General features: G+C 46.4%; 3 protein-coding genes across 9 annotated transcripts in view; all 3 read right to left on the reverse strand.

Annotated features, from left to right (window-relative positions):
• Nucleotides 1-32,148, reverse strand: part of TMEM245 (transmembrane protein 245) — a gene marked incomplete at its 5' end in the record, with an annotated part of 96,748 nt that extends 64,600 nt beyond the window's left edge. The window contains 5 exons of the mRNA XM_080820134.1: nt 2,457-2,675; nt 4,136-4,252; nt 18,095-18,196; nt 19,771-19,888; nt 31,561-32,148. Coding sequence (XP_080676260.1) covers nt 2,457-2,675; nt 4,136-4,252; nt 18,095-18,196; nt 19,771-19,888; nt 31,561-32,148 — 1,144 coding nt within the window. The remainder of the gene's footprint in view (nt 1-2,456; nt 2,676-4,135; nt 4,253-18,094; nt 18,197-19,770; nt 19,889-31,560) is intronic.
• A 12,038-nt stretch (nt 32,149-44,186) lies between these two features.
• Nucleotides 44,187-66,816, reverse strand: FRRS1L (ferric chelate reductase 1 like). The gene is made up of 5 exons (XM_080820156.1): nt 66,401-66,816; nt 54,396-54,480; nt 51,992-52,130; nt 48,400-48,646; nt 44,187-45,088 (listed from the first exon to the last, which is right to left on the reverse strand). Exons 1-5 carry the CDS (start codon nt 66,636-66,638, stop codon nt 44,916-44,918), a joined length of 882 nt encoding a protein of 293 aa, XP_080676282.1. The 5' UTR covers nt 66,639-66,816; the 3' UTR covers nt 44,187-44,915.
• A 7,029-nt stretch (nt 66,817-73,845) lies between these two features.
• On the reverse strand, nt 73,846-196,923 carry EPB41L4B (erythrocyte membrane protein band 4.1 like 4B; the record flags this gene model as incomplete). 7 transcript variants are annotated; one of them, XM_080819534.1, is made up of 26 exons in its annotated part: nt 73,846-73,915; nt 75,171-75,316; nt 78,512-78,580; nt 80,980-81,096; nt 87,303-87,380; nt 89,344-89,530; nt 94,749-94,847; nt 97,565-97,632; nt 98,474-98,587; nt 104,076-104,194; nt 106,254-106,465; nt 128,034-128,098; nt 132,077-132,110; nt 135,367-135,397; nt 137,366-137,475; nt 139,356-139,525; nt 139,624-139,693; nt 139,992-140,080; nt 140,247-140,334; nt 141,413-141,533; nt 146,635-146,687; nt 148,525-148,569; nt 150,507-150,585; nt 151,433-151,475; nt 161,500-161,604; nt 196,618-196,923. In XM_080819534.1, the coding sequence occupies 26 exons, from the start codon at nt 196,921-196,923 to the stop codon at nt 73,846-73,848; spliced, it is 2,688 nt and encodes an 895-aa protein (XP_080675660.1). The 7 variants fall into 7 exon arrangements, with proteins under 7 accessions (XP_080675660.1, XP_080675659.1, XP_080675658.1 ...); XM_080819533.1 differs by having other exon boundaries at nt 89,344-89,521; nt 98,462-98,587; XM_080819532.1 differs by having other exon boundaries at nt 98,462-98,587.
• Between the last annotated feature and the right edge of the window lie 32,600 nt (nt 196,924-229,523).

Here is a 229,523-nt window from a genome sequence, read left to right on the forward strand (position 1 = left end):
TCTGATCATGAAGATATCAGGGACTACAATCCTGACCCCTCACACCTTACCCTTCCGGGCTGAAGAATCCTAACCCCTGACATGTCCCAATTTCCCTGGCGATTATAGATGCTATTGCCAAATGTTATTCTCCTCCTTGGATGTTTAACAACGTTAGTGTCCAGAAAAGTATCAGGAATTCCATCTGTATCATGATTTTATACCTTTGGTATTCCTATTTCTCTACTTGATGCTGCCCTGTACATATGAACCTACTAGCAGGCTTCAGTAGAGAAGCAGAGTAGGGACAAGCAGGGTTGTTACAAATGGTCCCTGAGGCTACGCAGGGTACAGCTTCTGCAGAGACCACTCACGGAGAACATGAATGTACGTACCCTCCACACTGGGTAGCAAAGGTTCCCCTGCAAGCAGGGGGTGAGCTTCCTATTAAAGGCCAACTAAGAAGGTAGTGGGGCCAGAAGGAAGTGCTACTTAACTGTGGGGGTGCCTTGAAGTCTGGACTCTGGATAACTGATCCCAACCACTATAATTTACCTAATTCCAGGAATTTCTGTGTCCTTAGCCCTGGCCATGCAATCTAAGGGTTCACAGTTTACTCTTTTGAACCATGAGTTCAGTGTTACATACCAGTTCAACAATTCCATCATTAACTTTTCTAAATCTCTGGGGAGGTCCCAGGAAAGCTCTTATGGTCTCTAGAACAACCCCAGGGAAATTACAGGCTGTGGAAAATGTTCTCGGGGCCACCTGTTCAAAGCCTGCTCTCCCAAAGCCATGTCAAATTGTTATGATGGCTTGAAGGTTAAGAAATGACTAGGATGAATGTTAACTCCTGCTAACAATTTTTTTTTAATTTAAAGATTTTTATTTATTTATTCGACAGACAGAGATCACAAGTAGGCAGAGAGAGAGGAGGAAGCAGGCTCCAAGCTGTGCAGAGAGCCCGACACGGCGCTCAATTCCAGAACCCTGAGATCATGACCTGAGCCAAAGGCAGAGGCTTAACCCACTGAGCCACTCAGGTGTCCCAACTCCTGTTAACAAATTTTAAAGAGAAGGGGGTTCCAATAGTACCTGACACAATTTGGCAGCATAAAATAAATCATTTGGCAAAACCAAAAACATATGGAACAATCCAGAAAGAGCAATTTAAGCTATTTCACTAAGCATTTCTATGAATTCCTTAACAGAAAGCATGGCTCTGGTATATACTCTGGTATATACTTCATTACAATTGTATCTTGCTCCAACTGCCAAAGAGAAGTTCTGTTTGAGGATGCAAGAAGCAGATACAAACTTCGACCTCATATTCTATGCTCCCTAACGACAGACACTATACAGTGTTCTGGGCCTAACAAATCTATTTAAAAAAAAAAATTTTTTTTTATAAAGGTTAACTATTTCATTAACTGTCCAAGTTAATAAGAATAATAAGTTTTAAAATTAAGGATCTAGAAGGTAAATGGTCCAATGAATTTAGATTTTTAAACAGGCTCCCAAAAAGGACCTTATGTTTATTTTTTATATTTATTTATTTGAAAGAGATAGTGCACAAGCAGGGGGAGTACAAGCAGAGGGAAAGGGAGAAATAGACTCCTTGTTGAGCAGAGAGCCCAACATGGGACTCGATCTCAGAACCCGGGGATCACGACCTGAGTTGAAGGCAGACATTTAACAGACTGAGCCACCCAGGCACCCCAAAGGAAATTATGTTTAAATCAATAGTGAAAAGCTTTGATAAAGAAGAAAGGACTGGGGCACCTGGGTGGCTCAGTGAGTTAAGCCTCTACCTTTGGCTTGGGTCATGATCTCAGGGTTCTGGGATCGAGCCCCGCATCAGGCTCTCTGCTCAGAGGGGAGCCTGCTTCCCCCCCACCCCCGTCTGCCTCTCTGCCTACTTGTGATCTCTGTCTGTCAAATAAATAAATAAAATCTTTAAAAAAAAAAAAAAAGGACTAATCAAATTTAGGAGGTATCTGGATGGCAGGTCTGGAGCATCAACTGAGGACTTAATAAACTTGGCAAAGGGGGGCACCCGGGTGGCTCAAGTCCTGACCTCAGGGTCCTGGGATGAAGCCCCACATCAGGCTCCCCACATCATCAGTGGGGAGTCTGCTTCTCCCTGTCCCTCCCCTCTGCTCCTGCTCGCACGCATGTGTGCTCTCTCTCAAATAAATAAATAAAGTCTTTTTTTAAAAGTACATAAATAAATAAATTTGGCAAAGGTTTTGACTGCAGTAAGAGGTTAAGCCCAAACAATCAGGAAAGTATGACATAAAAAACTCTTCTAAATTCACCTGAATTACTTACTTTTCCAGTCTTAAAGACAGCTTTAAATATACAATTTAAATATACATTGTTTTATCTTAAAAGAGAGTAATATTACCTCTAATACTAAAATCCAAACTCGAAAGAAAAAGAAGTCTTCCAAGACCAGACCGTAAGGGGCCAATTACCTGCAATCGGCACCGGCAGCAGCTGTACGATCCACAGGTTCAGCCAGAGCTGGACTCCAATAATGGCCCACACGAGGGACACGAAGTAGATGTCGCTGGTTTTCTTCTTCCTGACAAACGTTCCCATTTCAGGCCTCTGTCTGCCCAGAGTGGGTGAAGGGGTGGAAGGCGACGGAGAGGAGGATAATGCTGGAGGGGGCTCTCCTTCGTCCACGGTTTCTGAAAGGGGGTTGGGGGGTCACCACCATATTAGCCCACGTGAGTCAGAAGTCCTACGGAGCAGTTCGCTAAGCTGCTCTACTGTGAGCCTTCAAAATGGACTCTGATGGTATGATCACAAAAAAAAGACGAAGGTCTGGATGTATGTTTGCATAGGCACTGGAAAATGTATGGAGAATTACACTACTGACTGTATTTAAATCTGGGGAAATAAAGTTTGTTGGGGGGTAGGGTTGGGTATGGTGATTTTCTTTACTTTTTACCGCATACATTTCACATTGTTCAAAGTTTTATGACAAATAAACAAAAAACTATGACAAAATAGCTGAGAATTATAATCAGCCCATGAAAACTCCTCAAACTGTATAAAGCAACCAATATTAAGATACAGAATTCCTAGATCTAAAAATGTCTCCTCTTTTAATATGGTTTTATTAGAGAGAGAGATATATATATATATTTGTGATAAAACACGGCTTTTCAATGTCATTGCACCTAAAATGGAGCCAACTGCTCTTTAAAAAAAAAAAAAGAATCTAATTTGAAAACTTCATGTTGGTGGGTGTGGCAGATTCTTAGAAGAATCATCATCCCCTCTTCATTCTGAAAACATGATTCAATGTGAAATAAAAATGTGTTTTCCTACCACCTTAAATGACTTTTTCTTAGCTGATCCCTCCTTTCAAGTCTTTTCTCAAGTAAGTGCTTTAGGAAGAGCTCACCAAAAATATTCCTTAACTGCAAATCCCCTGGAACTAAGAGACCACTTGGCACAGAGAAGGCCATTCCGTTCTTGAACTCTGTGTGAGTACAGTGTGACTTTAAAGCTGATGTAAATCTGCCAGCTGGATCTTGTAGAAGCATGGTATCCAGAACAATCAAACAGGCCCATTTTAGGGCAAACAGTTAATATATTAACAGCATGAGGCATGCAAAGCAAACTTTGAGAAGAAAAGCAAGAAATGCCAGAGAAATGGAGGACTGTAAGAGAGAAAAGGAAGACCAAAAGAAAAAGCTGGGTCAACAACAAAAGCAATGTAAAGAGTTAGAGCAAAATAGAGCAGTGGAGAAGAACTGACAGCTAAAGAAGTAGAAAACAAGGAAAGGATGAAGTGGAAAAAAATACGGAAAAGGTATATGGGGCACCAAGAAAACGAAAATAAAAGGAAAGGAAAGTGGGAATAACAGAAGAAAAATGAGAAAAGCATTTTTTAAAAAAAAAGGGAAAAGATAAAGATTCAAGGTAAGAAACATAAAAAGGTAAATAATTAAAAGCATGAAAAAAGTGATTATGGGAGAACAAAGATGAGAGGAGGAAAAGTGTAAAAATAGAAATCAGAGGAAACTGAAGGACCAGTAAATCACACTCTGTGATGCTCATGTCCTTAAGTTTATCCTTTATAAAGCGCATTTCATTTTCCTGAATGATTTTGAAAATATCCCCTCAAAGGGTCAGTCACCTGCAGGCTGGGCGGAGGGCGGGTCATCAGGGCTGGATTCGTACCCTGTAATGGAGATGGCCAAGGTCGCTAGAGTAGAAGCTGCCATGGAAATAACCTGCCCCGGTAACTCTGCTCCTGGAAAACAAGCAAGTATTCTTACAACTTTTTAAAGCAAAGTGGGAAACAACTTTTGCAAACTGAAACACAGTCCCAAGATTTCAAAAGCAATGAAACAGAATGGTTATTAACTGATCCAGGGACAGGGGTTCCTCACCAAGGGAGAATGCTTAAGAATCAACAGGGAAGTCTGCTAAAAATCTGGTCCCTGGACACTGCATGTCAGTCTCCCTTAGGAACTCACACTGGTGCACGCAGCTGAGGGTGGACATCTAAATGTGGAGTCCTCCTTTTTTACTTTTTAACTTCACAAGTTAATGTGAACGCACGTCTCTGTTGAAACACATTGCCACACCAAGTCTGTGAGCTTCCCAAATGCAAACTGTCTTACTCTCCTTTGCGTTACTAGCTCTCAGTACCGTATGGAACAGCTAACACTCAGTGCCCTCGATAAGAACATTCCATGAATAAATAGGCAAACATATGGGTACTATGCAAAACCATAAAGCTCGATAAAGTAATTATTCAGCACAGGCAAAATCCACCACTGAGAGTCTAAAATATATTACTCTGTTTCATGTTATACGTCCCCATGTTAAGTTCCTAAAAGGTAGTACACCAAGCTTAATCATTTGCACTAAACTCAAAAAAAAAAAAAAACATTTACTGGGGTGCTTGGGTGGCTTAGCCATTAAATGCCTGCCTTCAGCTCAGGTCATGATCCCAGGGTCCTAGAATCAAGCCCCCCATTGGGCTCTCTGCTCAGTGGGGAGCCTGTTTCTCTCTCTCCCTCCAGTGATCTCCCTGCCTGTGCCCTCTTGCTTTCTCTATCAAATAAATAAATAAAATCCTTAAAAAATATATTTACTGGCCAGTGAGGTCTGTCTGTTAACAGTCTAATCTGCTATGGCAGACAACACAGACTAGCACACACAATACCAGGTTCTAGCACGCTTTCCTCCTCCAAGAGACTGGAAAGCTAGACTATATTCCTTAAACTCCGTTGCAGCTAAGGTCCCATGTATAAGGCAGTTTCTACACACCAGTCTAAGACATAGAAGACCACAGTAGGATTCACAGTAATTTGGACACTCAGGTGTCAAACAGTCATGGAGATATATGGTATTTCTGCAGGAAGTTACTTAGCAGAAGTTCTAAAAGTTCTGCTGTTTGATGTCTAACTTTGTGGCAGCTGTGGCATCTCTGCTCAAATAGTCCTTTGGTGTCATGGAGCACTTTTCCCAGTTGCACTGCTTCTGCCTGTGTCAGACCCAAGCTTAATTGTCTGGTCTTCCCAAAAAGTCTACATGCTAACCAATATCTCTTTCTATGCAGACTAGCTAGTGTGGATTCTACTGTCCACAACTAAGAACATTAACACTCATAGAGATGGGACATCACTTTTGGTAGGCCAATATACAATGCAACAACATAGAATGCTGCCAATGAAAATAGCCTTGAGCACTCAGAAAGCCAATGAATTTCAGCTCCAATGAATTCTACCTACTCAGCAAATCCAAGGCTGGCCATCTCCCAGAGACAAGCAGGCCGGGTCCTGAAATGGCTCACCAGGCCATCAAGGGCATTCATCTTGCTCAACCATATCCTATTCTTCCTCTAATAAATGCCTAACAGAGGTTTATTTTTAGGCAATCCAAGAGAATGTCAAACTCGTGATCTGGGAAGAGAAGAGTTGGGACCTATTCTTCTGGCCTAAGTATGAAAGGTGTTTCTTTCACGCCAATAAGGGAACAGGATGAGAGGAAAAGACACTGCCTCTCATGTCTCACATGTTCTCATTACTCACTGTATTGAATGCTAGGGATAAAGACATAGAACCTGCCCCCATGGAGTCCAGTGGAAGAGACGGATACGAATTAAAGAACCACACAGGAAAAAAAATTCTTACCGTACTTAGGGAATAATTTGTTAATTCACCTTTAAAAGGGGGGGGGCACCTGGCTGGCTCACTTGATAGAGCATGTGTGCTACTCTTGGTCTCAGGGTTGTTAAGTCTGAGCCCCACACTGGGTGCACAGATTACTTAAAAATAAAAAAAAAAACTTAAAAAAGAAAAGAACCACACAAGTGTGAATGTATACAAACTATAGTGACTGCTGTAAAGGAAACATACTAGCTATTTTATGAACTCCTAACACAAAAAAATATGACTTAGTCTGGAGAATCAGGAATAGCTTCTCTTTAGGAAATGAAAAAGAAGCTGAGAATCAGACAACAAAAAGAAATAAAAGGCATCCAAATTGGCAAAGAAGAAGTCAACTCTTCACAGATGACATGATTCTCTATGTAGAAAACCCAAAAGACTCCACCAAAAAACTGCTAGAACTGATACAGGAATTCAGCAAAGTCGCAGGATATAAAATCAATGCACAGAAGTTAGTCACATTTCTATACACTAACAATGAGGCAAAAGAAAGAGAATTCAAGGAACTGATCCCATTTACAATTGCACCAAAAACCATTAGATACTTAGGAATATACCTAACCAAAGATGAAAAGGATCTGTACTCTGTATCGAACACTCATGAAAGAAACTGAGGAAGACACAAGAATGGAAAAATATTCCATGCCCATGGATTGGAAGAACAAATACTGTTAAAATGCTATGCTACCCAGAGCAATCGACACATTCAATGCAATCCCTATCAAAATACCATAAACTTTTTTCACAGAGCTAGAATTAATAATCCTAAAATTTCTTATGGAACCGGAAAAGACCCTGGATAGCCAAAGGAATGTTGAAAAAGAAAACCAAAGCTGGTGGCATCACAATTCCAGACTTCAAGCTCTATTACAAAGCTGTCATCATCAAGACAGTATTATTGTACTGGCAAAAAACAGACACAGAGATCAACAGAACAGAATAGAGAACCCAGAAATGGACCCTTAACTCTATGGCCAACTGATCTTTGACAAAGCAAGAAAGAATATACAACAGAAAAAAGACAGTGTCTTCAACAAATGGTGTGGGAAAATTGGACAGCCACATGCAAAAGAATGAAAATGGACTATTCTCTTATACCATATGCAAAAATATATTAAAAATGGATGAAAGACCTCAATGTGAGACAGGAATCCATCAAAATCCTAGAGGAGAACATGAGCAGCAACCTCTTTAACATCCGCTGTAGCAACTTCTTACTAGATTCATCTCCAGAAGCAAGAGAAACAAAAGCAAAAATGAACTATTGGGACTTGACATCAAGATAAAAAGCTTTTGCACAGAAAAGGAAATAGTCCATAAGACTAAAAGGCAACCTATGGAATGGGAGAAGATATTTGCAAATGTCTTGTCAGATAAAGGGCTAGTATCCAAAATCTATGAAGAACTTACACCCAAAAGAAAATAGTCCAGTCAAGAAATGGGCAAAAGACATGGACATTTCTCCAAAGAAGACATAAAAATGGCCAACAGACACATGAAAAAATGCTCCATATCACTTGGCATCAGAAAAATACAAATCAAAACCACAAAAACACCTGTCAGAATGGCTAAAATTAACTCAGGAAACGACAGATATTGGAGAGGATGCAGAGAAAGGGGAACCCTCCTACACTGTTGGTGGGAATGCAAACTGATGCAGTCACTTTGGAAGACATTATGGAGGTTCCTCAAAAGTTAAAAATAAAATTACCCTACGATGCAGCAACTGCACTATTAGGTATTTACCCAAAGGATACAAACATAGTGATCTGAAGGGGCACATGCACCCCAATGTTTACAGCAGCAATGTCCACAATAGCCAAACTATGGAAAGAACCTAGATGTCCATCGACAGATGAATGGATAAAGAAGAGGTGGTACACACACACACACACACACACACACACTCAGCCATCAAAAAGAATGAAATCTTACCATTTGCAATGACGTGGACAGAACTAGAGGGTATTATGCTAAGCAAAATGAGTCAGAGAAAGACAAATATATGATTTCACTCATATGTGGAATTTAAGAAACGAAACAGATGAACATAGGGGGAAGGGAAGGAAAAATAAGATGAAAATAGCGAGGGAGACAAACCATAAGAGACTCTTCACTATAGGAAACACACTGAGGGTTGCTGTAGGGAGATGGGTGGGTGGGGAGGTATATGGGTGATAAGCATTAAGGAGAGCACTCCATGGAATGAGCATTGGATGTTAGATACAACTTATGAATCACTAAATTCTACCACTGAAACTATAATACCCTATGTTAATTAAATTGAATTTAAAATTAAAATAAAATAAAATGCCAAAAAAAGAAAAGAAAATGAAGCTAATATACCAAGGATGAGAAGGCATTCATCAAAAGAATGTAAAGAATAACATTTGGGGCAGCAGGAAGTGAGTAGGAAGGCTGTTAAGTGAAGACACTAGCATGTTAAAGATAGTATAAGAAGGTCAGTGTGTCTGGAACACAGCTAGCAGGAATCTGGTATCGAATAAACCAGGCTGGACATCAAGAGCCAGATGATGCAAGTCACAGAAGACCATGGTAAGTACTTCAGGCTTTATTCTAAAAGGAGCAGGAAAGGAGTGAAGAATTTTAAATAGGATAGTATTTCTACTGAAACATTACTGAGATAATTGTAGCTTTATGTGTAATTGTAAGAAATGACACAGAGAGATCCTTTTTGCAGTTTCCCCCAGTGGTAACATCCTGCAACACTGACGCACAGTTCTGTGCTCGGGATTATCAGCACGGACACAAGATACAGGACAGGCTCAGCACGGCAAGGATCTCTCATGTTGCCCTACAGAAGCACACCCAGCCCCCAGGTTTGCAAATAAATGAATAGTTTTGAGATATAGAAAGATCGTTCTTGCTGTCTGGTCAAGAGCAGATTGGAGGGGACCAAGAGTGGGTACAGAGAGAGAAGTGACAACAATACTACAGGCAAGACAAGATGACGGCGCGGTCTGCTGCAGCTAGCAGGGGAAATGTCAGAAAAGTGGCTGCATTCATGCGGCACCTGGGTGGCTCAGTGGGTTAAGGCTTCTGCCTTCGGCTCTGGTCATGGTCCCCGGCTCTCTGCTCAGTGGGGAGCCTGCTTCCCCCTTTGTCTCTCTCTGCCTACCTCTCTGCCTACGTGTGATCTCTGTCTGTCAAATAAATAAATAAAAATCTTAAAAGAAAAAAAAAAGTGGCTGCATTTAAGAGGCAGGGAGTAGTCAAAGTGGACCAGACCCGATGATGAACCCATAAATGAAATGAAAGATGAAGGGTCAAAGGTAAGCCCCAAGTTTCCAGATTAAGGTTGTAAAGATAACCACGAGGGAATACCATGATGACAACGACAGAGGGGAAAGAGGAAGATTTGGACAGATTAACGTGCTTCTTTAGACTTCCAGAGAGAATTTTCAAAAACAAACTGATTACACCAGAGACAAGACAGGACTTGGCTTTCTGCGCACCTGAGAGAGGTTTCTCGGGCTCCACTCAAGAGCAGAGGATGGAAATGCCTGATGACTGATGGCCTGGACAGCAGAGCACAGAGCAGAAGCAGAAAAAGACTTCCGGTCAGAATTCAAACGAAGTGTTCTCCCTGATGTAAGATTAAAGATGAGTCGAGGGTCCTAAATTACTAAACCCACCTCTTCACAAGCAATTTAATCAAGTAGTGACTCATCTTTGAGAGATTCTGAAAAATGAGTCCCTTGTATTAAGTCGCTCTGCAGTAACAATGTTACAGCTCCTCAACTATGGATTTTCAGTTTGGCTGCAGTTTGACATATTTCTCAACACTAAGTCCTCATTCACCAAACAGGCGACTAGGCTACACGCTGACATAAGAGCCTGAGACCCAAGTCCCAAGCTCAGTCTGATATTTAGATTATTAGTTATGAGTCAGTAAGTGAGGAGCTCATGTAAAAACAGGCATAGCATATTTGAGGAGCACAGAAGAAACCTAATCCATGCTTGGGAGGTCAGGGAGGGGCCTCCAAGGGCCTGACAAGAATGGTCAAAGATACCACCCTTATAATCCATTTCAATATGTTATCCAGATTTTAAAAAGACACAGGAAGTCAATCTTGGAGGGGATGAGAGAGGCTGGTGTCTCAGAGGTAGGCAGAGAAAAGATTTTCCAAAAGACTAATAAAAAAGCAGGTGTAACAGAATGTCCTTTTCAAAGGCAAGGAAAAGCAGAATGTCCTTTTCAAAGAACTCTAAGAAGCTCAATGAGGCCAGGACAAAGGCTGCGATGAGAAGAGGGAACAGACGCAAGGACGCAGAGGGAGAACGGAGGGAGATCGGAGCATCTCACATTCACTAGGCCCCCGGGCAGTTCCGCCTGTGCAACCTAATGGCTGGGAGCACAGGTGAGGAAACGAGACCGTCCAGGTTCAAATCCCAGGTCTATGCCTTACTAGCTTGATGACCACGGGTAAGTCACTCAAAATCCTCATGTATGGGGGCGCCTGGGTGGCTCAGTGGGTTAAAGCCTCTGCCTTCGGCTCAGGTCAGGATCCCAGGTCCTGGGATCGAGCCCCACATCAGGCTCTCTGCTTGGCCAGAAGCCTGCTTCCTCCTCTCTCTCTGCCTGCCTGCCTGCCTGCTTGTGATCTCTGTCTGTCAAATAAATAAATAAAATCTTTAAAAAAAAAAAATCCTCATGTATGAAATGGGGCTTATATAAATTCCTATTTCATGTGGCAGTTAAGTGAAATGATACATATGAAGTAATCAGAACAATGCCTGGTGTGAAGGGCTTGCTCAAAAAATGTTAGCTATTGCAAAACTATTGGTTTTGGTAGTATAAACTATGAGATAAGCCACTAGTACTCCTACAGTATTTGTCGTGCCTATCATCCCCTTTCTACTTCATTTTACAGCCATTTTCCTAGATCTTATGCCCTCAGCACACATTTCAAGATCTCCCCACAGAGTTATGTGAAATATCTTGCATCCAGTAGGCACTGACAGACTTGAGGAAAAGTTAAGACCAATTAATTAAACCTTCACAATTATCACTTAAAGACTCTCCAATTTGCTGACATCACTAAAATAATGCAGTCAATATTCAATGAATCATAGCTAAAATCAATGAAAACTACGCAATATCATCCTCGCTGATGCACAAGTAATTAGACAAATTTTTTTTTTAAAAGATTTTATTTATTTATTTGACAGAGAAAGGGATCACAAGTAGGCAGAGAGGCAGGCAGAGGGAGAGGGGGAAGCAGGCTCCCTGTTGAGCAGAGAGTCCAACGTGGGGCTCGATCCCAGGACCCTGAGATCATGACCCGAGCCGAAGGCAGGGGCTTAACCCACTGAGCCACCCAGGTGCCCCTAATTAGACAAATTTTTAGAGTGTCTGAAATTTCGCGAAGGAATGAAGAGTAGCACACGGGGAAAATGCAGAGTGTCTGACGATTATGGATGTAAGATTTGACAACTGTTCTTATTCATCAAACTGGCACTTCAATCATTTCTGCCTTAGTGATATCCTCCCGCACTTCAAAAACCCCAAGGGTTCTGGCAGAAACGATGAATAAACACACAAGAATGCCAGGACAGAGAATCTAGGCAAAGTCACGGTACTAGAAAAGAAGCCCCAGCTAAAAATAGACACACAGACAAGGGTACATAATCTTGGGACCTAAGAACCATAAACAAAAAAAGGAAGAGCATCCAAGGTTTCAAGTATCCGTCTACCCAGGGCAGGACCAGGGTCAGGCGCAGGCCCAAATAACATTGATCTACACAAGGCCAAACAAGCAGGCCACTAACATTAGCAGCCTAGCACTAGGGTACAGAAACACATGGTCTGGCACGTAAGACACTGATCACATGTTCACACAGTGTCTGTTAATATGGCCAGCGCAACAACGGGCAGAATAACGTTTCTAATACCCGGAGGATGATATATTTCGAGAACAGCCTAAATGAGGAGATACTCGATCTCCTTAGTGCTTGTTCACAGTGATAGTGGCAGATGCCAGAAATACATCCAAGGATACTTACTGGAAGGGGCTCTACCACATACCAAGTAAAATCTCCCCAGCATGCAAAGCTCCCTTTGAAGAAGGCTTCTGTTTCCATCACTAATGTGGAAAATATGCCTCCTCAATCGCTTCTAGTATCACTTAACTCTACTACGGGTCAGTAGCAAGGGCTCGGATATGGACAAGTAGGAATTTCTGTAGGCCTATTTAACTGACTGTGTCAGACTGGGCAGTAACAGATGAGAAATAAGAAACTCAGTTTGTTCCTTTTCTTTTTCTAGTTTGGGCTCAATTGGACCAAACTTGTTCACTCATATTACATGTTATCCCAAATGATTAAGGCAACTACTAAGCCTTCCCTGCCAAGGTATTTCTGATCATTTATAAACAATCCCCGGCATTTGGAGGAACAGACCCAGTTGTACTTGCCCATACTTGTCAGACTGGGTGACCAGGTAGTACAAGTACATATGGTGCCTGTTTGCCTAGCTTTTGAAAAAGCACTTCTAAGTGTAAACTTACTCAGAGTAAATGGCTTTCTGAGTCTCCATTTCTTCATCTGTAAAATAAGTACCAATCCCACAGGATTATTAAGAAAATTACATAAGATAACATGTTTAAAGAGCCCAGCAGGGCCTCACTTATGGTGCAATTATTAACAATGCGAGTGTTCTTTCCTCACAAGCCAAGGGCATACCCTGAAGTTGGACTTCAGGTTTCTACCAACTGAGACATGATCCAGGAGGCAGAGAAGCTAGTTCCTGAACTTGTGGTAGGCTAACAGGGCCCACAGGTAAGACTGAGGAGCTCATTACTATAACTGAGTACAAGAGAGATCAGCAGTCACTCCCTTTTCAGAATGACTGACACTTGTTCAAAGAGCCTGGTGAAGGGGAAGAACACCAGGCTTAGGGTCAAGGACCCTCAATTTTAAATATTAGTTCTGGGGGGGCCTGGGTGGCTCAGTCGTTAAGGGTCTGCCTTCGGCTCAGGACATGATCCTGGGGTCCTGGAATGAAGCCCCATATCCGGCTCCCTACTCAGTGGGAGGCCTGCTCCTCCCTCTCACTGCCCCCCTCCCCGCCTGTGTTCCCTCTCTCACTGTCTCTCTCTGTCAAGTAAGTAAAATTTTTAAATCAATTAATCAATCTTCATTCTATCAGTTGCCTGTGTGAGCAAGTTACCTAAACTCTAAAATTAAATGCCTTCATCACCAAAATGGACATATCCACTTTCAAATGTTTTTTGGTGGGGGGAAGGTTGGGAGTTATTTACAGATTAAAAAGTACATTTTGAAAACAATAGGCACTTAACAGTGTTTCCCTCCATTATCTTGGAGTTCCAGAAAATGCCAAGGAAAAGTTCCCAAGGTCTATGAGAAAACCATAGAGTAAGGCCCCTGGGTTCAGAAGGAATCACTGAAACTAACTCCATAATGATCCATAAGAAGAGTTTTCCAGATCTAGGAACTAAACAACCTTCATGCTTTGATCCAAAGCACTAATCCTGTGAATCCAGTGGGACTCAGGTCCTCCAATGGGACATTGGAAATGATAAGGAAATAATAAGTGCACACATTGCCATGGCATGAATTAAAGCCTTCCTGTGCCTAAGTATACTATAATGACATTTACGGGACAGAACTGAATATAATACAAGCGAAAGGTTGTCCTGATATTGACTAGATGGTTTGGGTCCTGATGCCTAAAAGAAACAAGATTCTAGAGGCAAGAAGATTCAGAAATTTAGGGGAAAAAATGTTTAAAAGGGTTATTTTATGATGAAGATTACCTAGACTAGAAATCTGTAAAAGGACTCTAGACCAAGAATAATCAAGGCAGCTGGATGACTCAGTCGTTAAGCATCTGCCTTCGGCTCAGGTCATGATCTCAGGGTCCTGAGATAGAGCCCTGGATTGGTCTCCCTGCTCAGCGGGGAGCCTGCTTCTCCTTCTCCTATTCCCTCTGCTTGTGTTCCCTCTCTCGCTGTCTCTCTCTCTCTATCAAAACAATCAATCAATCAATCTTCTAAAAAAAAAGAATAATCTATTTGGGGGCACCTGGGTGGCTCAGTCAGTTCAGTGCCCAAGTCTTGGTTTCAGCTCAGGGGATGATCTCATGGTTTTGGGATCTGGTCCCAGGTCAGGCTCCAAAGCTCAGTGAGGAGTCTGCTTGAGATTCTCTCTCCCTCTCCCTCTGCCCCTCCCTGCACTCACTCTATCTCTTTCTCCAATAAATAAATAAATCTTAAAAAAAAAATTCTGAAATAGACTGGAATGAAAGTAAACAAAACAAAACAAAACCAACATTTCCAAATCTGTTCTCAACATGTGTTCTGTGTCCCTGTGATTTCCTTCCCTGTAATAGTCTAGAATACAAATACCAGAAATCTGGCTGGCATGCCAGCACAACACTATGCTGGGTTTATCACTGAAAATAATCATCAAACATGAAAAAGAATAATGGTAAGAATCAAACAAGGCCTTTTTTCTCCCACAGCTCAAAACTTGGTCTTAGAATCCCGCTGCACAGCTCCCTAAGCTGCCATCACCAGATGACTAGAATTTTTTTTTAAAGACTTAGAGAGAGAGAGAGAACGAGAAAACAAGCAAGGCAGGGAGGGGCAAAGGGAAAGGGTGAGAAAAACTATCAGACTCTGCGCTCAGCAAAAAGCCAACACAGGATTCAATCTCACAAGCATGAGATCATGACCTGAGCCAAAACCAAGAGTCAGAGGTTTAACTGACTGTGCCATCCAGGAGCCCCATAGCGGACTAGAATTCACACCCAAGAAATCCATTTTAACCTACATCATTCATATACTTGTAGCAACATACTTACTTAGCCCTGGACAAAAGTAGTCAAGATGAGAACACTGTCCTTAAGAAATTAAACACCGAACTACCGTAAGATCCGGCAATTCCACTTCAGGGGATTTATACAAAGAAAACAAAACCACTAACTGGAAAAGATTTATATGGCCCCGTGTACATTACAGCATCACTTAACAATCGCCAAGAAACGGAGACAACCTAAGTGTCCATCGATGGATGCATGGATAAAGAAAATGTGGTATGTGTACACAATGGAATATGAAGAAGAAGGAAGAAGGAAGAAGAAGAAGAAGAAGAAATCCTGCCATTTGTAACAGTATGGATGGACCTTCAGGGCATTATGCTAAGTGAAATAACTCAGAGAAAGACAAATACCATATGCTCTCACTTGTATGTGGAAACTTACACACACACACACACACACACAAATGCACACACACACACAAATGCACACTAAGCTCACAGATATGGAGAATAGATTGGTGATTGCCAGAGCTGGGGTAAGAGATAGGAAAAAATGGGTGAAGGGGATTAAAAAGTACAAACTTCATTACAAAATAAGTCATAGAGATGTCACGTACAGCATGGTGTCTAGAGCAAGCTAATAATACTGTACTGCATATCTGAGAGTTGCCAACAGAGGAGATCTTAAAAGTTCTCATCGCAAGAAAAAAAATACTTTTTTGTAACTATGTAAGGTGACGGATGTTAACTAGATTTCTTACAATCACTTTTCAATGTGCTGTTCAAACATCAAATCCTTGTTGTACACCTGAAACTGATTTAATAATATACATCAAATATATCTCAGAAGTAAGGAAGGAAGGGAGGAGGAAGGGAGACAGAGGAAGGAAGGAAAGGAAAGGAAGGAAGGAAGGAAGGAAGGGACTTTCTAGATAAACAAAAAAAAGAAAACCATCCTGGGAGGAAGGGTGAGGGATAAGCTGAATTATCTGAATCATCACTATTAGCAGAAAAGGGGTGGGGGGGAGAGGAGATAAAGGTACCAAGAGGAACAAGTAGTAACCACTAAGCTTTCCACAATAGCTGTCAAAACAGGAAGTTCTCGTCTACTGGTCTGATACAGAACCACAGAGTCCAACAGATTGTGACCAGGAAGACAGGCCGAGCAAAGAAAATCTAGAGAGAGAGCAAAATAAAATCTTCCTTATTTTCCACTGTCACAGAGATAAGGTTTCCAAACAAAATAAAAACCAAAGAGCAACTTAATTAAAAAACAAAAACAAAAACTATGAGGTAACTGTACCAAACACCTTGCGACTGACACACAATGGAGAGGCTAAGAGTACTGCTGTAGAAGAATGCTGGTCACGGAAAGATGCTCGTGACACAGAGTTTAAATGTCGATCACAAAGGAGAACCTTTACTATGAGCCAGTTTTCCTGTGTTTTAAAGTCTGAAGGCATAGGAGTCTTAAGGCATTAGTTAACATTTAGGTGGAGAGTGAGATTTTGAATGATTTTTATTTTTTTTGTTTGTTTCTCCAACTTAATGACAACAAAATACCAGGGAAATTAATTTTTTTGAAAAATGTGCTGCAAGTAGGAATTTGCTTTTACTTTATGTATAACCCTCAGAAAGAAGGAACACATGTCGGTTGCTGTAGAAACTGTGTGCTGCTTAGATCGACCTCTCCAGTCACAGCTATTTCCACAAGGATGGATAAGGAGAGGTCCAGTCTGATGATCTGAGGACCATTAATATCTGGCCACCCCACACCCGACCTTACAACTCATTAGAAACCTGTATCTTTAACAAACTGTTTCTGGATATAAATCACTTGCAACCAGGATATTTAAAAATACTCCTTAAGAGAAAATGGTGTATTCGGCTTTTACTGAAAGTTCCAGCCAGAGCAGCCAGGCCAAAAAAGAAAACATGTGAATTAGAAAGTAGTAAAACTATCTTTTTTTCACAGATGACACGATCTTACATATGCATGATCCTACAGAAGCCATAAAAACTATTAAAGCTTATGAATAAATTCAGCAAAGCTGCAGGACCCAAGATCAATCCTGAAACTGGCAACGGTGTTTTTAGACTGGACACCAGAAGCACAAGCAACAAAAAAATTGGAAAACTCATAAAGATGTAGAAATTAAACAATGCAATTCTGATTAACCAATGTGTCAAAGAAGAAATCAAAAAGGAAATCAAAGAGTATCTTGACCCAAAGGAAATGGAAACACAACAAACGAAATTTATGGGATGGAAAAGCAGTTCTAAGAGGACAATTTAGAGTGGTAAGTGCCTACATTAAGAAAAAAGATCTTGGGCACCTGGGTCGCTCAGGAGGTTAAGCACCTGCCTTTGGCTCAGGTCACGGTCCTAGGGTTGTGGGATCAAGTCCTGCATCAGGTTCCTTGATCAGCAGGGAGCCTGCTTCTCCCTCTCCTTCTGCCCCTCCCCCTGCTCGTGTTCTCTCCGTCTCTGTCTCTCTCTCTCTCTCTCAAATAAATAAAATCTTTAAAAACAAAGAAAGAAAGAAAGAAAAGATTTCAAATAAATAACCTAACTTCATGGCAAGCTGCTTAATGGATACAGGTTTTCCTAGTAAAATGTCTTAAAACTAGATGGAAGTAGTAGTTGAACAACAATGTAAATGTACAAAATCCACATTTAGAAAGTTAATCGTTAATTTTATATGAATTTTTTAAAGATTTTATTTATTTGACAGAGAGAGAGAAATCACAAGTAGGCAGAGAGGCAGGCGGGTGGGGGCGGGGGGGAGCAGACTCCCTGCTAAGCAGAGAGTCCGATGTGGGGCTCAATCCCAGGACCCTGAGATCATGACCTGAGCCAAAGGCAGAGGCTTAACGCACTGAGCCACCCAGGCGCCCCTAAATTATACCTTTAAAAAATGAAAAAAAGGGCGGGAGGAGTCAGGCACAGTCTTAAAACCTAAAATATTTTAAATATGTTATTTTCTCTTCAGAAAATACCACAGATTTTAAAAGAGATTTAAAGCACTTTCATCATTGCATGTTTTTTCAATAAAGCTATTTTTTCAAATACTTCTTAAAGTAATATTAACAGAACGCCCTATTTCTTACCAGAAGACTCTTTTCCATTCTGTTTCTCATAGAGGGTGCCCACAGACATCAGGAAAACAATAACCAGGAACACCGGAATTCTCCATGAGCCAGCCAGGGATGCTGAAAATTTATTAAGAGTTAACATTTTTAGTTAAATTAAAATCTAGTGCTTGTCTTTAAAAGACTCAATTTATTCTTAGCAACAGTATCTGAAGGTAGAAGTTAGACTAGGGGAAAAAAAAAAAAAAAAGACCAGTAGACTAACAGAACAATTTGGCATAGATGTCATTAACAAAATTATTTCACAGGGAATAAAATTTTTTTAAAGGTCATAAGACAAATGAAACCTCAGTTCAGGACTCCTCTCAGTTAAATCCCGCCCTGCTCTGAGGCCCGTGGTCTAAAGGACTGGGTATGTGCCAGCCTACCCTGAATGGGCTTCTACCACCTGAGGAATCAGGTCTGTTCTAAGGCACACCAGTGTTGAGGACAAACCTGAACTCAAGCCTTTTGTTTAACACCAAAATGACCTGCATCAGGCACAGAACCTAAAGTCATGGGGCCTGACTTCATTTCCTGAAAATACCACTGGGGGTGAACTTCCATCTCTCAAGAAATGGTGAAATGGCCCCAAAGACCACTACAAAAAGCTTCAGTGTATCCTTAATGTAGAGGGCAAAAATGCTAACATTTTTGGCCCCTACGTATAAGGCATTTGTGTTTCCCTGAGTTGATCTAGAACCTCCTGGACTGCTTGTCTCCCTCCGTTGCCTTCCCCAAATTCAAAATGAGTCACATCGGACTCATCAGGGGATCTTGCTAAAATATAACATCCTCCTTTAGGGTTCCAAATCAGCAAACCTTCTTAGAAAGTAATGTTTTGTTCCACATCAGACTCTACGCAAAGACCGACCTTCAATCAACCCTGATTTTTAACCAGCAGCTCTAAAAACTACTTTAGATAGGCTAATTACTGCTCTAGATAACTGAATTTTGTTTTTATTTATGAGAACCTAATGCTTCCCTAAGCTTAAGACCTGGAGACAAGAGTCCCTGAAAAAAAATCACCCTACAATATCCTAGCAGGTACCCAGCTAAGAGTAAAGAGTCCCAATTAACAGGGAACTCATTATTTTGAGCAGCTGACACTGATCATCCTGACGCTGAACAGATCTGTCTCCCTGAAGCTACTCATTGCTCTGACACCTCTCCCTCATGGTTACAGAGATCTGTTTAAAATGCCCTTTCACAGGACAGTCCTTCAAATACCTACAACAGGCTTCCATATTTTATCTCCTCCTTCCCTCCACCCATAGAGCCCAGTCCCCTTCTCTCATCCTCAGTAAATACCTCTGGTTCCCATAACTGTTGCTCACACACTTGACTGCTTAGCTATATCCTCCTTAAGTTTGACACTCAGAAGTGTCCATGGTGGTGCAAGGGTGCCCTACTTTTTAAGATGTATTTATTTTTAAAGGACCTTTTGAAAATGAAGATTCTATATAATTAAAAAACAGACATGTTAAAGCATAACATTTGTATTAAAGATTAAAGAAGGATTAAAGCACATTTTCTAAAGATCATTTTAAAGAATGTTAAATGCAATATGTAACACTACACAAAAAATTCACTTCAGTTCACAGGATCAGCCTCTGCTGATCTTAAGCTAGACTTTCTTAGAAAAAGGGACCCACCTAAATGAAAAAGCAATATAATCCAGACAGGAATTGAAACTGCTCTCAAGTAGCGTTCAGTGCTTGCATTCCACTTGAATGAAACAGTCAACACATAGCCAACTACCAACGTCCAGATCTTAAACGAAATAACAGACACAGTTGTAAATATATACACATGAAAATAAACATATAATCATACAAAAATCTGCAAACATGTATATAGCAGGAGAGCTGTGGATACAACACAGATAAGATGAAGGTGGTCGTGCTAAACACGTATACTTTCCTCTTCTGTGTAGATAAATCAGGATTTGAAATAAACAAGCATTTGAAATCCAGCATATGTAGCAATGTTGTTGTTGTTGTTATGATTATTATTTGACAGAGAGAGACACAGAGAGAGAGGGAACACAAGCAGGGGGAGTGGGAGAGGGAGAAACAGGCTTCCCGCCGAGCAGGGAGCCTGATGTGGGCCTCGATCCCAGGACTCTGGGGTCACGACCTGAGCCAAAGGCAGACGCTTAATGACTGAGCCACCCAGGAATCCATGTAGCAATATTATTTAAAGAGTCTCACAGTGCCTGGTTGGCTCATCAATGGAGCGTGTGACTCTTGATCCCAGGGTTGTGAGTTTGAGCCCCACAATGGGTGCACAGATGACTTAAAAATCTTAAAAAGAGGGGCACCTGGGTGGCTCAGTGGGCTAAAGCCTCTACCTTCGGCTCAGGTCATGATCCCAGGGTCCTGGGATCAAGCCCTGCATCGGGCTCTCTGCTCAGCGGGGAGCCTGCTTCCCATCCTCTCTCTCTGCCTGCCTCTCTGCCTACTTGTGATCTCTGTCTGTCAAATAAATAAATAAAAATCTTAAAAAAAAAAAAAAGAACAGTCTTAACAACAAAAAAATACCATATAGTTTTAAGATATGTTGAAGTTCAAAAGCTATTGTATACATAAAGATGCTTAAGATAAAAATATTCATTTTTAAGCTATGGACTTAAAGCGAGAGCTTAATATGGTGGAATTCCTCAAGTTTCTCTATACATTAATATTTTAAAAGAACAACAAAAAAGAAAGCTTCCCCAGGGCACCCGGGTGGCGCAATCTGTCAAAGACTCTTGGTTTTGGCTCAGGTCATGATCTCAGGGTCCTAGGATGGAGCTCCATGCTCAGTATTCAGTCTGCTTGACATTCTCTCTCTCCTACTGCCCCTCCCACTCATGCTCACTCTGTTTTTCTCTCAAATAAATAAATTAATCTTAAAAAAAAAGAGAGAGAGAAAGAAAGTTTTCCAAAAGAATCAGGTTAAAAGATTCTATCACATCCTATGAACTATGCTTGTTAACTGTGAAAATAATTTTTTCTTTTTTAAGATTTTATTTATTTATTTCACAGTCAGACAGAGATCACACGTAGGCAGAGGCAGGCAGAGAGAGAGGGGGAAGCAGGCTCCCCACTGAGCAGAGAGCCCGATGCGGGGCTCGATCCCACGACCCTGGGATCATGACCTGAGCCGAAGGCAGAGGCTTTAACCCCCTGAGCCACCCAGGCGCCCTGAAAATAATTTTCTTAACAAGCTAGGAAGAAGGCAGCCATGTGAAGTGTGACCCCTGAAATAATCTAGGTAACAGATGGTTAACCCTAGTTGAGCTGCATGCACAGCTCAAGAAGTGTAGCTAAAAGAAAAAAAATTACCAGAGGAAGAACTGCAAGAGCTGAGGACAAAGGAACCACCAGGGTCCCCTCCTCAGTTTTCCCTCCACTAAACCAAGGGCTCTAGCACTAAAGAAATACCTGCAAGAGCCTACACAGAAACTCTCTACTAACATTTATGAAAGATGGAAGGAATACATAACCCACAACCATGTGAGCACCAAGAACCTATTAAAAGAACCTGAGGGTACCTGAGTGGTGCAGTTCGTTAAACGTTTAATTCTTGGTTTCCGCTCAGGTCCTAATCTCAGGGTCTTAAGATCAAGCCCCACGTCTGGCACCACACTCAGTGTGGAATCTACTTGAGATTCTCTCTCCCTCTCACTCTGCCCCTCCTGCTCATGCACACGCTCTCTCTCAAAATAAATGAATAAATCTTTAAAAATAAAATAAAATAAACCAACCTGAACCTTGGGGAGGGGAGGCAAATTAAAACAAACAAAAAAACCCCCACAACTTTGTTACGTCAGAGAATGAAGAAAAAGAACTAATTACTACAAAAGAGTGGGGGGAAAAACTATCTCCTACTTTATTTGGGTCATATCAACCAATAAAATAGTCTTTTGGTCTTAAAACGTTCACAGCTTCTGCTGACGAGATCGGGTGCATTCAGGGTGGTATGGCCCTATGTTCACAGCTTCTGACCTGAGACTTCAGCTTTGGAACTTTACTAAATAAGAATAAATTCTGAAAAAGCCTTTATAACAAAAGCTCATAAGAGTTTCATTTAGAATAGTGAAAAGTGGATAATCTAATAAGACCAACAATTGGGAAGTGAGTAAGGAGGATTTACTCAATAAAATGTATGCAGCCATTAAAATCAGGTTTTTTTTTTGTTGTTGTTGTTGTTTTTTAAAGATTTTATTTATTTATTTGTCAGAGAGTGTGAGCACAGGCAGACAGAGAGGCAGGCAGAGGCAGAGGGAGAAGCAGGCTCCCTGCTGAGCAAGGAGCCCGATGTGGGACTTGATCCCAGGACCCTGGGATCATGACCTGAGCCGAAGGCTGCTTAACCAACTGAGCCACCCAGGCGTCCCTAAAATCAGGTTTTTTAAACAAAAACTATATAGTTAGAAACACTCCTGAGATATTCTTAAAGAAAAAGCAAAATACTAAAATCACATACGTTTGACATGATTGTATCTACTGTGTGGCGGGAGGTAAAGGAAATGTTCTGAGAAGTTAGTAGTTATATTTTTGTGGTGGGATTTTGGTTTCCCTTTTACTTTCTTGTGTATTTTCCAAAGAGCCCTTAATGAGCACTAATTATCTTATCATGGAAAGGATATTAAAATATTCTTCCTTCAGCAACTCCAATAGATGAAATATCAAGAGATCTTAAGCCCCAGATAATATGAGCACCTGGGAAGTGAGACCACAGCGGCTTCAAAACAGTTCAAGCCTGCAGAACCACACAAATTTAACCTGGGAATTCAGAGAATCTGAGGTAGGGCTGTAGAGCTCAGACCAAAATCTGAGTATAATAATAGTACATTTATATAACACTTACTATGGACCAGACTCTGTTCTAATGCTTTATATATATATATTATATATATATATATATGAACTCATTAAATCCTCATAACCTCAGGAAATCAGTACTATTACCATCCCCATTTTACAGATGGAAGAAACTGAGACTTCAGAGGCATGACCTCCTCAAGGTCACACAGCTAAAAAGTGACAGAGCCAGGATTAGAACCCAGGAATCTGGATCCAGAGTCTGCTTTCTTAACAGTGAGAAGAAAGAAGGGTGTGTGCTAAAAAAAAAAAATAAAGATGAACAGCCGCTCCGGTATTCACAAGCAAAAATAAAAAATAAAAAAGTCTGTTTTGGTGACTACAAATTGCTGAAATAAAAAATGATCCTCAGTACGGTCCGTTTTCAGTGGTTATGCCATACACGGGTTACCAGCCCACCCCACGAAACATTTAGTCAGTAATTCAGGTTAGAGACTAGAAGGCTTATTAATTGAACTCCCAGGTTACACAAAACTGGGAACAGTCAATAAAAATTGAGATGACTGTAATGATTCAAAATGATGTTCTGAAGCTAGAAAAGGACTAATTAAAATAAGATTAGGGGCGCCTGGGTGGCTCAGTGGGTTAAAGCCTCTGCCTTCGGCTCAGGTCGTGATCCCAGGGTCCTGGGATCGAGCCCCGCATCGGGATCTCTGCTCGGCAGGGATCCTGCTTCCTCCCCTCTCTCTCTGCCTGCTTCTCTGCCTACTTGTGATCTCTGTCTGTCAAATAAATAAATAAAATCTTTTAAAAAAATAAAAAAATAATAAAATAAAATAAGATTAAATTTAATAGAAAGATCCAAAATTCTGCTCTTAGGTTCATAACTCAACCGCACAAGTATTGAACAGAAAAAGGACAGCTAAGCTACTTTCCAGTTCAGTGAGTCAGGAGTATAAATGGTGTGAGTGCCTCGTAATAACGCTCATATCAGGAGACATGACTGTTTCAATGACTTTTGCACTACTGAGCCACAGCAATAAAATTCAGACTGGGAAAGGAAAGAGAAATCACAACATAGGAGATACAAATATACATGGGGAAGAAAAAATTGCTTAGCTTAGAAAAGAGAAGGAAATATGAAGATTTGATAACTATCTTCAAATAGCTAGGAGAATGTCTTCTGGGAGACACATTCACCTTAATCGCCCATGGTCCTGAGCAGGAGAAATATGTGGGAATTAGGAAGCAGCACATTTCAGCTCAATATGACGATAAATTTTTCTAACAAACTATAACTGTCTAAAAATGGAATATTTTATTTGAGCAAAAGCTGTCAGGGATGACAAAGTAGGAGAGTCTGCTCTCAGTGAGACGCTGACCTAGAGGATCACAAAAGGCGTATCTTTTCATACTTTAAGCCTATAATGTTTTAAAACTGATCTCCAATAAGTTTCTGATTCTTACCTGGACTCATAAGGAATCAGTATCACCTACAGGGAGAGAAAAGACTTCATATTTCAGATTTTTTAAGGGAAAAGCATGGTCTAAAGAGAAGCACATATTTTCACCTAGTAAACCTGAAACTCATGGATAACCTCATTTCAGTTTAAAATAACCACTTATTAAGCGCGCCTGGGTGGCTCAGTCGGTTACAAGCCCGATTCTTGATTTCGGCTCAGTTTGTGATCTCAGGGTGATCGGGCTCTGCGCTGGGTGTGAAGCCTGCTTAAGAGTCCCTCCCTCTGCCCCTCCCCGACTGCTGCTCATGTTCTTTCAAAAAAAAATAAAATAACAACTTATTAAATATACTCCCCAATTCCACTTCTAAACTTGGTTTACAGAAGCACTACAGACTGTGCAGAGAGATATGAAAATGTTCACTATGGCAGCATAAAATATTAAAAAATTAATAACAACCTAAATGTCATTTTATAAGGGACTCTTTAAATAATGGTACCTCAAAAAACTGAAATAATTATTCAGACTTTCAGAGGTGTGATGAATATCTACATTCAATGACACAGCATAAATGCATACATGTGTAAACTTACAATAGTGAAAATACACTTGCCAAAATATTTAAAAATATTATCTCTGGATGGTTGGATTTCTGGAGGTAATTTGTTTATTTCTGTTTTTCTTCAAGTGCTGAATTTTCTAAGACTATTATCTTTATAAATAGCAAATTTTTTAACTTAAAAAAAACCTCTTTTGGCCTATGGATTTTTTCTTTCAATATTCTGGAGTGTCTCCTCAGAAAAGATTCACAGAATATTATTAATTCAAAAAGCATGACCATTTGTAAGCACCAGAGATTTTTTGCTAAGCCATATTATACAAATTATCAATGTTTAAAAAATGTTTATCAGATTATCCTAATACAAATTCTGAGCTATAATAATCTGATAGGGACACTTCCTAAAACACCTGGAAAAAAGTTTTTTATACTATAGTATTATTAAAAAGAAAGAATTTTATCTAGAAGTGCTAACAAGGAAAGATGTTCTCTAACACAACGATAAAGAGTATGGTGCAAACTTATATATATCTATATGTTACCAATTTTTGTTAGGTAAAACAAAACCCTATACTTTATATGTTCACATAAGCATACAAATAAATTTAGAAGGTTATTCATCAAACAGTAACAGTAACATCTACAAAGTGGGAATGGTGGCAGAGAAAAGAAATTATTCACTTTACCATACAGACTTCTATGCTGCTTAAATTGATTCTTATGTAACAAACATGTTTTACTTGAATCAATTTTTGAAACTGCTAAATATTCTTTAAAATGACTTTACCAAAAATAAAGATTTGTACTTTCAAATTTCATACATAATTTCTAGGATGGATTCCTACAAGTGTGTCTTTAACAGCAAACCTGTTCAAGTATGAATTTTCTTCCAGCCATAAATCGATGAACCACAGATTATAAATAAGAGGTCATACTTTCTCAAATTTATGTTCTTTAAAACAATGTATCCTTCTCAAATACACATTCAATACTCACTTTAAAGCACCCATGTGCACTAGATACCATATAAGATGCCCCCTAAAAACTGGCAACATTTATTTAGCACTACAAGCAAGCTAATAATCCAATTTCCTTTCATCTGGCTAATTAACCACATACACTTTTCTGATTAATTAAAATATTAAATGCATTAGTAGACTTTGCCTTTGAGATTGTTGTATTCATCATCACTTGGGAATTCACCAGAAAAGCAACTTGGCTTGCTGCTATTGCAGGTTTTTGTGAAACAGCTTCCTAAGTCTTACCGAGAGAATAAAAGCACAGAGAACAATCCCAACTGCACAAACGTACAAATCTCAATCCATGGTCGCTTCAGGTACTTCAGCCCCCTTTAAAACAGCTTTACTCTAATTTGAAAACTATACTCTTTCATGGTGTGGCAACTTAGAGTCGAGAGGCTTTTATAATCAAAGTCTTAGAGAAAAAACCTAAGCACTGGAAATGTTCCTCCTCACAGATGCTCGGTGAGCAAAAACGCACCTAGGAGAGGGTTCAGAAGTGGGATGGAGGGGGCCTGGCTGGCTGACGATGTGCACTTGCTAAGAGCCTTTTGAGCAGCACTGACAAACGCTTCGGAACCGCACGAGGAACCATAGAAATCATCCAGGCCAAACCCACACTTCACCAACTGGAGTTTAGTAGCTCAGAGAAGAGTTCTGGTCAATCCACGGTTACGAAACAAGTTACTAACAGAGCTCGGTTTAGAATTTACGAGCTCGGTTTAGAATTTACAGTCTCGGGGCGCCTGGCTGGCTTAGTCAGAAGGGCAAGCGACTCTTGATCTCAGTTCGAGACCTATGTTGGGCAGAGAAATTACCTACAAAATAAATTAAATAAATATAATTTACAGTCTTCTCACCTTTCTTCATACTTCTATATAAAGTAAAACGAAAACAGTGGGATCGGGGACCACGGAGAAATCAAACCTATCACTATTGCAAAAACTGTAAATGGTCTCCAAATATTCTAACATGTCTGAACTAAGAAGGAGAGGAAGATCAAAACACTCCCAGCAAAGGGGTGGGGAGGGTGGGTATTAGCTTTTTTTCAGTTTTATCTTGACAACTCCACATCATGGGAAGATGCCTAGGGCCCCAAGGACTGTGTCACATGTGAGCATGGTGCAACAGGTGATTTTTTTTTTAAGTGTTTAGAAACCACTTACTAAGTCCATACAAAATTCTAGCATTTGAAACCATTTAAAAGAGCTACTCACACTATAAATGACTAGTCTGTACTTGTAAGCAGGACAGAGTGTTAGGAGACTGAAGAAGCCACAAGAGTGAGGTGAAAAGGAACTGAACTAGAAGGATAAACTAGCTAAACAGGAAAATACAGGTACTGAAGCCACTACAAAGGAAAACTATTTCCAAACCACTTAGAAATAGCTGAACAGATACAAGGATAAAAGAATAGATGACCAAGGTCACTAGATGACTAGAATCCAAGGGCCTTTGGGGGAACATCCGTGGTTAGTCCAGTCCTGATATTCTTTTATGTTTCTTTCCCCCAAATAATTAAAGTCAATTTTTATTTTAGAAAGTTAAATTACGGGGCGCCTGGGTGGCTCAGTGGGTTAAAGCCTCTGCCTTCGGCTCAGGTCATGATCCCAGGGTCCTGGGATCGAGCCCTACATCGGGCTCTCTGCTCAGGGGGGAGCCTGCTTCCTCCTCTCTCCCTCTCTGCCTGCCTCTCTGCCTACTTGTGATCTCTGTCTGTCTAATAAATAAATAAAATCAAAAAAAAAAAAAAAGAAAGTTAAATTAAAACATTTAAACACAATATAGAGGCGCCTGGGTGGCCCAGTGGATTAGGCCTCTGCCTTTGGCTCGGGTCATGATCTCGGGGTCCTGGGATCGAGCCCCGCATCGGGCTCTCTGCTCAGCAGGGAGCCTGTTTCCCCCTCTCGCTCTCTGCCTACTTGTGATCTCTCTCTCTCTCTGTCGAATAAATAAATAAAATCTTAAAAAAAAAAACACACACAATATAGTGGGGGAAAACTTTTAAAAATCCTTACCAAAGGTTACTCAGAGAATTCTGATGACAAAAGGACTTCAACTACTGACAGGTCTGCTGAACAGCTCTTACTGACAGAATAAACAGATCAATCTCTAAGTCAATCGCTACACCAACAAAATTCCTCCCTCCTTCATAGGACAATCGTGAGAATAAAGCAACACCCATGAAAGCACCTAATCCAGCACCTGGCATATGACAGATGCTCTAAAGTTGGATCTTAAATGGATGAACTGTCGGCTCTCCAAAACGCAGATTTGCTTATATGTGACTTTTCTCCCTGCCTTTCCCATCTACGTCCCTCTTCAGCAGCAGGCTCAAATTTACAAGTTGTCTAGAAAACATGGACTCTTTTTCAGTACCAGCCAGCTCTGCTTGGGCTCAGAGAACCAGAGCGACGGTGAACTATGAGATAAAAAAGTTACAGAGTGGGCCCCTTGCCCAGTCACCCGACATGCCTCCACTTCATGTCAAGCTTTAATCAGCCCTTTTGGCTGAGAGCTGAGGACACCCTGTCTCTGTTTCCCAAGTACACCTCACCCCATCCAACCACCCATGCCTAAGTGCTGCTTCAAGAAAGCACAATTGCAAGCCTCATTTCTCTCAAACTCAGATCAACCTGGGGGACCTTCTCATTCAATTTAACCCCCTCTACCACTCCCATTCACTCCTAATTAACTCATACGGTTTCTGTTATAATGGTTTTGTTTCCCCACCCCTCTTCTCCCATGCCCCATCACTGCAGTCAAACAGCTGTTTCAAGCCTTTTAAAAATCATTAATTAACTTGACTACCCTAACACCCATTCCCTGCCACAAAATCAATATTGGCCCTTACTTCTCTTCCACTCATCCTCAACTCAGATTAGAGTAGTTAAGTAAAATACAAAAATGAGGGTTTCTCCTCTGTAAAGAGATACACAAAATGACATACATGCAGCTACAGGCACTTCCCCACTGGTACTTAAATTCCTCATCTCTTTTCACTGAGGGTAACTAGAAGAAATGCCCCCACTTTCCACTGATCCTGAAGTATGAAATTACACTATTCACACATTAGTCCTTTTATTTTCCAATTTGCTACAGTTTGGTGGATACCCTATTTGGCCTTGCCTAAAATAATTTACACTAAATTGCAGTATCAACAGTAAAAATGTCAGCAGAAACTTTACACGTGTCTGCCTCTGACAAGACTGAATTTCTTGGATAGAAATCAAGTCACTGCATTTATATTTCTTTCTTTTTTTTTTTTTTAAAGATCGTACTTATTTGACAGAGAGAGATCAGAAGTAGGCAGAGCAGCAGGCGGCGGGGGGGGGGGGGCAGGCTCCCCGCTGAGCAGAGAGCCCCATGCAGGGCTCGATCGCAGGGCCTTGAGATCATGACCCAAGCCGAAGGCAGAGGCTTAACCCACTGAGCCACCCAGGTGCCCCTGTATTTATATTTAACAGCATTCAGTATTCTGCCTTGTATGAGCCATTCAATCAACTGAACTGTGCAACAAGGTAAAGGAGAAATAGCACTGAAGGTATAACAGGGCAAAGGAGACATGGCGTACTCCATAAAAGCAAAGCATGACTTTCTTCACATTGTGTGACTTCAGGAACAACCACACTCTCTGTGCCTAAGAAGCCTCTCCTGAAAAGTGGCAAGCACCTGGCAGTAAAAAGTATATAAACTCCGGGATCTCTCCCATCTGACAATCCAGCAAGCCCTGTGAGTTCAAAGGTCATTCCACATCCCTCCTTCCTACCACAATTGAAATAGCCCAGGCCACTTAGAGGCCAAAGCTTGTCTGTCTGATCACACAGAGACTGCATCCCAAAATTATGGACGAGGGGTTCCCATGACATGTCAGGGCTGGCCCATGACATGCGTGTGTCTTCTCCATGAGAACATGTTCACATACAATTATATGCACTTTGAAGACAATGCCTGCATCTTATTCCTTTAAAACCTCTACACAGGGGTGCCTGGGTGGCTTAGTCCTTAAGCGTCTGCCTTCGGCTCAGGTCATGGTCCCAGGGTCCTGGGATCCAGCCCTGCATCAGGCTCCCTGCTCAACGGGAAGCCTGCTTCTCCCTCTCCCGCTCCCTCTGCTTATGTTCCCTCTCTCACTGTGTCTCTCTGTCAAATAAATAAATAAAATCTTAAAAAAAAAAAAAACCAACACAAAGCCTAGTATCCATCAACATCAACACGTTCAGTCACGTTTTAATGGAAAGTGAGAGGTGGCCGTGATAGAGCAAGGGAATACAGGAGTTCTGGAATCAATCATCACTCTACAAATAACCTTGGCAAGTCAAAACCCTGTTAGACACATAAGGGGAATTATTTTGCAACTTGATGTCAAGGCACACTGAACACTGACAAAAGCAAATAAAATTATTCTTTTTTTTTTTTTTTTAAAGATTTTATTTATTTATTTGACAGACAAAGATCACAAGTAGGCAGAGAGGCAGGCAGAGAGAGGAGGAAGCAGGCTCCCTGTGGAGCAGAGAGCCCGATGCGGGGCTCGATCCCAGGACCCCGGGATCATGACCTGAGCCGAAAGCAGAGGCTTTAACCCACTGAGCCACCCAGGTGCCCCCAAATAAAATTATTCTTAAAGGGTATTATTTATTGACAAATTAGCCTTATTGACAAAATAGCCAAATCAGTTTGACAAATGTGCATTAAACAGCCACCTGTTTTTAACAGTCCTCAGTTAAACAGCTGGGTATTAATTGGTCTACAATCTAGTCTGAGTTAGGAAGTATGCCCCTAGATTATCTTCAAAATCCCTTCCAATTCTAAAGTTCCCTAATTTTCTAAGAAAATAAGCTCAGGGTGATCCAAGAATCACAAATGTACCACTCCTTCACCCAGCCTGCGTCAGTAATGCAGGCGGGAGGCGAAGTACTGTGGTACAGCTTTCCCTCCGCAGGTGGTTCCCAAGAAGTAGACTGTGGCATGAAGCAGGCCCAGGGACCTCTCGTCTGAACTCAGAAACTGCACGGGCCTTTGAAGAATGCTTTGTTTTAAGACTTGAGCAGCTGGAGTCAACCGCTCCCTTCCTTGTCCCTAACTAGCTCTGGCCTGCCTGGTTGGAAAAAAAAAAAAAAGAAGAATTAGAAGTCACCTGTCCCATCTGCAGAATGTCAAGCTGGACTAGGATCCGTTAGGTCCCTTCCTGCTGCCATCCAGAAAAGTCCCCTGTGAGAACTGAAGATGGCCGGGGCCATCACCACCCTGCCACTCCTCTGGCCAGGGGTAAATTCAAGTCCACCCGCCCATGCTCAACTCAACCTGCAGAGCCGCACTGCGATTCCCCCCACCTGGGGACACGTCCCCCATAGAGGGTCTATTAAGATGGGGCCGGGGGACAGGGAGGCTGCTGCGAGCCACACCCGCTCTCTCTTTGGAAGGAAGCGGGCCGAGTTCTTCAGGGGCACGGGAAGGAGGGCGGAGACTTTGGAAGGTCCCGGCACTGGTGAGGAGGAGCTGCAGGACGGCACCGCCGGGAGTCAGAGGTGTGTAGTGGGGGCAGCCGCGCGCCCGCCGGGCCCACGGACGGAGGCCGGGCCGCCGCTCACTCACCCACAGGCTGCTGAAGTAGTCCAGCCCGCGGCAGATGAGCGCGCCGACGTGGGCCAGCAGCACCTGCACGCCCAAGTAGCTGCCGAGGCTGTAGAGGCCGTAGAGGAGCGGGCCGCCCGCGCCGAGCAGCAGCAGCAGGCGGCGGCGGCGCAGCGCCTGCTCGCCCAGGGCCTCGACGCCGTAGTCGGCGAAGCAGAGCGGCAGCAGCAGCGCGGCCAGCACGATGGGCGTGTGCGCGCGGTGCAGGCGCTGCAGCCAGTGGCGGCCCAGGCGCGTCAGCGAGCTCTTGAAGGGGTGCAAGAAGGTGCCGCACAGCACGGCCCACAGCAGCGGCCGCAGGAAGGCCTCCAGGATGAAGTAGACGAGCACGGCGGCGCCGCAACACAGGCACACGAACAGCACGGCCCCCGTGTTGTAGAAGGCCTGCTTGATGGGCTTGTCGAAGCGCAGCGCCAACGCCGGCGTCCTCGGGGTCTCCCCGCAGCAGCCGCCGCCGCCTCCCGGGCCCACCGGGCGCGGGACGCGCAGCACCCGGCCCGGGGAGCCCCGGGGACTGGGCGCTTCGGCAGGGCCGCCGCCGTCAGCCATGGTGGCACCCCTGCCGCCGCCAAGAGGCGGTACTGGGAAGCCGAGAGGGAGGCACCGGGGAGAGGCAAGGCGCACCGCGCGCAGCATTATGGACGTTGTAGTTTCTAGCTGGGCACCCAGCGCGCACAAGACCCTTAGGGAACTACAACTCCCAGAAAGTCTGGAAAGAGTTCTTTCGCACCCCGGGTTCCTTCGCATATTGGTCCCTGCAGATGCAGGTAACAGGTTTCTAGGCTCAACATCTTCCAGGAATGGGGTGCAAAAATGTCCCTTCACGCATTGGTTAAAGTCAACTTTTCAGGAAGCGGAATTCCCAAAGAGGCACTATATTCGCAGATCGAAAAAGGCTGTACTTTAGAAACCCCGGAGTGGCAAGGATGGGCCGGGTGTTGGGGGGTAGTACTTAAGAAAGACGGATCCCCACATTCAGTTCTCCTGATTTATTTAAGCAAAGTGTTTGCTCCCGTGCAGTACTTAAATAGCGATTACCATACCGCAGACCCTGTTCCAAGTTCCTCATTCATTGAATCCTTTGAACAACCCTCCAGTTATTATCCCCACTTTACAAAAAAGAAAACTAAGGCACAGAGAGGTTAAGTACCTTGCCAAGGTCACACAGCTACTGAGTAGCAAAGGCATCATTCAAGCACGGAATCTGACTCCTAAGTCTGTCTTACCTGCTATACTAATTGGTCTGACTAGTTATCTTTGGCATGTTCTTTAAAGTTCCCCAGTGGACTATGAAGTACAGCTACTGTTGACATTGGGGGCAGGTGTCATGTGAGCGAATCTAAACTAAAAGAGCTCGAGATCAGATTCTCAAACTGCTGTTTCTTTTTGAGACCCGGGGTCAGATTAGTTAAGCCCCCAATCCTGATTTCCCATCTGTCACGTGAATATGAAAATAATAGAAGCTCTTATCTCAGGAGGGAAAAAGAGAAATCTCTAGGGCAATGCAAGGTGCTTTCTTATGTTAGAAAGGTCCTGGGATCCAGCCCTACTACTCACACCCCAACCAACATTTTTATTAAAAGAGAAAGAAAGAAAGAGCGGGAGGGAGGGAGGAATAAGGAGGAAGGAAGGAAGGGAGAGAGGTAAGGAAGGAAGGAAGGGAGAGAGGTAAGGAAGGAAGGAGGGGGAGAGAGGTAAGGAAGGAAGGAGGGAGAGAGAGAAAGAAAGAAAGAAAAGAAAATGAAAGGAAAAGAAAAGAGTGGAGTACGCCTGAGATTCTCTCCCTCTCTGTCTGCCCCTCCGCCGGCTCGTGCAATGCTCTCTCAACCTCTCTCACTCTCTCTCTCTCTCAAAAAAATAAATCTTTAAAAAGAGAGAGAGAAAAGCAAGCAGGCAAGCTTTACTGAGTACTCAATATGTGACTGATTTGAAACCCTGCAGTTTACACATTTTCTGTTTTCAGTCAGTTTTCATATAAATTTAAACATAATTTTTGTTTCTTTTTAAGTAGACAGACAATATCATTATTCACAGTTTCTAGTTGAAGAAACTGTTGCTTACTAAGACTCAGAGACAAGGGGAGTCAAGAGATAAAGTAAAAGAAAAAATAATTCCTTTCTATCTCATTTTTTTAGGTTTCAGGTGCCAGCTCTTGTTTTTCAAGTGGTCTTTGCACTTTGACTCTGTAAATATATTGCTTCAGTTGTCTTACATTTTGCTTTGCTTCTTTACTTTGTACAGGGCTGTTGAGATTATATTACAAACGTGGTCACATTTGTTTTCAGTGCCCATTTTACACTGGCCCCAAGCTCCTATTTATATCACAACAAGGCCTCAGCCTCTTCCCCAAAAAGTCCTCAGTGATGAGTAGAGAATCCCAAAGACGGTGCCTCACGTATATCCAGAGACAGGAGTCAACCACAAACCACCCTGTGACCTCCCTGCTGCCCAAACAGATCACTGCCTCCTGTACCTGTCATAGGATTGCCAGTATATATGTCACTATTCCCAGATCCTGGATACTCCCAAACTCCTAATCCTCAGAGTGCCAACGAGCTGGGCTCCACTCAGAGAGGAGGAAGAATTCCTCCTCCCTAACTTGCCTACCCTGTGTCCCTTTGTGACCCAAGCCCTTCACCAGGCCATTTGTGTTCAATTTATTATGACTCTCCTCATGAGAGTTCCTTCCGTGTCTGGTCTTCTGTCCGCTAGTCACGGGGCCTCAGAACCTATCAAGACCCAGTATCCCAGGTCTTCCTCCAACCAAAGACTCAACTCTCTCCCTCTAGTTACAAAAAAAGAAAAACAAAATGAAACCAAAAGAAAAAGCCCCAACAGCTCCATTTTACATAACAAAGGGCTTTACAAACAGAAACTGACTTAGGTATGCATTGGGCACTGGGGGTGAGGGGGAAGTTAGGGGTGGTTGGCACAGCAATAAGGTTGCCTAAACTCTGTTAGGGTCCCAGCTCAGCAAACCAAAAACTCCCTGTCATGGTGTTCTGCTTCCAAGCCTCAGCAAAAGGCAAAATTGCTGAACATTTCAAAACTGTTCTAATGGCCAAAGCAATTGAACTGACAGGTCTCCAATAGAATTTCTAGTCAAGAATAGAATTCTAACAGAAATGATGGCAGATGCACTGGAAACAAACTAGACTAATGTTGATATGGTCTATTTAAAGGTTCCCACAGAATTTTGCTCCCCACACTATGATTGTACTTACCACACTGTGGTCAAGGTCAGTGGTTTACATGGGTTTGCTTCATCTCTGTTTCCCCAGCACCAGACACAGCATATGACATTCATAGTATAGAGTAGAAGCTCAGTGTTTGCTGAGCAAGTGAATGAATGAGTGGTAGCCTTTCAAAAAGCCTGTTTGTGCTTCCTGCATGAAATGTTACTGAAACACTGGGAATGCCTCTGCCAGGCATTCTTGAGGTTGAGAGCAGAGGCAAATTAAAATACTGAGCTGTAGATCCCACAAACTGCATTTGAGAAGAGTACACACAGTCCATTCAAATCTCTAGCTGACAGGACATGGGCCTCTAGGCTTCTCCTCCAAAACTAAGGTTACTTGAGCTTTCTTTGTTTACCTCACACAGCAACTCACTCCAGCCACCTCAGACAAGAACACCCTCCATGGACAGCCAGGACACAGTGCAGGTGAAATGGGCTCAGGAGAGGATCAAGCTGACCCTGGGACCCCACTGCCTTTGGCCTTCCTGTTGCGGGAACTCATCAATTCTCTAATCATTGAAGCCAGTTTCACTTGGGTTTTACATTTCTGGCAATGGAAAACTTTCTGGCAGATAAAATGATAATACCTACATCATTGGTTGCTGTGAGGATTTTCAAAGAGTATCTAAAGCAGCAGCATGTGCCTGGGATATGGTGAGAACCTGATAGGGGCTCTTAGGGTGACACAGTGGCTGACCCGAAGCCACAGAGGCAGTTCTAAGCAACAGTTAACGTTGACAGACCACCTCCCCCACCCACCCCAGCCCACTTCCTGAAGGTATGAAGATAAAGCCCCAGGGATAAAGCAAATACAGGCAGGAGAGGATTCTCCCAGGCATTGTATCTTGGAGTTCTCCAAGTATCTTTACAAACAGTTTTTGAGCTGTGCTAAGGCCCTGCTTTGTACAAAATCCGGTGCTGACAATAGAGTGTATATGAACAAACAAAGGAAAGAAAAGAGAAAAACCAAAAAGCAGACTTTTTTTTTTAAGATTTTATTTAATTTGACAGACAGAGATCACAGGCAGGCAGAGAGGCAGGCAGAGAGGGAGGAAGGGAAGCAGGCTCACTGCCGAGCAGAGAGCCCGACGTGGGACTCGATCCCAGGACCCTGGGATCATGACCCAAGCTGAAGGCAGAGGCTTTAACCCACTGAGCCACCCAGGCGCCCCCAAAAGCAGACTTTTAACTAAACAGAACAGATGGTTACCAAGTGGGGTAATGGGGAAAGAGGTAAAGGAGATTAAGAGGAAACTTCTTGATGAGCACTGAGTAATGTACAGAATTGTTGAGTCACTGTATTGTATACCTGAAACTAATTTAACACTGTATGGTAACTATACTGGAATTAAAAAACAAAACAAAACAAAACAAAAACCATGGAGTGTGTATGTCAGGTATAAAGTGATGCATATGTACAGTGAAGGAGGAGAGATGGTGTGAAAAGTAATCAAACAGGCATTGCAATTCCAAAGAGGAGTTACCTTTTGGCTAAGTTCAAGGCAGACATTGCTAATCAACCACTGATCTCTCTCCTTCTGCCTAGATATCCTCAAAATCCTCAGCAGAACTTTCTAGGGAACCACTATCAACCGAACAAAGTAGGCACACAAGATGAAACTTATTTGCCTTTCCTACTGTAACTAATCATGGAGTGTCTGATACTAGATAAAAATGGCAGACTAAAAAGGTAGGTAGCTGGTGTAGAAGAAGAGTTTAGGAAGTTAATTAGTGTGTGTGTCAGAAAATACTAGGAGATTAAAAAAAAAAAATCTCAATGGCTAAAGGACAAATACTGCAAACAAGTCTGCTACCATCAGGCCTTGCCTGACTCCCTAACTACTCCCCTTCCCTCTCCTCTTTCCATGCAGGGACACAGCACATCACTTACAGTGTGGGTCCTGCCAGTTCGCTGAGTGGAATGTAGGCTTTCCTGCCTTCAGGTTCCTTTCCTTCTGGTCTGTGACATCCAGCTTCAGCTAACCTACATGCCATATCAACAGGTAATTTTACTAGCTAATGAAAAGATTAGTGAAGAGATTATAAAATTGGTTCAGTCAACTTAACTGAGACCCATGTACCCAGGAGAGAGCCAGTGAATAAGCAGCAGCTTGGGTAGTCCTTTTGGGAAAACACACACACACACACACACACACACACACTTTTTTTTTGAAAGTCTGCAACCAGTGGGGTACCTGGGTGGCTCAAGTTGGTTAAGGCTCTGCATTCAGCTCAGGTCATGATCTTGAGGTCCTGGGATTGAGCCCCATATCAGGCTCCCTACTCAATGGGGAGTCTGTTTCTCCCTCTCCCTCTGCTCTTCCCCCTCTGCTCTTCCTCTTCTCCCCTCTGCTTGTGCTCACTCTCTCAAATAAATAAATAAATAAAATATTTTTAAAAAACGTCTGGGGCACCTGGGTGGCTCAGTCAGTTTGGTGTCTGCCTTCTGCTCAGGTTGTGATCCCAGGGTCCTGGGATCGAGTCCCACACCAAGCCACCTGGCTGGTTGGGAGTCTGTTCATGCTCCCTCTCGCAAATAAATAATTAAAAAAAAAAAAAAAAAAGTCTATAACCAAGATGGCTCCATTCAGGAAAATGGGTGAATTTTGTGATTAACAAATCTGTGCTGAAAGCCAGAGTGCCTATCCAGAAAGTAGGTGGTCTTCAGTGTCCTTTGTTGATAGCTATGCATCTTCCCCGGAGAGATTTACATTTTATCTGGAATGCTGAGTTTGAGAATTACAGATCAGAATTTGGAATCCTTAGCCTGCCCTTTCCTTGGCTCTACTCCCAACAATATACTCCAACGAAGGCTGAGGCCACCCAATGTATAAACACCCACACTTCTGGGTAAATCAGAGTAAACCACGCTTCTGAAAACCAGAAGATGCTGAATGAATTTCAGATTGGCCAGACTAATCCTTCTTTATTTAGAGATAAACTATTTGTGTTTGGGAATCAAGTCTTGCTGGGTTTGAATCCTAAGTGTCACCTGTTTGTATGTCACCACACGGTGATGTCACCAGCAGCTCTGCGTGCTCTCTGCTACCATCTCTGCCCTCCTGCTCCATTCAGTTCTCTCTCTTGCAGGCAGGGGGACCTTTCTCAAATACAATGTGATCCCTTCAATACCTCTCTACCCCATGGAAGAGTCCAAGCTCTTTACTCTGGCTTCCAAGGTCCTGTGTGATGGGGCCACACTCACCCCCACCTCTCTGCATCCCTGCCTTGTCCTTTGTCCTCCGATACTGTGGTGGAAAGAAGAATGGCCCTGTCCCAATCCCTACAACCTATCAGGTGTGTCACCTTAGGTGGTAAAAGGCACTCGGCACTTAAAATTTTGAGATAAGATATTATTCTGGGTCCAATGGGTGGGGCCTAAATGTAATCTTAAATATCTTTATCAGAGGGAGGGGAGAGATTAGGCTACAGAAAAGCAGCAGCAATCTGACCAAGGATGCAGAGAAATTGGAGTGGTGAGGCCAGAGGCCAAGGAATGCCTAGAAGTACCAGGCAAGAAAGGGTCCTCTCCCCTGGAGTTCCCAGAAGAAATCAGCCCTGCCATCATCTTGATTTTGCGCCCTAAGATGCAGTTCGAACTTCTGGCCTCCAGAATAGAAAGAGAACACAGTTCCGTCATTTTAAGCCACTAAATTTATGGTAATTTGTTATATTTGTTATATTTGGTAATATAAACCTTGTCAAATGGCAGTGGTCCCGGACACATCCTACTGGCTTTTCTTCTGGGGCTGCTCTCCTCTTTCTTGGAGATGCTTCTCCATGCCTTTTGCCTGCTTTATTCCTACCCCTTCTTTAAGATTCAGCTTCGGACCACTGTCTGCTCTTCTGGCTGCCCCAGGTGGGTGGGAAGGTCCGTCCTCCAGGCTGGCACCACCCCTGGGGTAATTCCTTACCACCGCAGTCACCAAAAGGTCTAATCGTGGTGTTTATGTGTCTGCCTCCAGAGCAGGCTGTGAGCCCCTGAGGGGCAGAAGTCAAAAGCTATTCTCCCTTTAGTCCTCTTTTTGAAGGGTCTAGCACAGGAACCGGCTCATAAGAATCCTCAGTAAATGCTGAATGAAAGAACAGTCCCTTGCACTTGGGACTGAGCCCTAAGAAAATTCCAACTCAACCATCAGCTGAGTTCAGGTCTGACAGCTGAGCTATCCACTGAGAATCCTGCAAAATAAATGCCACAGGGAACACTTAGAATACCAAGAAATAACAAAATATTTGTTTTCGGGGGGGGGCGGGGTGAGGATTAGGGCCTATGATGTAGAATGTGGTAATGCCTGATTCTTTCCTGACATTCCTTGAGCTTCTCAATCTGGCCCCAGTGGCACTGACAGCTCACCTGCCCTATTCAGCAAGTCTCATACTTCCCTCATGATTCGTGAGGCTGTACTACTAAACTCTAACTATTCTTAATATATAATGATTTAGCTTCCAGTAAGGCCCATAACTGAAATTATGCTACTACCTCATTAATACTATATACTTTAAATGGGATTACAGACCTCCATTTACTATTTGATAAAGGCATTAAGCTGAAGCTATAGGTACAATTTCATTTTGCAAACTGTTTCTCTACAAGGACTTTTATCTGGTTACTGCAACGTGACTTTCCTCTTTGTCAGACAACACGGGCTGTCATCTTCTCCAAGCTCTATAAATTCAGGGAGACTTTGCTGATGAAAGCATGTAAAAACAACAAAAAACCAAAAATGGACCACAGCAAAGCAGTAAGGAATTATAAACTAACTTTAATTGTACCAACAGGAAGAAGAATTTCAAACCATGTTGAGAATTTATACTTTAAAGTTTATATCTAGCTAGCATATTCTAACTGTAACATAATTCTCTAAACATAAAAGGATTTGTGATGGCAAATGGACAGAACAATCATTTAGGTAGCATCTAGGAATATTGCTACAATTATTTTACATAAATAGAAATCCATGTCTTTATTAGTAAGGTATCACATTTTAGAGTAAAAATTCACAGAGGACGGGCTTATAAATATACATAAGTCTCAAAATCAATTGCAGTTGAACATTAGGTACACAATTATTATAAAACAAATATAACCCATCAGTGTCTATGTAAAAGCATCATTTTTACAAAATAGTATTTTGTAGACAGTCTCAAAAAAGTATATTAATACTCCTGGAGCCAGATTGTTCCAGCATATCAGCGTGTCTGTGGGAATAAGGCATGTGGAGAAGCTGCATTCGCTCATCCAGGTGGCCAGGACATTGCACGTGATGAAGTGGAACCAGACTCTTATGACCTGGGTGAACGCCACAGCCACCGCTGAGAGTCACCCTAGAGCGTCACTTACCCTCCAGAAGGATGGAACTCAACAGCTATTTGCCTAACAACAAGCATCAGTCCATTTTAAGAGAAGAATCTCAAAGAGCTTGATGATTCGCTTCAATGTTCAGTCTGCAGACATACTTAAAATCACACTAGCATAGCCACTATTTTTGCGAAAAGGAACTTACAATCAGGTTGTTGATTAAATATGAAAACAGGGAAGTCCAACTGGAAATAACTAAATATCTGGATAAGGAATCTAAATACAAAATATGTATAGCTTCTATCAACATGCCATTTACTTAGTTAACGTCAGCCTTAGTTTCTTAACTAAAAATATAGCCAAGTCAAACTCAACAATGATACTTTGTACATTCTTAATAACTCATTATCTGGTTGAGTGGAGGAGGGAAGGCTTCATAAAGGAAACCTTTCTACAAATGAAATTCTTATAAACTCAAAGGTAGTTTTGCCTGTAATATGCACAATGTTGTATCTCTTGGGGTTTAGCGGATTCAAGAGATCAGGAACAGGAACAATCCTGAAAAAGACCTTCATGTGGGCATGGCATGTGTCTACAGGCATTTATGTACAAACACACGCAGACCTCGTCATGTATGTACAAAATATATACACACACACACAAACACTGAGGATAATCAAACTGTCCGCTAAACATAACCAGTTGTTTAGAGAACAAGGATATACACTATAATTATATACAACCAAGTATACACATCTCAGCATCTGGCCTAGGGAAGGGAAGGGATTCTCAAACATTTTTCCACTAGGACACACGAGGGAGGTGCCATAATCGCATGTGTAAAACTCCCCCCTGGGCATAATAGATTTAGAGAACGCTTAAAAAGAAATCTACAAAAAATAAATAAATAAATAAATAAATCTACAGGGAAATGAATTACTCGGAAACACTGAAATCCCCACCATGAAGAGAAATTCAACAGTGAAAGTCATTCATGATTGCCACAGCTTAGAGAAATTAAAAGTGCTGCTTACCCAGTTCTGGATTTACTGCAGCAGAGCCAAGCAGCTGAAACAGAGACCGCAGAGCCTAAAACTCTCCCATCTGGCCCTTTACGGAAAAGGTTTGAGGACCTCAGGCTAGGCCTGAGAATGACACACAGCCTCCGTGGTAACATTTTGGAAGCACAAAATCCAGAATATAGACAGGAAACTTAGTTACAGAAGTTGTAGTAAGAACCATCTGGGATGAAAAATCCATCCCTGAGTTGTTGGATCTTTCTGGTATCCTTAATGACAAAAGCCAGCTTAAGATCATTAAATATGGCTCCTGCATTTTGTCTGAAATCGTGGTCATAAATTCAGCTTTGCGACCACAGTGGAGCAATGAGAGGGCATTGGGTTCCACATGAGAAGACCTGGGGCTTTAGGCAAATCACTTCTAAAAAGTAACTAAGACAAATACATTCTTCCACTATTTGTCCAATCTGTGTATTTAAAAAAAAAACTATTAAAAGTACTAAAATGGCTGATAAAGATTCTAGATGTTTTTGATAAGAAAGAAAAATGTAACCTCTTTCCCTAAACAGAACTATAAAAGTCCTCTTATTTTACTGTAAATCAATAAGGGGAGGAAAAGCACCTAATTTGAGTGTACATAGTGGGTTCCATTTAATAAAGACCTTAAAGAGTGTGCGTAAGGACATGAATGTGCAGGAAGTCCTTTCACCTACATGGGCGTCAGCTGCCCCTTTGTAAAGGAAGTGCGTTAGATTCAACGGCCAGCACTGGTCATTTATGCCAAATGACTAGCCTCAGTTTCTTCATCTGTAAAATGGGTTTAATAACGGAATCTACTTCCTGTGGGGATTATGAGGATTAAATGGATAAATCCACATAAAGGGCTTAGAACAGCACTCAATACATTTAGCTGTTATTATGGTTCTACTCAGGCATTTTATTAAAAAAATATATATACATATGAGTGTGTGTGTGTGTGCATATGTATATATATATATATATATATATATATATGGGTTAGGCATCTCCCCTGTGACAAGTACTATGTTGGAAAATGGGAATACAGAGATAAAACAGAAATTTATTCTCCTATTAGGTAAGAATAAATGAAATTGAAATCTGCAGAATTCTAATTTCAGTGTGCCTGCAAACTAACAATCCTCCGAAATGACAGTCAAATGCTGTTGTGCAGTCCTGGCTTGTCAATTCTTATTTGCGAACAATAATTATTGTTCAAAATGCCAATTAAGGTTCACTGCAGGGCACAACAGCACCAACTTTCTATCTGTGTTTCGTAAAGTTGAGGGTTTGCTCAAGAAATGGTTTATGGTTGGATCACAGGTGGAAGAATATAAAAATGCTGGCCAGTCTGGCTTCGTGGATGAAACACAAGCCTCTGAACCAAAGCGACTTGCCACGGAAGTACAGTTTTATTTACTTTTTCTATCCAACAAGTGTTTGCTGAGCGCCGACAGCATAGCGGTGTCTGTTACAACTCACGGTTGTAGTGGTCCCTGTGTCGGGGAGCTGGCAAGGCAGGGCAAGCAAGAGACCGCAGTGAAGTGTGACGGACAGCAGGATGGGGAAGCCCGGGGTGATGTGGGAGCACGTGGCGGGGACCTACATCTGTCGAGTCCAGGGGACCGGAGGAAGAAATACTGAAGCTGTGACCCAAAAGATAGGCAGGAATTCAGCAAGCACAGGAAGTGGGAGACTTCCGGGCACAGGCCAGACCAGGAGAGGGGAGCTGAGAGCAGCTGTCTTGCATGGACAAAGCAAGTGAGGAGTGGTGGCAAGAGATGATTATGGGGAAAATCAAAATGGACTGCGTGTTACCCTAATGGCAACGAGAAGTCAGAGAAAGTTCTAAGCGCGCATATGCAAGACTGGTTATCAAAGTGGAAGCAATTCATGAAATAAGTAGCTTGACCTGAAATGCAAGCAGAGGGAAAGTCAGTTAGGGGAGTCCTTCCCTGCCTGCTACAGAGGCTGGCCGATCTCTCTTTCGTCTTAACCTATGTGTAGCTGAAATACTATATACATCAGAGAGTGAAGTAGAAAAATATTTGCCTTCTTATTTACAAAGTGGGTGCCTGCACTCGCTCTATCCTCACTACTGAACAAGCACGATAGCTTAAAAGGTGTGCAACGGCCACCCTCAGCCGGGACCCGAGGGCTCCGTTCCAAGGCGATGGCAGTGAGGTGGAGCCACAGACTTGAACTACATGACCTGAGTTTGAATCCTACCCAGTTCTTCTGCTCACCTAATGTCATTTAACCTCTCCCCATCTGCAATGAGGATTCTTTCTCCGACATCACTTGGTAGACTGTATGTCACAAAATCTCAATATTTTTCTTATTTTTATACAGTTCCACAATTTGAAGGGTCCCCTCCTCTCCAGGTGGACTTTCACCCTGACGGTGAATTCCAAGGACGGCATTAGAAATCAGTCTCCAGTCTTGTTTAATCACAAAATCCACAAATCCAGCTCTAAAGCAACAAGTGGGAGGCAAGCCAGAGGACTGCAAAACTCGACGACAGTAGAAATCCATCAGCAACTCAACGACACCATAGACTCTTTTCCTCTGAACAGACTGTTAGCACAGACATTTGCAACAAAGGAACATTTGGGTTCCTTTGAAAAAAGGGAATGCATTAAGTCAAGGCATTAGGATAACTTCTGCCAACTGCTGGTCAAGTCTACAAGTCTGAACACGCTGAACGGAAACTCTAGGTGAATTCACTCTAAGAGTCATCTCCCATTTTCTGATTTAAAAAAGAAATGTCATTTTTAAAAAGTTTCTATTCCAAATCTCCACAATCTCCAAAAATGTTAATGTATTTTCAAAATGCCTTAAACTTTTATTAGGATGATTTGTCTATTATAATACATATTTAATCATACTCAGTAGATGTTGACTCTGACAACAGAATTAGCTGTAACCATAGTTGAACTGTTTAATTCATAAAATATAGTGATAGAAGAGTCTAAATTCTAACAGCTAAGAATGCCCTTATTTTTTTTTTAATCATTAGTAGAGTTTTACATCTTCAGGAACACTCACAGTTCTGTTTCTAACCTTTCCAAACAGCAAGAGAAAAATATTTTCTCATAACTACTCACTGACTGAGAAGACATTTCCAGTAAGTACGGACCATTTTCTTATCATTGCAAACTTTCCCATTCTCCCCATCAGCTGTGTAAATATCCAAACGTATTTATGGAAATTTGAAACTTCTCCCGACTAAAAGGTTGATCGTGAACTAGGGCCACCCAGTAAAGTTCTCTTTAGTAATGCTCCAAGTAACTCTCCTGAGCTGTAGTTGGAAGAATAAAGGTCATTTAGAATCCATGTGCCCAGCTCTTTCTCTACCTTATTATGCATTATCTGACCAAGTAGCCAAGGCCACATGGCACGCAGGTCACCAAAAAAGGCAGCTTCCTCGACTTCAAAGCCCATTCAGTAAGATGGCCCTAACAATTTTCATCAAGCCAACTCAGAGATGTTATGAAGCTCAAATAAGAAAACACATGTGAAAGTGCTTAGAAAAAATTTTGAGTACTTTCCAAAAGTATGGGATCAATATTAAACAATCCTCTTTGATTAGAAAAGCAGCTTGCTCTTTCTTCCAAAAAACTGAAATCACAGGAGTCTTTTTTTAAATAAGAAAAGCCAAAATTATACTGCATATTCTTTAAAAATATATTTATACTAAAGACTTTCTAATCTATTTAATATGTTGGCTTTGCAGCTGTAGTTAAGGGGTTCCCATCAATAAGTAGAATGTCAGGGCAACAATTAGAAGCAAACAAAATGGAGAGGAGAAGGTTTGATAGGCAGCTGATGGCATAAAAATGTCTTCATACTTGTAAATACTGACAACACGTTCTGAAGTTGGTGGTGAGTCTATGTCGTGTCGGGTGATAGAGCCTTTAAGAAAGAAAGAGGAAGGGGTCAGTAAAAAAAGAAAAGAAAGAAAGAAAAGAAAGATTTAAAATGACATATGCAAACAACGGAGAGACCAGACAAGTCTTTAGCATTGAATCCATAAGCCGAGATTATAAAGATCTGGAATCAGGTAGTAGAGCTATCAAAGAATTCTCTGTAACTGTATCTATATAGGAATAGAAAGAACATCGAAATTACCTAAATTTGCCCCCTAAAGACTGGTTCTCATGGATCCAGACACCCAGTACCAGAACAACATTATGGATCTCTCCACTTCACCCCACTTTGTTGGTTTTTCGTATCATATAAGTGCCCACTTTCAAGGTCTCTAATGGGTTTCATCTCACTAATACCATAAGGAAAACTGTATGTTGATTTCAAACAGCAAGAGCTACTATTTTTTCCTTCAAATGTATCTTTCCTCTATGGGTCATCAACCACTCCTGACCACGCTCTCCTTCTAGATGGAGGTCTCTGTCACTGTCTGTGGGTAATGAAGTGGTGGCCGGCCCAGGTCAGACCAGAGAGCGTGCAGGTATGCGGTGCACACGTCTGTATGACTGAGAGGCAGAGGGAGGTAGCAGGAGGGTTAAGATACCAAACAAGGGTTTGGACAAGAGACATTTTTTTTTTAACCTGATGAGACATGTAAAGAGGGAAAGGCTGTGTGCATGGGATGCTTAAAAAGCTGAAGCTGATTCCAAGTGCCAGGCCTCCTGAATAAGCCACATGGAAATTGGGTTAGGGGGACTACAGGGGTATGAGTTCAGTGCAAAGCTCTCCTAGGAAACAGGGCTCAGAGTGAGTGTTCTTTAAAGTCCTATCTGCTAGGGAAGCCCAGCCAAACTGGACACGTTAGTTCCCTGCTCCAACCTCTGTGCTGGCTCCTTTTAGCGCAAGTCAAACTCAGGCTGGTAGAGATTTTTCTTTCAACAGACACAACCCCCTCTCCCCTATCCAACCGAACCTCCCTCACTGGTCATGTACATGGGCTCCTAGGCTTATCCATGCAGCTCCACTTCCCTTAAGGGAAACCTAATCCCACATCCCCTTTAAGCTTAAACTCTAGCCCCTTTGAGAGACTTTAAGAGAACAGATAGGGGCCACCTGGGCGGCTCTGTGGGTTAAAGCCTCTGCCTTCGGCTCAGGTCATGATCCCAGGGTCCTGGGATAGAGCCCTGCATCAGGCTCCCTGCTCAGCAGGGAGCCTGCTTCCCCCTCTCTCTGTCTCTGCGTGCCTCTCTGCCTACTTGTGATTTCTGTCCGATAAATAAATAAAATCTTTTAAAAAAGAGAGAGAGAGAGAGAATGGATAGGATTTGATCAATAGAGAGGGATTTAATCAGTAACGGGTGCACAAGCCTGTATACAGGGTAGGAACAGGCCTGTTCTGTTTGGGGACAATGAGAACACCTAGAGTCTTGGAGGGCTGATCAGGCAAAGCGGGGTCAGACTTGAGGAGGGCCTGGAATGTCAGGCTGTTCTTCCATTTATATCAGACGATGACTTTCCCAGGTACAGCACTTCCCAATTTGTAAAGGAACTTCAAATACTTGTTTTCATTTCATGTTTACAATGATCCTTTGACATTGGTATTCTCATCATCCCCTTTTTAAACACCAAGAAACTGGGAAATAGGCGTTTAGATGAAAGCTGGGTATAGCAACCAATGGGGAAAACACACACTCAATTCTAAAGTTTTAGGCTCCAAATCCCATGATTTTAAATGGGTTCATTTCTCCAGGCTGAGATATCATTTATTTCTGTGAGTCCTGAAAGTACTCAAAGATATAACTGCAGATCCATTGTTGGGATCCTGGGAAATAAGCAAAATGGAAAGGTGTCATAAATCTGGAGGCACAAAAATGTTTTCCAATTAGAAATAGGCAAAAAAAAAAAAAAAAAGGGGGTGCCTGGGTGGCTCAGTCCGTTCAGCATCTGCCTTCAGCTCAGGTCATGATCTCAGGGTCCTGGTATGGAGTCCCACATAGGCCCGCCTGCTCAGCAGAGAGCCTGCTTCTCCCTCTCCCTCTGAGCCTCCCCCCTGCTTGGGCTCTCACTCGCTCGTGCGCACTCTCTCTCTCTCCAAACGAAAAAAAAGAAAAAGAAACGGGCAAAGAAGGTATAAAATCTCCAGACCAATCAATGGAAACTCCTACAAGGACCATGAACAACTCACTTCCGTTCTTAGGCCGTTAGGCTTGACCAGCCAGGAGGAAGGCTGAAGACGCCATGTAACTTGATTTTGGCAACCTCCCAAAGGTCTCATGATATCCTTGAGTCCTTGTGGGGGATCTGCTGAAGAGCCGTGCCACTCAAAGTGAGGTCCCAGTGATGCAGCGTTCACCGGGAAGCTGGTTAGAAATGCAGAGTCTCAGGTTCCGCCCCAGACCTACTGATACTGCATTTTTGAATATTGCCAGGTAATTCCTGTACACGTTAAAATTTGAGGAGTGATGGGCTAAATTATACGATAATTTGGTAGATTTGTGACTACCAGAATAGTCATAAAGTGAACACTAACGGGATGGTTGGTGTCAGTCTCTACAGAAACCTCCAGATGTCCTTTCCTGTTCAATATTTTTTATATTTATTTTTCTTTTTTTAAAAGATTTTATTTATTTATTTGACAGAGAGAGAGCACAAGCAGGGGGAGCAGCAGGCGGAGGGAGAGGGAGAAGCAGACTTCAGCTGAGCTAGGAGCCCGATGCGGGGCTTGATCCCAGGAACCTGGGAACATGACCGGAACCGAAGGCAGATGTTTAACCAACTGAGCAACCCAAGCGCCCCATATTTATTTATTTTCAATATTTTTTATTCTGAGTGTATAAGCGCTAAGAGTACTCACTGACTTTGGAGTCAGTGAGACCTCGGACTGAATTTTAGTTCTTCCGTTAATTGGTTGTATAGCCTTGAGCAAGTTCCTGAAACTCTCCAAAATGAGGATGATAGTATCTATACCGCTTAAGGATGTGGTGAGGAGTAAATGAGAATGTTGTGAGAATTTGATACAACACGTACCCCCACATTAGCAGACCCATGATCTAATCTATTCCATTAAGCACAGAGCTCGTCATGTACTACCTTGTACTGTGCCAGCTGTGTACACGTATTACTTGTCCATTTGTATGTCCATGTGTGTAACAAGTCCATTACAACTTCCTAAAGGCAGGATCCTATCTCCTTTTTCTTTTACTCTATCCAAAGGGCTTATCGCTCTCTTGCCCAATAAATAATGAATGCAAGCAAAGCAGTGTCTGGAGTTTAATCCAGATGCCAAAATGTAAGCTTACCCTGAATGGCTGGACCCCAGGCAAACAGATAATACCAACTCAAATGCAGATCGACAATTGTCTCGTCTCTGGGAACGTTCACGGGGCGTTTAAATCTGCAGGTGACCCGATTGTTCTCAAAAACCCCTTCTTCATCTCTGGCGGGATTTCTCTGGATCTCCTTGGCCCACTGGCCTACATTATAGAAGTGCTGTATGCGGACCCTGCCATTGTCATCGTGGACACAGGCCATGACGTCATCACCACCCTGCATGGAAACAATGAAGGAAGGAGTCAAAGGTGCGTCTTTTACAAACTTCTCTGCTAGAAAGAAATTTCACTCAGATATATCTGCCTCATTATCTCTGTAATTTGAAACCTCACCTCCCCAAATTATTTTTATTTAAAAAGCTTTAATTGAAAAAAAAAAAAAAAAAGCTTTAATCAGGGTGCCTGGGTGGCTCAGTGGGTTAAAGCCTCTGCCTTTGGCTCGGGTCATGATCTCAGGGTCTTGGGATCGAGCCCCACATCAGGCTCTCTGCTCAGCGGGGAGCCTGCTTCTCCCCCCCCACCCCCCTGCTCCGCCTGCCTCTCTGCCTACTTGTGATCTCTCTCTCTGTGTCAAATAAATAAATAAAATCTTTAAAAAAAAAACAAACTTTAACCAAGTGACCATAGTTAGCATTCCAAGAGTGGACATCAAGTGCCTCCTGACATGACGTTCAAAGAATAGATCACCAGCGATTTAGTACTCCTGCTGAAGATGTACACCGAACCTAATCATGAAGAAACAAACCCAAACTGAGAGTCATTCTACAAAAAATCATTATAAAAAGTATTACAAGACATGCTTGTAATCTTCAAAAGAGCCAATGTCACGGAAGACCACACACACACACACACACACACACATAAAATAAAGAAACAATTTCAATTAAAAAGACAAAGCATTCATGACAACTAGTAAAATTCCTAGACAGAATCCTAAGTCATAAAATAAGAATTTCTATAAAAGGTAGTTTTATACGGGCAACACTGGAAAATGGGCACAATGTTTGATCATACTATCATGTTAATGTTAAACTTCCTGACTTCAACGAATAGATTGACTCTCCAAAGTTTCCAGGAAATAATAAAAATAATAGCAAGTAGCAGCAGCAGCAGCAGCAGCAGCACGGGAGAGAGATAAAGCACGTGTGGCAAAATGTCATCATTTGTGGGAAAAAAAAAGTTCTGGACATGGACAGCGGTGATGGTTGCATGTGTGAACATAGTCAATGCCACTGAGGTGTACATTTTTAAATGGTTAAAATGGTAGATTTTACATTTATGTACATTTACTCTGTAGGGGGTCCTGATAATGGGGAAAACTAGGCATGTGTGAGGGCAAGGGTATATGGAAATTTTCTGTGCCTTTCTTCAATTTTGCTGTGAACCTAAAACTGCTCTAAAATATAGTCTCATTAAAAAAAAAAAACAGGGGTGTCTGGGGACTCAGTGGGTTAAGCCTCTGTCTTCGGCTCAGGTCATGATCGCAGGGTCCTGGGATCGAGCCCCGTATCGGGCTCTCTGCTCAGCGGGGAGCCTGCTTCCCTCTCTCTCTCTGCCTGCCTCTCTGCCTATTTGTGATTTCTGTCTGTCAATGAATAAATTAAAAAATCTTTAAAAAAAAGAAAAACCTATAATGTACCGTTTCAAAAAAAAAGTATAAGGCTCTTAAAAAGAGGTTCCATTTTGCTTTTCCTTTACATCAGGTTTTGAAAACAATTTTCATCTGCGCTTGGAATAAAAGGAGAAGAAAAGAGAGACTTACCTCTTAAAGGCCTTCAGATAACAAAATGTCAAACATAGGGGTGCCCGGGTGGCACAGTCGGTTAAGCCACCAACTCTTGGTTTTGGCTCAGGTCATGACCTCAGCGGCCTGGGATCAAGCCCTGAGTCAGGTTCCTTGCTCAGGGAGGAGTCTGCCTGAGGATTCTCGCTCTCCCTCACCCCTCCCCACTCACGCTCTCTAAAATAAATATATTTTTTTCAAAAAATGTCAAACAAAATTCGAATGCCCCTTACTCAACCACCCTCCTCTGAGCACCCTAATCTTAACAGGCTACACCATGAACACAAATGCATTCTAGGACAGGAAATGGTCATTTGCATTGCAAGCCAGCTTCTGGGATGGCACACACCTGCTGTTTCTCTCACTGACCCTAAAGTAGGAGACAAGACATGCAGATTCATATCCAAGCAGTCTTACCAGTTAGGCCCATTGTCTTACTGCCAAGACTGGCTTTGGTAGAAGCTCATCCTTCTGGTGACCTTTCCAAGAGCAAAGCCCCCAGAGCTCTGACTGCTTAGCCTGATCCCCCAGTCTCTACTTAATACCCACTTACAACCTCTCCCAGATCCACCAGTGAACACTTTCAGCACTACCTTCAAAGCATATCCCAAATCTGAGCACTTCTCACCACTCTCATTGCTGTTAAGCTGATCTGAGCTGGCCTCCTCTCATTGCGGGAGCCTGAGGGCAGGCCAGATGAAGAGGGGGAGGCTCCTCATGGCAGAGCAGCAGCCTATGCAAACGTACAGGGGCCCCGCATCAGGCTGTCTGCTCAGCAGGGAGCCTGCTTCTCCCTCTCTCTCTCTGCCTGCCTCTCTGCCTACTTGTGATCTCTGTCTGTCAAATAAATAAATAAAATCTTTAAAAACAAATAAAAGTACAGGGGCCCAAGAAAGTCTGGCTGTCTGGGAAGCACCCTGGCACAGTGAGATGGCAAATGATGGTATCACACAGGGAAGAGGGAAGAAGACAGCTGAGACACAGAGAGAAGCAAAGGTAAGAGACAGACAGCTGCCTGGGGTCCACACGCTCTGCCTGGTCCTGCTCTGGGTTCCTGGTCTTTCTGAGGTTCAGAGGTGTACTGTGGAAGACTGAATTGTTGGGTTCGAGTCTTCATTCCCCAGTAGTACTATAACATACCTGCCCCTTCACGGGGCCTCTTGGGCGGGACAGTGAACTTTCCAATCCCTTCATTCTGGGCTTGGCTGTGTGACTCACTTTGGGCAATGAAATGTTAGCAGATGTGACGTGAGCAGAGGTTTGAAATAGGCTTGGAGGTCTCTTGCCCTTCTGTCTCTGCCTTGAGAATGACCTGCCTTGGTAGCTGCTAGTTCTAGAATGAGAGAAAACCCGAATCCAACTCATGCGCTGGAGTCAAGCCCAGCTGAACCCTAACCAAGTGACACACACGTGAACAGGAAATAAATGCTTCTAAACCTTGTGGTTTGGAGGCTCTTCTTGCAACATTACTGCCCGAATAACTAACAAATGCAGGTACCACACGATACCTCATATTTCTGTAACCAGCCCTTCCTTTTCTGTTTAAGCTAGTTTGAATTTCTTTTTCACTGGCCATCAGAGAGCCATAACCAATATAATTGATATACTGCTTTTATCAACTTATTTCCCTTGCTTTGAAAAAGAAAACCAAATGCTGGAGATGCTCATATTTCACGGTGGCATGGTGGCTGGGAGAAACCATGCCCGTTCTCCAAAATCTAAAGTAGCACAACAAACTAAGGGGGAAAAAATCATCTTTTATCACGATTTGCGTCTTACCATTTTCTTGTCTGAAGAGAATCCAACTGCCACCCAACCATCTGTGTCAGCACTCAGCTCAAATTCCACATCGGCCCCTATCATCCGGTAGCTGAGGAAGTAGTCACAGGTCTCCGCGTTACAGCCCGGCTTGCCGTATCTATAGGATAGAACAAAACAGAGCACTGCTGCTTCATCTTCTTATTTGCAAAACATTAAGAAGGCAACAATGTATCAGGCAGAGTGAAGCAAGATTACCAAATGAATGAGATCCTTGCTACCAGGAATCTGAAAACCACAGTTTCACTTGGGAGAGATCTTGGAAAATATCTGCTCCTTTTTACCTACATAGAACCTGAGGACCAGTGATGGGAAGGGGCTTGCTTGCATAGTGAGTCAGTAGCTGCAAGAGTACTTGAACCTGGGCCTCCACTCCCAGCCAGAGTTCTCAACATTATATTAGAGTTTCTCAGATATTCATTAGGACTGAGTTCTTTCTGAATCCCTTTCAGGGGAAGAAATTCTCAGAGTTAATAAACTGTCTTTGTGAATTAAATATATACCAGTTCTTTTTCACCTACAAGTTTTCATAAACTAAATTAACAAAAACTCACAGATTAAATATAAATCAAACTACAGACCCAGGAACATGTAAATTCGAGCATTTGGGTAATGGATGGTGTAGTCTTACTGAAGGTAGATTTTGCTTACCTGCACAGGCCATATCTCACTATACTGCGCAGGGTCTCTTGGTTGAACATGTTCTTTACTACTAAACATGATTCCACTTTCCTCCGCTTTTATCTGTTTGAATGGCTGCAAAACTCTCATACATACCTCAAATGAATACCTCATTTGGTATTCCCTGAGCATGAATGCATCATTTATTTATAAAATCTGCCCTGGCTCTATCGGGCTATCACACAATTACAAATCAGGACAGCAGAGTACTGAACGGTATAAACTGGTTATCCACATAATCCGATTATGCATACATTCATCATTTTAAGGGGCATGATTGCAATGGAAACACAAATTTAAATTTTCATCCAGAGGACTTGTGGATCCCTTAAGAATCGGAAAGCCCTAATGAGAGGGACATTGCTTCATGCTATTTTCAGAAGAACAGAAAACTGTAGCAATGGGTGGGACAAGGGAAGCTCAGGCGGAAGGTACCTGAAGGAACAGGACACAAAGCTGCCAAGTACTGACTGAGGGGAGGCAAGGAACATACCAGCAGGCTGGCAGGGACCCTGAATGGTTGGGAAGAGATGTGAGCTGAGGACAGCGTAGAACCGGGTGAAAACGTTGAGTGGGTGTAAAGAAAGTTAGAGGATTGAATGGGCCAGAAAACAAACCACCCCGAAGACAGCAGGTACCAAAAGTCCTTCCCTTCTAGAAAATGTCTGCCAGTCACCAGAGTTAACATTGCTGACCTGTTTCCTCAATAATAGTATTATTCAGATTCTTAAAAATTCCTTAGAGGGGTGCCTGGGTGGCTCAGTCAGTCAAGCATATGACTTTGGCTCACGTTATGATCTCAGAGTCCTGGGATCGAGCCCCACGGCAGACTCCTTGATTAGCGAGGAATCTGCTTCTCCCTCTTCCTCTGCTCCTTCACCCTGCTTGTGCCCGCCCTCTCTCTCTCTGTCTCTCTCAAATAAATAAAATCTTTAAAGAAAATTCCTTTAAAATACCCTTGTAATCCAAAGAGAACTCAAAACCCCTTTATTTGATTTTTTTCTCCATAGACCTCGAGCACTGAGCAAAAGAAAAAAAATTCAGAACTTTCAGTGCAATGTCCTTTACTCAAGGACAATTTAGTTTAGGAAATAACAGTTTCAAAGAGGAGGTGGCTTTTCCAACAAAGTGGGGCTGTCTGGATGGGAGGCTCACTGTCTATATCAGTGTTTGCTAGCTACGGGCCATCATGTCTTGATAGAGCATGACTAGTAATCACATGGGGACGCCTAAACCTGACATACCAAACTCGCTACAATCATCAGTGTTCGTGACTAGAGAGTATCATCCAGATACCCCTAAGTCATGACTATTTGAAAAGAAATTTGGTCTTAGACGTGTCTATCATGGTCTGTCCCACTCACAGCCCTGCTAGCAAGACACAGCCCATGTCACGTGATTCTTCTTCATACAGCCAACTGGTCAGGAGTAGACACCTGGGCCAACGGCAGTATGGTCATATATGAAAAACCAGAGGACATTCCAGTGCCAAAGAGCCTTTGAGAGCTCGTGGCCTTTGAGACCGGAGACTGGGGTGGCCATCGGAAGCAGGCCACACCCCTGCGGGCACTATGAGGGGGCTGCAGGCCCTTGATTAGAACGAGCTGTACACATCGGAAATACTACCTCGAGAAGTAAATCAGTGCCTTAGCCTTAAAGTTATCCAACTTGCAGATCTACCAACCTAAAGCATCCCTTAGTTTTTCCACAGTCATCCACTTTGATTTTGGCAAATGGATCCACAGGAGGAGCAGTAGGGAAAGGGTAACCTAGACAGTGAGAATAAACAATGGTTAGAAAATCCAGTGACAGCTTTCCCAAGGAGAAATTTTTCTTTTTAGTATGCTGACTATTTTCTATCATGTGTATCTAGAAATGTTTAGGTCCTCAGAAAAGGGCTTCGTGTAAGCCTAATCACCCTCTTCAGGAGGGGAGGGTGTAGGGCACACGTCTTTGAGCCAGTCTTACGTGTGAACGGAGAATTACGTGGCCTCTCCCTCATCATATAGGCAGGGAACACGAGGCAGAGAAGTGGCCTAATTTCATAAAACCATGGGCTCGCCACCATCCCTGGGAGTGTGAACATCACAGTTTTCATACAATAGCTATGCTCTAAAAGGAAAAAAAGTCAACAATGAAATATTTGTTTATCTGATAGTAGAGGTTTTCCATGTATACCTATACAGAATAATAGGATTTCCCCCTTTCTCTGAACTCCCATCTCTCACGAAGTTTATAGGACATTTTCCTGGCTCACTAAATTCTTCAAGCACATCATTTCTAACAACTGAGTCTCTTTCTTGTAAGATTGCTTAACGTCCTAATGCATTCAACCACACACTGAAGGGTAGGCCTGCACTATGCTTTTGGTCTGTGACAGCAAGATTTTTCTCCCCAGCTGTTAACTCCCTGAATATGGGAACCACATGAGGGTCATCTCATGCTCTCTGTCCAGCGTAGTGCTTGGCACTGGATACTGATTACATGATTGTCAAATGAATAAATAAAATCACCCACAGATACTAGGCAATGTAAATAAATAAATATAAGGGGTCCTACCCGGGACCCATGAGCAGAAGGAGCTGTACTAGGGTCCTGAGGAGAGGCCCTTTATATCCTTTCAAGTTGGGAGGGGGTTAGGGAAAGCACAAACCTCCCAGGTATTTTGGAAACAAGGTTTCCAGGGCCTTGAGGACCTTTCCAGCTATGTTGGGAAAAGGTCATTTATTACTGTTTAGTAAAAACTCAGTCATGAGACCCTTCAGAGGTATTATCAGTGGGTTGTATGCTTAGGGGATGATTGTCAATATATACCTTGGTGGGCAGAGATAAAGGAAGTTTCCAAAGGAATTTTTATATGTCAAAGTAGACTACAGGATCCTAGGGGTCGGGCTAAGAGTACCTTTTGCCCTCAGCAAGGTACTAAGGAAACTTACGTAAAGAAACTTAAGTAACTTAAGGAAACCTAAGTAACTTCAGGAAACTTAGTAAGGAAATTTTTCTTTTGCCTTTGTTTCCCACATCACACTAGATTATACTTTTAAAAAAAGCCGCTAGGCCACACTTTCCTGGCACACATCTATACACTTTGGACAGTTCATTTCTACTACCCTAGATCTTGATCCCACGCTAAAATACAGCTCTAGTAGCTTTTTGCCATCTTTAAGTAACTGGGTCAAGTGCATTACTTTTTCTACTTTTATGCTTATTTTATGCTGAGCCCTAAATCTACTTTGGTACTCCAGACTGAGTCCAGCCTTGGAAGAATTTTCTGTTTTTCTCTTAACATTTATTGAGCAACTGCATAACCCTACAAACTATGCTAAGTGTCTTCATGTATGTTCTTATTTCTCACTAAATGCTGAGGCTGTTTTTTTCTCAGAATATTTATCCAGGGATGCAATGACTACTTATGGTTTAAAAATTCTGTGGGGACCTGGGGGACCTGGATGGCCCAGGCAGTTGAGCATCCAACTCTTGATTTCATCTCATGTCATGATCTCTGGGTCGTGAGATCAAGCCCTGCCTTGGGCTTTGCCCCCAGCTGGGAGTCTCCTGGAGACTCTCTTTCTCCCTCTGCCCCTCTTACTCACACAGTTTCACTCTCACATAAATAAACATGTATTTTTAAAGATTTTATTTATTTATGAGAGAGAGATAAAGAGCGCATAAGAGATCACAAGCAGGAGGAGGGACAGGCAGAGGGAGAGGGAGTTGAGCAGGGAGCCCGGCGTGGGACTAGATCCCAGGACACTGGGTTCATGACCAGAGCTGAAAGCAAATGCTTAACCCACTGAGCCACCCAGGGCACCATAAATAAATATTTTTTAAAAAATTCTGTAGGTAACTGAAACAGACAGTCTCTTACAATGCTGCTTCTCAGTTTCCCCATCTTCTTCTGATATCTTTACCACTTCTAGCACCTAGAACAAATACACTGGCATACAGCAGATTTCCATCTCAATAAACACCAGTTATTATTACCATTGGGTTACTATTACTATTAAGTTTTGTAAACTGGAGTGAGAACTCATAACTGTTGGGTAAGATAATCTCTAGAAGAATGGGTTTCTAAGCTCTAGATACAAGCAAGCTTTGGAACAAAACTCATTTATTAACGAACCAAACTACCTTATTAGTGTTGGCAAATGGCTTCTCAGGGGTTTTCTAGCGCTAATTTCCTATTCTCTTTTACGATTCTAAAACTTGGAGTGAGAACTTGTTTTGCCAAATGCTTTTGGGGCGTATCTTTCTCTCTGTTTTTGTAAGATGTTGTATAATGAAGAATTTGACTGGTTTTTGTCCCTGGTCCCTGGAGGAGAGGCTTGGAACTTCCCAGCATGACTGTCTTTGTTATTATTCATGAGCCCTTGGGCTCACACTGGATTTCATGCTAAGAGAGGAGAGGACTCAGGATGGGGGCTGGTCACAGAAAAACCAACCACGTGACTAGAGGTTTGGGGCTGTCAGCTAGCCCCACCTCCGGGGAGGAATGGGAAGCTGGGGACTATATTTAATTACTAGCCAGTGATTAAATCAATAATGCCTATATAATGAGACCCCAATAAAAACTCTGGGCACAAGCTCAATCCCGCTTCCTGGTTGGTGAATAAACTATTACTAGGGAGGGTGACAAGGCCTGATTCCACGAGGAGAGGATATAGGAACTCTGCATTTGGGAGACCCCCAGACTTCCCTCATGTGTGTCTTCACCAGCTGTTCCTGAATTGTATCCTTTGTAGGAAGTACAGTGCCTTCCTGAACTCTGTGAAATAATCGAGTGAATTACAGAACCCGAGGGGGGCTGCGTGTAGCCCCAGGATTCGCAGCCAGTTCATCTACAGTGAAAGCGGTCGTGTTATGGACCACCCCCTTTGGTTTGTGGGGTCCGTGCTAACTCTGGGTTATTAGCACCAGAAATTAATTTCACTCTACTAGTTGGGGTTGGCAGAATAATATTAAACGCAGCAACATTACCATTTCCCCCCTGAATTTAAATGATCTATTTGGCACAAATTTAGTTTGGCCCATGTGCCAGTATTTAAGCTCTCGTCTGTGAGCTACAACCCAGCCTTCTACAGCCAACTCTATGATGGGCTGAGCACTCTGTGAACCACATTTCTCCTTTGCCAACTGGCTAGGCTCTGCCAAAGGGAAACATTGGAGGGAGGCTAGGAGGCAGCAAGAAGGGAAGACCATTCCTTCCTGATGGGGTTTTAGAATATAGGTGAGGTTCTGTGGGGTGGAGTCCAGATCCAATGACCAAGAAAGAATTCTTGAGACGTCGTTGGTGCAAAATAGTGGTTTATTAAAGTACGGGGATAGGACCTGTGGGCAGAAAGAGCTGCTGCCCCAGGGTTGTGAAGGGTGGCTGATTATACACTATGGGATTGGGGGTGGTAAGGAAAAAGGAGTTTCAAAAGGATTTTCATATGTTAAAGACGACTTACAGGATACCAGAGGCCTTGCTGTTGTCAAGTTAAGGTTGTTTTTCCCTCTATGAAGGTTGTTTTTCCCTCTATGTTTTTCCCAACTACGAACATAGTTGGGGAGTTCCTGGAGGAACATTACACTCTCCCCACTTCAAGTGTCTGTCAAGGGGCTGCAGATTGTAAGCATTTAATTGTGTCTACATTTCCTTCTGGAAGCGAGGTTATTGATAGAAATGCTTAGTTCTTATAGATCGCTAAGACATTTGTAAACTGAGGGAGACTCCTGTCTTGCAGGACTGTGATCTCTACAAATGAACTATGTTTCCCCTTTAGGGCAGCCAGGAGTGCCTGAGGAATGTCCATATATGCCATGGTGGGGAGGAGGGTGGTGGTCAGCTTCTGCTTTGTCCTCAGCTTGCCTTCTGTTCCCTCATCGTTTCCAGCTGGATTGCTGCCCACTGCTCCACTCCTCAGTGATCCTGCTTCATCCTTGCCGTGGCAAGTTGGTTCCAGCTTCCAGCTTGCTTTCTAGACTCCCCTAACCAGCCTGACATGCCCTCAAAGGAAGCGGCAGCAGCTGGGCAGAGAGCCCCATTCTCAGAGGATGGGTTGCAGTTTGGGGGGGGGCTTGAGGGGGTCTCTTGGCTGAGCTTCTAGATTCTCACTGCCTCAAGCCCTTCTCTGTGCCCTGACACATCCCACCACCCAGTGCCAGGGGCAGTAGCTGCTTCCAACCATTCTTATCTCTGTGCTCCCTTTTGCTTCTCTGGTCCCCCAACACCTACTTAGATAGCTCCCGGGGCTGGTCATCCTCTTTAGGAACAACAACAACAAAAAGGCTTAGAACTGGTTTCTGTCTTTCTGATCGGATCTTGATGGATAGAGACTGAATGGATTAATCCTTAAATACCAACACAATGGATTTGCAGGCTGCACCTTATCATCCATTCTCTTGGTAACTAGCTAGAGAGTGTCCGTTCAACAGGGTATTTGACAGGCTTCACACAACTGGACTGGCACATTATCTCGATGGCACAATTTTAATTTTTAAGTCTGTAGGTGCACCAAATGAAACGGATGACATTTCTTGGCTTGGCTTGGGACACTCCTAACAGTCTATGCAAAGTGCATCTTCTATTTTCCCCTAATCTGTTCCTAAGCCCACTTTCCTCCTGGTCTAGAGTATTTCCTATGTAACCTTCTGCAAAGCCTGCAGGTTTTAACAAAATGAGCACTCTGACGCATACGTCTTAGAAAAGCAGTATTTTACTGTGCTATACTGAAAGGGGGGTTGGGAGGTAAGCTTCTCATCTGTGCTAGCTCCTCAGAGATCAGGGAACTCTGCCTGCCAGGGTGAGGTCCCGCCTTACTGCAAAAATCCTTTCATGTTCCCAAAAACAACATCCTGAAAGTCTTGCATGATTCCTTTATAAAATAATCACCAAAGTGCCTTCAGCAGACCCTGGATCTACCGTGGAGTCTCCACGTCCAATTTTTCACTGAGCTACCAACACCACCGTGCCACGCTGCCCACAGGCGGCGATGCCCTGGCCATCCCAGGCCACTTAGGAGATATCCGGAAGCACCCAAGCAGAGCAGACTGGCAAAGGCCCACCCCGACTCACCAGTCGCCATCCCTATGTTGATTTCTATACGTGTGTGCTCTTGAAAAGTAGAAGCCTTATGCATGCTTTCAATCTGCATAAGCGATACTGTGTGGTACAGCTTCTCCTACTTACTATTTTCCTTTGGAAATCTATCCCTATATATAAACATGAGACCTGTTATTATTCCTGACTGAAGAGCATTCTCAGATTTTTTTGAAATAACCTCTCGGGGTGCCTGGATGGCTCAGCAGGTTAAAGCCTCTGCCTTCGGCTCAGGTCATGATCCCAGGGTCCTGGGATAGAGCCCCGCATCAAGCCCTCTGCTTAGCAGGGAGCCTGCTTCTTCCTCTCTCTCTCCCTCTGCCTGCCTCTCCACCTACTTGTGATCTCTGTCTGTCAAACAAATAAATAAAATCTTTAAAAAAAAAAAAGAAAGAAAAAGAAATAACCTCTCAATTGCCTTAATGTATGAAGTGCCTTCAATGTTTGCTTCATCAAAAAAAAAATTTTTTTTTTAAGATTTTATTTATTTGACAGAGATCACAAGTAGGCAGAGAGGCAGGCAGAGAAAGAGGAGGAAGCAGGCTCCCCGCAGAGCAGAGAGCCCAATGCAGGGCTCGATCCCAGGACCCTGAGATCATGACCTGAGCCGAAGGCAGAGGCTTTAACCCACTGAGCCACCCAGGCGCCCCCCACCAAAATTTTTTTAATAATGATGAGATGAACTGCCTTACGCGTGCTTCTTGTGGACATATGCAAGAGGTTTTTGTTTTGTTTCAGTAAACCCCGGAGAGCTAGAGCTCGGTCACACCCTTTGTTCCAGGAGGCTCGGTGAGGTCAGTATTCAGCCAGAGGAGAGGGGTCTACCATCCCAGCCCCAGAGCACGAGGTTCCTATTTTCCCTCCAGTCTTGCCTGTACTCGATAGTATCCCACATTCTCAGTATTTTAATTTGTATTTCCCCAAGTACTAGTGCAGCTAAACATCTCGTATCTGTATCAGCCACCTGGCTTTCCTTTTCTATGGTGTGCATATCCACCATCTTTGAGCTTTTTTTTTAAACTTCGTTTTTGGTCTTCCTCATGGGAGTTTATGCGCATTTCTGATACTAATTCACTGTTGGTTCACTGCTGGTTTCACACGCTGCGTTTCTCCCCCCTTCTGGCCTGCCCCCCATCTTGCTTTTTTCTCTGATATCCTTCCTTGGAACAAAATCTTTAAATGTGATGACGTTGGGGAGATAATTTTTCTTCCTTTGTTTTGTGCTTTTAGAGTTTGGTCCCAGAGATTAACCTGCATTCCAAGGACCTGAAGATCTTTCCCTACATGTTTATTTATTAACGTTGTGGTACTGCCTTTCACATCTAGACTGGACCCATTTGGAATTTTTTTTTTTAAGACAATGTGAAGAAAACAGTTCTATTTTTCTCCCTACATTGACTCAATTTTTCTCACTGCCATTTACTCAAATAACTCATCTTTTCGCTTGCAATTTATGAGGACAACTCAATAATGTACTGGTTCTCAGAGGAACATAGGTCTATTTCTGGACTCTCTGCTTTGTTCTCTGGTTTATTTGGTGGTTCCTGAGCCAGGATCAGTGTATGAATTGCCAGGCTTTGTAACGTATCTCAGCAATTCGCAGAACTTGATTCTTCCATGCAAAGGATGGATACTAATTTGTCAAGTTCTCTCCCCAAATACTGTTGGGCTCCTGTATGGAACTGTGGTAAATGAACAGATGAATGGGGGGAGAGCTGACATCTTTGTAATGCCAAGTCACTCCTTCCAAGATCATGATATAGTTCCCATTTATTCATAGTTTTCATATCACTTAATAGTTTAAACATGGTTTCTCCACACAGGACCAGGGCATTCTTTGGTAGGCAAAATTTGGACAGTATACAGATTTTTGTTGCTATTTTAGATATCTTGTTTTGGCATCTTCTAGCTTATTTTTCACTAAAAAAGAAGAGAGCTTTTGGTTTACGTATGTCGATCTTGTCTATGGTAACCGTAAGGCATTCACCTGATTATGGATATGTTGATTCTTTCCAATTTGCTATGTAAATATTCCTATCAAGAGGGCTAGAAAAACATATATTCATACAAAGACTTGTACACAGATGTTCATGGCAGCATTATTCATAATAGCCCAAAATGGGAAATAACCCAAATATCCATCAATTGCTGACTATCTGTGGTTTCCTTTCTTGTCTAATTCCCAGACACTCTCTGTTCCTTTTCTGAAATCCCTTGAGCCTGTTTTGCCATCCTCCGCTGGGTGGTTAATGGCTTCTGGTTTGCTATTTATTGCTTCTAATTGACTGCTTGGCTCACAGCCCTCAGGTATTAATTTAGTCTTGATTCCTTGAAGTTTTAACCAGCAGCTGTCTGTTCAAATCTGAGAACGACTGCACCAGCCTCTTTCTCTTTCCAAACTACATGAATCGTTGTTTCTGCTTATCAGGGTCATAAAATGAAGTACAAAGGTCGAGATTTAGAGAATGTAAAATATGGAAAGCTCCACACACGCATGCATGGCCATCAAGCAAAGCTTTTGCCTTGGCACTCCACCAGGTAGAAAACCCCAGTTCCCCACTAACTGCCTACCCCATTGACTCCAAGCCCCTTTCCTCAAATCTGCCCACCAGTATACCCTATTCAGTCCATCCCACTGTGTTTCGGAGTACAGATCAACAGGGACCCTCTATTCCAAAGAGCTGGACACCCTGTACCATCTTATCCATAAAGGGTATCAACAAATCTACGTAGTACCCTGCTACTTTCTAGCTGTGTGGCTTTCGCTAAGATATTTACATTTTTCCGTGGGTCAGTTTTCTGCACTGACTTAGTGGCAGGGGATGGGGAGAAGGAGAAAATCAGGAAGGCTCCCTGAAAGAGGTGTTAGGAATGTAAGGATGAGTCGTATAGGCTTAAAGAGTGGGAATCCCTAAGAATTCTGAAATCTAGCATAGTTAAGTGGTGCCTGGGTGGGTCAGCCAGTCAAGTGTTCATCTCTTGATTTTGGCTCAGGTCATGATCTCAGGGTCATGAGACGGAGCCCTGCAATGGGCTCCTTGCTGGGCATGGAAACTGCTTACGAATCTCTCTCTCTCCCTCTGCCCATCCCCTCACCCTGCACGTTCTCTCCAAATAGCATAGTTAAACCAAAACATAAAACAAATTTTTAAAAATGAACATGTTTAGGGGGTAATTAAAGATGCCAAATTAGCCAGCTTTCAGCTCTGGCTTTGGAGGTCTTGGGCTATCAGGACACTGGAAAAATGGTTTCTAGACAGGGTGGGTGATGGTCAGTGGGCTTTCTGGAAGTTTCAGTGAATTCTCCGTCTCCATTAGTCTAATTCCCTTTTTTGGATTTACATACTACCAGGCCATCTTTTCATTGAAAACTCAGTTAGTTGGCTACTTTGAATCTGAAAAAAGGGTCCCCTGCATAGAAGAAACATTTATTCTAATCACTAGAAAAAGACAGCCCCATTTGTACTGATAGAAAGAAAGTAATTTTTAGCGTGCTGGGTGGCTTAGTCGATTAAGTGTCTGCCTTCGGCTCAGGTCATGATCTTAGGGTCCTGGGCTTGAGCCCCACGTCAGGCTCCCTGCGGGGGTCTGCTTCTCCCTCTCCCCCCTCCATCCCCACCCCTCATGTTCTTGTACTTTCTCTCTCTATCTCAAATAAATAAATAAGATCTTAAAAAAAAAGAAGAAGGGGGTGCCTGGGTGGCTCAGTTGAGCATCTGCCTTCAGCTAGGGTCATGGTCGCAGGGTCCTAGCTGTTTCTCTCTCTGCCTGCCATACCCCCTGCTTGTACTCCCTTCCTCCATCAAATAAATAAAAATACAATCTTAAAAAGAAGAAGAAAGAGTAGTTTTAAAGGCACTATTTCTACCTCTTCGCTTGCCACTTCCTTCAAAATCAATCTGGGTCCATCCTTCTCCATTGAATTTATCTTAGGAAAATTCACCTCTCATTTCCTGAATCCATCAACTATTTCAAGCCGTCACACTACTGGGCCTCACCAAGGCTTGGGACACTGCATCCTGACATCCCCTTTCCCTTCACCTTCTGGGTTAGAACATCCACCTGGGACATTTGCCTGGTCTGCTTCTCTCGCTCTGCCGGTACCCTTTAAGGCAATGTCACTGATTATTTCTAAGGATCTGGAGAAAATCTCTATTGAAGATCCATAGGGCTAAAACCCAGGCCTAGGGTTATCTAGTGGAGGTGCTGCCTCTGAGAGGCTCAAACCTTCCCACTAGCACCCACCAGCCGGATGTAGGATCTGCATTTGAAGATAGTGAAAGTGCTGGAGAGAAGAGATTTGCGAAGGGGAGGAGTAAGAGATGTCTGTAAAAGGAAGTTGGTCCAAAGAGAACATTCCAGATAAACGAGCTGAGGCTTCCTCCATTGAGCAGGCTGGAACCATCATGGATTTCTGGGGGTCAGAGTTGAGCCTCAGGCTGCATGTACAGAACTGGTGAGAGGGGTAAGCAGACAAATCAGGGATTTGTACACACATCGCCTGCCCTTTTGCCCTGTGGGGTCACCTCACCTAAATGTCCTCCCTCTTCTGGCTCATCAAAGGCTTTCATACTTCCTAGCTCAACTCTATAAAGTCTTCCTTATGGCTGCAGCCACCAGACGTCCATGTTCATAAAACCATCTGGACTCTACAACTAACTTCATCCTCTCTGTATACACGAACGGACATAGAGCATCTGACCTTGATCTCCTCTGTCTGTTAGAGACATGTGCCCAATGAGAATATGAGCTCTCAGGTGCCATGAGTGAGTCACCCGGCAGCATGCTGGACTGACTACGAACAGAATAAATATGTATTAGATGCTTTCAGAAACAGATGGGCTTTGAAATGTTTGATCCTTTTCAGAGTGATAATGCTGCTTCTGCTTGTCCTTCCCCAACCCCGCCCCCGTCCCTCCTCCTACCCAACCACATGGCTGCCTGGCTAGGAGACTACATTTCCCAGCCTCTCTTGCAGCTAGGTCATGTCATTATGTTCTTGCCAAAGGAATACAAAGAGCGGTGACCTGTGCCACCAGCCTAAAAGGTAATGGTCTGTCCTGAATTTCCTCTTTCTCCTTTCCTCAAGCTTGAACAAGGACATTCAAGCAACTCATCTTCTACCACGCCGACGAGGATAAAACTTTACTGGATGGAGGAACAAGATGGAATGACCTTGTGGAACAGAGCTGTCCCAACGGCCCAGACCAGTCAGATTCATGTGAGAAAAAAAATAAAGTACCTTATTTAAGCCACTATATGTAGGGGTGTCTGTTTCAGCACTTGAACCTCTACCCTATTAATATATTTCCCCAAATCCAACCTTTCCATTTCAATACAATAATTCCAACTTTTTTTTTAACTGGGCATATTGCCTCTCATCTAAAAGGCTACCATTCCCAGTCTCCTTTGCATTTACATGTGGCCACGTTGTGGCCAATGAAGTATAATTGTTCTATGGGACTTCCGAGTAATCTCCTTATAAAATAGTTAGTGACCTACTTCCCACTTTCTCTTTCCCACTGTCTGGACTGTGAATGTAGTGGCTGGAGATCAAGCAGCCATTTTGGACTATGAAGTTTCAGGCTAAGATCTGCGAAGAAGCAGAAGACCAGGATCCAAGGTCTCTGATGAGGATGGAACCTCCAATACCAGCCCACACAGCCTACTTTTAGATTTCTTTAAATGACAGAGAAACTTCTATCTTATTTAAGCTATTAATGTGTCCTTGTTGTATACAGCTAAACCAGATCCTTCATAACAAGTATACACAGCCTCCTATCAGTTGCAGGAATATTTCAACCCCAATTTAATTCTTGCATATTCCTCTTAGCATAAAAATAGGAAAATCATTACTTTCCAAACTGGAGAAGAGGCCAGTTTCTATACCTTCTACACAGAATCAGCTTGGCTTTTGTGCTCACTAAAGCAACTCCACAGGGAGGTCTGGAGCTGAAAAACCCCTAGTCTCTGGGCCCAGCAGCCCCCAACAATGGTGGCTCACAGCAGGGAACCCTAACACGTGTGGTAACAGAAAAGAACTGGGATGGAAGTCGGGACAGAAATAGGCCCCAGCTAGGATGGCACGGCAGTCAGCAGGAACAGAACGCTGAAAGGTTGGGGCGCTAGTCTCTGCAAATTTAGGTCAATACAGTCAGGAGAAAATAAGACAACATCACTTTAAATTGTGATTTCTAATTCCCACCAGCTCCCCTGATCTCACACACCCCAGGCCAGATGGCAGCCTCCTCCCCTACCACGCGTTACCCCAACCCCGGACAGGGAGAGTGGAGGCCCGAGCCAAGAACTGGGGGAGCCCAGGCTCAGCCCCACCTGTCCTCAGCCTCCCAGGGCTCCGCTGACCACCTCCTTCTCCTGGCCTCAGTCTCCCTACCTGTAAAGCGGGCGGCGGGTGGAAGGCGCTGACAGCTCTTCGGGTGCCTCCTGCAGGCCGGCGGGTGTCTGAGCAGTGCGCTCCCGATTCCAGTCCCGCAGTCCCAGGGCTACATCCATTGGCCTCCTTACCAAACCGCCCCTCCGGCCGCCTCGGTCCCCCACCCCCACCCCGCGTCTCCCTCCCGCAGCCCCTCACCCTCTCGCAGCCTCACCCTCCTCGGACAGGTAGCGCAGGTCGTAGAACTCCCCGGCGAAGGTGCCATAGGAGGAGTCGTGGCGCGGCACCGACTCGTCGGCGCCCGTGTCCCCCCGCCCGCGGCCCCGGGGTCCCCGGCCCCCGGGGCCCGCGCCGTCGTCTGCGGGGCTGGCGGCGCAAGTGGTGGGCCCGGCCAGCAGCAGCAAGAGCAGCGGCACCCAGGCCCCCGGGCGCTGCCGGGGCGGTCGTGCCATCGCTGCGCACCGATCCCGCAGCCAGGCCGCTCGGGGCCGTAGCGGGGGCGCCGCGGGCGCCGGGCGGGGACTGCGCCGCTACCGCTGCCGCCGCCGTCAGCACGCGCCCGCCCCCGCCCGCAGCCCGCGCGGCCGCGCAGCCGCCGGTCCCCGCCGCCGCGCGCCTCGCTCTGCGCATCCTCCAGCCGGCGCGATGCGTCCGCTTTCTCCTAGCATCGTCTTCTCCCGGCTCGGACTCTCTGCTAGCGGTTTCCCTTCCTCCGTCCTTAATTCCAGTCTCCCCATCCGCTCCCTCCCTCCCTCCACGAGTCCCTCCCCTACCACCAACAGATGTGGCCCTTCTAGACCCTTGCTTCCATGTGGTCCGCGGACCTGCTGCATGGCATCCCCAGGAAGCTCGCTGGCACCACCAATCCCAGGCCTCACTGCAGACCCACGAATCGGGATATGCCTATTACCAACATCCCCAGGAGACCTCAGTGCACATCCAGTTTAAGAAATGCTCCCTGGAGAGTGTACCTTGGACACACCTTGCCAGAATTGCTGCCTCCCCCGTTATTTTGTTCCAGCACTTTTTGTTTTATATAAAGCACTCATTGTACCCATAATTTCTTGGGATGATCACAGAGGTGAGTTGAAAGAGCAGGTTCCCCGCACTCTAGATAGGTAAACTGAGATGCTTAGAGCCAGAGCGGAAAATAGAACCCAACTCTTGGGCTGGATTCAGTCCTTCCTCCCAGACTTGAACTGTGTAATCAGCAGACACTGCTGGCGCCCTTGCATAACATAACCCCTTCAAAACGAGGCAGCTGGTTTACCCCGTTTCCGTGCAGCAAGCAGCACAGACCTTGGCAGACCACACCATGCCTGATGACCCCCCGGAATTCTCCACTTTCTCAAATCCATTCCTGCTGCTTGCAGTTCACTTGTTGCTTGTTTACTCAGCCATTTATCCACACCACCCACTTAGGAGAGGCTGGGTCCTGGAATTCTTTTGGTGGTTTTGGAGTGATAACTGCTAAACTGTTTTCTGTTAGAAAACATGGACATAATTCTTTTCACGCATTGCAGACCCAGCATTTTAGCCTTTTTCTATTTATTTTTATTTCACTGCATAAACAAAGAAAATACTTAGGGAGGCAAAAAAGCACAGAGGTTCCAAATGCAGGCCCAGAAGTCAGACTGTGTGGAGTGGTATATGAGTAACCTCTGTGAAGGCAAGGAAGGCTCGGTAAGATGCAGAGGTGAGGCTCGATAGGGTTTGATGCTACAGATGGCATGAATGAATATGCGTAAGATTACAAAATACAAATATTCAGAAAGAAACTCATGATTGAAACCTTTTTTGAACCGTGGGAGATGGAAGATGGGGTTGAAGTCGTAAAAAGTGCTATGTGACCCAGAGGTCAGTTGTTTGCCTTTGTGTATCAGCTGATGCCGATGGTGAATTGTCCAAATGAAGTTTAAACATGTTTAGCTTGACAGGTGTATCAGGTGTAATTCGTGAAAAGCTTGGGCTTTACTAGGTTTCCTATTACACCAGTTGTTATGAGAAGTGGATCTGATTTATTGTTTGAAAACAGATAAGATGAACTGTAATTGCTTAAGAAAATCGAAACGGAGACTTCTTCCCTCCAAAAAACATAGCTTTGCAATGCATTACATTTTAAAATATAAAAAAGCCAGTTGAAAATCTGCTAACATGTAATTCTTTAAGGAAAAAAAAAAAGCTCATTCTTAAAAATTGCAAAGATATGGTGTGTTATAAATGGACCTACATTTAGCAAAAATCAATGAATCAAAAAAGCAAGCATTGGACTTCTGGTTTCAATACTGAGGCTTTGGTTTTAGAATATAAGCTGTTATCTTTCATTTTCTTTTTTATTCCCTTCATTTTAATTACTATAATTAACAGTGATGGTGCCAGATAGAAGGCGAATGAAAACCAGGTCATTCTTTCAGAAAATTGGTCTGATAAAACCATGTGGGATTTTTTTTGTAGGAGATGTTTGTGGTGGTGGTGTTGGAGGTGGGTTTGCAACCACAGCCTACAATGAGGCTTGCAGGTAATCTACGGATTTCCACTATTCAGAACCTGAGGTCCATGGACTCAAAGGGGACCATAAATGGGCTTCAGGGGTGGTGTCAGGACCCTTATTGAAAGTGCTGGAACAAGTGAGGAATGGATATTTTTTCTTAAAGCTACATTTTTTTAAAGTTTTTTTTTAAAAGATTTTATTTATTTGACAGAGAGAAATCAGAGCTAGGCAGAGAGGCAGGCAGAGAGAGGGGGGGAAGCAGGCTCCCCACTGAGCATAGAGCCCGATGTGGGGCTCGATCCCAGGACCCTGACATCATGATCTGAGCCGAAGGCAGAAGCTTAAACCACTGAGCCACCCAGGCACCCCCTGGATATTTTTTCTAGGGAGAATCCCCATAGCTGTCATCAGTCATTCAATCTGTATGCCTTGTGAGGGCCTGAAACTATTCTGGTTCTCAATTCCGTACTGTCTTGGCTCTTCCTTTCATGAGATTCTCTCCCATTCACTTAAATTACCTTTTGGGATTTTATTCTTTGTGTTTTCTTTTTAGATTTTATTTTTAAATAATCTCTACATCCAATATGGGGCCCTGAACTCACAATCCCGAGATCAAGAGTCAAATGCTCCACCAACGGAGCCAGTCAGCGGCCCCGCTCTGTGTTTTCTTATAAGTTTTGAGCCCTGGAGGGAGATGTGTTCCCATTCTCAACACATATTCCTCTGTTACATCCCGGGTTTTGCAGAGACCCTCTGCTCCCCAGTAATGTTAATTCACTGAGCAGCCAATCAATACTGTGGTTTTCTGTATAGTGCACATTTTCTGGGGGAGCATTTTTCCTGAACATTCAGAGACTGCTGGCTGAACAAGAGCCATCTATTCAAACAAGAACTTGGAGATGCACTTGAGTTTAATTTCATTTTCATTTTTAAAAGAAAGACAGCACCTTTATTTTCTCTTCTCCTCAAAACCATTTCTCTAACTTGTTTTTCTGTTATAAAAACTCCCCCAAGGGCGCCTGGGTGGCTCAGTGGTTTAAAGCTTCTGCCTTCAGCTCAGATCATGATCTCAGGGTCCTGGGATGGAGCCCCACATCGGGCTCTCTGCTTGGCGGGGAGCCTGCTTCCTCCTCTCTCTCTGCCTGCCTTTCTGCCTACTCGTGATCTCTGTCAAATAAATAAATAAAATCTTAAAAAAGAAAAAAAAAACCTCCCCCAAATCAGTGCTACATTACAGTATCTGACCTGTAACAGGTATACCCATTCTTCTGTCTGGTATATGTGATTTTTTTTTTTTTTTTTACTTTTGGTTGCCATATGACCTCACTACATTCCAACTCAGTTATATACCCAAGAGAGTTGAAAACATGTTCATACAGAAACTTGTACATGAATGTTTATATTATTCATAATAGCCAAAAAGTGAAAGCAACCCAAACGTCGATCAACTGATGAACAGATAAAGAAAATGTGGTAATAGCCATAAATGGTGTGTATTATTCACTCATTAAAGGAATGAAGTGTTGATACATGCTACAGCGTGGACGAGGCTTGGAAACACTGTGGTAAGTGAAATAAGCCTGCCCCCAAGGACCACATATTGTATGATTCCATTTGTATGAAATATCCAGAATAGGCAAATCCATAGACAGAAATCCAGAGACAGAAAGTAAATTAGTGGTTGCTAGGAGGTAAGGAGAGGGGAGAATTGGTAGTGGCTGTAGATAGGGAGTTTCTTTTTGTAACGATGGAGATGTTCTGGAATTAGAGAGTGGTGATGTTTGCATACCGTTGGAAACATTAAAAAAAAAAAAAAACCAAACTGCACACTATAAAATGGTTGAAATGGTGAATTTCGAGTTTTTAAAAAACTGAGGTGGTGAAAGAAAGATAAAGATCTCAGAATATTCCTGCATTCTTCCGAGAATACAACATTTGGGGTGCGTTCAGATGGGGTCTTCTAAATGCTTTAAGGACCTAGTTTCTAAACTCTTCAAACATAAGAATCTTCTCTGCAGGGCGCCTGGGTGGCTCAGTCAGTTAAGCATCTGCCTTCGGCTCAGGTCATGATCCGAGGGTCCTGGGATGGAGCCCCGCATCGGGCTTCCTGCTCATCGGGAAGCCTGTTTCTCCCTCTCCCTCTCCCACTGCTTGCATTCCTTCTCTCACTGTGTCTCTCTCTGTCAAATAAATAAAATCTTAAAGAAAAAAGAATCTTCTCTGCATCTGCGATCCACAAAGTCTGTGAATTGCAGGACCCCCAGGCCCCCTGTGGTACCCTCCCCTCGTGCCCACCAGGAGTCTGTGGTCCAGGGTTCAGGCCCTTGTTCTGGCAGGATTATGTCAGTAAGTGGAGCCCCCCGCCCGCACCCCAGATGTAAAGTATGTGTTGTGTGATGATATGGTGCTGTTGTTGTGTGTTAAGTATGTAAAAAAGGTTAAGCAATTGTATCAATTTATTTTTTGTCCCTATGAACCACCCAACATGATGTCATCGCCTCAGCTCACCATGCCGAGCACCCGTCGTACATTTAAGTAGGCAAATAACCAGGACAACTGCTGAAACAATGGAATCCTCTTGATTTTACTGGTTAGAGCTGAGCTGCCAAAGGTACTGGGTTTTCATATACAGTAACAGCCAACTTGTTGGGATCAGACTTCCAGTGACATCAACTTCTGAACATCGGTGAACCCAGGGATGTGGGGGAAAAAAAGCAGGAGGCTCGGAGCCTCCTGGCAACAGCGTCCCAAGAGCCCATGCACCCTTCCTCGGAAGCAAAGCATACCCGACACGTGTCATACTTGGTTCCCCGGCTTCTCCAGGAAAACTTCCGTTCTGCCCCAGAGGTTTCCATCAGAGAGAGGGAGGTGACAAGCAGAGGACTCAGAAAGCAGGTTAGGAGGAGGGTGTTGCATTGGCAAGGGGTTACAACCCCAGACACAGATAGCCCCCCCGTCTTGTACAGGAACACATTTTGGATCGTGTGCACGAGATAAAGAACAGGTAAAGCTGTTTTAAAAGTAGAGCCCGGGGTCATACGGTATGGGAGTAAAAAGTCCCAGACACCACAAATGTCCCAAATGGCTTCACCAATAGAGCAGAAAGCAGTAAAATTCATCAGTGAGAAGAGCACAATAGTCTGTGAAAGGCAAAGCCAAGCCCTATGTATTCTGATAGCTCCTGATGACATCACCGCACCACACCAAGGTACAAAAGGGACTGATGTTGATAATGATGACTGTGACTCATCAAGAAAAGGTTAAATACTCTCCAGTATACTCTTTACTAAGGCAGGGAAGTGCGTAACACATTTTAGAAAGATTTCCCTCAAAAAAATATTAAAATTTTAAAGATTCAGCACTTAAAGGGTTAATCCTCTGTTATCTGAATATTTGCGTACATACCTCATTTTACAACAATGCTAGTAAATGAGGCATTACATTTTTTTTTAATAATCATTAGTATCAAATTATTGGCACCATTCAGTTTTAAGGATAGGGACAGGAGAGCAAACTATACAATAGAACATAAAAATACAGTTCTGGTACAAATATACGAGATCAATTCCACTTAACAAGTGGTCATAAGAAGTGGATGGACATTCTACACACAAGGAAATACAGCTAGGAAATCATCACATGGAAAAGTGCTCAGCCTTGCTAGCAATTAATGAAATAAAACAACCTTTCAAGAACAACTATACACACCTATTAAACTAGCAAAAATAAATTAAAATGGCAAAACCCAATACTGGCAGAACTATCAGTAAGTAGAAATGCTTATACATTGCTGGTGGCATCATAAATCGTAGAGGGATTCAAGCATTCAGAGGGAATAGGGGAGTTGAACTAATGACCTGTAAGGTCCTTCCAACCCAGAGATTGGATCTTTCTAGAAAGCAATCTGGCAATATGAAATAAGAGCTATAAAATATTTCATGCTCTTTGACCTTGTAATCCCTCTTTGGACATATTCCCAAGGGAAGAACCCAAAAGAAGGAGCATTTTTTTTTTTTTTACAAAGACATTCATAGCAGCACTATTTATAAGAGTGAAAAATTGGATAGAACTCAAATATCTAATAAGAGGGAGGAGTGAGGTTAACCATGTTACATGGATATACAGACATTTAAATTGGTGAGAGCAGGATCTGTGTTGAAAAGGGAAGATAAGTGTGAGGTGGAAAAGTCCAACCAAAGAGTATGTACACACTGTTCACAGCTATGAAAAAAATGTGTGCATGTTCACTGAGAGCTTGGGAGACAACTTAGAGGGCTAGTCTGTGGGGAGGGGGTGCCTTTATTCCTGCAAAGTTGTTCAAGTGCATAATAAAAATTTAAAAACACATTTCTTGAAACTATATAAAAAGAGAACAAAGTGTCATCTGGTCAAGTTTCTATCAACAGGACAAGAATTAATCAACTTTAGAAATGATTTTCCTTTATGGAACGCCCAAATGAATCTTGATATTGAATCATCTTATCCTTGTAAGGATTTTTAGACAATTCTAAGCTATAATTTCCTACTTTGGGTTCAATGAAAAATTCTGTCTATCCCAAATAATATCGTATCCAACAAATCCACAATTTAAATTGTATTTCAGATTTCGCTGAAGTACTTCAATCCTGGTGATCGCAGCTTTCTTGTTTTAGTTCATCGGTTCGTGTCTGAATAAAAATGAATGTTAAGGACTTTATAAGATCTGTAATAATTACCAGTGTAAATGAAAAAACCAGCAGTAAAGAATTATTCTCTCATTAAAAATGACTCTTTAACAAACAGTCAAAGCTTGGTGCAAGTTTCAATCATACAAAATCATGGTTGAGACTGATAGCAAAGGATTCCGTGCCACATTGACTCCTGTGCTTATTAATACAGACACACAGGTAGTCCTCAGAGGGAATCCCATCTTCCCATCTTTCTTCTCCTAGGCTTCCCAAATCCCGTCCCAACTATATTGAGTAGCAGAAAAACTCTAATACTCAGGAGACAGAAAATAACTTCTCCCATAAAAGTCAAGCCAGAAGTTGGCTTCAACCAACCACGGTCTGAGACCTGGGCAAACAGAGCACACATCTGTGTGCTGTGCTGGAGTGAGCACACAAAGCCCGAAGAAAGAAAACGGACAGAAGGCACCATGCCATCCTCCAGGCAACAAGGGGAGAATTTCACAGTTCGGTCATCAACAGTCTTTTCATCATTTTCTCTCTCTCCAGTTCCTGCCGGAGCGTCTCTGCACTAAAGAAGAGTAGGTGACAAAATAATGAGATTCCACTAAACAGTGACAAGAACGGTATCATCTCCCCCATCTTCTTTCTTGACCTTGGCTTTTGACTTTCCCTCTCAGGCTCCTTAAGGACCCCCGATATTTGCAAGCATTTCAATGACCTGAAATTGTCTGGCTGCCTACTGGGTTCCCCCACCAGACTGAGAGTTCCTCGGGGCACTGCTCCCCAGTGGACTGACCGTATATGCCATTCATCTCTGAACCCCAGAACCGAGCCTAGGACCTGGTACACAGCAGCCTCAGTAAAGGTCTTCTGAATGAGCGGGAAGATGTCCAAGGGTTAGATTTCTTTCAATCATACTTCAAATCGGATTCAAATGCACTTTCCCCCAGAGTCCCCTCTCCCCCATATTTTAATAAACAAATTGTATGAAATAAAATAGGCTGTTTTGAGGGGTTGTCTCTGATTTCTTGGCCCTCAGGCCCCATTGCTTGACTATGGGATCTGTCTCCACTGTTTACATGCATGCACACGCATACACACACACACGCACACACACGTGCGCACAGACATGCGCACGCACACGTAAAGTATACATCTAAAGCACAAAGTTTTAAATAATCTCATACAGGGTAGACATCATTCCCTACTGTGACCAACAAGTACAATCTTGCCCCAAGCTCCAACTTCATGGGGCTCTTGTCCTGTCTCATCCTGCTCTGGCTACGCTGGCCAGAGCATTAACCATTAACCATTCTGGGCACGCTCCGTCTCAGAGGTCTTAGCACTGGCCATTCCCCTGATGAATATCCTCTTCCTGCAAACACCTGCAGCTTGCTCTCTCCCCGCCTGCAGATCTCTGCTTACAAGCCACCTGAATGAGGTCATCCCAGCATGCCCAATGCCCTTCCCGGTTTCATTTCCCTCTTTAGCTTGTCACCCCCTGCCCTCGTTCTCTCTCTCTCTCTCTCACACACACACACACAAACACACACACACACATTCACATGCATTTATTTAATGTCCGTCTCCTCTCCCCCAACACTAAATTACAGACTGCATAAAGGTAGGATTTCTGCTTTATTTACTGTACATCCCGAGGGCCTAGAATACTCTCTAGCCTTTGTAGGCACTTCTGTAAATATGTACAGAATAAATGAATGAAAGAATAAATAAACAGATGTCACAGACACAGTGACGCTGGAGCTTGGGCCTGCCTTCCCTGTCACCGGAGCTCCCTGCGGGTCCCTGCTGACCTCACTCACCTGGCCGCCAAAGAAACGGGCTTCCGGGTGGTGTAGATGGTCTGCACTGTGGAGATGGTCTCTGTCAAAGGCCTCAGGGTCACTGCCGGAATCAGTGGGGAAGACTGGCCAGGACAGCACGGTAATTTACTGTCTCTAAAGTCCGCCTGGAGAGGAAACAGAAAAGAGGAAATCAATCTCAATTTGGGTTCCATTTTCACACTGTCAGTGACTCCCTACGCCTTACCATACAGTTCCTGCTTTTTTTTTTTTTAACAATAGCTAAATTACCACTTATTAAATGATTTTATTTTGTGCCAGACACTGTGCTAAGCACTTTACATATATTACGTCTTGACAATCCTTAAGGCAGAGGTCATATTTCATCACGTTTGACACCATCCATTGTAAGATCCACCATTTTTGCATGAGCCACAGAGAAAGAAAAATGTGGCCATTCAAACTTTGTCACACCCACTCATGTAATGAATGTTCTGATTTCGGAGATTTATTTGATTTTGTTTATTTATTTGAGAGAGAGAGTGCCCAAATAGGCAGAGTGGTAGGCAGAGGGAGAGAGAGAAGCAGGCTCCACACTGAGCAGGGAGCCCAACTCGGGCTGGATCCCAGGATCCTGGGATCATGACCTGAGCCGAAGGCAGATGCTTAACCGGTTTCAGAGATTTAAAAAGTGAAAAAAAAAAGGGGGGGTATCTTAGAGCTGATTTTATGAAAAAGAAAAGGCTCAGAGAGGGTAATTAATTTTGTCAAGGTCACACAGTAAGTGTTAAGAAGCAGCACTGAGGACCCGGATTAGCTGACCCCAATAACTGGTGTTTTTCACCACTATCTCAGTGCTTCCCAGAGTATGGTCCCCAGCCTGGCACTGGTCCCCAGCCTGGCACTATCCGTATTATCTCGAAACTTGGTAAAATTGCTGTCCTCGAGCCACTCTTGCCCAGTTCTTTAAAGTCCCAGTGTGGTTTCTGACATTGGCTTCCTGCTCCATCTTGGCCCCAACTTTTCAGGAAGGGCTTCCCTGGGTGTCTCACAGCACGGCCAGGGCTGGGCAGGAGGCCAGAGTGCCCGCCGTGGGCCAGCTGAGGGAAGCGGAGCAGGCGCTTCCGGTGGGGGAGCTGTGCCCAGGGAAACCACAGGGGCAGAATGAATGCAGGGGAGTAGCACTTAACAGTACGGCCCAGCGCCTGTGTCTCTGCCGTCTGGTTGTCCCAAGGCAGGTGTTGGAAGCTGCTCATGACCTTAGAAATATATTATTCGAGGAACCTGCTTTTTGCCTCTGCTTAGACTGCTAGACCCCTTCCTAGCTCTGCTCAACCTCTGAAAACTACACCAGCCACTGCTGCCTCCCTCTCTGTCCAAGCGGCTAAAGCCACCTCAGGGAGTGACCACCACCCAGCTCAGAGACTGCACTCTTGGTTACCCAGAGGACCCTCCTCCCCGGCCCACCTCACACATCCTCCAGACTGGCCAGGAAGCCTCCGGAAGGAGCCCTGGGGATCACTCGGTTCTAGGAATTACAAACTCTGATCCCCAGGAGGAGGAGGGGGTAAGAGGAAAGAGGAGGTGATCCCAGACTCCTCAATTCTGCTCCTTGCAGCCGCTTGGACAGGGAGTTCTGCAGAAGCTTTCATTGAAAGGAAAGACTTGCCGCTGAAAAGAAGCCATCCGACTCGCTCATTTTGCAGATGAGAAAACTACAGCATTTAAAGGTTTAATATTCTGACATTCTGCAGAGCTTAAAGCTGCTACCCCGTATACAAAGGGAGGTGGGGACATGAAGTAGGTTGCCACGACTTCCTGCTGTCATTAATGACACGCCCCTGCCTCTCTGGCCCTTGAGAAACAGCCACCATCCTTGACCCTTCTGGGACATTCTCTGGTTGGTCAAGTTCTGCCAACTTCTTGTTCCCTTTTGATCCCTGCCTTCACCGGATAGCAGGCGGTCCCTATTCCTATTTCCACTCAGATATGAGGAGACTGGGGCCAGGAGCCGCGAAGCGACAGCTAAGATCACATCATCACCAAGATGGATACCCGCCCCAAAAGGACTGCATACAGGAACCCCAACAAAGACATGTACGCACATGCTCACGACAGCGTGACTCACGACAGCCAGGAGGTAGAGACAACGCAAATACCCACCAATGAATGAACGGACCAACAGACTGGACCAGTAGCCCCCATAAAAAGAACGAAGCTCTGATCCGTCCTACCATGTACAACGAGCCTCAAACACGTGATGTTTGGTGAGAGAAGCCAGGCACAAACGGTCATAAAGTCTACGACCCCATTTATCCGAAATATCCACACTAGGGAAATCCACAGAGACAGAAGGCAGATTGGTGGGTGCCCGGGGCTGGAGGGGTGGGGAAGGAGAGTGATTGCTAATGGGAACAAGGTTTCCTTTCAGGGTGATAAAAGTGTTTTGGAACCGGAGATCGTAGTTGGCAGCACCAAATGTACCAAAAGTCACTTTAGAATGATGCGTTTTATCTTACGTGATGCTCTCCTCCGTGAAATAAAGTCACAAAAAGGTACAGGCCCCAAACCCCAAGTCCTTCCCAACCTCAGAGAGTTCATTCATAGGATTAAAAGAAGCTATCAGGGTGCCGGGATGGCTCAGTCGGTTGAGTGTCTGACCTCTTGATATGGACTCAGGCCATGATCTCGGGGTTCTGGGACGAGCCCTGGGTCAGGCTCCAGGCTCAGTGTGGAAGTGGGGAGTCTGCTTGAGATTCTCCCTCTCCCTCTGCCCCTCCCCCACCTCTCACTCTCACTCTCTCAAAATAAATAAATCTTTTTGAAAAACATTTTATTTATTTATTTATTTATTTATTTGACAGAGAGAGAGAGACACAGTGAGAGAGGGAAAATAAGCAGGGGGAGTGGGAGAGGGAGAAGCAGGCTTCCCACTGAGCAGGGAGCCTGATGGGGGGCTCGATCCCAGGACCCTGGGATCATGACCTGAGCTGAAGGCAGATGCTCAATGACTGAGCCACCCAGGCACCCAAATTTTTCTTTCTTTCTTTTTTTTTTAAAAGATTTTATTTATTTATTTGATAGAGAGAACACAAGCAGGGAGAGTGGGAAAGGGAGAAGCAGACACCCCGCTGAGCAGGGAGCCTGACACAGGGCTCAATCCCAGGACGCTGGGATCGTGACTTGAGCCGAAGACAGACACCCAACCAACTGAGCCACCCAGGCGCCCCTCAAAATAAATGGATCTTAAAAAAAAAAAAAGAAGCAGCAGCTGCTGACATTGTCATCTGGCATGCCACAGAAAAGCATGTCACATGGGAACAACATCTTAAAACACAGACCTGTTTTCCGAATCTACTTACAGTGAACTGTGGCCCTGAATTGAAAACATCGGGAAATGGGGTCACTGGATCAGCCGGGAATGTTTTTATCTTCAAAAAAGAGAAAGACAAGAGGGTTATTTCAGATTAGAAAACAAAGGTTTGAAGTCTTTGGCACTTTTAAAACCAAAGTGATGGGTTCAGGGGAACACACGCAGAGCCCTCATTGTGTGTACAGGGAAGCGTATAGAAGGTCTCTGCGGCCCCTTGGCCAGTGGTCGTGTCCGCGCCCGTCCTTGTGCCGTAGGGCCAGGACCCAGCAGGGATCACAGGCTGCAGTCTGGTGTTTGTAGGGCACCCCATGCTCACCTGGCCCGGAACTCCTTTCCCTGGAGGCTGTGTGGGCCTCCTAGGCATGCTGGGCCCTATGCATGGCCTGATCCATACAAGGCCATGATCAGGGTGTGTAGTGAGACAGGCCAGAGGTGCCTGGGTGGCTGCTTTTGGCTTCTCCATGGCTGGCGGCATGCCCTAGAGGCTGCTGAGAGGCCACATCCTGGGACACAGTCTACGACGGTGGACAGAGTACGAGGAGGCGGCTTGCACTAATTAGGCCACAAAGTGTTTCTTGTCTATTCCCCTTAGTTGTTGGACTCCCTGTAAATTGTGGGCCACAGAGGAGAACCTTGGGCCGGGCTCTGTAAGCATGTGAGAATCCCACCACCACGGCCTTGGGGACACAGGGCACTGTGATCAGACGGGCCCAGTGCTAGGGTGGCTGCTGCACAGGGCTGGTCTGAAGGAGTGTGGGCGAATGGCCTGATCAGCTAGTGGTAGGGGGCCGAAAGGAGGTTTTGCTTCCATTTCTTTCTCTTCGGTCATTTTGTCTTTGACCCCATGGAGGCCTTGGGGAATGTGGAGTGTGCTTTTGTCTTTATACCAGCCTAGAGGGCTGCCAGCAGGCCCAGGAGCCTAAGGACTCTGCTACTAGCTTTGCCTGCAGCCCCCAGGGCACAGAGACTGCCCTCCCACCGGCTGGGGAATGCACTCTCCGCCACCTGCCACCAGAGGGCGGCAGCCCGGACACTGAGGCCTCCGCTTACCCTGGGTAGCTGCTGTTTCTCCCAGGGACTTGTCTATGGACCCTGGGGTAGTTATTTGATGCTCTTGACTCACTCTAAACGGGGGGTGGGGGGTGGCACTAGGGTAGGGGTGAGCGAGAGCACATCAGAACAGACCCAAATCTGGCTTTTCTGAATGGCTGGAGTGGTTCTCAACCAATCTGAGAAGGACCGTGTCTCTACAATGTGCACAGAGATTCCCAGCCCACGCCTGCTTCCCTTCCCCAAACGCTCTTTGGCCTCTTTAAACATCTCTGAATTCCCAGAATGGGCCCCTGAATGCCTTGTGGCAGCTCAGACTGCTGAGAGCGGCTGCCTGCCACACAGCGGGAGGACCCAGGGGGAGCCTACGGTGCCTTCTCCCCGCAGGGCCTAACGGTTCGGCGTGTGTGCCGAGACCAAGAGCAAAGTGAAAAGTCACAGTCAGATAAGACTCTCAGACCACCGTGAAGTAAAAGGGAAAAGCGGTTTATTACTGCTATTCAAGAAAGGTGAACATTGGCAGCTTCCATGAATTATCCTGTATTTTCTCTAAATAAGACAAAAATCTATCCCAAAAGTTACACTCTGCGTTGCTCGGCGGTGGCAAAGCATGGTCAGTCTTCTGCTGCTGCTGCCCCTTGGTGTAACCACTTTAGAAAGGGAGCAAAGCCAAAGTAACAATCTTGAACCCAGCAGGGTCTAGCCTAAGAAAATAAAATACCCGCCACAAAAGCTATGTGTCCCCTTGCATAGTGACACGCTGGAAACCAAGCACGCATCCTGCCGGAAGAATGTGTCCATCAATGGGAGACCACGCACTGGATGGGAGGCAAATGGTCATATACAATGTGGTAACGAGAACAAGATAGAAACAATCCAACACTCAGCGAAAAGAGAAAAACGAAAGATGATACGGACACTGTGATTTCACTCTGTAAAGTTATAAATGAATACAAATAAATATTAGAAGGAAACATGTAAAAATGAAAAAAACATCGTGCTAGGTTGGGATTATGGGTGATGCCTTTCAGGCTGTTATGTAACACTCATCCTGTTATCTGGAAACAGCAGGAAGAGACAAGGGGAAAAAGTTTTTATTTTCCATAGAAACGCAACTAAGCTTTTTTTTTTTTCCTTTCTGGAAAAAGCATCTATGCTCTTCAAAGCTTTAGGAAAAACAAAACAAAAAACTCTTCCTGGTTCTTGAGAGCTGGAGACACAGGGCAGGACAGCAGCCGGTGTGTCCTCATTTGGCCAAACTGTGTATCCATCCTGGAGTCAGAGCACCTGTCAGTCAGGCCCTTCCAGAAGGTCTAGTGCTCATGCACACCAGCGGGGTGGCCGCCTGGTGGCTCCTGCCCGCCTCGCCTCTCCTGGCCAGGCCCCTCTCCCTGCCAGGGTACCTACCAGCCTCGTTTTGATTGGAGGGTGCATGCAAACTCCAGTGGTCTCTTCCTTCATGGGGGGAGAGAGTGGAGGAGAACAGCGAGAGTGGGCACAGTGGGGGGCGCTGGCGGGCTCTGCCTGCTCACGAGGAGAGGAGAGAAGGGGAGGAGGCAGAGGAGAGAGGGGGAGGAGGCAGAGGAGAGAAGGGAGGGGAGGAGAGAAAGATAGCACAGTGCAAGAAGGATCTGTCAACTCCAGACTGTGCTGGAGCCAGCCTCGCCCGCGCCTGCTTCTAGCCTCTGGCCAGCTGGCTTCTAGGCCCCCCTCCTCCCTCCTCTCCCCACCTTCTCTCCTCCTCTCTGGCTCTCATCTGTCTTCTCCACTATCTGAGCAGAACAACCCATCGAAACCCCATTCCCGGGGTTGGCAGGCAGGGAGACTCCTGACCGACTGCGTGGGCCTGGCAGCGGCTTCCCGAAGCATCGGCCGGGCCACGCCAGAAAGAGAGCCGTAATGAGTGAGTGACGCCGGCCATGGGGGCCATATGAAGCCTTGAGCGTGCTGGCCTTGCACACCGGGAGGCCTCCTGCACTCTGCTAAATAAGGGCCCGTCGGGGTGTACAGGCGAGCAGGTGTCCAACAGATCCAGGAAAGACAGATCTCAGCAAGCAGGAACACGGACTTGTGGATTTCATCTGCCGTGGCTTTTTGTTATCTGTGTTAGAAAACATACTGGCCCTGCCCCCCGTCCCTCCATCCCCCTGGCCCAGGCCATGACACCTCGGGTTGTCGCCGAGGGACCCTGTTGCTTTAGTTGGAAGATATCAAGCATTGTGAGAAAACGCCACATGGCTCGGGGTACTGGTTTCCCCACCCCAGCCTTCGAGTGCCATGCACCAGCGGAGGGCCGGCAGCTTGGACTGGTGAGCGTGACGATGGTGACGAGAGAAGGCTCTGGGGCTAGGGGAGGGGCCACTGACAGGGTTGGTGTGGGTTGCCAGGAGGGACCATTCACTCCAGAGAGTAAATACATGCCTCTTTTTCAAGAGAGCTTCCTTAGGTAGTTGGTAACATCCTGCCATAATGAAGGAAGCAGAGCCCCTGGGGAAGTTTCACGACAACACGATCCAGAACACTGCGGGCACTTTCCTGTCTCGCAATTGATCTGACGCCGATCTCCTTACAATTGTGCGGTCCCGGACCAGTCCCAAAGGGGTTTTACAACCGGAATCTCCAACAGTCTTGGTGACCGCCTTGCTTTACTACTCAGATTTGGAGATGCTGAAAGATGGCATCTGCAAAGCATAAATCTGCAGCCGTCCTTCAGAAACGGGAGTCCGCATCAACCACCTGCCGTCAAGTTTCAGCACACTGCTGAGGCTCCCTCCACTGCTCTCTCCTGTCCTCAGGCTGAACCCTGCCCTCTGGGAGGTGGCACTGGACACCTAACTGAAGCGGGCTCCAGCCGGTCCCACCTGCCCTTGCTTCTCAACACCGTCCTGGCCAGAACCAACCGCACCAGGGACCCCAGGCCATGGGGCCTTAGCCTCTGCAGATAAGCGGGCACTCTCGTGGGCTTTTTGAAGAAAATAAAAGCTGGCGTAGATGACCAGCAAACATGGACATTCAGCCTAGATGCCAGATTGTGTACCAGCCACTAGGGTCTTAGATGAAGGTTATGATGAATGACTTCAGGCTTTGCCTAGCACTGGACTTTTATGGTAAAGAAATGTCGATCCATCCCACAAGCATGTATGACTCCTCTAAATACGCATCTGTTAGTAAATGAACAGGAAATAAGAGAACACGTGTAATAGGATACTATTTTGAAATACCGTTTTATTTTTTTTCTCCCGGCATTTCCTCTCCTCCTTGGCTTTTGTCCACATTCAGGCAGCTAGGTTCTTCTAAGCTACTTGGCTTTTGAGGTTTAAAATCTGACTCCTTGGGGAACAGAAAGATTTTTGGCATAGACAAATGAAGATGGAAATGTGAAAGGCTTTTTCATCATCCAGACAAGAAAAGAGGTTGCCAGTGTGAGGGCTGGAGAGAAAAGTCAGAGGGAAAGTGAGGAGGGGTAGACATTAGGAAGTACTGAGCAGAGAGGCGCCAGCAGATCGGGATTCTCCTCCCAGACGGACAGGCTTCCACCCACCCAAAAGGGGCATGAGGGAAGCAGGAAGTGCCCCAGATGTATCAGCAAAGAGATGACATCACAGACTAAAGAGACTGCCCTCCATCTTCCTGTGCCCTGGAGAAGATGGATGAATCCCCAGGAAAGTGGAAGAGGCACCCCGATTTCACTGGGAATCAAGCTGATAGAATGAGGTTCAAAACTAAAAACCAAATTATTGAGCTAGATAGAAAACCAGTTCTTCTGACACTCAAGCCAGGGATTGTTTTTTGTCCTACACAACCTTCGACTGGCCAGGCCTGTCTCCTCCCTGGCACATGAACTCTAGACTAACAGTCCCCGGCCCAGAACAGACCTGGGTCCTAAGTGCCTCTGCTCTGCCGCTGGTTGAACGGTTCGTGCAGTATGGGGATCAGGGAGGGACATGCCCTAAAGACAAGGCATCAGAACGCACAGGTGTTTGTGGTGCATGTCACCTGGGGAGGGAAGCTGGTAGGACAGACCTGGAGTGGTGGACTTGATTGATGTGTCAATGTCCCCTCCTTCCTTTCTGTTAACACCAACACCCCATGCATGAGCCCACACTCACCTTCCAAAAGAGAATACCAAAAGGACAGTGGGTGCTCTCGTCCCTCCCTCCCTTACCTTATCCCCTCCCCACCTCTTCCCGCCCTGCCTCTTCCATTCTGGCAAGAAACTCCAATCTGGTGGGCAGGTCCTCGATGCGGATCCCGGGACGGGCAAGCCACAAGCCGCGCAGGTTGTAGAGCTCCTACGGCTACGCTGAGCTACATAGTAAAAGAGCTGGGGACAGGAGAAGAGAAGATACGGAAAAAAGAGGAAAAAGCGGTGTAAGAGTGACCCTGGAAAGAATGTTTTTTGGAGAGTTTGAGGATGAAAATCCTTGGAGTCGTGCAGGGTGCAAGAAAATGAAGAAGGAAGCAAAATGGGATCTGAGAAGTGTTACCAAGGAGGTGCTAATTTAATCTCGAATGCTTTTTGAGAGATGCCAGTTAAAGACGGAAACATTATTATTCTCATTTGTTTGGACTATGCTTCTTCAAAAACCGCCCCATGCAGAGACGGGATCATCGGAGTGGGAGTCATAAGGGTTAAACTAGTGTTACTGCTTTGGCGGGACGTTGTTGAATGAAGGTAGGAGAATCTGGTCCCAACCCTCTCTCCGCTGTTCTTCTAGCTCTGGCCCAAGGAACCAGTGGTCCTGTGGCTATAGGAGCCTCATTGAGCCCCAGACCCTAAATCCAGTCTCTCCTCCACTGTCCTCTGGGGCAGAGACACCCCCTGCCCAAAAAAAGAACAGAGAGGACTGCTGCCTGTATTTCCAGGATGCTGGGCGGAGCAGATGGAGGAGATGGAGGGAAGAGGACCAGACAGGAGAAGCAGACTGCTGGAGCCCCCCTTCCTCTTGAGGACCCTTCAGCTCCGGTGAAGATGGGATTCTGGAGTGAAGGAAGGTCAAAGCCAGTGATGTCAAGGAAAGCCCCAGATGGAGCAGGCTCTCATCAAAGTACTAGCCCTCCAGCATACCTTCTGTATGAACGTGTGCCGTGGACATGCACTCACACCTCAAATCCACACAAGCAAGACTAAGAATGTTCCATCCTGAAAACACGTATTCGCTGCAGACTTGAGCTGTGAAGTGGACATCTGTGTCCTGGTGCGGCACAAGGACCTCAGCTGTCCCATGCCCGGGCAGTACAGCAGCCTGGGCCCTGTTTCAGAGCTCAGTGAGAGTAGCCCAGAGATGAAAGGGCGGTATCCTCAGAGAGGGAATGAGCTCCCTGTGGCCAGAGGTGTACAAGTGGAGGCCAGACAGTCACTTGGTAGGCACTGGGGACCTGTGGGTCCCTGGCAGATGCGGCTTCCTTTCTAATCTCAGATACTTACTTTCAAAGAAAAGATAAAGATAGGACCATTAAATCTACCAGCTGGGCTGGCGACACGGTGGTTTTTAAGGGAATCCCATCATTCTTGTCAGAGCCATGAAATATTTTTTGGCAAACTAACCCAAGTTTTTCAGATCTGCCAGAATCTTTGATAAATACTCAGTATTTTGCTCATGCTGTACCCTCTGCATTGAATGCTTTGGTGCATTTCCTCCATCTGGCAAACTCCTACTCATACTTCAAAACCCTAGTGCTATGAAGCCTTCTCTTTCTCAGGGGCCCCAGACAGGGTTAGGCGATGGGTCCCACAACAGTAGCAGTTTCTACAGACTCTCAAATGCCATTAATTTCGGTATGCTTCAGCAGACTGGAAGTTTCTCAAGAGCCTAACTCAGGAGAGATCTTCCCCCACTGTCTTCTATTCCTGCCCAGCATGTTTTCTTCGTGTGAGCCTTACAACTTAGCTTTCTTCCCCTTCTGCCTTCATATGCCCTCAAGTTGGTTCTCAGGTCCCTTTGGGGTTTGCTGCCCTCCAGCTAGACTGATGTCCTCCTATTGGGGCCCTAGCTTCCAGCCCCCACATGTGGCCCTCCTAGGGTATAAGGCCTCAGCTGGGATACTTAGTTGGGATACCGATGTAGCAACAGGCTCAGGCTGCTTAACTTTCTGTCCTGTCCTCCACACCCCTTGTTCTGCTTTCTCAATCTGAGGAGTGCTTTAAACACAGCCCTCCTTCTAGGCATTGCTTTTATTCAAAGTGGCGAGTTTCTGAAATCCAGATGCCAGATTCAACCCAATCTGATGATGGAAAGGACACCAGAGAAGGAACTAGAACACATGGGCTTGGAACAGCTCTGTCCCTATGTGATTACCCCGCTCTGGGACTCAGTTTCCTCATCTGTGCAAAAGGATGGTAAGGGGATAAAGGAAGGCCCTGCTTCTGGATTCCCCTCTCTTGGCAGTATGTCTAACAAGAAGGCCATCAAGAACTTGGCTGCATTTTCTCCAGCGTGGGAGGGGAATAACTCCGCAGGTTCCCGGAGCAGGCTGTCTCACCCACTGTCAGTTCTCAACTGTTTATCCAAACGTGCTGACCTAAAGCTCTCAGACCAAAACCACGTCTCCAGATGAGAAATACAACTGTATAAATCACAAATGATCGCCATGTACCAGCTGAAGCAGGGACAGTGACCATTCCTAACGGCTAGATAGCGTTTTGTCTCATGCACCCCCCCCCCCCCCGCCTTGAAAGCCTTCTAGAAACCCTTCTTACCACCTCCTGCTCCTCCGGTGAGCCCGTTCTGAATGACTCCCACTTGGGGCTTCTCCCCGAGCACCTTCTACGTGACTGTCCTGTTCAGCCTGCCCTTTATCAACCCGCCTCCCCTCCAGCCTCTAGCTGCCCTGCCCGCTCCCAGAGCCTCACTCGAAGCCAGGCGTCCACTGAGCTCTCAGGAGGGAGTATTTGACCTGGTGCACATTTTGACTCAGACTCTACACTCATGGGCCATGGTTTATGCTCAAGTACACTTGGGTATCTGGCCGAGCCCAGCCAAAGGCACATCCAAGTCTGCCTGCGTCCTCTACTACTATTCATAATATCTCACACACGTTTACGGTGCTTCTGTGTTCTTTAAGGGCTCTGTCTCATGTGATCATTAGAACACTCTGAGGCAGACGTGGCAAATGATGGCATCTTTGATCCCATGACAAGGCTCCCGAGGAGGGGCGTGGAGACTGGAGCCGGGTCTGGTTTGCACGGTTCCCGGGCCAGTGCTCTCTCCCCGGAAAGAGTTTCCCACCTGCAGGAGTCCCACGAGGACCACCACCATCCCTAAAGGGAGACTTACAGGCAGGGGATGGAGAATGGCAGGGAGGCACGAGGGGCCTGGAAAGCTGGGTGAGGCCTTGAGCCAGTGCTTCAGACCAGAGCACTTTGCTGGAAGCGGCAGCAGAAGATGCCCCATGGATGGGTGGGGGGGCATGCAGGGAGCAGCCCAGGAAGCCGAGAAGCCAAGACCAAGGAGCCCTACACGCTTGGGAAGCAGCAGACAGGCGGGGTGGGACCCCTGCAACCGCCCTCATTGTGGAAGGGAGCACTGCCTCCCTGGAGGGCTCTGGGAGGTAAAGGGACCCATGTGCCTGAACCCCCAAAGAAGGCTGATCCCTGAGCCTCCAGGCCGTGAGCAGGACAAGAGGAAGAGCCTTCCCAGCAGCGATGCCCACCTCTGTCCATCCGTCCCACCGCCAAGATGTTTCTATGGTCTGTGGCTTTTCTGGTTTTAGCAAAATGGGAAGTTTACCAGAGGAGTAGCTTCCGTGAAGTCCATCAGGAGATCGCCTGGCTCCAAGGTAAAGGCACCTCCTCGGTCAGAGGGACTCTGGGAAGGCAGAAGGAAATACTCCTGGTTAGTGCCAGCTCCGGGCGGACCAGGGACTGTCACTGGAAATCACAGACTTTCCTCCCTCTCCTCGCCCTCCCTTCTATCATGGAGCCCATGACCACGCCAGTCTCCCACAAGAGTCACTTGCCCCACAGTGTGCAAATTCCAGAAGCCAAACCCCAAATGTCTTCTGAAACCTTAATGGGCAGAAAGAGTGTGTAGGTTAGAGAACTGCCTTTTTAAAAGGTGCAAACAATTTCTTTTAAGTGCTTTGAGTGTTCTTTGGTCTTTTGGGGGCGGGGGGAAGTGCTTCAAAGAGTCCTTTGACTATACAGAAAGCAAAGCCCCCTTCGTGGATCAAGAGGGTCAAGACCTCCAGGGGCTAAACTCAGGAGCACAGGCGCCGCCTGGCTGTCTCAGCCAGTAGAGCATGCAGTCCTTGATCGCAGGGTCATGAGTTCAAGCCCTGTGTGGGGCACAGAGTTTACTTTAAAAACTTTTTTTTTTTTTTGTCATCTGCGTAATAATGAGGAAGTTCTTCATGGTGGGAGGGAGGTATCTCTGAAACCATGTTCAGCTTTGGGGAAAACATTTTTTTTCCCTCTTGCTCTGGGGGTCTCAGCAGCATGGAAGGCCTAGAGGCCCTTTATGGGGAAAAAAAAATAAGCTCCATCAGCTTGTCACCAGCAGGGCCCCAAGGAGAGAGATGGCCAGGAGAGGGAGCCCTGTGGCCTCTGGTAGGATGCCACCCACATCTCCACTGAATTCTCCTGTTTCATACATTTTTGCGGGGGGGTGGGGTGTGCTGGTTTTAACTGTGGCGAAGAACAGGTGATAGGAACCTGTGTCCACACTTGCAACAAAGCAATATAAGGAACTCTGCACAAGACAGGGGAACCTGGCTCAAGACACCAGGTGGTGATTGACAGGAAAGCACGGAGCCCTAGTCTGGGCTAGTCACTGGCTGAGGGGTCTCTGGCTTGAGCAGGATCTCCTGTTGAGAACCACAAAGAGGTTCCCAAAGACCCTGGGAAGGGAGCTGGTATATGCCTGGCTACAGTCAAGCAGGATGTAGCCTGGCCCATTGTCACCTAGAGGCTACCAAGAATCATGACCTTATCACTCCAGCGGACAGGGTGCTGGCCCATAGGCTGGGCAGGGAAGCAGACTTTATTCCCATTTGCAGGCGAAGGAAGCAGGCTTGGAGAGGCAAAGCCTGTGGAGTAACTGCTTGCTTCAAGCGGCCGTAAGACATGTGGAAGGAGCAGCTGGGAACAGAGTCTGGGGTCTGGGCTTGCCTTCGGGACCCCCACCCCACACACTCCCTTTCCTCAGTGGTGTCCACAGAGCAGGGAGCCTTTGACTTGACATCTACTAGTAGAGCAATAGGTCTGAATGCATTTGGACCACTCGCTGTATAGAATGACCACAGCTAAGTGTCACTCAGAAAAAACCAAGAGAAATGTCTTGAGTAAGGCCCTTATCCCAGCCTATTCGCATAGCTAGCAACATCCGGAAATTGTAAACTGACAAAATAGTATTTCCCACTTTCAAGCTATTCATGTGGGCCATCCACTATAAGGAATGGGATGGGGACACGTCTATGTTTTTACTCTTCCAAGATTTCCATTATGGGGTGGGGGGCAACGTATCTTGTTTTCTGTATTTATGTGCACTATAGATTAAGTAGGGATGATATTCTAAAACTGAATTGCCCTCAAACATCTCTTCCACTTCTCTTAAAGTACAGTGCACAAGATCTTTATTATACCATTTGCGTCTCACAAACAGGTCATCTTTCGGGAAGAGTTACATAAAAACCCAGCCCTGGGGGCTGTTTCCCCTGCTTTACAAGCACACAGATGATTGAGCCAAGTTCAAATGCACGCGGGATGCCATGTGCTCAATTTATACTGAATTCCTAGCAAGCGCAGCTACTCCTCGGGGCCCTCCCCCATACCTTGGCCCCTGGGGACAGCTGGCCCTTGCTTTCTGAATTCTGAGGTGAGCTGAGTTTGTGGCCCTTGGGGGACACCAGTGGCACGGAGACTTGCGTGGTGGCCGCGGTGGTGTTTGTGGCTGCGGTGGCGGGCGCTCCTACTGCCTCGGCCAGGTCAGGAGGGAGGTCGTCTTCATCACTGTGGTTACTAAAAGCACATGAAGCTCTGCTCATTACAACAATAAACAGGCTGTGGGGAGTGGAGGGAGGGCCGGGAGGGGGATAGGGGAGCTCCCCAAACAGATGTCTGCCAGATGTCCAGCTTCCAGGATCCAAAACAGTGATATTTTTGCCAAAGCCAATTTGGGCTGGATGTTTTGTCATTTATTTGCCAAGGGATTAAAAAATTTTTTTCCTTTATTATGGAAAGATATACATAACATGTATCGTTTTATCCATTGGTCAGTGTATAATTCAGTGACATTAAAGATACACTCACGACACCCAAAACATTTTCATCACCCCCGACAGCAGCTTTGTATCCACTGAACAGTGACTCCCAATGCCCTCTCCCTGCAGCCCCTGGTAACAGCTGTGTTGCTTTCTGTCTGGATGAATCTGACTATTCTAAGTATCTCACAGAAGTGGAATCATACTATATATGTCCTCCTGTATCTGGTTTATCTCACTTACCATAATGTTTCCAAGGTCTGTCCCCGTGGTAGCATATGTCAAAATGTCATTTCTTTTTAGTGCTGGATAATATTCCTTGCATTGATAGACCATATTTTGTTTATCCATGCACCCCTTAATGTACGAATGTGTTTGAGACCCTGCTTTCAACGCTTTGGGATTGGATTTCCACTGGAAGCAGGATTGCTGGGTCATATGGTAGTCCCATGCTTAATTTTGTGAGGAGCCACCAAACCAAGGGACTGGGGCCTCCCTTAGGAAGGTAAATACAAGCCAATTAGAACCAACTGCCTTGGGTGAAAAGCACAATGGCACCTTCCGTGGCCTAACAGCTATTCTCCCGTTGGTGTGATAAACCAGTTAGAGGGGAGGAGCTGGGCACATGCGTTTGGGGGCCTCATAGCTCTGGTCTTAGAACCTCTCTGGCAGAACAGGATGATGCAGGTAGAAAAGTACGCGAGAGAGGAAGTCGCCATGATGGAGGAGGAGTCCAGGCTGGCATTCTGGGTTTGTTTCCAGGGCTTCCATGTATGGGAAAGGTTTGGCTTCCCACAAAGTATGTCAAGGCAGGAAGACCTTTTTAATCTGGTCCCAGTGGCCCAGGACAGAGCAACATAACGTCATCAATGGCCCATTCTGAGTATGAACACTATCTTCTCAAATTTGCAGAAATTTAAGACGAGTCCCTGACCCCCCGATGCCAACCAGACTGCTGCCTGTGCAGCACAGGGCTAACTAACCCTGCAGGCCTGGGGGCTCTAACTCAGCACGTGCCACAGGAACTGCGGGCCACTGACGAGCTTCTGGGAGAACCTCGGGGCCCTGGGAATAACCTGCCTGATAAGGGAGTCACTGCCTACCTGACCTTGGGCCATGCCACACAGTTGGTGCTAGCAATGTGACTTATAGTGAAGACCTGCTCTTGTATCCTAGAGCTTAGGGCCACATTATATCAGTTTGACCTTGGGCTCGGGGGTGGTTATTGGAGACCCCCAGTAATAACCCTGGGCGCCAAGGCTCGGGTGAGTTTCCCTGCTTGGGAATGAGACACTGCCCACAAGACTCCTCTAGGACGAGAGAAGCGGAAGCTCGTGCCCAGTCTTCTTCAACTCCATTCTATGTGCCTTTTCCTTTGCTGATTTTAGTCTGGATTCTTCCACTGGAATATGCTATAACCATGAAGATGACAGCTTTTCTGAGTTTTGCAAGTCCTTCTAGTGACTCATCAAACTTGAGGGTGATCTTAGGGACCCTGATACAGTTTTCCTAAGGGGGTTGCAAGTGGAACTCCCAGAAGTAATGTTACTTCTAACATTACTGTTAGAAGTAATGGCTGAGCAAGGGTGTAGATAAAAGGTCCACAGCCAGTGGGCACCAGGGTGGCCTGAGCAGGGTCCCTCCCAGGGGCCTCATGATGGCCGTGGCCTCTTGGGAAACGTGGCCATGGTACACAAAATGAGGTGAGGGTGGGGACTCACTGAGGAGGGTCCTGAGAGATTCTGGATCCTTCTGTATATGGAGAAGCCTCAAGAGGAGGATTTAGGACTTATTCTTAATTAAGGGACAGGTGAGGTTGGAATGAGTAAGTGGGAAGACTAGTAAGACGCCACATAGGTGGATCCATGCTGAGGGAGTTAATCCACTCAGTGGCATATGCATTAGCCCATTTAATCTGTACAACAGCCCTGCGTTATGATCTCCATTCTTCAGAGAAGCAGACATTATTGGGTGCTGGGTTGTAATAGGACTTTCTCAAGGTCACACAGCTAGTTAAGTGGAAGAGTGGGGTTAAAATTCTTTTCTGCCTCATTAAAAAAGAAAATTATAACCTTAAAAGCAGTTATTTAGTTTAACATTATAGGCCATTAAAAAAAACACATACACATAGTTCATCTTTCACAGCAGGAAGTCAACTGACGCTGCCTAAAATCGGAAAAGACTCCAAATTCTTGATGGTTTTTATAACCTTTTGTCCTAACTTAGATCTTGTGGCAAAGAGACATTATGCTCAACTACATTACGTCTTTCAGTTCAACCTCCGTTTCTGAGGTAAATTCATGTTAAATTCATGAAACATCATTTAGCAAGTACAATTTTATGTGTAGCAGGATTCTTTTCTTTGAAATGATTTCTTTTTATTTTAACACTACATGAAAAATGTCTACAGCAAGAGTCGTTCGATGTGAACCTAGGTTATTTTTGATGGCACGATTCTAGGAAATTGGTTATCTTTTCTCTTCAGACTTAGGATATTTTTCTCTCTAGAATATTTTTAGGCTTTTATACAATGTTTAAATAAATAGTAAAGTTACATTTCTAGAAGAAAATACAGCAGCTCATCATTTTCTAAACACATTGGCTGGTATCAGTAGAAGACACTCTTTCCTGCCTGAACTCTACATTGCGTCTGCTTCTCTCTCTTCTCCGCATACAATAGTCATACATTTCTTCCCTACGTCATTACTTCCAGGACACAACATGGCGGACGTTTTTGTGAATATCCTTAAAAGCTTCAACTTGAAAACTCGTTCAGAGCACTTGAACATATGATGCTCTTGGTGGGGAACCCTAAAATCCAATTCTACATCATGCAGACCTAGGAACTCGGAATACCCTAACAGCCAAAAGGACTGTGTGTGTGTGTGTGTGTGTGTGCGTGTGTGTGTTTCAAAAATAGTAATGCAGAAATATTTTTTAAAAAGGGAAATCTGAGTCTTTTTCATCTGTATTCCTTGACACTGTGTTTATTAACTTACCGATATCTATGACTGGAAGTAAGTGGTGACTGGTGTCAACAATTTAAGAACTATTTTTATGGGGCAAAAACTTCAAGCTGGGAAAATCTCATCTATTAATTTTGCTATGATTACTAATGGGGAAAATGCTTCTATTCTTTGATTTTTGAAGCAAAATACTTCGGGGCAGCCTAAGAAATACACAGGTGAAGTTGGAGGTTTGAAAAGGGCTTGCTTAAAAGAGCCACTGTAGTGAGTTAAATTTTCTTTCCTTCCTGACCACGTATTAGTCATTGTTTCCAACATGATTACATATCCCGAATAGGTGATAATAACATTCGGAGTTTCAAAATGTAAAAAGAAAGTCTAATCCTGACAGCTTTATCCTCCGGGGAGCAGATTTTTTTCATGGTTTAATTTGTCCCCTAGAAACCATTAGGACTGTTAATTATTTGAATTACTCATTTTGGCTTTCCTAGGAAATACAGCTGCTCTGACCGTCCAGCATTTCTATTAAGGCTAATGAAGTGGGAGGTGGTTGCCTTTTTCTTTTTACCAGGTGCAGGCTCGAGATGGCTGTTTGAAAAGTGCATCCAGAGTCACCCTCCCCAGCCCACACTTTGCATTTAGGGTACACCCTAAACTTGACCTTTTCTCAAAGGCTTTCAGGTCGTCAAGAAGAAAGGAAAGGGAGCTAGTTCACCCACTGGCCAAGTCCCTTGCTATGGGCTGGGAAGGCATTTTGGCATATCAACCTTCACCAAAATCCTCAGGGCTAGGTATGATCTCACCCATTTCACAGACAAGGAAAGAGAAGCTGAAAAAGTAATTACCCCAAGAGTTCAGAGCAGTAAACTATTAGCCGGGACTCGGACAGAAGCCTTTCTAACTCAAGAGCTGCATGCTTTCCTCAGCATCCAAAGATCCCCCTGTAGCCCTCTGGCCAATTACACACCCAGGCATAGTGCCACAGCCAAGGTCAAGAAATGGGAACTACCACTGTGATTAGCACTACCGCTCTTACTAAAATACTACTACTCTTAAGATAGCAGTTACCAGTCTTTGGATTATAATTATTTGCAATCTGTCTCTCCCTCCAATAAACCGTGACTCCTCAGATGGGAACTGGCAAATTCATTTTGTTCTTCCTAGAATAGCCTAAAACAATCTGTGTATATGGTAGCCAAGAACATTTTCATTAAGCTGAACCAAACTGGACAGGCCTTGGTGGTTCTGGGATACTGTGGGATAGGACTCCTCCCACAGGTCTCACACAGCTCAGACCATGCTACCATTTCACAATTATGCCACGGAGGCAGCTTTTGCTATGGCTCTGGGATTCCCCATCCTGGTATCCATGCCTCTGTGTAATCCCTGACTGCTGAGTGTGGGCTGGCCCTCCTGACTTGCTTCTCAAGAACAGAATATGGCAAAAGTGATGGGATGTTACTTGTGATTAGGTCACAAAAGGCTGTGATTTTTGCCTTGTGAGAGCTCTCCCTGGCTCTTCTTGTGTGCCTTCTCCGATGGAGAAAGCTAGAGAGGTCTACGTGACTCGAAGAAGAGGGCAACCTCCAGACGACAGCCAACAAGAATCAAATCCTGTTTCTGACCTGCAAGAATGAGCCTTCAGATGAGAACACAACCCTTGCCCACACCTTGAATGCAAACTTGTAAGAGAGCCTGACACAGATGATCCAACTGAGCCTATGCCTGGACTTCCAACCCACATAAACTGTGAGGAAATAAATGTGGACTGTTTAAAGCCATGAATTTTAGACTAGCTTGTTACACAGCAATTGATAATCAATACATATGCCAACTATGTAATGCTTTCGGGGAGAGAAGTCAAGTCCCATTATGACCTAAATTGGAAACAAACTGTATTTTGGGGGGTAGCTCTTTGGAAATGGTGTGAGAGGCTAAAAGCATTTCAAACTGAACATTTAGCATCAACTTTGTGATTATCATTTAAAAAACTCACAGTACAGAACTCACAAACTGTATTGTCTTGTTAACTTCCTCACTCGGGGAGGCTTGATTTCCGGCTTTTCCACTGCTGGCTGGGTAGTTTCCACACGTATAGGAATAGGACTTCTAGAGACAGAGCAAAAAAACAGAATATCACCAACAGGAAAGTTTATGGTCTAGTTTTGTCTCTAAGAACTGCTTTCTCAGTTAATTTAAACCCTTAATAACATTGATAGCAAACATATCCATTTTTCCTCCTGTCCACTCTACTTATTAAATATAATTTTTAAATATATCATAGAAAGTCCAAAAACAAAAACCAAAATCATAGGGAAGAAAATATAGCAAGTAGGAACTGAATATAATTGGGGTACCACATAAAGCTTCCTGCCCAAAATACCTACCTCCAGGATTTGGTTCATTACTAGGTTTTGCCAATAAAATGAGCAGAGAGAAACCCGTGGATAACCCATTTTTACTTCCAAGTAATCTGGTAGTTATGCTATTTTAAATATAGCACAGGATATATTTTTAACAGATAAACAGAGTATTTAATGTGAAAAATGCATAATCAGAAGGCCTTTAAGACTTGTTCTAAAATATTTTAATTTTGTGTATATGTGAAATGTTAAAAATTGTTTCACTTCTATATTTCCTCAAGAAAATATGCCAGATAACCAATGGGCCCTACTCAAAACAGAGATTTTAAGAAAAAGCTTTCACACATTTTTGTAGTGGTTATGACTAATTTCATTTTAAAAAATTCAGAAATTACCTTCTGGGACGTAAGGGCATCAAAAGAAGTTGAGGTCCTCAGTAAGGAACCTCTGCCAAACCAATGAACCATTCCGAGCCCCCATTTTTTCCTCTATTTAGTGTCTAATATGGTGCCAGGCATGTGGCCAGTGCCTAACCAATGTTTGTTGAATAAACACATGAATGAATGAGCAAATAAAGAAACCGGAGTCAGCATAGTCTGGATTCATGATTTCCCCAAGCTGGGACCCTGTTGTCAACTGAACACAGTCCCTGGAAGGACTTATACTCAACCAGGAAGCACATAACTTCACTTTGGGTGGAATGGTTGGCATCTGGAAAGCTTCGTGGAGGAGTTTACACTTAACCAGATGGAGGGAAGACTTCCAAGGTGAAGACAGAGTAGAGAGCTACAGAAAGCAAGGCACTGGAACCGCCAACCAGTGAGGTCCCAGCAGAAGAGGAGGAGATGTCCACTAGAGCGGAAAGCAGGAGCCAGGTCACGAGGGGCCTCAGACTCAGGAATTTACACTGAAGGCCAAGTTGTCATTAAAGGTTTGAGGCGAGGGAATGGCACAGTCAGATTTGCTTGTTGGAAAAACCCTTAGAGAAAGGAAGAGGATACTAGTGAAGACAGGCTGGCTGGGAGCATCTTCAAAGACTGTAGCAGAAGGTGACCAAGCAGACAGACGGTGTGGGCTTGCGGTAGACCAGGACTCGGGTCAGGAAGAGGAGAGGACAGATGTGGGGGAAAGATATGAATATCGAATTAGCAGGACATGGTGATCAGTTTCATGAGGGGACGAAGAGGAGAAAGTCAAGGACTCCCAGGCATCAGATCTGTATGACGGGTAGGTAATAATACCATTAACCAAGATGGAAAAATAGGTGAATGTTAGTGGGGTAGGATGGGAAGAGATGAATTAAGGTTTTGTAGAGTCCAGGAGACAGCTGGGTCTATGTTCTGCATTAAGATAATATTATACCAAGAACATGGATTGGGAATCGAAGGTGACATCCAAAAGAATGAGTTTTCTTTTTAACATCAAGAATTCCCCAGAGCAATGTTTCCTGGATCACCTGAGTACTTGTTGAAATTCTGGTTCCTGTCCACCCCACCCCACCCCCAAGGATTGAGAAGTCTGGAGAAGGACCTGGGTGGCCTGCGCACATGTTTTTTGTTTGTTTGTTTTGTTTTGTTTTAAAGATTTATTTATTTATTTGAGAGAGAGTGTGTGTGTGTGTGCATGGTAGGGAGGGGCAGAGGGAGAGGGAGAGAGAGAATCTTAAGCCAACTCCCCACTAACTGCGGAGCCTGACGCAGGGCTCGATCTCACGACCCAAGCCAAAACCAGGAGTCTGACGCATAACCAACAGAGCCACCCAGGCACCCCTAAAAGTCTGTGTTTTTAATGAGAGACTGATGCAATGACCCTTGGACCCATTTTAGGAAAGTCTACCCTGGGGATACCCACCAGTATTAGACCATGGCAGCTATGGGATTGCCATGATTTATAGGTTGTTACTTACTTGGGCTGAGAGAGGAAGGGTGTCTGCTCTCTGGGAGATCAGAGGAGGAAGGTTTCCCTCTAGGTTTAAAGTGGTAATGGCCTGGAAGCTTTAAAGAGCATGTATGGGTCTAGCACTGTAAGGAGCTCCGTATAAAGAGTACATCAATGGCCAAGAAGAGTGATATCCCGAGCTGGGGAGAGAGCCAGAGCCCAGTCCTAAGGGGTCTCCCAGGCTCTGCTGAGAAGTCTGGGCTCCACTGGGAGAGCAAAGGCGTCCTTACAGGACATCAAGCAGGGGAATGATAAGGTCTTATTCATATACTTGCGAAGCACCCCAGAGTGATTTCTTTGTTAGTGCAGCAGTTAGAAATAATAAAACAGAGACTAAGCAGCATTTCTGAGACTTAAACGAAGTTGTTTTCAGCCAGTCTTTTTCTATCTCTTCGTACTGACGTTCTTTCCAATTTTCTTTTCTCCTCTCTGATTTTATTAACAAATGCCCTGGTGAGTGATGTTTCGAGGATACCGTTGATGATACAGAGCATTGTTTCCCCATTCAAACAAGAAGCAACAGACCTTACATTAGCATCCTGAAGACTGGATTTCTTATTGATATTTACAAACGTTGATTCCTCTTTTCCAACCTGTTAAAGAAAACAGGCCGGTTAGTCAAACCTGAATTTATCTCGGTGAGCAAAAAATGTTTTCAAGTCTCCAGCATTCAAAGGATTACAGAAATGTGAAGGTAGCTCAGAGAGGTGGTTCACGAAGTACTCAGTCAATAACAAATTTCCTCCGGTGTTTATATAAGAAAAAAAAATGTTTTCATGAGTCATTCCCCATCAGGGGGATGAACACTTAATCATTCAAATGTAATCAATGCCTGCATTCATACTTTTATTGAGCACCTGCTGTGTGCCAGCTCATACTTGAATGAGAAAGGGAGAGTGTGGGAAAAGTCAAACCCACAGTTTAATCCCCCAGCTGCCATTGGCGATCAGGAATCATAATAAGCTCTCGGCTCACCTATCACTTATGGCTTACAAAGGAATTTAGAATCTGTCTTTTCATATCAGTGTAACAAGCCGAGGAGGAATTACATCATATGATTTTGCTGGAAGCCTTGTCCTCCTCCCTCTGGTGAATCCCACAAAGAACGGCGGGGGAGGGAGACACACACACTTAGCCAGGGAGGCCAGCCGAACGTTCGCTGGAGGTCAGGGCAGCAGCCTGTGGCTTTCAACCCCTTGACAACCTAGAGGGCTGGCACTTGCACTTCCCCAGGGAATAACCGTACATCAGTTCATAACTCTTGGGGTTAAAATCCCTGTTCACGTAACAGGTGTGGTTCCTGTCTCCTGGCTGGACCCTGCCGGACATGGTATCTCGGGCCTAGAGGGTCTCTTCTCCTGTATGGAGGGAAGGAAATCCTGTGACGTGTCCTCAAAGCAATGTGCCAGCTCGCATCCCGACCTGGGCACTCACTCGGGATGCGTTCTCCAGCTGGGCTTTCAAAATGTTACACTTCACGTGGTCGGCGACGGGGGAAGGCAGAAGCGGGGTCTGAAGAGTCTTCTCGGAAACTTTTTTCTCTTCAGCCTGTGACAAACCCAAAACACATGCAACCGACTATCAACAAAGAGGAAAGGAAACAGCTACATGAACCGTCCCATCAATCGTAACACAGTCGAAAACACACACGCAAGTGCGCCCCCCAGCTCCTTGTACTCGGGCTCCTGCTTTTAGTGTTTGCAAAGGATTCACAAGCACAGCCTTGCCTCCTCAGCCTCCTCGTGTGAAGCAGGGAGAGGAAGTACTAGGAAACAGGGGTGAGGGGTCGTACGAGAAGGTGGGGTAAAGGGTCAGAGAGAAGTGGCTCTTCCAGCTAGGGGCAGGTCTGGGACTGAAGCTTTGAGTTTTCCATCCCCTAGTGCAGTGCGGTTTCCCCCCCATAACAGCCTCCTCTTATACAGATCCAATCCCGTGACTTGTTGGGGAAAGAGTGAAAAATGGGCTTTGGTATTTTTGCAACAAACCTTGTTGAAATTTGTGACTCTCCAGAAACTCGTATCTATTTCACCTCATTGCAGAGTGTCTCAGATGTCAGTATTTGATACCCTTTCCTCACTGTTTTGTCATCTTCTAGGTACTCACTAAACATGTACCTAAAATTTATTTTTAAAGATTTTATTTTTAAGTAATCTCTACAGCCAGCGTGGGACTCGAACCCAAAACCCTGAGATCAAGAATCCCATGCTCCAAGGACTGAACCAGCCAGGCACCCTAACAGATACCTATTATTTCTATGATGCAGTTAAAGTGGATTGCCTGGGGACGGCCCACTTTCAGTGTGTCCTACACAACAGTATCTTTGAAATCATAGGCTTCGTGGCTATTTATTGTAATAGACATTACGATATTTACGTAACTATGAAGAAATACTCATTGATCTGTACAACCAGAAATCATCTCTGATGATACACACACCACTCTTCGAATAAAGTCTTAATGTGAGCCCTGCCTAGGGCGGTCACTGCATATCCCAGTGCAAACGTGGTGCTTGGCCCACAGCAGGCGCTCCATAAACACATACTAAAGAAGATGGTAATGATATATGGCTATTATTAAAAGAGATGTGTTTAATAAGAAAGGTATAAGACCCTACGATTGCTAAAAGTCAATTTAGTGATCGCAGGCCTTGCGGCGGCATGTTCGCTACAATGCACAGGGCAAAAACAAAATGTTCTCAAGTCCCCAAATGAACCCCATTTGTTAATTCAAAAGTCCAATTGAGCACCCTGGTACGTGTAGCAGGAATGTTATGAAAGTGCTAGAGGAAGCAGAGGGTAATTGGAGGGTTGACATCATTTAATAAAGGAAAGAGAGCACAGAATGCAGTTTCCCAGCAGGACTTCCAAATGCATCAAGGAGCACTCGGCGGAATGAGTAGAATGAGGCAATTTCATGGAACAACAAGATAAGCAGGGACAGAAGACCTGGGTTTTAATCTCAGCTCTTTCCCCGTCCAGCACCATAAAACAAAAATGATGACGACAGTGATGATGGAAAGAGAGACAGTCCCAGTCGCTCACATTTACTGAGAGCTTGCTGTGGGCCAGTCACTGACGAAGCACATATCACTGGCTCCTCTCATGGAGCCGTCCCCTCTGAAGGGAGATACTACCACCATCCCCGTTTTATAGGTGAGAAAAACAAAGCAGAGAGATGGCAAGTCACTGGCCTAAGGTCACACAGAAAGGATGCAGGAACGCCATGATTCACACCCAGAATCAGGTGCCTCCAAGGCTACAGATCTCGACCACTCACTCAGCCATGCTGGATCCCCTTAACCTCCCTGAGTCTCAGTTTCTTTCTTTGTAAGATTACCGTGATGAGCAAATGAGGAAAAAAAAAACAAAAAACAAAAAAATATGAACGGCACGCTTACATTAGGTTCTTTGGTTAGAAAAGAAAACACAACTGAGAAAGCGCATCAGACACGAGGACGCTCATGATCCGAAGCCATCGAGTTGGGTATGAAGAGAACAGACTGTTTTGACTGGAATCATTACCTAAAAGGCATGGAATGCCCCCCCCCACTCCCAAAACAGGTAAGTAACTCATTTATTTTGAAAGATGAGCTTGATAGTAGGGCTCTAGGATAATTTATCTTGTGTTTGTAAATCCTGCCACGCGGAGATAATTGTTTAACACCAGCATGGGTGTTTTCACTGGTGTGTGGAGAGTTAATTTTGTAATTAGATTTGATTTTCTGCAATGATATGCTGGAATATAAGAATTAAATTTGTTCCAAAGCCCACTTGAGGTTTTTGACAATTGCTTAAGGGGATATAGTTATACTGACAGTAATGACCGAAGATTTGAAAAAAAAAAAAAAAAGAATGCTGCTAAAATAAGAAAAGAATGAGAATTCAGCATTAATTTTTTTCCCCTTCGAATTTAGTTCCTTTAAGCTGCCTTTTTTGGATATAAAATCAAAGCTGGTTTGTTCCTATTCTACCTGATGAGGCAGGAGCTGCCTGCCAGCTCTCTGAATGGACTCAGATGAAGACCAATATAAATTCTGGAAAATCCGACTACCATTCTATGAATAAGTTTGCATCAAAGGCATCTCTAGGAGATAAACGTCCAGATTACACCGAGTCCACCATTCCAGCCTGAAGGATGGTTCCAAGAACACTGTGTTTCTCTCTTTTGCATGACCACACTTCGTGTTTTGCATCCAGTTTGAATGGTGAAAAGATGCCTTATCGTTCAATATTGAAATACAGATTTTACAACATACAAATGAATGACAGGCCTTAAGAGGATTACAGTTGGAAACAGTCCATCTGTTTGGGGGAAGTCATTTGGGGATAAAGAATGGATTGGATGCATTTTTTAATTGTTTATAACATTGTTTACACATTTGAAATCTGGTGAGACTTAAATCCCTGTGATCATTTCGGGTGCAACTTTGGACCTGGGCCATGAAACTGTCTTCTCACCACCAAATCGAGAATAAGAAGTTATCCAAATCTTCAAAGACTCAGAGGATTCTCGATCCCTGAGACTGGAAAAATCCCTGAAAGCAGGGAAGCCACTGGTTGCCAAGTGTAGGGTCACGACACGTTGTGGGGTCCATGGCACGGAATGTGTGATTAAGGATAAAGAAGTAACACACTTTGCTTCTATGTTTGGACAAACCCAAGGTTATCTGGAATCACTTTAGCCCACTCGCTCTCTGATGCATTACTTCATACTGCATTCTGCATTCTCTGATGCATTTCTTCAAGTGGAAGGGGAAAAAAGGGACTCCAGGGAAATGCTCAGTAACGCACCGTTGTCTCAGGTATACCTTAACCTGGAGCAAGCCAGTCCTGCTGTCGGCCCACCAACTACAGGTTTCACAGAGCTTGTGAGCCTTCTGCGGCTTGTTATGTGCTGTAGCTCCTTGCAAAATACGTTTGGATTCTGCCAAACTCTAGGTAAGTTTCTTCAAACCATTTATTGTGTGGATTGCAGAAAATAAGTTTGAAAACGAAGAGACTAAGAAAAAGAAGACCACACAGGGGGCACGTGATATATTGGGTGGGTTCCCAGCCCCTCGGACAGGCCTGCCTGCTAAGCACTTGTTGATTAAGTCAATGTCGGTGCTCTCCTTCGGGAGGGATTCTCTCCAGCTGGCCATCAGGGAGGGTGGTATGGAAGAAAAAAGCAGGTAAGCGGACCCTTGATGTTGTCAAAGGGACTTGAGGCTGCCCCTTGAGGGGTATGCAAGGAAATGAGGGTCTTTTGAGAAATCTGGAAGTCTGGTGTAGGCTGGAGGGTTGTCTCTAGTGGAGGAATAGCCCAGTGCAGGTAAGGAGGGAGAGCTTCCCAGGCCAGATCTTCCAAATTCTTCCTATTCCCTCCTATAAAGGGGGCGAGGCTAAGCATTGGAATGGAAGAAATGATTCACGAGGGAAAAAGACTACTGCTTTGGGGATTTTAAAAATTAAAATATGTATAAAAGGCTGGTTCCCAACTAGGGGTGACTTTGCCCCTTAGGGGATACTTATAGCAATGTCTGGAGATGAAGCTGGGTGTCGCACCTGGATGGGGGTGCTCCGGGGACTAGTGGGTGAAACCCAGGGATGTTGTCACGCATCCAACAACACACACAACCGACAGCTCCTCCATGACACTCACAGCCCAGAATGTCTGTAGTGCTGAAGTCGAGAAACTCTGGTGTGCAAAACAGAGCGGCACGCTGGAGTGCAGAGGGCACTGGGCCGGGAGTCAGGGGCCCCGGGACTCAGCCCCTGCTGTGCAACCTCAAGAAAGTAATTGCCCTTCCTCTGAGCTCAGATGGTAAGAAAGCTGAGCTAAATGGTAGTTTGAATCCAGCCGGGACATTCTATAGTTCTAAGATAAAATTTGGCTTTCAGGGGCGCCTGGGTGGCTCAGTGGGTTAAAGCCTCTGCCTTCAGCTCGGGTCATGATCTCAGGGTCCTGGGATCGAGGCCCGCATCGGGCTCTCTGCTCAGCCCGAGATGAGGAGCCTGCTTCCTCATCTCTCTCTGCCTGCCTCTCTTCCTGCTTGTGATCTCTGTCAAATAAATAAATAAAATTTTTAAAAAAAAAATTTGGCTTTCATAAGGCTGCTCATTTGGGTAGAAGAATAGGTCTAACCAAAGGAGAGTTTTGCTGTGGCCCTTTCCCTCTCTCCCTCCTGCCTTCAATCCCTCCCTTTTTTCCATCAGAAAACAAGTACTGAACTTCTACTATGTGCTAGGCACTGTCAGATGCTCTGGACTGAATCACATCCCTGGCCACCACCCCCAAATTCATAGGTTGTAGCCCTACCCCACAGGATGGTATTTGGAGATGGGGCCCTTGGGAAGTGAAGAGATTTAGATGAGGTCATGGGATGGGGCCCTCATGATCACATTAGTGGCTTCAAAAGAAGAGAGGGGCTCAGTTGGTAGAGTATTCGAGTCTTGATCTCAGGGTTGCAAGTTTGAGCCCTACATTGGGTATAGAGACTACTTACAAATAAAATCTTAAAAAGAAGAAGAAGAAGAGGAAGAGGAGAAGGAAAACGACCGAGCTCTCTCTGCAGGTGAGGGTACAACGAGAAGGCAAGCATCTGCAGGTCAGGAAGAGAGCCCTTACCAGGGAACCAAACTGGCTGGTCTCGGTCTTCCCAACCTCCAGAACAGTGACAAATAAGTACCTATTGTTTAAGCCACCCTTTCTACGGTATTTTGTTATAGCAGCCGGAACATATGGACGGGTAAACACGGGAAGAGGCAAATGTGGGCGCCTCCTCATTGAGCTTTAGGTCTAGAAAGAGGGAGAGATCCCTAACAGAGCCAGCCTGTTCGCCTCGGCACCGAGAGAAACTCCCCGTGCTGTCATTCAGCCGAAAAGAACATTAAGTACATTTCGGCTCTTAAGAGACTCAGCAAAAATGCCAGGAAAAATTGAACAGAAATCCCTCCAAGACAAAGGCACGTAATCTAGGAGGCAGGCCAGGGGAATAACCAGAAGTTTGCTGCCAGCCGGTGGTCCAGGCCCATCACCCAGCCCTGATCCTAGGCACCTTGTTTATGTTGATGTGCAGAGCAGGCCAGGGTCCAGGGGCCTTCACCGTCTCCAGTTCCAGCTTCTTTAGATGGGCGGCAGCTTCGCTGAACAGGGCAGGCGGTCCTGGACTCAGTTCTACAAGTGGTGGTGGGGGTGGGGGGGAGAATAAGGAAAGGTGGAATGGACAGAGAGATAGCTGTGATAAAAGATGCTTACCAGAGCCTGATCCCCAGCACCCTTCTGTTTGCCTCCCCCTTGCCTTAAATCCCTTGACTATGCTCCAGCTGGTGGGCTGTGAGAATACCTAAAATCAAGGCTTCAACGTCTAACTCCCCCAGGTGTGAGCTGGGAGGCCTTGGGCGAGTCACTCTCTCTCTCTCTGAGCTTCTGAGCCATTTTAAAATGAAAATAAAACTACTTACCCTGCAGGGTTGCTGTGAAGATTAGGGGAGGTCATTTACATACAAATGCATTATTAATAGCAAAACACTATGCAAATTAGAAAGTTGACTACTCAGGCTCACAGGCATATGAAGGTGCCCTTGAAAACCAAATGCATTGATTTTAATTTCTGTACTATTTTGGATCAGTTTGCCATCACCCCTTCCACTGGCTCTTATTTATCCATTAACACAGCGAAATATTCATTAATTATTAAGTATTCATTACATATTAAAGCTTAAGCCAAGTTATCGTTTGCAACTGAGATTCGGGCAGCTGGAATAAAAAGATAAATGAGGCACAATTCTAGCCTAGTGGTGGAGACAGAGACTTGTGCAGATAATAAAAGTTAATTGCTAAAGAGGCAAAAGGGAAGGCACCCCAAAGCCTGGAATCGGAAAGGCGTGTTAGAGAAGGTTCTGCCAACAACATCTGAGCAGGCTCCTGAAGAAATGAGTTCTGCATTCCAGGCAGAGGGAACAGCGGGTGCGAAGGACAGCGCTGGGAACACAGCTCAGCCATTGGTGAAAGGAGTTTCACGTGGCCAGAGTGGAGTGAGGAATCGGGGGAGACTGAAGACCTTGGCAGGGGCCAGGCTGGGAAGGTCTGTGTGTGGCCAGAAGTGTGGGCTTTTTCTCAGGTCAGTGAAATACCACTGAAAGGTCTCAAGGCATTTGGTCAGAGCTGTGGCGAGACATCTCACTTGGGCAGCCATGAGATGGAGATTGTGTTAGAGGAGGTATCCCTTAGGGGGCTGTTAGAGTTATCTGGATACAAAAGGATGAGACGTGGTTCTAGAAGGGCAGTGTGGATAGTGACAAGGGGATAGAGTTCTGATTCATCAATGCCGCGTGAATGACGAATTTCCATTTCCGACTCAGCCAACCCAGAATTGTTCCCTGTGGTCTACAGCGAAAGGCTCATCAGCTCATCCTTTCACCGCTGCACAGACTCACGAAATGTCAGGGCTGGAAGATTCCTTGGCCATGCACTAGACACCCTCTACCCCTTTCATAGATGAAAAAGTTGAAGGTCCAAGAGGGAACATGGGTCGAGAGCAAAGACCAGAATCAAAGTGTCTTGACTCCTTCCTCTAGCTCAGGGCTTTCGCACGTCGTATGTGAGAGAACCGGCTCTTCCCACTCTGGTCTGTCACAGATCAATTCTTTGATAAAGCGTAATAAAAGGGGGTTTCTTAAAAAAAAAAAAAACAAATAATAGACCTACAAAATCCAAGCCCATTTTCTATTGGTTTTAATGGATGTAAAATCACTCTGGCCTATTGCTAAAAATGTTTCTAAGTGCCTGCTCTCCATTTCCATACCTCCTTTCTCCAGAATCTGAAACAGGGTACACTGGTCCTCCCTCACATCACCCCGCTCTCAGACGAGGGATGCCAGAAATGGAACACAATAGGTTTTCCTGTAATTCGGAAAAATAGAGATTCTAGCCTCCTGGCTCCCCTCCTCTTTCTATTACTTGAGCCAGTGGAAGTAGGAACTGCGGGAATGAGGCAGCGGGAGAACGGCTACGTTGAAATCCAGCCGGAGTTTCCCGATAAACCGTAATCTCTAAGCGGCTCCTGCTGAAATGAACAAGTCTCTTGTCCGCTCCTGCCCCGACCTGGCAACCCAGCACTGCCTTTCCTGCCTTTCCATGCTACACAGAAAGGGTCTGTTTTGAGGATCTGGGGAAGCCATCCACACCCTGCAGCATCCCTCCCTCTCACCCTGCCCTTTGCAACCCTACTTACTTGTCAGGGATTTACTGCTGGAGTTTGGAGACCTGGAAAGCCCCTCCTTGTTCTCCAGAGTCAGCGAGAGGCCATAGTTTGGGTGGTGCTGGTGCTGGTGCTGGTGGTGGTGGTGGTGGTGTCTGGCTGAGGCTCTGCTGGGGCCCCCGTTCTCCTCGACGCCGAAAGGCAGCCGGTCCGAGCTGCTGAGCCCTGGGGAAGGGAGCGGGTAGCTGTGGAGGGTGTCAAAGTCAGGATTTAGAAAAGTCAAGGGTCTTTGATATTCCTGTGTGTACTTTAAAAGATGTTCTGACCATTAAAAACCAAGAGACATCGGTTCAACAAGCATCTGCGGGGTCACTGCAAAACAGGACACAGGGGCATCACGGCGCTCAGAGAAAAAGCAGAGAGGGGAAATCTGTATTTATCAGAGACCTGAAACCTGAAGGAATTCTTACTCTGAAGTTAAACAACTTTCATTCAAGAAAAGACATCCCTTAAATGGGAGGAGGAAATCAAAAGCAATACTAGCAAATAATTTGCTAGCCATCCCGCGACAAGATTGTGACCAGAGGGATGTCTTGGGGTCCCTTTCTCTTCTTCTCAATCACCGCACCACGCAGGAGACACCTGCTAAGGGTACCGCTATGACACCTGTAAATTCAATTGTTCTCTCTGTTTTTATTAAAACTGCCCTCCTGGAAGCCCATGTCATCTCCTGTTTAGAATCCGAACTGCTGTTCCTGCCTATGCTGTCTCCTCCAGCCCACTGTCCCCAGAGCAGCAGGCAGGAGGAAGTTCCTGTCCACCCTGGCCGCCTCCTGCAGACTCCCCTTCCCTCGGGTCGGTCTTGCATCGTGTACATGTGTTTTTAAGGATGTGGAATAAGGTGTGACTTTGGCTTCTGGGGGCCACAGCCCAGCCTCACCTCTCCCAACAGGGAACATAACCCAGGGTATCCCGCTCCCCCAGGCAGCCAGTAATGGGGGCAACAAAAAGTGTGCTGAGTTGAAGTTGAAACGCCCGGGTTCCAGCCTTAGTTCTTCCCCAGACTGTGCGAGAACCTTGGACAGTTGCTCTGGGCTTCGGGTTCCTTCTCTGTGACATGAGCTGGGTCAGGTGATTCTGGATGCATTTCCAGGTCTGAAAATCGTCCTTTTTCCCAACTACATATCTAGTACTTGCTTTCTCCCAGGTAGCGTGCCAGCCATTTTATATAAAACATCCCATCTTATAGATGCATAGAACTTTGCTTCTTTGCTTGGTCCACAGCAAATGTATTAGCCATTTTACATAAAACATCCCATCTTATAGATGCATAGAACTTTGCTTCTTTGCTTGGTCCACAAAAATGTACTCCATACATTTTTGATGAAAGGAAGGAAGCGAGGGCGGGAGGGAAGTCAGAAGGATTGACAAAGCTGTGGATCTGGGATTTGAGAACAGCTACATGGACTCCAAAGCCCGTTGGCATTATTTTCCTGTCTCTCATATATGTTGAAAACAACATCTGTCCTAAGGAGGCACAGACACTTGGAGCTCAGAAGAGAGAAAATTCCCTTTAGCCTAGGAGGACTGGAGGGGCTGCCCAATTTGGGGTTCATCTTGAATTACCTTGAATGTGAGAATGAACACGCAAGGGGAAAGATGCCCTACAGCCGAGATCTGGTGTATGTTTAGGGCTGGAGGTGGAGTTGGAAAGCTTTGAGTAAGACCTTCTGACGAATGGCAAATAGTCACCAACTCCTATGCCAGCTCCAAGTGATTCTCACCCTTTGCTTGGAAAGCAAGATTGAGAAGAATTCTGAGGTTGTGCCCAGCTCAGGAGGAAAGAGTGTTGTGATTGATTAGTGATGTCTGCCACGGACTTGGACTATAGCATTGGTGTCATGTACTTGTCTTTCCAAGTTTAAAAGTGTGTGATTTTTTTATTTCAAGGAATCCCAGAGTGAGAAGTTAAACAGGGAAATAAATATATATGCAGGGAGTGATAAATTGCATTTACTAACATGTCAAATAAAATATGCATGTGTGATTTTCCTTTCACAGCTACTTATGGGGAAGACGGAGCAAGACAAACGGGAAGAGAAATAGATGAGGGTCAGAGAAGCTGCCCGAATCTTGTTGGGTGAGGGTCTCTAGAAGAGCAAAGGTTTCTAAGCAGGAGTGGGAGGACCTAGGAACTCTCTCAGCTCATGCACAGGAAGGGATCACCATCCCAGAGATCCTAATTCATGGAGTTTTGTAGGGTTGTGGGTCTGTTAAGGAAACCACTGCTCATGGCCTCACAGACCCTTCCCTGCAGAAGTCTAGGAGGGGCCGTTCGTATCGACTATGATGTAAATGGCATCCATGAGAGTTGTGAATCTGCCCTCTTCCCAGGGACCTCAGAGAAGGTCAAGTCCACCAGAGGGTCCAGCAGCACCCAGCAGCCCCAAAGTCTTGGGACCATTAGTTCAAGTCCAGGAAATGAGACCAGCTCTGTGTTCATGGTCAACAGAGATGGACGTTCATGAGCTTCTGGCATTCTGGAAAGAAGGTCACAAGTCCTGGTTTTCAGAGGGTGATGGAGAAGGGCTACGTAGGCTTCAGCCTCTGCTTCCACAGGCTGGCGGCTGAGAAGAAATCTGGTGCAGAAGGAGAGGGCTGCCCGTGTGCCCAGCGCTGCGCCAGGCATTTCAGGTCTAACTTCTGCGGTTACCCTGCAAGAAAGCTGCTGATGCCTTGTGTTACACTGGGGCTTAGAGGAGGGGAGAAAGTGCCCTGTTAGTAAACATCAGTGAAAAATCGAATCAGATCTCATGTCTTCTGTTTGTTTTTTCAGGGGAAGCCCCTACTCCCATTCTACTTCCAACTCTAGAGAAGTGAGTGCCCTATTAGCAAGGGCTATGTCGTATAGGACTTTTTTGTCTATACTAGGGGTGGGCATAGCTCTGCAGACCTGGGGAGGGTGGGGGACTCTTACAGCCCTGCCTAATCCTGCCAGAGCCTCTGCCCCCTGTGACCCTGGTTCCCCAGCATGCTCGATCAAAATGTATTGCTTGCTGAATAATGGGATATAATAACATTTTTTATTATGGTATTATAGTAATTAGTATTCTATTTATGTATTTCTTTTTTTTTTAAGATTTTATTTATTTGACAGAGACACAGTGAGAGAGGGAACACCAGCAGGGGGCGTGGGAGAGGGAGAAGCAGGCCTCCTGGGGAGCAGGGAGCCCGATGAGGGGCCCCATCTCAGGACCCTGGGATCACGACCTGAGCCAAAGGCGGACACTCAACGACTGGGCCACCCATGTGCCCCAGTAATTAGTATTATATTAATAATATTACTATGCGATTATTTATTAAATATTATAACTGGTATAAAATGGTATAATTATTCTGAATAATCCTGCCAGAACTGTGACCAGGGCAGAGCAGGAACTGGGGAGGGTCTTGAGCTGAAACAGAGAACTCACGGGGCTTTCTCTCAAGAATAAGGCCAGGAGGGGCGCCTGGGTGGCTCAGTGAGTTAAAGCCTCTGCCTTTGGCTCAGGTCATGATCCCAGGGTCCTGGGATCAAGCCCCACATGGGCTCTCTGCTCAGCAGGGAGCCTGCTTCCCTTCCTCTCTCTCTGCCTGCCTCTCTCCTTACTTGTGATATCTGTCTGTCAAATAAATAAATTAAAAAAAAAAAAGAATAAGGCCAGGAATGATGAGGGGGCTCTCAGAAGCCAACTGTCCCATACACTCTACAGCTCAGCCAAGTTCTGGGTGACATGGGCTTCTGGGGGCAGCTCTGGGGAGCTAATCCTAGATAAGAAATCACAGAATTACAGAAACGGAGACCCTGCATTTGGTGGTTTTATACCCCCAGACAAATATTAAAATCACCAGGGGAACTCCCACGTACCACTTGTGGGAATGCAGAATGGTACAGCTGCTTTGGGAAAACACCTGGCAGTTCCTCAAAAAAGTTAAACACAGAGTTACCGCACGACCCAGCAATTCCACTCCTGGGGATATATGTGCCCAAGAGAAATGAAAATATGTCCACACAAAACCCTGTCCATGAATATTCGTAGCGGCATTAATCGTAACGGCCAAAAAGGTAGGAACAACCCAAATGTCCATCAACTGATGAATGGATAAATAAAATGTGGGGTAGCCATAGAGTGAAATAATATTCAGCCATGAATTGGGATGAAATATTAATCCATGCTAGGACATAAAAGAACCTTGAAAAACGTCACAGTGAATGAAAAAGCCAGACACAAAAGGCCACATGTTGCATGATTCTGTCTATGTGAAATGTTCAGAATAGGCAAGACCATAGAGACAGAAAGTAGATTCGTGGTTCCCTAGGACTGGGGAGGATCGGGGGAGACAGCAAGGGACTGCTAATGATACCGGGTCTCTTCAGGGGCGTTGGAACGGTTCTAAAATTAGATTGTAGCGATGGCTGTACAACTTTGTGAAAACCACGGAACCGCACAGTTTAAATTGGTGAATTGTATGATACTAACTTGTATCTTTATAAAATTGATTTAAAAAAAAATCACCAGGGAAGATTTTGAAAAATATCCATGCCTAGCCCCTACCCCAGACCAATGACATCACCATCGATCTCTAAGTTCAATGGGCAGCCAGCGCTGAGCCCCACTGCCCTAGTCCGACCTCTTCACTTTGCACATGGGGAAGTGGGGCTCGCTGGGGGAATGAGGTGACCGGGTCACACCGTGGGTAACTGGCTGAGCCTGGGACACAATCCAGGACTACTGCCTCTCTGCTTGCTGCCCATCTGCTCCGTCTTCCCATCTGTCTTGGCTTCTATTTCAGGCAGCAAATGCACTCATCAGGAAAATCCTAAGACCTCCTCAGAACCGCACTGCCTGAGACATCCTTGTGTACACATCTTGCCTTCCCAGCGACACAGTGAGCTCTGTAGGCACAGAGATGGTCATGTCACATGTTTTCATACACTCCCCTGTGCTAAGCACACAGCAGGTGTTCAACTAATACTGGTCAGATTGAAAAGAAAATTAGATATCAATGCACTCAATAAATATTTAAGTGCCAACTCCTGTGCCTGGCACGGTGGTAGGCAGGGGAGTGCAAAGACAAGTGAGAGGTTGTCCTTGCCCTCAAGGAGCCCACTGCTGAGTAACAAGACCAAGGCAGTGCGACAGGTGCTTTGATGAGGCTTAAGCGAGGAGGGGCAGCTAATCTAAGCCTGGGGAAGAGCCAACAGGGAAGAAGAGCTTATGTGCATATTGTAAGGGAAAGTTCTCATTTTTCTTTTCTGAAACGGGGAGGCAGTTGTCCCAACATCACCAAGGGAGTAATTCATCCTTGTCCCACCAACTTGAAATGCCATCTTCTGCATGTGCCAGTCACTTTCCCGAGAGCTCTCAGATCCCTGCTCTGCTGTGCCCCGACCTGCTGTGTTTCCAAGGAAATACATTTCCCAGGCTCCCTGCCCTCTGGCTTTTATGAAGGCTTGGCCGGTGGGAGGCACTGGCAGAGCCTGGAAGGTGGGAAAAGGAGAGAAGTCAAGGTGTTCCTTCCCCACCTCTTTCCGCCTCAGGTGATGTTTCCAGCAGAAGCTGTGAGTTCCCCGTGGCCCCAGCCCCTGGGCGTTGGAACGGCCGCTTCCCTCAGTTCCTCCAGCTCTAGTTCTAGTGTTGCTAATCTCTGGCCTGTCTCACTGTCCAGTTTAGCTTCCTAGTTCTTCAATTCCTATGCAACCATAGTTCTAGTTCTTCAATTCCTATGCAATTCCCCGCATGAAATTCCCTCTGTAAGATATGCCTCGTGCAGTATCCGTGTTCCTGACTGTCCTGGATTGATATACAAAATCCACCATGGGTGCTGCTAGGTAGTTACCCCGTAAACACCTTCGCCATGTGCATCTCCACTGCAAGAAGTCCCGCCCGTTTTCACCACATATCTAATTGGCTGTAAGAGGATTCTGCTGTAAATATAAAACAACTGGCTGACAGTTCGGTTTCATTTCTCCATTGGCAAAGTTCCCATTTTTCTATCATATTAATCTTAGCTAGCACTCTTCATGGTCTGTACGGTGATGAGTCGATGGGGTGGATGATAACTACGTATATCAGCTTGATAGAAAACTCGGTGATAAAACTTACTGAAAGTGTGAAAGAAGACCCTGTAAGAGCCAGACCACACACTCCACTAGGCCAGAAGACAATGCACCAGTTGCAACGTCATTAAGAAAGCTCAGCTACAAACGCACTACAGCCTTAGCATTTCTTCCACTTTTCCCATGGAACTTGGGAACATCTAGCGACAGTCATGGGACAGTGTGCCAAGAACAAAAAACAGTGTAGAAAGCTTTTAGGAAACAATACAAAGCTCAGCTGCAAATGTGGGTCCTAGCACTTGGAAACGGATACCTCTGTTAGCCCAGGCAGAAATTGTGGGGACAAAAGTAAAAGTGCAATGCCGACTAAGGAGATCGATCAGTGCCCCCGAAAATACATGTACGTAATACTATGAACAGTAGACCTTGAAGACGAGCACACAGGTACAATGTACCAAATAAAATCAGTTATTTGTACAGTGTTGCTATGACTCTAGGCTATAGATTTTTGATGTATTCAAATACTTTTTTATTTTGCAACAAAGTGTTTAGAATTTTGTTATTCCACTTTTTTTTGTTATTCAATTTTTCATGTTCCACAATGTCTTTTTAAGTGAATGTCCCTCTTTTATTTATCATGATTTTATCTTTTAGGGCAAAATTACTTTACAGCCAAGTCGTTGTGCAAAGAAAATGTTTGCAGCGAAAATGCTTGTTGGAGATGCTTATGGTGAAAATACGGGATGTGTATTTATGTGTGTTTCTGGATTTTTCCTATTTTTATTGACCTTCTTCTCTGTTACTCAACCAGCACCAGATTGTCTTAATTACTTGTGTGTGTGTGTGTGTGTGTGTGTGTGTATTTTCTAAATATCTGACTGGACAAATCCTGTTCCCTTTCCCACACCATTGTTCTTCTTTTTTTTCTTGACTATTGTTATGCACTTACTCTTTCAGATTATTTTGCAACTCAAGTTACTACCAAAAAAAAAAATCCCACTGGAATTCTGATTTGGAGCATTAAATATTATGGATTTGAGAGAATGGATTCTTAAGGAATAGGGTACTTTTCACCCTTTATTCAGATCTTTTTAAATGTCCATCAGTTAGAATTTTTTGCTTTTCCACAAAGGTAAGCAACATATATTATTAATTTAATTCCTAGTTTTTGTCACAATTGAAAATAAGATTTCATTTATTATTTTAGTTCCTCTAATTTTATGCTACTAGATACACAAAATTATGGACTTTATGATATTTCTGCCTCTGGCCACTTTGCTAACCTCTCTTATAAACTGTAATTCATTTGTATTTTCCATAATCACATAAATTGTTTCTTCTTTTCTGGTATTTATTGCTTATTCTGTTTTCTTGGCTTATTGCTTTGGTAAGGCTTGCAAAATGGTGTTGAATATTAACAGCCATTCTTATTCCTGAAGTGCGTACATTACCCAGTGTTTCAACATTAAAGTCTGGTGTCTGACAAATTCTACTTAACCAGGTTAGACACGGTCCTTTTACTCTCAGTCTACTAAGAATCTTGCAACATTAGCACCCCTTATTCTGAGTGAATCCTGCTAATCCTAACTGAACATTACTTCCTTAACTAAGTGCTTAAAAAATACTCTTTTTTGATACCACCATCAAGCTCATCAGTCCGGTTTTTAAACCAACAATTTTCAAGAACCTGTATGACATTTCCCTGTCCATTCTGGCATTTCCCCGAGACTCCGTAGTTCTTCAAAGCGTAGTGATGCTGACTCAGCAATGACATACCGAATTCTTTCCTTATTCCCCATGGCCATTTCTCTAAGTCTGAAGGCTTGAACTAATTTCCTGACTGTTCTCTCGTCTTGGACTTCAGTTTCCTTCTCTTAGTTCTTTTCACCCTGGGCAGTTAGTATTTTGCCTGGTTTCCTTACTAAAAAAAAAGGAGAAAAGCAAAACAGAAGTTGAGGAGTGTTTCTTCTGTCCTGTTAATCTCATATACCATCCTCCGGAATGACTATCGATTACTTAAAAATAAAATCTTAAAAAAAAGAGAATGGCTGTCATTAAACTGTTCATCTTTGCCCCAACTAAGCCATATATCTATGAAACTTTAAAAGTCCTTTTAGAAAAAGGTCTATACCCCTTCATTCTTTCATATGTTCTACCTTCCTTCTATTTAAAATACTGTTTTAGGGGCGCCTGGATGGCTCATGGGTTAAAGCCTCTGCCTTCTGCTTGGGTCATGATCCCAGGGTCCTGGGATTGAGTCCTGCCTCAGGCTCTCTGCTCGGCGGGGAGCCTGCTTCCCTGTCTCTCTCTGCCTACTTGTGATCTCCGTCTATCAAATAAATAAATAAAATCTTGAAAAAAATAAGATAAAATACTGTTTTAAATTGTGGCTCCCTAAAAGCCTTTCTCTTTCAGATAATCGATGATAGATATTCACAGTCCGTATGAAAAAAATATTCCCTTTTAGACCCATGTTCTCTTTGGCATGAAGGATTAAACCCTGAGCTCCTCTCATTTTGTATTAACGATTTCAAGACGTAAGAGTCATTTTTCCCCCAAGGATCTCGCCACTCACACATTTCCAACCTAGTCTTCCTTGCTGACCAGAATTAATAACAATAATATGGGCGGTGTTTCTTCTACCTTCCAAACAGCTAAGTAATCAGGCAGGAAGGCCAAGAAATCAACAGATGTTCTACTTTTAATGAAATGCCAATGTCTGGATGGCCAAGAAATCCCCCATCTGCACTGTGCCAGCTCAAAGTCTCTCCTAGGAAAACAGAGCGAGTATCCTCTGAGGGTCACGTCTCGATCTCTCACTGCAGGTATGCATGCTGCCTGGACTCAGAGTTACTCTGTTATCTGTTCATGACACCTGGCTTAACTCCACAGCAGGGGTCCTGAGGCAGGACCAGCTTCTAGGTAGGCCACACAGCACACAAGCTCTCTAAATACTCTAGACGAGCCTGGTCAGGGCCAACTGGCTCCTGTTTTGCTTTTAGCCTAGGTGGGGACAAGTCCACGTTCCCAATCAGAGTGAAAGCATCAGGGAGATATCAACAAATATCCCGGCAGAGCTTCCCAGCGAATGGACTTTGGATGGGTTACAGCTCAAAGGGTCTTATCTGCTTACCCCAGTGTGCTATATACAAATAGGTCATTTTCTATGTGTGCCAAGGACAAGAAGAAGTTTCCACTAGTCCATATCCTGTCCATCAGCCTGAACTGTGGCTCTCCAATTGGGGCTCTTAGCAGAATCTCCTCAATTACCATGTTTTTACAGCAGATGGTGTCAGCCAGAATCAGACTTCCTGGCTGAACACTGGTGCATTAATCACGCTCTCTAAATACTCACAGAGGAAAAAACTCAAAAGCTAACATTTTTGGTTGCCCAGCCCTGTGCTGTCTATTAAAGTATTTAATCCTCTAACAACCGTTTGAAGAAGGGACAATTATTATTACCCATATCTTACAGGTAAGGAAATGGTAACACAGAGACTACTTACTTTCTCAAAGTCACACAGCTAGTCAATGGCAGAGCTGGGATTTGAACTCAGAAAACCAGACTCGAGAGCCCAGTGCTCTCTTTAGCGCTGAGAGACTGCTTTGCCAGTGGATGAAAGGAGCATTACAATGACATTAAAAGAATACTGGCGGGCACTTAGCTTTGATTTTGTTAGGGCTTAGCTATGTGACCTCAGGTAACCTATTTCACTTATCTGGGCCCCAGACACTGCATTTTTGGCCAAACAGTCATTATGTATTTATATGCCAGGAACTACAGCTCAATGAAATAATTTGATTTGTGCCATGTCCGACCGAGAGATGAGAGAAGGTGCATTTACTCACCATGGTTTCCAGGATACTTGTCACTTACATCAATTTTAATTTAGTAGAGACTGAACAGAGTGGGTCATTAGACAAACATATTGCTACAAGTTCTTATTACATTCAGTGCAAGCAAGCGCACTATTTGGCCGTAAGAAGAGAGTATATTTGAAAGACTGCATCTTTTTCATAATGGGTTTGAGAAGAAAATTATCAACATCTCAGAAAGGGGACACATTAGGAATGTTAGGTCTGTTAACTAGGGATCATTTCTTACAGTAACTTAGTGGTTTTATTTTTTTTTAAGTGACTACAGAGAAAAGATGAACCGACCTCATTTTTCTCTTGTCCGAAAAGGTCAAACTATATATATATACACACACACATACATACATGTACATACATATACATACATGTATCTATATGTATATATACATATACACATATATGTGTGTATACACACACACACACACATACACACACATATATATTTCTTTGGCGGGGGGGGGCACAGTTTAGATTCCTGTATACAGACTAATGGGCAGATGGGAATTTTCTCAACTTGTATTTCTTTCAAGCCATCTTCCAAGCAATCAACCTGGAACTAATTCTTGTGTTAGCTCAGGTGCTGTCTGAGTCTGTAAGATTGGTAGCTGTTGTTTTGACTAGTTTATTAACTGCCTACAACCAAAGGCAGCGTCTTCTTCAACATCAATTCCTGGTGCCTATGATAGTACCTGGCACAGCGTAGAAACACAGTAAATATTTGCTGAATAAATGTTGTAGTGCATTAAAGTTTAATTCTCCTTAGGTAATTTATCAAGTGTCTATTCATAAAAGCTTCACGTTGGTCAGGAGCTCCTCGTTGTTCCTAACACTAAACAGCCTCTGTAAAACTGTAGAACATTCCACATCTTAAGGAGCGATGAGAGGATCTTCATGTCTCCTGGTGGCTGCATCTGTCCTGTGTGAGAGAAAGTACTGGGGTATGTGTCCCCATCTTTGAATCTGGAATTTTCCTTTGGTGAAAGTGGTATCAAATGGTTTTACCAAATGGCTGTAAGTGGGTAGGCAGACCTTGATAGATTTTTTGCTAGAAAATCCATTTTAACCTAACGTGATTCCTACTAAGTTTATAATGTCTCTCTGATTGTTTGAGGCACGGAGAAGCTGTAAGGAAGGGCTTTAGAAAAACTTTGTGGTGAAATCTAGGATTTTAACAATTCCGGATCAATTTCAGGATCTGAGCCCAAGGAATAAATATTTCATGAGTGCATTTTTGTACAGAGGCTCATGACTAAGAGTTTATTCAATCTCTTTCCTGCCTTTAAAAAAAAAATACTGACACAAATATAGTTGTTTTCTCTTACAGCATCTACTTGTAATAAATCTAACAGTGCTTTCCCTTCTCGGACTTTTGGTGCGGGAGCTCTCATTTCTGCATTCCGGGGTCCACTTTTTGCTTTCAATGAAGATTTTCTTTGATCAGGTGGGTAGTGACATTAACAGACTCACCCCTCACCACTGCTATAAATGCATCCCCAAACAGTATCATCTGGGAGGCCTCAAAGAGCAGAAAGACAAAAACAATCATTGCCACGAACACGCAGCTACGAGCTGTGCAGGATAACGTCTAAGGAGCCCGTCTTTGCACCGTGAAAGAGCCATGGCCCGCTTGGGCACGAGTTGAGTGTTATTTTTTCCACTCGGCAGACACCATCCAACTCATCAGAATGAATGAAATTAAACTATTATTCATTCCAGAATGAAGTTCAAGCTAGATGAAGAAAATGCACGCTCTGTTAAGGGCAGGTTTTAGACGTTCTAATTGCACAAGACAGCAGCGGGAGCGGGAGCGGGAGCGGAACACTGGGTATGTGTTCCTGAGGTGATACAGAGGAGGATTCATCTATTTCGGTTTTTGTGTTTTAAAATCTCCCCCAGTGATCCTTTCTCCATTCCACAATTCTTGTAGGTTTTCCAGAAGCTTCTCCCGTAAACATCCTTGGTTAGCCTCTGAAGCTATACACTGGACCTAATATTAAGGGCCCGTTTAATTGCCTTGAATATAGATACAGCCTCTATTATTCAGCTGCGGGATGAAGCTGGCTTAGCCGTTAGCATAGCAACAGCTCTTGCTTTTGAGGTTTCTGTTGCAGAAAGTGGCTGTTGAAGCCATTCACAATTCAGGAGGGGATGATTAGGTAGGTTCTGTGGTCTTCTTACAACACGAGCCTACGGGGATGTTCCTCTAATTATTCTCACCCTGCTTAGCGGACTGCCCGGACTACAGCAGTTGGGGGTGTTTTAAATTCTGCAGCCTTTCCAGCAATAAAACCGCTGGCAAGTCTTGGGATACAGTGGGATTTTAGACCTGCTCAATTAGGACTTTAATTGTGACTGAAAGTAAACCCTTGCTTCCGCAGCCAATGCACCGGGGAAATTCACAAAGTCTGAGTGAGTATTTAAGAAGTTGGAGTGGAAAGTTCTCCACAAACTCCTAAACAGGAACGGAAAGATGGGTGTTAGAAATCAAGTCCTTTACCCTGGCTATTTTCATGCTGTCCGGATTCTTTCTTCTGACCTCCAGGGCACTGTATCATGCTGATTGTTATCTGAGTTTCTGGAAATCTGCTTTCAAAATATGTCTGGTAAATATCAACTCTTTCCATCGTTCCCTTGCTCCGCTATTAAAAAGGCTATGATGACACGATTAATTTTACTTCATCAGTCTGGTCTTTAATAAAGAGCACGGCGTAAGAGCAGAGCTTCCAGATGGTTCAGGGAAAACATGTAACAAATGGCATTCAACAAGATGAAATGGTAGGCAACCTTGCTTCTAGAGAAACACAATTAAAATGGACCTTCTGATTTTTACCCATCAAAGGTTTAAAAGACCTAGTTAAGGCTATGCGCTTGCTCCCTGTGGGATCAGAGGCCCTGTCAAATCTCTGGTAGGGTGGGAGGCCTGGGGGAGATACATGTAATCAAGTAGAGTATCTTTAGAGTGAAACTTCGTTAGGCAATGTCCAAATTAAATATGCACATACCTCTTTAGCCAGCGCCCCTGTTCCCAGGGAGTTTATCTACAGATGGATTTACTCAAGTGCATAAACGGAACGTACAATGACAGCAGAAAAACTGTAATTTTAGAGATTTGGGGCAGCCTAAAGGACCATCATGTATGAGTGGTTAAATACACATACTTGTTTATACATGGAATAGCTCTGGATTGACACAATGAAACACTAACAACGTTTGCCTCTGGGGAGAACTAGGGAACTAGGGAATAAGAAAGTGGAGAGGAAAAGTAACTTTTAGGTATTTTTGTCTGAATTTTTAACCACCATATTACCTACTAAAATAAATGAAAAAACACAGCAGTTCCCTTTATTACTGACTTTCTACTTAGCCTCCTAATTGTTAAAAGCCTCCTCTGCCTTGTAGAAGATGAAGTCCTAAGCTAGACAAGTTGGGAAGAGAGTGGATGCTGTTCAATTCTTCCAACTTTTGGGTCTCCATTGTACCCGCAGAATGAATTCTCAGTGGTCTCACCGGTTCCTTCTTCCGCCAGTTTTGCCGTCAGCAGATGGGAAAGCATTGTCCACATGCCGCCTAGATAGTTACTTCCTAGTATTCTCAGACAGAAATATCATCTTTCTTTCTTTTTATCCAGTCTCAAAAGATCCCCACGGTGTTTCTGCTCTTGGCTTGTTCGAGTTTCAGAGATGTGTCTTATGTATTGTGCTAACCCTCTTCCAACTGATCTTTCTCCTGGAGCCAAGCACCCCTTTCCATTGCTAAACTTAGACCATACATCCCAAGCCAGCAACCTTTAACACAGACCATTTCTTGGGGGAGACTGAATTTCTCTGACCTCTCACCACATGGACTGCTGAGGCCTTAAATCTCAAAAACCAGCCACCACCAAACATGGTGCAAAACACCTTCCATGGATAATATCCTTTAATTCTGTTTGGGGACACCAAAAAGGAGGCACAGAGAAGAAACCCAACAAAGGTCACATGGCTGGGAAGTGGCAAAGTTGGGATTCAGAGCATGGAAGACACCAGAGCATTCAAGACTTCACCTCGTGGGAAAACTGCAGGGCTCCTGCCCTCAACAAAATTACCCCTCCACACCGGGCCTGCAGTCTGTCTCTCATCAGTAGGCAGCATCCTGCCATTTTGCTTCTGCCAGCTTCTGCTTCTTCCCCACGATGGGTTCGAATCTCAGCATGGGTCCCTACGCTGGTGTGTCCAGGCCACCTTCTTCACCAGTGGATACAGATCTCTAGACCCTTCCTTCCAGTGGGAGAGCAGAACAACGACAGATTCAGTTGGACAGACTTGAGAGAAGGAGCTCAGGGTGAAATTAAAGCCATATAAAGAAATCCTAGAATTTTCACGTTCTTCTACTTCACTGTGAACCTAAGCAAGTGCAAAACTATGCTGAGTAGCCATTTCTAGCTCCTTCTTATGATGTATCCATTTACTTTTTGATGGCATGCCTACTTAAGAAAAAAGGAACTGGCGTCTAAATGAGTTCAAATTGAACCATAAGACAAAAGCAAACCAGATAGGAAGCTGTGCTTTTCCAAGGGGAGGTCCTACACTTGTCCATCACGGACTCGCCTGGAGACTTCAGATGAAGTTTCCTTAGGTCTCACCATCAACCACTTAAACAGAGCCTAGCACTTTCCATTTTTAGTAAGCTGTCCAAGCAATTCTTTGGCTCCCTAATTCTGGGGAAGTTGGCCAATTTGCAGAATTATTTAAGATTTCTTTTGCAGAGGCTCAGCTGAATGTCAATTTCACATTAGTTTCACCTTTTAGATATTCCTGGGGCCTCTTAAAAATGTGCTACTTTTCATGCGCAAAGGGACTCTTAACAGCAGTTTGTGTTTCCCTCTCTTTGCCCCATTATGCCTTGCCTCGGCATTTGCTCGTTGCCTCCTGGAGGGAAATAGCAGAGGCAAATCATCCTTAAGTCTATTTAAGGTATTTACCTGGTCCTTTTGGAAGATTCAGTACAGTCAGGGAATTGACTTAGAGCTGAGTTTGGGAAATATTGATCCAAGGGATCAATATGGCTGCTCAGGGAGTTTTTTGATGAGCTCAGATCTTAAAGGACTAGTTAAAAGCTAGAAAGTCAAGGCCAACAAAAAGGATCTATTATTAGTTGTGTTCAGACCAGGACCCAGGAGGCTAGAGTCACTGACCTGGAAGGATGGTGCCATATTAACAGGCAAGGGGGAAAAAAGCAGTACTCCTATACTGTCCTTATTCCTTCATCTCTGCTGTTAAGGAGAACCCTTTTCAGTGGAAATGGTAGACCAAGAAATGAAACAGGCAAGTGGGTTTTGAAGGCCAAGATAATCACCTGGCACGATTTCAAGTCTTTCAGTCCACATGAATTACATCAATCTGACCATACTGTCAGCTCACTGTTCAATACTCTGAGTGAGTCACAGAAAAATAAGAGATGATCCAAGACTGGTAAATACCCGAGTTTCAAAATGGCAAAAAGTTAATTCCATTCATTATGGAGTCTCGAGCTTGACGGTGCAGGCAGATAATAACTCCAGAAGAAATGACTAGTTCAGGGGCTCTGGGGACAGACGCAGTTGATTGCCTCCAGCAAAGAGTGGTTCACTAAAAAGAAAATAATGTTCAATCTCTGCTCCTTTGGAAAGGGGTTCCTGAGCAAATGCAGGTTCTAGATTGCAGGAGGAGGGATGGTAAGGTGTTAGGGGTTACAAGACCCCTGGGAAGGGTGACAGGGTCACTAGACCACTGGTGTGTAAGGATATGGACGCTGGTGGTGGTGAGTGGCTTTCCAGTTAGTAACCAGATCTCAGGGTAGTGAACTCCTCAACATAATCTAGTAATAGTCTCATGGATACAGAGAAATCAACAGGGTCCCAGATGGCGAGATGGTCATTGGTGAGAAGCGTCAAAACCCAGGGGCCGAGAACACGGGCTGGGAGTTGGACCTGCACGTGTGATAATGGGCAAGCTTCTCGCTCAACCCAAAGCCCGAGCTTCCATATGTGAGCAAAGAGGACACTGCTCATCACACAGAGTGGCCAGGAAGATCAAGTGAAGTGACCCGCACAGTGCTGGGCGCATACATCTAGCTGACAGTCCCTGCATGTTCCTGAGGATCCCTGTTGATCTACCAGGGTTTCCAGTGGATCTCCAGCATCATCTGCCCTGTAGTAACCACACACGTCATGATGCCAGTGCTTCGGAAGAGAACACCGCAGACACACTGGGTCATATTCCGACGATGAAGCTGAAGCCAGAACACAGCTGATGGTTAGCGTCCTACCCAAACGCGACGCCCTGGGCTAGGTACAGCTGTTCAGATACCTTCGGACCAGCTCAGAGATGACATGCTGCCTGTTATCTAGCTAGACAGTTTTGTTTTTTTTTTTTTTAAGATTTTATTTATTCATTGGACACAGAGAGAGCACAAGCAGGGGGAACTGCAGAGGGAGACGGAGAAGCAGATTCCCCACTGTGCAGGGAGCCTGATGCAGGGCTCGATCCCAGGACCCTGAGAGCATGACCCAAGCCAAAGGCAGACGCTTAACCAACTGAGACACCCAGGCGCCCCTGGTTAGACGTTTCTGTTAGAATGAATGTGGAATAATTCATTTGCTGAACAGACATTCATTGAGCACCTGCTATCTATCAGGCACCGGGGAACAAAGGCAAACATGGGACAAAGCTCACACTTAAAGAACGTACAGTCTCCAGGATGATGAACAAAAGAGGCAGTTTTAATGTAAAGTAGTGAATGCAACATTGATATAGCAGGGCTGAGGGGCAGGCATAGAGCAGAACACAGAAACTAATCCACTCTGCAGAGATGGGGGTGGTAGGAGTCCTGGGGAGAAGACGCGTCTGAGCAGAGGCATCTAAGGGGTTAGCAGGAGTTGGGCAAGGGAGATGGGAGTGAGAGTGTTCTCAGCAGAAGGAACAGTATTTGCAAAGCACAGATGGGAGCAACAGCAGGATATGGTGCATGCCAGGAACGACCAGCAGCTTGGTGGTGTAGAAATTTAAACAGGAGGGTAAGATATGGGGCGAAATGAGCTAGAGCAATAAAATGGAAGCAGACAGCAAAGGAATTCCATACAGAAGGCCTCAAGCCTCACCCTACGGGTGCTGGAGAACTCTGGCAGATGTCCATCATCGGAATGACTGTGAGGACAAGGAGCTTGGCAGGAGCCTGGAGTCAAGGAGACCAGGAAGAGCACCTCTGATGCAGAGAGAAGATGCTGCTGCAAGGTCAGAGTGGGACATGTCAGGAGCTGAGCAGTCCTGGGGACTGCCTGGATATGGGTGGCAAAGGGGCAAGGAAAGAGCTATGGATGGAGGACGTATACATTCTTCTTGCCGGTAGAGGAGAATCAGTTAGTATCTTCTTCTTTCTCCAGTAAAAGATGATGAATTTGACTCTGACATGAGTTTGACATGTAAACAAAATGTCAGGGTAAAAAACTCATAGATAGGAGTAATCTGGGTTAGCAGTAATGACTTCAGAGTCCACAGCCATACAATGGTGCCAGCAGGAGACGCAGGATCGACTGCGATGGCGAGAAAGGCAGTGGGCAGAAGAAGGACCCCTGGAAAACACCAGCACTTAACAGGAAGACAGAACAATGAGGCTGTTACAAAGACCGAGGAAAAAGTCAAAGAGCTAGAGAACCAGATAGCGCAGCAACCAAGGGCATAGAGTTTCAAGAAGCCATGAGTGACTGACCACTACTGCCAAATGCAGTAAGGAAAGGCCCACTAAGCTGAGGGATGAAAAGTGTACACGCCGTTTAGCTAGGAGGTCATAAGTAAGCATCCCAGTTCAACTTCTTGGTTGTAGACAACTGAATCCACTCAAGTTGTTTTAAGCAGAAAGGCATTTATTAGGGCGTCTCCGTGTATACACAATTTCCAGGGGGCCATAGACACACGTTTGGATGTCTTTCCACCAGGAGCAGCAGCGGCAGCCAGGACAAACACGCACCCTCATCACAGGACGGTAATGGGGAAACCCACTCTGCCACCACTTCACTCAGCTCAGCGCCTGTGACCGGCGTCTAGAACCTTCACCACAGATGCACCACGTGAAGAAATGCTTCAACCACTGTGCCTACCAGAGCCACTCCTTCCGAGAGCAGCTTCATTCCGAGATGAACTCGCTCCACGTCACCTAACTGACACGCTCACCTTCAGGCTTCCAAAAGCTCCCTGTCCCGTCATCTACATCATCCGCAAATGATACTTCCATGCAACATAAAATGAAGATGGAGTCCAAAAAAGCAAGAATAATCTTTATTCCTTGGAAACACATTTGTAAAAACGTATCAGTAAGATTAAAGGATTCGGAACACATTTATTTGTAGGCAGCACAAACACTGAGGATCAAAACATCTGCTAAGACAGAACAGACCTGTGAACAGATATCTTCGGGAGAGTTTGTAGGTGACTGGCTGTACTGTGCAGGGCACGTAGCCGAGTCCCTCCCTCTATATACACATTTTTTGTCGTAACCAAGAATAGACCCAGATTTTAGCAATAAGGTATCTCAGAGATGTCAATACATTTTTTAAAAAGGCTTAAAATGGGCCAAATTACAATTACACATATGGAAATGGCGTTTAAGAATTGCTTTCACAAAAATACTGGTGGGAAAGATCTCAGGTCTATCAAGAAAAAAAAAAAAAGTTTGACTTTGTGGCTTAAAAGGGGGGACAATAAATATTTTGGTACAAGTTCTTCCAGCAAAGAAAACACATTGATCAGCTGGACCTACAAAGTGACAGCGCGACATCCCCATCCTTTGACGGGACGTTTTGGCACAATGCCATTAAAATCCTATATACTAGAATTTGACCCATAAATAGATCTTGGATTGCATGTTGTTTTTTAAAAGAGTGAAGTCCAGGGTAAAAACCAAGTCTCAAGTTCTATAAATTCTGACAGTGTGTATTCATAATTACGTCTTCTGAAATCACGCAAGCTAGCAGCACCAATCAATAATTTAAAAAATTATTCTCGTACTGGAGCAGCAAGTTCTATCAAAACGGACGCTATGCAATTTGTGATTCGTAAAACAGCTAGGATTCAAAGTGGCTAACCTGCTTTAAGTAGGAAATTCAGAGCCTCCCCGTAGGCACGTCCCACCTAACCAGTAATATGCTTCATTCAGCTTCTGAAAGGGGTAAGCCTCTGTTAGAGAAGGGAATTCTGCAGTTTTCCTCTGAGAAATTCCATTGGAATGTCAGATCCTCAGACTGAAAATACTAACTTTGCATAGATCGCAGAATTGTAGAGCTGGGAGGAGCTTGGCGATCATTTAGTCCAACCCACTCTTTCCGAAAGGGGCAAAGGAGGCCAACAGAAGAGAAGGGCTTGTCTGCCCTCTCACGGTGGCCGGGGCTGGGCCCCAGCGGCCTTCTCGTCATCTCAGGACCGTGCAGTGCTCTCCACAGAGCTATCTTCCCATATTCTTCTGATGTTATTTGGTCCCGTTCATTAAATAACAAAGAAATATCAAGTACATAGCAATACGATAAACACAGACTTTTACTCCAATTTTAAAATCAGAATGTTAAAGTGATTCCTGAGCCTTTAACTACCTTCATTTTATTGAGAATGCAGTCAACAGTAAGTTAGGACTAGTGATTGTGGCTGTTTGCAAATATTTACATGGACGCCGGGAACATCTCTCAGAACATTTCCGCAAAGACACTTGTGCAAACACACCTATGTGACGCCAAGACACTTTTCATGGGATGTAAGGACACTATGATGGTGAAGGGAGGTGAGATGCTTCAGTCTCTCAAAGTGCAGTCATGAGTTTATCTCGATACACCATACTTTGCATTCCTCCTAAGTTCTTCTGGTTCTGGTCGTGGACATAATCGAAATGGCTGCCACCTCCACTGGCCGTTGTTTCCCAGTGCGGCGGCCTGTCATCCTGAAAGCATGGCCTGTTTTGTTGGCAGAGTGAATGATTAGCGGGAGGGATGGAAGAAAATGCAGAAATGTGAGTGAAACAACACAAGCATGAGGGAGGTGGGAAGGAGAAACCATGAGCCGTGTTAATGGGGATGGCTTACGAATGGAAATGAATGGATTTTCTAAGGTATTTTTAAAATTCAGAATGCAGGTTACCTATCAACATCCAAGTCAAGAGAAGCCCATTCCACGGCCATATCATCATTTCTCAAAAGGCACCCTGATGAGCAAGTCAGTCTGGGGAAAGTTCAGGTAACAGGGTGTCCTTGACCAGGCGCCTCTCAGGGCTGTGAGCACATTGCTAAGGGGTGCTGTGAATGCCTTCGGCAGCGTCTGCCAAGAGTGCTGGGCCAAGGAACTCTCTTTTCCTGGGGTAGGTATCTCAGGCTTCTCTAACTCCTTAGAGCCTGATAGGACACGGAGTGCTGGGCCCTACCCCCAGACACTGATCCAGCAGGGTTGGGGTGAGACAAAGAATGAGCATCAGCAAGCTCGCCGGGGAGGCCAATGCCGCCCGGAGAGGACCCCGTCATGGCCTCCCACAGAATCCCCACTGCCAACTGCTGGGCAAGGTCATGCCTCATAAGGAAACAAATGTGGTAAAATAGGCACAAAAAGTCTAAAATTCTCTAAAAATAAGGTTAATAAAAATAGCATTTCTAGAAATCTCTCCTGTTTTCTTATGTCTGGAAAAGAAACTGCCTTTAGCAATACAGAAACGTTTAGAGTTATTACTCCACCGGGCTGACTAGCTTTAAAAAGTTACCCGAGTATCGAGTGTTGTCGATAGAACTGCACGGCGGTCCTCCTCCAAGGTCTCCCAACCAAAGTGGCAAGAACCATCAAGAACTAATTGCTCTCCTTTGCCTCGCTCCACACGGATTTATCTTCATCCCTCCATTCTCTCCATACCTTCTCAAGCAGCAAGCCTAGCAACCTCACCAAGCAGTAACTTTATGCAAACTGAATTCACCAACGGAAAGAGCTTCACACATAAACACCAATTAAGACTGATCTAAAATTCAAATCTGAAAAGGAACGTTTGCCTTTACAAAGCTGGCATCAAAACACTCTCCAGCCTAATGAAAAACCCAGCAAGGCAGGTGCCAGTTTCCTTGGAAAGGACTGTGATGTAGGTTAGGGCAGAGGTGAGCAAATGGCCCACAGGCTGGATCCCACTCGTTGCCTGTTTTCGTGAGTAAGTTTTATCGGAATGCGGCCATGCCCATTCACTTCTGGGTTCTCTGTCTGCTTTCGAGCTACAAGGCAGAGGTGAGTAGTTGTGACAGAGACAAGAAAGCTGAAAATACGGGTTATCTGGCTCAGAACAAAGTTTGCTGACCCTTGGGTTTAGAAAAAAGATCTGTCACAAAACAAAAACAAAAACAAAAACAAAACAAAACACCCAAACAACCCTCCCACCTACCCCACCCTTGAAAAATATTCCCTTCAAAAAACCCTCAACAAAAATCCCCAAGCTTGACTCACATTTTTAGTAATGGAATTCTTGGGATAGGAAAATGTTACTTAGAAATTTTAAGTAACATTTCTAATACAAAACCAAACCAAAAATATCTGAGGTTAGAATGCCTAAAAACACAAAAAAACAAAAAACAAAAAACCACCAAAAAAAACAAAACCCGATTCATTTTTATTTCAAAAAGCCTAACTTTAATAAATCCACACTCATTACTGGCTTCCTTTGCTTGGCAAATTATTAATCTCTGTCATGACACGGCAACTCTTAACAGCTGTTTCTGATGCAGACTTTCGATTCGTAAGTAGGGAGGATGCGAGTTTTTTGAGACAAAAGGAGAACTTTCGAGAAAGCACAGCTCTGGGAGCTCAAGCACTTACCTTACATTTGGAGAGTGAGGGTGCCACCGAGGCTGGCTGGGGTGGATAGTGGGATGGTACTGAGGCTAGAAATGAAATACCAAACTCGATTATTCGATGACCTTTTGATTTCAATGGCCTTCATTTACTTTCTCTTTTACTGGCATCCAGCTGAGGGGCCCAGGGCTGTGAATGGAAAGGCTCAGGAAACCCTGGCTAGGAGGTGGCTTCCCAGGATGATCACATTTCCCCGGAAACAAAGGTTGGGGGGCTGGGGAAGGCATCTGCCCGGAAGGGGTCCCTTAGAGCGCCCAGGACAGGCACTATCCATGTCCCTCAAGGGAACAGATGGAAGACACCCAAGATGCGGGGAGAATGGTAAGTGCAGAGACAATTTCTGTCATTGCTGAGAATGACAACAACCATGCGTAACAGTGACATCTGCAAACACAAGAGAACTGGACGGGGACACCAAGGCAACACGACCATGGCCGGTCACTTTCTGCCTTGTGTAAGCAGCAAGAATAACTTTTTATTTATTTTTTTTAAAGACTTTTATCTATTTACCCAACAGAGAGAGATCACAAGTAGGCATAGAGGCAGGCAAAGAGAGAGAGGGTGGGGAAGCAGGCTCCCCGCCGAGCAGAGAGCCCGATGCAGGGCTCGATCCCAGGACCCCAGGATCATGACCCAAGCCTAAGGCAGAGGCTTAACCCACTGAGCCACCCAGGCACCCAAGAATAACTTTTTTTTTAAAAGATTTTATTTATTTATTTGACAGACAGAGATCACAAGTAGGCAGAGAGGCAGGCAGAGAGAGGGGAGGGGAAGCAGGCTCCCTGCCAAGCAGAGAGCCCGATGCGGAGCTTCATCCCAGGACCCTGAGATCATGACCCGAGCCGAAGGCAGACGCTCAACCCACTGAGCCACCCAGGCACCCCAGCTGGGCAGCAGGGCGGTCTGTCCACCTCTGGCCTGTAGAAGGCGGTGGCCCCACGCACGGCCAGAAGCCACGGGGACTTCTCAAGGCTAGACTTTCCGTGGGGCACATTAGACCCTCCTGACTTTTAAGTTACTGTTGTCTTGTCACCATTATTCTTCTAATTATTTCTTCCCCTTCTTCTCCTTCCCCTGCTGTTTTGGTTAATAAGCACAAAGCTGTTCTGTACTGTGGAAAGTTCTCAGTAATTCTGTTCGTTCTGTTTTCAGAAACCAAAGATGCCCTCCCTCCCTGCCTAATTCTGCCTTCTAGTGGCTTTTCTCCTTCAAAGGCACTGGTCAGTGAGTGAAGGGGGGAGCCCCCAAAACGACATGCTAGAGGGAAAAGGACGTGGAGAAAAGATCTCAGGAGCCGAATCTGAAAGCAGACCTCTCTCGGGAAACAGGGACTTAGAGTTCAGATGGTCTGCCCAAAGCTGGAAGGCTTAGGGTGTTTTGATCACACAGCCAGGCCCCAAAGGAGGCTCCACCAGTTGGATCTTCAACAGAAGGGGATAATCTCGAAAAGAAACGGACCTCCTATTCTAGTGCGTGTCTTCAAACACAGTCAAATCAGACTCATCAGAGCCAGGTGGGTACTTCAGCCATAAAGACCTGGAAGGATATTCCCAAACCTTCCTTTGTCTCCTTTGGTAATTTATTCACACTCTAAAGCTGTCAAGGAGCATTTTTTAATGTTAACCCAGATGGCTCCCACCAGGGCAGTTCTGTCCCCCTGGGGACAATTGGAAATATATATGTGCACTTCTGCTTGTCACGATGACGACAGGATTACCTTCAGCTAACGGGGAGAAAGAGGGAAGCTAAACATCCTGTAAGTCTCGGGACAGTCCCACAATGAAGAACTGTCCCTCCTGAAACGCGAACAGTGTCTTTATCAGAGCCGCAGCAATCCATCCTTCGTGGTAGCTGGCTGAGCTCACAGGAAGAGGGACGCTGCAAGCCCACCGTCCTGAAAGCCCTTCTCAGCACTCAGACGCTGACCGACCAGCCCGCTTCTCAGGAAGGTCTCTTCCTGGTCATTTCACTCCCAAACCTTGATAGAGCAACACAGAACCTCGGAGACTGGCAAGGGGGTAGAGGACCAGGGGTTGCCACAGATGTTATGAGAATGTCTAGGTAACAGTTTTTGTGCCTGGCGTTCAATGAACAACTGTTCCCAAGTTCACTCTGGGCAGGCAAGGCTTTGCTTTGTTATCATTTTTTTTTGGTGCCTCCAAGCAGGGACCACCCATCCACAGCTCTTCCCTTCCCCTACAGCCAGCCCCTCGCACTTGAAAATCCCTCCAGACCAAAAAGCCAAGCTGTGACTGAGAAGATTCAAGGGCCTAAAGAAGGCAATGAGATCGGGAAATCTGGCTGTTCCCCTATCAGGTTCAAAGCACTTTTTACATGTTATTCCCCAAAGTCAGAAGTCACGTCCAAGTTCTGCATGTCAGGAAGATGATTTCACAGAAGATCATCGCAGAAGATGATCACAAAATTCTTCTGAAACGTACTTTGGAGACCCTGTCAAGATCCCATACATTGGGATCCCACCCCCTTTTAAGGAATTAGTATCTACAGTAACAAAAGATCAAGAAAGATGCTAACTAGATAATGTTCCCAGATGAACCCCTTATGAGTAGCTTCTCACTCATGACATTCAAAACCAGACTGGTGACAGGAGAGTAAGTGCCCTTGGACAGAAACCACCCAGCACAAGAAAAACGGCCCCAAACGAGGAGGTCATCGGACACAGATGCTGCCCCTGGCACGAACCTAGTGAGGGAGGAGTGGGGAGGAAGCAAATGTAGAAAAGCAGGTTGGAGCCAGGTTTAGAAAGCCATGTATAGCCAGCAAGAGCCACCCCCAGGCACAGGTGGGTGGGCAGGCACGGGTGTGGGGGCCCTGCTTGGCTACCCAGTAGAAGAGCAGAACCACTAGCCAGGGAAACCTCTCTGTACTCCTTCTGCAGGCTCAACAGGCCTGCCACACTGTTCTACAAAGAAGATTCTAGAAACCAATGCTCCGCTGATGTCAACAGACACACTGTTCAAAAAACAGGTAGGCAGGGAAATGAGAGGCAATTTTTTTTTAATGGGGGAAGGGTTGTTCAATAGTCAAATGATTTGGGGAAACAATAGCTTAAAAAAAAATGTCTTTTTTTGCAGGATTTCTCAGTACCTTTGACACCCAAACGGGCCCTGTAAGATCCAAGAAGGGGAATGAAGGACATACCATCTCCCAAACATGTGACTAAGACATCCTTTCCCAGACACACATCTCAAGGGACTCATGTTCCCGAGGCCGAGAACACACTGACAAAACACGGCCTCGCTTGAGTGCCCCTAAGAGGTTGTATCTGACCACCCAGAAACTTGAACATATGTTCCTGCCGTTCGCTGGCTGAAAATGTTAAGAAAAAAGAGGGCCAGCTGAAATGGCCAAGAGGGACCAGGGGTCATGGAAGAAGGATCTCTTCTTACTGTTTTCTCGAAAAACAAAAACAACCCCCCTCCCACCCGCCAACCAAAAAATATGTTTTCTTATTGTTTCTTCAAAATTTGGCTATACGTATAATGACTGCTTGAACGCAGATTTTGAAACTTTTAACGCAGAAGATTTTGAAACTTTAAGAAGTATTTTCTTTCTTTTTTTTAATTTAATTTTTAAATTTTTTAATAAACATATAATGTATTTTTATCCCCAGGGGTACAGGTCTGTGAATCACCAGGTTTACACATTTCACAGCACTCACCATAGCCCATACCCTCCCCAATGTCTATATCCCCACCACCCTCTCTCTAACCCCCTCCCCCCCAGCAACCCTCAGTCTGTTTTTTGAGATTGAGTCTTTTATGGTTTGTCTCCCTCCCGATCCCATCTTGTTTCATTTATTCTTTTCCTACCCCCTAAACCCCCCACATTGCATCTCCACTTCCTCATATCAGGGAGATCATATGATAGTTGTCTTTCCCTGATTGACTTATTTTGCTAAGCATAATACCCTCTAGTTCCATCCACGTAGTCGCAAATGAAACTTTAAGAAGTATTAATGAAAATCTTCAAAAGTGGTATCTTACCTGGTAGTTATGGACGTCGGGATTTGTTTTAGAGCTAAAGAAAAGAAGGGAACACTGTAATGTAACAGGTTGTAAAGTGGCATTATCTGTGATTTATTTAACGATCATCAACAAATCCAACACTGTTAGGAACTTTCCCGAACACCATTTCTTCTTCGGTTTATAATAGCTGTTTAAATGAGGCAACCAAACAGCAATTTCTTTTTGTCACTTTTGAGCTCACAGAAACACAAAGGCAATATTCCAGAATGCTGCTCGTGATGTCATGTTTCGGTGACATCACCGGATTTTAGCTCCCATCCCAGGTCTGCACTAGCATTGTTGGTTGGCCATCCAGAGCGTTCTCCCACTGCAGGGAGAGCTCAGCTGCCCAGAAGCACCTACCGCAGTGGGTCCCACTATCAACGGGGCTGTGATCGGGCCACCACTCTGGAACGCTCATTCCATAAAAGGCTCTGCACTGGGACCTTCCCATCTGTTACTATTTAACCCACACGACAAGGCTATGAGGTCAATAACCGGTACCACCTCTTCTTACAGATAAAGGGAAGGTTGTCTAACAGAGGAGTGAGGAAACCTGCTCAGGGCCAGCTAGCTAGTCCGTGGCAGGGCCAGGGCTGGAAGGGCCAGCTGCTCCAGCCCAAAGCCCATGTGCTTCCCACAAAGACAAGTGGGCTCCCTGAGGGTCTGAGAAAATGTTCCTCATGCATGAGTCTAGTTTGATGGACTGTGACATATAACTATTTTGGTTAAAAAAAAAAACCAAACCACCACGTATATCTGTATCTCTCTCTATATATTATATACTGGCCGAGAAGGCCGGCTTCACGTAAAACACAGCCAACGTGTTTTGTCCGCAAGGTTGGCTGCTGCCAGGAAAACCACGAACGGCACTATCGCTGGGCCACAGTGCCGAAATCAAGTGCTGAAATCACGGTTTATTGCCTCTCCGACAATGAGAGAAACAGTTCATTGTTACAAGTCTAGCTTGGGGTCTAAATGGCTCTGTGTTCCAGTTTTGTGAGAGGGCGGGTGCAGAGAGCCAGGCTGTGGGCCAGGTTCACCTCCAGCCGGATCTCACCAGGAAGGGTAAGTGTTCGGCAAGGTGCTATTTTTCTGGTATCACCTCTGCAGCCTGGAGCACAATTTCATCCCTGGCTCCCACAGCAATCCTATTCACCCCGGGATCCCACAGGCTCTGAGGAGCAATTGAACAGCTGCAAACAGTGGTCATTAGCTCATTTGTTCCAAAAGGGTGTATTTACTCTGTGTGTGTTTTTTTTTCCAGTGGACATTTTTTTTTAGTTTGTTTTGGTTCCCAATATATATAATTTCCACTAGATGCTAAAAGGAAAAATATAATTTTATTAAGGAAAAACAAAACAATCACTTCCTTAGGAAGCAAAGGAAAGACATGTCATAACGTGGAAGCCCTTGAGAATTCAAAGCAAGACACGTTGACAGGTGCAGAAAGGTGTAGCGACTCCGGGCAGGCTGCATGCCACGGGGATTCTAGTGACGGGTGGGCTTGCAGGCCTGCAAGGAAGCCATGAAGGGACCCCGCAACCTCCTCCCTCCCTCAGAGGGGCAGGGTGTGATGGCCAGCGGTTCAACAGGACCCTGGAGCCCCTTCTCTAGGTGCTGAGACATGAACCCAGACACAAGAGTCAGCCGCTTGTCCCCCAACCGAATGGCACTGCGGGCGGAGCTTCAAATCAGACAGAAGGCCGCATTCCCAGCTGTGTGATACGGGGCTGGCTGTGTTCTCTAGCACCCTGGGGCCCTGCCAGATGTCTTGGGGCTGCTTGATGGGGAGGGGGCAGATGAACAGGCAGGCACCGGCCTCCTCCTCCCTGCCTGGCTTCACCCAGAGCAGCTCTACTTTTGTCTGCACTCGACGCTGGGCTCCCAGGTCAGCATTCTTTCAGGGGGCGGAGAGCAGAGGCTAAGAAAGTGTAGACCGACACAATCTAGCCCAACCTCCTTGTTTTCCGTGGGGGGGTGGGGGGGGGGGAAGGAGGCCCAGGAGGAAGGCCTAAGGTCCCAGAGCTGGGGGAAAGCAAGGCTGGGGGGCGAGGTGGGCGAGGTGGGAGACCTCCTGGTCCCATGGCCTGCATGCTCATCACCCACCAGGGCCTGGGTTCCCACTTCCCTCCCCCACCAGGCCATGCTGGGCCTGGCCCCCTCTCTGGAACACCTGCCACAGTGTAGCTGTGCTCATCTCCAAGATCTCCCCAGCAGCCTGAGCCCTATGCCTGGCAACACCCAGAAGCTAACGAAACTGGGCTCCTAGTGGCTGGAGCTTGGACACCGGGACCCAAACAATTACAGCCTGTGACTCTCAGAGCCCACACGTGCAAACAGCTGTTTCTGAGAGCGAACAAGAGGTCCATGCAAGGTGGGATGGGGCTTCTCACCTGGGCCACACACCAGAATCACCTAGGAGCTTTAAAAAAACCAGATGCCTGGGTCCCCCTCTCTGTGATGGATGCCATTAGCCTGGGGCATGGCCCGGCGGAGGGGGAGCTTTCAAGGCTCACCAGGAGATCCCACATACAGCAAGGATCAAAAGCTCCTGTGCTGGGGAAGGGGCTGGCAAATCCCACCCTGAGGGCCGAGCCTGGCCCACGTGCATTTATGAGGAAAGTTTTATTGGAACACAGCTGTGCTCTTTCATTTACATGCCATCTACGGTGTCTACGGTGGCTTTCGTGTGCCAGGACAGAGCTGAGCCATCATGCAAGAGACAGCATGGCCTCCAAGGTCCGCAGTGTTTACTCTCTGGCCCTTTACAGGAAAAGCTGCTCACACCTGGGCTGGAGTTTCCGCATTGTGTTCTTCTGTCTCCACGACATTCGATAAAGGCGTTTAGTAAAGGGCTTCTGTGTTGTACGTCTGTAAAGCCTGCCCGTCACCGAGGAGATCCCACATTTGCTCTCGTGAAGCTTTTGCTCAAGAGCGCGGCCTTTCTTTCCCGTCCCTGCCTGCAGTGCCCTCCGCACAGTGCGCTGCACACATTCCTCTCACCTTTATCGCCCACTGTTGTCATAAACAAAGCCCAGAGCTATGCAAACAAAGCAGCTGTGTTTTAAAAAAGAAAAAAAAAAACTGTCTTGGAACATTCTATTGTGTACTTATTGAAAACCAGGAGGTATAGCCAGGCAGAGAAAAATGGGGGAAAGATCATCAGGTGACTCACTCTGTGGTTTAACTGTATTAAGGAAAAAGTCAACATTGCAAATAAAGACAATAATTAGAAGAGCTGGACCCCAGAGTCTGGGGGAACTTACCAGAACTGAGCTGCTATCACCGGGTTGGTTGCTTTAAAAGAAAAACAAAAAGGCGTGTCATATCAGAGAGCTGTATCACTGTTTACCACGCATTGACAATGACCAGGGTGGGCAGTTCTGTGATTTCAGAGGGGTCCTGATCCCAGGAGGCAAAATCTTCACCTTAGCTACTTCTCCTTTCCCCTGGGCCAAGCCCTCCAATTCACCCAGCGAATGCTGAGCACATTCCCGGGGCCCAGTGCTCTCAGATGCAGAGATCAGAGACGATCCTCACTGTCAAGGAGCTCACAGTCTTGACACAGAGATAGAGGTGCACAGAATCAAAGACAGCAAAAGAGGATGAGGAAGGCTGGACTACGAGCCTGACTGCACTGGGAAGCTCAGGACAGACTGGCTGGAGCAGGCATGCGCATCTGTGGAAGGGACCATGGACAGAGTTAGCGCCTTTATCTGGACGCCGCTTGCTTTTTAAAGGATGAAGCGTGGAAAATCATTAAAAGCTTCACAGAGATGCCAGAACTCCGGCTGGAGAAAACACCAGTAAAACAAGAGGGAAAAGAGAGTAGAGATTGGGAAGGAAAGTAGATGACAATCAGAGAAGCTGTGGTCTGGAAGAGCCCCAAAGCCACCCATGGGGTCAAGGGTCAAGTCAAAGGCAACTTCCTCCCTCTGCAGTGGCTATGCCAGGGGTCTTTCCCTTTGTGTCTGCACATGCCTCCAGGGCCTGGGAGCTCAGCACGGTCTTGAGATGGCTCTATCTTTGGACAACACCATAAGGAAGTTCATCCTTCTTTGGAGTATTTTTGGGCAACGTTGACCCAATGGACCGAAGCAGGCATAAGCCTTGACAGGGAGGCAACACACCCCTCCTCCTCTCTTCAAGGCATCACTTGTCACTCCCAGTTCCTACAGTCAATCACCTTCAACCATTGTCACCCTTCTCTGGGGACACCCCCCCATCCTCTCACCGTCTGGTCTTTCTTGAAGGTGAGGTCACATTTCCTGGGCTCGGGACATTCTGTCTTTATTAAAGCAGCCAAGAATGACATTAGAGAGCTTCTGGCTACCATGGTATTGCACCATTGGTTCAAAAAGGCAGGAAACAGTGGGGAACACAAGGTTAGATTCTAGAACAGGGGCAAGTATAGATGCGGGTCCCACAAAGGCTAGCTAAGTCCTGAGTTATACAAGAAAAACCTAGAGAATGGCCACTAGGAGTAAGTGATATATACATGTAGGAGAGGGCCTGGGGGGTTGGAGTACAGAGGCCATGCCATGGAAGAGTCCACAACTCAATGCTAAACTAAGTGTCCTGAAGGGAGGAATAATTAAGCACAGAAGGAGAGCTAGGAGGTGGGATGTGGAGGCCCGATTTAAATGAGCTGCTTGCTCATTTACTGATTGGTCCCGTATTGGGCGTCCGGCCTCAGACAGGCATGAGGCCACAGTAGTAATGGACAGACAAGTCTCAGGGAGTTCTGGCAAGAGGGGGAGGGGCAGGCTAAATTCAAGGGCAGGATGTGTTTGGATGCACCGTGAGACCTGAGTCCGGGATTTAAAGTTCTGGATCTGCTCTTATATGTGGACAGAATTCTGGTTAGCATGAGACTCACGTCCCCATTTGAAATTGTAAGATGGAGGAGAGAAGGGACTGTTTTCCTCCAAGACATAGGATCATCTTCCACGGGCAAGAAACGTGGTAACCTATGATATTCTGAAGGTCCCGGGTCCAGCAGAAGCAAAGAGGTACAAGAAAAGAAGTAAGAAAAAGAGGGACAAGAAAATGAACACATCTAATGGGAAAAACTAAAGACAGTGGACAGGAAAAGTGGCCTGATGCCCCTCCAGAGAATCCTTCCCATTGGGATTTTGTCAAAAGCTTCAGAATGACAGAGCAGAACGGCAGACGGTTCCTTTAAGAACTGCTTTGCCAAGCTCCTTGGGGCTTAACCCACTAAACTGTAAGGTAAAATTCCAGGCAGAATGAACAACACCCCACCTTTGAACGTTGAATGTCTCCGGGATGGATAGCGTTTACTAGGCTTCCGCTCGAAGGTGCTGGTTCTTCGTAACCTGGCGCCATGCGTGGCTTGATACTCTGTCCGCCCGCTGGAAGGTAAATATTTCATTGCATATATCAGAATATCAGTACATTATGCATATTTGGAAACACGCTTCTATTTTCAAGAGCTCCAATGTAAATTTCAACTTATCGTGAACTCCTTTGGTGAAGACACATGCTAAATTTAGCCTTGCATTTGGAAATAAAACCTCTGCCAAATGCAGGCTGTATTATAGGGGCAGATATTTCCATCGAAAGACAAAAGCCTGCAATTTAGGTACCAGCCACTTGACTCCATAGACCGAGCAGGTCCAAGTACTCGGAACATCTGACTGAGAGAGAACAATGATTCACAAATAAAATAACCTTTCATAATACAAATTATGTAGACATTTACCTCTTCTAAAACGCCGTTATCAATGACCACTTAAGTCAACCTTGGCCCTCCTTACTCTGCCAAGGGAAACAGGATTTCTTTCACCAAGGCTCTCTGGGTTGCAACCACCGTGCAGCCTCGCTGCCGTTTCCAGGACATGCGCTGTTTTTATCTGAGCGGCTGTATCCCAGTCACGCTCGGCTGATGATTTCTCACACAGAAGGGGTCACTTGTCTCCTGCTCTAAGTGCCTCCAAGGGGCATCCTTGTCTCCGACCTTCCCTTCCTTCTTCAATTCTCTTCAAGGAGCAGAAGGAGTCTGGTCTGGCCAAATCCTGGGGGAGTTTCCTCCCAGGATGGAAAAACCCACCTTGGCAGCCATCCCAACAGCCACATCCTTGCACAGTACATAAATCTGAAATGAGCACATTTTTTGGCATATTCAAGAGTTCAAGGACATGCCATCTGGGGGTAGAGGTTATGAAACCAGGTGAAGTTTTAGAGTGTATGGTGGTTCTCAGATCTGTAAACGAGCCTTGGAAACCAACCTTGGGGAGGTCATTTAAAATGCACATTCCCAGGCCCTACTCATGAACGCATATGTGTGCGCACCCCATCAATTCTGGTTACAAGGGTCTCGGACGAGTTCATAAATCCTCATTTTTAATAAGCCCCCAAGGAATTTTTATGTTATTTGAAAGACGGTCTTACATTCATAAGTAAAAATACGTGGAAAATTAAATTCTTCATGTTTTGGGGGCCTTTTCAGATTCAGATATTTACTGAGCCCATCCTGGGTCACTTGCACACATGTGGACATCTGCTCTCATTCTAATCATCACCAAATTTCTTAATTTATTTAATTTAAATAATAATTTAATTTAAATATTTATCTAATATTAATCTTGGGGCGCTGGAGTGGCTTGGTCGGTTGAGCATCCAACTCTTGATTTTGGCTCAGGCCATGATCTCTTTGGTCATGAGATCGAGCTGCTCTTGGGGGTTCCCTCTCTCTGTCCCTCCCCAAACAGCACACACATGTACTCTCCCTCCCAAATAACTTTTAGAAAAAATTCATTTAATATTACTCTTAATGGCCACATGTGGCTAGTGTCTACTGCACATTTCCAGCTACATGTCAGCGATTAACAATTTTGGTATTTGCCCCATTTTATCCATGAGGACACGGAGGCTGAAAGAACTTCAGGGGGGCACCTGGGTGGCTCAGTTGGTTAAGCAACTGTCTGTGGCTCAGGTCATGATCCTGGGGTCCTGGGATGGATCAAGTCCTGCATTGGGCTGCCTGTTCAGCCAGGAGTCTGCTTCGCCCTCTGCCCCCCCACCCCATGCTCTCTGTCTCATTCTCTCTCTTTTAAATAAATACATAAAATCTTTAAAAGAGTTCAGGGACAGAAGGTGAGATCTCAAGAAAGAAGCAGGGATGTCCGACTCAAGCCTCTGGACACACACCCATTCGTCGCTCCATTCAGGAGACACGTCCCGGCCCCCTCCTTCGGAAGGGTGTGTCCACATGGCAGAAACCAGTGCCCACCTGAATCTGAAGCGAGACCCCAGCCGGATGAAGTCTGATCTGTTGGATTTGCTATTCCCCGGCGTGCGCAGGCGGAAGAAGGAGTGATGCTCCACGGCGCATTTCCAGAGGTGCTTGCAGGTCCGGGCGCTGTCCAGCCGGAACACGAACGTGTGCTCCTGCTCCCGGCCCTGCGAGGCGAAGCACATGGTGCCGTGATCAGTGCGTGCCCGTGACCTCGGCCGGGCAGGATCTGAGGCGAGGGCAGAAGACCACGGGCAAGCCTTACCTGGTCATCGTCCTCCACCACCACCAGCGTCAATTTGCTCTTTTTAAAATCCATTTTGGTAATTTTAGGCCTGGTCAGAGAGAAAACATTTTAAAAGCACAATCGGCAGGAAGGCGATCTACACAAACAGCAGTTTCCTTTCTACGTTTTTTAAGCTTTGATTTGCTCAAGAAATCATTCATTCATTCAAGTGATTTATTTACCCAGAACTCTCACGGCCACTGCCAAACACCCGCGTAGGCAAGAGTACGGTGTGTTTTTAAAGCACATCTGGGTGTTGCCAATATCCCTCAATGATCATCCATCAACATAGAATTCCACCACAAAATAGGAAAAGACATTTTTAATATTAGACAAAACTAAATTACCAAAAGAATAAGCCTATTTTGTTAGCTCCTTCAAAGATTAATATGCCTGTCGGGGTCAGTCCAAGAGAATATTCACAGCCATCTCTTCCCTACAAATAAACGAAGTGACAATCGGTACAGGGTTCTAACAGGTCGTCACAGAGCAGAATGCAAAACAGTTTCCTCGCCACGTTACTTTGCTGGCACACTGTTCACACGTGGCCCAGTCGCAGCGCACCCCGAGAGACCCCAAGACTTAACCCACAGAGTTCTTACCCTGACAACGTGCATGTCTACCCCATACATTTCCAGCCACTTCGCTTTATTCAGATAGGACAGCTCCGCCTGGGCAGGGCTCTTTCCCCTTAGAAAAACCAATGGAAACACATGTAAACTGCGGCTCATAACCATCCCCCCCCGGGATTCTGAGGGGCACAGCCACACTGGGATGCTTGGCAGCGATTAGAAGAACAAGGGACACCAATCTGGGTGAGCAGGAAAAGGCCTCCATGGACAGACTGCTCTCTGACTAGAAAGATGACAGACAGCAGCACTTATAATGTGAGCACGGAAGGCGACAATTTTTGTGCATGGACGTGGCTGTGTCCACGCCAGGTAAAAAAGCCAGAGAGCTGCACCACTGGCTGCAGAGAGGACGGTGGGGGGGGGGGGGCGGGGTGGGCACGTGCAGGGCGTGACACTGCAACGCCACAGCCACACCTTCCTCTGCCGTTCCGACCTGGTACAAGAGTGGGCTAGCGTCACCTCCCAGTTTCAAAAAAAAAGGTCATGAGGCCCCTTCGAAGGACAGAGGGACAGGAGGACACTAGGCTCTGTTTCTGAGTCCAGGACTGACTCAGAGGAGGCGGAGTCTGGGAAGGTGGGCTGGGAGGGCAGAAAGGCATGAAACTGTCCGCCTAGGGAGACCCCGGGGAGAAGGAGGGAAGAGGCAAGACATAAACGACAAGGCTGGATCTAGCTGTGGCATCACATGTCCTGAAATATAACGCTGTACAACACGTGGTCTCAAATACAGGCGTCCCTGTAGGGTGTCTAAAGGGTTTATTCTAGAAGATTCAGGCCACGGACAGAGACCCAGGTGTGGAGGAAGACACGGAGACAGAGCCTCCTTGCTCTCTCTAGGAGGCCAGGTGAGCATCGGTGTCCCCCACAGGAACAAGCCAATCAGGACCAGGCTCTGTAATTCAGAGAGCAGCGGGAGTGTGGTTCTGTCCTGCCTGTGTATCCCAGTATCTCAGGAAAGACAGGTGTCGTGGTGGGGGAGGGGGCTTTGGAAACATGGGACTGAGAGCCACCGGCGAGAAGTGAAAAGCTGGAGCTGCAGTTTTATAGTCTTCAACCAGAGCAACTGTGCTGCCACATCCGAGTCCGACACACGCTTACAGATCACAAAAGAAACGCATGAGAATGCGAGATGGTACCTGCACTCTTTCCATCTCTGGAAGATATCAAATTCCATCGCTTCTGTCTGATTTGGAATGAACCGAAACTCAGACACAAGCTCTGGCGTGTGTTCTGGAAGCTCGCATTCCCCCAGCTCCGCTGCGAGGTTCATAAAAGGGAAAAAAAAAAACAAAACAGGAGATGGTGAATGCTTTTGGTGACTGCTGCAACCAGGTCCAGAGGCAGTTTGCACAATTGTAATAAAGCACAGGTACCCCCACGTGGAGGACCCCCCTCCTTTCAGGAGGGCTGAACTCCCACCTGGTGCCCACACGTACATCCAGAATCCCCGAGAATCATCCTCGTGCCCTCCCCACTGGTCAAAACACCATTATCTCAGTTATGTCTGTGTCTCTCTCTCTCTCGTGCCTGCTTCTCACTACCCGAGGAGGCCCAGATTATGTTTCCCCCGTGAGGTGGTAGAGCCCAGATCTGCAATAAAAGGCAACTGCAGGGAACGAGGACCTGCTTGGAAACATCCATTTCGGCAGGCTCTCGCGAAGGGTGGGTCCGAGCAGCACTCCCGAGCCTGCAGTGCTGGAGAGGACCAATCAAGCATTCAGTACATGTAGAATCTGGGGGAAAATAAGCTGGGAGGGAGAGGGGAGGAGGGCGGAGGGGAGGAGGGAGGGAGGGGGTGACAAGGCTGCAGGAGCAACTGCGGCAAGTCAGCCAGAACCAGGAGGGAGACAGCAGCGCAGACGAGGAACAGCCACGTGAGCAGTCCCAGCAGAGAGCCTGGGGCGCCCTGCACACTAGTTGCTCTCACCAAGTACCCCGCAGAATGGAGGGCCCGAGGACACAGCGGGCCCCAGGCCTCCAAGACACGAATGAGAAAATCCACTCTCCCCAGCCCGGACCCCACCCCTGCACCTCAGGGGGCAGACCCCAGGACGGAAAGGAATCTTCCAGCGGTTTCTCTAACATCCTGCTACTATGCACAGCGTCCACATCACCCGGGAGTTTGCTTCTAATGCCCAGTCTCAGGCTCTACTGATGCCAAAGTCCAGAACTACTGATGCCAAAGTACTGATGCCAAAGCTGCCTTTTCACCAGAAGCCCAGGTGATGGGCTCACAGGTTACTTTGGAAAGCACGGATCTGCACCTCTGGCCTTTGAACTTGCATGTGCGTCAGGATCACCCAGAGGGCTCGCTGAAACACACACTGTTTTTTTTTTTTTAAGATTTTTATTTATTTATTTGACAGACAGAGATCCCAAGCAGGCAGAGAGGCAGAGAGAGAGAGAAGGAGGGGAAGCAGCCTCCCTGCTGAGCAGAGAGCCTGACCTGGGGCTCAATCCCAGGACCCTGGGATCATGACCTGAGCCAAAGGCAGAGGCTTTAACCCACTGAGCCACCCAGGCGCCCCTAAAAACACATTGTTGAACCCCATCTGCCAAGATTCTGATGCCACAGGGCTGGATGAGACCTGAGAATGTGCATTTCTAGCAAGTTCCCAGGTTATGCCGATGCAGCTGACCAGGGCACACACCTTGAGAAGCCCGGATCAACACAATAGATCCCACAAACTGATGAGTCAGCATACAGTCATACTGTCTGAACCCCTCCAGTCACAGCCCTCACTAAGTCCCCAGCAGCCTTTCCAATCCGAGAGCCTACTTTTCCGGAGGGACCCAATGGGCTTGCAGAAGGGATGAGCCTTTTCTGTCCATACAGACGCAGGACTACCAAGCTCAGAGGGGATGTGGGAGGGCTGTATGAGACGCTGCCTGACACGGGGAGGGGACCTGGTGAACGTCTCCTCACCTGAGGCCCTTCATTTGCAACTCTGAGTGGACAGCCCCCTGAAATCACCAGGGTGGTCTGGGGCAGGGTGTGTAGCTACTTGGTACCTCGAGTAAAGTCACAAATGAAGATTCTGCTCTGGAAATACACACCCAGCAAAGGGGAGTGCTGGGCTCCCAAGGCTATCACTGACCTCTGACCAAGCGCTCACCCTGAAACTAGGGGGCTGGTGAGGCTAGCGGGGCAGTGTGGGCAGAGCTCCCCTTCCCGTGAACCACGCTTCCCCTGCATCCACGGGCTGAAGCGGGGCAACAGAGCCCTGGGTGGAGTGATGTCTCAGCGACACCACTAGCATCATCAAGCACAGCAGGAGGAAGCCAGACAATGGTAAGGTTTTCCTGAGACCAGGCAAGGGGACCAGGGTCCCTCCTCACCGTTGCTGGACGAGAACCAGCATGAGCAACATCTAGTACAGGTACGCTGAGACAGCACGCCCGCCTTCCGAGAATCTGCCGGCCAAATGACACTCACTGTCTGTGAGCTCTGCAGCCAGGGTCCTGGCTGTGGGGAGTACGGCGGAGAAGGGTGGTGGGGTGGGGGTGAGTGTGGGTGGGGAAGGGAGGAAACAGCTCAGACACAGGAGGGCCCGAAACTGCCCTCTACCGCCCACTATCTCTGTGCCACCCGGGCAAGCCACTTAACTGCTCGCCACTTCTGATGCCCCGCCTGTAAAAATGGGAACTGCTGCGAGGACAAAAGAAGATCAGGGAACACACAGCCAATGATGGTCCCATTCCCCCCACTCTTTCTTTCTGCCTGAATTAACTCTCTCTCTCTTTTTTAAAGCTTTTATTTATTTATTTGTCAGAGAGAGAGAAAGGGAGAACACAAGCAGGGAGAGTGGCCGAGAGAGAGGGAAAGAGAGAGAGAAGCAGGTTCCCCGCTGAGCAGGGAGCCCGATGCTGGACTCGATCCCAGGACCCTGAGATCATGACCTGAACCGAAGGCAGACGCTTAACTGACTGAGCCACTCAGATGTCCCGGTAACTTTCAAATCTACCATCAACTTAGTCCCCAAAAGAGCTCAGCCTTCACTCAGGGCCACTGCCTCTGCCCCTCCAGAGCACCATCCATTCAAGGACAACCACAGCAAGACCTGTCTTCAGGCTCAAGCAAGGGAGGAAAACACACCCTCCATTTTATGCAAAGCCAAACAAGCTCCAGTAACCTTGATGACCTGAGGCAGACTGGCTCCACTCGGTCGAACTGGGAAGCAGGCTGCGGCACCTCCCAACGGGATGTGGGGAAAAGAAGCCTCGGAGGGACAACGTAACCAGACCTCCCCGACTCGTGTGTCGAAGCCTTCAGCCTTCTTCTTTCGTACGGGGCACAATGACTGTATCTTAAATGACATTAGGTTGTGGTTCCAACTCAAATGGGTCATTTCCCCAAGAAAGGCTCACAGACAGCTGACCTCATTCACGTGTGCCCCTGGAGCTCTGGAGCGCGGCAAGTGGTCCTACCAGAGCTGGACTTTGGGAGTGTGATGATGACTTCATCCCATGGCAGGAAGTGAGGGAGAGTGGAGGGGAGGGGAGGATGAGAATGTATGTGCCTGGTGCGTTCATGGGTCCGGACCCGTGGAGCGATGGCCCCGGGTCAGACAGGGATGTGACTTCATCCCATTAACCACACTCTGACATCTACTGCTGAGCCACCAACTCTGACGGCAGAAACTCCTGAAGACTCAGAAACTCTAGCGTGGATACTACTTGGCCAGCTGGTGAAATTATACCTGGCTAAAATGGAGAGCAGATTGCCATGTCCGCCAAGCACTAAAGGTCCTTATAGCACTCACCATTAAGGACTGTTGGATCAGGAAAATGTGGACATGAAGCACTTAGCATTGTATTTGGCACAGACATTCACAGAGGACAATATTGTCATCTCTACCATCCGTGCTTTCAGACCTCAGGGGCAAGCTCCCCCTTCAACCACAGTCTTTGAAGGGCCTCTCCTACTTCATTCGATTCCTTCTTTATTTACTGAGCACCTGCTATATGCAAGCCCCCATTAGAAAAAAAAAATTGAAGTGACTAAGGAATAGTAGTGTCAGGTAAGGGGAGTATCCTGCAGTCATTAAACACCATCTTTATGGCAAAAAATGTACACTAAAAATACCAAGTAGAAAATCATACAAAAAATTATATATGACTTATCAGAATTACATTTTAAAAACTGCACCCAGCTCACAGACACTCTTGATTATCTGTGGATGGCAGGGTAATAGGTTCCTTCCTTCCTTCTACTTGTCTATTGTACTGCTGTCCTGATAGTCTATAATAGATGTGTACTGATTTTATAATTTGAAGACGTAGGTCAATTCTAAAAATTGGCAAATACAAAAGCTGGAAGCCAAATCTTATGATGGTATTCAAAATTAATTAGTAATACGCATAAATACATCATAATTCATCATCCCATAGAAGCTGATAAACGCACTGGTAAATGAATCCACAACATATATCTACCTGATATACTGATAAAATTCCTTATGTGCAGTTACACGTTCGTATCCTCTCAATCAATGCTGGAGACCTTAGCAAGGGTTTCTTGTGCATTTTAAACTAAAATCCACCAGTGCCTAATATGAAACAGCCAACATTGACAACCACGCAGGCAAACCTACCATCTAACTCCCAACTCTAAGCAGATGACTCCTTGTCAACGTTTCTGGCCTGACCTCTTTGATGCAGCCAGATGTGAACACTCAAGAAGCTACTGAGGGTCCCCCTAGCACCTCTCAGCCAAGAGGCCCTTCACAGGAGCCAACTGTTCTAACCATTCACTGTTCCCATCATCCACCACAGATCTCATGACCAGATCCTTCTCCTGCACCAATAATGTTTTTTTGGGGGTGGTGTGTGTACGCATGCGTGCGTGTGCCCCCTGCCCTGGTCAGTTTCCTTTTATTACAGCAACACCTTCTAACTGCGCCCCGGCCCTGGTCTTGCCCAAGTCCCTCCTCCCCATCACAGACGGCGTGCTCTTTCTAAACACATACCTGACCGGGCCTGCTGCTGACAGCATGAAAGTCATGCTCTCTAAACAGGGTTCGAGTCTGTCCACTTCTCCGGGTTCTTGAACTTCCACCCTCTGACACCACTCGACCGCTGATGCCTCTCTGCACTTTCCTACTTTGTGTCCTGACTCCTTTGTGCATCCTCATCTCCTCGTCCCCACTAAGGGTCTTTGTCTTCCAAGCCCCCTGCAGCAACTATGCCACCTCTCTGTGGTTCTACCATGTCCTCACGGGACCGCAAGCTACTTGGAGAAGCAGGCCGTACTGTTTATACGGCCAAAGCAGAGAACTGAGCCTGGTACATGGGATCATCAATCGCTGAAACAAGAGCATAACATTGAAATGCTAATTACCACCAAAGAAGAATGTACCTTGTAGACAGAGAGCAGCTAATTCCACAGCCGTTTCATAGGGGCATTTCAATCTTGGGGGAAAAAAAGAGAGAGAGAGGAAATTAATTCTGTATATGAACTTTAATACTCGTAAACCATACAAAATATCATTAAAGTCATTTTTCAAAAGGTAGTGATATTTAGATAATGATTTTTCCCAGCGGCTTCTATTTTTGCTGCCCACATTAAACAATGCAAACAAGCTGACTTCCGCTACCTATTTCCCAAAGTCGGTCTCACCGTCTAGCAAAACCACCCAACCCTGGTATAGTCTCTATCCACCCTACGGGCAATTTTACTGAATTTGGCAAGAATGGGGGACGTTTGGGAAATGGAATGAACAGCCTTCCCTTTGCCTTGTGATTCTGAAACTTACTTGATCTAGTACCTGCGCCTTTTCAAGCTGCCTTACGTCTTTCTTGAAACCAGGTCATAATGTTAAAAACAAGCAGACAGACACACTATCTAACACTGCCAGGACAGCTGGGCACACTCAAGCGTTCTCGTAAGCACAGGGGAGGCAGACCCACGGAGGGGAATTACTACACCTCCAATCACTGATCTCATTCACGCTTCAAATTACAAACTGAGTCAGAAAAATAATAATGACATCCATTGGTATAGCACTTCATAGTTTTCAAAGCCTTTCACATGTACGGCCAAATGCGGTCAATGCACAGAGTTTATAAGCCCCGAAGACGGGTGCTCCCAGGGCTCCCCCATCCCCCACTTTAGAGATGAGGAACTGAGTGTTCACGTGTCTTGCTCAAGGCCATCCAGCTGGAAGGAGTCAGTGCTGGGGACCAGGGCACCACTGTGTAAATCAGGTAAATCAGGCCAAAGTACACGGAAACTGCAAAGTACCATAAAAATGCAAGATGTCGCCATTAATATTTTTCCAAGTGGAAGACAATTACTAAAGATAAGAGGCCTTTCTTAGGAGGAGCACAGTATGCAGAGAGGGAGAGAGAGAGAAATACACACACGCTCGTAATACACACACCGACGATTTGTAGTGCATGACTGAAAAAGGCAAATGTATACACTGTACAATCTACTTGTTCCATGGTATGTATCGCATCAAGGTTTCCATAGCGTATGTTCGATGCAGAGCCTGCAAATTCGGACATCACTTTTCCAATTTCCTTCTGAGTGTATTCAAAATCCAGATAGGCTCTTTTCAGCATCAGGGATCGCTTTTTGAGATTCAGTATGGCCTTCTTTTTCCGTGGAATAGAAAATGGTCAGTGTGTATGCAGAGAAGTGACACAACTGTAAGGGCTAGGACCATTGGAATTTCCCATCCTTAAAATGAATACTGCAGGCGAGACCAACCACATGGGTACCAAACCCCCTTGCGCTCACCAATCATTGTCGCCAGAGGCCTGGTATTGAAAAACCATTTTTAAGAGGGGAAAAGGAAATGAGGCGAGATGTCGAAACCTCCTATCAGAGTCAGAACATAACCTGTTTCGTGGCTTAAATGCAGATGGTGATGAATGAGACTTCTGACTGCCCAAATGCTTGTAAGTGTATACATACTAATAATGTATCTTGCTTGCAAATACGACAAAAGCCATTATGAATGGGGCAGTGATGTGATCAGGGAGAGAATTATTCCCAAATGCACATCACTTAAGATATTAAATGCTCTTGGAAATGCTTCAAGCCATAGAGTAATCATTTAAAACAAGATGACAATGACAGTGATACAAGTATTAGACTCACTTTACAATGCCTGGTGTACTTTTTTTGAATTTTGAAAAGGGAACAAGGGTAGAAGAGTTAAAACAACAACAACATCAGCAGTGATTTAGAAATATACTATGATCTATCCTGCGTTAAGAGTGAGAACAAAAACATACTTACTTTCCTGAAAGAATGTCATGCCTGAGTTGTAAAACAAACAGGTACCTGATAAACATACACAAAAGTCAACAGAGGGTCCTTCTTTCCCAGCCGCTTCCAATCCCCAACTGCCCATCACAAATCCCACCCCCAACACAGCCCACAATTCTGCATTGTAAAACGGAGTCCAAATCAAATGAGAACTTTTGGTGGAAGCATCTCCCCTTGAGTCTCCAGGTAAGGCCACCCAGAACCTAGCTAGGCAGGTGAGCGCATGTATAGGATTTGCAAGATACTCAGAGGATGGAACATGGAACATGGAACAGTCTAGTGACAGCCTAGGCAGCACCGGAGGTGCTCAAGAAGAGGAGAGCTCACACACAGGCATGCAGCGTGTCCAATCAGACAGACAGGGCGGAGTCCCCGGACGTGGCCCTCAGCCAGTCCCACCAGCACATTCCGGGAAGGGTGCAGCTGCTTGTATCAGAAAGTTTATAGCTGCCAGTAGTTAGCAACTGCTTGAGGCTTTTCTCCTGATGCAGGTTAACTGCAGACTCTGTCTTTCAAAAAATAATTTCGTGTACACACACACACACACCCCCCCCCCAAAAATCCCGAATCTGGGCTGCAGGGGGTCATGGGGTAACGAGAAATGGGGAGAGGAAAGCAGCAAATAACACAAGTGGAGTTCACCTAAGTAAAAAAAAAAAAAAAAAAAAATTAAGTGTCTTGGCTTAACTAAGTGGTTTTTTTTAAACCAGGAGGATGTGGGCATCAGAACCACTTATAGTGCTTTGTAAAAGCCAAAGCTACCCACGCTCCGCCCCATACCTATGGAATCAGTCTTACATGCAAGAGTGGTCCACAGGAATCTGATTTGTTCAAAAGCGTCCTAGGTGTTTCTGATTCACACAACCCTGGTTAAGAATCACTGGCTTTGATGATGGCTAGAAGCAGCATGTTTCATAAAGGACTCCGAAGAGGAACTCGAGAATAATTTGTTTGAACTTGGAAAACAATGCAGACGGTCACTCTCTGTTGGAATGGATCTAGAGGCATGTGGGTGACCCAGAAATCAAAGGATGGGGGAGCTGAAGGTTCTAGTACATTCCAGAACGTTCCTGCTTCCGACAGCTGCTTTGTCACCACTGAGCTGAGTACTTACATCAAAGAGAACACAGGGCTGACGTGGCCAGAACTTCCAGTTTCTACAGGAAAACCTAGCCACGGAAGGCCAGTAGGCCTCTCCAGGGTGGAGAATGAGGACAAGTAGTCTTTAAAAGTATTCCTTGGGGGGTCATCTCCAGGCTAATGGCCACCACCATGAGCTGACATGTCACCACTACGTCAATCACACAAATGACAAAGAGGGACATCTAAAGCAGCGGAAGGCTGGGTAGAGAGTCTCGCTGCCAGTAGGGTAAGTGGAGGGAAATTCCGTACTTAAAATGTTTTTAAAGTCTCTTTTGCTTCAACACTGTTTCTGAAGTCTAAGAGACAGGCATAGGCGGGCACAGCTCAAAAGAAATCCAGCGGGGCTGAAAGATAACATGAAGGGGTTCCAACAACTTTGATATTGGAGCAATCAAGGGAACACTGTGCAGCCCCTGAAAAAAATAAGATGGCAATCTGGGACTAAGAAATGCTCTTCCAACACCTGGTTTTCCCTTGGTAAGGGTTCCAAAAGGGAAGCCTTTTTGTCCCTAGACGAAAATAAAGTGCCCTAGAACGACTCACCCGTTTACACACAGCCCAACAAAACAGAAACGTGACAAGAAAATAAAATCTTTTAACTCTGATTCGCTAAGAAAAAGTTCAAATTAAGCAAAGGGCAGATTTTCAACAGAACACAGAGACAAGCACAGGGAGAGTACAAATAACTCTTGCTCAGAACTTAAAGCCAGCAGACAGAAGAGGAGGCAGATCCACAACACAGGGAACCCCTAAGTTGCAAGGCAAGTGCTAGGGGAAAGAGGGAAACCTTGTCCTACATGTTGTCCTACCTTGTAAACTCTTCACGAAGGTTGTTTGGTTCCGAAGAGTAATATTTAACTCGAAAGTGCAACGCATAAGAAGGTCCAACTGAGCATTTGGAGATGGAAGGTTGAAGATGTTTTCCCCCAGTTTTGAAGATCAGAGAATGGACAAAAGGAAAAACACGTTAAATCTAGTCATACACTCACCGTTACACCGGGGAGGACGCAATGGGGCACAGAAAGCTAGTGAGTTCTTTTCAATCCTCCAGTCTGGAAAACTAAAGTCTGCTTTCACGTTGACAGGGACGGCGCAGCTAGTAACTCCTTCTGGAATAAAACCCTCACCGTCTAGATGAATTACTAAGAGCTGACATTTTACTTTCACCCAATTGCCAAGATATTCCAAACAGATACTAGCTTCTTACAGAGTACGAAGTGGGCTAAAGGAAAGTGACACATACACATCAAGGGTTCTGTAACCTAAAAATACAGTGAGGACACCGGAAAGTACTACATGTTTTCAAATGACCCACGCATACACAACCCTGAAGACAAGGGCTTGCCACAACTGTTGAATCGGAGAGCTGGACCGGACTGTTGGAACGCCAGCCTTCCCATCCTCTGAGTCCACTTTTATAACTCATTAGCAAATGAATGTAATAGGCATAAAGTCATGCTTCTGAAGAGCATATTAATCAGTTCTCATTGGCAAGGGTGCCTGATTTCAAAGGAGAGCATAGTCTGTTTTTTAATAGCTATCAAAAACCCTTATCCAAATTTTAAACTCTAACATTTGGCCAGCCTTAAGAAATGAGATACTGTCCACTTAAAACAGAATCTATTTTAAAACGCTCCCAAGTCCTGAGGAAAACACAGTATCTCAAAATATTGGCAAAGGAGTTTTACTCTCTGATCAAAGAAAGAAGTGGGTACGCTAAATTCTGCTTACTTACTTTTCATCTGCTTTTTTATGGGTTTGGAATGATCCAGCCAGTGCTGAAAGAGAGAAAAAGTTTCTTTAAGAATAGTTCATCAGCTAGACGACATAGCCCGCATTTACCCTCCTCTATCAACTTCGGTCATTCTACCTATGAAACCAGGGATCAGACCAGATCAGGGTTCTCAGCCTGGGGATCAGCAAGCTGTGTGGGATGGTATTAAAAGGAAAAAAAAAAATCGATGCTTAGGTACAATACATTTTTGCATGCGAGCGTTAACTTTTAATAGAGGCGTCTAAAAGAACTTTAAACCTTTTAACTAATTGATCCGTGGAGGCCCTTTCTGGTCAGTGGAGTGTCAACCGGCTTTTCCTTCTAAACTTCTCGAGTTATACTCCATTTTCTCCCAAGTCACCAACAGCCTAGGAAAGACTACCTACCAGCCACACTGCCGGGAGCCTCTGACCACGCATGGGTCTTGAAGCTCTGCAGTGTAAATGCTAAAATTAGAAAACCCAAATTCATGACCCCTTTATTCTTTTGCCTAGAAAAGGACCTCCAAGGAAGCTGGGAAGACAGGCAGAGATTTATTTGCTGGAAATAATTTTGCTCTGGTCAACGAGGACATTTCAACTCAGAAAGAACACCTGTGTCCTAGCCACCCCAGCAAGTCATAAAACCATTTCCCTTGTATGCAAATTCCTCTATCATGTCTAAGTGGTTGATACTACACCGTCATGAGGAGACTCAGCATCTTAACTCCCAGGGAAAACAGTACTTAGGACCCTTACTCTGGGAGCTCCTCCAAGGGATCCCAAGCCCTGGAGGGCAGGGACGGTGCGCTTTTACTCCTTCTTCCCCTGTCTCCTACCAGGCACAGAGCATGGCACCTGTCAGGCCCCTATTAGATTCTTGAGAAATAAATACAGGCTATATATATATATATATATATATATATATATATATGTATATATATATACACACACATATATGTGTGTGTATATATATATATATACACACACACACACATATATATATATATATATATATTTTTTTTTTTTTAAAGGAGGCAAAGAGGAACTGGCCACGCACTGAAACGTGCCCTTGAGGGTAACATCTGGAATGACCCAGCCAGAGTGGGTCTCTCCCCGGCTGCTGGGAACCAGAGGCAGGTTAGGGCCTGCAGACCGGTCTCAGGAGCAATCTCAGCTCTGCACATTCTAATCACGAGGAAGTGGGGTGGGACTGAATGAGTGCGGCGTACTCTACCCCTCACCACAGAGCCCATTATGACTGTGTGGGAGGAGGGGAACAAGGAAATACAAGAGCAAATAGCCGGTGACTTAGAACACAATCAGCTGTGAGCGGTGCGAGGGGAGGACGTGGGCTTCTGCCATCTCCACCCTCCGGCTCAGCAACCGCGTGATGAGGGAAGATCCGCGCGGCAGGACGCGGCAAGTGCAGGCTGCTTGATCTCGCTGTTAATAGCTATGAATTGGAAATGACCTAAAAGTCTATCAACAAAGGAGGATCCAAAAAAAAATGGCTCGTCCATGTGGTGAAACACTATTCAGTCTTTTAAACGGATGCGGGCCTCTTTATCCACGTGGCAAGAGACCCACAGCTCAACACCTGATGAAAAGGAAAAAAAAAAGACAAAACCCAGGATCCCGTTTATATAAAATTATTATTTTCTATCAAGATATGTCCAGAAGGATTTATAGACGTGGATGTAGGGCTGTGGGTGCTGTTTACTTTTTTTCTTTTTTACTTTTCTGCTTAATTTTTTACTTTTAATGAGAATATGATCTTCGAGGCGTGAGCCGGACTGTCCCTCCCATTATTCATTCCGTGGTTTGCTTAGCAGGCAGGTTTTGAAGATCAGTTCGCCCCGTCAGAATGCCGTACCACTGCTGCCCTCAACCAAGCCGAAAACCTCGGACCTTCGCCTCTGGGAGGAGGACAGATACAGACCTGATAAACGTCTATTTACTTTCCTGCCAAAGTATCACACCAATGGCTATGACTAAACTCCTTCCCCTCACTTTGAAATGAATGTACGATTACCACGCAAAGAAAGTTCTCGCCACGACCAGCCTTCTAATCTCATTAGACCCAGAGGCTCAGAGCTTCAAGGGGTTTGTCCCACTTCCTCCCTTCGGGTCCCCTTCTATCTGGAGTAGAACCCGTTAAGCCCCCTGTTCCCCTCCCTCCGTGGTCAAACTATGATCTTGATCCAAGTCGGACCTGTGTTGTTCCCGTGGCGATGGATTTCAACCCTGGTTGTGCACTGCAGTCAGGACTACCCAGGTCCCACCCAAGATCCATTAAACAGAGTCTCAGAGCATTACTGTTTTTTAAAGGCTCCCCATGTGCCCATTAAATATTTAGTACTGAAGTCTTCCCACATCTTCCTCTGACCCAGGAATATAAGCCTACCGATCTTGGGGATCTTGACACATCCACAACCCCTTCTGAAAAGCGCTGTCTATGCTTTGTGACATCTCAAACAATTTCGGGGTTTATTGGCCAGATGTCTATGGTTGGTGTTAATTGACAGTTCATGGCTAGTGCTCCTACTGGACAGCAGCCTGCTTTTTCCTCTGGCCATGGTGGGTAAGGAGCTCCCCGATCCATGTGGCGCTGGCCTCCGTCCTTCCTGCCCGGCCACGGGGCCCTGCCCGAAGCAGGACGTACCAGGATAGAGGCCTGTGAGAAGTCTTCGGCCCACTAAACTGGGAAAGTCATCAGAAACAGTTTCATTTTGAAAGCTCCTTGGCCCTACCAGGAGGATTCAGATCAGGTTTGCTTGCCTGCATCAGAAGCGATAAGAAATCCAGCCATAATCCTAGAACAAGAGATGATAAAACCTATCTTGTATCCAACCAGTTCAAAATGACCTGACTTTCTTCTTAGCTACAGGAGCTGACCAGACTCTGATTACTTGTGTTTTATCCCACAAGACCACCTCATGATGAATATCCGGGCACTATGGCCCAACGTGGCCTTTGGTAAATCATATCCTTGCACTAGGCTCAGAGGCCTGCATTCAGTAGCAGTGGGACCAGTCTCAGACGTTTGGCTAAATATAGCCACACTGCCTGTCGGCAAAGGCCAAGGCAAATGACCCCAGCCCTCTTAAGAGACCATTAAACCAGTCACTGGGGATAGACGAGGGCATTTCTAAGTTCATAGGGCATGACATTTAACTCAAACCCTCTAACAGGTGTTAGAAAGGTGGTTTCTGATCTGAACATCTCATCCAAGTCAATCTGGCAAAACCCTTTCCATAAGTCAAGATGGGAGACGATCTGGCAAAGGCCATCTGTCCTGACGGTACATCAGTTCTGGAACCATGACGTGGAGAAGACTGGCTGTAGAACCGAGCTGTCCGAAATCTGCACAGAAGCCCTTGAACTGTGATGGCCAGGAGAAGCTCAGGGGGCGGAAAGGGTCTAAAACCCGCCTGAACACACCCTGAGCCCTCGCCATCACGTGTGAGTGCTGGAGCTCATCGCTGGCTGCCCAGTACCTGTAGAGTTTCTTCGCTCACAGAGGGTGTCTAGTTCGCATTTAAATCAGAGCTGGAAGGAATGTGGAGAGAGAATCACATCCAAGGGATGAAAAGAGAAAGAAGGGAAAGGACACTTTTGGCGCTTACTGTGTGTGATGGGATTTATAATAAGAAATATATATTTGGTCTTAGTTTCTGGCACAGAGCTCTTAAAACCCTTGGAATTTTCTACACTGTAAGAGCAATAAAGGTGTCCTGACAGTCATAACAAATCCCTTTCAACCACACCTGAGTTTATGTCAATTGAGGCGACTTTCAGAAAGCACCTGAGGATGGGGGCTGGTAGCCAGTCACTAACCTGTGACTAAGCTTATCTCTGACCCCTGGGGACCAGGAGGAGGAAGAGTGGGGGCCGGGAGCTTGAATCACTCACCAATGCCAATGATTTAATCAATCCCACCCTAGTAGCAAAGCCTCCGCAAAAACTTAAAAGGCGATGTGGTGAGATTCCGGTCTGGTGAACACACAGAGATCTGGAGAGAGTGCCTTCCCCGCCTACAAAGGGATCGCTCCTTCTCATCCACAGGAAGCCCCGTAACCTCACGTCTACCAGCTACGCGAGGTTTCCTTAGGGATTCATCTAAATCAACTTTAGAGACCCCTCTATCAATAGCTTTCCAGCTAGCATCAATATTTGCACGTGGGCAGGAAAACCCTCGCTCTGCCAGCCTTCAGACACAGGCTGCTGGGAGGCCGGTGGCATTTCTTGAGCTGTTTCCCACTCCTTTGGACTAAAATAGAAGGAGGCAGAAGATGAGAGTTCGAGTCCCAGCTCTGCCGCCCACCTGGTGTGTGGCCACGGGCAGGCCCCCTGGGACTGTTTCCTGATCTGGGCACTGAGCTGTGCTCGAACACGCGGTCTGAAGAATCAGCTCAGTGGCCATGGAAACTGTGACGAACCACCGAAACGGAAGGCTTGCCTGTCCCTCACAGCAATAGCATCCCGACAACACCTCCCTCCAGGCGCACCTGAGACAGTTGGAAGGCTCAGCAGTGTCCGCATAAGGGGCATGTGTGATGGCATTCCAAGCAATCATCAGACCAAAACTGCAATCATCCCTTCAGCGCCCACTGACCCTCTCGGCAGCCACCAAATCCATGTCAACCTCACCTCGCAGCCCTGGGCCTCTTATTACCCATCCACCCAATTCTAGGCTGCAAAAACCAGAGGAAAAACATCCCACGAGTCTAGAGACAAGGGTCCAAATCACCTGTTCTGGGTCCCTTGCTGCAAAGCGTATCACCATAAAATACTCCTTTTTTGTGTTGGGAGGGGCTCTGGAAGGGACTTACAATGGCCACACTGGCCCTTAGAGTGCTCTGCCTGCATGACCCGGAAGGAGGCTCCTGCTTGGTGGGGCTATTGTTACCGGTGCTCCAAATCCCTGTACCCTTCTTCCCTCTGATGCCTCGTTCAGCTCATCACTGATACTCAAGCGGTCCTCCTCTGGGCTCCCAGAGTGAAGACACACACCCCTGTATTCCACTGGGGTGGTGCATCTCCCCCATCAGAATGCGGCAGGTCCGAACAGGGTCCTGATTACTTCTGCGCCACAGAGACGGACAGTGAAGAAGCTCCAAGGCAAAGTCTGCTGAATGGCCACTGCCTAACCATGTCCTTTGTGCGGGCGCACGCACATGGATGTGTGTAGCTCAGATGCTACCATGTGTAATGGAACCAGTAGAGCCCACTGGAAAGGGCTGGCCTTTGGAATGAAACCAGGTTTTGCATCCTGCCTCCGTCCCTCACTTTGACCTTTACAAGGTTCCTAGTGAGCCTCAGCTTCATCATCTATAAAATGGGTCTGCTCTACAGCTAGTTTTCCAGATGATGAAGGTTAAAGAATTATTTTCAACGCCTTTAGGTTGATGCCTGGCTCAGAGCTGACCAGAGTGGGAACTCAGGAAACAGCAGCTATCTGATCAGTCTGGAAGAAAGCTGGGTGGGTGGAGGCCAGAGCCGCCTCTCACAGAAGAAAGCTCTCCTCCATAAAAATAGAGCCCTTACCCCTGCTTTAAGCTGTGCAAAGGTGAGATCTACAGAATGGGCTGCTGCCTGCCTTGATATGGAAAAGGGAAACAGGAGGCCCCAGCCTTAACTGCTAAAAATAGGCAATGCCAATAGACTTTGACCTTGCTTCAGGGCTGGGCAGCGCACTATGGTAACCAGGCTTGGCTCTTTGCAGGGAGCTGGGGACAGACGCTGGGTAGGCAGAGAGCTGTGCCAAATCCTGCCACTGTTAGCCCTCTGGGATCTGCATGCAGGGGCGGGGTGGGGATGCCATTTCTCACAGGAGCCTCTCAAGGCCATAAGCCAATGGCCAAGAGGACTGTTCCCTGCCTGGCCCCCATCTATTACACCTGCCATCAATTGCTTCCTTTGTCCCAGGCACCCGCAAAATAAATGACTTGGGAACAGTCCCAGAGGGATCACCTAAATCGCTAATGTTTCTCCCACAGGCAAGGTGGCCTTGCAGGTCCTAGCTAGCCTAAGTGCGTCACCTCCGGTGGTGACTTCCGGTCCTCCTTCAGCTTGCCTAGTTAGAACGGAGACCCACAGCCATGTTAGATTTCAAAACCCTTCCTCCTAACTCACGAGCCCCTCAATGTCCCCGCGACACACACGTTACTGCCTCTACTTTACGGTTAGGGAAACAGGCTCACAAGTCTAGTGTACTGAAAAGAGCACTTAGCCATGAGGTCGTAAAACCTGTGTTTGAGCCTGAGCTGTGCTAGTCACCGAGGGCCCTGCAGGAGTCTGAGGCTTTCATTTCACCGTCAAGAAGACAGAAACAATTGACAAATGGCTGCTAAGGTCCCTTCTGGGGCTAAAGACTGAGGTTGTGGGTGGTGCGCCTGGTCAGCAAGAGTCACCAGGAAGAAACAGTCTTAAGTGTCAGGATCGAAGCAGATATGTTTATATACACAGATAATGAGCCCCAGGCCAGAGGAGCCAACTGCCACAGAAGGCAAAACAGCTCAAAGGTTTCCAGAGAGCAGGAGAAGCCCGGGACGTCCGGACATGCTGCATGAAGGAAGAACTGTCGTTTGAGATGGTCTTGAAGGACAGCCAGAAGTTTACACGGGGTGAGAAAGGGCATGCTAGGAGGGGAACCCACCAGCACAGGGACACAGATAAGCGCAGGCCTCACCAGAACCCAGCCTGTCAGGAGTCCAGCCTAGAAGTCAGACTAATGAGAAGGGATCTACTGCACATCCTTGGACCCTCAAAGTCAGGGAGATGAGGACCCTGCACTTGCTTCATGGGGGAAGAAAAGCACGTCACGCTCAGAGCTGGAAGCTGGAAAGACATGAGAGCCTGTAGAGTCTGAGCGTCTGCAGGTGTCTGGCCTTGGAAGGACGCCTGGATACTGCTGAGCCTGTGCCAGGGCGCTGGCCGATGGGAACGCCTGGCAGCCCAGTGAGCAGAGGCACATGGCTGGGTCTTTCGTAATAGAGTCCCATCCTTGGCTTTCTGGGAATCCGAGTGGCTGAAGAGGGGCCACCTAGGGATGAGGACACGGCACCAGGACAGCAGACACATGGCTCTACTGGCAGAAACGAGGACACGAGAAGCCATGTGGGGCAGACACACCTGCCTCCCCTTCAGAACACGAGAACTGGAGGAGCTCTCAGGAACAGGTCCGGGAACCCCATTTTACAGATGAAAAAACTGAGGACAAGGGAGAAAATGTGGCTCATCGAAAGCCCCCAGTTAAGTCACGGGCAGAGCCAGGAACAAGGTCTAGGTCAGACTCATAGTCCAAACTTCCGAAACCCAAAATACCACGTGCATGAAGACACACAGAAGGCAGAACACAGAAGCGTTTCCGGGAAGTGGAGGGCTGGCGGGTGTCAGATGATGGGAGAGCTGGAAGGTACCGGAGACAGAGGAGCACTCGAAGTGTGGCACTCGGGACGCAACTGGAAATGGAACTGTGATGCCTGTCCAGGGGGTAACTGCTAGAGGAACATACACGTTTCCGTAAAACCAAACGATAAAAAGGAGAGGCAGAGAGAAAGAGAAACTTTGAGGTGCAGAGTAAGAAAACTCAAAGCGTTTTCGCTAAATGACTTCAGTCTTCTCAGCAAGAGGCGAGCCCAAGTGCATGAACATAGTCGTTGCAGGAACTGGACTGCAGGGCTGTGGTCAGGATTCCAAAGGGGAACCAGGGGAACCGAGTCCAAGAGGGGCTAACAAGGCTCCAAGAGTAGCTTAGAGGCTTTGACTTTGCTGCGTCTGTGATCTGTGACCTGCGCTGGTGCCAGAAGGCACAGCCCGTGACTCTCCAGCAACGCCTGCCAGCCTGGGAGAGGCAGCAGAGGAGACAGATGGGCCTGCGTGTTGAGAGGAGGCTACGGGACAGTGACGGGGGCAGGAGCATCAAAAGGCAAGTGAGGATATAGGAGGCGAGACGGCTGAGGCTCCACCAGGTCGAGAGAGGGCAGAATGAGGCAGGAGGTGATCGTTAAGGTCCAAGGCCAGGTGCAGAGGAACTGGAAAGATGGAACCAAGGGAAGTTATCATGGAATGGGAAGGACAGAATTCCAGCTCTTGGAGCGATCGGGTGGTGATGGGACCCAAGTGAACGTGGGCGAGGTTTGCCCAAGTGAAGTTTCAGTGCGAGGAAACAGTGTCCAGGATATTTAGAAGGATGCGCAACTTGAATTCCCAGGTTGCCCAGTGAAAAAGAAAGGCTGAGACCACCTGTGAGGTCAGAAGGCAGGGCACCCAGTGGCCCAACCTGGAAGACAGCAGAACTGGGCAGGGGCAGAAAGAGGAAGGCTGGTCTGCCCCTGTCCAGGGTCCCACTGGGCGGGGGTGAGTCTACAATTGGGACATGGAGAAGGAACCCGGACCACCAACTCAAGGCAGCAGCTGGAATGCTTGAGGCAATAGTCAGGGAGGTGAGGGGATGGGTTGTCAGCGGACAAGAAGTCCTGAGGGGCGTCTGGTGGGAACAGAGGGGGCACCTGCCCAGAAGGCGTGCAGCCGGGAGGATGAACGAAGTCCGGCCTCCGTGGCATCATCTCGGGACTCCGCATCACACAGACGTTCTCAGGTGGACCCAACTTCTAGGCAGCAATTTTGAGAATCTTAGCCTTAACCGTTCCATGTGACCCACCAGGGAGTATCTGAGGAAGTGTCTTTAGGGAGAAAGGCTTAGCCACAGATGCTCAGACATCTCCTATCAGGGAACCCACCCTTTCATACAGTCTAAAACAGCACCGCCCCTTACTCAGTCTGTCTCTCCCCTTACTCTGCTTTATTTTTCTGAACACTTACCGCCATCTGTCATATACATGCTCACTGCTTTATCTACGGTACTTAAAATAGGGCTCAGTGCATAACTGATACTCAGTAAATTTTCTTATTAACATATAATGTATTATTTGCTTCAGGGATACAGGTCTGTGATTCATCAGTCTCACACAATTCACAGCACTCAGCATAGCACATACCCTCCCCAATGTCCATCACCCAGACACCCCATCCTTCCCACCCCCTCCCCTCCAGCAACCCCCAGTTTGTTTCCTGAGATGAAGAATCTCTTATGGTTTGTCTCCCTTCCGATCCCACCTTGTTTCATTTTTTCCCTCCCTACCCCCCCGACAACCTCCCGCCCTGCCTCTCAAATACTCCTCATAATATATATTTTTTTACTCAATTAACATACAGTGTGGTAATAGTTTTGGGCAGACAATATAATGATTCAACAATTCTATACATTTCTCAGTGCTCACCAAGATACATATAGTCTTAATCCCCTTTATTTTACCCATCCCCCCCCACCCACCTCAAAAAACATGTTTTGATTGTGGAATAAATTGCCTTTGAAACTCAACATTAGATTTCGTGGGGGCAGGAGACTCTGAAGTCATTCACGCTTTTGAAAAGAGCAGTGCTGAGCCCCATCAGGTTCACGCCCTCCGGCACCCCCGCCGTGGACGGTTCTGTCTCAGGCAAAGCAAGGGAAGTCCTTGCTGACCTAACACAACCTCCTGGAGCCTGCAAGCTCGTTCTCAGGCAGTGCCAAGACCTGTTCCGAGCGGGCGCCTGCACCCACTACGCCTGGTTGGGATCACCTTCAGTGTGTTCACGGCACCCGCACCCTCCACCCGGCAAGAGGCCACAAGATGACGCTGCCATCTCTGTGCTGGTTAAAAATAAAGCATCACTAACAGAATTCCTAGGTATGTCATCAGCTTTCTACCAACTCCAGAGATGTGCCCAAGTCACATCCCTATGCTTGGAAATGTTTCCCGAATGCATTCCCTGCACAACAAGAATGCTTCTTTCTCTCTTCCTCTCCTGGTTATTGGCCATCCCAAGGTGGGGCACATGGAGGAGCGGCACAGGGTGCCATCACCGCCACCCCAACGCTTGCTACAGCAGCAACGTTACGGTTTAACTCCTATGTTTCCCTCTACCAGTCTCCAGCAACTTTGGATCTGCAATTAGCATGGAAAGTCAACCAGTCCCAAAATGGATCAAAGGAGTACTTACAGTAACCTGGGAAGAGTCGAGGAACTGGAGGCCAAAGTAATCTGTTTCCACGAGGTCCAAGTGGTACACGATCTGATCGAACAGATCCTGGCCTTTGGCATGTTTCTGGAAGACAATCGGGTAGATGAAAATTGAGGATGTGACTGCTGGATAAGAACAAAACGTTTTAAAAAGAAACAAACCCCCAAACCACTTTTGTCTCCACACTGCATACATGTATATGTCCCAGTATACACATTTTTTTAAAAATTTAATTATTTAGGGGGGGCACCCAGGTGGCTCAGTCAGTTAAGCATCTGCCTTCAGCTCAGGTCACAATCCCAGAGTCCTGGGTTCGAGGTCCTGCATGGGGCTCCCTGCTCAGCGGGTGAATCTGCTTCTCCCTCCGCTCCTGTTTGTTCTCTCTCTCTCTCTCTCACTTTCTCGGTGACTCTAATAAATAAAATCTTTTAAGGAAATTTAATTATTTTTATTATAATAAAGACACATCATTAAATCTAATCACTCATAATGAAAACAAAACAAAACACCAAAAAACAACTTCACAGGATGAATAACGAACCAACATCTTATTATGAAAACTTGTAAACAGAGGGAAGAGATGAGGCCCTGAACTGGCCGTTAGCTGCAGCACTGGGTCATCAAAGAGCAAATGATGGGACACACAAACATCAAATCCAAACGGATCAAAGACCTACATGCAAGAGCTAAAACTATAAAATTCTCAAAACAGAGGCACACATCTTCATGACCTTGGATTAAGCAATGACTTCTTAGATACAACATCACAAGCACAAGCAACAAAAAATCCTCAAAAAACCAGAGGTGCCTGGCTGCCCAAGTCACCAGAGCGTTCGACTCTGGATCTCGGGGTCATTGAGTCCAAGCCCCACATTGGGTGTGGGACAGAGACACACAACTCTATGAATATACTAAAAGCCACTGAATTATACACCCCAGATAGGTGAGTTATATGGTATGCCCACCTCAATAAAGGTATTAAAAATAGCAGATAGGCAGAATTTCTCTTACAGTAGTACGCCAACAACGAAATGAATGAAGAAGGAATAACAGAACTGCAATATCACAGTTTTGTGACTTGTCAGGAACAGCAGGTGCTAAGCACTGAGCCTCAGCGTCTACTAGCATCACAACAGAAGACAACTACCATCGAGTACCCCCTGATGAAGAACATCCCCCCACCAAGATGCAATCTTGCTCCTCATCTCTCTCCCTCTGCAGGCAAACAACAACAACAACAACAAACCAAGCCTGGGGTTATTCAACCACTAGATCCAACAGCCAACTGCAGGAAATGCAGAGGAATGTTCTTAACTACGTGGGGCTGCAACCAGCAAGATCCAACCTGTGGGAAATTCTAGAAACTCCTCGGGACAAACCACACAGCTTCTTCAACCAACAGAAGAAATGGAGGGAGAGGCATGGAGGGGCACCCAGAGGTTAAAAAAGATTTAAAAGACACCTTTAAAAAAATGCAAAACGAAACTGTGATGTGTAGGGACGCACACTTGGGTGGTAAGACTTGAAGACAGAATCAAGAAGTGGTTACAATAGAGTCGGGGGAGTTGTTGCTTTTGGGGGCCCAGAGGGGATGTGCTGGGAAAAGAGCCCACGGCAGACATCCCGGGGGCTGGCAGGGTCCCAGCTCCTGATGTGGGTGGTGGTACAAGGGTGTCTGCCTTCCTGTAGATTGTGAAACTGTACCTTTGTTTTATTTGTACGTCTGCATTTCTGCATTTCTGTTATATAAAACAGCACTCAAAAAAAGCCACAAAAAAAAAACCAAACCCATCTCAAAATTATAGCACTGGATTACAACCTTCGGACTCCTTCCTTCCTGGAAACACTCCTTAAAGGCAATAATTCAACAGCAGCAGAAGGATCCAGGCCCAGGGATGTTCTCCGTACCATTATCGACTGGAGCAGTAAAGGTGGGGGTGGGGCAGGAAGAAGAAACAACCTGAACTCCAACCACAGGGACACAGAGCTGGGCCCATCAACACTTGGGAATACTGCTGGGCTGTTAGGATAATTATAAAGATGAGACAGGAATCAGGAAAATTCTTATGTCAACATTAAGTAAACAGGCCACGAAGGAACAAGAAGTTCTGTGTGATTCCAACTACATAAAAATCTGCCTTCGCTGTATGGACAGCTTGATAAAAATGGCCTGCAAAACCTCAAAGAGCTATGTTGGGATGGAGAAACTATGGATGATTTTCTTCCCCAATGTTCTTTAACACTGATCTTTTGGCAGTTCTTAGACAACAAATAACATTAAAAAAAAAAAAAATCCCCACTCTGGCACTCTTCCTCCTGATGTATTCTCCCCTTATTATCCGGTACTACTGGTCTACCCAACACCTATTACCACAGCACCAGCGCCTCATCAGTGGGTTTCCTAGTGGGACGGAACTAGTTAGCATCCAGCTTTAGCAGCAGGATGTGGCAGACAGAATTGGGCTGGCAGGAAGCAAGAGATCTATGCTCTAGTCCCAGAAGCATTAACTGTGACCTTAAGCGATTCACAATTTCCCCAAATCCATATGCCCATCCTGGACTTCTCCCTCAGCTACAAATCAGCCATGGCGCCCTGAATGGACAGGGTTGCTCGAACTCAGCTGACCCCAAATCCCGCCCGTCCCCACCTGGGTCTCTCTATTTTGGTTCAGGGCTTACCATCCAGGTATGTCATCCTAACATTCACAGAGGAGGAACTGAAAGCACATAGTTCCTCACATGGAAAACAAGGGCAGGTGGCCCAAGCTTCGCTCTAGGTCATTCCAAATCTTAGGTTTCTAGTGTCTTTCTAAAATGGCTCTTGTCTAGAAGGAGCTCAAGGGGGAGGTCGGGAAAAGGACCCTTCCAGAGTCTACTGGTCCCGCTGCCATCCCAGCCTGGCTGCATTCCGGCACATCCCGGCTCAGCTGGACCCAGAGGTGCCAGACACAGCAGCGCCTGGTGGACCAGAAACACCATGTTTACTGACTCACCTCTCAACACTTTCCCCCACTCACCTCCCCCCGCCCCTTACACTCTTCGGTCTCCTCCTCTGGAAGAGAGAATTCCCAGTGGCCCTTTCCAGCTCTAAAAAGAATCTGGTGACATTATGAAGGCTGGGAAAGAGGGGTCCTCAAAACAGAGGTCCCAGGGGGTGAAAGGTCAGACAAAGCCAGGAGGGTCCAGGCCACACCCCCTGAACCTACTGCCACCTCTCGCTCCTCCCAGCCCACAGAGTGTCCACTCAAAAACCGAGAAGGTTCCAGGTAACTCCCCTGTCCTGCCAGCCCAGACACGCCACCTGGGGCAGCCCCCAGAAGCCCACAGACTGCCATCTCAGTCTTCGCCCAAAGAGCCCCTCCTTCACTAGCCCACCCTTCCCTATACCCAGGGTGGTAAGTGCCCCTCCTGTGTTCCCATAAGCAAGCGTGTGTCCCTATTACACACGCACTTATCATCCTACACCGCGGTCGCCTTTGTTCTGTCTTACTCGGACCTGAGGCTGAGGGCAGGGACCAACTGTGTTCATCTCCCCTTCCCTCCATCCCCAAAGCACAGCCCCGGCTGGCACATGGCAGGCGCCCCATAGACATGTTTGCTGCCTGGCTGGCGTGCCGGCTCTCGGGGGGGATGGGGTCTGGCACCGAGAACACATCTTCTGGACGGACCACGCTAAAGTGCGGACAGTGGACTGATGCTTCACCAGCAGCAGGCCTAAATGAGGATGCACTCATTAAAATCTTTTCACATTAAGTCTTCCAGGAACAAGTGCCTAGGGAACCATGCTGCACTTCCAAGGCCATTTACCTAAACACGATTCCGTGGCTGTTACGTGAAGTGCTGTCTAGTGGTTACAGTGAGAGATCCATTAACGTGACAAGTCTGGAGGCCGCTCCTTGTTGCCTCCCTGCCTTGACGTCTCCTCAGCTGTGATGAATCCACTCATTCATTCAACAGATACTGGCCTCATGGAGTGCCAGCCACCATTCCAGGGCTTGGGGTACACTGCGGTCACCGAGTCCGGAAGACCGAAGAGCTACGGGAAGCCCTCAGCGAATAAGTCATCCTTGGGGAGCAACGGCACCCAAAACGGCATGACCCCGAACCACAGTAGCAAGACCACTCATCCCCCTGCCTTCTGAACCTGACTGTACTGAGCGTAAAACCTTAACTCAGTCCAGATCACTCTTCTGGAATTCAGCGACGCTTCTACCTCAAGACGCATATGGCAGGCTGTCCCCAAACACGGCAGGGCAGAAGCTCTGCCCTTGAGTTCTGGCTTCCCTCCTCCCGCTTCAACACATCACTTCGCACAAGGACCCGCAACAGTGGTTCTGCGTCAGTATGTCTCTCTGAGCAGCAACTTCGGATCAGAAAGGAGCTTAAAAAAAAAAAAATCACCAAGTTCATTAACACTCTGTGCAAAGCAAGAGTACAGAGGTACCGGCTGAAGGCCGGGCCGGGCGGGCAGGCAGCAGGGAACGGTAGGGACATGGTGCTCTCTCTACCGGCCGGTCAGGGCTTCCCGGGCCATGTATTTACAGGTTCCCGGCCATCCTCCTGGCAAGGAGGACTCCTGGACAGCTGATGTCTTAACTGGCTCCCCCAGTAAAGGAACCATCCTGACCCTCTTAGATAAGAGGCACCTAGCAGTGTCTCACCGCAGCCTGACCCGCGTGCAGTGTAACAGGTCAACTGTGGTCCTGAACAAGGACAGAAGCCAATGCATCCGAACCCCACGCTGGGCATCCCCAAGTCAGAAAGGAGGAGAGAAGCTGTGGGCCACGCGACTGGATACGCTCTGGCTGGGAACTAACATGGACAAGCAGGACATCCGGGCAGTGCAAGGGTTTCAGGAGCCATGTCCTTGCAGGCACACGAGGCTCTCTGTCCATCCGTTCCACCTCCACCAGACGGCACAGCCCTCTGCACCCACCCTCAGAAGGGCTCTCCCCTTCCCCCCACACTCAGTGACATCTCCTTGTACCCGCACCACAGCGAGCGCCCCTGCTAAAACCCATCTTCCCCGTGTTTGCCAGAATGGAGTTCACACAACACAGCCCTCACCTCAGTCCCTCTGCTGCACAAAAACCACGCACCCAGGGCGCCTGGATGGCTCAGTGGGTTAAAGCCTCTGCCTTCGGCTCAAGTCATGATCCCAGGGTCCTGGGATCGAGCCCCACATCGGGCTCTCTGCTCAGCAGGGAGCCTGCTTCCCTTCCTCTCTCTGCCTGCCTCTCTGCCTACTTGTGATCTCTGTTTGTCAAATAAATAAATAAAATCTTTAAAAAACAAAACAAAACCGTGCACCCGAGGATGGACGGCAGGCTTCCCCACCCAACACTTGTCTCATCTCCCCAGCCCCACATGTACCCTGGGCTCCGGTCAAATATACTCTCCGACCACAATGCCCACGCAACATACGCAGCAGGTCCCCCCGAATGGCATTGCCTGTGTCATCCTTTTGCCTAGGTGCCCACCTCCTACGTCCCTAGTCCCAACCCCGCTGGCAGCAAGCCAATCCCCATGGCCACGCTGAAGCAACAGTGGTCATTATGAAACTTCTCCCTTGTGGCACCCTGTCCGGCTCAACCCTGCTGAGCATCTGACATTCTGAAGCTCAGTAAACACGCACTGATGAGGACAGATGAAGGGGACCCTCAGTCCCCACAACAGTCTCCAAACGCCTGACTTTTTGGAAGCCTGATCTTCCCAGCCCATCGCCGCTGGGAGTTCTCTACAGCCAACTGGGATCGGGGTCTGCAGAACCCTGGGCCTACCATTTTGCCTTCCAGACGCCCTGTCTGCTCCAACACACTGGTGTTCTGGAAGCCATACCACCCTGGGCTATGCCTTATACATACACGAAATAATCTCAAGTTCGGGATTTTTACATATGGGCTAAAAAATAACCCAAATAATTGCGGTGATCATTTCTAAACCTAAGTGCAAGCTTTTACATTCGTTCAAACACATGTCATCTTATTTAAATTGGCCCATGACATATCCTGTTAAGAACATTATGAGTCCTGGGCTATTACCCCATGTATCAGATACTGATCTCCGTTTTACAACATGCGGGAACTGTGATGCAGGCAGGGGTGGGGAGTGAGGGCGGAGGGGTGGAGGTGGCAAGTGGGGATGCCTCCTTGAGCTGTACAGTACCAAAGGTGCCATCTGATGGTGGCCTCAACCCAGTTATAAACATACACAGTGTGACCCTGGTGGGGTCATGCCGAGACTCTAAGAAGCCAAACATGTTGGGTTAGAACCCAGTTGTACCACTTTTCTAGTAATTCGACCGTGACCTTAGGTAACCGCACGAGTCTCAGCTTCATCTGAAAAACAGGGTGCTCTCACCTGCACCGTCAACCTTGCTAAGTCATTGTATTAATAAAAAAAAAAGCAAGAGGGGCACCTGGCTGGCTCAGTTGGTAGATCGTGCAACTCTTGATCTCAGGGTTGTGGGCTCAAGCCCCACGTTGGGTGTGGAAGTTACTAAAAAATAATAATAATAATAATAAAGTAAAACGAAAAGAAAAAAAAAAGAAAGCATATGAGCACACACGGTAAACTGCTATGCCCTATCCACACAAAGGAATTATTATTACTTTCCTTCAAACTTCGTTTCTCTCACTTGTCCACAGGAATGACACAATGTGCTTTTTGCCAAATACTTAACAAAAATCAAAGTTCAGGGAGTCCGCGATCGACAGCAGTTTAGTAATTCCCTTTGAAGAAGAGCTGAGACTAGTCCCAGTTTGGGGGATTTCTGTAAACCCATGTTGGTCCCTGGAAATCAATTCCTTCCATTCCAGGCTTGTAAAGGTCCTGAGTTTATGCAGCTCTCCGAAGTCCGCCTGGTCTCCGGTCGCTTGTGGCCAGCAGTTCCCAGAAGGCACCTGCCTCAGGGCCTGTTTCAACTGTTTCTCCGAAGAGCTAATCTCATGGTTAGTTACCAGCTCTGGCCCCCCATCCGCACAACTTGATAATTTGATAATTTTCTACATTCTCAGTAGAACTAGTTATTTTATACAGACACACAGACACACACGCACGCGCACACACACACACACACACACAGCCCAGGCATCTCTGTCCCCATTGCCATCAGTACTAAGTCATTAAGAACAAATAGAAACTGTTTACTCCAGGATATGTGAAATTACCAACTATCTGAATTTACCTAATAAATACCTGAAATTACAAAAAAAAAAAAGTATTACCTTGAACTTCCTTGTGAGAAATACCATCTCAGCTATCAGCAAAATTTGGGGACTCGTAACAATATCCACCATCTGTAGGATTTAAAGCCAGACTGTCCAGCTTATAAATTCCAACCCCGAGTTGAAGACAGCTTCATGTTTACCAACGTTCCAGGACCCCATTTTTGCAGAGAGGAAAACTGAGCCTCAGAGAGGTTATGTGACCAAGTTCATATTGCCTATAAGTGGTAGAACTAAAATCAGGATCCAGCCTTTCTGATTTTTTTTTAGGATAGAGTTCTTTCTACCTCACTCCATTGCTTCTCTATTCAACTCATTCGCCTCTGTGGCTCTGAGCACACAGAACATGTCCTGCAAACAGGAAATATTTCTTAAGGCGCGCCTTGGTGTGTCAGTGGGTTACATGGCTGCCTTCAGCTCAGGTCATGTCTCAGGGTCCTGGGATCGAGCCCCATATCAGGCTCCGTACTCAGGAGTAGGGAGCTTCTCCCTTTCCCTCTGCTTCTCTCACTCACGCTCTCTTCTCTTAAATGAATAAAATCTTTAAAAAAACTTTTTTTTTCTTAAGCCCAATTCAACACACAAATACTGAGAGCCTACTTCAAGCATGGTCTGGGCTACAAGGCCACGCAGTCCAACACAAACAGATCTCATGGTGGGGAGGCAATTACTAATTTGTTTGGAGGGCAGGCAAGTTGTGGCAGAAGGGACAGCAGATGATTTGCTCACAAACTAACACAGAAGCCAAGACACTGTGCTGAGGGGGACATCAACAGTCTGGGCAGCTCCTGGAAATTCAATTCTGGTAAACAGAGCACAATGATATTAATTTCCTGACATGCCTGGCTAACAATCTCCTAGAAATCAGAGGAAGCAACAAAAACAACTGCCCTTAATTTCTAATCAACAGGGAAGAATGATCTCGGAAGAAAGTGACTGCTATTTTGGTGCATGACTCAGTGAACAGAGACCCTAATGACCACCTGCACTGAGAACGAGGGTCCTTTCCAGGCTGGGAAAGGGGCTCTCAAATATGCTGCACGAGGACAGTGGGCAGATTTTAGGTCTCACCATTCCACCGCAGAACACCGCCATATTGGCTTCAAGTAATGGAGAGATCAATTTAAAACACAGACCGTGTGGTGCATTATTGATTAACTATTGCTCAGCCACTGTTCCCGGTGGATAAGCCCCGTCTTCGGGCCAAGCAACAGAAATTCAAAGCACTCATTTGTTCCCTTAATGCCACAGCCCTCAGAGGGCTGCTGCTAGAATTAAATGAGCCCCTGGCCATGATCCTATGAACCTTCTTTCAATCAGTGTGGAATAGCCAACATCTAGTGACCTCTGTCTCCCTATAGCTCCTTCCAAGCATGCACAAGAGACTGAACAGTTAGTTTAAGGGATGGTTTTCCTTTTATTCCTTACAATGCTGAATGAAGTCCAGGACACCTAAAACTACTTGATGCTGGCTGTCTGAAAACTGGTTTTGACCAACACTTGCAATGTTACGCCCGGGTGGCTCAGTCAGCTGGGCGTCCAACTCTTGGTTTCGACCCAGATCCTGATGTCATGGGTCTGAGCCTTGTGTTGGGCTCTGCACTCAGTAAGGAGTCTGCTTAAAGATTCTCTCCCTCTGGGGCGCCTGGTTCAGTGGGTTAAAGCCTCTGCCTTCGGCTGAGGTCACGATCCCAGGGTCCTGGGATTGAGCCCCACGTTGGGCTCTCTGCTCAGCAGGGAGCTTGCTTCCCCCTCTCTGTCTCTGCTCTCTACCTACTTGTGGTTTCTGTCTGTCAAATAAATAAATAAAATCTTTTTAAAAAAAAATAAAAGATTCTCTCCCTCTGCCCCTCCCTCCCACTCTCTTTCTCTCTCACGCTCTTTCAAGTAAATAAAATAAATCTTCAAATGTTATGCTTGATACTCTCAGTAAGAAACATCAGAGAAAGCATGTGTTGAATACTCTTCAATTTGGGGTGACATATCTAACAGGCCAATTGCAATATGCTACTCCTACCAACAGGGACATTAACGGAGCATCAGAGAGCCTCCCTAACACAAAGATTCACTGGACAAATTGTTCTTAAAAGTTCTAGGTTGGGGAGGCCTCTCCCTATCACCTTCCTTATTAGGCCAGGTGAGTCGTGTAATCTGTCACTGTGCTCTCTGCCCAAATGAGGCCACTGAAATCTCTAGTGAATGGAAACAGCAGCCAGGAGTCTGCTTTGAATGACCTGAGTGGGCAGGGCCTTTCCACCCCAGGGGCCTCTATCTTTCATCAGAAGACAATCAAGTACACAGGGGACTCAAAATTTCGCAGGTGGCAAGTACCTAAGGTGTTCAGTTTGTGTGTGTGTGTGTGTGTGTGTGTGGGTGTGCGCGCGCGCGCACGCGTGCACGCCCATGTGTTATAAAATTTTTGTCTATTTATTTGAAAGAGAGACACACAGAGCTGGTGGGAGGGGCAGAGGGAGAGGGAGAGGGGGAAATCTCAAGTAGACTCTGAGCTGACCGTGGAGCTTGATCTCATGACTCTGAGATCATGAACTGAGCCAAAACCAAGAGTCAGATGCTCGACTGATGGAGCCACCCAGGCGCCCCAGTGTGTTTTATTTTTTAACTGTGGTGCTTACAAACATGGCGGCAAGATCTTTTCTCTCTCTCTCTCTCTTTTTTAAAGACTTTTGTTCTTTTCCCTTGCATCTGGAAGAGTCTGGCATTGCCTCAGCCAAACAGAATATGGTATGAGTAATGTTTTGTCATTTCCAAGCTCAGGTGCCCATTCTCTTGGGATGCTTCTCTATGGGTAAAGCCAGCCATCATGTAAAAAGCCCAACTACCCTAAGACTGCCAGGCTGAAGAGGCCACAGGCAGGTATTCTCATTAACTGTCCCAGCGGAGTCCAGCCCTGCAGACCTCCCTGCCAAAGAACCAGGGGAGCACAGTCATCTTTGGCCCTCCACACCAGCCCATCTTCCAAAGGAATACTCCTGGTGACCCTGGTCAATGCCATGAGCAGCAGAACAATCTCCCAGCTGAGCCCCACTCAAATCCTTGACCGAGAGGATCCTGGTTGTAGTTTTAAGTCACTGAGCCTAAATGGAGGAGTTTGTTATCCAACAATAGATAACCAGAATGAAAACCATACACATACACAGATATAGCAGGTGTTCGTGGCATATGTATGTGTACATAAATCTTTGTGTAACTTTAAAAAATGTTTCTTTGGAAATCCCTACACTGTAATGCTAGCTTAGGGTATCACCTGCTTGGAGATAAGGAAGTAGAATAAACATACTCATTCTAGGGGGGAAAAAAGGAATAAACAAACCAAAAAACTATTCTTGAAAGGCCACTAATTCTCCTAAGGAGAAACATTAAAATCAAGAGTTGGAATATTACTCTACGCTCACCAACTACATATTAAGAACTCAATAAACTGCACCAGAAAGGGGTGTCTGGGTGGCTCAGTTGGTTAAGTGACTGCCTTCAGTTCAGGTCACGATCCCAGAGTCCTGGGATCGAGCCCCGCATCAGGTTCCCTGCTCAGTGGGGAGCCTGCTTCTCCCTCTCCCTCTGCTGCTCTGCCTGCTTGTGCTCCCTCGCAGTCTCTGTCAAATAAATAAATAAAATCTTTAAACAAAAACAAAAATAAAATAAAACAAAATGAATAAAATACTCCAGAAAAACAATTAATAAACGGGTGTTGTGCACCTGAGAGTTGCATCATACTATTCTCTGTACTTCGTGAACTCGAGGAGTCCCATAATAAACACTTCAAGCTCACAAACGGCAAAGGAGTTAGGGTTTGGAGGGTGTCGACACAGTCTGGCCTGAGCCCTGCCTTTGGGAATCCAAGCCAGTGGCTGGGACCAGTCTATGTCCTCAGCGAGGGTGAAGGTGCTACGGGATGCAAAAAGGGGAAACAACTCCAAGCTGTGAACAACTGATTTTCTTCCACGACCCTAAAGCAAAATCCAGTATACAGACTTCTGTCGGGATCCAACTCAGACCTACCTGTGGCTCTTAAGTCCCATTTCATCCCTGCCCCTGGTCCTTAGTGGAGCCTATAAAGGGGGTGCGCTACTGTACTCCATGCCCAACTTCACAGACACCAATAATGTTCTTTTATAGTGAGAAAATACGTGCAGCAACAAAAGTTAAATCTTTTAAGCGTGGGACAACAAAGTTAAACGTGCTACCCTATCTAATTTCGTGGCATTGGTGATTTTTATCCCTTAGAACGTTTCTGAGGGATACAGGATTGATTTTTATCCTTGAACTAAAAAAAAAACGCCATCAACTGTGACCAAGCAGATTAAAAAACATTTGATACGGAACAGAACACGCTCCCTGGTGGGCATCCTTAGATAGCCACAGTGAGCAAGCCTTGGTAAGGAGCCCTACTCAACATCCAAGTCCCCGAGGAGGAACACAGGAGTGTTCTAGAAATCAGTGCGTTCAAGTCCCTCATTTTATAGGTGGGTGAAACGAGGCAGGTCACGCTGCCAGGCAGCCAGTGTGACGTCAGGAACAGAACGTGAACCTTCTGGCCCTGGGACCGACAGAACTGTCAACGGTCTTTCCTTGGTCCATCTTGAGACAACTGTATTACGGATGTTATCACAACAGGAAAAAGAACAGGCAAGCCTCCCGTCCCTGAAAGGTTAAGAACCAAATATGTAACACTGAAAAACCAGAAATCTCAGTGTTAAAAACTCCTTAACTATAAAAAGTGCCTGGTTTAGGGAAATATTTTTGGCTTTTTTAAATGGTGGTTCAGGAAAAAAAAAAAAAAAAACCCACAGGAGAAAGGAAAAAGAAAATGAAACAAATTTGTGCCTGACTAAATAGTAACACGCAATTAAAATGATGGATGTCTTTGTGCCAGAGGTTGAGTTTGAAACAAGCTGCTGGGAGAAGGGCAGCCCTGAAAATGAATTGCCAAATTACTTTCTGCAGCCAGATTGCAGATTCCCCCGCCATGCAATTCTGAAAGCAAATAACCCCACATAAATAAATATGCAATGAATTCCCAGGGAAACCAGCCAAGAAACATGAAGAGAACTAACTTTGGGTGGAGGACTGCCCCCATCCAACCAGCGTTTTAGGAGTGAGACTCGATTTACAAAATAAGGCAGGTCAATGCCACCTCATACACGAAGCTTCCCTGAACGCCCCAGTCCTGTCCAAACTGTTTCCCTTCTCTCTGCGGAGCCCTCCAGGGGCTTCCAGATGTCACAGCCCACCCCGTGATGCAGTGGCTGAAGGCACCAGCTCTAGGGTCGGCATGCAGGGTGGCGGGGGAAGGGGGAGGAGAGGGGGAGCCGCTCAGTCCCCGCTCTATTTCTCCACTTAGGCTGAGTTTGGGGCCAGGGAATTTCTTACCTGGATGTTTAAGTTCCAAATGAAATGAAATGAAGAATTTAACAGGCCTTAGCCCCAGAGTGAGCCCGTCAGACAGCCCCCTTGATGGAGGTGGCCTCTTTCTCCCTAGCATGCCCATTCACAGAAGGACACGAGCTCTATGGAGATCAAGTAACAGGGGAGTGTGTCATGGGCTGAACTGTGCCCCACCAAATTTCATACATTGAAGCCCTAGCCCCCCCGTGCCTCAGAATGGGGCTGTATTTTAAGACAGAGTCTTTAAAGAGGTTCAAATGAGTTCATTAGGGTGGGCCCTACTCTGATCTGACTGGTATCCTTAGAGAAAGAAGAGGTCACATGCAGAGACAATGGGAATGGCCACGCGAGGGGGGTGACAGGGAGAGGAGAAGCAGCAAGGGACCAGCCAGCCACCAGCCCAGGAGAGACAGAGGCCTCCAGGGAGGCCAACTCTGCCAGCACCTTGATCTCGGACTTGTGGAACCAGAGAAAAGAAACATCTGTGCTCTAAGCCACGCCATCTAAGGCATTTTGTTTCCGCAGCCTGAGTTGTCTAACAGGGGGAGGCCCACGGTTTCAGGATGGAACCAGGCTTGAACCTGGGCTCCACCATTTGCAAGCAGCATGAGCCCAGCTAAGCCCCCTAGCCTTTTGGGGTGTTTCCTGCTTGTACGATGGAGATGACACAGCACCCGGGGATGTGTGAAGAAGATGGAAACATTCAGTGGGCCCGGGCAGAGCCAGAGCTGTGCTCAGGACTGCAGACTCTCAGCCCCAGGAACCTCCCCCGACGCACAGCCCTCTGGGGATCCAGAGCCTTCGCTGGGAGGCCCCGCTTGAGTCACAGCAGCCACGGAGCCCAACTTCCTCGGGTCCCACCCAGACCTGGTATTCTAAAATCACGGGCGGTGAACCCAACTAGGAAATTTGCCTACAGTTTAAAACTTTTAGTGATCACACCAACTGCTAAGGCACAGAATTTTCAGGCTTTTTACTTGGCTCTGTGTATGTGAACAAGTTTCAAAAAAAAGTTCATGAGTGGAAAAGCATGTAAGACTTTTAACCCTGTCTATGGTAAGCTTGGCAGTTAGAGACACAGAACTGTAACTGAGGCACAGCAACCACCCATGTGATGCAAGGGAACACCAATCACATTTTTTTCTAGCTGGCCTTCGATTTTTCCTCTCTCTCTCTCTTTGGTGACTCAGTATTCTTACCAAAAAAAAAAAAAAAAAAAAAAAAAAAATCCTGCAAGAAGCAGAGAATGACACATTCAGATGGAGGAAAGGAGGTGTGATCCTTACAGCCTGTAGGTTTGGATTTGTAAGGATGGCATTAACAAGATTATTTCCCTGAGGTATGTGGTTTGTGGTTAGTGTGAACTATTATAAGAATCTTGACTGAGTTCACCACCCAGAAAGTTAGCCGTTCATATCCATTAACTAAGAAAAAAATTTTCCAATCATCTTTTTTTTTTTTTTTTGAGAGTGAGCAGGAGCATGTGTGTGCACACAGACTTGAGCAGGGGGAGGGGCAGAGGCAGAGGGAAGGGGAGAGAGAGAAGCTCAAGCAGATTCCCCACTGAGCACGGACCTGAAGTGGGCTCGATCTCAGGACCCTGAAATCATGACCTGAGCTGAAATCAAGAGTCAGATGCTTAACCAACGGCACCATCCAGGTGCCCCACCAATCATATATGTATTTTTAAAAGCAACAGAATGCCAAGCAAGGTACAAGCACTAACTAGTATTATTGTGCAATGTTACTTTAAAATAGAATACACAAATAGGAAATTATCGACAGACCTCGACACCTAGGTACAAACAGAGTACCTTCTTTAACTGCTGTGGATTGGTCATAAGCCTACCCCAACTGTCCCCAGTTCAAGCAGAACTAATTCACCTGGAATGTCTTAACACACAAGATCCCAGCGCCTCAGGACTTCAAAATCGTGCCAAAAGGTATTCCTATAAGACTGACACTAAAGCAGGCATTGACACCCCCTCCCCCGCCACCACAACACTCATACCTTCTAGGAGACCAACAGAATGTGAATGGAGGAGGAAACTCTGTGTGGGTTTACTCAGGTACCACCCCCACATAAGCCGCCTTGAGGGATTCCTGCCGGAGGTGCGCAGAACGGGGGAACGGGAGTGGTGCGGGGAACGGGAGTGGTGCACCAACGGGGCCAGGCCCACGACTGAAGCAGGCCATGATGAATGGTTGGGGGGCTGGGAGCACAGGCAGTCACCACACAGATCTGGCCAACTGCCACTCTGGGAATTCAGATCTTTGTCTTTTTTTTTTTTAAGTCTACAAATTTGAATTTTATCATGTGAAAAGTGGTGATTTTGTAAAGCCTTGCCTTAACCTCTAGTTTTGGGTTTTTTTTTTAAGATTTTATTTATTTATTTGACAGAGAGAGAGAGATCACAGGTAGGCAGAGAGGAAGGCAGAGAGAGAGGGGGAAGCAGGCTCCCTGCTGAGCAGAGAGTGCAATGAGAGGCTGGATCCCGGGACCCTGGGATCATGACCTGAGCCAAAGGCAGAGGCTTTAACCCACTGAGCCACCCAGACGCCCCCCTCTAGTTTACTTTTTAATGAAAGGGTGACATACACAAACACAATAGGAAACTACTGGACTCCCAGAAGCTCCCGCATGCCTCTTTCTCATTTCTACCCCTTTCTTCCATCCTACAGGTACCACAGACTTGTTTTGCCTGCTTCGAAGTTCATATAAACGGAATCACACAGCACGTACTGGCTTACAGCTGCCTAGGAATGTGGGGACACTGTCCTCCAATTCACAGACCTTGTATCTCTGAACAAAGGCACGCAGGTGGCACTTTACCACCCTAAGCTAAAGAGAAATGAAACTCAAGTCAATTAACAGCAGAGAACGACTTGAAATCATGGTGGCCCCAAGGAGTCAGAGAGTCAAAGATAACAGGAAGCCCTCATGGGTGGAGTGGGATGGTCAAAGTCCCACAAAAGGGGAGGGTCAGTTCCCGGATCAAAGGAACAACAAAAGGACAGGGACAAAAAAATAGGGGTGGTGGCAGGTGCCAGTGGGAGAAAGCCGGAGTTCAAGATTCATGGCCACCAGCAAGGCAGAAAGCAAGCAAACTGGAGAGAGCAGCATAGCCAGGGCTGGCTGGGACCAACCCCAGTGCCCAGAGAGCATGCATGTCCCTCAGGAGACCAGACTTCTCTGGAAGGAGAATTCACTGGATTCCTGAAAGGAGGAATCAACAAAGAAAACCTGGTCCCCTCTTTCTTTAGAAAACCTTTTAATACGGACAATTTCAAACAAACGCAAAACAGGACAGCATATTAAACACCTGCCACTCAGCTTTAACAATTACCAACATTCTGTATCCTCTTTATTCATTCCTCCATTAATTTTTTTACACATCTTTTCCGGCTGGTGGTTATAAATTTCCTTAACATATCTGCACAGTTTCACTTTGACGGGTGGAAACATCTGTGTAACCCCCCCACCCTGGTACCATTTAGCCCATTCCTGTCGTCCCATAAAGTTCCCGGGAAATCCCAGTGGCCCCCAGAAGCAACGGCTCTTCTGATTTAGTTTCTCCACAGACTAGCTTTGCCAGTTCTAGAACTGCATATATGTGGAATCATATTTGGGGGGGGGAGAGTACTCTTTTGTGGAAGGTTTATTTCACTCAGCATAATGCATGGGAATACAAAAAGAGGAGGCTTAAAATTCAGTTTGGGCCAAACCATATAGACACGTCTTCATCGCCTTCTCATGCCATCTTATGTGGATAGCTAGAAGATAAACAACTGAGACTAAAAATAACCCACACTGGGATTCAGAGCCATGATTTTTCAATGGATTACTCAAGTCCTGCTTTCTTTCCTGGGTCCCATGTGCCAGATATGAGTTTCTGCACATTTTAGTGCCAACTATCTCAGAGCTCTGACCGATGAGGGCTGACTTGCAACATGTTCTACACAAAGCAAGGTGTATCACTATTTTTTGCCGGTTTCTTGCCCTGGTTCTTCAGCAAGAAAAATGGGAGGAAAGCATGGAAAAGCTGTAGAATTCTCAGTGAATGCAAAAGACCCGTCTTCTCACTAAACAGGCAGCTGCTTAAGAAAAAAGATGCATCTTTGACTCCGTCTTGTATCCACCTAGCCCCCCGGCTTGGCTGTGTGTATACAGCAGGCAATCAGTAAATGCCCTTCTCTTCATTATTTGCTCTTCCTTGAAAATGTGCACCCTGCCCAGATGTGGACGGCAAAAGAGCAGAATGGCCAAGAATTTAGGGTGCCTCCCTTTTGTCATTTGCAAAATAGTGATAGGAACGTCAGCCCCTGTGCTCAGGGACTGTCTGACCTGAAAAACCCATGTAAAATCAGCGCCTGGCACAAAACAAGCATCCAGAGATCTACAGACATCAGCACCTGCCCCTCTGTCCCAGACTTCTAGCTGGCCCTGTCAGACATGAACTGCATTCCAACCCCCAACCAGACTCTTCCCCAGGAGTCTGACCTGCTGGCCCCTCACACTGGCCTCATCTAAAACACAACCAGTAGTGAATCCGGGTTTTGTGGCACCTTAAAACTTATACCATCTGGAGGACCTTTTAAAAAAAGAAGACAAACAAACAAAAATCTTACTTTTGCAAACTATACAAAAGCAAAGACCAAGCCGACATAGTACTAGGGTCCCTCTCTACTGCTTCTCTCCCCTCAGGATTCTCTACCTCCCCAACCTGCCATGCACAAAACATGGGGGTCCCATCTCAGCTTCTCCCTCAATCCCACTCCTAAATCCAGCCATCAAATCCACTGGATTCCAGGTCCTCAAACTCCGCCGCACCTGCCTCTCCTGCCCATGTCCAGCATCACCCTGATTCAGACCCACAATGCCGGTGACAGCCTCTAAGTCTGTCCGTCCACCTCCAATCACCCTGCAGAGACAAAGTCCACGTGTCCAGGGATGCTAGTCTCTCTTCCCGTCTCCTCTGCTTCTCTTCTTCAGACACATCCTCCTCCCACCCTCCTCGGTGAGGCTGTCTGTCACACTGTTCTTCCACCTGGACTGCCAATCTTCTGTCGCCAATGTCACAATCAGTGCAATGGTCACCTCCCCTGAAGCTTTGCATCCCCAGTGGAAATCCATCTCTACTTCCAAGGAACCCCTACACGATTTCACCTGTCCGGCTGTGATGGTACCCAGTCATTCTGCCTGGTGGTATGGTTATCTGAGAAGCACAATGAGGCGGCAAGGAGTTCCAATGAGTTAAAAGAACAAATGTACCTTTCTGGGTTGGTCTACCCCCTCGGCCAAAAGGGACTGAGGACACCTGCTCTGCTGGCCTACAAGTTTTAAATGAGATGAAGACCGGGAACACACATGAAGATCCAACATGCTTAGCTGGGCTCAGAACCTGTGGCCCACCTCAGCCCTATCATGAGCCAAAAGTCCCCAGTAACATGCCTTCTCATACCACAGCCATCGTGGATCCTTCTACACAAGGGTACAGGGGCTCTCTTGGCTGCAAAGATAAGATTTCTCCCGCCTGTGACAAGGATCATCGCTCTCCAAGCCTTTCTTCACATATAAGCGGTAGTACAGTGTAAAGACTGAGAACATGTTTTACCAGAATTCTTTTTTAAGTATACACAGTATGATCACATTTTTTGTTGAAAAAAACTTTTTTTTGCCAACGCTTAGAGAAAAAAGGACAGGGTTATACACAAAATATCAAAGTGGTACTCTTGGTAGGGATATTTTATGATTTATTTATGATTTTTTTTTATTTATTTATGATTTTTTTATGATTTATTTATGATTTATATTCTGTACTTTTCTTTAATTCTTTAACCCAGGCGCCCCTAATTCTGAACTAATTCTAAACTAAACAAGTATTGCTTTTATTTTTAAAAACTGCAGAACTGGGGTTTCTGAGTGGCTCAGTTGGTTGAGCATCTGCCTTCAGCTTAGGTCATGATCCCAGGGTCCTGGGATTGAGCTCCGCATTGGGCTCCCTGCTCAGCAGGGAGTCTGCTTCTCCCTCTCACCTTCCCCCCACTCATTTTCTCTTTCTCTCAAATAAATAAAACCTTAAAAAAAAAAAAAAGAATAAAAAAGTAAAAAGTGCAGAACTGGTATAACAAGGTAGCATTACTTTTTAATAAAAACCAACATTTTCTCATTATTTTTTCCCTTTTCTTCTTCCTATTCAAGCAACTAGGCTGTTCTGATCTCATTACCTTCAGGAAAGGTATAGTCAGAAACTGAAAATGAGGATTTAAAAAAAAAAAAATGATGAAGAGCCTGGATCCTGGAGCCGGACTTCCTGGGTGCACCACATTCTAGTGGCAAGAACCTGGAGTTGGTATTTGACTATTTTGCACCTGGTTCCTTGTCTATATAATAGGGCAATAGTCACCCTATAAATTTTTTGTGAGAATTAACTGAGTAAGTATACAGGAAGCATTCAGAACTATGTCTAGCATACAGTAGGCACTAGTTTTATAAGAATCTTTTAGGTGGGATCCTTTTCACTTTTTAGTTCTTGAGACTCAGTCCTCAACATTTCAGTGATCCTGGAATACCAGCTAGCTTCCGATGCTAGATACACAATCCTCAGACTCGACCTCTGACATCTGCGAAAAATCTCTAACAAAAGTGACCCATTCCAATTAAACCAAGAACTTTAACTGTAGAATCCAACTTGGCAGTTCTGTTCTGCAGTCTCCTGAGGGGTACCTCTCCTGGTTTCTGCTCCTGGAGCTGCATTATGTATGTTATCCTGATGCCATAGATTAATCCTTTCCTGATGTTGCATTTTTGTCCTTCAATTTCTACTTCACACGTAGAGTTCACACTTCTAATCTCTCAAGGTCAAGGTCAACAGCAGGCAGAGCAGAGACCAGTAGGACAACGAGGAAGCCAAGAGCACTTATGTGCTATGTGTGCTCTCGCATGTTGCTTAACCTCTCTGAGCCTCAATCTCTTCATCCGCATAATGAGGACGCTCATAGGAAGCACCCAGCTAATACAGTTATGAGGAGCCAATGAGTTAAGCCATGTAAAGTGCTTCCATTAATGTTAATGGTCAATGTTCTCTGGAAAGATGCTAAGTGAAAGACACCAGACATAAGAGGCCAAATATTCTGTACGATTCTGTTTATATGAAATATCCACAGCTGGCAAATCCACAGAGACAGAAAACAGATCAGTGGTTGCCAGGGGCAGGGAGAATGGCAAATGACTGCTTAGCGGGTACAGGGTTTCCTTGTGAGGTCACGACAATGTTCTGGAGCTAGGCAGTGATGATGGGAACCCAACGCCTTGAGTGTACTAAATGTCACTAATGATCAAATTTTTAATGTGTACTCTACCAAAAGAAAATCATTTGCAAAAAAAAAAAAGTTAATAATGTTTCCTATTACTCGAATTACTACATGGACAACTACTCCAGCAGGAAACCTACAGGTTCCCCTGCAAGGCAGAAGTGGCCCTCGAGCTCTCTCAGGCAGGAGAGGGAAGACAAGATTTTGTAGCAGGGGAGAGGGTGTTCGCGACAAGCGTCACAGATGTGGGAGCCTCTGAGACGCACCCTGAGAGATGGCCGGACACTTCTGGGGCCAGAACTGGTCAGCGAGAAGGGGAAGAGCCCAGCAGAGGCTCACAGGTGAGGGTGAGAAGTCAAGCAAGGGGAGCGGAGGTGGGGGGGACCCAGAGGACCGGCGGGGTGCAGCCCAGGGGCAGACCTGCGGGAAAGTGGATGTGGAGCCTGAGAAGGATTTCAGGTCTGGTTCGGACGTTTACTAGCTGTGGGATGGGCAAAAATGCTCCTGCTGAGCTTTCTGTAAAAGAAGAATGCCCGTCATTGTCTCAGGAAGGTGCTATTGGGATTAAATATGGCACCAAACGTAAAACACTACATGAACGTAAGGGGTGTGATGCTGTGGAATGCTGGTTCTCAAACTTGGCTGTACCGTGGAATCCCCTCAGGAGTCTTAAAAAACCCTGAAATGACCAGGTCTCTGGTGGTGGCAGGCCGGCTGTAGACCGGTACCCCGGCAAAGCCAGGGGGCAAAGCAATGATGTGCTGAAGGCTGGAACACAAGGCAAAACGGCCCCCCAGGGTGCAGATGATGAAGGAGCCTGAAACCCCAGGCTGGGGCCGGTGGGGGAGGGGCATACCTGAATCCTTGAGGTTGGTCACCTGCTGACCGTGGGCTACCAAGGCAAGGCTGAAGGTGTTCGCTCTCCTTTTTATGAGGGACAGCAGGTGTGCAGGGCACCCCGCAGAGCTTCTAAGGAGGGCCCACAGTTTTAACCACTTCATCCTCCCCGCACTGGGCCTTGAACACACTAGATGATCCCGAATTTTTGTTGTTTTTCACAAAGAAATGAGATAACACAGGTCTTGTCAGTCAAGGCACTGCAGCTCTCTGGACAAGTCACACGTGTGGAAGAGCTCTTCCCCTGAAGTGAGTTAATAAGATACATGGCGGGTTCCCATCAGGTACACACAATTCTCTTCCTTTTAGAAGACAGCATGTAATTTTTTCATTTTTTTCTTCAGGGGTCTCAGAGGAAAGATCCACCTCAGCTTCTAGAGCAAAGCTACAGACTTTTGGACTTCCAAGCAAAATAAATCCCACAGAGAACCCTGATGATGTATCCTGAACAAATACTTCCGACCTTGGCCTCCCTGCTCTCCCATTACAGTATCCCGCCATCCGGACCTCCCTGGCTCAGCTTTCACCCTGGAGAACCCCGTGGGACCTGCCGCCGCCAGCTTGCGGGAATGAATGGGGGCCGGTTCCAAGCCAGTCTGAGCCCCTCCCTGGACTCTGACCGGCCACCCTCGCGGCCATCCTCATAGCGCCATGTCACTCAGTACACATGGCAACCGACTGAGTAGGCGGCTTGGACCTCGGGCCTCAGGCCCCGGCAAGCAGGAGCAATAAAAGGACTACGGTCAGTGAAATGCTGTGTATCAGGCTGCCAGCGTGCTCTGCAGGTTAATAACTAACCCTCATAAGCCTTTTACAGTTTCCTGGGTCTTTTCTGGATGAAGCCCACGTCCATTTTATGGCCAGGCCAGAGGGCAGGCAGTGTTTCTGCAGGGCCCAGGGAGAACAGGGGTTGGCGTACAGAAGAGGTAGAGGAGTCTCAGAGAAGCCGAGAGGCCTGCTGACTGTCAGTCGGCCACGGAGAGGGGAAGCAGCCGGGAGGGCTGCGTGCAGGCAACCGCTCTTATTACACACTAATTACTGCTCATTTGCCACAGGTGAGCGGCAGCAGGCTACAAGGAGCAGCAGTGAATGTTCCAATGCACACAGGGAAGACCTGCCATCCCAGAACACAGCTCTGGGCCATGTGGCTTTCAAGGGCTCCATTAGGGGCATAACCCAGTGGTTCCTGCTGCCCCACCATCTGCCCCATCTCCCTTCTCTGAAGAGTTCGTTGATTTTGCTCCCTAAGATGTCTGCTGCTACCTCCAGCCAGGAGATGGAAAGGGCTCACTGGGGGCCTCCCAGAAAATGGAAGGGAACCCAAATAGGAGTGACCTAGAGAAAGGAAGAATCCAAGGTCAAGGGAGACATTCAAAACCAGTGTCAAGAGAAGCACCTGGGTGGCTCAGTCGGTTAAGCATCCGACTCAATTTTGGCTTAGGGCATGATCTCAGGGTCATGAAATTGAGCCCTATATCAGGGCTGCATGCCCTGCTTAGGATTCTCTCTCCCTCTTCTGCCTCTCCCTGCCCCCCACTCTCTCCTTCTCTCTCACTCTCAAAAAAAAAAAGTAAAGGAGCTAATGAAGATAGAGGAGTTAGACACAGAAGAAAAAGAAAAGACATTCTTTCATCAAATATACTGAAAACTTTCCAGAGATGAGGAATTTGGACCTTTTCAAAGAAGAAACAGAAACATCCTATGAAAAATAGAGGATGCGTGGGGTCACTGGCAGGGCTTGAACAAGGAGTAGGAATCTTGAATGGATGATTTCAAGCCTCAGTGCCTTTGCATATGCTGATCAGGCCACCAGGAAGGCTGTTCTCCCATTTGTCTTCAGAGCCCAACTCCCTCTCTGGGATTTTCTGGTTGCCCATTTGTCCCACTCAGTCCCCCTACCTTAGACCTTTTTTTGAGCTTTAAGTTCTCTATGGCACTCTTCACACCAGGTGTAGTAACTTGTCTCCACCCAAGCTTCTTCAGGACAAAGAGCCTTCTTATTGTTCTGTGTGCCCAGAGTCAGATGCGTCAAACAATGCCAGTTCCCTGTACCAAGAGCACTTCAGGGTAACCAAATATTGAGGATGCCACCGACAAAATCCAGAAAGTGAGAAACTATTATAGGACAAACTGGCAAATAAATGACCCCAAAAAGGCGGGGGGAGGTGAAAACTCTAGATCAAGACCTTTAAATTGCTGGGTAGGGAAAATGGAGAGATGTCGGTCAAAAAACACAAACTTTCAGTTAGAAGACGAACAAGTTCTGGGAATCTCACATACAGCAATGGTGACTATAGTTAATTATAATGTACAATATGCTCAAAATTTGCTAAAAGTGGATCTCAGAAACTCACTAAGATACACATGACTATAACTGGTGAAGCAACAGTCATGTCCATTAGCTCGATGCACAGTAACAGCTTTTACTATTTATACCTCTATCAAATCACCAAGCTTGACACTCCAAACGTATATGATTTTTATTTGCCAATTATACCTCAACAAGCTAGGGAAAAAATATTTTGAAAACAATTTTTAAAAAGCTCTAGATAAAATATCAACCAAATGCAATGAAAGGACCTTGCTGACAGCCAAACAGGACAATCTGAACACTGACTAAATATCTTCCGATAACCATTTTCTAGGTGTTTTACTGGTATAGTGGATCTATTTATAAACATAACCCTCGTCTTTTAGAGATGTACACTGAAGTGCAAGTTTGAAATTACATGTTTGGAGTTTGTTTTAAAATCATCGGGAAAGGGGGCGCCTGGGTAGCTCAGTTGGGTAAGTGTCTGCCTTTGGCTCTGGTCATGATCCCAGCCAGGGTCCTGGGATCAAGTCCCACGTTGGGCTCCCTGCTAAGCAGGGAGCCTGCTTCTGCCTCTCTCTCTGCTGCTCCCCCTGCTGTGCTATCTCTCTGTTAAATAAAATCTTTAAAAAAAAAATCACTGGGGGCGCCTGGTGGCTCAGTGGGTTAAAGCCGCTGCCTTCGGCTCAGGTCATGATCCCAGCGTCCTGGGATCGAGCCCCGCATCGGGCTCTCTGCTCAGCGGGGAGCCTGCTTCCTCCCTTCTCTCTCTGCCTGCCTCTCTGCCTACTTGTGATCTGTCTGTCAAATAAATAAATAAAATCTTAAAAAAAAAAATCATTGGGAAGGGACGAGGTGAGGATACAGATGGCCATAAGTGTGGCCATATTGATAGATGAAGCTTGATAATGGGTACTTGGGGTTCATTATGTGGTTCGTACATGGGGTTCTCTCTACTTCTGCATATGCTTAGAAATTTCAATAATAAAAACTGAAAAAAATAGGCAGCATTGAAGTGCAATCTACAGATCCTACAATTCCTCACCAAAATCCACCAGCAGCAACTGACTCTAAAATTCACGCACAGCAAAACTGAAGTCAAAACATTAATCCCCACTTAGTAAGGAAAGGCCTGCGTGGGAACTCAGAACTGTTCTCGGTTCCATGAAGGTTACCTCAGAAGAAGGCGACACATGGGAGACAATCTCATAAAGACTAGCAGGGAAAAAGTGAACACAACAGGAGAAACAGGACAACTAAAAAACAGGCAAAAATCACAGAACAAAGTCTTCTAAGAGGAAATATGGTTATGGTTCACAAACACAAGCAGACACACTCAACCTCATTACTGACTGAACAGTGAAGACCATAGTGACTTTCCTCGAACTCCCACTAGACTCATAAAATAAAACAAGAAAAGCTGCACAATGCCAAGTGTGGAAGAATGGATTCACAGATGCTTTTATATGCTGCTGGGACTCTGGGAAAACGATTTCACGTGATCTTACAAGGCCCTGTGCACCGCCCTCCCAGTCAGTCCACTCCTGACTGGATACCCAGGAGAGACGCTTGCTTGCATATACGCACCAGGAGACTCATTCCAGGAGGTTCAAAGCAGCATTTTTTCCCAAAAGCCCCAAACTGGAAACATCCCAAATGTCCACCAGCAAAGGACAGATTTCAGTAGATTCATGCAATGGAATTCTAGAGGAATAACAACTAGGGTGAGCTCATCAATATGGACAAATCTCATGAACGTGGTATTGGAAAAAATCGATTTTTATAAAGTTTACAGGCACACAAAATAATATATCATATGGATAAACATACAGATGCAGTAAACCTATAACACAGAAAAGGAAAGAACAAGGGACATTTTATCAGAGGGGTGGAAGGGCGGGCAGTGTGGTGAGGAGGAGCATCGGGGCTTTAACCGCATTAGTGATGTCTTTGTATTATTTGGTTTGTTTGTTTTTAAAGATTTTATTTACTTATTTGAGAGAGAGTACGAGCAGGGGGAGGCACAGAGGGAGAGGGAGAAGCAAACTCACCACCAAGCAAGGTGGGGGTTAGGGGGAGAGGCTCAATCCCAGGACCCTGGGATCATGACCCGAGCTGAAGGCAGATGCTTAATCCAGACGTCTTTGTTTTTAAGTTCGGTGGTGGGTACACAGATATTCATGGTATTATTTTTCTTTAAACTATTCCTGGTACGCTCTTTTGTATTTATATTTGCAGTACCAAAAAACTAGAAGACCGACGACCTGCCCACATGGAGTAATTCAGACAAAAGAGTGTCATCAGGGAGACAAAGAGCAGATAACCTGGGACGATGACCAGCACAGAGCAGAAGAGTCTCAGGGGAAAGAACGCCACCACGAGCGGAGGGCTGGGGACATTTGAGTCTCCGATGGCAGTGCCACTAGTGAACAGGCAGGACTGAGCTAGGAAGGCCTAGACCTGCACAGAAGTCCATAACCTGGATGATGGATAAACGAGATGCAGGGCCCGCCTGCACTGGACTACTACTCAGCCTGAAAAAGGAAGGGCACTCTGATGCGTGCTACGGCACGGATGACCCTCGTCATCCCAGATGCTATGCTGGGAGAGCAGTCAGGCGCAAAGGGATAAATCCTGCACGATTCCACTTATAGAAGATAACTGGAGTAGTCAGATTCGTAGAGGCAGGAAGTAGAGGGGTGGCTGCCAGGGGCTGCGGGGAGGGGGTGGACCATTATCCTTTAACGGGCACGGAGTTACAGCGTAGAAAGATGACTGGAGATGAACGGTGGTGACAGCCGCACAGCTATGTCAATGCACTCTGTGCTACCGAACTGGATGCTCAAAAATGGTTAAAATGGTAAATTTTCTGTTACTTACACTTTATCACAATTTAAAAAAACCCATAATTCAAAGTGGTTGTCGCTGACCAAGCACAGAGGTGGGCGAAAGGAAAAGCACTATCACGCCGACCTCAACCTGCCGGAGCTGAGGTCAGGTACGACAGGGATGACAACAAGTAGAAAAGAAACGGGAGTGAAGGAGACAGACAGGGCTGAGGGACGCTGGCACCGCAGGCCTCCGTGGAACCAGGCGGTCCACATCCCCCAAGCTGGGCTGGCAGCAGGGACAGTCCTACATTTGCGACCGAGCTCAGTGCTGGGAAACAAGGAAGCTCCAGATGATCCCACAGGGGGCACAGCACCCTGGGGATCGCATCTTCTAGGCCTTAGCTTCCAAGGAAACGCTGGGCACTCGGCCAGCTATGACTTTAGGGGAAAGACCCAGAGAAATGACAGACAGGACCCGAGGGCCAAAGATGCTGAAAGGCGAAGACAGCAGGTTTTCCTACATGAAATTCTGACCTGTCAAATCACAAAGGAGCTCCCAGGAACACACATTTCAAGCAGGGAGGCCGAGTGTGCCCAGCATGGCTGGCGGAAGAGCACTAGAAAATGAGTCAGAAATCCTAGATGCAATTGAGACTCTACCACACTTATTACCTGAGTGGCCCAAGGCCACATGCTAGCTGAGACCACGTGTAAACAGGATAATAGCACCTTCCCGCACAGCAGCAATTAGGCGAGTGACACAGATTCTGCAAGCCTAAGGGGTAGGGTTGCCTATCAGAGAAGATACCAGGTGCTTTGCATATCAACCGTCAACCCCAAGACAGGGAGAGGCAAGTATTACTCACGTCAGGTCACACACACACAGACTGCAGGGAGAATGCAGTCTAGAGTCGTCACAGAAGAGGGCACCAAATGATGAGGGGTTTGTCACGGAGGCTTGGATGGGAGGAAAAAAAAATCTACACCGGGTTTATGCGCACGTATATGAAAGCACAGGGAGGGAAGCTGGGCAGCAGGATGGGAATATGAGGAATGCTTTTTTGTGTGAGAAGTTCAGTGTTGTTCTATTAAGCACTTTTTCAAAATGTAGGCTACTTCCGACCTCAGTGTTGAAAATTTATGGCCATCAAACCAGACTGTCCTCTGGGCGGAAGTGTATTCAATGAGCGTGCCTGAAAGCTGCAACTCGGGGGCCACCTGGCTGGCTTAGCCAGAGAGTGTATGATTCTTGGTCTTGGGGTCGTGAGTTCAAGCTCCACACTTGGGGTAGACGTTACTTAAATAAATAAATATTTTTTAAAAAATTAAAAAAGCATGTAAATCTGATTTCTGGAAACCCCAATTGGCCTACAAAGGAGGCTCAGAGGTCCCCAACCACCTCAGGAGCCCTGGGACAGTCTCAGATCCCACCCCCAGCAAGGCCTGCTCCTGCTGTCAGAGAGACTTTCCAGACCTTGAGTCTCTCCTGACAGTCTGAGCTTCCAGCTGGAGTCTACCTTCACTAGCTATGTGACGTGGCCAAGTGTTTGAACCTGTCTCCTGAGCCCCGATTCCCCCCTCTACAAATCAGGGATAACAGCCATAACACCATCCAAGTTTTTGTGAGAATTCAACAAGCCAATCCCTTAAGCACTTAGCACAGACCAGGCACACAGCAAATGCTCAGTAAGCCTCAGCTCTGATTAGCTCAAGACACACATCTGTGCTTTCAAGGTTCCTCACTCGCTCCTTTAAGATCTAGGGACACAGCCAGAGCTCTACAATTCTCCTCTACTCCGAGGAGCCCAGAGCCCAGGAAATGGGGTTTTCTGGCTCCCACCTCCACGCATTTACACCTGCTGTTTCCTCTGCCTTGACACCTTCTGACCAAATCTAGAGCTGAACTCCCTCCTGTGCATCCTCTGGGACAACCTGATGTCACTTTGGGCATCAAACCATCGCCAGCCCCACTCCACAGATCGGCTGCTCACCCTCTGCCCTCCTTCAGGTGGAGCTACCAGTTATGTATTCACCCGGTTTCCCCTTTGAGATCAGAATGATCTCATCCGTCGTGGATCCCTCCCCAACGCTCCATGCAGTGTAAGTGCTCAAGGAGCCCTTGCTGACTGTTTACTACGGGTACACAGAAACATTCTGGGAAACAATTAAAAATAAACCAGAAATAAAAATCAAGCAGGACTAGTGAGATCAACCCCACTCTAGAGAGAAGCCAGAGGATGCAGAAGGAGACTGGGGGCATCAGGGCAGAGGGGGCATACCTGGACACTGCAGGCTTCCCGCCCATCTCTGCCAGATCAGCTCCTGCTGGTAGCAGAGCACGGGCATCCCTGGCCGGCGAGAGGGCAGTGACCACCCAAAGCAGGTGTTCAGAACACAAGCCCCCAGACTTGAGAGAATTCTGCGGCCCCATCAGCAGGGCCTCAAACCTGGCAGAAAGCAGAGCTGAGGGTGGGGCAAGGCTCTCCAAGGATGGGGAGCCTGCTTCTCACTCAGGCAGGGGCAGTACCTAGGTGGACAGCTCAGAGAGCAACCAGCACCGGGGGCTCCCACCCCGGCTGAGGGTCCCTGGGAACATAAAGGGGGGCCAAGGGCCTCTACCCCCAAGGGACACAAACTCAGGGCCTGTGATCCTTATTCAATGGTGCCAAAGAGGTGGGCTTTCAATCAACCCACGCAAATCCATCATTTTGAGTACATATTTATACCTAAATACAAAAAGAAAAAAAACTACAGATGGATATACACCACAGTTTTAACAGGTTATCTCTGATGAAATTTTAGATGTGTCTACTTCTCTGGGTCCTCTGCACTTACTTTCTAGTCTTTCTGCTTTAAGCATGTTCTAATGTGAAATTAAAGTAGGGGCCGAAAACACACACCAATCTGAAAAAAAGGAAAATAAAAAAAATTCAGCAAGATGAATCTGCCTGCCCCCAGCTGCACAGGCCAGAGAAGGGAACCTGAGTGCCCACAGAATCAGGTGCCCACTGAAAGGACCACTCCAGGCAGAGTGGAGGAGGCCCAGCACAGGGACCCAGGCAGTGGGCAAGGATGAACACCTGTTTTGAGGACAAATTGTGGGTGGAGGATTTTTGTGGTTACTGAGTGGATTTTTTTTATAAGTCCTTATGCAAGGATTTAAGGGAAAGTACCCCCCCAATCCCCCACCGAGACCCCCCCCAACACACACACACGCGCGCGCGCTGACCTTTTGCTATTTCAAAATTAAACAGACCTGTGCCTTCATCCCTGAGGTGCACTAGGGACAGAATTCAGTGAGATTATGCACGTGAAAGTGCTTAGCAAGTTAATATTTGTTCGGTCCTGGACCAGCGCAGGGTCACGTTACTGGCACGGGAAACGCTGACAGACACCGCCCTCCCCCATATTAACACTGACAATCCAGCAAGTGTGAAACCACAGTGTGATAGAGGTCACATCTGTATCCCACTCGGGAAGGATGTTCACCTCTCTTCTTCCCTGACTGCCCTCGCTCCCACTAGCCCTCCTTTAAAACAAAGTTATTTTTAAAAATACATAAACTTAGACCCAGGTAGGGGTCTGAGGTACCCCATGGCCTCATTCACAGGCTGGGACTGGGGGGTCAGCACGGGAGGACCACCTTGAGCCAAGATCTTCCCTCAGGGGCAGGAAAAAGTAAGAGGCCCAGGGTTAGGCAAAGTGTCACAGAAGTCAGAACCTTGGGAGAGGGTGGAAATGAGGAGCTGCCTTCCTCCATTTTCTGGGGTGTCCTCAAGGGTCCCCCATTTCACCTACACCCGAGGGTGAAGACCTCCTCGCCTCCACACCAGACCCCATGAGGCCTCTGCCCTCTCCTCCACCCACACTCAACTGACTCCCCCTGCCCACCACTCTGCCTGGTCCTGCAGGCCAGGCCCTTGTCAGCCCTCACCTGGGCCACTGCAACAGTGCAACTGCCCCAGCCTCACTTCACTGCGACAAAAATGGGCTCCCTAAAGCTCAGAGCTGACACGGCCAACCCCCCGGCTCAGAAATGACCATGGCGCTCGCGTGCCTACAGTAGTTCTTTTTTTTTTTTTTTAAGATTTTATTTATTTATTTGACAGAGAGACACAGTGAGAGAGGTAACATAAGCAGGGGGAGCAGGAGAGGGAGAAGCAGGCTCCCTGCTAAGCAGGGAGCCCAATGTGGGGCTCGATCCCAGGACCCTGGGATCATGACCTGAGCTGAAGGTAGACACTTAATGACTGAGCCACCCAGCTGCCCACCCCACAGTAGTTCTTAACGCACGGCACGGCTGCCCTCTGCTCCCTGTTCTACCGCGGGTGCTTTTGACAGGGTGTGAAGGGACCCCGGCCACCAGAATAGCCTGGGATAGTTGTGAGAAGTCCAGCTTCCTGAACCACTCAGTCAGAAATGCTGGGGGTGAACCCTGAGAATTTTAACTGGAGAGAAAAAGAAAAAAAAAGTCCCAGCTGCACTCTGGAGTACACTGCAGTTAGGGAACCATTTTGCTGGGGTTTCCCATTGTTGGGGAAAATGGGTCCTACTTCCAACAGCCAGAAACATATCCCCCACTTTCCACGGTCCTGGGTCAGGACTAGGGGGGCGGTCTTTCTACCACTGATCCTACACTCACCTCCAAAGGCTAGGCACTCGGGGTTCCCATAGTAACCCATGCCGACTCTTCACTGAGTGACCAAAGGGAAGTCGAAATCAGTCTCCATGCACAGGCCTCGGTTTCCCATACACACAAAGGATGGGGCGTGCGTTGTCTAGGGTCCCTTTCAACTCCGAAATAAGGCATACGATCTTTATGTTCTATCACGTGGACTCTGCTGTATCAGAGATTCTAGTTCTAAAACTGTAAGTATTTTGCATCTAAGGTGGGGGGTGGGGGTGGGGATATCCTTTCTGCATCTGAAGTGAAAGAGGTCTGCTAAGCCTCTGCCTTCCGCTGAGGTCCTGATGTCAGGTCCTGGGATTGGCCCCACACCTGACTCCCTGCTCAGCCAAGAGTCTGCATCTCCCTCTGCCTGCCTCCCCCCTACCCCCGTGCTCTCGCTCTCCTTCTCTCACATAAATAAATAGAGTCTTAGAAGAAAAATAGAGTGAAACTTTCAAAAAAGCATCTCTCACACCCCATACAACTTCTGATTTCCACAAAGAGATATTTAGCCTTCCTGCCGCAGCTTTTTGGGGTTTTTCATGTCCATCACCAGACATGCTTCCCAACCCTTTCCGTAGGCCAGAGAGGTGTGGGAGGTGCGTGAGGTCACAAGCGACCAGGGGCCTGCTGTGTGCTGAAGCTTTGTACACTGTTGGTCACATAATCCTGCCGACATCCCCATTTGAAAGACCAGGAAATCGATGCTCAGAGGGCCTGAGCAGCCCAAGGCTGCACGGCCAGCCCGGCAAGACTTCAGCTCGGCTCTTCCGAAGCTCACCCTGCTTGCACCCACCACAGCGGGTGGGTGCTGAGTTCCAGATTCGGTGAAAGCGACCACACCAATCACACCACTCCAGACCCAAGAGCCGTGCCCTCCAAGGCATGGCGGGAGTGCTAACCAGCCAGTCGCACACACATCCTCACAGCTTTCTACCCAGAGCTGCTGGAAGACTGTGCACGCAGGGGAGGGGGGAGACGGGGCTGAGCAACAGCCGCACGAGCAAAAGCAGCAAAAGCGATGCCAGGGATTTAGTCAACAGAGAGCTAATATGAGTCAACAGCGGGTGCCGCTGCCAAGCACACTAATGGGATCTTCAGCTGCATTAATAGAAGGCAAGTGTCTGGGGCAGGCCGAGGGAGTCCTGCCCCGCTCGGACCAGACCACACCTGAGGGCCTCGCAGGGCCAGGCAGCTCTAAGGAGAGGGAGGCAGGGCCTTCCCAAGCAGGGCCAGGTTTTCTGACAAAGAGTGGCTCAGGGTGCCTCTCCGGGCTGCAGGGCGAGCCAGGGACTCCCCCTGGAAGCGAGGTTTGCACAGCAAGCCCATTTCAGGCTGCACGGTATAGAGGGATTTTTTTAAAAGACCCTTTTGTTCACATTTTATCAAAGGTTGAGTAACCACAGTGAAGGTTAAAAACAGGCAGGCATGCTTGGTGGTGCAGTCCGCCAGCAGACAAGGGGGTTTGGAGCCCCTGTTGGGGGACTGCTGAAGATGATCACAGGTGCTTCTTCCTTTATTACATATATATAACCACAGGCCACGGATTGGCCAAGGAGTGACATAAGGAGTATTCTAAAAATGCACAAGGGACGCAGATTTGAGATCCTACCACCGCAAGTGTCAAAGTCTCTGGGAAGCCCCCGTAACCCGCCCATCCCCCAGCACCCTGTCTGGGTGAGCCGGTCCCCACTCCGTCACATCACAGAGCACCACTTAGAATAAAACGTCGTGTTTCCACCTGTGTTTCCCGGGAGCCTCAGGGCCACCCCTCGTTCGCCTTTGCGCACAGCACCCTGCGTGGCCCACAGGAGGAGCCCAGTAAATGCGGACCGCAGACGGAGGTGCCACGGCGTGGTCACACCGAAGGCGCTGCTGGGGTCAAGTCAACTGCAGAACCTGTGTCCAGATCAGGGCGAATCAAATGGCTGATGACAATGCATCACCCCTGTTCCTGTGCAGAGCAAAGGAATTCTTGAAGCTAACACCACCACAGGGTCTTAATGACAAAGGAGCCGTAGTCAGCCTGGCAAGTGCACGGGGTGCCCGTGGAAGTGAGAGGGGGACAGAAAATTCAGCTTAGGGGTATGGCAGCCAATGATGAATCCTATCTGTGTGACAGGGAGCAGGGCAACACCAGAGCCCAGGAAGCGGTGAAAACCAGGAAAGCAGAAGAGGGGGACCATGGCAAGTGGGGCTATATGCCCAACAGGACAGCACAAAACGTGAGCCCGGGGAAATGCCTCTTAGGAAGGAGCACGCATGGTACAGATCCATCCACAAATTCACTGGGAGCCTGGCGCTAACCTCATACTGGGGGAATTAATTACAGCAGCTAAAACTCTGATCTGGGAAGACTAGCGCAGGAGATTGTGTGATGCAGTTCTAATATCTAATAAATCTTTAAATCGATGAGCCGTGCCCACTGATGGTTTTTCTTGATCATTCCTCCCTGAGGGCTCACAGGACAAAAGCCTGCATTTTGTCTTTGGACAGGTGGCTATACATAGGTGTGTGTCTTATAAATAAAATTTGGGGTTCGCTCTGTCACGTCTTAAAAGCATCAAGAAATCTGCCACCATTAAGAAAACCCAGGGAAATCTTTTGTCAAGCAACCTTTCGTAAGGCGGAGAAACCTTTCCGGATGTAAAATATCCCCCCTCCCCCACGCTTGGTGAGGGCCCCATCCCAACCTGTTTGCTGGGGTACCTGTCTGGGTTGATCCACCACGCATGCATTTGGCTCAGTCTGCATTTCTCATCTGAGAAACCCCACTTAAGCCTGTCGCACAAACCTGACAGAAGCAATACATTTTATAAACGAATCATCCCTGGAGAACAGACAAGACAATCCTCTAGGAGCTCCGTCAAAGTTCTCAGGGAAAGCATTCCTCTCCCTGATCCGAGATGCAAAATACGCCACATCCTCTCCACACACCAGCTGCCCAGCTCTCCAATCCTCCCGACTCCTGGGGCCTCCCCTCCCAGCTGAAGACGAGCTGGAGAGCCTCAGTCGTGGGGAGGAGTAACATTTTAATGCTATTTTAAAGACAACAGCTCTAAGCACAGGAACATTGGCTCCTTTTCCCTGAATAAAAAGGCCCCACAAGGGTATTATCATAACAAAACGATATTCTATGGAGAGCACTAGGAGGCACAAAAATAAAATTGCCATAAATTGAAACTGTCTCAAAATCACACCTAAGGCTGCATTAAAGTCCAGGCCAAGCAGCGTCGGATTTTCCCATCTAAAAGCGATACAGGTTCCTAGTTCCTTCCTACTTCCCTCGGGAAGCCTAAAGAATTTCCCACACCCGGGAAGGCCTACATGTTTCCTTTGGAAGTCTGGGTATGTTCTTTTTTTCGCGTGAACCCCTCGGAATGATCGGTGACATGCATCTAAAAGCTCCACCGGCGCTGTGTCCTCAGTCACACCCAAAGATTCCCAAAGGCACCGTCTGCCGCAGCGCCGGGTGCCCAGTAGGCGCCCATTAATGTGCGGATTTGATTTGATCACATCTGGCCCCTTCGGGCTAGAAAGCTGGACGCCCTGGCGGGGACAACAGCGCCAGCCTAGCTCACTGCTAGAGGGGGGCGGGGTGCAACCACCTGTGGGCGGGTGGCCCCGCACCCGGCGCCACCGCCCGCGGGGGTTCCTCGGCCGCCCCATGCACTTTGCTCGGGGTGCTGGTGGGGGGCAGTCCCGCACACCAGGCCCAGTGGACGTCCTAGGGCCGACTCCCAGCGCCCCAGCAAAGGGCTCTGCCGGTGCAAAGTTGGCCGGATCCAAGAGTCGATTGTAGAGTTAGCTCCCAAGTCACCCAAATCCCTGCGAAGCGGAGGGCTCTTAGGGGCTCTGCGATTAGGATGGGGCAGGGGTGGGGGACCTCGAGGGGGTCGGGAGAGAAATGGTCCCCTAGATTCCCTCCCAAACTTGCGGCACCTGCTGGGCAGCAGGGGAGGGGGCTTCTCCTCCCTGCCGTCTCGACAAGGCCTGGTGGCGACTTTGTGGGGGCAAGCAGGCCACCGCGGGGCAGTCTCGCATTGCTTTGAGATTTTTCTAACCAATAACCCAGCACCAAGAAGGCCCCCGCTGGAATCTGGGGGACGGAAGGGGAACACCGGTCACCCGCGCCAGGGGGCGGGGATTCGGGAAGAGGGGACTGGGTGAGCGGGGGAGGGAGTGAGGCCCTAGGGACGAGGTGGGAGCCGGAGAAGGCGCGACCCAGCAGCGCAATGTCCCAAGACGGGGGCACGGGGCCACCGAAAGGGCTCCAGAAGAGACCGGGACGGAGTGGCTCGAGAGGGAAGCAGGGAGAGGGAGTGCTCGCAGGAGAAGGGGGAAGGGATCCCCGGAAAGGTGCAAGAGGGGCACCCAGAGAGGAACACTGGGGGAGGGGAGCTGTCCGAAGGGGTGCCAGTGCCCCGGACCCGGCCCGTCACTCACCGGCAGGTCCACGCTCACTTCGGTCCCGTCGAGCAGGAAGACGCGGCAGTACAGGGTGGCCTTGGCAGCGCCGGCGGCGGAGATGTGCACGGCCGCGCCGCCCGTGAGCAGGGGCCCGCCGCCGGCCGGGAACACGCTGCCCCCCGGCGCGGCGGGCAGCGTCGAGGAGGCGGCGGCAGCGGCCGGGCCCCCCCGTGGACCCCCGTCGCGCTCGTCCCCCAGCCCGGCTGCCCCGCGCCCCGCCGCGCCCCGCGCGTAGCGCTGCATGGAGCGGCGGCCAAAGGTCCGGCGCAGGAACCGCAGCATCCTGGCTGGGGGCGCCCCCTGCCTCCGCCCCCTGCGCCGCCGCCGCTGCGCCGCCGCCTGGGAGCGCCCCGCGACGCCGTCAGTGCCCGCGGCCGCCTGCGCCGCCTCCCAACGCCTGCGGCCCGGGGCTCGCTCCCGCCGAGGCCGAGGCCGCGCTCCGGCTGCCTGCGGGGCGCGCCGGCCCGGCCAGCGCCGGCCGCGAGTGGCCGCGGGCGGGAGGGCGCGCTCGGGGCGGCCCCGGGGCCGTCCCGCCGCCGCCGCCGCCGCGCGCTCTCCCGGGCCGGCGGCCCGAGCTTGCCGCTGAGGGGCCGCTCCCGACGGCCGGCCGCGGGCGGCCCCGGAGCTGCGGGGGGCGCGGGGCGCGGGCTGCGGGCTGCTCCCGCGCCGCGCGCCGGCCGAGGGCCAGCCGAGCAGGGCGCCTGCGTGCTCCCGGCGCGCTCGCTCCCACTCGCCGCGCCGCGCCCGGGGCCGGAGGAGGCCCCGCCGAGCGCCGGCTCCTGAGGCGCCTTTTCCTGCGCCCGCAGCCCCCGCCTCCCACCTGGGAGGCTGCACCTCCAGCCGCCGCCGCCGCCGCCGCCGGGACTGCAGCACGCCCTCCTCCCTCGGGGCTGCGCCGGGTAATTGCAAACCGGGGCTGTGCTGCCCCCTGCCGGCCCGAGCGCCCCCTGCTGCTGTAGGTGTGCTCACGTGTGTACACGTAGGTGAGCACACACGTGTTTCCGGCGGCCTGAGCCCCGCAGCCCTGCAGCAGCTCGCGGGTCTCCCCTTACCTAGTGAGGAAAGCGAGGCTGCCTGCCCTGCGGGAAGGCTTGTCCTGGAAGCCCGAGAGGGAGGGAGAGAATAGCGTTCAGGGAAGGCCCTACTGAGCCCTCAGTTTCCCCTTTTGGAAAAGGCGAGGGGAACACTAGGTGATCTACAGTGTCCCTGATAAATTAAGTACTGTCCTTAAGATCTCAGAGCTGGAAGGGCCCTTTTGGCCATTCCAGTCCAATGGACTCCTTCCAAATAAGGAAACTGAGGCTGGGCATAGAGGGGGTAGTACTTTTCCAACCGATTTCACACGAAAAGAAAATACCTTTCCTCAAGAAGTTTGTGTCCAGTATTGATGCAGAGGCCTGCATAAATAACTAGCCATAATTGGAAAGGCCGTTTAAGGTCAGAGGCAGAGAGAAGTGTTTATAAACAATGCCCCTCAGGTATAGGAGTTCAAACTCTGCTTCGGGGAGAAGTGGGTCGTCCAGTGTTGCTGGAAGGAATGTTGGGGAACACCAGGTTGAAAGGAGGGCAGCCCTCTCCAGAACAATAACACTGCTATTTTTTTTTAATTTTTATTTATTTATTTATTTTTTGTGCCTGACACTGTGCTAAGTAAGCCCTTTGCATTCATCATCCCACTTAATCCCGGGAATAACTTGCTTCTACAGCCGGTCTTAGCCCCATTGTACAGAGGAGGGAATTGAAGCTTAGGGTGCTTAAGAGACTTGCTCCAGATTTCACGGTTTACAGGGGCTCATTTGCAGGACTTCAGAGCTCCTAACCACTGCCAGGCTGAGGCATGCGGCAGGACTGGCAAACAGTGAAGGTTCCTGAGAGGTCTGGAAGGAGGCAGTGGCCGCAGCAAAAGGGACAGAGAAAGAGGGAGGGATGAATTCAGGCAGCATTCTGAAAATGGACATTGATTGAGGATTGGATGATGTCTTAGGTGATTTCATGGGTGATATTTTCATTAATCCTGGCTCCAGCCCTTCCGGATAGTTCTGTTTATCCCCGTGTCTTAGGTGGAGTTTGGGGCTTAGAGAGTAAGATCCTTGCCTGAGGTCTCAGAGCTCCCGGGCAGCAACCGCCAGTGCCTTGACTTGTTCGGTAGTGTTCTCTGTACGCTCTCTAGGGCTCTACCACGTGACACTGTCTTGTGAGGGGGCATCTGCAAACAGCCTTCAGATACGTACTGCGCTCCCCTTCCCCCAAGACTCCACTTAATAGAAGACCATCAGCAAGTTGGTGTTCAGAAGTAGCCCAGTGTGCTTACTGGTTTCTAAGGACAGCTCATTTCCCACTGGGTAGCCCAGAAGTACTATAGTAGACTGAGTAATGGCCCCCCAAAGATGTCCACATCCCGATCCCCTTTACAGATATAATTAAATTAAGGAGTTTGAGGTGGGGAGATGATCCTGGATGAGCCATCTGGGCCCAATCTAATCCCAAGGGTCCTTACAAAAGGGAGGCAGGAGGGTCAGAGTTAGAGTGATGTGACATTGGCAGCAGAAGTCAAAGTGATGGGTCCAGGGGCCAAGGAATGCAGGCAGCTGCCGGAAGCTGGAAAAGGTAAGGACCAGATAATCCAGATATTCCAGAAGAAATGCAGTCTTTGATTTTAGCTTGTAAAAATCCGTCTCAAACTCTGGCTTCCTGAATTTTACAAAAGTACATCTGTACTATTTCAAGCTGCTAAGTTCACCGTAATTTCTTTCAGCAGCAATAGGAAACAAATACAAGGGCAATATCACATCCTAGCAGTTCTGGTGCATTTACAGTTTTCAAAGCCACGCCTCCACAGGGAGCGTCATTCAGGTTGTGATTATTGGTTCTCCTTGTCTCCCACCAGACACCAACTTCTGGAAGGACACGGCTTTTTCTTACTCATCATTGTATCCCCACCCAGCACCTAGATTGCTGTCTGGTAAGTAGTGGGTGCTCAAACAAACAAACAAACAAAACCATTTGTTGAATGAATTCAGGATCTCATTTCATCGTTCTGTGGCCCTATAGTGTAGGAATTGCTCTTGCCTTTTAGAGATGGGGAAGATGAACACCGGAGTACAGCCTGAACTCACATTCCCGTCTCCCAACTGCAGATCCCACGTGCCACCTGCTACCGACAGCACGGCGTCATTGAGAATTCCGTGGGGCTGTCACGTGGCTTTAGGGTTACCCCCATATCCTCTGTATCGGCACTGTCACCCACTGGATCTCATTCAGTCCTTGTCAGTAGAGTGATTCAAGCACTCTTTTCTCTACCACACTGAGCAGAAACAGAGGCTCAGGCCTTCCTTTGATTAAATTCCATGTCACTCAAGTTTCAACCTGAGAATGTCAACATTTGACGAGGCAGTTTGCATTTTGTCTGCTCACAGTGCTATGTATCTCAAAATAGCGATAGCTCTTTCTTCATCTTTGCCTTTTGGACCTAGAAGTCTCTGTCCCTGTCAGCTGAGGTCTATAACCAGCCCTTCCAAAATGTTCATTGCCATTTCTCAGCCCTCCTCTGTGTTCAGCACGGATAAGCTGGAACTGCACACGTATCCTGTTTGCCAACATATCACTCTTTGAGGAGCCCTTCTGTCCTCAGACCGTTATGCAGAAGCCCCCGTGTTTTCCCTTGCATTTCTGTCTAGAACCATATCAGGCTGAAGTTCCCCAGAAACGGTGGACGCTCAATGCCAGGTCCTTTCCTTGGTTATCACTAGTAGCTTGACTTCCTCAGTTTCCTGGGCAGTATTTGGAGTCTGGTCTCTAGAGTCACCTCCTTGCCTTGTCCTCATTAAAAGTCAGCTCCCACTTCTTCCCCTACCTCCTCAGGTCCACGAGACCTCCCCACAGTCCTTGCCGTCACTACTCCACACACCCCGAGTCATCCGAGTCATCCGAGTCATCCGCAAACCTTGGAGAGTTCCTCATGCACTCCCTCCCTCCAGAGTAGTTTTACATGTTAATTAAACAGCCCTTAGCCCTGTCTCTAAGGAACTCCTTTCACAAATGTGCCATTTATCCCTATCCTTTGTTTCCTGGCTCCTTTCCTAGACTCAATAAAATTGTGCCCTCATTCCATCAGAGTCTTTTCTTCACAGAACAAGATTACGCTCCAGTATATGTTCCTATTGACTCCCCTGTAAAGTTTTCCCCCCATAGGCATTCACTGAGACCTTACTATGTACCACAAAGCCTTCCCTACCCTTTCTAGTGTTTGGTAAATGCTTCATCTTTCTGGTATTGTTCCACAATAATGATGGCTAGCATTAATTACAGACTGTGTAGTGGGCAGCTGCTGTAGTTTCTGCCAGCCTACACCTGGCTTGTTTGGGTTACTTTGCAAATTACTCTACCTGCACTCAGAGTCCTAATGGTCTAGGTGAAGCTGACCCCATCCCCTGCCTCAGGTTCGGCACCTGATCAGGCTTGGCTAATCAGAGCACTGCATTTCCCAGACACCTGTTACTGGCTCAGAAATGGGCAGTGACCTAAGTCGGGCCAATGGAGGTCAGTCCGGGACCTCTTGTTGAGATTGTTGGGAACCAGCAGTGTTATGCCTAGACAAGCTTGCTGCTTGCTGTGGGCCCACCTTGACACCACATGGGGAAACCCTGAGGATGATAACCATGCAAAAAAAAAGCAGAGCCAAGAGATGGAGAGACATCAATTTCTAGTGTCTATTTGATTTTTGATAACTTGGATCCAGCGAGGCCTGAAGCTACCCCCTGGAATTTATAATTTAAGTAGTAACTCAGATTAGAATGATGATTTTCCAGATCCCAGATCTTTCCTTTTCTTTATTTGCTCTCTTTCCAATATATAAGCATTGTTTTGTTGGTTTTGTCTTGTTTTGTTTTTATTCATTTGAGAGAGATACAGAGACAGAGACAGAGAAGGCACAAGCAGGGGGAGAGGCAGAGGGAGAGGGAGAAGCAGACACCCCGCTGAGCTGGGAGTCTGACATGGGGCTCCATCCCAGGACCTGGAGATCATGACTTGAACCAAAGGCAGACGCTTAACCATCTGAGCCACCCAGGCCCCCCATAAGCATTGTTTTGAATAGACATTCACTTTGTTCATACTTTAAAGGATTCATCTTCAAGCAAATAATTAGCAAGGCAATGCTTATCACTGAATTGTTAAGAAATAAATGGCAAGGTGCGCCTGGGTGGCTCAGTGGGTTAAGCCTCTGCCTTTGGCTTGGGTCATGATCTCAGGGCCCTGGGATCGAGCCCCGAATCGGGCTCTCTGCTTGGCAGGAAGCCTGCTCCCCCCCACCCCTCCCCACTCTGCCTACTTGTGATCTCTCTCTCTGTCAAATACATAAATAAAAACCTTTTTAAAAAAATAGCTGGTGAGTTAACAAATCATCTAAATTTTTAGATATAGGAATGGCAATGACAAAAGGACTCGGTGACTACAACTGAGTCTCTAATTCATATTTTTAGCCAATGCTTTCCCGGCTCCAGATCATATTCCCAACTTCCTCCACAACATTGAATCCCTAGATCTCCATTCCGAATATCTACTATGCAGCCCTCTGTCTAGACTCTAAAGATAACATCTGGAGAGAAATCAGAGTGTCCCCCACTTGCTTGATGCCAACCCTAGCATGGGCTTCCTGTCCCTAAAGGCTATGCATCCCGCGTTGGGGAAACCCTGTGGCTCTGATGTGACAGTCCTAATATTCCGATCGCAGATGCATATAGCAGAAAGGGGACATTTTTACAGAGTTTGTCCACTCTGCTGCTTTTCTGTTTATACCCCCAATATTACCGCTCTTCCTGGACATTCCTAAGGAGTTTGCCTTTCCCTCACTCTCTCAGCCAGCTGCTTACGTTTATTCCTTTCTATCCAGTGCTCTAAAATCAGTGTTGTCTCATAGAACTTTCTACAATGAAACATTCTTTTTTTTTTCTTTCTTTTCCTTTTTTTAAGGTTTTATTTGAGAGACAGAGAGTGAGAGAGCACAAGCAGGGGGAGAAGCAGAGAGAGAGGGAGAAGCAGGTTCCCCACTGAGCAGGGAGCCCGATGCAGGGCTCCATCCCAGGACCCTCAGATCACAACCTGAGCCGAAGGCAGACACTTAACTGCCTGAGCCACCCAGGCGCCCCTACAATGAAACATTCTATATTTGTGCTAATATGACAGCCACTAATCACATGTGATTACTGAGCACTTGCAAGGTATCCAGTGCAACCAGAGAACTAAATATTTCATTTTGTTGCACTTAAATTTAAATAGCTATGTATGATTCGTGGCCGACATAGCAGACAATGCAGGAGCAGACATCACCCCTACCCCATCACCAGCAGCTGGGTTCCTCTGCCTAGACCCTGCTCCACTCCTGCTGGGAGAGTGTAGTTTGAAATAAAGACCCCTTTTGCTAGGTCCCAGACTGCTGACATTAACCTTTCCATGCCCAGCCAAGGCACAAGATGATAGCTCTGATCATCTTTGCCATCAGGTTAAAAAGAAAGAAAAAGAAAACCCATCTTTTGTCAAGTCGGTTCAAACCAAGCTAAGTTGTTTGTGGAAAGCCCTTGGCAGCTGGGCTGCTGGTAGAGGCGACTGTTTTTGAAATCCTGCTACAGCTTGGAACACAGTGTGGAAGCAGTATTCCAGTAAGTGAGGCTTCTGTGACTCACCTGGGTTAACATCGTCCAACCAAGGAACCACAGACACAAAAGGAACTCTCCCCATCACCTCCTTCTCCGTGGTCAACTTCAAGCCCTAGTTCAAGGCAAGGAAAGAGAGAATTTGCGGAAAGAGGAAGGAGTGGGTAGGGTAAGATGTATAGCAGTGAAGGTTTAAGAGGAATGAGGTCTATGAGGGGCCTCTGAAATGGGCTGGCTGCGGACGAGCTGTGACCTTGGTGACCTTGTAACCAGCTCTGTGGTGGAAGCTGTGAATGGATTGTACGGTTTAAGAGAAAATGAGAGCAGGGACATGGAGATGGTAGATCCAGACCACTCGTTTTTGAAAGCTTAGCATCCAAAGAGGCAGTGAGCATCAAAGAAAGAACATGGGACTTCTGCTGGAGTCTTGTCCAAGACTCACTTTTTGCATCTGTAAAATGGGCAAGTACGACCAATACTACCAGCCTGAAAGAGGGGCTTGGGGGAAGGAATAAATGGCATTTTGTGAAGCTGAGCGGAGAGAGGCGCTGGGCAGAGCTGAAAAGTGACAAACGCTTATCAGAGGCACCCTGCTTTTCATTCCCAAGGGAATCATAAAAAGGATACTATTTCTCTGTGCTGTGCAGAGGTTTTACGGTTTATTAAGGGCTGTCACAGACATGACCGCATTTAATGACTCTAAGACAATCCTGGCTGTGAGATGTTCTTATGCCGGGTTTATAGCTGAGGAAACAGGGGCGCAGAGAAGAGGTGGGACCTGCCCGAGGCCACCGAGCCGGTGAGCCGGGGCCCGCCAGGACTGGAAGCCCGGGATCCCACAGCTTTCTGGCTGGGCCTCCTTCCCTCCCTCCCGGGGCCCTCTCTAAACTGCAACCCGCCCCTGCCCGCAGCCATGCCAGCTCCCGCCCTCACTGACTCACTGGGAGGGGGCCCTGCGCCTCTGTGCTGCCCAGAGCCAGCTTCTGACCTCCGAGACGCCACCCTCTTTTTCATCCCTTCATCCCCTCCCCCCACCCTGCTCCCTTTTGATGAAGCTATGAGAACTAAAGGCAGGGATTTTGATGACATTAAGATGGAAGCCACCGCGGGCCTGCCCTGCCCTGCCACTCCTCCGCGCCGGGGAGATTCCCAGGGGAAAGCAAGGGCATTGGTGGTGGAGACAAGCTGGGCTTTGTTTGGGTTTTGCTGGGTTTGCCCAGCACCCAGGGGCCCTCTGATAAAGCTGAGATGGAGCCCAGGGCCTAGCCTGAAGGACTAAGACACACACACACACACACACACACACACACACACAGTCTCTCTCTGTCTCTGTCTCTGTCTCCCCCCCCCCCCCAACCGCCCCCCGCCCCCATGTTGGTGGGATGTTTTCTCCCGGCCAGTAACCAACTCCAGATGCAAAGGCAGCACAGTCAGTGTGGGTGGAAGGAAGAGAAGAGCACATTCCTGGGTCCTTTTTTTATGCCCCGTGACCCCACACACAAGTCAACTCGACCTAACCGTCGCCCTGGAGCTTGACCAGTCACATTAGGATTCCGTCTTCTTCAGGCGGAGAGCAAAGGGGGGGCCAAGGAGACCTTCCTGGTGTGGGGAACAGAGCTGAGCCTTTCTCAGCCAATGAGAGCCGTCCAAGCTAGAAAGGCCCAGCCCTCCTCCTCCTTCATCCCGTGACCTCCATACCCTGCCAACCCACTTTCCACAGCCACTACCTGATCCCCTGGACCACTACATCTCTCCCCTGCGATCTCTCCCTCTCCAAACCACCCTTTACCCAGCGCTGAGCCATGGATGATTCTGGAAAGGAAATGGGCTACGTCCTTCCCCTATTTATAATCTCTCAGCAGGGCTGATGCCAAGGGACACTGGTAAAACTGACAGTCCCAGGAGCATGGAAGGGGGCCTGGGGCCATCTATGTTTGATATCTGGACAAATTCTGCATACTAATTTTTAGCTGGCCTCTATTTATTTGCTGGGGAGATGGAACAGGTTTAACACCAGACTCTTCCTCATGTTTGGAGGCCTTGTCTTTCAGTAGCTCCCCATTATCCACCGGGGAAAGGCCTTCTTAGTCTGGCCCTGCCTGCTGCCACAGCCCACTGTCACTTCACTCCCCTCCCCCATTCTGAATTCTAAATGATTATCTTTCTTCAGGTACCCAAGGCAGCTTTTAACCCTTTATATGCAAATCCATCCCTCTCCGATACATTCTCCCACCTTCGCACCTGCAAACTCTTATTCACCCTTCAGAACCCAGATGGGCCCCTGAGGTAAGGTCTCTCTGACCCTCTCTAGATAGACCTGGTTGTCTCCCTCGCTGTCATCTTAGGGTGCCATATACATGTATATCTGCCTCTGCCACACAAATGGTGGGGCCGCTTCTCTGTGCTGAGAGACCGATTACAGATGACAGCAGCGTGGGTGAGCGTGCAGGAAGAAAGAATTGAGGGATGAAAAAGACGTTAACCCAGTATAATGGGGCGAGGGGTGGGGGCTATTGGGGCAAGGGAGGCAGGTGCCAGGCGGCTCCTAGGTTTGAGGCTGCCGAATCCTCTTCCCTCCCAGATTAAGATCTCCTTGAAGGGGAAGCATGTCTTGTTTACCTGTTCATCCCCTGCCCCCGTGAGCACCCAGCTGTGGGAATTCCAACAGAACAGGGTAGGCCTGAGCCTGCTGGGAAACCAGCATCCATGAGACCAGCCAGGATCCAGGCATGAGGAAGAGGCGGGGTACCTGGTGAGTGGTCCTGGACACGTGTTCAAGAACATTCATGGCAAGTTACTTCGGTGGTTGGCTCTCTGCCCCAAATCTGCTCCCCAGCTGCTCTAGGGGGACCCGTGCCCACTGGATGCTACCATGGTTGGGGTTCGAGAAACTAACTTTGAGACCCAATCTTACCCCTGCCCACCGTCCTGACTTTAGTTCAGTGACTTCTTCTCCCCAGGACTTTTTGTCCTGATGGTGTGCTCACTCCTGCTCTTTCTCTATTTCTCTGTATCTCTCTCTCTCTGTTCTCTATCTCTCTCTGTGTCTTTCTCTCTCCCTGTTTCTTTCTCTCTCTCCCATACACACACACACACACACACACACACACACACACACTGGCTGGCACACAATGACCAGGGTCCCCAAGCAGCACAGTCCAGGAGTATGGGTCAGAGGTTCTTTCGAATCCTTGCTGTGTGACCTTGGGCACAGAATCTGAGCCCTCACTCTTTAGTCTCTTGTCTGTTTACAGGGCATAATAACAGTATTGACCTCACAGGTCTGTGAGAGGAATAAAGGACGCGAAGGATGCCAGCTATGCCTGGTAAGGACCCAGTACATGTGACTTGTTCTTGTTAGCATTTCTGTTCCTGTAATTATTGATAATTTTATATCCATTAAAAAAATAGAAACCTTCTGGGCCAGAGCCTGGCTGTCCAGGCAGGCAGCCCAGGGGAGGACGGGGCCCCCCAGCCTTGGACATTGGAATGGGAGTGAAGTCTGTGGCCTGGGGGTTGGCAGGGGCTGTGCAAAGACAGGAGAGAGGAGAGAAGAGCGAGGAAGAGAGAGAATTTGAGGAGAAATGGAGCCAGAGAGAAAGAGAGAGAGGGAGAGGGAGAAAGCCGCCTCGGTGGCCAGGGAAGCAGCTCCTGGGGAACAGAAACCCTGCAAACCGGTCTGGGCAGTCCCTGAGCCAGGCCCTGTCAGCTGGTGTGGCTGCATCCAGAGGGAGCAGCCTGTGGTAGGGCTGCCCTCGGGCCATGCCTGAGGCCTACTTGCCACCCCCTGGGAGGCAGGTCAGGGGCTCTCCCGGCCTGGCTGATGACAGCCTTTCTGGGTCTGGGAGAGAAAGACTGCTTTAAAGAAAACTGGGGCACACACTGTACTACAGAAAAGCTATACCGCTTGAAATCTGACAGCTGGATTTCAGACTCTGCTCCAGCCAGGGCGCCAAGACCATTCAAGTAGGGAAGCCAGTGTTTTTAATAAATCGGGCCGCGGCGAAAACTGGATATCTACATGCAAGAGAATGAAGGTGGACCCTTATGTTACACCATATGCAAAAATTAACTCAAAGTGGACCAAAGACCTAAACCTAAAAACCCAAACTATGAATCTCTGACAAAGGTAGTTTTCAGGGCGCCTGGGCGGCTCAGTTGGTTCAGTGTGTGACTCTTGATTTTGGCTCAGGTCATGATCCCAGGGTCATGAGATCGAGCCCCGAGAGGGGTTCCCCTCTTAGCGGGGAGTTGGCTTGAGGATTCTCTCCATCTCCTTCTGCCCCTTCACCATACACGCGCGCGCACGCACACACACACATACACACTCTCTCTCTCTCTCAAAATAAACAAATCTTTAAAAAGAAACATATTGTCTGTGTTCCATCACTGTGTATTGGTGGCTGAAGTGGAGTGACTAAGGGATGCCATGTTTTTGCCCCACTTCGTCAGCCTGCTGACTTTCATGTGGGTATAACCTCTAGGCCAGGGCAGGGCTTCTCAAAATACCTCCTCCAGGACACCATTCCTTCAGCATGCTTCAGCACACAAGGATCATTATGGCAGGCAAAATAGGTGTGGAAAAGGTGCCTCATACATTCTTCTCTTGGAATTTCACCAAACATTTGTTAAAGGAGTGTTAAAAGCCCTGAGAAGTCCTGCAGTTAAGAAACTGGTTTAATTTTCTTTAATCCAGTTGTCATCTTTATAAAGACATGGTTCCTGAACGAGTATGTGTTCATACTCGTTGTCGTGTGCAAAACACCACTGGAAAGCACAATAGGGGTTTCACTACAATGGAAAAAGATTGCTTTTCTGATGGGGGCTGGGGTGGGGGTGGGGAGGCGGACTTTAGGATGCTGCCACTGGAAATAGTCAAAGCTGTGTTGTACTTTGGAAAATAGAAAAGGGAGCAAAGGAGAAAAATAGTAGGAGAAGGGGGTGTCTAGATGACGTTACTTTTGGAAACTCAGAAAAGAAAACACAGTAAACACACCAATGGGACACATTATCTTAATGATTATCTTAATTGTAATCAAAGATAATGCAAATTAAAGCAGACTTCAGGCACTTTCAGACGTTTCCTAAAGAAATACAGGGGATTAGGAGGGAAATGTAAAATAATAGTCCCAGTGCTGGCAAGGTTGTGGTGAAACTGACATGCTCAGTTAATCAATGACACCACGAAGTTACACAACCGGTTGGGAAGGCAATCTGTAGCGAGAACCACAAAGATCTGTATCTCTTTGACTATTATTAACCCCACTACTAGCAATCTATCCTAAGGAAATATTAAACTGAAAGCCTTACACTGAATTACTCCCAACAACAGCAAAATACTGGCTGTGTCTTATGTTAAAGTTTCAAATGGGAAGTGTGAGTTTGGGTAGAAGCGTCCTACCGGAGGAGACTGAGTACCTATGGAATTAAAGCAAACTGGGTATCAGTGCATTTGAGTCTCCTGAGGAATTTTTAAAAACACAGATTCTGAACACTTAATGCGAAATCAGTCTCTGGCCGAGAGCTTGCTCCCTGAGCCACTACATTTGGCTTCTCTCCTCTCAACCCCCACCTGCCATTTCTGTTTCCAGTTTAGAGTGCAGAGAGAGGGAATCTACATGGAGGACATTCTTCTGTGCCAGGTCACTGGCCAGCCAATGAAGTTGGCTCCTCTGGGGTCAATGCCCAGCCCTGATCCAACCAGCTGTAGGTGGTTGACCAGAATAGTACAAAACACAGTCCCCTATGTCCACCTGCCTCTCTCTTCTCAGCAGGGCCTATGCATGGGACAATTTGCCTGGATTGCAAAGGCTATCATGAAAACATCTGTGGCTCTTGGAGGCGGGGGAGGGGCGCAGGGAGCTGATTACGTAATTCCAAATTTCCACTTGATAAGAAATCAGGCTGAATCTTCAGATTGGGTCACAATAGAAAGTCTCAGCAAGCGAGCCTGCCTTTCTGGACCAAGTGCTTTGACAGCAAGAAATAAACATTCTATAGCCATTTAATAAACAACCACTGAGACAATTAGCAAACATAACCTCCAGTAGCATGGACTTTTGCCTCCTGCAAATTTCGGAAAGGTTGCTTTCACTCATGTCAGGGTTTTAAAGTAGCACTTTCCCAAATTATTTTAGCAAATTAGCAGTTTGGAATATCACGCTCAGCTTCAGCAATCCTTGCCAACCACATCCTGCTCTGAGAAAGCCATGCTCAGTCTTTTCCAAGCAGATAGTGTAATGTTGCCTCTTGCTGAAGTTTGGCCAGTGGGGTAGGATTAACTGAGGAGAGGCCTTGGCAATGGAGCTGCCAGAGAGTGATGATCAAGGAGACGCTGAAGGTCAGAGAAGCAAAGAAAAAGAGAAGTCCAGGAGGACTGAGGCTGTCCTCCCTCCCTTGGCTTCTTGAGGTCAGAGAACTTCATGCTGTTCTGTCTAATATGACAGCCACCAGGCACTTGTGGCTCTTTACATTCAGTGAAACGAAAGGAAAAATTCAGTTCCTTAGGGGTCCTGGTAGCATTCGAGGGCTCAAGTGCTTCATGAGTCCTGTGGCTGCCATGTTAGTGCAGACGTAGACCATTTCAGCAGAAAGTTCTATTGGGTAAGGGTGTAGAGTGAGCTGTGTTCTCTTCCCGCTACCCCACTGCCAAATGTTGGTCACTCTGTGCCCACTCTGTGGGTACAGATGTCACAAAGCCGGTTTGGAAATCTCTTAATGGTTTAGCATTTGTGCCTGGAGAGTCAACGAGCCAAAACCACGTGATCAGGTCCCCCCAACCACCCCAGGAGGGATGCTCAGCCCCGTGAAGTCAGGGCTCCCAGTCTTCTTGGATGGAGAGCTCTAGAGGTTTTCTCTCACTTTGTAGGGAAGGAAGGTCAACGGGTCCCTCCTTATCCTTCTTTCCTAACAACACAGCCATAGCTGTCATTTCAATGAGGTAGTGATTCGTTTTTGTGTCCCTATGAGGGACAGGAGCCTTCATTGGGAAGATCAGTCCAGGATTCGAATGTTATGAAGGTATGGAGAATACTCAGAAGATTGTCGCTTAAAAATAAACCAAACCAAACCTTCCGTTGCCACCTGGTCAACTACCAGTAAGTACCAGGCTGTCCTGGGAGGTCTTACGGCGGGGGGGGGGGGGGGGGGGGATCATGTTAACGAGTGGCCTCATCCATCAGGGGAAGCCTCAGGAGAGAGTTCCACTCAGCAGAGCTAAGTCCCCACTCTCAAGTTCACTGAGTGGAAGCTTACAGGCCCGTGCCATAGATGTGCCTGAGGCCTCCCTTCTAGCCATGTTTCCCCTTATTCTGCTCCCACTTCTGCAGACACAGCCCAGCGGTTCCACTGCAGAGGCACCGGGCCTGGGACATTGGCTTGCTAGATGCTGCAGCCAACCCCTGCGTCCCCGCCACCCCCCACCCCTGCCTTTTTAAAATTTTGTTTATTTATCTGAAAGAGAGAAAGCACAAGCAGTCGGGGGGAGGGCCAGAGGGAGAGGCAGAGAGAGGATCCTCAAGCAGTCTCTCCGCTGAGCCAGGAGCCCCATGGAGGGCTGGATCCCAGGACCCCAAGTTTACAAACCGAGCCGAAGCCAGATGCTTCACTGACTGAGCCATCCAGGTGCCCCGCTGCGGGCCCCTTCTGCTTAACAGCCCCAAACCGAACCGCTCCCTCTTTCTGCATTCCCAGCCTGCACGAACCTCAGAACGGGCTGAGCGGAGGCCGTCTGATTTGTCTGGAGCAATCCAGCCAGCCCCATTGCAAAACACACTGATGATATCCACCCAGGTTTCTCATCTGAAAGGTTTGAATTTTTTCCAAGAGAAGCCTTAATAGATTAATTAGATCTTTGCCCCTCAGGGATTTGGCAAATAAACAATGATGCATTTATACCAATAATAGGTATAAAGAACTGGTGTTTTATCATCAAAATTAGCCAACCTGGGTTTAATATGAGGGGCAACAGAGAGTTAAAGTATGCATGGGGTTGGCGGGGGTGGGGGGTGGACAATGATAGGCATGTAGGTGAATTTATTGCATTCTAACCCCCAAGCCCTTCAGGTAAACTGTGGCAGAGTATAATCTAAAAGGCTTTGTATACTTTGCCTCAAAGTGAGCCCATATTTCTTGATCTCAAGGAAGCATACTCCTTCCCTGGATGGCCAAATAGATCTTGTTTCTGAGAGTTGCAGCCCTCTCTAGCATTTGAATACATTAATCATATTTATAAAATTCATTTGTTTTTGACATCTTAAGTCTCCAGTAACTTTTTTAAAGATTTTATTTATTTATTTGAGAGACAGAGTGAGCAGAGGGGCAGTGGGGAAGGAGGGGACTAGCAGACTCTGTGCTGAGCATGAGCCCGTTGCGGGACTGGGTCTTAGGACCCTGAAATCATGACGTGAGCCCAAGTCGAGACCAACACTCAACTGACTGAGCCACCCAGGCATGTTTTTTAATAGTAATTTTCAAGTAGGTGTTTCCTGGGACTAAGTGGAACACCAAAATTATCAGATGAACTTTCCTGCAATTGAAAAATAACTTGTTGGGGCGCCTGGGTGGCTCAGTGGGTTAAAGCCTCTGCCTTCGGCTCAGGTCAGGATCGCAGGGTCCTGGGATCGAGCCCCGCATCGGGCTCTCTGCTCAGCGGGGAGCCTGCTTCCTCCTCTCTCTCTGCCTGCCTCTCTGCCTACTTGTGATCTCTGTCTGTCAAATAAATAAATAAAGTCTTTAAAAATAAAAAAAAGAAAAATAACTTGTTAAAAATTTTTGTCTGGTTATTTAAATAATAGAAAGAAAGGGGGAGGGAGGGAGGGAGGAATGAAGAAAGAAAGAAAGAAAAGGTGAGGAAGGGGTGAAGAAGGGAGGGAGGAAGGAAATAGAAGAAAAGAAAAGAAAGAATTTAAGAAAGGAAGGAAGGGAGGGAGGGAGAGAAAATTCAAGCAGCAAGAGGTCCAGCCTATATATGGGTTAAGCGTTCCTTAACACATGGCAACCAATATGAAAAAAATCTCCTAAAGTTTATAGGAAATAAGAGTTTTCTAATGAGAAGAAAATCGTATTATACTCTTCGGCGCATTTTCCTCTGTGATCCATGAAGCAGCAGCAGAAGGCTTCAAGGCCATTCCAGTACGGCCCGATTACCTTTCCAGCCTCCTCTGTGTCCATCCCCCCAACCCCCCACCACTCCTTCAGGGTCTCATTCACTGTCTCACGTCTTCAGTGCCTCCAGCTCTTTGCCCACACTGTTCCCTGTGTCTGTGGAGTCCTCCCGCACCCAGCCCTGTTTTCTGACAGCTTAGCATACTCTCTTACTGTTTAACATGCAGGCAGTAAGTGGGCACTTTCAAAGTACAAACCAGATACACTAGCAAGTAGGAGACACATAGCAGAGTGAACCTGTTCTGCGGGTTCCAATTTCTCCAGGAAGCCCGGCTTCCCTGAGTCCTCAACTGCTGGATCCCGGATCAGCCGGCTCCCCTCCCCCACTCTCCCCTTCCTTGTCCCCCCCCCCCTACCGCCACCCCACCCTGGGGCGGAGGAGGAGGAGAAGCCCTGTTGGTTTTGCGGACACCATTCCTGAGCTTAGGCCAAAGCACTTCTGCAGACAGCTCTCAGAGTCTGAAGTGGCTGCTTTACCCTCCCTGCGTCTTCCCACCCCAGAAATCTCCCTCCACAGGTCTTGCCTGATCCGTGGACACACACAGAAGTTCTGGGTTCCTGGAGCCCTGCCTGCCCCAAGGCTACCTCACCCTAGAGCCACTTCAGAAGGAGGCCACAGACTTCCTGGTTGGCCTAAGAGCCATTTTTCGGGGGCCACAGTTAACTGTGGGATCTGGGCTTAACTCTCAAGTTTGAATCAGCCTCTCAGTGGAAAGGCCTGAGGGCATCTTAGCCCCAGTAAGTGAACACAGCATGAGCTGCCTTCTAGAACCAGAAAGGAGGAAGGTGGTAGCTTACCTAGAGAAGGATCCTCTTCTGAAACTTCATTTTTTTGAGTGACATCGATGAGCCTGAAGGAAAAGGGTATAATCCCTACTGAGCACTCACTCTGTACTCATACGATTTTTTTTTTCCCTTTACTCCCCACAACCACCTAAATGATGGTATTGTTTTCCCCAGGCCTGCCTGTCACAAGGCCAGGGCCGGGTGAGGAGTGCAAATGGAGGTCCACAGACCACATACCATACGCGCCAATGTTTTAAAGTTAAAAATCAAGCTAGGAAGTTGTCCATGTAAGTGCTAATTTCCTAAATTGACAAATATTTTCATAATGACCTGCAAGTCCAGGTTCCCCTTTAGAATTCCCAGGTTCATCGGTGTGGCGAGGTAGGGAGAACTGCACCTTCTCTTCTCAACCCTGACTCTGTGCTAAGCCACCAGGAGGACACACCTGTGTGGAAACGAGATGTCTCTGTTCTGCCCACCTTCACCCCCAACTCCTGCTCCCCAGCAGCTGCCCTTGGCTGCCACCGGGACTCAGACGGGCAGCATAGTACAGCCTCATGAGTGTGGATCTGGGGAGCAGCCTCTACAAACCCTAAAAGAGGGGGTCCCCTCAGTCTACAGGGTCCTGTTCTGGTATTCCTTTGCCGGGGCATTTCAGGGACCTGGCCCCTACAATACAGCCCAGATGGGGAGCATGGGTTCTAAGTGGCAGGTCCTTTTGACCCATTAACCTCTCACCCAGCAGGAAGGAGTATAGGCAAAGGAACACCAGAACAGGACCCTATAGACCGAGGGTACCAGAGCAGTGAGCCCCCTTGCCTGAACCTAAAGATTTTTCTGACTTATTATCTCCTGCCCAAATGAACAAGTCAACCATGACGGGCTAAGAGGGGCCAATCCTTGGGAGGATGAACCCAGGTGGAAGAGGCAAATTCCTTAATCCAAGGGGAACGGAAGATCTCGTCCTAATTCATGGGTCGTGCTGGATTGACAAAGCAGCACTCCACACTCTTAGATCACCTGCCGAGTCCCTAGATGAGAAACAGAACCTGGAAGGCTTTAAACATTTCCTGACCATCGCACAGCTAGTCAGTGACGGAGCTTGAACCTGCGCTGGGCTGACCCAGGATCTCTGCGCTGGCTGTGCCCTACACTGCAAAGGGGAGGGTGTCTGCGGTTGAAGAGAGGAGAGGGTGCAGGAAACAGAGGGCTGCATTTTGAGGCCCTGGGATGAGAAGAATCTGGGCTTTCCTGACAGCAAGGCCAACCAAAGTCCAGGCCAAGGGCCTCCTGAATGTTGGTGCTGCCACCCAGGTGAGCCCCCGATCTCAGCTTTCTGGCTATACCACTGCCCCCCAAATCTAGACTCTTCCCCCTGGGTACATAGCTGATGTTCCCCGGGCTTCTCAACCTGCTATCTTTAGGTTTTTGCTTCGATGAACTTTGACTCTTTCCCATCTTCCTCCAAGCCTGTTCAGTGAAAAAAGGTGGCCTCGGGTGCGTCGGCTCACAAAGCTTTCCCCAGACAAGGGGGAGCTCCTCGAGCACAGTGACACAGGGTATTTTTCCCTCGTTAAGTTTAACTATTGACATTATAACTTGTTTATAGATCTCTAATTGGCTTTGTCAATGAAGTCCAGAGTGCATTGTAAAGCAAGATTTAAAGAATGAAATACCCAAGTACAGACTAGCAATCTGGTCATTAAGTTTATATAGCGCTCGATCCATTAAAGCCTCGGCCTTCTTTCACTGTTCTTTTAAGGCCAGTGGTTCTCGATCTGGGCTACGCGCTGAAATCAGCTTGGGAACTCCAAGAACCACTGAGGGATGGGTCCCGCCCCTTGACATTTCTATGTGATTGTTCTGGGAGTGGGAATTAAATTTTTTAAAAAATTTTATTTACTTATTTGACACAGAGAGAGATCACAAGTAGGCAGAGAGGCAGGCAGAGAGAGAGGGGGAAGCAGGCTCCCCGCTGAGCAGAGAGCCTGATGCAGGGCTGGATCCCAGGACCCTGAGATCATGACCTGAGCTGAAGGCAGAGGCTTAACCCACTGAGCCACCCAGGCGCCCCTAAATTTTTTTTTTTATTTTAAAAAATTTCCAGGTGATTTTATGCAGTTAAGGTTGAGAACCACAGATTTATTTTTTTAGAGGAAAGTTCTTGCCTGAACCCTACCTGTGTTGCCTTTAGCACTTGAAAGCATGTCCTTGAGCCTGGCTAGATCCCCCTTTCCCATCGCTTCCTATTTCTGCCGGCTGTAAACATCCACTGTCTTCCTAGGTTCCCGGGAGTACGCTAGCACACAGTCAAAACTTCCTACGTGTATAGTTTTAAGGAAAGAAGGTCTCAGTGTATCTCCTGCACAAATGAGCAAGTCACGTCTGGTGACCCAGGAGGGGCCAATCCCCGGGAAGATGGAACAGGAGGATGGAGAGGCAAAGTCCATGGTCCCAGGGCAACAGACCGTGCCATCCTAATCCTCAGGGGATCTTCTCAGCTGCATTTGCCCTGCCTGGCGGGCTCTCCCTGGGTCAGACTCTTCTGCTAGGAGAACCATCTAGAAAAGGTGGGAGGGGCCGCGGAGGAGGATCTAAAGCCCGGGGAGCTCAGGACTCTGCCTCCACCACCTCCAAGTCCATTCAGGCGTCCTAGTCACACGACTTGCCACCCACTTGTTGGCTGGTGACCCTGAGCCTTGGTTCAGGACAGTTACCCCCCACCGGCTCTCTGCCACCAGTTCTCTGCTCTTGTACAGACACTACAAGTGCAGAGAGCTAGTACAACTCGTTCCACAACGTCTGGCCCCCGGGGCTCTGGGAGCCCGCCCGGGACTGTGGCTCCCTGCGGCTGGGGTGGGGCCCGCTTTCAGAGCCCTCTTCGCAGACTGAGTGTGGCCTTTGCGGTCACTCACTGGTCATCGACAGATCTAAAGATTCATGACCACACTTGTCCGTCAAAACAGCCAACTGAGCTCTGCTCCTGACCCGAGATGGTCGGTCAGGCCTGGGAAGAAAATGCTCACATTGTTTCCTCATGAGATCAGGCATAGCTTTGCCAGTGGTGAGGGAAAGCCCTCAGATGCCATTAATATTTCTGCCAGTCTTGGCAGGTTATTTTCATTCTTCGTCGGGGCACAGAAAACTATTGTTTTTGAGAACTCTCCAGCTCCCCCTAGTGTGGACGATATATCGGGCATTACTTGGGGGTAAAAACTTTAGAAGGACCTACCGAAGTATTTAGAAATTTAAATGAAGATTCGTGAATTGGGGTAGCCATCACAGTGACACTTATGATGGCAAAAAATAGGAATCACCTACATCGGGACACGGAAAAATAATCACATTACATTGTGGTATAGAACTTTGAAATAGGACATGTAAGAAAGACTTGAATAACACCGGGAAATGTTCATGATGCAAGGGTGTTAATGAAGTTACATGTGCACTGAAATTTAAATAGTGTAAAGGATATGTAAGATGGGGGGCAATGACCAGGTGAAGTGCAGACAATTTCTAGGAAAATGAAAAATAATTCTGTATGTATTATATTGACAAGTACACGCCATTATACATTTGTCTAAACCCACAGAATGTATTCCACCAAGAGTGAACCCTCATGTAGACTATGAATTTAGGCGATTCTGGGGTATCACTGTGGGTTCCTCCAACTATAACAAATGTTCCCCTCTGGTAGAGGATGCTGAGGGGGAGGCTATGCATCTGGGGAAACGGGTATATGGGAAATCTTTGTATCTTCCTCTCAATTTTGTTGTGAACCTAACACTGCTCTAAAAAAAAAGGAAGTGTTGGGGTGCCTAGCTGGCTCACCTGAGCTCTTGAGCTCGGGGTTGTGAGTTTGAGCCCCATGTTGGGTGTAGAGATGATTTAAAAATAAAATCTTTAAGAAAAAAAAGTCTTTAAAAAAAGTTCTGAAAGTAAATAATGGTGATGGTTACACAACATTATGAATGTATTTAGTGCCACTGTCTTGTATACTTAAACATGATTAAAATGGTAAATTGTATGTTGTTTATACTTTACTGCAATAATGATAATAGTAATAATAATAATAATAAAACCCATGTAATGTGTGCTCAGAAAAATCTTGGGAAAAAATGTGAAATGCTCCAAAATGTTAGCTATCTTTAGGAGTAGGATTATATATGACTTTTATTTTCTTCTTCAGTCTCTATCTGAAAGGTCCACACTAAGCATGTAAAAATGTAATCGGGATAAAGAATCTGTATTCTGGAAAATTTACTCTATCAGTCTGGGTCTCAATAAGAAACAGACGACACCCTCAAATCAGAATAGTTCGGTGAAGGGTCGCCAATAAAGGGAGTAACTACAAAGGTATGGGGTGTAAGGGAACCCCGAGGGGTGCGGTAGGACCTGACGCATGGGAACAGTAGAGCTGGTATAGTCCCTACGCTGAAGAGAGTGGGCAAGGAAGGGGTTAACAGAGAACAGTGACCTTCAGTTGGGGCAGCAGCCCACTAGAGTCCTTCACTTTCCTTCTCTAGATCCTGCGAGAGATCCCTGCTAGACAGAACCTCCTGGAGGCCAGAGCCCTACACTGCAGTGCGTACTGGTTGGCGTTAGGAAGCTCAGAGCAGAACCATAGAGAGTGATCTGGAGGGGCATGTAGAAGATAGCCAGTAGTCGAGTTTTTAATAGGAACGCTGAATTTTTGGAAAGGACAGATGCTCCTCTGTCCCCTAGGAAGCTTCTGACTTGTGTTGTTTTCAGAGTTTCATGACCAGAGCAACAGAAGCAGTCAATGTTTAAAGAAGTCTTTCTCCTTTGCTGTGCATAAATTCTTGGGCCCTTTCCCAGAAATGACTTTCCAGAATAATTGTCCTAGAAAGCTGCACATAGACTGCCTGTCTCTGAGTTGCCACACATTGGAGTCAATTCACAGTTCCCATCATCGACCTGCAATGATGAAGGCTAGCCACAAAAAGCCCTAGGCTTGGAGTTAGAAGATTCTAGGCTCAATTTCCAGCTCTAGGAGTTTCCCTTTGGTTACTAGTGTTTACTTGAGGTGTTAAAACATCAGGTGGAATGATTCATTCACTCGTAATTCATCTAACACATATTTAACACACTTGTCTCAGGCTCTGTAAAGGGCTGGTACTACAGTCATACAGTGAACACCTGCTACTGACCTCAAATGGATCATATTCTAATGAAAGAGACCAGTAACATAGAGCTATAATTAAAAGGATGCAGTAGTGCAATTAACAGTAGCTGATACATCACACTTACTCGTCAAGTATAGTGGCAGATCATGAAAAAAGCTAGGTTTCTTTTGGCTCATGCAAAGTCCCGGGCAGGTCAGGAACCCCCCCCTTCCTTCTTATAGCCACACCATATACGATACATTGTTGTCGGAGTCGGACAAGGAGAGATAAAGAGGTCCATTGGCTCTTAAGTGCCTTGGCCAAGAAGCACACACACCACTTCTGTTCACAGTTCACTGGCTAGACCTGTGTCCCGTGACCACGCCTAAGTGAACCCCTGTGGAAGCTGGGAAATGCCTGGCAGCTCATAGACCCTCCGTGAGTACCGTCCCTGCCCTCGGAGGTAATGCTACGATCCCAGTGAGTGAGGAATCATGTATCAATTATGACTCTTTGGATTCAAGTAACAGAAACTGGCTTGAATTAGCAGAAACAAAAAGGGAAGTTCATTATAAGAACTTTAAGGATTTGGGGGGGGGTGTCTTCAAGAGTCAAATGGCAGAAATGCAACTGAATATTAGGCAGGGTTTAGAATCAGGAAATGCAGAGCCATTAAAACATTTCTCTTGATTTTGGTACCATTTTGTGAAGAGTAAAGGAAGTTGGCTTTTCGCTTCATGGACAATCCATTAGGTGTGTTTTGCAGGAAGTTCAGGCATCTTTTTTCTAAGATTTTATTTGTTTATTTGATAGACAGAGATCACAAGCAGACAGAGAGGCAGGCAGAGAGAGAGGGGGAAGCAGGCTCCCCGACAAGCAGAGAGCCCGATGCGGGGCTCAATCCCAGGACCCTGGGATCATGACCCAAGCCGAAGGCAGAGGCTTAACCCACTGAACCACCCAGGCACCCCTTGTTCAGGCATTTTTAATGATGGATATTTAATTCACATTAGGGAGAGAGAGAGATAAAGGCATTCCAAAGGAGATGATGTCTGCCCAGTTGTTTGTTTGCTTTTTGTCTTTTTCATATATGTTTTTATTGCGGCAAAATTGCCTTGAATTTTGAAGGCTAAAAAGGCGTTTGTTGGGTGAAGACGAAGAGCGAAATCTTTCCAGGCAGCAGATGCAAAGAAACAGATACACAAAAGAGCTTGGGATATGTTGGAAAATGAAAGTGTTCCTTATGGCTAGAGCTTAGGGAGTAGTGGCAGACACTATAACTGGAGTACCTAACATATGGTCACCCTTCTTTTTCCTTGCTAATAGATCCTTGCTTTTAGATCCTGGAGGCATCTGTAGTACCATTTCCAAGGTGATCATGACAAGGAAATCTAGACCACTTATGACAAATTTATCCCTTGCTTTTTAGATTCCCTTGGAGCTAGTGACGGCCATGTGACTTTTTTTCCTGGCCAGTGAGAATAAGCAGACATCAACTACAGGGTGCTTCTAGAAAAATCTCTTGCTGTTATGATAAAAGAAGAGAGGGCGAGCAGGTATGGCTCCTTGTCCTTTTTCCCTTGTCCCTTTCCCTACTTGATGTGATGAAGTGTTGACTGGAACTGTGGCAGCCATCTTGAGCCACGAGGCAAAAAAACATGAGGTTGAAGACATCATGCCAATAAGGGAGAAAAGAGAAGGAGTCAGTGTCTTTGATAGCATCATTGAGCAGCCAGACCATTGCCATCAATTTCTCACCTCTAGATTTCTGGTTCTGAGAAAAATAAGCCCTCAACTTGTTTAATCTCTATGTATCAGGTACTTGCAACCACATCACATCTCTGAACCTCTGATTCCAGTCACATATATGTTTTGCAAATATTTTCTCCCAGTCTGTGGTTTGTCTCTGGTTTTCTTAACAATATCTCCCAAAGAACAAAAGTTTAAATTTTGATGAAGTCCATTTTATCAATTTTTTAAAAGTTTGGGTTTTGTGTGTTCTTTTCCTAATCCAAGGTCACCGGCGTTTTTCTCCTTTTCTTTTCCCTAGAAGATTTTTAGTTTTAGCTTTCACACTTTGATCTATGGATGCTTTTGAATTAATTTTTTTATGTGGTTTGATATATGGGTCAAAGTTACTTTTTTTCCATATAGATATCCAGTTGTTCCAGTAGCACTTGTTGAAAAGTTTATTCTTTCCTCACTTAAAATACCTTGGTTTCTTTGTCAAATCAATTGACCATGTTAGAATGGGGCTATTTCTAAAATCTTTATTTTTTCCATTGATTTTTGTGTCTACCTTTATGCTAGGTTCTCAGTGACTCGATTATAGTACGTTAGAGTGTTTTATAAACGGAGTTGATTTTTTAATTTTATTTTCTAATTGCAATTAGAAATGCAGAAATGCATTTATTTTGTAGAAATGCAGTTAATTTTTGTATGTAGAAATGCAATTAATTTTCATATGTTGGCCTTGGCTCCTTCGATCTTGATGGGTTCACTTACTATTCTATAGCTTTTTTCTTCTTATGTATATTCCTCAGGCTGTTCTGTGCACACAATCGTGGTATCCACAGACACAGTGTTTCCTGTATATAACCTGTTGTTACCCTTGCCACAGTCAGTATTTATTCCTTATCTTTGGCTTTTAACAGTTGACTATGATGTGGCTCAGCATAGCCTTCTCTGTGTTTATCCTGTTTGATGTCCATTAAACATCTTGAATCTTGAAGTTAATGTTTTTAATCAAATTTGGAGACATTTCAGCCGCTATTTCTTCAAATGTTTTTTCTTTTCCATTCTCCTTCTCTCCTGTCCTTCTGGAACTCCAATTATATATGTCAGATCACGCAATAGTATCTAACAGGCCCTAAGTCTCTTCTTGAAAACAAACAAACAAACAAACAAACAAAAAAAGCTTTTTCTCTCTGTTCTTCATATTATATAATTTTTATTGCTCTATGTCCAAGTTCACTTACTCTTCCCTCTGTTATTTTCATTTGGCTCTTAAATCCATCCATTTCATTTTTAAAAATTAAAATATTGTGTTTTTAATTTCTAGAATTTCCATTTTAAAAATCATTTTGATTTTTCTTGCCCTGTTGTGATTTTCTACCTTTTCATTCATCAGAAGTATATTTTGTTTTATTCCATTGTAAGTAGTTATAACAGCCATCGAAAAATCCTTGTCTTCTAGTTCTAACATCTGGACTATCTTGGAACCATCTTCAGTTGCTTTTCTTTTGTCTTGAGAATGTGTTCCATTTTCCTGGTTCATTACACACTGGGTTATTTTACATTGTAAATTGGACATTATGAAAATGGGAAGTCATGTTGTACAATTTCCCTGCTTTGCATGTGTATTTTGCCCCAGAATCTGACTGGTTTCTGTTCCCCCTTCTAGTGATTTCAGGGAGCTGTTTGTTGAATCATGACCAGATTTTAGAGCTGTTGTCTGTTGGATTATTCATCTAGCAGGATCATATTTAACCAGAACTGAAAACAGTGTGGGTTTTTAATTCACTTCAGCCTGACAGCATCTCACCTCAAGGGCAAGCCCTGTGCCTTTCATTGTTCTGTCCCTTGGCTTCTCCAATGGTCCTGGGAAGGATGGTTTACACATGTGCAGCCCAGAAGGGTGGGGGAGCCTATGCCTCCTGGGGCAGTCATCATATAATGGGGGATGGCAGTCAATGGATTAATACTTCTCCTTGTTGATTTTAGAGCAGATAATTCCAAGAAGCATCCTGTGTGCTCCTCAGGGGGGCCATGGCAAGATGGAGGCCCAATGGCCCCAAGGGTCTCTCACATAACATACCCTTCAACGGTCTTTTCCTATTTCCCTTTTTCATTTTCTCTTGTACCTCACACTTCTGGGGTCAACTCCCAAATAAACTATCTGCATTCAAGGTCTGGTTTCAGTCTCCCTTTCTAGAGGAATTCCAGGCTACTGCTCTGTTGTCAATCCCATGACTCCTCCTTTAGTTGGGGGCAATAGTATCTGATACAGATTCATGTTGGGAGAAGATCAAGTACAAAAGTGAGGCTGGGATCCTGGTTGCCATCTAAGAGGTTTGGGTTCTGTTTGGTACAGAAGAAAGAACCGAAAGATACCTGATATGAAATGGACATGATCCCACTGTTCACGGTCTTTCATTGTCCCAAGATCTGAAGATTCTCCGACCTGCTACCTCTGAATTTCATTTCTCTCATTAGTAAATTGGGAAGAGTAGCACTTTCTTATTTTGCACAGTTGTTACAAAGACCAAATTAGATAATGCACATTCTGCAAGGAGCTAAATAAAAGTAGGGTGTTACTACAGTTACTTCGATCAGATGTTATATGTTAGTGTGGGAACGAAACATTCTAATATTTAAAAAAACATATTTGCCTAATACAGTTTCCAACTGTGGCAAACGTATATTTTCATCATGCAGTTTTGTGGACTGTGGAATCCAAATGCAACTTTGGGTTGTATCTACAAGAAGACAGAATAATAAACAAGCTCTAATATATCTGTAAGGAATCGTGGATTCTAAACCAACAAGCGCTTGAACAGATAGAGGCGGGTCTTCTAAGACAGGCATGGAAACTCTCCGATGTCTCCGACTTCTGGCTTTCAGTTCTGCCAACCTGAGAGTATGGCTTCTATCTTCCAAGTCCCAAGATGGTTACTGTAGCCTCAGATCTCACGTCAGCTTTCGGGTGCAAGGAAGGGAATGGGAATGGACTAGGGTGAGTCTTCAAGGGGAGTCAATGCCTCTGCTCCAAAAACTTTCTTGAAGTCTCAGCTAAGGATTTTTTTTTTTTTTTCAGCTAAGAATTTCTATTTGTGTCACACTGGCCACCCTTTTAACATAAGGAATGCTTGGGAGATGTAGCCTTTTAGCCGATAACAAGTCATCCCCAAATAAAACCAGGGTTCCATCAGTAAGAAAAAAGAAGAGAATGGGTACTCAACAGGCGGTTAGCGGTCTTGGCCATGAGTGGTGTCTCGGAGCCCTGGGTCAAATCCTGTATTCAAATTCTACTTTTACCCTTCTTTGTGGGCTGACTGGGCAAGTTACTTTCTGAGATTCAATTTTTGCTTCTGTAAAATGGTGCTAACAATTTCTGCTTTCCGAAGATTTGCCCTTTGAGGATTCTGAGAGATAATCTATGTAATGTACCTAGCACGATGCCTGGCACGGGAGAGGTGCTCCATGTATGCGTCGACTCTGATTCGACTAATACCCTGTGCCAGGTGCTGGACTAGAAGTGAAAAAACACAAGAGCATGTAATCTCTGCCTTCGGGGAGCTCTAAGTGTGTGTGTGTGTGAGAGAGAGAGAGAGAGAGAAGACATGTCACACAGGTACCGCGCCCACTCCACAAAGATCCCGTCTTCAGTGTCCTTGCTCCTGTACCCCAGAGGCTGGGAAGGGGGGGGCGCTGCTGAGGGCTCCCAGCCATGCACTTCAGGGGAATTGCCATCTGCTGCTGGAACCGCCTGCCTCCAGGTTAGGCACCCTCCTCGGCGTGGTCCATGGCCAAGGACTGGCTAATGCATGCATCAAAAGCCCAGCACCTTTGCCTTAATTCTGGAACAACTCTGAAGGGCAACCACGGCTCCAGAATTCCCCGAAGGATCAACAGAGACTCAGTTGCAGGTGCATTTCGTCTTGTTTCCCTCAGCGCCCTTCTTCTCCCCTTCCCTTCTTACGGGGTGGATCTCTCGAAAGCATTCCCCCATACCGCTTCCGCACGTGACTCCCCTCAGAGCCCGTTTCCAGGAAACCCGATCGGTGATACATGACAAGTTACCCGCAAGAGATTTCTCGGGTGTCTTGGGTTCCGCGGGCGGGGACTCGAGCTGGAGACGCATCAGGCCAGCTGTTCTCTTTCATCATCCTTCTGCATCTCCTCTGTGCGGCGGCCTCCCGACAAGCCAGGCTTTCCGTGACCTCTGCGGGTCCCGATGCCATCTCAAAACTTCTTTTCAACTTCATCCCCCACTGCTAACTCCCTCATTCTCTGGGCATTTCTGTACAAGTCCCGGCAAGAAAGCATCTGATAGGCTCAGCCCATCTTTTCAAGTCAAGCCACCTCACCAGCTGCCGGCAAACCTCTAGATTGGCTGATTTGGGGTCACTTCTGACCCAGTTAGCTGTGGTCGAGGGGAGGAGGGGGGACAGCAGGGCGCGCCTGTGGCCCCAGGGCGTCCCCTTCAGCAGGGTGAGTGGGGGAAGGTAGGTGTTGTGGAAAAGGTGTCCGTTATGTTATAAAGGATGCTCTCAGAGCAAACGAGGCCCCTGAACATTCAGGAGAAGGTCATCGGAACACCGTGTCAGGCAAAGCCAGAAGGCACGGCTGCTACCCCTTGTTCTTGGCTGAGAAAACCAGCTTGGTCTGGAATGAAGGGTTCGCGGCCGCAGAGGGAAGGGTGGGTATGTGTGGAATGAAGCCACGTGGGTTGGCACAGGCCCGTTTCAAGGGAAGTTGAAAGGCAGAGATCCGCCCACGGGGAAGAAAGCAGCTGGAGGGACCCGGGGCCAACTGCGGGAGAGAGATGGGAGCTAGCAAGCAGTCAGATGTCACTGGGACAGATTTAGTTACCTGTTGTTCTCAACAGGACACGTTGTGCTCCCCAGGGAGACCACAGCTTGCCGGTGGAGCAGGTGATCCCAGACCACGTGCCTGCCACTGTGAGTGTTTTCTTCCCCCTCCCATGCTCATGACAGCAGGCTACGACTCTTAAAGGTCCCCACAGCTGAGTTCTGTCCTGTAGTTCACTCTGTCTCAGGGAGGCACCGTACACCCTCCCATCTGAGGACGCCCACAGCCCCGTGTTTACGTGGCTTTGACCCTCTTACAGACTATGAGATAGGGCAAAAGACATTCACCGCTCTTTATGGCAGAATCCGATGAGGCACCTGCTAGCCTCATGTGGATATTTACATTTAATTACACGTACAAGAAAAAGGACTGCCCCTCAGAAGCACTCAATTTCAAGTGTTCAGGGGCCGCATTGGTCTAGTGGCTGCCTTATTGGATAGTGGAGATACAGAACATTGCCATCATCCTAGAAAGTTCTATTGGACAGTTCTGCCTTAGAACGTGAGCTTCCTGTGTACGTCTGTCTTTTTCTTTGTGGCAGCCCCAGACCCCACAAGTAGAGCCAAGGATGTGGCACATAATCAATAAAGCGCTGTGGAATCAACCAGCTGTTGGACAATCTCCATTTACAAGGGGGAAAGAAGATGCGGAGAGATGCTGCTTCCATGGGTGGTCTAGCAAACACGTGACAGAACAAGGACTCCCACCCAGACCCTCCGCCTCCCAGCACAATCTCTCCCGAAGCTGCTTTATTTGCCCCCAGTGTCTGACAGGAGAAAGTGGTCCTCTGTTGTCACCTCAGCAACCTCCTGCTAGCTGATTGGAAAATCACTTTTAAAAGTGGCTTATGGGGGCGCCTGGGTGGCTCTGTTGGTTAAGCGTCTGCCTTTGGCTCAGGTCATGATCCCAGGGGTCTGGGATCGAGTCCTGAGTTGGACTCCCTGCCCTGCGGGAAGCCTGCTTCTCCCTCTGCCTCTGACCCTCCCCCTGCTCGTGCTCTCTCTCACTCACTCTCTCAAATAAATAAAAAATAAATAAAATAAACATGGCTTATGATGTATTTCCCCAAGGTAAAGGGAATAAAAAATGTGGAAAATACCAACACGTAGAAAGAAAAGTTACTCATTCCTGTAACGCTAAAACTGGCTCAGTTAACATTTTGGTACATTTCCTCCAATTCTCTGTTCAGTACTGTTAAAAAAACAAAATTCAACTGAATTCAACTGAGTACATTTGCACATCTCGGGCGCCTGGGTGGCGCAGTTCGTTAAGCGTCCAATTCTGATTGCCTCTCTGAGGAAAGCTCCAAGTCCCAAAGGCTGCCTCTTGCTGAGGAGGTAGGACTGGAACAGCTCCAGGTCTGGCTCTGGCCCATGGGAACATGGGAGGTTCCCCTCACTTGCAGGGTATGAGGATTCCAAGTGGACAGAGGAACGGACAAACATGTCTAGAACTGGAGGGGAACTGAAGGTCCGGGAAACCACGGGGACAGGAAACTTCTACAGTCTGAGTACGGGGTGCTCCCAGAAAGCCAATAAAGAAGGGCTTGCGACCCATTTATAAACCCAAGTGAGGAAACCTGTCGCATGCAGTCAGCAGTTGCAACAAACGGGAGACTTTGCAACCCAAGAGCTAAAGATGATAAAACGATGCAAAAAAAAAAAAAAAACCCTCTCGAACAAGCAGGTTTACAATTTTTTGAAGTGATGAAGGAACAGATACTAGGAGCCTTAAAACCAGAGCAGAACAGTATGGGAACATAATAGGCAGGTTCAGAAAGTGTCTACATAGAAGATTTTAAGATTTATTTATTTTGAGAGAGAGTGAGCGAGCAGTGGGAGGGGCAGAAGGAGAGAGAGAATCCTCAAGCAGACTCCCCACTGAGCACAGAAGCCGACCCGGGGCTCCATCCCAGGACCCTGAGATCATCACCCGAGCCGAAATCCAGAGCCGGCTGCTCAAATGACTAAGCTACCCAGGCGCCCCTCTACGTAGAAATTCTAGGAAAGATACAATTATTGAAACACAGGGAGCCCACGAGTTCAGAGATGTGAGGAAAGAATGGGAATGGTCTTTTAAACGATGTTTCTGTTCAGAACAATTGTTAACCTTTCCTGTGAACCAGGCACTGTTTCAGGGATTTCAAATGTTTTAATTCATTTAATCTGCTCAGTCTTATGACGTAGGTGATCGCATTCCACACTGGGGAGGCAGGGAAGATTCCAGTGGTCCTGGGGACCAGCCATCCCCAGAACAATCAAGGAATCATAATAGATGTTATGTATTATACGTATACAATAAAGGACTTTACATGGATTATCTCATTTAATCCTCAGTTAGTAATTGCATTAATCCTTCTAACAATCCCTCAAGGCAGGTGTTACTGTCACCTCTATTTCATGACTGAGGATACTGAGCTTACAGCCTTTAAGAAATTCCCCTCATGTTTACATTGTCACCAAGCACTGTAGTTGGGATTTAAAATGAGGCAAGTTGAGGGGCGCCTGGGTGGCTCAGTCGGTTGAGCGTCTGCCTTCAGCTCAGGTCATGATCCCAGGGTCCTGGGATCCAGCCCCGCGTCAGGTTCCTTGCTCCGCGGGGAGTCTGCCTCTCCCTCTGTCTCTGCCTGCCACTTTCCCTGCTTGTGATCTGTCAAATAAATAAATAAATAAAAATCTTATATTAAAAAAATGAAATAAAATGAGGCAAATTGAATCCACAGTCCAAGCTCTGAACAACAATGCTAGGGAACCAGTGGCTGTTCATTTTTATTTTAATTTTGGGCATTACTCATTACTGAAGCGGCCATACAGTTGCTGATTTGATGTTAATCATAGTGGACTTAAAAAAAAAAAAAAGGTACCAAAGCATCTAGAGTAAAACATCTGCATTTTTAAAAAACTGTTCCAAGGTTCTTATGTGAACTTTCAGAGTTATTTTATGCTTATAGACACGAGTGTCTATTGTATATAGCTACAACTATATGTAGTCTATTCACAAAGGTTGGATGTTCTTTTCAACTTTTTTTTTTTTTTTTTTTTTTTACCTAATTGGAAGTTTTCTCTACACCTTGTTCTTATCTTGCTGTTTTCATTTAACACTATCCGGGAGAGCATTCTATATTAGTATAATAGCAATAAAAGGATAGTATAGAATATTTATGCTAGTTTGTAAAAGTCTAGAGTAATAACAATAAAGAGCTTCCTCATTGTTATTTGTGACAGCTGAATATCCCATTGTAAGTCTGTATTACAATTTAATTAGACCTCTATGCTGGGCATTCGAGTTGTTTTCAGGCTTCTGCCATAACGATGCTGTAGTGAATAATCAGGTACATGGGTTACTTCACACAGGTGAGGAATACATTCCTGAAGGTGAAAGTGCTGGGTCAAAGTCATATGCCTTTGTGATGTTAAGTCGTACTATTAAGCAATCTGTGACTAGGTAAAAGTGATTTTAAATTATTTTTTTCCCTGATTATAAAAAAATATATGAGAGTTTTGGAAAAAACCTAAAAGCAACCTTAATTCATAAGCCTCAAGATAGTCACTGGTAACCTAGTGATAGAACCTTTGAGCCTCTTGTTCTATATGCACGTATACCCCTTGAAGACCACACTCTTTAGTTTGTATTGAGCCTTTTATACTGGACATTACATCGTCATTTTTAATTTTACTTAACTGTTCTTTACACATGGTATTTTCCATGATTACACATTCTCTTGTATGACCATGCCATAATTGATTTAACCTATATCCTCCATATTGGACACTTCCGTTGTTTCCAATGTTTCCATGCTTTAGAAATCTCTGCAGAGAACAATGCCGTATAAAAATTGCCTCCATTTCTGTTTGATTTCATAGCAGCTTTTTATTATAATCAACTGAATCAATGACTAGAAGTTAGATTAAAGAATATCAACATTTTTCAAGTTCTTAAGACCAAAGGTTAAAATGGTAGACCTCCTGGTAGGTTGTACCAGTTGATGTTCCAACACCATCATCTTAACTCCCCCTTATCAACATGGAGACTTATGTTACAGGAAAGTCAGAAAAATCTGTTGTTTTGTCCTTATGATTCTATCGGTAATGCTTATTTGTCATAAACAATGGGAAAAGAACAAAACTTAACAAAAAAGCCTCCTCCCCACCAATCCCACAACTTTGGTCTAATCACTCTCAAAATGTTGACTTCCTTTGTAGGCTTTTCTCCGTTCGAATATTTTCCATAAAACTGTCATTAAATGTGCTTAAAAACATGACTTTTATTTTTGCCAAGTGTAAAGCTAAAAATGGTATCTCTTCTTTGAAAATTTTGTCATATTTGTTACAAATATTTTTCTCAGTTTATTGATTGCCTTTTTCTGGTGCGTATGGTGTCCTGAATTTTTATGTGGTCAGACCTAGCGATCTTTTTCTTTCGTCTCTCCCCCCAGCTCCTTTAATACCTTCTTGCCCTGTGGAGAAGGGTGATGGGGTGTTAAGGGACATAAAGGAGGCAGAGTATTCGGGAGAACAGGGTCCTAGCTGAGATCAGCAACATAAAGGGAAGAGCACCGGTT

The sequence above is a fragment of the Martes martes genome, assembly GCF_963455335.1.
Source record: "Martes martes genome assembly, chromosome: 12".
Classification (NCBI taxonomy): domain Eukaryota; kingdom Metazoa; phylum Chordata; class Mammalia; order Carnivora; family Mustelidae; genus Martes; species Martes martes.

Coding starts and splice junctions, on each gene's coding strand:
- FRRS1L (XM_080820156.1), bottom strand. CDS start 66,638: ATGGCACGACCGCCCCGGCAGCGCCCGGGGGCCTGGGTGCCGCTGCTC. Junction 52,131..54,395: donor AAAACTAAGGGATGCTTTAG/GTTGGTAGATCT, acceptor TCTATCCTATAG/ATACGGCAAGCCGGGCTGTA. Junction 48,647..51,991: donor TCTCTTCAGACAAGAAAATG/GTAAGACGCAAA, acceptor GTTTCCATGCAG/GGTGGTGATGACGTCATGGC.